The 280,472-nt window shown below is 44.6% G+C and overlaps 2 protein-coding genes across 5 annotated transcripts; one reads left to right on the top strand and one right to left on the bottom strand.

Annotated features, from left to right (window-relative positions):
• Nucleotides 1-97,393: 97,393 nt before the first annotated feature.
• NDRG1 (N-myc downstream regulated 1) lies at nt 97,394-162,576 on the top strand. 3 transcript variants are annotated; one of them, XM_073330065.1, is made up of 16 exons: nt 97,394-97,421; nt 117,157-117,235; nt 120,179-120,214; nt 133,686-133,791; nt 139,403-139,523; nt 143,247-143,309; nt 144,699-144,759; nt 145,177-145,263; nt 149,828-149,884; nt 151,198-151,301; nt 151,663-151,719; nt 153,242-153,293; nt 154,131-154,178; nt 157,756-157,791; nt 159,289-159,340; nt 160,703-162,576. In XM_073330065.1, the coding sequence occupies exons 2-16, from the start codon at nt 117,173-117,175 to the stop codon at nt 160,966-160,968; spliced, it is 1,209 nt and encodes a 402-aa protein (XP_073186166.1). In that variant the 5' UTR covers nt 97,394-97,421; nt 117,157-117,172; the 3' UTR covers nt 160,969-162,576. The 3 variants fall into 3 exon arrangements, with proteins under 3 accessions (XP_073186166.1, XP_073186168.1, XP_073186167.1); XM_073330066.1 differs by lacking the exon at nt 97,394-97,421 and adding an exon at nt 97,998-98,022; XM_073330067.1 differs by lacking the exon at nt 149,828-149,884.
• Nucleotides 162,577-176,628: 14,052 nt separating this feature from the next.
• CCN4 (cellular communication network factor 4) lies at nt 176,629-228,893 on the bottom strand. Of its 2 annotated transcripts, XM_073329337.1 has the most exons (5): nt 228,718-228,893; nt 186,060-186,339; nt 181,086-181,343; nt 178,909-179,102; nt 176,629-177,067 (listed from the first exon to the last, which is right to left on the bottom strand). In XM_073329337.1, exons 1-5 carry the CDS (start codon nt 228,763-228,765, stop codon nt 176,768-176,770), a joined length of 1,080 nt encoding a protein of 359 aa, XP_073185438.1. In that variant the 5' UTR covers nt 228,766-228,893; the 3' UTR covers nt 176,629-176,767. The 2 variants fall into 2 exon arrangements, with proteins under 2 accessions (XP_073185438.1, XP_073185439.1); XM_073329338.1 differs by lacking the exon at nt 228,718-228,893 and having other exon boundaries at nt 186,083-186,281.
• Nucleotides 228,894-280,472: the final 51,579 nt, after the last annotated feature.

Genomic DNA, 280,472 nt, shown 5'->3' on the forward strand with positions numbered 1-280,472 from the left:
CGGAGACGCGAATCGCTCAGGGAGGAGGCAGAGCGGAGATGAGGTGGAGCGGCGGGGAGGGGAGCCTGGCTGCCGGTGGCCACAGAGCACCCACTAATTTTTCCCCCTGGGTGCTCCAGCCCCGGAGCACTCATGGAGTCGGCGCCTGTGGTCTGAACCCCCCAGGGTATATACCCTACACTGCTCTCTAAGTGCCCAAGCAGTGCCTCCCCATCTACACTGATATTTTTAGCAGTCTAGCGTCCCACTGCCAGCGTTTTTGCCCGCTGCCAGAGCCTTTCCCCAAGGTGAGTAGCTACATGGGCAGTGCCTGTACGCTGCAGGCCACCCTAAGGATAGAGGTAACCTCTTATTTGATGTCTGTATAGTGCCTAGCACAGGGGCACCCTGACCTCTGAATGCTTCTGGAGCAATGTTAATAATAATACAGTAATTACAGTAAAGCCCAGCAAAAGTGTAAAAACAACAAGGTGGCCCAGAGGCAGATCTGTCAAACCATAGCACTGTCCCTGGCCTGCGCTTGGAGAGGTGTCCAGCACCCCGCTCCAGGCAGGAGGCTGACGGCACAGCCCTGTGCTCCAGCCCTAGGACAGCAGTGGTCACCAGAACATTCAGAGACGACTCAAATATATTCACTGTTACTATTTCTACGGTAGTAGCACCACAGAGCTAGTCACGGGCCACGACCCCATTGGGCTAGGTGTTGAATAAACACAGAATAGAAAGAGGGTCCCTGCTCTCAGCTTACTTTACTCAGCGGTTCGCAAACTATGGGGCGGGCCTCCCAAGGCAGGCACAGGAATGTGTCAATGGAGGCCCAAGCTGTACACTTTTTAAGAGCTCCGACTGTCGGCCCCTGGCAGCTGGGGCTTGTGCAGAAGGGCTGTGCGCACCCGAGAGGTGTGTGCGGGGGGGGAGGGGAAGGGGTAAAGGGGACAGCCAGAACCCCCACCCCCTTCCCGTCACCTGCAGCTGGCTGCCAGATCCCACCCCCCAGCCACTGGGGGCTGACTGCCGGATCCGGCCCCTTCCCCACCACCCAGGGCTGACAATCCAAGCTCAGGACCTTTTCCCCTCCCCCAATCCCTCCAGAGGGCAGCTCGGGATCTTCTCACCCCATCCCCCACCCCAATCCTTCACTGGGAGGCAGCCTGGCTCAGGTTCCCCTCCCCACCCCCAATCCCTCCAGGAGGTAGCTTGGGTTCTTCTCCCCTCATCTCAATACCTCATCAGGAGGTGGCAGCAGGGATCCAGCTGTCAGGCCTGGGGTTGCAGCACAGACATACGGGTGGCAATGGGGCACTAAATCTGCTGTGAAAAGTGATATTGACTAATATCATCACTTTTCACATTGCCACCCCGACCTCTGCGCTGCTGCTGGAATGGCACTGCCCACAGAGCTGGGCACCTCGCCAGCAGCCACTGCTCGCCGCTTTGCCCTCGGAGCTGGGCAGCAGTATATGTACTTGCAGGGGGCACAAAGGAGTACAGACACAAAGAAGGGAGGTGCAATGAAATGAGTTTGAGGATCAACCTTGTACCCTTAGCTGTGTTACTAATAGGACGGGTTGGAAGAGGTAAAAAATGTTATGGAAAATTTTTTAAAAAACTGTAAATTTCCCACTAAAAAAAATTAGGTTTCTCATTTTTCCCTTGTTCTTTCCTTTTATTCCTCTCAAAAATTTGCCACTGGGTAAAAAAAAAAAAAAGAGGGGGGATTTCAGAAACCAACTTTTGGGGGGGATTTTTTTTCTTGCAAAAATCATTGTTTAAAACAGGGGTGGGCAAACTTTTTGGCCCGAGGGCTACATCGGGGTGTAAAACTGTATGGAGGGCCGGGTAGGGAAGGCTATTCCCTCCAAACAGCCTGGCCCCTGCCCCCCTTTCTGACCCCTCCCACCTCCTGCACCCTGACTGCCCCCCTCAGAACCTGCCACCCATCCAACCCCCCTCCCCGCTCCTTGTCCCCTGACTGCTCTCTCCTGGGACCCCCACCACTAACCGCCCCCCGGGACCCCACCTGCTATCTAACACCTCCTGATCCCCATCCCCTGCCCCCCCCGAACCTCTGCCCTATCCAACCAACCCCTGTTCCCTGTCCCCTGACTGTCCACCCCCCCAGAATCTCCGCCCCATCCAAGCTCCCCCTGCTCCCTATCCCCGACAGGCCCCCGGGATCCCCTGCCCCTTATCCAACCCCCCGGCACCGTGGCTGCAGGGGAGGAGGAAAAGTGTGGGAGGGGCCCGGGGCTAGTCTCCCAGGCCGGGAGCTCAGGGGCCGGGCAGGAACATCCCTCGAGCCGGACGTGGCTCGCGAGCCATAGTTTGCCCACCTCTGGTTTAAAACAAAGCTGGTTTCTATTGGAAAAGCTATACAAGTGAAGCGTTTGCATTAGCAGAACAGGTTTTAAGCATGACTTAAACAGGATCCAGGCAGACATAACTTGTCAGGCCTATTTAGATCATTTCATAACCACATCTGCAAAATGTATTCCAGACCAGACTGTCCTACAACCATGGTTATAGACTCTTAGGCCTGGTCTACCCTGATGAGGCAAGAGGGCTTTCAATAAGACCCTGATCCAGCAAACAGTTGCCCACTTGAGTAATTGTATTCGTATTCGTATGAGTAGTTTGGCTGAATTCAAACTAAAGTTGTTCACAGGATCAGGCCCAAAGCCCGCTGAATTCAATGGAAGTCTATTCATTCACTGGCTTTGGATCAGGTCCCTATGAGCCTGAGTCCAAATGTCTACACTGCAATAAAAGACACCTGGCTGTCCTGGGTCAGCTGAGTCCGCTTGGGCTGCAGTACTGTAAGATTGCACTGTAGACATTCGGGCTTGTGCCGCAGTCCAGGCTCTGAGACCCCACAATGGGGGAAGGGTCTCCGAGTCCGGGTTCCAGCCTGATCCGGAATGTCTAACACTGCAATTTTTAGCCCTACAGCCCGAGCCAGCTAACCTAGGCTCTGAGGCTCGGTGCCGCGGGTTTTTGTTGCAGTGTAGATGTACCCTCGAGGCCTCAGACCAGATCTGTACTCCTGAAATGCAGGAAAGTTCAGATGTGAATGTTTGGTGTTCATGTTTAAGATTATTTGCTTACTACAGTTTCCTCTCTGGAATACATCAGGCCTTGGCCAACTATTGACAGACTTGGCTTGGCAGACATGTTTTGCATTCTCCTCTTGCACTTTAACAGGAAAAATATGAAAGCAAAGGCCTTGTGTGTCTGCTTCACGGCTGGAGAACAGAAGTCTGGCAGAACTAATGAATATGAAAAATAATTCAGAAAAAGAAGAAGCTACAGTGACCACAGCGACCATCAAAAACAAATCAGAGTCCACAGCCACAGGCTAATAAGGCAGCTGATAAAGTTTAGTTTAAACGATTAGTTAAGGATAAGAGTTTGGATACAAATTATCAAAGAAATTAAATATCATCACAGGGATCTTACTTTTTCTCTTCCACAGAAGTGATTATTTCCTTCAAACAGGCTTCTGTTCTTTTAGAAACACATCTGTAACAACAGGACAGATCTCATGATAAGTATATACTGCTCCCACTTTCCACTTCTCCTCCCTGTTTTTCTCCCTAACGCCATCAACAAAAGTATCCGTATTAGTCACATGAAGATTTGAAGATACTCTAATGCAGGAATCAGCAACCTTTGGCACATGGCCCGTCAGGGAAATCCTCTGTCAAGCCGGGCTGCTTTGTTTACCTGCAGTGTCCGCAGGTTCAGCCAATCGCAGCTCTCACTGGCCACTGTCCGCCGTTTCAGGCCATTGGGGGCTGTGGGAAGCAGCGTGGGCCATGGGAGCTGCAATCGGCTGAACCTGCGGACGTTGCAGGTAAACAAACTGTCCCAGCCCACCAGCGGATTTCCCTGACGGGCCGCGTTCCAAAGGTTGCCGATCCCTGGGCTAATGTAAGACTGAGCATAATGCAGGCAGAGAGAAATTCTTGATTCTTCATCTGGTCAACCACTCAGTATGACTTTCAAACACGACTGATCTTGGCTAGATTGAGCCAGTGAACTGAAAGCTAAAATGCCCCATCCTCCATTCCCAGTCCCTTGAACCATCCTGTTGCCTCCAGGAGGGCTTTCAGTCATCACTTTGTTATTGATTTATGTCATCTACGGTACTTGTTGTTCCAGAGAATACAGCTGCAATTAGAGCAGTGTTAACAATATGACCTGAAACCTCTTGAGCAGGTACTTGTTAGAGGATGCAAAGCTGCCACATGGGAAGAGGCACTGAATAGTCAGAGGACCAAAATGGCAGTTCCCAGCTTCTTGTTGTTGCACCTGTAACCCTTCTGCCCGTCAGAGTTGGCAGCAACAAGGGCCGGGTTCAGTATCTAGGGGTTCCATTCCAATAACACAATGCAAACCGGCTCGAGCCCCCACCCAGTGACCTGGGACAAATATATACCACCCCCGCTGGGCGCCTCCAAGAGGCAATACTTCCCCTCTCGCAAGCACAGAGTCAGAGTGTAGCAAAAGCCTTTTAATAACAGAGAGAAACAATGTGGCATTATGTTGGGGGAACACCACCAACAGGATTCATAGCACAACCCATGAGCAAAAACCCATCCCATCCCAAGCAAATTGGGCCATGTCCTTTCCCTTTGGTTCTTGAGTCCAGCAACCCAAAATTCACCTAAAGTCCCAAAAGTCCAACAACCCCAAAGTCTCTCTGTCCTTGGTCAGTGCAGCCCCAGAGTTCAAAAATTTATCTGCAGAGTTTTACCTCCCAACCTGGGTGGAGGTAGGAGGGTTAAGGGGCACCTTACGTGGTTTGAAGCTGATTGCCCCAACTCTCCATGGGGCTCTGCTCCGCTCTACCAGCCATCCCACAAATCACTCTGCTATGCCAGCCCTCCCCGATGAGCCACTCCAGCCATCCCGCAAACTGCTCTACTCCACCAGCTGTCCCATGCTTTTCCCCACTACTTAACACAACACTCAGTAATTTCAGCTCTTTTGTGATTTCACCTTGTAATAGGGGAGCCTCAGTGCTGGTACACCATTAGCCCCAAGTGAATTCAGCTCAGCAGCCTGTAACTAGACTCTCAATAGAATCAAAATTAGCTCTGATGTTCCACAGTGGAGACAAAGATGCAACTGGCATGTAGCACCCTCATCAGGGGCTCATTACCCCCAGGTATTAATACCTGTCCACAACCTCTCTCAATTAACTGAGATTTTGGAACCCATGTCCCTTGCCTAGCGAGTGTTACTTAATTGATGGCGAGTCCCTCCATCATAACAAAAGGCCAAGTACAGTTCCACTGTCCTTGATTCACATAATCAGGATACTAACAATTTATTCTTCCTGCCCCAATAACAGAGAAACTGGGGATCCCACAGCAGCCAAAGTGACCATTTGGGCAGCTATGGACTCATGCTAGGCAGGGTGGGTGTGCCTATGCAAATTAGATCAACCCCTGAAGTTCTTTTCCACAACTTGCCACAACTCACCACCAGATGTCAGGGTGGAGCTCATCCTGACTCTGCTTACGCACCTTTACCCTCCCCCTTGTGAAGGATTTGTGGACAGGCAGCCCTCCCTTTGTTCCCTCCCTCCACATGCCCCGGCACAGTTCCTGTTCTCTCCTTTTCTTCTCATCCACCCAAAATGGGGATGACTACAGGTCACATGGCATCTCTAATAAGCCCTCTATAGCAAAGCAAAAGGAGGGGAGAGTGAGAACTGTTCCTAGATGATAATTATATACCAGTGGGACAAGAGCGAGTGTAATTAGGATACAACCCGCACCAATACACAGTGGTGACACTTGTATTATAACAGTACTGATAGGCACTGATTAATTGGTGTGCACTACTGCTGTCTACGGGGTGGAATCACAAAGCTCAGCTGAGCGGCACAGACTCTACTGCTCACAGCTGAACAAGGTTTTCCTGTAGCTCAAAAGGCAGCAGAGGACCATTGGTTGAACAGGAGACTACCTGCTCTCGCCGCTGTTGCTCTGGAGGTCCAAGTGGCCACTTTGTGCAGCACAGCGACAACCACTAAGTCCCAGGAGGCTGCAGATTTGTAAGAATAATGATTAAGAATACACCATCCCTGGCTCTAGAGTAGCCTACTTCCCTCCAGTTCTCCTAGGAGGGCAACTGCACACCTAGGCAGACCTGCACGTATTAAGATTTGTAGACGCACAGTACTTATTTATGCCTGTGTGTAATTGATATTATGTTCCAATTCCCAAGCTCCGCCCTCCTATACAATTAATTAAGATACAAGTTTACTCTGATTTATTTTCCCCTGTCTGAGCTGTCCTGAGAGCAGGCAGGAAATTAAACAGGACATTACTCTTAATGGATTCCAATTGTATTTTTTCTTTCCCTGATGTCAGCCCTGCCACACAGGGGAAAAGAAAGGAACTGGTGTGCATCAGAGTCTCTTTTCTGGCATAGAGCGCACAGGCAAGCAACCGGGTACCCTGCCAAGTCTTAATTATTATTCAGGACACAAGTTGGGCTTCATTTGGGATTTTAAAAAAATATCTGCAGTGAAATCGTGGAGGATAAAATTAAAGCAGAATGTACTGCAGGCAAACCGGCTGGCAGAGCATGGGCACATCAGTGACTGAATGTTCCTCCTTCACTGTCGGCTGAGAGGAATGAATAAGGGACAAGACTGAGAGGTTTTGGGGGGGGGAGTCTTTGTTTTGGGATTGTTTTGTTTTTAATCTAGTTAAGTTTCAGTTCAGATACTGGCATAAACTGAATAAAAAGCCGTTGGATCCTTTCAAACTCTGCCACATACCAACCTCCACCCATACGCCACTCATAGTAAATTACCCAGAGGTTACACTATGACCCTGTGTGAGCTGCTGAGCTCCTCCGGCTTTGCTGTCTCTCACTGGGACTCAGGTGCCACATTTGGCAACACTTGGTTCCCACTGGCAGAGCTTGGATGCCCTGCTGGGTCCTTGGGTTTGGTTCCACCTTGGTGGGACTCAGATACTCTGCTGGGGTCTTCAGACTTAGCTCTCCCTGAGTGTGGCTTGGAGGCTCCACTGGACTCTGTGGGCTTGGTTTCTTGCTGGTGGATCCCACTCAGGTGGTACAGAACTTTATAATATGAGGGCTTTCATCCTCATTTTTATGTTTTGATCAACTATGAAATAATCATCCCTGTTGCAGCTTGCAGGGTCATCATTAGACTCCTGAGTTAACACTCCACTGCAGGGTTGGAGCCAGTTAACACTCCACGTGGGCAACCGCCCAGGGTGCCGTGGTCAGGGGGGTGCCGTGGTCAAGAGGATGCAGAAGGGCCGTGCCCACCCAGGAGGCAGGGGAGAGAATAAAGGGGGCTGCAGTGCGGGAGCCAGGCACTCAAACGTGTCCCCTCTCTGCCCTCCCAGCAGCATGACACCTGCAGCGCCACCGTCGCTCCACCTACTAAGCGGCCACCCGCTGCTCAGGAACAGTACTGAAAGAGCATCAAAGAAAGTTCACCCAAGGCGCCATTTTCCCTAAGGCCAGCCCTGCCCCACTCATACGAATAACAGGCTTCAGAGCTACTGCATTAGGGTGACTGCAGAAACAGGCAGACATTGCTGCATTCCCATTTGTAAAGGTTTTCTTCACAACCATAATAACAAGAGGCAATTTTTTTTTAAATTATAGCTGAGAAAGTGGAACATAATAGGTCATTTGTTCGGGGGGGGGAGGGAAGGACCCTTTCATGAGACAGTCCTATTTAACCTTTAATGATAGAGATTATTACAAGGGTTTTTTCATCACTTATTTCATGCAGATGGTAATCAAAAATGCTCTGAGTTAAGTCATGTTATAGATTGAAATAATGAGTACCAGCAGGAGAGAGAAATTAAGAATTATAAGGAAGGGAGTTTTGGAGGAGATTCAGAAATAGATGGTGGGGTGCAGAGAAACTTGTGGCTGTTCCAGATGGAAGGAGCTTCATAGAAGGCTTTTGTGCTAGTGATGGTGAGTTTGAGACAGAGAAGAGGCCAATATCTGGTGAGCAGATAGAGAAGTCCCGGAAGATTGGAAAAAGGCTAATGTAGTGCCCATCTTTAAAAAAGGGAAGAAGGATGATCCTGGGAACTACAGGCCGGTCAGCCTCACCTCAGTCCCCGGAAAAATCATGGAGCATGTCCTCAAGGAATCAATTCTGAAGCATTTAGACGAGAGGAAAGTGATCAGGAACAGTCAGCATGGATTCACCAAAGGAAAGTCATGCCTGACTAATCTAATTGCCTTCTATGATGAGATAACTGGTTCTGTGGATGAAGGAAAAGCAGTGGACGTGTTATTCCTCGACTTTAGCAAAGCTTTTGACACGGTCTCCCACAGTATTCTTGTCAGCAAGTTAAAGAAGTATGGGTTGGATGGATACACTACAAGGTGGGTAGAAAGTTGGCTAGATTGTCGGGCTCTAGCTGGTATCTAGCGGAGTGCCCCAAGGTTCGGTCCTGGGGCCGGTTTTGTTCAATATCTTCATTAATGATCTGGAGGATGGTGTGGATTGCACCCTCAGCAAGTTTGCGGATGACACTAAACTGGGAGGAGTGGTAGATACGCTGGAGGGTACTAATAGGATACAGAGGGACCTAGACAAATTGGAGGATTGGGCCAAAAGAAGTTCAACAAGGAAGTTCAACAAGGATGAAGTTCAACAAGGACAAGTGCAGAGGCCTGCACTTAGGACGGAAGAATCCAATGCACCGCTACAGACTAGGGACCAAATGGCTAGGCAGCAGTTCTGCAGAGAAGGACCTAGGGGTGACAGTGGACGAGAAGCTGGATATGAGTCAACAGTGTGCCGTTGTTGCCAAGAAGGCCAATGGCATTTTGGGGTGTATAAGTAGGGGCATTGCCAGCAGATCGAGGGACGTGATCGTTCCCCTCTATTCAACATTGGTGAGGCCTCATCTGGAGTACTGTGTCCAGTTTTGGGCCCCACACTACAAGAAGGATGTGGAGAAATTGGAGAGAGTCCAGCAAAGGGCAACAAAAATGATTAGGGGACTGGAACACATGACTTATGAGGAGAGGCTGAGGGAACTGGGGATGTTTAGTCTACAGAAGAGAAGAATGAGGGGGGATTTGATAGCTGCTTTTAACTACCTGAAAGGTGGATCCACAGAGGATGGATCTAGACTACTCTCAGTGATAGCAGATGACAGGACAAGGAGTAATGGTCTCAAGTTGCAGTGCGGGAGGTTTAGGTTGGATATTAGGAAAAACTTTTTCACTAGGAGGGTGGTGAAACACTGGAATGCGTTATCTAGGGAGGTGGTGGAATCCCCTTCCTTAGAAGTTTTTAAGGTCAGGCTTGACAAAGCCCTGGCTGGGATGATTTAGTTGGGCTTGGTCCTGCTTTGGGCAGGGGGTTGGACTAGATGGCCTCCAGAGGTCCCTTCCAATTCTGTTATTCTATGATTCTATGATTCTAGAAGGGGAAAGAGGCAGAAACTGAGGAGGATCCTGATTATCTGTTGCCTTGCAGCTCATGTAGTCTTTTTCTCCAGCACAAAGTGCTAGTCAATGAGAACTTCATACCTGGTGACTGCATCAGGTCCAAGCAGAGATTCAGCCCAATCGTCTGAAGTAAGGTGGAGGGTTTTAAAGGTAAAAGCAGGAACATTTGGAATTGGACCCAAGAAGAGGTGGGGAGCTAATGGAGTTTCTCCGGAGGCTTGGGGTGAGAGAGCTGTACTACTTGGTCCCCGTCAGAAAGGAGGCAGCAGCACTGGACACGCACTGGAGTCTGGGAGGGGAAGAGCATTGCAGCAGTCTAGGGTTGAGGAGGAGAAGGCACAGCTGAGGCTTTCAGCAGGGATGGTGCTGAGTCAGAGGTGTATATGGCCAGCCAGTGTTGTAGTGGTGGCTGTCTGAAGGTTTGGCATGCAGCGGCCTATGGAAGGAGAAGGACGGCCCATGATTCAGGAAGATGCAAAGGTTACAGAGTGGAGAGGAAGGGAGGAGATGGACTTGTGTTTCAGAAGGCTTCTCTGAGAAAAGCCAGAGATTGGCTCGGTCACCAGGAGCAAAGGGGCTGGATGGGGAGGAGCTATGTTAGATGTTGGAAGTGGAGGAATGTCAGCATGAAGGAGCCTGTGAGAAGACAGAGTAAGAACAGATGGAAGCGCAGAGGGCAAGACCTGCATCTTATAGGCAGAACCCTGTATATTTGACAGCAGGCTCCTGGATTCTGTGGCGTTCTCTTTGCCTTGTCTGCATCCCCTGTCTTTCTCTTTGCCCTCTCCTGATTCTTCCATCAATTTCAAATCGTATTTTTTCATGCCTCTCCCAGCCTCTCCACGGGCCTCTTCTTGTCCCCTGCTCCCCAGCACCATGCCTCTTTGAGCCTTCACCTCCTCTCTACACAGTCTGTATGCCTCTCTCTCCCTACCCTAATTCCCCACCCGTAGCCCGGTCTTCTCTGCTGGGTGGCTGCTGCTGTGCTCTATAATGAACAAGAGTCTTTCTCTTTCTCCAGGCCTTCCTTTGCACTGGCTCTTGAGCCGTCTTGCACTCCTCTGCCCTTTGGTCCCACCTGCCTTCTCGTGGCCTGCAGGACAGCTGGTAGGAGAGACTCCAAGTTCCTCTATAGGAGGGACAGGTGAAGTGAAACAGAGCAGGTACAGGTTTTGAAAAGGGCAGGTGTCCCATACTGGCCCTTCTGGAACAATTTAAGTCCTAAAACAAATATCCTGCATCAACTCATTATCTCTGCTGGCAAGAAAATAACCCTCAGCTTGACTCCTAATTCCTGGCTTCTCCTTTTCTTGCTGTCGGTCTTGGTTTCACTGTAAATCTCATTTCGCTTTTGTCTGTTAGATTTCTTCTTATTAAAGTATAAAAAGAAAGGTTTGAAATAACTCTTTTTGCCTCCTACAATCCCAATCAGGTGGCAGACTCACTGCCTGGCAACCAAGTAATTTCTGTCACCTTCAGTTACTTTTATTGGAGATGCAGTTGTTGCTGTTGTATGATGACCTTGGGAGCACAGAGCTTTGTGGCTGTCAGCAGGGGGAAAGCTTGGCACTGTCTTCTCAAAACCACAGGTCCCTCCCACTTACTCTCAAAGAGAATCCCCTGTCTCTGCAGCAGTAGTCGAGTTCATAGTGTTGTTGTGCTAGCCACTCAACTGCGACAAGATTACACACATTGAAGCAAATCGGATATTCCCATCAGCAGAGGGCAGTGTTGCTCTCAGTCTTCCCTACCTGCTCACAAGCATACGGTAAATTGTCCTGAGATGAGACATTTGTTATTCAACTTTGGGACATTTTGGCACAGATCTATGTTTTTTACTCCTGCTAAACTATGTTAAATGTTGAGCTATGTTAAGGCCTGTTATGGTTACAAAAGCTTATGGGTTAGTTAATCATTACCTCAGATGTTTATCACCTGCACCTTTAACTATTTATTCCTTCTTTGCAGTACACACTGTTTTCATTATCTTTTAATAAGTAACTAATTTGAATGAGAATAAATACACCTGTTCTCGCAATACTTCAGGCACTTGCATTTCCCTTCACTGAACATTTTGACTATAAGTTGTTTTTAAACTTGTTTTCTGAAAGATCAAACACGCAAATTCTCCTGTTCAGTGATATGTTTAAATGCAAACCTGGGTGTTTCCAGAAAATGAGATGAATCATTATTGTGGGGACAGAAAAGACCACTAGAAAAGGTCAGCCTGGCACTCCTTATTGCAATACTTTTCAACAGTACTTTAAATATAGTTCCCCCTAACATCAGAACTACTTGTCTGCTGCCATGTAGTCATTCTACACCTGTGCAAATTGGATACAACCGTCTACTAGTCTGTTTTCAGAGGTGCTGGGTATCTGTACTCCCCATGTACTTCAATAGAACTTGGAGGGAGGCGCCAAAATCTGAGTGGTAGCATCTTACATCCACTTTGAATTTGGTGCCAATGGTGACATAAGGATCCAGGTGCCCCCGTACACTCTGATTGCTTTGTGTAGCTCTGGTGATGCTGAGCAGCTGCAAACCCGGAATTATGGCAACTTTGCGTCACTGGACCAATGCACAGCAGCTGGAGCGCACCAGTTAATCTGGTCTAAAATGACAGGTAGGGAAGATTCAGGGTTTATGAGTGCTTTTAGTCCCTCCATATGCCTTTTATCCTTCTATCATTTTGGCACTCTTTCCAGCTTTTCTAGATCTTTCCACAACTTAGGTAGCAGAACTATACGTGATATTCCATGTGCAGTTGCACCAGGGCTTTATACAGCAACAGCATTACTTCCCTAGTTTTACAGCTGATCTCCCTTTATGTGAAGCATATTGGAGAAAAGCAACGGCTTTATTTATCGTGATGCTGTTCTGCAGGCTTCTCTCACCCTTTGGTCTACCTTGGTCTTATGCTTTCCAGATGTGTCCCCCTGTCTGCAGATGTACTGCTGAGTTGCTCTCCATAGATGTATGCCTATTAATTTCATCTCATTACAGTGTTTAGCTGATTAGGCACCATAGAAGAACCATAGCTAAATAAAATAATAACTTAGATGGACAGGCAGATGAAGGGCCCACTTCTACTAATCTCTGCAGGTCACCTTACCGTTTGGATTGGTCCTTTTGTACATTTTCTGCTATTCCAATGTTATCTGCAAATGTAATTGCAACTGAATTTACAAATCCCTATAGATCACTAATGAAAATATCTTTATTGTACCTAGCACAATGGGGCCCTGATCCCTGAGTGGAATCTAGATGCTACAGCAATACAAATGAATAATAATGGTAAATTATGCAGTTCCCCCACTTAATCTGCCTCCACTTGGAGATTTGACCATTAATGTTTACTCTCTATTCCTTTCTCATCAACCGACATCTAATCCCTTCTCTAGTGATTCTGTTTGGTTGGCATTTCTCCAATGTCTTTATCAGTTTATGTTGACTGCCTTCCATATGTATAGATATATCCTGGGCCAAACTGGCACCTGGTGTAAAAGACTTAATACCATGTTTGTAGTTAGTGGAACTTTGCCCTTTTCCACCAGCAGAGAATTTGGCCCACTGTAGACACTACATTTCCTTTCGTGGCTAGGGTACTGCCATGGCAGTTGTTTGCATGCAGCAGTTGCAGAATCAGGCTTAAATCAGTGGTTATGTTGAAGGAGAACTTTCATTTTGATAGGTTTCAGAGTAGCAGCTGTGTTAGTCTCTATCCGCAAAAAGAACAGGAGTACTTGTGGCACCTTAGAGTAATAAATAAATAAATTTGTTCATCTCTTAGGTGCCACAAGTACTCCTGTTCTTTTTGCATTCATTTTGATAGTGTTTAGTTATTCCTACTGACCCTGTGTGTATCTGTTCTTAGATATCTTTCTCTGAAACATCTCCATATTGACTTCCATTACTCAATGCTTGGAAATTTTGTCTGGAATAAATGCCAGACTCAAGGGCTAATAATTTCCTAATTTCTTTTTCCCAATGCTTCTTAAACATAATCACTCTAATCACATTTAAGCAGCCAGGTGCCTCTCTGATACCTGCCATTTATTTAAGACTTTTAGAGAGTTTTTTATGCCCTCCACTTCATTTAAAAGACTCAGGGGTTTCCCACCTGCACCTACATTTAATTTTGTTGGGTAATTTTTCCACTCTCTGTTTGCCCTTTGCTCTTGGTCTAACTCGTCTGTAGTACTCTCTGTATAGCTTTTCATGAGTGATGTACCCGAGTATTTGGACTCTAAATACCCAAACTGTATTGTTAAATTTATTGATTTAAATTTGGCTTATTGCTGATTATACACTATGGGAAAGTCTACACTAAGACTAAGAAATTAGGACGATTTTATAGAAGTTGATTTTTAGAATTCAATTTTATATAGTCGATTGCATCTGTCCACACTAAGCGCATTAAGTCAGCGGAGTGAGTCCTCACTACCGTGGCTAGCATCGACTTACAGAGCGGTGCATTGTGGGTAGCTATCCCACAGTTCCCGCAGTCTCCGCCGCCCATTGGAATTCTGGGTTAAACTCCCAATGCCTGATGGGGCAAAAACATTGTCACAGGTGGTTTTGGGTCCATGTCGTCAGTTGCCCCTCCCTCTGTGAAAGCAGGGGCAGACAATGGTTTTGCGCCTTTTTTCCTGAGTTACCTGTGCAGATGCCATACCTCAGCAAGCATGGAGCCCGCTCAGCTCACCGTCACCGTGGCTGTTGTGGGCAAGTCTACTGTGGGGGCTGCTGTGATCCAAGTAGCCAATGCAATCATTGACATTCTGTTAACAAGGGCAGTGACTCTGGGAAATGTGCGGGCCCTTTTAAATTTTTAGGTGCATCATATTCCTGTCCTTTGTTGCTGGTGAAGAAGTCTTGCAGCCTGTAGTGGGGTGGTCACCCGCTCCTGCCTGGAAGGGCTTAAAAGAGGGAGAGGGCTGGGGCAGGGGAAGAGCTGGGCTGATTAGGAGGCAGCCGCAGCTGTGGCCATGCCCCAAACAGACCCAACTGGCCCTATAAAAGCCAGTAAAGCCAGAAACAGAGGACTCTCTCTTTAGCCTGTGGAGAGGGAGGGACCTGGCTGCTGGGAGCAAACCAAGGTACCTGAGGTGGAGCAGGGCTGGGGGAAGGCCAGAGGAGCTGGGGAGCTCCGGCCTGGAAACCCCCCCAGGCTGCAGGCCTGGAAGGCCAAATAGGTACCGGGGTTGCAGAGGGCAGCCCAAGGGGTAGGCAGAGGCAGCAGGTCCAAACCCCCCTTGCCTATGATGAGTGGCGCTTATATTGCAGTTGGCCCCAGGGAATGGGGGCTAGATGATGACTGGCAGTGGCTATAGACTGAGGCGAGGTGGGGGTAGAGGGTTGAGGGTTCCCCAGGGAGGGGAGACCCAGATCTGTGCGGGGTACTGCAGGTGGCAGCACCCCGGTGTGAAAGGGATACACAGGGGTCCAGGAGGGAATCAGGACCCAGCGGCAGCGGGACACTGCTCTGCAGAGGGCGCTCTGGAGGCTGGAATGCTAATTCCCTGGACGACCAGCAGGAGGCGCCGCAGGGGTGAGTCACCGCCCTGCTACACAGCCGTACATTCCAGTCCAGTCAGCGCTGTAACACCCCATAGCACTTCTGTGGTTGACACATGTGACAGCTCCAGGGCTCTTGCTCTTTTGCCTTGGCCAAGTACCTTACCCTACCAGGACCTCCAAGCATTCGACACAGAAGCACCTGCAGCATCTGACATTGCTACACAGCAGCAGCTCCTGGGTGCCTTCGCAGCAGACGGTGCAGTAGGACTGCTAGCCGTCCTCGTCCATAGTGTACGGCTCCACCACTTCCGCTGGAACTCTGCTCTCCTGCAATTCTGCAGCAGACGGTGCAGTAGGACTGGTAGTCAGACTCGTCGGACATCTAGCTTGGCCAGGGGTTCTGGGAACGTCTTCCCTGCCCAGCTCCTAGCAACCTCCAGGGCATGGTGTATGGCTCCACCGCTTCCACTGCAACTTTGCTCTCCTGTGAGCTGAAGGCTTCTGCCTCAGGCTGCTCTCCCAGCACCGCGTGGTTGCACCTACCCCAGCCTCCCCCTTGCTCCCATGGCTCATGAAGCCTGGACAGTAGAAAGGAGCAGTTCAACGATAGGCTGAGCAAGTGCAGAATGGTGATAGAATGTGCCTTTGGACTTTTAAAAGCTCGCTTGCGCTGTTGGTCAGACCACAGCGCAACCAACATTCCCACTGTTATTGCTGCTTGCTGTGTGCTCCATAATATCTGTGAGAGTAAGGGGGAGACATTTATGGCGGGGTGGGAGGTTGAGGCAAATCAACTGGCGTCCGATTTTGAGCAGCCAGACGCCAGGGCGATTAGAAGAGCACAGCAAGGCACGCTGCGCATCAGAGGGGCTTTGAAAACCAGTTTCATGACTGGCCAGGCTTCGGTGTGACAGTTATGTGTGTTTCTCCTTGACGCAAACCCGCCCCCTTTGTTGATTTTAATTCTCTGTAAGCCAACCACCCTCCCCCTTCGAAATAAAGTAACTACTGTTTTGAAACCATGCATTCTTTCTTTATTAATTAAAAAAAATGAGATAACGGACAAGGTAGCCCAGGTGGGGTCGGGGAGGAGGGAAGGACAAGGCCACATTGCTTATTGTAGCCACACTAAAAATCAGACTGTTTGAATGACAGCCTTCTGTTGCTTGGGCCATCCTCTGGAGTGGAGTGGCTGGGTGCCTGGAGCCTCCCTCCACATTCTTGGGCGTCTGGGTGAGGAGGCTATGGAACATGGGGAGGAGGGTAGGCGGTTATACAGTGGATGCAGCAGGGGTCTGTGCTCTTGTTGGCTTTTCTGCAGCCCCAACAGATGCTTCATCATGTCCGTTTGCTCCCGCATTAGCCTCAGCATTGCGTCTTTTCCTGTGTACTTGGCTAGTGCATCGGAGTTCAAAGTGCTGTCCAGAGCGGTCACAATGGAGCACTCTGGGATAGCTCCCAGAGGCCAGTACCGTTGATTTGCTTCCGCACTACCCCAGATTCAACCCAGCCAGGTCGATTTTAGCGCTACTCCCCTCGTCGGGGAGGAGTACAGAAGTCGATTTTAAGAGCCCTTTTGGCCGACGGAACAGGGTTGGTTGTGTGGATGCGGTCATTTTTAAATCGACCTAACACAGCTAAATTTGACCTAACCCCGTAGTATAGACCAGGACTAAATGTATCTTATGACTTTAAAAACAAACTTTGTATTTGTGGATAATCTAAGCACTATTCCCAGATGTACAGACACTCTTTTCTCAACCTGTGTATTATATAATTTTAACATTAGCTTTAATAAAATTTTTAAATCTGTTCCCTCATTTCCTCACTAGCCTGGCCAGTGTAAATAGAGCAAAAATAGCTCTTTTGCTGTGACCCGCCCTCCATCCTTGCGATATTTCACTGTGCCTTTCTGCATCCCTTGCTTTCCTTGATGCACATCTTTTATTAGCTCTTTTCCATCCCCTCGCTTCAGTTTACTGCGGATGCAGAGTCTGATTTAGAACCCAATGTCATCAATAGAAGCATCCCTGTTGACTTCAATATCCTTTGGATCAGGGCCTTACTACACATGGTCTCCATTCCTAGCTTTGCCTGTGACTCCCATGTGATACTGCACAAGCCAGAGGCTCTATTTACATATTTATAGGATGGGATATTGTTTACTTTGAGGGGTATTTGTGAGGATTAATCAATTAATGCATGTAAAGTGCTTTGAGATCTACAGATGATTGACACTCCGGAAGTACAAAGTAATATTAGTTTCTTATGAAATTCTTTCCCGTTGTTCATTTCTTTCCATAATTCTTTGTAAAGCACATGATTGCCTTCTTTGTTTATTCTGCCGTTCCTCTCTGAACCACTGTCAAAATAACTCAGCATATAAATTCCTTGTGTGTGTTCAGAACCCAGTTTACTAATTTGTGACAATAATATGTTTTTACTACTGTTAGCCCTGCAGAAGCAATGTAGCTGCTGCACAATCAACAACAGGTAACTAAGAAAAGGAGTACTTGTGGCACCTTAGAGTCTAACCAATTTATTTGAGCATGAGCTTTCGTGAGCTACACCTCACTTCATCGGATGCATACTGTGGAAACTGCAGAAGACATTATATACACACAGAGACCATGGAACAATACCTCCTCCCACCCCACTGTCCTGCTGGTAATAGCTTATCTAAAGTGATCATCAAGCTGGGCCATTTCCAGCACAAATCCAGGTTTTCTCACCCTCCGCCCCCGCACACACACACTCACTCTCCTGCTGGTAATAGCTCATCCAAAGTGACAACTCTCTACACAATGTGCATGATAATCAAGGTGGGCCATTTCCAGCACAAATCCAGGCTTTCTCACACACACCCCGGGAAACACACACACACACACACAAACTCACTCTCCTGCTGGCAATAGCTCATCCAAACTGACCACTCTCCAAGTTTAAATCCAAGTTTAACCAGAACGTCTGGGGGGGGGGAGGAAGGAAAAAACAAGAGGAAACAGGCTACCTTGCATAATGACTTAGCCACTCCCAGGCTCTATTTAAGCCTAAATTAATAGTATCCAATTTGCAAATGAATTCCAATTCAGCAGTTTCTCGCTGGAGTCTGGATTTGAAGTTTTTTTGTTGTAAGATAGCGACCTTCATGTCTGTGATTGCGTGACCAGAGAGATTGAAGTGTTCTCCGACTGGTTTATGAATGTTATAATTCTTGTCATCTGATTTGTGTCCATTTATTCTTTTATGTAGAGACTGTCCAGTTTGACCAATGTACATGGCAGAGGGGCATTGCTGGCACATGATGGCACATATCACATTGGTGGATGTGCAGGTGAACGAGCCTCTGATAGTGTGGCTGATGTGATTAGACCCTATGATGGTGTCCCCTGAATAGATATGTGAGCACAGTTGGCAACGGGCTTTGTTGCAAGGGTAGGTTCCTGGGTTCGTGGTTCTGTTGTGTGGTATGTGGTTGCTGGTGAGTATTTGCTTCAGGTTGGGGGGCTGTCTGCAGGCAAGGACTGGCCTGTCTCCCAAGATTTGTGAGAGTGTTGGGTCATCCTTTAGGATAGGTTGTAGATCCTTAATAATGCGTTGGAGGGGTTTTAGTTGGGGGCTGAAGGTGACGGCTAGTGGCGTAACTAAATTCCATTTTCAGGACCACCTGTGCAGTGCAGTCCCACTGTCTCTGAACTACACCCTCTACCCCTGCCCAGCCCCATTAAAGACCATAAGGTGGTGCAGGTGTAGCTGAGCATCCTCTAAGTAAAAGCCAGTTGGATAAATATCCGTGAGGGCAGTAATTATTTTTCAGGACCTTTATTACAGATTATGATTTATGATCCAGAATATGCACAGCTTGACTCCCCGAGCCCAGAATGTTTTTAGAGTTCTGTTGATTACTATTGATTATTTAACTCTTGCTACCACTTTGCCTTCCTAGCTAGCACTATAGGCTATTTTACATTGTATTTAAAGCCTGGTATCATAAAACTCACCCTGTCTTCCCTGTGCTCTTTATTAAGTTTCCTGTAAATTGCCATCTGTTTTACTTGACAGAACAATATTTTTTTTAATATTATCCATTTTCTGTTAACCCTGAAGGTTAATATGCAATCAGCCCTGCAATCTGCCTGGTCTGAAAGGCAAAGGTAAAGGGTAAACAAGAGGGAAGAATCTTTAAAATGACAGCAGTAGTTTTCCATTTGTCATCTACTGGAGGTAATTTGCTTGTTGAGTACAGATAAATAAGGGATTAATGAAGCACAGTGATCAGTAGTTTAAACAGACATGAAGCTCTAAAGAACAGAGAGAGGGCTTGATCATTTTAGATCCAGTAACAACATTCATTGTACTGAGAAGCTTTATGCATCACAGCTCAGTGTCCTTTAAAATAGCTCTGGTTTGGCATCCACTGTCACTAGTCCCCTTTAGAAAGCTTTGGCCACTGAAAATATCTTCCTCCCTGAACGGAATGTTTTCTTCAGCGTATTCCATAAGGCGTCAGCAAATCTTTAACCCAGTATCCTGCAGGAACAAAGAGCTTGGCAGCCTACTGCGTTATTCTCTGCTGAGACATTGTCTCTCTCTGACAAATTTGGTACCTTGCCCTCATAAACAGCACACCCTGCAGTCTTGAAAGCAAAGTACTGTATTGTCACTCCAAAATCTTGAACATTATACAGTCTGCTGCCTCTTTCTTTAACTATTTGCCATCAGATGTGAATTTATGGTCATCAGAGAGATCAGTGGAGTGTATACTTCATTATCCAAATTCCAATATTCAGAATGCATTTAACAACACAATGAATTTCATTTTGTAGCCCACAAACATTCAGCAAACTTGCATTTTCTAATTAAATATCCAGCTGGCACTTCATCAAACTGAAGCAATCCAGCTTTGATGGGCAGGGTCCTTCTTATTCATAGATACCCAAAACGAGGCTGCAAATGAGCTCCGTTGTCTCGCCATTTTCCCATCACTTCTCTAATAATAAATGATTGCACAATGCTTTGTACCAACACAAATCTATCCCAAATGAAAGGTGGTGATCATGGGACATGATCCATGCCTTGCATGCTGAAAATGATTTAAAGAACCTGAAAGTGCTAACTGTATTCTGAAATGGGGTTGGGGGGTGGAGACTCAGAGGGCAAGTTGGCAGGAGGTTGTAGAATTTCACAAGTCTTTCATTCTTTATTTAATGGAGATTTGCGTGAACTTTGCCATAGTTCCATGACAAACAGTAGGAAAATATTGACAACCACATAAAGGTATTTGAGGAGAAAAGCCAGCCAGCACTCCTCACTGTAGAATGTGAGCTTAACACTCCGGCCATGTAATGAGGTTCCAGTCAGTTACCTCCATCATGTGATAAGGGGAAGTCAAGGCTACCGGTAAACTTCCAAGCATAATGCACTGGTGAGTCTGTGGTACTGGTCCCCTTCTGTGCTCAAACTGCAGATGCTATTACTGTCCCCCGTTACCGAGGCTTGGCTCTTTATCTCAAGCTGTATCAGCTCATGCTTTTAGTTCTGGAGGTCCCCAGTTCAGTCCTTAGTGCATCAGCCAAGATGGTGACCATCATACAAACACTGAAAAGGATTTAGGGGTCACATTAGACAAGCAACTGACCATGACCCTCTCGTGTGATGCCGTGGCAGAAAGGGCTGATGTGATCCTTGGATGATCCTCCTTCTGTTTCTGTGCAACTGCCAACCAGATCTGAAATCATTTTCAGGTAAAACACCCTGAAGTGGGTATCTAAATGTTAGCTGGGGCAGCTACTGAATGAAACAATCAGTCCCTGGACGTCTCAAGGTTGCATCTTTCTTGCTCAGACTATGTTGCAGTAGGGCTCGTGAGGGCCACTTTTGGCAAAAGGTAAGCAGATTGACCCCAGGGTTATGGGAACAGCTCAGTGGTTAGATGGTTAGAGCAGATGGCTGTGGGGTGAGAATTGCCCCATATATCTGTGAGGTGTTAACTGGCTTTGTCATTAATTTGCTGTCTGACCTTCAGCAATTTACTTAATCTCACTGTGTCTCAGTTTCCCATCTGTGAAATGGGGTTAGTGATATTTACCATCTTCTTTAAAGTGTTTTGAGATTCTTTGATGAACGCTGCTTTTGGCATGACCATGTGATATCTGCACCTGCTACATACAGCTTGGAGAAGTTAACCTCCAAAACAATGGAAAATTCTTTTGTCTCACCTAGCCTACCTGGGAACAGGCATCTTTCCATTTGTGTGACATTTTTATAAGAGGAGTGAAGGTAAACAATATACTAAAGAACTCTTCTGGAAACAATTCATGCTCATATTTAGTCAATGGAACTGGGCAAGAAAACTTTTTACCAAATTTACATCATGATTCTTGAAAACACTGTAACAAGGAAAAGAAACACGATTTATATAGAACTCAAGCAGGGGTAGCTCCTGTGATGTATTCAGAGTTACCTTGGGCTGAAACAGGAAAAACAAGAACTGTTTTGCTTTACTGTAGCATGACTCTGTTCATGGCTGTACTGAATTGGGAAATATGCACGTGACAGGTGAGTATCACAAGGAGAGGTGTCACGTACTTTGCTGAGACACGCTTCTGGAGAGATTCACTTAGTCTCTGAGAGGACAGACAGCATACAGCTGCTGAGTCAGAGCTGGGGCTTTCTAATGTGCAAGGTTTTCATCTTGTTTTTCCTAGTGTTAGGCAACTAAGCCTAGAAGCTACATGGCTACACTTTTCATAGTGATTAGTCTAGCTGTGTCTATATCCCATTGACGTTTAACTTTGTTTGTGCTTTTCTCTTTATTTCCTATCCTGTGATAATAAGCTTTGCTTTTATTTATGATAGCTGGATTTGAATATGGTAGTGGCTGTTAAATTGGAATTACCCATTGATGGGCAACTTAAAGATGTCCACAGGAGTAAGTACCCAAATCCCATTGAAATCCAGTTGGAGCTAGGTACCTAACTCTCTTATGCTGCTTTTGAAAATCAGAGGAAAAGGAGTCAGCTGGAGCGTGAGACAAAAGGCAGCAGGGAATGCAACTGTCCCTGCAAATGGTGCTGTGAGGAAGTAAACTGAGGCAGGTTGGTATCCACACACCAGTTAACAGCTAGTTAATAGCCACCTGAGCCACAGTGTTGGTTAGACAGTGTTTCAATATTTTTTGCCTCCCTTGGCTGTTGGTGAGGGATAGACAAGGGAGAAAAGATCCTTTTGTTAGTGAAACTGTGAAATGACCTGGAGAGAAATAGGATGGTTGTTCCAGATGGGTAGGAGCTGCTGAGGAGAAGGCTCTTGCACCAGCAGGGTGGAGCCTGTGTGGAGGGATGGAAAGGAAACCAGGGCAACTAAGGGAGAGTTGGGGCAGAATAGAGGGGGATCCATTCAGTAGTTTGGAGATAGTTTTCATAGAAAAAAGGGCAGTTTCAAACTAGATCTTGCGGTGCATAAGGCAGCTACTGGGGTTCTCTGAGAATGGGGTGATGCTGACTTCCCTGTGCATGTGAAAAACAAACTACTGGCTTGTCAGAACTTCCCTGCCATGCTCCATTTCCACAAGCAGCACACCTAAGGCTTTTCACACTCCAGTGCCAGGAGCAGGAGGGGCACTGACTGTTAAACTGTCAGCTGCCCCCATTTGTGTATTGAAAGAAAAACAAACTTCATTGCTGAAACTAATTTTATTACCAGTACAAGGTCCAGTGTTGTTGTTGGCACAGGCGAGCGAACCTGTGACTTGAGGTCAGGCACTTGCATTGTAAGATTCCAAGGGAAAGTGACTGAGTGTCATAGCAACTCATTAGAATTTTTACAAAATACAGAGGTGGAGAAAACTCTTCACAAGATCCCCTAGAGTCCTCCCCCTGCAGTTTCTTCTCTTTTGTGCTTCCTTATATGAGTAACTGCCCCCCACATGTGTTTTACTTCTGATCTGATTAGCACCTTTTTTCCTTTTTCCAGTCTTGGCAAATGGTAGGAGACATTCAGCAGGTTCCTAAACTCCCCAAAAGCTGAACAGCAACCAGACTTGTAAATAAAGTCTTCCACTCTGCATTCGGATTCTCTTTTCACTTAGGCCCTATCTATACTGAGGACATTTGGGGTTCACCTAGGGTTCAGATTCCAATCTGCCTTCTTGTGCTCCAGAATCTAATTACGGGTATGTCTTCACTGCACAATTAACCTGGGCTCTGACCTGGGTTTTAGCCTTAAGCTCTTTAGTGCCCATGCTGAAAAAAATCTGACCTGGGTTTGGAGGTGCTTTAAGTTTTCTGACCTGGTGGTGGTGGGGAGTTACAACCCACTTTAACTCAGGCTGAAACCTGCCCACTTTGCAGTAAGGACCCAGGCTAAATCACTTAAGTGCTGATAGTCCTCCAATGCCCTTCCCACAATTCCCCCTCACCTCCCCCCGCAAAGGACAAAGTCTCCTGCAATTGACCCAAAGAAGCGTTGCAGCACAAAAAACCCTGGGATATGCGTTCCCCCCCCACACACACACACACACATGCAGGCAAGTGCAGAAACAGTGAGGACACAGCAACACCTGGCTGTATCTACACTAGGAGTGCTTTGCCACTGTAGGAACACCAGTATACTATGCCAGCAAAGCGCGGCTAGTGTGGACATAGCTCCACCAGGCTGATATACAGCTACGTTGGTCAGGGGTTACACCTCTTCACATCCCTGCCTGACATAGTTCTGGTCTGTAGGGTAGCCCTGGCCTGCGTGTCTAGCTGTCAGAGGTGTGAAGAAGAAACATTCACTTTACCTTTTTGCGGTAAACCAGAAGCCTGAGTCCAGAACAACAGCTGAGAGGTGAGAACTGCCCCATACATCTCAGTGAGCCATTAACTCAGATATCTGGTATATGGTAATTTCCCTGCCAGCGTTGATCGTGAAAGCACATCAAATAGGAGAGGGAAATTGCAGACCTGTGCAATCTGCTATGAGTGATGCCTCATGCTGGCACCATGAGTGCGGGGCACTTGGGAGACACGGCCACTTACTTTTTTTCCCCCTCACTCAAGAAGGAGCCAACCCCAAAGAATCCAGTAGAGCCCATAGGTCTATGCAGACCCCCCCCCTGAAGATGAACCAAGCTGAGTAACCCCCAGAGAGCATACCCAGTCGTAATTCAAACAGCTGCATAATGAATGCACTGCGAGCAGCGCCTCTTGTTGTCAACAGCCGCATGAGGAATTTATTTTGTGGCTGGAGCTTGGAGTACCTTTCTTCCACCCCGCACCACTCAGCTTGACCCCGCCTATAGCCGTGCAACAAAGCCAAGGATAGATACGCTGCTGTGGTGTAAAACAGGGCTTGCAGCAGTGCAGCTTATCCCGGTTTGAAAGCTATCTTATTCCAGTGTCCTGAGTATAGACAGGGCCTAACACTTGGGGTGAGTCCACTGATCGCAGTGTGAGTGAGACACTTAGGTGCACTGTTCTGAACAAGCCTGATACTTTTTTAAATAAGCCAATAATTTCAGTTTAAATTCTCAGTCCGAAGGGGGTTGTTTACATCAGCTGCCGGGTGTAAAAGCCACTAACCTTCCAAAGAAGGCAAAACCTCTCTGCCAGCAGTCCTGGTGCTGCTTCCAGTCATTCCGGCTTTCTAGGCTTTCCGCAGATGGCTGCAGCCTGGCAGCACCTTGGGACAATGTCCAAGGCTGTTCTAGGCCTCTGACTGCATGGGCCAAGCAAAGTGGTTTTGTCCACACCTCTGTCTGTGGACACCGGTCCTCCAGAAAGTGGTTTGAATCCACCAATTTATCTGACCGAGACGACTGAACAGCATTCACAAGGCAAGATCTTTCACACACTATCAAGCTGGGCTACGTTTAACATACTCCATATTTCACTGACCGTCTTAGGAGCAATCCCATGCCAGACAAGGAGTCATTAGTATGTAATTCTATACACATGCAGGCTAGGGTAGTTTGGATATGGAGGAGCAGATGCTTTGGTGAATTACCATATGAATCCATGGCATGCACAATACCACACAAAAATGCTGCTTATGATGATTATGTCATTTTGTGGAAACAAAACCTGAAGCTAATGGGATAGAATTGCGCATATTGAAATCCCTGGATAATGCAAACTGTCACCAAGGCCTATTGGATAGCATGGGTAGAATGCTGTAAGCTGACCTCTTTGCAAATACTTGCTGGGAGAAAAAAAGATGCAAAATACAGTTCCGAGTCTCTTATTTTTCATTCAGAATCTCAGATAGTATCAAGCAGTGGAAAGGTCACAGTTAAACATTCCTCTCGAGTTCCAGTTTAAATGAATGCTAATACAAAATGTATATAAAGATGGGAGTTAAATTAGATACTATCTGGAAATGAAATTTGCCTCAGGAGAGCTTTCTCACTGGATTTGTTTGCCAGTACATTTAAATAGAAACTCTTTTCCATCCATCAAAAGAGTTTCACCAGACAAGCTAAGGCATGCAGCCAGCCTGAAAAGAAATCGCTCTCCTGACTCTGGCTTACAGGTTTGCTTTCCATTATCAGCCTTAGCAAGGCCCCAATGCTGCGCCCATGCATAGCCCTATTATCTGAGCCTAAATTTGCTCACGGCTCCAGGAGTTATAGTTACCACAATCTCCTCTATGGTTTATGGAGATGTCCTGTCTGCGGTGCAGCGTGGCAGCTGTACCGATCCAGCCTGGTGCAGGCACCGTATGCCGATGGGGAGAACTCTCCCTTCGGCATAAAAGAACCGTCTCCATGAGCAGCAGAAGCTATGTCTCCATCGCCAACGCCATTGCCAACATACTGCAATGCACACGAGCGCTTCTGTCGGTGTAACTGGTGTCACTCAGGGATAGTTTATTCCTAAGCTATGCCGACGTAGGCTGTAGTGTAGATATAGCCTTAGTCACTCTGCTCTATGGAAACTGACTAGGGCTCCGGAGGAATCACTCGGTGACCGTACCGGTTGAAATACTGGCTCTATTGCAAAGACAAAACGCCCATTGACATTAATAGGACTTCACCCATAGAAGTTAATAAAGAATGAGATTGTTACTATAGAACTTTTCTTTTAAACCAGCCAAGAGAATTGTATAGGATGGATTTACTTTCCTATTCATTTCTATAGAGTATTTTAAAAAACTATAAAGGATATCATGTTCTATTAAACCCCACAGGACTTATTCATAAAGGGCAAACCTGTGCAGCCTTCTTTATCAAATGTCTTCTTTAGGCCCCTGAGGCTCCCCACACAGGAGCCCTGTCTCGATAATTCAACTTGCCCCGTCTGATATGGGTACTAGAAGCAGGTGGTGCCTGTCCCGCTGGTTATTGTGCCAGCCAAACAGAGACCTGGATGAAATCTCAGAGCCCTAGCTGGATGGAACCAAATTACACAGAGTCACACCCTGCTTAAAAATGTAAAAGGTTCAGATTAGAGCTGATATTATAAAGAGCTACACAGTTCCTTCCCATCTCTTATCTAATACATTCTGTTCTTCCAAGGCTTTTGGAGAACACCGGATGATAAGAAGCTATAGCACAATGGTTCTCAATCAATGGTGTTAAATATCATCATACTTCAAGGGCACCTAAGGGTGGAGTGTATCATCACGAATATCTGATCCTATCTACAAACCATGGTGTGCAATAACGGCAGTCTATCTAGAGAAAGAGAGGATTGCTGTCTATCTGCCTACCTACCTAGTCATATGGCTCCTATCATCAGAGAATGTGGACTCCACCCTAGAACTAAAATCTCTCTCTCTCACTTTCTTTCCAGCTTTATAGTGTATTTTATTTGGTGGAGAGGGGAGGAGGGCTTACATTTGTGTGTACAGTTTACTATGGAAAAACTAAGGATATGACCAGTGAATGGGGTATATATTCAGTAGCACAGAAGTCAGACACAGTCTTTTCAGCAGCAGCACATACGAACATAAGGACAGCCATATTGAGTCAGCTCAATGGTCCAGCTAGCCCAACACCCTGTCTTCCAACAGAAGCCAATGCCAGGTGCTTCACAGGGAATGATCAGAACAGAGCAATTAGTGAGTGGTCCACTCCCTTTCCTCCAGTCTCAGCTTCTGTACGTCAGAGGTTCAGGGATACTCAGAGCATGGAGTTGCATCCCCGACCATCTTGGCTAATAGTCAAGATGGTCCTGTCCTCCATGAACTTATCTAGTTCTTCTTTTGAACCAGTTATATTTGTAGCTTTCACAAGGTCTCCTGGCAATGAGTTCCACACACTGACTGTATGTTGTATGAAGAAGGACATACTTTTGTTTGTTTGCCTGTTAATTGCATTGGGTGACCCAGGTTCTTGTGTTCAGTGAAGGAGTAAATAACACTTTCCTATTCATGTTCTCCACACCAGTCAGAACTTTATAGATCTCTGTCAGATCCCACCTTAGTCGTCTCTTTTCCAAGCTGAACAGTCCAAGTGTTTTAATCTCTCCTCACACAGGAGCTGTTCCATCCCCCTAATCATTTTTGTTGCTCTTTTCTGATCCTTTTCCAATTCTAATATATCTTTTTTGAGACCATTTTTTACTTAAGATTGTTAAGTCCAAAGCCGACTGCAAAGAGTTACAGAGGGATCTCATAAAACTTTGGGTGACTGGGCAACAAAGTGGCCGATGAAATTCAATGTTGATAAATGCAAAGTGATGCACACTGGAAAAAATAACCCTATCTATACATACAAAATGATGGGATGTAAGTTAGTTGTTACCAGCCAAGAAAGAGATCTTGGAGTCACTGTGGACAGTTCTCTGAAAACATCCGCTCAATGTGCAGCAGAAGTCAAAAAAGGTAACAGAATGTTAGGAACCATTAAGAAAGGGATAGATAATAAGACAGAAGCTACCAGAATGCTACTCTATAAATCCATGGTACACTCACATCTTGAATATTGCATGCAGTTCTGATTACCCCATCTCAACAGAGAGAGTTTCATGGAGACTAGGTCCATGAATGGCTATTAGCCAAGATGGTCAGGGATGCAACCCCATGCTCTGGGTGTCCCTAGTCTCTGTTTGCCAGAAGCTGGGATTGGATGACAGGGATGGATCACTCAATAATTGCCCACTTTCGTTCATTCCCTCTGAAGCATCTGGCACTGGCCGCTGTTGGAAAGCATGATGTTGGGCTGGATGGACCACTGATCTGACCCACTATGGCCATTCTTATGTTCTGATGAGATGAGGTGACCAGAACAACACGCAGTATTCAAGGTGTGGGAGTACCATGGATGGTCATCAGACTGCTGCTGAACACACCACGTCCACCCAGTTGGAACTGACTAACATGCTGTTAACTATACTCCATGAGACTCCTCCATTATGTGCAGGAGAAAAGCAGGTTCCCCTGGATGCACTGTGGATGCTGGGCAGTCCAGTAGGTGCATTCCAGGAGGGTATGTTGGCAGCTCAGCCGTCATGTTCCTCCTGTCACACCTAATGGAGTGAGCAGCTCAGCAGCTGTAGGTTAGTACATTGAGCAGTAGTGCAGAGGCATCCTGACAAGCAGCAGTAACAGGCAGGGGAAGCTGGTGTTTAGTGGGGCTAATCCCCAGCAGCAATGCCCTAGCCGTTGGCCACACCATGGATGTTGCTGAGCAGATTTTCAAATGCTTAGCACCTTCAACTGGAGCCAGATTGTCAAAGGCTCTGGCCCCAGCGGAGGGCGTTGATACCCAGCCCCCATGCTGCGGTGTGGTTGCTATACAACATGGTGCCATTGGCTGCCACTGGGAGCGCTTGGTGGGGCTGGAGCTGCTTTGTGCCGTCCATAGGCTGAAAGCAGCAGGTGTTGCTCAGGAATTCCAGGCCTCTGCACACCCTGGCGGCTTCTCCAGCCACAGCAACAGGAAAGGCAGGAGTAGGGGTGGGGTCTCAGGTTGCAGGCGAAGCTGACCAGGAGGAGGGGCTTCCTGAGCTTATGGGAAAGGGTTTTTCCAGAGGCAAATGGCTAGGGAGGGGGAGGAGGGACAGGACATTGTGCCTGGCCTTTGGGGGGTTGGGAGGGGCCTTCTGAGTAGTAAGGGTGGGCTGGAAGGGACTGAGGTGGGAGTTCTGAGCAGGGCGGGGGGGGAGCTGATATAGCATGGGGGAAATGGTGGGGGTGGGAGTATGAGCGAGGTGAATGGGTAGCAGGGGGCATAGCTGGAGGGAGAGAGGAGGAGCAGGAGGCTGGTGTGGGAGATGAGAAGAGATTGCAATGGGGAGAAAACAGCCCAGCCCTTATTCCCTCCCACCTTGTATGGTACCATATCCTGGTTTTGCATGGTGAGAGGTGATGGAAGAGGGAAGAGTCGGGCATCCTTTTCTATCCCCTTCCCCACCAACTTCCCTTATCCTCTCACTAGACCCTTCCCTGCCTCGGTTGCTCACTTGGAGCATGTAAGGTGGAGGGGAGTAGGTGGGCCAAGGAGACGGGGGAGTGGGGCTCTGATACCTGCCACCTCATCACATATTTTTCAGCACCAGCTGTTGCTCATTACGGGGCAATAAAACCAGCAGAAATAGGGCATGCCTGGGGTTTGGTTTGTTTTAATAATAAATGCAAAAAATGAACCTTGCAGCCATGTTTGCAGGATGATGGGACAGAGTGAAACTGCAGAGTGACACTGTTAACCATAAGCATTTCTAAGCAACACATCCTCCATCCCACCAAGGCACCCTCCAATCTAACATGGTTCATTTTGCTTTTTTGCAAACACTAAAATGTGCCTGAAAAATCAACAAGTTGAGGGGCAATTTTGACCCCAAAAGTGCAGAGGAACAGGGCGAATGGAAACAGTTACTCCTGCTGGTCTTTTTAGGGGTCGAAAACGCGGGATCCTTTTTCAGCTCTGTGCCTAGCCTTTCTGATAATAAAGAGCAAAACAAAACTTGAAAGGCAGCAGCTGCTGAGGCATTACCATCTTATCAACATATTTTTTTTAAGATTCAATCAAACAATCAGGCTAGCAAGTAAATCTTGTGACTTGCTTTCACCCACTCACTCATGCTTCCCAGACCCAACGGAGGATATAATAACATTCATTGTACTATGTTAAAAATACCACGGGGGAAGTAATACTTCCCTTTAGCTGAATCAGCCTGAGGCAGATTTTTCTAGAGAAAGGCGAATCCTGTAACAGGACATTTCACATTTTGAAAAATGCCACCGCAGACCTCAACAAAAGCTTGTGTGTGGCTCTGCTCATCTGCCTCAGGCTGTGAATATCCCAGTATAGGGCTTGGGCTACTATGCGGACTGCTCAAGCTTCTCCCTAGGGCTGCAAAATATTAGAGTTGCAGAATGTTCAGTAAATATTTGCTTTGGGCAGCTATTGGGGCAGTAGAATCTGGGGCAGTTTGCTTGGGGCAGTTTGCCTGGGGCAGTAGAATCTGTAGACAGCACTGCCCCCAGTACATAATGCAGTGAAGCAGTCTGGTCTAATGAGGCTGTGTTGTCTAGTGGTTACAGCATGGGATTTATTTTTGGTTTGGGTTTTGGGGTTTTTTTTTGTTTTTTTTGTTTTTTATCAAGACCTGGGTTGGGGATTGAGAGGAAACAAGTTTGAGGGTTATTGGATTTGTAGTGAGAAATTGCCTTCAACCTTAATTCTACAGAAGTTACTGCTGTTCCAGAATTAATATACATGATCTCACAACTTGTGGCCATCACAGAAGAGATTACATTTCAACGGAGAGACAGGGTGGCACTTAGGAAGCTTGGGTTCTAGTCTCAGTTCTGTTACCAACCTTGGACAAATCACTTCACCTTTCTGTACCATTCTCCCTCCCGCCTTTTGACTTTCTTGTCTATTTTGACTGTAAGCATGGGCAGCGCGGAATGCCCACTCTTTGGGGAAGCTAGGCTCCCTGCCCTGCCCTTTCTGCCCCACGTCCCCCCGCCCGCTGGAGTCCCATCTGAACTACCCTGAGCACAGGCCCGCTCATCCCAGCCACCCTGAGTCTCAGGCCAACCCCTGGGCTACTGGCCAGCCCAAGCATGAGCCCAGCCACTGACCAGTCCGAGCACTGGCCTGACCACCCCAGCTATCCCACCCTGGGTCACCAGTCAGCCCGAGCTGCCTGTTGGCCCAAACTTCCCCTGGCCACCGGCTAACCTTAGCCGCCAACCAGCCAAGCCCCAGACTCCTGGCTGCCGGCCCAACCTGAGCCTCCGCCAGCTTTGGGGGAGATGGGGAGCGAGAGCGGGGCCTCAGGGCGGAGCACGGGTGGGACCACAGCCTGGGTTTGAGGAGGCTTGGCCTCTCATGGCCTATTATACCTGCTGCCCATGACTGTAGGGTCTTTGGGGCAGAAACTGTCTGTACAGTTATCTCTGTTGGGAAATCAAGGTGCTACTGTAATATTAATGAATAATAATAATGGTTTGAATGAGCAGAGAGAGACGGCCTAGTGCACGGGGATGGGCGATTGTTCCGTGCACAAGGACAGCATGGAAAAAGGAACTAAGTTGTGAGTAGGAGACGAAAATAAACAGGGAGTGAAGCATGGCAGCAAGATTCCTTTATGTGGCGGAAGAAGTGTTGTGTCTCCGATACCTCTGTGTAGTAATGGTTGGCTAATGCTGACTGCTGTACTCATGCCTGTTTTTCACCAGCATAAATATCTATATATCCTTTCAGTGAGAAATGCAAAATCTGAAGGAGCAGCATAGCTCTATGTTGGAGAAAGGGAAGCTTTTGGTAAAACTTAAGCATCTTATTCCCCAAAGTTCTAAGATCTCAAATAATTAGTGTAAAGTCACTTCTTGTTCTTTTCCTTCTAGCGGTTCCTCATAATACCAGCATATTCGCCATCCTTCATAGGGCTTATTCTGATGAGATTGTATTGAACTCTCTGCTTTCAACTAGTCCTAATGGTGTTTGTAGACCTCTGCTTTTATCATAAATATGTTGATGGTTCAGGAGGTGGCGCGCTTCCCTTTGACTTACCCACCAGTGCCCCAGCATGGGGCGAGGGGGCTACAGATGCACTGCTAGAAATGCCATCTTTGGGAGAAGATGTCAGGCCAAAGACCGCAGGATGCAATGTTTAAACTCCCATAAATCTCTGCTGAGCAGAAGGAAAAGTGTAAAGGATGGTTGTGTAAGCTCCAGAGGATGGCATTGGTCCAGCCTTATCATTTTCCAAGGGTTTCCAATTACCAAAGGAGGTAGGGTAATGCTTACAGTGCAGAGCACCTGCAGTCCCACCCTGGGGTTAGTAATCTCTTACAAGGGATAATAAGAATTTAATCAATAACTGACATCCAGTTTGCTTTTACCAGAGGCCGTGGATCGCTATTGATCTTTGGTCAAGCACATGACCGGTGTCTGAGAAGCATACGAAGTTAAGTAAGTCAGAGTGCTGTATTTCATGAGGTCTCTTGAACAGTGGAATTGACAATATTTTGGCTCTCAGTGAAGGGCTTGTATAGCGCAATGGAGAGCGCAGCTGGGAAGATCCAAAAGGGAGATTAAACTGGATTCCCCCTCCCCCACAGATCTTTTTCTTGCTGAAAGGGAATATATAGATTTATGCTGGTGAAAAATAGGCACGAGTACAGCAGTCAGCATTTAACCCCTCCTGCAACATTGAGGAAGTTCAGCTCAAGGTCAGAAGTTGTGGTTAGCCACACGGGGCCTTGTGACACGTTTCTGGGGCACCGGCTCCTAGTTAAAAAGGAATTAATCCTGGCTCAGCTTTCTGCTCCCTTTGCATAGGGGCTCTTACCATGACTGTAAAATGGCTGCTTGGGAAAGCGAGGGAGAAGAATGCTCTTGGGAATCTCATAGGATAGTGCTGTTTCTCAGACAGAGGAGTTGTGTTCCCTTTTCTACATATATGATCTTATTCTTCTGCTGAGTTAGTGCGTTAGCTGACAGGCCCAGAACAAAACCTCAAACCCCAGCGTCCCTCAAACCTGGGTGATGTTTGCATCCACAGCTGGACATTGCAGCCTGAGCCATTTTCCCCATTTCTCCCCAGTCAAATGGACTTTCCAGGGGGATCTCTATATGGGTATTTGCAGAGGGAGCTAACGTCCCGTATGCCCTAACAGAGGGGGGACCTGGCAACATTTGTCATAAGACATCTTTTAAATTGTACTGCATTGCTACATGCCACCTACATGGGTGAGTGGCAATGGATGTGTGCAGGGTGTTCCTCCAGCATGTAATTTTATCGACATTGTCAAATAAGGTTTTGTTGTTGCTTTTCAACCGTCTCCATTAAGTTTTTATCTGGCACACTGTCTTCCATTGCGCCATCCTTTTCTCTGCTCCACAGAGGTGCTGGAGCAATGTGTATAGTGGGGGTGCTGAGAGCCATTGAACCAAACTGTAAACCCTGCATATGATGGAAGCCACCCCCCGCACCCCTAGTTCTAGCACCTATGCTACTCCAGGTAGATATTCAAACTAATCACACTTTACGTTCTTGGCAGTGTGGTCTAGTGGAGAGGGCACTGGAGTGGGGCTTGGAGACCTGGCTGTATTCTGGGTTCAGCCTCTCACCTGCTTGGTGAATTTGGCCATGCTGCTTCACCTTGTTATGCCTCTTGTTTCCCCTCCTACCGCACGTTGGTCTTGTCTTTTTAACTGTAAACTCTTGGGTGCTGTCTCTGACTCTGTGTTTGCACAGTGCCCAGCACAGTGGAGACCCAAGGTCAGTTGGGGCCTCAAGGTGCTACCTATAAGCATAATAATAACCAGAGAGGAAGGTTGACTCGATGACTTAGTAGATGCTAAGGATGCAAAAGGTGTATTGCAAAGCTGATCTTCTCCCACAACAACGAACATCATGCCCTTCCACAATACTGAAGTGTCTGCTTCTTCATCTTCCACTAAAAGGCTTGGCAAAGGACTATGTAAGGGACTTGTTGCATAAATTTCATTAATTCAACCTCTTTGTCAGTGCAGCATTCCTAAACACTAGAACCAAAACACCAGGAAGCCAATTCAAATAAATGTGGTGGCCTGTGGTGATACCTGGCTGCTAAACTTAAAACACCTCAGGGATCAGTAACTCCAGCAATGGAATCTACTGTTTTGAGAGAGGGAAAACATACAGGTTATGGCAGATACTGCAATCCCATGCAGTACCTTTGGTGATCACTGTATTAAATCTGTCACTGGCTTATGTATGGCTGTGTTCTACTCCAGGCGGGAGGGTTACTGCAGCTCCCCAGGAACTAAAAACAGATGGGGGGTGATTAAGGTAAGTCACTGAGACTAAACAACTCTAGAGAGGTACCATCCCCTGGAGAGGTTTGCTTGTACTGCTTCAGGCTGGGTTTTCCAGAGACTCAAACTAAGACAGGGCTTTTGGTATAAAAAGGCTTAGTTTAACCTGACTCTGGGCCTTCCTTCTGATTCAGCAAATGAACAGGACCTTCTATCCAAGGAGGGGCCTCAACCATTGTGGAAGGGTTGGAAAGACTTTGGCCTGCTAGGGCTCCATTAGACTGGTGGGTGACTCCTGGTGTGGGTTTAAATCTGTTTATTGTTTTTATTGTGTTTTCTCTGTAATGCTCTTACCCAAAGAATAAATGTGTTTGCTTAGAAAGAGTTGTGTGGTAACTGGCACTGTCCATAGCCCTCGGAGAGAAAGCAAAGCACTGGCTGTTGGGCAGACTGGCTTGTTGTGGATATCTCAGTGTATGGCAGGTGTCTGTGCAGCCTTAAAACCCCTGGAGAGAAGGGAATGGGGCAAGGGTCCCAACCAGGGGTGATGGAAGCTCCCTAAAAGTGGGGTGGCCACTGGCACCCAAACTGTGGCCCTGCGCCCCCATGCCACCCCTTCTCTCGTGCCACCCCTACCCCCAAAGCCTCCTGCCCTTGCGCTGCCCCTTTCCCCGAGGCCACTCCCCCATGCCACCCTTTTCCCCCAATGCCCCACCCACTTCCCTCTTAGGCCCCGCCCTCACACTGCCTCTTCCTCCTGAGCCTCACCTCTTGCTCACTCCTCTCCACCCCTCCCCCTACATCTCTCACTCTTATGGACAGTGAAAGGTGGGAGGGCATAGCCCTTCCGCCTTTAAAAGTGATGATGCCATGGTTCCCTGCCCCCCACCGTTCTGGCGTCCCTGGTCCCAGCCCAGAGACAGGTGATGGCTGGAGACTTGAGACCTGGCTGGCCACTCCTGGAGTGGACTACCTGGAGTGGACTGTGGAGGGGAGGGGGGAAGGACGGGGAGGGGAGATACAGGTGCAGTTACTGTGAAACCATGACACCAATGATGAGAAATATTGGGCCAAATCTTGCTCACGGTACTGACATACCATTAGGTCACAGCTACTCAGGTGAGTAGGTGTTTTCTCAGCAGGGGTTGAGGTCATTACCACGTGTGTTTCCAAAGGCTGACACACTTTTTCTTTTCCCCCCTGCTTCAACCCAAACAATTGCACATTCACTTGCTATATTAAGATCCTATATAGCAAATCCTGGGGATTTTGAAGCATTAGCCAAGTGCATTAACACTCCATTACTGTGTTTGTATTTCTGGCACATTTATTCCCTGTGAACACGAAGGCTCCACCTTGAACCAGCCCAAGGATGGGCTTCCCCATGGAGGATGGTAAAGGAGGACAGCATACCAGTCATGCTTTTATAGGCTGTTGGACAGCACTGACAGTCTAACCCCAGATAAGTAATGGAATGTGCTTCAGGAACGTAAACAGATCCAGAAGGTTACAGGATCCAAAGCAATTAATTTTAAGGCAGAGTCCCTCACACAGAGTATTACACACGTGTGGATGCACACACACCATTGTGTCTCCAATCAGCTAACAGACAATGCCCCTACCAAAAAACCTGCAATTTCATGCATTGTTGGGGTGGTGGAGGGTTATTCATTGGCCAGTCAGGAGGCTCCTGTTCCTGATGTTGTATTAACAGTATTGACCTGGGTTTAATTACAGTGCATGAAAACTGTACATAAAATATATTTCTTTGAGGAGGTGAATTTGATTAAATAAATCTATCAGGAAGCGAGAACAACCCGACCTCAAGTGCAAAAAACAAAAACAAAAACTATTCAGGCATTTATTGAAGCCTCCGGTCATCTTAATCTTCCAGTGCAATCCTGTTAACTCCCTTTTCTGTATTTTTATACAACTCAGCTAGAACTCTTCTCCAGGTTCTCATCCTTTCCTGTCTCAACGGCTGCCTTTACCTTCCTTCTGGCCCCCTCTCCTGCAATCTTATCCCTTTCCCCTCAAACCCATCCAGAACACATCTGCAGAAATCACTGCCTAGCACAGTGTGGCCCTGATCTTTGATTAGGGTTCTTAGGCATGACTGCAATACAGATAATAATAATCTTCCCGGCTTATTGCTTTGACCACATTGCCCCCAGGTTTGCATCCATCCATTGGCTCCCGCTTTCCCGTTGCATCAAGCACAAACTGCTGTTCTTCACTTATCAGCCCTTTAGTTCATCTTAAAAATATCAGGAGTATCAACCCTTTATGTCTTAGCCCCTGGCCGAGCCACGAATCTACTGTCAAGCCCCACCTCTGCTCTGCCAGTGATGGCAGTCTTCACTGTGCACTGAATAATGAAACTTACTGATGAAGTTATATCCATTCTTCTACCAATGTACTGTACCACAGTTTGAGTGTGTGTCTTGTGGGCCTAAAATCCAAAAGTGGCCTTCGAACCAGCCCCCACAAAACTGTACATGCACTTGGTTGCATGTGAAAAAACACGAAACTTTGCACACATCTGGACTACTGTTTTCAGTTCTCGGCAACATATTACAGAAACACATTGGAAAAACTAGAGGGAGTTGAGAGACGAGCAATAAAAATAATCAAAAGGCCAGATGCATGTGAAGCAGAAAGATTACAAAAGCTAAATATTTACCTGGCTAAGGGCCTGATTAAACATGCATTGAAATTGATGGGAGTCTTTCCATTTATTTCAGTGGGAGCTGGACTGCACTCCAAGTGACAACCAAAGTGGACTCAACAATTATTTACAAAGTTTTGCAGCAGAGATGGGTCCAAGTCTCAAAGTCCAAACTCCTTCAAATGCCAGAATGTTTGTTTGGGTCCAGGGTTTCAGCTCTGTTTGAAACCTCAGGGAGAGATTATTTAGGGTTTATGAAATGTGGATCCATGGTTTCAGTTCAGGCCCCTTTCGCATTTTAAACTGGCAGTTTTTGATTCATGTTGTCACATTTTAATCTCACTCTTTTTTCCCCCAATGCCCTAGCAAACTGACTATGTTTAATATGCTTGAAGTGAAGCACATTACATAAATAAACAAAATGTACCGAGAAATAAAAGATTAAAACTACCACATGGAAATGTCTCACTTTCGACAAGAATTGTTTGGAGACTATTCCAAAAACACTGCTAACTGCAGTTGCTTAATTACCATTGTCTTTTTGGCTACTCATCTTATTCAAGCTATTAAGTTGGGAAGCCACTGATTTGTTTACAAGCTAAGATAAACTATTGAGTTTTGTGTGCAAGGTCTTGTTCTGATTTTGTCCAGACACATGGCAAAGTCAGCAATACTGACAGACTTAAAGAATGGTTCTCCTCCTTTTTAAACTTAATTTGGTTTATTTCAACCTAATAAAAAGTAATGGGTTTATTCCTAAACCAGAATGATCTTTAACCCAAACTTCCTCTCAAGTGCATGTGAGATGATTATAGATAGAGATTACAGGTGAAATTCTGTCCTATCCCTTCCAATGTGGAGAAATTAGGCTAGAATAAAATCATTTTTATTTTAGAATAGTGTCCACACAGGGATTTATACTGATATAACTATAGTGGAATAATTATTTTGGTATAACTAGGCCAGGAAATTTCCCCATATAGACAAGCCTTAAGAGGCACAGCACAGAACTCTTATCCCAGGGGAAGAGGGAGCTAAAAGGCTTTAAGCCACCTTTGCACCCTCCCAATTCTAGCTGCTTTTGGGTCTGGAGAGGCCCCTGGCACTTATTTAAATTAAACTGAATTAAGGCCACTTTAACTCTGAATGACTGCATCTGCACTGGGAATTAATTCAGTTTTAATTAATCCACTTTAAACTTACTCCTTTGGTTAATATGGATTAATTTTCCTGAGTGTCTCAGTGTGGACAAGACCTTAGTATACAAGGAAATAGCAGAACTGAGTGTACATTAAATCCTTCCAAATGTAACCAAACTGAAAAATAGAGAAAAAAGGTGTTTTTCTCTAGTCTTTTTTCAGTTGTAGTTATCTTAAGTGATTCTTTTAACAATCACAGGTACCTAGTTTGAAAATAGAAATGTGCTTTGGCCTCTTTATGATGTATGAAGAAGACTGGAAAAGTTTGGGAGCTTTTTTCTGTTTGCTTTTACATTAGAAATGCAGGTCTGGTCTAGTCTGGAAGAGTCAATGATGACTGGAGAACTCATGGAATGATGTCACAAGAGTCCAGAAAGTAAGCATTGGGAAGTTGAGAGTGAAAGGGATTTTCAGCCAGTGTACAAAGCTCTTAGATTTTGCTTGCTTTTTTTGAGGACTATTTTTTGCGGACTAATTTACAGGTTTGAGCAGGGAAGTTCTTAGAGATTCAAAAGCTCCTCTCTTAGGTTAAGGTGTTACAGAACAGAAAATACCTCCCTTGAGACCTTCACCTTGAGAGGAAGGATGGTCCATTTGCTAGGATACTAGCTTGCATTCCCTGCTCTGCTCGAGACCTCCTGTATAACCTTGGGCAAGACACTTAGGCCCAGACTTCAATGGGAGTTAGGTGCCTAAATACTTTCGACAATCTAGGCCTTAATCTTTCTATGCCTCAGTTTCCCCATTTATAAAATGGGGATTACTACACTTCCCTGCCTCCTAGAGCTGTTGTGTCAAACACAGAGGCACTCTGATGCAATGCTAATGGGAGCCGTATAGGTACCTAAGATAGATTCAGCAGGTCCTTCAAAGAAGACATGAACTGATACTCCTGATATTTTTAAGATGAAATAAATTCACCTTTCAGGACCCCATAAAGAAGCAAAAAAAGACAAATTAATATTTTTTGTAAACTCTTTGCAGGTCCCTTTTAAGGGCTACTTTTTAAAAGTATCTTCCTTTTCGGTGTGCACCCATTTTCCAACAAAACTCTTGCATTTGCAAACAGATTGGGTGGCCACAGACAAATTCCTGCATTCACACAGATTGCGGGAGATTATATACACACATTTTGGCCATTAGAATGAATACTCTATGTTGAGTTTCACTTTGCACTGGCTTCCAGAGGGCAGACTGGGTCACATTATAAGCTTTTGTGTATCTAACTTCTGCATATCAAAGGACTGATTGCTGAAACCCCAGGAGCTTTGAAATGACATATTAATGTTATTTCCACACAACAAAAAACACAAACAAAGCAAACCAACTTTATTATGGGTTAAATTTGTTCCCCTTTATTAATATAGCCCATAACAAGAAGATACAATTAAGACACATAAAAGCTTAAAAAGTCATGGCATTGAGCCATTAAGGTTGATATATATAAATGTTCCATTACCCTTACAGCTGGTGCATTCAGTTAACAATATACATATGTAAAAAATAATATTCACTATACTTTTCAACAGCCTTCACTCTGACCCACAAATCTATTTGCAAGCGCTTTCATTAATATTTGTTTTAGCCCCTAACAAAGGGATTTAATCCCATTTTAACTGGAAAATTAATCACAGCCATAATTACAGAGCCACTAACAACACTTCCACAGCAGAGGACTGTAATTTTTCCTAGAAGTTACTTTGAATAGGGGTAGGGAGGGATCAAAGCCTCCCTGCCTAGGCAGCCAGCTGGCACTGACTGGTTTTAGCTGCCGCAAACCTCCTGGGGGAAATTCACTCCAATGTGGAGGACATTTGCAAGACCACTGACCTCTCAGCACAGGGCCTAAATGGGGCTTAGTGTTGTTCAGTGCCTTATGCAGGACCTTTGTATGGAGGTGGATTTCAACTTTGCAGGGTAAGTCTCTCCACATCCCAGCAAAACGATTCGGCAGGGCAAAGCCAAGTTGATCATCCTTGCCAACAACTGTCCTGCTTTGAGAAAATCAGAGATTGAGTACCATGCTATGTTGGCAAAGACTGGTATGCATCACTACAACGGCAACACTGCTGAATTGGGTACAGCATGTAGAAAATACTACCAAGTGTGCATGCTGGCTATCGTTGATCCTGGCGATTCTGACATCCTTAGAAGCATGCCAGAGCAGACCACTGAGAAGTAAAAGCTGGAGACCTGTCATCCTTTCTATGATAAAACTGGTTATAGACTTGTTAAAAAAAAAAAGAGAGCGTTTCTGGTTTGTGAGTGACTCTTCTCTGTAATGAAGGTATGATCTCAGGGTTACCTTTAATCCAGCTGATCCTCTTTGGTCTTTGCCAGAAATAGCACAGGCCTGATTCTATCGTCCTAACAAATGCAGAACTCCAGTTAAAAACCAATAGGAGTTACACTCTATGAGGGCGATAGGGGCAGGAAGCTTTCTGAAGCACTTTCAGGTGAAAGATGCAGAATAAATGCGAGCAGGATTTTTCATAAGCTTTCCAGTTATGCTTATCCTTGTAGTAGCTGAGCATCTGACAAACATGCAGCCTCACCATCTCCCTGGGAGCAAGGGAAGTATGATTTTTCTCAGTCTGGCTTCCTGAACTCACACAAGTAGTCAATGGCGGAGATGAGAATAAAATCGAGATCTCCTGATTCCCTTGTCTGGGCCTTAATCACAAAGCCATCACTTTGCTTTATTGATAAAACAGAGTCCTGAAAGCAATGTACTGCACAAGTCTCAACCCTCTAAAACTGAACTGACAGGTTTCAGAGTAACAACCGAGTTAGTCTGTATTCGCAAAAAGAAAAGGAGTACTTGTGGCACCTTAGAGACTAACCAATTTATTTGTGCCAGCAATGCCCCTCTGCCATGTACATTGGTCAAACTGGACAGTCTCTACGTAAAAGAATAAATGGACACAAATCAGATGTCAAGAATTATAACATTCATAAACCAGTCGGAGAACACTTCAATCTCTCTGGTCACGCGATTACAGACATGAAAGTTGTGATATTACAACAAAAAAAACTTCAAATCCAGACTCCAGCGAGAAACTGTTGAATTGGAATTCATTTGCATATTTGATACAATTAACTTAGGCTTGAATAGAGACTGGGAGTGGCTAAGTCATTATGCAAGGTAACCTATTTCCCCTTGTTTTTTCCTACCCCCCTCCCCCCAGACATTCTTGTTAAACCCTGGATTTGTGCTGGAAATGGCCCACCTTGATTATCATACACATTGTAAGGAGAGTGATCACTTTAGATAAGCTATTACCAGCAGGAGAGTGGGGTGGGAGGAGGTATTTTTTTCATGCTTTGTGTGTATATAAAAAGATCTTCTACATATTCCACAGTACGCATCCGATGAAGTGAGCTGTAGCTCACAAAAGCTTATGCTGAAATAAATTGATTAGTCTCTAAGGTGCCACAAGTACTCCTTTTCTTAAAACCAAACTGTCACACACGCCTTTTAAATGTGTGGCAAAGTCCAATAAAAGGGATACATGATGAAAATTGAAGAGTGTACCACTTGCATTCATGCACAATTCCTCTTTTTAAAAGTGAAGCTTGAAAAAAATACATGTGCAGTCATGCTTTATCCCTTAATGGGATTTACTTTAAATATTTATGCAGTTTGTTTACTTTTTGCATTTCACTCAACATGGTCATTGAAACTACACTGGTCAGTTTCACTTTCTAGTTTTAATGAACGGTCTGGGAAGTGCTGCAGGGGACTTTTTAAATCTGGCTTTTCACATGTTTAAATCTAAAACATCTTACACTGTTTCTGCTCATTTATTTTAAAATCATGAAGACATAAACCTAGATTTTGTAAAATTTCTTTATGCAAAATCTATATTTTGAACCTAAAAAATGACAGTGTCTCTTTAAGATGTATCCATCTTATTTTTTAATAACTTAATTTTCATTATTAAACATATCTGATGTTAATAATTTACAATAATAAAGAGTGAGAGATTACCAAGTATGTGAGGGACAGAGGTAAATTTAGGTCTTAAATATGCACCACAAGATATTCCATAATCGATTAGTCCTGATAGGTATGGTCCAACCATTAAAATAAACCTTGTTCAATTAAATATATATTACATACACAAAAATGCATGAAAAGAACATTATTAAGCTTACAAAAATCAAGCACTCAAAAGTTGGGAAATGCCAGAATTAAGGTTATCCATACATAGCAATGTGTGCGTAATTCCCTAGGTTTTTTTAAAAAAGCAAACAGAAAAGAACAGAAATTCCATCATGTGTCATCACACTGAAACCCACATGAGTGATCATCAGGGTTGGAACCTTTAGCCACCGGAGGGATCTCTGCCACTTGAGATAGCAGAGAAACCGACGGCAGTAATAGGTTGTCTTTCATTATGTGAAGCAGCATTACACGGGGACATGACACTTTGCCAATGAGTTCCACAGATATCTGCTGACAGCAGTAGAACGGTGAGAGTCTGGAATCTTGAGTTCCAACCCAGACTCTGCAAAGGAATGTGCTCAAGCGGGCACAGACATTTTTTCCCATCCCTTCCCTCCGAATCTTGTCCCCTTCTGCCTCGCCCCCTCCTATCTGTCCCTTCCCAGTCCTGTTTCTGTCCCACACCTGGCTCCTCATCCCAGACCCATTCTCCTCACCTAACCAGCTCATCTCCCACTCCTCAGGTTTCTCATCTCAGTCTCCTTGCCCAGCAAGTTCTAGTCTACTCCTCCATAGTCCTCCTGGTTCCAATCTACTGACTTCCCTACCCCAACCCACCCCATACTGGCTTCTTGTATGCTCTGTCTCTCTCCAGCCCCTGGTCTTCATTGCTCAAACTCCCCCTTCATTGTTCCCCATCCACTCTGGCTCTCAGTCCTTGTCTCCCTCCCTGAGCTCTTTGTTTAGCATCCGTGTCCTAGTCCCCACTCTTCTTGTCCCAGACTCTTGTCCCAGCTAGTCCCTCACCCTAGCTCAGCCAGTCCCAGTTTCCCACCACTTCCAAGTCCCAGTTCTCCTCCAGACCCAGTCCTCCTCCTGCCTCGGCCCCTTGTCCCAATCGACTTCCCCTACTCCCAGTCCTGTTCTTGTCTCCTCTGCATTCAGATCAGATATTTTTCTCCTCCATACTGCCTGGGCACTGCAGGGTGGTCACTGAAAGCACAGGAGAGACAAGCTCCCTGCTCGCAGCTCCAGTATCTGGCCCTGGCACAACACAGCCCCAGCAGCCCAGAACTGCAATTGCAGAGACAGTCCTGCTCAGCCCAGTCTGAGGCATGCTCAGTGAGGACAGAGTCTTCTGAGTTTTTAGCAGCAAAGCTCTAGAAAGTCGCTACTGAGCATGCAGAAACTAATTTTTTTTTCAAAGGCTTATGATTTGGTCAAATTTGGGAAGATTTTCACAGGGACAGCAAAAGGGACATCACTGACATGAAGGCCACTGCTCCACCAAATTTTAAGTCCCTGGTTCACTAGAGCTTCTCAAAGAAAAGGTCCTCAGAAATTTTTAACATGGGCAAAATAGCATATTTCCCCCCTAACTTCGTTCTCAGAAATGGCTGAACTGTTTTAGCTGAAATTTTCCAAGATTTTTTTTTTTTCCAGCCTGAAGCAGAAACCCAGCATGGAAAATTTCAGGCCAAACAGTTAAAGTTTGGCAAAGTCATAAGGAACTGAAAACTGGGTCATATAATGGAAAGTTTCAGGCAACCTTCATCACAGGTAGGGCTACCAGCCCCCTCTAAATGATTAGAATTCAGTGTGATTAAAATACCCCCATTCTTGGTACTGATCATATAGCACTTGCTCATTCTAATACCCTGCATGCATCTGAAACAGAAAGAACCAGTCGATTAATTTCAGCTTCTTATCATTCTTATACTTTGTCTTATCATTTGCTTAGGCAGTTGCATGGATGACAGTCTTGCCATCTGACTTTGCTGTTTGTCATGTAGATATTTATTAAACCTTCAAAGCTAATCTTCTGAACACAGGTGCCTTCATTTCTTATCCTGAATATCCATTTTGCTAGCAAAAAGAAAAGGAGTACTTGTGGCACCTTAGATACTAACAAATTTATTTGAGCATAAGCTTTCGTGAGCTACAGCTCACTTCATCGGATGCATTCAGTGGACATTTTGCTAGCATTTCACAAAAAGGGCAGACTTCTGCAAAGCTCATAGAGCAGAACAAGGATTTCTACTTATGCACAGGTTACAGAACAATGCCAGCCTGATCTTGCCGAGCTTGTTTTGCATGCTTTCAGAATTATTTACATTGGGGAAAAGAGGCTTTGGCCCATTTTGTGTTGGAAATGCAGAGAATGTACTAAGGACTGCGCTAAAAAACCTCAAGATCTTTGGCTAAGAAAGGTAGCTGGGATGAATTAGTAAATTTCTCAGCCCATATGAAATGTGCCTTATCAAAACAGAGTAATCAATATCGAGTTTCATCCGCAGATGCACTGTACTCCAAAGATGTTTGCATACAGGTGGTTGTCTATTCCCAGTGATCCCTCATGGAAAATTCTGAAAAACCTTCTCTCACCAGCTTCCCCTTATTTAGTTCCCATGTGTGTTACATCAAAGTCTTTGTCTGCCTGCATGCTAAGGGCATCACACAGGCAAATGCTGTAGGTTCCTCAGATACTAGCCAAAGCCAATTCCTACATGCAGTGGTGAGCTGGAGCCGGTTGTTAAATTTAGAAGCCCTTTTAGAACCGGTTGTTCCATGAGGGACAACCGGTTCTAAAAGGGCTTCTAAATTTAACCGGCCAAAAGTGGTGCCTTAGGCGCCGACTCCATGGGTGCTCCAGCCCTGGAGCACCCAAGGGGAAAATTTGGTGGGTGCAGAGCACCCACCGGCAGCTCCCCGCCTCACCCCCGGCCCCAGCTCACCTAACCTCTGCTCCACCTCCTCCCCTGAACGCGCCACCCCGCTCTGCTTCTCCACCCCCCCCCCCCCCAGGCTTCCCACGAATCAGCTGTTTGTGCAGGAAGCTGGGGCAGGCTGAGAAGCAGGCCGCAGCTTCCCGCTCAGGCCCAGGGAGGCGGAGGTGAGCTTGGGCGGGGAGGCGCGAGGAGGGCCGCCTGCACCGCAGCAGGTAACCCGGGGGGGGGGGGGGGCGCAGGGGAACCGCTCCCTGCCCCAGCTCACCTCCGCCACCCTCGGCCTGAGTGTGAAGCCGCGGCCTGCTTCTCAGCCAGCCCCGGCTTCCTGCTGACCAGCTGATTCGCGGGAAGCCGGGGGGCGGAGAAGCAGAGCGGGGCAGTGCGTTCAGGGGAGGAGGCGGAGGCGGAGTGGAGGTGAGGTGAGCTGGGGCCTGGCGCGGGGCGGGGAGCTGCCGGTGGGGGCTCTGCATCCACCAATTTTCCCCGTGGGTGCTCCAGCCCCGGAGCACCCAGGGAGTCGGTGCCTAAGGCGCCACTTTTGATGTGATCAGTCAGGGAGTACCCGCTCCCCCTGCTCCCCCCCAGCTACGCTCCCCCACCCCTAGGAGCCAGAGGGACCTGCCAGATGCTTCCTGGGAGCTGCCCCAGGTAAGCACCGCTGGGACTCCCCACCTCGTCCCCTGGCAGGTGCCTCTGGCTCTTAGGGGTGTGGTGGGCACCCACTACGGTGGCCCACGAGACCCTCCTGCCCAGTTCTGGGGGAAGTCAGGGGACAGGGGAGGGGAGTGGATGGGGCAGGGGTCCTGGGGGGGGTGCGTCAAGGAACACGGGGGGGTTGGATGGGACAGGAGTCCTGGGGGATGGGAGTGGGCAATGACCCCCTCGTGGGGTGAGGAGGGAACCCATTATTAAGATTTTGGCAGCTCATCACTGCCTACATGTCTGCCAAATCTGAAGCCACAAAGATACTTTCACTGACTATTCCCTTTATTGGTTTCTTCAACACAAACCAGTTCTGGACATGTTCCCATTACTTTATCCCATAGGACTGACTCCCCTTACCAGCTGGTGTGATATAGGATCTGGGGGCAAGTTAGGTTCCATGGTGAAACTTCGGGTATTAATGGTTTTGCAGGGGACCCCAGATTTGTTTCAACCAGCTCTGAAAGATGGGCCCCTTTATTCTAGCTCTCAATGGATTCCTTACAGCATAACCATTTCTAAGACGGGAGCCCATGTACATCTAATTATTATTATTAGAGCTGATTGAAAAGTTTCCACTGAAACTTTTTTGTTGATAAAAAGGCTTTTTTCTCCATATTAAAATATTAAAAATTTGCAGGATTTCAACTTTTTTTTAAAACTGAAACTTGAAAAAAATCTGATTTCAAAATCCAAATAATTTTTGGTTTTCAATTCCAGAAGCTGGAAAAAGTATTTGGATAATTTTTGGTTATTATTATCTCATGGAAAATACATATCTCCTGGCCAGCTCTTGTGATTGTAATATATTTTGTGGATCCAATTCTTAAGTGCCTATCTCTCCCTATGCATTGTATTGGGATTCTGGGCCCCTAACTCAGGGTTTGTGGATTCCACTGGATAAGCAGGCACCTAATTAGGCACTGCAATGCTCAGAATTGGAACACCTACGTTCCTTTGTAGATTTGTGCCAAGGAGATCACTGGGTTTGATGCCAACACTGTTCTGGGTAGTTAAATGTGTAACTAGGAGTCTTGGATGAGCAAATAAATCGACCTGATATCAGACTTACATGACAGATGCAACAAAGATGATTAATAGCACCTTCATAAACTATCTCCCCCCCACCCCCCACATGCACCCTATTACTATAAGATATTGCATGAAGGAAAGAGCAGAGTTGTGTTGGAAGTTTAAATCTGATCTGGGCTATTTTCCAATTGCAAAGGGAAGCCAGTAGAGGAATTCGAAGAGCGGGGTCACCAACTGAAACACATTGTCAGCAATTAATAAACAGTAATAATACCAAACCCATTTATGACAGGTTTCAGAGTAGCAGCCGTGTTAGTCTGTATTCGCAAAAAGAAAAGGAGGACGTTTGGCACCTTAGAGACTAACAAATTTACTTGAGCATTAACAAATAAATTTGTTAGTCTCTAAGGTGCCACAAGTCCTCCTTTTCTTTTTGCGAAACCCGTTTATGTTATCCTCAGGAGTCTGAGACCACGGTGAAAACCACTATTGTAAATGGGACATGCGCTGCTAGATTCTGGACATATAACTGTAAATAAAGTACAATTAGTCACCAAATAATAGCTACTTTCAAACTAAAAGCCATGTAATGTGCTGTTGCAAAAATGCTTTGTCTGCATCCTCAAGGCTATCCCTTTGAGATACTCTGTGATCCCACAAGACAAACAGCCAAAGGGGAAAGTTTATAGAGCCAGAGATTTTCCAGCACAGTCCCATTTGATCATGGCAGGAGTGCAGAAGGCAATGGGTTAGTGTTTGTAGTCCATTACACTACAAAGGAGTCTTAAAGGGAGGATTTGAATGAGAAGAGGGAGGAAGACTCATATCACTGATTTCTCCTCCAAACAGAAACAAATTCACAAGACAGGCCCCAAATCCTGGCTAACTGCTGAGGCTAAAGGAGCTACAGTATTATTATCTATTTACAGTCTAGGCTTTTGTACTGTTAAAATGCTGACCATAACTGCTTCATCAGAGCAACTCTGGTAGTTAAAAAGCTCCTATAGTCAACATGGAAGGCCAAGACAATGCCTAGCATTGACCAGTAGATCAGCTCCCTTTTCCCATTCAGCTGACTTGGAGACATATCGCCCACTTAAGACTATTCGTTATGCGAAGCAGCAAAACGTTATTTTGTTTCTTTTGGACTTTGCCTCCTTTATACTTGTTTATAATAAGGACTAAGAAAAGAGTATCATCTAGCAGGGCTGTGAAGAATGTGAGATGCTTATTTTTATTATGCTTTTTCTAGGGTTTGCAGCTATTATGGCTGGCAAATTGTGATATGAAAAAAGAAAGTTATTTCTTTTAAAAAAGCCTATTGCATTTGATATTTTCTTTGCAAAGCATCAAAGCTCCCATTATCCTGATATGCTTCTTAGTTATGAGCTGAGTACCCTTGGTGAACAAGAATCACAACATATTGGGTCTCTGGTTGAATATAAGCTCTGGGGACTTTCAATATTCATGGCCATTCCACTGTTATGGATCACCCCTAAACTTTGCACGGATGCAGCCTTCCTCATTAGAGGATCTTGTAGTATTTTAGAGACTCCAATGGGCAACATTAACTCTGATCTCATACTTTTCCATGTGCAAAAAGCTCTTTATACCAGTGCATGTGTCTAGAAGGTGAAATTCTCCCTGTGTATAGAAGGCCCATATCCCACTTGATCTAGGGTGGCCATCCATCCCATTTTTAAAGGGACAGTCCCATTTTGGGGGACTTTCTCTTATATAGGTGCCTATTACCCCCCACCCACTGTCCCATTTTTTCACAGTTGCTATCTGGTCACCCTAACTTATTCTCTATTGTGAGACTTAAGTATTGCATAGGCATTGTGCAAGCCCTTTATACAGCGGTGAATTTCACTTGGAGGGAACAGAGGCCATGTCCTCAGCTGGTATAAATATCAGCATAGCTCCATTAAAATCAGTGAAACCACTCACATTTAGACCAGCTGATCATCTGGACCTATATTCCAATTGATTGTGGCTGGAATCAAGGTTGAGTGTGATTTTTAGAGTGTGGAGGACCAAGAGGGTTTGTTGTGGGGTGGAGGAGCCTGTGAGTTTGCTTGGTTAGTGGGACAGTTGGGCATTATGCCATGTGATTGACAGTTGCCTTAACTTGTGACTTCCTTGATTTTTGGTGGAATTGCACTGAAGCAATCTTACCACTATTCTAACTGTGGTTTAGTGGGGAATATTAACTGTAATACACTGAGCCTCTACAGTACCTTTTATCTGAGGATCTCAGTAAGCTCTATCAACCATTAATTAATTAAGCTTTGCAACACACTCGGGATGTAATTATCATTAACAGATAAGTAAACTGAGGCACAGACACATTAAGTGGCTTGCCCAAGGTCACAAAAGCTATAATAGAGGTGGAAATCAAACCCAGGAGTCCTGACACTCAGTGCTGACTCTAAATGCTAGAGTATATTCTGACAATATATAGGAAATGAGGAAACTGGGGTCTCAAAGGGGAGCCTGACAAAAGTTGAACAAATCAGGATTATGGCAGCATTGCTGCAAGGAGGGAATCATAGTCTCTAAACAACAAGGACACTCAAGCAGTAATGTCACAAAACGAGCAACTTTGGCGTTAGGATTCTTGTTGTTGTTGTGTTTGTGACTGATGGATGAAAGGGACTGCTAAGCTTTTAAAAAAGTCAATAACTGCTGTAAATGACTCTTGCATGGCCATGCTGACAGGCAGACTTATTGCAGGGGGCACAGACTGCTTTATGAAATGCAGACATCTCTTTACAAAACTGTACGAAGAATGAACTCCGGGTAGTAGAACTCTGGTCAGGTGAACCTATTTAATAAGTAACAGCTATTAACATATGCTCAGCAAAATTCTATTTAAGGGTTGTTGATCCTGTTCCCAACAGAGTCAATGGAAGCGTTTTATACTGACGGGTCAGATCTTTATCCCCTTATCATTGGCACAGTGTCAGTCTTTTGCGGCAAGAAGGTGAATCAGATCCCTGAGTTACTCTTCCTTTGCATCCTGATCAATTGAAATCAATGGGAATCTATTAACTTTAATGGGAGCAGAACTGGGCCTTTATGAGACGTGCACCACAGTTAACATCCAGCAGCTAGTTTAAAATAAACCCAAGGGAAGCCTTTGTTTGTTCTGGATTACAAACCTCTTCCTTCCCACACCTGGAGCACAGCACCCATCGCATACTGTAAGTTCTGCTCTGGGGACAAACCGAGGATGGCCAAACTCTGGAAGAACAAAGGACGCATCGCAAACTCTTTGGGACAGGGCCAGTCTTTTTCTTCTGTGTCTGCTGAGCACCTAGCACAACGGGGCCCTGGCCCATGACTGGGGCTCCTAGGAATTAATACAATGCAAATAAAAAAACAAAAATAACGATCAGATCGCCCTGGGGCCGCACCTAGTTTGCATATAAATGTGCATAATTTTTTAAAGTGAAAAAATAATCAGGGTTAATAACAATACCCGTTTGCACCTGTATTGCCCCTGGCAGAAGAGTAAAAACTGCCTATCTGAGTTTGTCAGGAGTTGATCAGCTCTGTCTTTACTCTGCAGGGAGTATTATATATTGTCTCTTCCTGAAATTCTACTCACAAATGAACCCTTTTCCAGTTATGACCACGCTCCAGCTCCACCTAACTAAACAAGATCAAGTGCCCGCCTGCTTGAAAGGGAGGAGGGTGTGGAGCTCGGTCTGCATCTGCGTGGTCTGGAGCAGTACAGAGCTGGGCAGGCACAGATTGAATTCGCAGGTGCGGAGAAGCACGTCCCAAGTAATGAAAGCCCCACCCCATTATTCTGCTGCCCTCTCCTCAACACTCCTCCTGTCCCGCCCCCAATTGTTTCTTCCTCCATCTGCTCCTTAACAAGGAAATGCAAACGCTGGCTGACTCACTGCTTCTGCCTGTGGGTGTATTGCCTCTTTGGTAATGACTTTTTGCACTTGCATGTGCTTTCTGTGATCTTTAGCACGTCCCCTGGCTGGCAGACAGCAAAACTCTCTTCCAAACCAAACCTCACATGTCTAACTGCTTCCACTCTCAGCTTTTGGGATTGCATCAGAGTCGATAATAACGGGCTTCTTCCTGGCTAAGTACCCCATAAACTGGGTCATGGTCCAGCCACAAAGCACAGCAAATTTCCTCTCTTGCATCCAGTTCCTCTGAAGTGCAGGTCCACATACAAACCTGCACTGTGCCATGAGGGGTAGGATTGCACACTCAGGGGCACGGAGTAGCGCCAGGAGACTTGGCTGGGTGTAAGGAAGAGGGTTTGCCCCTTTTGTACAGTGGGGCTGAGAGGGCTATCATTTAGTTATTTAGGTTTGCAAGTCAAACTTTAATAATTGGAAAATATTCCATTTGCTGGCACCAGATCACTCTTCATATGGAGCTTACAATTCTACTGTACACTCTTCAAGGCAGGGATTGTCTCTTCCTATGTGTCTGTATGGAACCTAGGTCAACACGGCCTCAATCCTGGTTAAGGTCTTCCACTATGCAAATAGTGACCAGTGGGGTAACTGCAGCACAGACAACCCATTTTAAGAGGGAATCCAGGATACGAAAGGCAACATGAGGACAATATTTGTGGTAAATGGACATAAACCAGAATCAGTGTAGTCATCCAGTTGGAGAGTCATAGTATAGACATCCCTTGGGCCGTGCCGCTTCCCACAGCCCCCATTGGCCTGAAATGGCGAACCGCAGCCAGTGGGAGCCTTGATCGGCTGAACCTGGGGACCCGGCAGGTAAACAAACCAGCCTGGCCCCCCAGGGGCTTTCCCTGAACAAGTGGCGGACTGGCTTTGAGAACCGCTGCTGTACAGTACAGTCTGTGTTAAACTTAAACTGCGGAAAACATAAAGGGAAAGTTTAATAAAACGATTTGACAAAGTAAGGAAACTGTTTCTGTGCTTGTTTCCTTTAAATTAAGATGGTTAAAAGCAGCATTTTTCTTCTGCATAGTAAAGTTTCAAAGCTGTATTAAGTCAATGTTCAGTTGTAAACTTTTGAAAGAACAACCATAATATTTTGTTCAGAGTTGCGAACATTTCAGAGTTGCCAACAACCTTCATATCCGAGGTGTTTGTAACGCTGAGGTTCTACTGTAGTCATGTTGGTCCCAGGATAGCAGCGGGTTGAAGTATTCTTTTTTATTGGACCAACTTCTGTTGGTGAGAGGGACAAGCTTTCAAGTGATAGAGAGCTCTTCTTCAGGTCTGGGAAAGGTACTCAGAGTGTCACAGCTAAATATAAAATGGAGCAGATTGTTTTTAGCCTACGCAGTTAAGGTGAAGTGGCCTGTTAACGCCTCTGCAGTCATAGGACAAAAAATGAACTCAAACAGAAACATGATAAAGGACAAAAAGACCCTCTCACCATGGTGAACACTTTTCACAAAACGATCACTCCACATCCGATCTCTTAGTCCCAGTCCTCAAAGGAAACCTACACGCAACCTTCAAAAGACAAGCCTGGGAGCTTAAATTCATAACTTTGCTAGATACTAAAAGTCATAGTCTTAATACAGACACTGGTTTTATGGTTTATTACAACAATCTATAACCCACTGGTCCACCTTTTTTGTCCTGTGACTGCAGAGGCGGTAACCGGCCACTTCACCTTGAATGGTCTCTTATGCCAAACAATCTGTTCCACCTTGTATTTAGTTGTGTCATTCTGAGTACCTTTCCCAAACTGGAAGAAAAGCTCTGTGTAGCTGAAATGCTTGTCTCTCTCACCAACATAATTTGGTCCAAAAAAAGATATTAACTCACCCACCTTGTCTGTCTTTCTTTTTCTGTTGGTGTGTGTGTGTGTGTTTCATGAGTTCAGTGAGTGTTTTGCCTTAAGAAGGAACACATTAGGACAGCAGAATTCATCCCATGTCCTTCAGTGGGAGTTTGTCTGAGTGAGGAGCGCAGCACTGGGCCCGAACCCCCGAGGATTCTCTTCCCTACAATCACCATCCCAGTCCAAGGATGTCCCCTTTGATCTAAAATTGCATGCCTGATAGAGAAACATGCCTGAAGCAGGGAGGATGGGATCAAGTAAATAGGGTGTGCTCTGATCTGCTCTAGGCTGTTTGGAGCATTCCGATTTACAGGAGGGTGTGTCAGTTGGGAAAGATTGCCCAGGGCATATTTTGTGACTATCATCTGCAATTCATAACATAAATGTTTCCCCACAGCAGCTACCGTATTACGTGCCGCTCAGTCATGCAGTCTTCTAGCGAGCATCTTTAAACCCACCTCCACATCATGTGATGAGAATGTTGGCACTTTGAACAAAGGTTAGGAGCATCTTTCAATAAAGCTGAGCCAAGGTGTGAGGTAATAGCTTTTATTGGGCCAGCTTGTGTTGGTGAGAGAGACAAGCTTTCGAGCTTACACAGAGCTCTTCTTCAGGTCTGGAAAATTCTCAGGCTATGTCTATACTAGCACTTTTGTTGGTAAAACGTCTGTTGGTCAGGGGTGTGAAAAAACACACCCCGGACCAACAAAAGTTTCTCTGACAGAAGCACTTGTGTGCATAGCGTCTCTCGCCAACATAGCTACCGCGGCTACATAGATTCATAGAAGATTAGAGTTGGAAGAGACCTCAGGAGGTCATCTAGTCCAATCCCCTGCTCAAAGCAGGACCAACCCCAACTAAATCAACCCAGCCAGGGCTTTGTCAAGCTGGGCCTGAAAAACCTCTAAGGATGAAGTTTCTACCACCTCCCTAGGTAACCCATTCCAGTGCTTCCCCACCCTCCTAATTAAATAGTTTTTCCTTATATCCAACCTAGACCTCCCCCACTGCAACTTGAGACCATTGCTTCTTGTTCTGTCATCTGCCACCACTGAGAACAGCCTAGCTCCATCCTCTTTGGAACCCCCTCCAGGTAGTTGAAGGCTGCTATCAAATCCCCCCTCACTCTTCTCTTCTGCAGATTAAATAACCCCAGTTCCCTCAGCCTCTCCTCGTAAGTCAGGTGCCCCAGCCCCCTCATCATTTTTCGTTGCCCTCCGCTGGACTCTCTCCAATTTGTCCACCTCCCTTCTGTAGTGGGGCGACCAAAACCAATACTCCAGTGTGGCCTCACCCATGCCGAATAGAGGGGAATAATCACTTCCCTCGATCTGCTGGCGATGCTCCTAAAACATGGGAGACCTTACAGCGGCCCACCGATAGCAGTACCGCTGTGCTGCAGTAAGGTCTCTAGTATAGACATAGCCTCAAGCTATGTCGACACTACACAGCTTTTAGCGACATGGCTGTGTCATGCCGTGCCACTAAAAGTCATGCAGTGTAGCCGCTCATTGTCAGCTCTTCTGCCAACAAAAAACTTCCACCCCCAAAGAGAGTTTGCATTGTCGCACTGTTCACACTGGCACTGGTTGCGGCAAAACTTTTGTCTGGGGTGGGAGGGGTTAACACCCCTGAAAGACAAAAGTTTTGTGGTTCAATTGCCAGTGGAGACATAGCCTCAGCGTCACAGCTAATCACAACGTGGAACCGACTGGTTAGCATAAGTCATTAACACACGTTTCAAGGGACCATTCAAGGTGAAGTTAACACCCCTCAGGTCATAAGGGGGGAAAGGGGGAAAAAAAGCCCGCTGGGGTGTGTTGGTGGGGGAGGTTGGTAGTGGCTTATATATTGGTGTAATAAGCCATAAGTCCGGCATCTCCATTCAGTCCATGATTTTTAGTGTCTAGCAATTATGAAGTTAAACAACCAGGCTCATCATCTGAAGGAGTTCTGCAGGTTTCCTTTGAGGATGAGGACTAAGAGGTCAGATATAGAGTGATGGTTTTGTGTTTTTTGTCTTTTATTATTTTCCAGTGTGAGTTCATTCGAGAGCATAGTGATCGTCTGGTTTCACCAACATAGTTGTTTATTGGGGCATTTAGTACCCTGGATGAGACACACCCAGTGTTGTGATAGGCATGTGTAGGGACCATGGATCTTGAAAGATGGGTTGTGTGGGGTGTTGATCATCACAGTAGTGGAGATATGTCTACAGGTCTTGATGTGTTGTTATGGCAGGGTCTGGGGTCGTTTTGAGTTGGTGTCTCCTGGTCTGTGGGGAGTTTGCTTCTGACAAGGAGCTTGGAGAGGCTGGGGGGTTGTTTGAAGGCCAGAACTGGGTGTTCAGGATGTGGTCCCCATCAAGTATGAGGTGTCATTATTTAATGATACCCTATATGGGTTCCGGTGTGGGGTACTAAGTGACAACTAGGGGTGTGCGGTAGGAGAGGGGTTTTTATTTCCATACTGAAACGGGTTCTCTCAGGATATTTGTGTAAGCTCAAAAGCTTGTCTCTCTCACCAACAGAAGCTGGTCCAATAAAAGAGATTACCTCACCTACCTGTACCTCTAATACCTGGGACTGACATGGCTACAACATGCACATTTCAATAAAGCTGACATTTCAGCCATTTTAGAGCCTCCCTTTTCTGAAGTATTTGTTTTAAAGTGTGTGTGTGCGGGGTGGGGTGGGAGGGAGGTTGGCTTCACTTTGAGAAGATTTTTTCTCATTTGGGGCCAGGTCTTGCAGCCCTTGCTCACCTGAGTAGATTCAGTGACTTCAGGACTGGACCCTTTATGTGTGTTGGGGAGAGAGGAGTTGAATGTCTTTGTTTTGTCTGGACCCCTGTGTTACAAGGTGCTGAATGCTTTTTGAAATCAATGGGTACTAAGGACACTCAGTATCTGGCAGGATCAGGCTCTTTGCTTGCACTAGAGTGTCAGTGGGTGGTAGGATGGGAAACACCTACTGTGTGTTTTCATAGGGCTACCTTTCACCTGCTCATGACCACTTGGGAAGCAGGATTTCCTTCTCACTATCCCTCGTGCCATCGGCTTCATTGTTGAATTGGAACCCAGTGGTATCTTCCGAGCACAGAGGTAACTAGAACAGGAAGATCCTGCAAGGAAAACCCCTAGAAACAACGAAAAGTTTTACAAAGTGCAATACAAATCATCATTTGTATGAAAGTTTGCATTGGAAATGCCTCGTTTGTTATTCGTGAGTTAGTCGACCATGCAATATGAACAGCGAAAAGCCAAAGTAATCCCTATGCTGAAAGTCACTCTGTTCAACCAAAGTATCTGGGCAATGCTTCGGAATCATGAATACAAGCCAAAAAGATCAGACTGGCTCACGAATGATTCACTTACAGAACAAAGTGAAATACTCCCCTGTGCAAAGCGCTTGTCTGAGGCACTCACCCCACTCACGTCCTCAAAATAGGCCTTATGTGGGACTTCAGGGGTGCACAAGCCTTTTGCTGGCTGGCTGCACAGGGCTGAATGTCACCCTAAATGTGTAACTGAGTTTGACCCACCTTTTCTTAAGACCCTGGTAAAAGGCAAACAGCTCTTACTACAGGTGGGTGAGGCAATTCCTTCTGAAATAATTCGAAAAGGAGTTCTTGCATAGGTTACACTGGGAGCCCTGTGTTACGTGTGAATTAACTTGCTCCGGATGCTGTGAACTCCATACTTTAAAATGGAAGCAGAAATCATAGCCATTTACAGCTGGATATTTCCATTTCATAGGTCCCCATCTGCACATGTATTTAACTCCAGAGGCAGCCCCACCTACAGAAGCCCCATTCAGCTGCTCTGGCACATGTCTATTATTGAACAGATGTCATTTTTTAAGTCCCCCTAAGCAGCTCCATTTTCCAATCAGAATTGTAACCAGAATTATGTACGGCAGAAAATCACAGCATTTATAAAGGAGAAGCCTAGAAGAACTGACTTGCAGCTCAGCAAATTGAGGTCACTAGTCAGGCTGCTACAGATGACCCACTTGCTTTTTCAAAAAGCCAGATGACTTTATTACAGCCAGCTTACTGAACAGATACCATTTATATCACAAGCCAAGCAGGAAAGCTAGGATATTCTTTTGACACTAACTTATTTTTTTAACCAGACAACAGATCAATGCATGCAGTATCATCAAACAGGTAACAGTCTCGTGTGTATTATGGCGAATTATCACCTTTATAATAATTTGTATCTGTTTAGCCCTCAAGCCAACTCCCTCTTCATGTTTTCCAGTGTTTGCTGTCTACTCTGTGACTGTCTTGTTCAGACTGCAACCTCTTTGGGGCAGGGACAATCTATGTTCTGCATCTTGCATAGCACGGAGCACATTACTGGCAGTGAAATAAAGGGCCTGATTCTGCCACCTGTAATCATTTTGCATAATACCACGAAGTCAAGTACGAACATGAGAAAATGTGGCAGAATATTGCCCGATAAATAATCATTCTAAGGAATCACAGAATGTTTCTTTTCTTCTTCCCCCTCCGATGGCTGTACAAAAGGTCAAAATACATTAGGATTAAATTCTCTTTAGAGATTTCTAAAGAGATATTTTATTGGCTATTAGTTTAGGCCCCTATTTTTTAGGTAATATGGGTCAGATTCTTAGTTAGTGTAGATCAGTGTAAAACACCAGCTGAGGTTCTGACTCACGTGTTTTGCAGTGTTGTGTTTGAATCCAGAAATTAAATCTTTGGAAACAGCATTACCTAAATTAAAATGTGGATCTGGGTAAAATCCTCAGTCCACAGTGTTAATACTAACTGTAATCGCAACAAAAAGTAAATAAAGACCTTTATGACAGACAGAATGGAACTCTTTAAATAAAAACAAAAAACCCCATAAAATTATGCTTGCAGTTAATTTTCGCCAAAAGAATCATAAGATGCCTTCACACCCCCCACCTTAACTCCATGCTCCATTCATGAGAGCTAGAGGACTGATTGCAATAAGCATAACAGTATGACAACTAGTTGTGATATTAAACACTGGATATGCTGTTGATTTGGCTCAGATCTATTGTGTTTTGGAACACTGGCAGAACCTTATGTCCACATGGAGTCCATTGAAAGCAGTGGAATTCCACTGGCAGTGCAAGGGTCTGCCCATGTGGATCCTTTTACTGAAACGGGCCTTTGCATGCAACCTTGGGCAAAACAATTAGATTCTCTGCAACTCAGTTTACCCATCTGTAAAATGGGGATACGGATACTTGCCTGCCTTTCTAAAGCACTTTGAGATCTACAGATTCTGGGTGAAATCCTGGCTTTCTTGAAGTCAGTGGAAGTTTTGCCACTGATTTCAATGGCGCCAGAATTTCACCAATGTCTGCAGAATGGGGAGCGCAATCACTGTAGGCAGCAAAGGATTAAAAGGGTTGCAAAAATCTAAATTGTGGGGCAATCAAAGTTTACTAGGAAGATGAGATGATGGGTTACTTCTGTGCCATGTATATGAAATGTCATAATAAAAAAGTAACACTTTGTCCATTACGTCTGAGGATGGCTACCTGCTTTATTTACCTCAGTTTAGCCTTCGATTTAAAGCTCTGGGGGTACTGTAGACCCTGATTTCTATGTGTAACATGGCATACCTGCTCTTTAAGGAAATAAAGTTTGACATTTGAAGACTACAACTGAGCAAGAGGAAGTGGTCCCAGGATGACAGTTTGTGGTTTGTCAGAGAACTTAGGCTACAGGCTGTCCAGGACTGGAGACTTGAAATATGTCAAGGCTTCTTTTTCTCCCAGTCAAAAAGACTCCTGAGAAGTGTTGCCCCTGGACTACTGGAATTTGTAGCATGCTGGAGTATGATATGAGCAGTCTTTCCCCCACATAGCAGGGAAGACTGTTGACGTGACTGGAGGTGGTCTGTCCTACAGAGAAGGAAATTGTTACTAACTAATTTTGTGGCCTTTGACTGCCAGATCTCTAGGAAGAGTCTGGATTCCTCATAAAAATGTCTGAGGGAAAGAAACCTCCTAGAAAGGAGCTGTTTTGTTTGCTTTGAACTTTAATACAAGACTTCCAATTTGTTTGGAGACTTTCCCATTGGACTTCTGAGGAGAGCCTGGGCTCTCCAGGCAATGACCTGGGGTGGGGCTGTATTGCTTGTTTTTAAAAGAGGTCTGCAGGCATGACTTTCTGTGAATATTCTCTTCCTTCCACACCCTATTTTGCAATAGCTTAAGGATAGTTAACTCTCCCCAGTACAACTTTAACTCTTAATTCCCTGGCTCTGAGGTCTGTGCAGGCAGGTGGTGTTTTTAATTACAGTCTTCTATTAAGGTTTTCCTCTAAATAAGGTTAATTCCAGGTTAACACATGTTTTAGTCTTGGAAGTCCCTTACTTTGGGTTCTCCCATTAATTAAAGAGTAGCAATTAATGCATGTTAATTGCTTGGAAGTACCATGCCAGTTGGCCCATGAATTGTCATTTTTCAGTAAGGAAATAGTTTCCCCATTTTGCAGACAAGGGTCCAGTTGAGTGTGCTGATATTTCATTTATACCTTTAAAGTAACACTTAACTGATCTAATCTAAGTAACCCAACATGCTCCTCGCTGTCATCCTCCCTCCAATGATCCCTTATTTCTCTACTTCTTTTACCTTTTTCTTACAATGGGCTCTTTCGCGATGCATGTTTGTACAGCGTCTAGCACAATGGGCCCTAGAGGAACAAGAAGGCCTCTAGGAACTACTGTAATGCAACTAACAAACAATGACAGCAGTAATAAAGAAGACGAAACAATGGCACAGAGGTTACCCCGAATGGTTTCTAATCTTTGGCTTCTGAAACACTGGGAACCCTAATGTTCCTGGACTGGAATGCAGACCTGGGGACAATTCCCGCCTCTGCAGCTAACATGCTGTGACCTTGGGCAAGTCACTTTACCTCGCTGTGCCTTTGCGGTCCTTCCCATTCATTGTCTGTACAGACTGCAAGCTCCTCAGGGCAAGGCCTGTCTCTTAATATATTACTGTTAATTCATGTGTATTGTAGTTGTGGCTAGGCATTTTAAATGTGGATGGATGGCCCAGTGGTTAGGGCATTAGCCTGTGACTTGGGAGAACAAGGTGCAATTCTCTGTTGGGTGATCTTGAGTGAATCCCTTAGCATCTCTGTGCCTCTGTTTCCCCTTTGTAAAATGTTTCCCCTCTGCTAGCACTGCCCTACCTCATAAGAGTGTTGTGAGGATAAATACATTAAAAGATTGTGAAGTGCTCAGATGCGATGGTGATGGGGGCCATATAAATACCTAAGATAAATGGACCAGGGCACCTTGTACTCAGTGTAATACAAACACTGAACAAAAAGCTGGTAGCCCTAAAGCAGCTACCATGTAAGTGGTATGTTTATGTGTAGTGCCTGGCAGAATGAAGCTCTGGCCACTGTAGAAGTTTTTAGGAACTATTGAAATACAAATAAAGAACTGTTTTTTTCTGACTTAAGGCCATATCCTAGCATCATGGGCCATATCCTATGACTCATATCAAGTCCATACCTTACTCCAGAGTAGTCCCAGTGAAGTCAGTGGAGCTACTCATGGAGTAAGGTAATACTCGGTACAAAGAAAGGTGGCAGAAACTAGCCCGACACAACTAGCTGAATGCAGCCATCCATGCCAAGACCAGCAGCTTCAACAGAAATCTGGAGATTCTAGGCCAAGCCATTTTGGAGTTGTACTGAACCACCAAGCATTAAATCACCTCCATTTTTAACTCAGATAGCATTCTAATAACCTTTTTCGTTTTGCCTCAGGTGTTAAAGAAAACACTGCCCTGGCTTAAGATTGTGTCCATGAAAATAGATTTTTAATGGCCTAATCTTGGCAAAGGTGGAGGGGGAAGATTTAAAAATATACAGTTATAGAATCATAGAATCACAGAAGATTAGGGTCGGAAGAGACCTCAGGAGGTCATCTAGTCCAGCCCCCTGCTCAAAGCAGGACCAACCCCAACTAAATCATCCCAGCCAGTGCTTTGTGAAGCCGGGCCTTAAAAACCTCTAAGGATAGAGATTCCATCACTACCCTAGGTAACCCATTCCAGTGCTTCACCACCCTCCTAGTGAAATAGTGTTTCCTAATATCCAACCTAGACCTCCCCCACTGCACCTTGAGACCATTGCTTCTTGTTCTGGTATGTATCATTCTATAGATATAACACACACACACTCACACTACTATAATACTATCATTTGCTAAAAATGTTTTTAAAGTCAACATGTAAAATAAGAGCACTATAGCCCATTAAATAATATAGGGCAAAACCTGCCCTTCTTATCCTTAGTGACAGCAGCAGAGCAGAACTGCCTATCACTGAGCCATCCTGCTTCAGTTCAGGTTCATTGCGGTTGGGACGGATGTTCTGTCTGGTATCCCTTACAGCTCTTGGTGTGAAATACGCACCCACCTGTCTAATGCCTGGTACTGATCACAGATTATGAGTAGGGGGCTGGGGGCTTGACCTCTTGGGGCTGTGTACAAACTATGGCAATTGATATTCTGAGCACCAGATTAGCAAGTAGTTTGGGGGTGAAATGGGTCCCATTGCCCTTTCCCTCCAGCTTGACCACATAGAAAAGGGTAGGATTTTGCTCACAGTAAGGAATGTAACAACATTACTCTTCAACATCGGAGCAATGCATTTGCACTGCTCTCCGTCCAAGTCACATACTAAGTCTAGTTTTACTGAGTTTTGAATGTGCTTCTGCGTTCACAGCTTCCTTGAGGAGCTAAACTGTTCTGTTTGCAACCTCAGCTGCATTAATTGTGGAGTTTGATACCTGATACCAAGCTGTTTCCTTGCTCAGCAAAACTGGATGATCACAGATATGTTACTGGCAAATGTTGTAAATATCTTGTTGAAACCCAGCAATGAAATGACACTATGATTTTCTCTGCTAGGTGGAGCCTAATTTTAATTTTTAAAATCTGTTTAATTACTTTTTTTTCCAGTTTACTCCAGAAAGAGAGACTTTTCTGTACATCATATAATAAAGCCCTGCTACAATAGGAGCAATTGCATAGAATTGGCATAGATACGCATCACTTGCATTTTAAAAATTAACGGGGAAGCCCTTGCCTAATCAATTGATCCAGCACAATCATTTGATCAATGAGAATTGATTCTAAGAGTTATACTTAACTCAATCAGGGATTTGAAAGTACACCATGTAACCCTCTGACGGTATGTGCCCCTCAACTCTAGCCAACACAGCTCAAATTTTTGCTACCAAATACTTGTAACCAACTTCTTCCAAACAATCTGGAGACAAAGAATTACTCATAGAAACTGTTTTGTGAATAATTTCAAATAACAAATATATTGGGAAAAAATCATAGGCTGTGTGTGGACAACTTATGAACAGGGAAAGAGGCTGAATTTGTCTAATAATTTGTTCTCACTGCTCTTGTAAGTATTATCCGCATTTAACAGATAGGAAAACTAAAACACAGATACATTGAGTTACTTGCCCAAAGTCACAGAAGGCAGCAGTGGCAGATCTGGGAACAGAACCCAGATCTCTTAGTCACCTACTCTAACAACTAAAATACCTCCCTTTAACTAATTATTCATTATTAAGCATTTGGAAATAAATTGGTAGTAAGAACGTAAGAACAGCCATACGGGGTCCAACCAATGGTCCATCTAGCTCAGTATGCTGTCTTCCAACAGTGGCTAGTGCCAGGTGCTTCAGAGGGAATGAACAGAACAGGGCAACTATCAAGTGTTCCATCCCCTGTCCTCCAGTCCCAGCTTTTGACTATCAGAGGTTTAGGGACACTCAGAACATGAGCTTATGTCCCTGACCATTTTGACTAGACATTTATGGCCCTATCCTCCACAAACTTATCTAATTCTTCTTTTGAACCCAGTTATATTTTGGCCTTCAAAACATCCCCTAGCAATGAGTTCCACAGGTTTACTGTGCATTTTGAATACCGTCTGGTCCTAATGATTTATTACTGCTTAATTTATCAATTTGTTCCAAAACCTCCTCTACTGACACCTCAGTCTGGGACAGTTCCTCAGATGTGTCACCTAAAAAGAATGGCTCAGGTGTGGAAATCTTCCTCCCATCCTCTGCAGTAAGGACCAATGCAAAGAATCCATTTAGCTTCTCTGCAACAGCCTTGTCTTCCTTGAGTGCTCCTTTCGCATCTCAATCATGCACAGGCCCCACTGATTGTTTGGCTGGCTTTCTGCTTCTGTGCGTACTTAAAAACAAATTCGCTGTTCATTTTTGTGGCTTTTGCAAGTTGCTCTTCAAGTTCTTTTTTGGCCTGCCTAATTATTCTTTTACACTTGACTTACCAGAGTTTATGTTCCTTTCTATTTTTCTGCAGTAGGATCTGACTTCCAATTTTTAAAGGATGTCTTTTTGTGTCTAACCATCTCTTTTACTCTATTGTTTAGCAATGGTGGCATTATTTTGGTCCTCTTACTGTTTTTATTTTATTTTTTTTTTATTTGGGGTATACATATAGTTTGAGCCTCAATTATGGTGTTTTTGAAAGTTTCCATGCAGCTTGCAGGCATTACACTCTTGTTATTGTTCCTTTTAATTTCTGCTTAACTAGTCTCCTCATTTTTATATAGTTGCCCTTTTTGAAGTTAAATGCTACTGTGGGTTTCTTTGGTATTTTCCTCCATACAAGTACGTTAACTGAACAGTTCAGCTATACTCACCTCTTGAACCAGATCCTGGGTGCCACTTAGGACTAACCCAAGACTTGCCTCTCCCTTTGTGGGTTCCAGGACTAGCTGCTCCAAACAGAAGTCATTTAAGGTGTCAAGAAATTTTATCTCTGAATCCCATCGACAGGTGACATGTTCCCAATCAATATGGGGATAGCTGAAATCCCCCCTTTATTATTGGGCTTTCTGTTTTTGTAGCCTTTCTAATCTCCCTGAGTATTTCACACTTACTGTCACCATCCTGGTCAGGTGATCAGTAGTACATTCCTACTGCTATATTCTTATTAGCCAAGTATGGAATTTCTATCCATAGAGGTTCTGTGAGCTACTGTTTGATTCATTTAAGATTTTTACTATATTTGACTTTATGCTTTTCTTTCACATACAGTGCCACTCCCCAGCCATGCATGACCTACTGTGTCATTTCTATATATTTTGTACCCTGGTATTACCATGTCCCATTGATTAGCATTGTTCCACCCAGTTTCTATGATGCCTGTTATATCAATATCCTCATTTAATACCAGCACTCAAATTCACCCATCTGAGCATTTAGACTTCTTGCATTTGTATACAAGCACTTATAAAATGTGTCAATATTTAGTTGTCTACCTTCATGAGATGTAATGGAATAGGACTTCTTTTTGTTTGACTGTTTCTCTTCAGTTCTTATCGGAACTTTATCAGTTTGTATGCTCTCCTCTTTACTAGGATATAGAGTATCCCCTGTGATAAATCCTCCCCCACGGGAAGTGACTGTTCAAACTCTGCGCTCCTCCGCACCTGTCGGTTCACATTGAGAAGGTTAAGCTCATTACATTTAAAGACATCTCACTGGCATCTTTTCATCTGTTTGGGACTTGAGTTAATATATTTTGGTACTGACTAGTCTGCATGAAGTGAAGGACCAACTGCAGAAGGTCTCCATGAATAACTAAAGGTCAAGATTTGTTTTGGTTTTTGCAGCACGTCCCATTCGTGAACAGGCTGCAGAACATGCAATGTGTAATCCTGTTTCAGTGGATGTAGCATTTTTCAGTCAGTGAAGAAGTTACATCAGTCAGTTCTTCACTCTGTCCTTGAAGGACTTCTACTCCTACCATCCACTTCCCCTCTCCGTATCTTAAACTACTGCCCTCTCTTCAAGCTTCTCTTTCTCAGCAGAGTGTTTAAAGCTCTAGCTCTCTCTCTTCTCTCCCGTCACAGAACAATATCCTTGGCTGTTCCCCATCTGGGTGGATGTGGGCATGCCTGGAGAACATACCGCTCTGTGCCATTAGCAGCTGCCTTTCTGCTGGTGAAGGCTCTGCCTCTCACTTCATAGTGCTTGACTTCAGTGCTCTCCTCAGTACTATTGGACCCACCAAGGCCACCCTCTTGCAGCTTCCCTCCTGTCATGGCTCGTACTGCGCCTGTGTAGCTTCCGTCAGTGCTTCTGTTGCTGCTCTTCGGTGCCATGGCCCTATAAGGCTCCCAGACGCCACCTCCTTCCTGTCTTTTGGCCAGTCCTATCTTTACCCTCAAACTACCACTTTTACATTGACAAGACACTGTACGTGTCTTTTGACACTTCAGATGACACGTCTCTCTGCCTGCCTCTACCGAGCAAACTTGTGGCTTCATTTCAAATGCACAACGTTGCTGCTGCATGCCACTGCCTCAGCTCCACCTCTCCTGAAATCCTCCATCTCCCCATCGTCATTACTGGAATTCTCTCAACCCAGGAGTGTAGAAATTAGAGGTGGGGAAAAGCCGATTAGGTCATCTTGTCTACTCCACTGCATCCCTGGTGCTCTCCATTAGACTCAGGTCTCCAGCATGGGCACAATGCTTCTGGCTGCCTCACATATACACAGACAAATGACCCCCATCCTCAAGCAACTCCAATGGATGAAATTCAAACCTGTTTTGTTTTAAGCCCCCCTAGAGACGTGTTCAAGAATACTCCGTGGATCTTGTCTCTCTCTCTGTCTCTCTGCTTCCATTCCCGCTTCCTTTGCTAAGCTCATGCCTGCCTCCTTTATATCCGTTTGTAGTTTCACCACTATAAATGTAGGAGCCTCCTCTGAAGCTCCATCATCTGGGAGAGCCTTCCTGTATCTCTCCACTTCATTGAGACTCAGCCCTGGTCTACATTAGGAGTTGAGGTCGAATTTAGCAGCGTTAAATCGATTTAACCCTGCACCCGTCCACACGATGAAGCCCCCTTTTTTCAACTTAAAGGGCTCTTAAAATCTATTTCCTTACTCCACCCCCGACAAGGGGATTAGCGCTGAAATCGGTCTTGCTGGGTCGAATTTGGGGTACTGTGGACACAATTAGACGGTATTGGCCTCTGGGAGCTATGCCAGAGTGCTCCATTGTGACTGCTCTGGACAGCACTCTCAACTCAGATGCACTGGCCAGGTAGACAGGAAAAGGCCAGCAAACTTTTGAATTTCATTTCCTGTTGGCCAGCGTGGCGAGCTGCAGGTGAGTGCAGAGCTCATCAGCAGAGGTGACCATGATGGAGTCCCAGAATCGCAAAAGAGCTCCAGCATGGACTGAACAGGAGGTACGGGATCTGATTGCTGTATGGGGAGAGGAATCCGTGCTATCAGAACTCCGTTCCAGTTTTCGAAATGCCAAAACATTTGTCAAAATCTCCCAGGGCATGAAGGACAGAGGCCATAACAGAGACCCAAAGCAGTGTCGCGTGAAACTTAAGGAGCTGAGGCAAGCCTACCAGAAAACCAGAGGGGCAAACGGCCGCTCCGGGTCAGAGCCCAAAACATGTCGCTTCTATGATGAGCTGCATGCCATTCATGCCATGCCAGTGGGTTCAGCCACCACTACCCCAGTCGTGTTGTTTGACTCCTTCAATGGAGATGGAGGCAACACAGAAGCAGATTTTGGAGATGAGGAAGATGATGATTATGAGGTTGTAGATAGCTCACAGCAAGCAAGCGGAGAAACTGGTTTTCCCGACAGCCAGGAACTGTTTCTCACCCTGGACCTGGAACCAGTACCCCCCAAACCGACCCAAGGCTGCCTCCCAGACCCGACAGGCGGAGAAGGGACCTCTGGTGAGTGTACCTTTTAAAATACTATACATGGTTTAAAAGCAAACATATTTAATGATTAATTTGCCCTGGCATTCACGGCTCTCCTGGATATACTCCCAAAGCCTTTGAAAAAGGTTTCTAGGGAGGGCAGCCTTATTCCGTCCACCATGGTAGGACACTTTACCACTCCAGGTCAGTAGCACGTACTAGGGAATCATTGTAGAACAAAGCATTGCAGTGTATGTTTGCTGGCGTCGTTGGATCATATTAAAGAAGTTCTGTATTAAAATCACAAATGAGTTTGCTTCCCCATAGTTTAAATTCCAGGGTATTACTAATTAAGAGATCTCTTGGTTTTTGGTACTGTTTCTCTCCCTCTATGTGTGAAACTTGCAAGCTGCTAATTGTGTTAGTACATTCTAAGACAGAGTCTTGTTCTCAAAGCAATTCTTTGTAACAACAACCACTCATACAGAGAGAGACTCAAAGCAAGACTCAAAGAAACAGCACCCAGAGACTCCCCACCCTTTTGTTGTAGTCATCTGGCTTTGTTAACAATTGTGATTAAAATAGAGATAGAGGATGTATGTGGATGGATGCTTGGTGTGGATAATAACTGAATGATCAGGGAGGTGCCAGCCTAAGAATCCAGTGTCCATCGGCTGAAGAAGGCGTCAAGTGGAAATAACCAGAGGACCCCCGGAGGGCAGACTGGAATCCACCCAACAGCCTCAAGAATGGGAGAACCAAAGAACAAGATAACATCTAGCAGCACGGAGCCGTCAGGAATGTGCCATCTGCTGATTGATTCAGCAACAGCATGATGAAGCAATTCCCATAGACTGGCATAGGAAGAAATTCCTATAAAAATGGACTCTAGAAAGTGAGAACTTTGGGGTCTGATTCTGCAAACCAACTTCCAGGAGCATCAGATGAGTATCTGACAAGGCCCTGCTCCCTCCTCATGTCCAGTGGCTTGGCATGAGCAACTCTAAGGCTGGTAACTATGATAACAACCTTGCAGAACCTGTGTGTCTGTGTTTGTATGAATGAATGTGTGAATAAATATGAGATTGAATGGAATGTTATAGCTATAACTAACTGCTTACTATGATAACAACCTTACAGAACCTGTGTGTGTGTGTTTGTATGAATGAATGTGTGAATAAATATGAGATTGAATAGAATGTTATAGCTATAACTATAACTGCTTACTATGATTCTTTCTGCATTCACAATAAATGTGGTATTTTGCCTTTTCCTCTTTAATAAGATCCTGCTGATTTTTATTTTATTGGTATAACAGCGTTCAAACAACATCCGTTCTTTATCTCTCTGTGTTATCCTCAGGAGAGTGATATCATTCATGGTCACCTGGTTGAAATAGGGTGCTTTTCTTAAGGGGACATTCAGAGGTGCCTATTCCTGCTGGGCTGTTTGCCTGTAGCTGAACAGAAATGTTCCCCGCTGTTAGCCACGGGGAGGGGAGAGGGGGGAGAGGCTAGCCACGCGGTGGGGGGAGGCAAAATGTGACCTTGGAATGAAAGCACATGTGCTATGTATGTAATGTTAACAGCAAGGTTTACCATGAAAGAGTGTACCCATTGTTCTATAAAATGTGTCTTTTTAAATACCACTGTCCCTTTTTTCCTCTCCACCAGCTGCATGTGTTTCAAGGATCACAGGATATTCTCCTTCCCAGAGGCTAGTGAAGATTAGAAGGCGAAAAAAACGCACTCGCGATGAAATGTTCTCTGAGCTCATGAACACAGCAAATGTTCTCTGAGCTCCTCCCACACAGACAGAGCACAGACGAATGCGTGGAGGCAGACAATGTCAGAGTGCAGGAAAGCACAAAATGAGCGGGAGGAGAGGTGGCGGGCTGAAGAGAGTAAGTGGCGGGCTGAAGAGAGGGCTGAAGCTGAAAGGTGGCGGCAGCATGATGAGAGGAGGCAGGATTCAATGCTGAGGCTGCTGGAGGATCAAACTAATATGCTCCAGCGTATGGTTGAGCTGCAGGAAAGGCAGTTGGAGCACAGACTGCCACTGCAGCCCCTCTGTAACCAACCGCCCTCCTCCCCAAGTTCCATAGCCTCCTCACCCATGCCCAAGAACAGGGTGGGGGGGCCTTTGGCCACCCAGCCACTCCACCCCAGAGGATTGCCCAAGCAACAGAAGGCTGGCATTCAATATGTTTTAAAGTTTTAAACTTTTAAAGTGCTGTGTGGCCTAGTCCTTCCCTCCTCCAACACCCCTCCTGGTGCTTCTCTCCTCCACCATCCCTCCTGGGCTACCTTGGTAGTTATCCCCCTATTTGTGTGATGAATGAATAAAGAATGCATGAATGTGAAGCAACAATGACTTTATTGCCTCTGACAGCGGTGATCGAAGGGAGGAGGGGAGGGTGGTTAACTTAAAGGGAAGTAGAGTGAACCAAGGGGCGGGGGGATTTCATCAAGGAGAAACAAACAGAACTTTCACGCCATAGCCTGGCCAGTCATGAAACTGGTTTTCAAAGCTTCTCTGATGTGCACCGTACCCTCCTGTGCTCTTCTAACCGCCCTGGTGTCTGGCTGCGTGTAACCAGTGGCCAGGTGATTTGCCTCAACCTCCCACCCCGCCATAAACATTTCCCCCTTACTCTCACAGATATTGTGGAGCACACAGCAAGCAGTAATAACAGTGGGAATATTGGTTTCGCTGAGGTCTAACTGAGTCAGTAAAGTGCACCAGCGTGCTTATAAATGTCCAAATGCACATTCTACCACCATTCTGCACTTGCTCAGCCGGTAGTTGAACAGGTCCTGACTACTGTCCAGGCTGCCTGTGTACGGCTTCATGAGCCATGGCATTAAGGGGTTGGCTGGGTCCCCAAGGATAACTATAGGCATTTTAACATCCCCAATGGTTATTTTCTGGTCTGGGAATAAAGTCCCTTCCTGTACCTTTTGAAACAGACCAGAGTTCCTGAAGATGCGAGCATCATGTACCTTTCCCGGCCATCCCACATTGATGTTGGTGAAACGTCCCTTGTGGATCCACCAGTGCTTGCAGCACCATTGAAAAGTACCCCTTCCGGTTTATGTACTCGCCAGCTTGGTGCTCTGATGCAAAGATAGGGATATGGGTTCCGTCTATGGCCCCACCACAGTTAGGGAATCCCATTGCAGCAAAGCCATCCACTATGACCTGCACATTTCCCAGAATCACTACCCTTGATAGCAGCAGCTCAGTGACTGCATTGGCTACTTGGATCACAGCAGCCCCCACAGTAGATTTGCCCACTCCAAATTGATTCCCGACTGACTGGTAGCTGTCTGGAGTTGCAAGCTTCCAGAGGGCTATTGCCACTCGCTTCGCAACTATGAGGGCTGCTCTCATCTTGATATTCATGCACTTCAGGGCAGGGGAAAGCAAGTCACAAAGTTCCATGAAAGTGCCCTTACGCATGCAAAAGTTTCGCAGCCACTGGGAATCGTCTCAGACCCGCAACACTATGCAGTCCCACCAGTCTGTGCTTGTTTCCCAGGCCCAGAATCGGCGTTCCGCCGCATGAACCTGCCCCATTAGCACCATGATGCCCACATTGCCAGGGCCCATGCCTTGAGAGAAGTCTGTGTCCATGTCCTCATCACTCTCATCACCGTGCTGACATTGCCTACTTGCCCAGTTTCGCTTTGCTAGGTTCTGGTGCTGCATATACTGCTGGATAATGCGGGTGGTGTTTAATGTGCTCCTAATTGCCAAAGTGATCTGAGCAGGCTCCATGCTTGCCGTGGTATGGCGTCTGCACAGAAAAAAGGCGTGGAACAATTGTCTGCCATTGCTCTGATGAGGGAGGGGCGACTGACGACATGGCTTACAGGTTGGCTTTCAGGGAATTAAAATCAACAAAGTGGGTGGCTTTACATCAAGGAGAAACAAAAACAACTGTCACACAGAATGGCCCCCTCAGGGATTGAACTCAAAACCCTGGGTTTAGCAGGCCAATGCTCAACCCACTAAGCTATCCTTCCCTCTGGTATTTCAGGTAGGACTGAATCTCCATTAAAGTTTTCAAGGAGCCCCTGACAGACCTCACCAAAATGATTGTCGGCCGTTGATTACACAGAGGGAGAGGGGGGGAGCAAATGAATACAAAACAAATCTGGTCTATTTCTTGTTTTGATCCACTCCATCTATCTTTTTCGTCTTTGGCTGGCAGCAGACGGTACAGTATGACTGCTAGCCATCCTCATCTCCTGCCTGCCTGGCAGCAGACGGTGCAGTAGGACTGCTACCCATCCTCATCTCCTGGCTGCTCGGCAATAGAAGACGGTGCAATAGGACTGCCGGCAGGACTAAAGAGAATGACCTGGTTGAGTCACTCCTAATTTAGTCCCTGTGCCCATGTCTGCCCAGGCACTCTGACCGACCTTACCAAGGAGGCCAGGAGCACCTTGGACATGATGACGATTATTTTCAGGACTATTGCACCGTCTGCTGCCACAAGGCAATGGGTTGCTGCTGCTGTGTAGCAATGTAGTACCACGTCTGCCAGCACCCAGGAGACATATGGTGACAGTGAGCTGAGCGGGCTCCATGCTTGCCGTGGTATGGCGTCCGCACAGGTAACTCAGGAAAAAAGGCGTGAAGCGATTGTCTGCCGTTGCTTTCATAGAGGGACGGAGGGCCTGATGACATATACCCAGAACCACCTGCGACAATGTTTTTTGCCCCATCAAGCATTGGGATCTCAACCCAGAATTCCAATGGGCGGCAGAGACTGCGGGAACTGTGGGATAGCTACCCACAGTGCAACACTCCGGAAGTTGATGCTAGCCTCGGTGCTGTGAAGGCACCCTGCCGAATTAATGCACTTAATGTACTTAGAGCATTTTGTGTGGGGACACACACAATCGACTATATAAAAACGATTTCTAAAAAAACGACTTCTATAAGTTCGACCTAATTTTGTAGTGTAGACATACCCTCAGTTTTCAGATGGCCATCAACCACACCTTTCCCTCCTTGCCTAGTCCTCTTCATTTGTCCGGCCAGTAACTCTTGTTCCTGCACAGTACTGTGTAACTGCAGTATTTCATACTATCATGTGTTTTGTGAGGTTACTCCCAATTTACACTGGTGTAAGTGAGAAGAGAATTGGATGGATTCTCCTTTCACTTACACCAGTGTAAATTGGGAATAACTCCACTGAAGTCAATAGAGTTATTCCAGTCTGGTGCAAAACCAGTGTGAGAAAAGAATCAGGCCTGTAGTTTATACAGAAGATAGTATGCAAAATGAAGGTGTGCTGCATTATGTTATTGTCACAGTTATGAATTCTGACCTGTGTGTGTCATGTGATAGCCCTGTTAAATGAGCTTGAACAGTAACATTTTATTGCCAGCCTCTTAAAAGTATGCGAGGAGCAAAGTGCCGACAATAAACTGCAGTATTAACTGCAGTCACACACTAGAATTTTCATTACTGTTTATAGACTTTCCATATAAAAGGCATTGTTGTAGCTGAAACCTGGAGTCAAACTGGCTAATCATTTGTAATGCTGTTTACTTTGTCCCAGGCTTATCTTGTAAGATATGAACCAGTTTCATAACCTTGTCTTATAAACCTAGTGTAAGTGCCCATTACTCAATCTCATTGACATGATCATGGTAAATGATTTTAATAAATTTATAACTGAGCAGCAAAACAGAATGATTAAGAGACAAACTGTACACTGTATGAGATGTTTTTATTTAAGAGGCAATAGGCCATATTCTATTCTCCATTAGATTGATTTACATTTGGAGTATCTCCAAGGAATTGACCAGTTTTAGCCAAAAGATTAATTAACTTCAGTGGTATTATTCTAGCTTTACACTAAACCCATATGTCTAGTGATAAGAGCAGGGGACTGTGAGAGTCAAGACTCCTGGATCTTATTCATGGCTCTGTCACTGACTCACTAGGTGATCTTGGGTAAGCCACTTAACCTTTCTATACCTAGGTTTACCCATCTGTAAATTGGATGAATAATACCACTCCTAATTCCCAAGAGCATTGTTAGTACAGCTGTACAAGGATGGTGACATATTTTCATGACGATTTTTTTGACTGGGCATCTCTGAAAGTTTGCTGTTCAGCGAATCAGGGAAGACTGGTGGTTTTTCATATCTAAGTATTCTTGGGATTTTCCTGATCCTATTGTCTTAACCACAGGCCAGTTCTTTTTAGGCACAGAGTCACCCAGAAAAGCCCAGGATCAACTTTATAAGCTGTCTTTCCCAAGGGATGTAGTTACTTGTTACAATATGTGACTTCAACAGTATAAATGGTGTCAAATTTGGCTCTCAGTTACAAATTAATCGTGCCATACCTCACTGATGCCAACTACCGTCTGGATTTTTGTTCGGTATTTTTGTTTGTTTGTTTGTTTGTTTTTTACCATATGTGTTGGGATCCAAAGTTGGAGCTACCGAAGACCCTGCTACCAGAAGCTTTATGAAAAGAATCAGATTCTGCTCTAAATTACCCATTAACGTCAATAGGATTGCAGTGAGTGACCTCACCTAGCCAATGGCATCCATTTACACTATTGCCAGTTTGATAAATATGGGGGAAAGGCATTAAAGAAGGGAAGTTCCTTCTGTTAAATGTAACAAAACCATTGATTACTGAACTTTGGAGACGTTCTGCCTGTGGGTCAGTTCGGGAAACTAAATATCAGAACACACACACACATGGTGGAACCTTAGGTTAGCCCTAATAGTACGTCACAGCACATAGGTTTATAAGTTAAAAATATTGATGAAGAGTGGAAAGGACTTTAAATAAATGTTGGAATTTCGTATTTATTTGGGGGAATTGTCATTTGGCAGAACTTTATTAATGGATATCCTGAGAGTCTCTTTCTGGGTTCTGTCTCTACAATATATCCTTGCTGGCTGTTTTGACAATATCTACTGGCAATTATCTATCTTAAATATTGATATGGAACCATTCCCCACAGTAGCTGCAATAGTTGTCACTTAAACACTACAGAGGAACATAGAATTCAGTACCAGTGGCATGCTATAAAAAGAAGCCTAATGTGGTCAGAACTGCCGTGGAAGACTGCGGGGATGCTGTGTGTACTAGGCTTGCTGGATTGGGCTCTCATCAAAGACTGTGCCCCCCAAAATATATGGTTATAAGTCCCAGGTACCTATATGAAAGTTAGAAAAATTCAGTGCAAACAAACTGCTTAAAAAAGGGTAGCCTGTCTAAAGGTGAAAGATTATGCATTACACCTCTGCGTTGCACACACCCACATATTATTATATTATGACACACTCTGTGCTGTTGTAAGCTTTCTAATGTAGCCACTCTACGCCAACAGGAAAGAGCTCTCCCATTGGCTTATTTACTCCAGCCCCCACGAGCGGCGGTAGCTATGTCAGCAGGAGGAGCTCTCCCACCGACAGGCCACTGTCCACACTGGCGCTTATGTCAATGTAATTTATGCCGTAAATTATGCCCACATAAACTGTAGTGTAGACATAACCTTTGGCTTTCCCAGCACAGTGTGCGTCGCTGCAGGTGCTTGGCTGTGGAATGGGCAAAGCTATTTAGATCATGTGGGTCCAGTTGTTATTATTTTGGCCTACTACTGCCAGAATTTTCCTGAGGAACACAAGCAAGAGAAGGGATATGGTGATTTTTGAACAGTTTATAACTCAACTAACCCTGAATGGAATTTCATCGGACAACGAACTCTAGCCCTAGAATTTCCCCCCTGCTGAATTTCAAAGGCCTGCTGCAAACAATGGACATATGAGAGCATCTCAAAAAATAAAAAAATAAAATTCAATTAAAAAACTTGTAACAGTTTTTTATAATAGAAAGTGTTAGACAATCGAAATATAGGATTGGTTCCTGCTCCCCAGATCTGCAGAGAAACTGTCATTAAAATTCATCTTCATTAGCAAGGAGGATAGTCCCTTTTGAAACGATGCAAAAGGGCATGTTAGCTAGGACAGCAGCATAGGGCTTGGAAGTGGATTCTGGGTTGCAATGTGTTTTTACACCTTGTGGTTTCCCTTCTAGAATCATTCTTTCCATTAGGACACAAAGGCCTTTGTTTGACTTCAAAAGAAAAACACAGCTTTGCAAAGGGCAAGATCAGCCAGCATTGCTCATTTTAGTACCCAAAGCAGTGCACAATCCGGGCCTTTGTGAAGATTGCAAGAAGAACAACATATGTGAGCATTTAACTGGGAAATAAAAAGAAGTGCTGTGTCAACCACCCAGGATCTGCGATGCGTACGGATCAATTTCCTAAGCGAGTGCAGTTGCAAGTGAGTAATTAGCGAATGATTAGTAGAAGCATACACAGTGCTCACATTTAGTAGAAGCATACACAGTGCTCACAGTGCTCACATCCCGAATGAGAAGGGCATGTACAAGCAGAAGCAGTCCAAGGGACACTGTCCAGGAGATTAAGCCACATCTGTATCTCTTTTATAGCGTGGATGGGTTACAAAACCAAGTATAAACAGAAATATTGTTGTGCATTTTTAGTTCAGATTTTTTTCTTTAAACATTCCCCAGCAGACAGTGAGAGGATTGACATATGAAAGTGTGCAGGCAAATCAAACACATTAAACAGCAAAGGAGGACTATAAATTGTTTCAGTTTCCCTTGGGAATGGCTTGCTTTTAAAGCAGCCGCTCACCCCACTCTGAAAGGTGTTTTGCTGCCTTGGTTGTAACAAAGAGAATTTTGGACATTTATCGCATCCTGGAACTGTGCTTTTTGCCTGGGAAGGTACATAGTGGGGATACAAATGAAAGCTAATTTTTTTCAGTGGATAAATAGATCCAGTTGCTTTCCATATTCTTTCTGGTGTCCCCAGAAGGCTCTTTGTCCTTGTGTCTGCTGGAATTTTAAATGAGTGAACTGAGCCACTCCCTTTCTTTCCTCTCATCCAAGCACCACCACCCATATATCCTTTCTAAGCAGTTTAATTATATCATCTCAGGAGCTGGTCCTCCCTTTCAGAGAGGTTACCAAAAGGGGCGCCAATCTCTCTGTCATTCTGATCAAATTAAGGAGCTCTGTTCCTTATCTTCCTTTCAAGTAACAGGTCTGTGTGTGTACGAGTGTGTGGGGAGAGAGATTAGATATATACTTGTAGAAATTTACCATTTCACAATTGTCTTTCTTTCACAATTCTCGGCACACAGTGATTGAGTCACACAGTTAGAAGTCCTAAAGAGGTTGAATGAGAATAACCTCTCCTCTGCCCACTCAGAACTGTACTCAGTGGTGAACGGCAACTGGTATTTTGAGAGCCTCAATCAACTGCTGTTCCTTCCTAAGCTAATGGGTTGCCAATTAAAATGTACGCCAAAGCAAAACGAAGAACAATACATGCTGTGTATGTGTATCTAGCACAGCATTTCTCAAACTGGGGGTCCTGACCCAAAAGCGGGTCACAAGCCTAAGGTAGGGGGGTCGCGGTATTGTTACCCTTACTTCTGAGCTGCCTTCAGAGCTGTGCAGCCAGAGAGTGGTGACTGCTGGCCAGGAGCCCAGCTCTGAAGAAGTAAAGGTGGCATGGTATGTGGGGGGGGAGGTTGGTCACTTTGGGGAGGGGGGCATCACAGCCTGAAATATTTTCCCAGCAAAAAAAGTTTGTGAACTCCTGCACATAAGCAGAAGAAACCCCATCAGCTCTGTTTGTCCCTCGGAAGCAGTGTTTCTTGATAATTCCTTTAGGGTAGGAAGTGCAGGGGGAAGGGGCAGAGGAGTCATTTAGGTAGCTGGCAGAAAACCAAAATCTCTCATCAGATGATTGGTTGGCTTGTCTGTTTGTTGGGCTGGACAAGCTTTATGATATGGGATTTAATCTAGACATTTTAAAATTAAATACATGGGGCCATATTGCATTCTGGGATCCTGTGGATTTCTGTCGATCCCAGCCGAGAGGCTGTGAAACAGGAGCATGGTAATGAGGGAGATATAAAAACCCCCTTCCCTACCTATCTCACAGCAGCCCATCTGTGGGTGCACGGCACAGTTTGTTGTCTGCTATATGGGCAAATCTAGGTAGGCAAAGAGACCACGGGGATGGCTGCTCTCTGTGGCATCAACCATCTACCACCTGTGCAGGGTATTCGCAGGGGCACTACAGACTGAATGGACATATCTGGCTCTAGATAGTAGAGAATCTTAGAGAATTCATGGGTTTAGGGGACTCGCTGAACCGTCAAATCTAGGAAGCTGCATAGAAGGGACTGACCTAGTGGAAGATCTGGGACTAAAAATCACACAGACTTTCCAGTCTCCTGTGCCAAAATTACTAGTGTAGGGGACAATATGGCCCCTGTTTTTGATGCATAGCTCAGATCTGGGACACTGACAAAACTGTATTGAACAATGTTGCCTGAATGATACTGATACATTTGAGGTGTTTGTACTGGGCCCAGTCATCTGCTCCCCTCTCCCCAGTCTGTGTGGGGAAGATACCGTCCACGTGTGGTTCTCCCCCTTCCACAAGGAAGAAGGGAGGTCAGGGGGAATGTCCACTCTTTTCCAGGGCTGGCTGAAGGACTGTGCATCATCCTCCTTCCAACCCTGCAGGAAATCCACTGAAAAGTCTTCCCCAGGAACCCTACTTCATGCCGTGTGGTGAGGTCTCAGGGGCAGCAGCAGGAAGCTAAGCCTTGGTGGGACAGCTCCATTGGAAGAGTGCTATCGGGCAGCCAGTTTTACCTGATCCAGTGTAGAGACACAGACCCTCCAAGCAGATAGGTAGCCTTTGGTTGTGCCCCTGGCTGATCCACTGACATCTGAGTTTCTGAGGGCAGGATCTTTGGCTAGTTCCAAGGGGTCAAACCTCAACCTTACCCCACTCCAAGAACATAAGTATCTGGGGACAACTCACTAGCTCTTCTTTCCTACCTCTCCCACACATTCTGCCATGGAATGGTGGTGGAGGGGGGCAATCTGGTCCAATTTATCTAGGCTTCTTCACAATTCATTGCCTGAAACATGAACAAGAGCATTTTAACTCAACCAAACCCAGATGTGCAAGGAAAGAGGGTAGGGTAGGGCAGGAGCAGGGAGTGGAGGCATGTGGGTTACATGTCAAGAGACAAATTCTTCCCTCTGTTACACCCATGCAACCCCATGGATTTCAGGGAGTGGGAGGGGTAACAGAATTTGACCCGAGTTATTTTTACTAAGACAAAATGTATTTTGGTTGTACCTCTTCCAATGACACAGCACAAACACTGCACCCTTCTACGACAGAGATGCCCTAAAAAGATCACACCACCATCTTGTCTGCTGCGGCAAGAGAATTGCTACAAATCAGGTGTGTTTGCTGAAATAAAATACTATATCGGGGTAAGGTATTTTTCTTGCACTGAGGAAGGTGGTGCTAGCTGCTAAAATAGGCAATTTTTCTTTCCGTTATTTTGCAACTCACCAGCTTCTAGCTTCTCTATTTGTATATTATGGATGTTATTTATTGTTGCTGATTCTTCTTAATTGAGAGATAATAGTTAGTATCTCCCCACTTCATTGACTCCTCATCTCTTATAAAGTCTAATCAGAAAACTTCTCTCTTCACCCTTGCATATGTGGTGTCTCTTATTTTCTCTCTCTCTCTCTCTTTTGCTATTATATATTATCAGTATAGACTTTATTAGCCAATACCCAGTCTTAAAGGTCCTCACAGTAACACCAAATGCCCAGAGCATGTTCCCCCCCCCCACCTTTATGAAAGCACACCTTTTCTTGAGGAACTGATATTTATCAGACCCTCATATTGCCTATTTAGATGCACAGATTCTGTGATGAAGAATACTATAGAAATAGAAATGCCTATAACTAGGGAATTTTAAATATATGTATCCCTGAGCAATATTTCTGGGGTACAGCATGCACAAATGGCTAGAGAAAATAAAGGTGTATTGTAGCGAAGTGTCATTCTCCTCTACAAAGCTACAATGAACAATGGGGTCTTTTAACTCAGTAGCTCTTCAGTCGGTATATGTAGCGACATGTCTGTTGAATTTAGTGATCAAAATAATTTTTTGCTACTTTTTACTCCTATTAATCCGGCAGAGTCAATTAAAAAAGAGACAGACACCATTTCTGGCTTGTGCATCATCAACCAAACTGCTAACTAATTCTAACTGCAAGGCAAATTCTGCCCAGAGTTACATTATTGCATCTCCATTGAGCCCAACTAGCTGAAGCCTTGAAACTTCTTTTTTTTAGTTGCTACTCAGTCAGGAAGTCCCCATCCCCATGCCAGGATGTTTGATGACTCACCATTCCCAGGAGCATGGCTGCTGTCTGTAGGGACAGGGTCGAAGGTGTGGCTGTGGAATGTCCAACTTCCTGTAGCTGCTGGAGGGGGCCACTTCCCCTTTGAACAGGAAGTAGCTTCTGCAGTTCTTCAGCTGTGTGTGTGGAGGTGTGTGGAGCCGACAGTCACTAAAGCTTATTTTTCTTGGCTTGGGCTCTTCGAACCCAGCTGGAAGTTTAATTGTTTATGCATGAGACAGTGGAATACAGCTCACTCTGCAGCAGTGACATTGAGTGTGTTGTACTGACAAGACATTGCCTCCAGGGGCAGTATGCACACCAGGGAAAGGCAGGTCCTGCTCCCACTGCTACTTTCCCTTGGGGGCTATGCCAAGCACTAGTTCCTGCTGGGAGCTCCCTAGAGCTGCTGATAGGCTGGTTCTATATAAAGAAGAGTTCAAGTCACACCCTGGATCCTCCCACCTGTGAGATGGGCTGGGTAAGGACCTACAGAGGCTACTTTCACCACTGGGAAGAGACAGCCTTGTGGAGCAGCTCCATGGCTGCTCTGTGGCCAAGGGAGGGTTTGTCCCCACTGGGACCCCCATGTGTCTGCACAGCACCCAGTCTGGCTACTCAGACTTGGCGAGGGTTTAGGATGTGCCGCTAAATGCAGTTCTCCACCATGCTTTCATATCTTGAAACGGAGAGGAAGCTGTAGCAAAGTGTGAAGGGTTTGACACCCTAGTCCTTTCCCAGGCTAAGACCCCCCCTGAGGGCTCTTGGATGAGGTAAATACATTGTGTTTTAAAACATGTTACCTAGCACATTCTTAAACAGTAGTGTAGATAGAGTTTCACACCTTTAGAAATGTGTTAGCTGGGTGTGGCCCATCACAGGCTTCCCCATCACATGTGCTCGTGTTTAAAAATGTATTAACTCACACATTTTTAACCAACCTCAATTTGCTTGTCTAGACATGACTTTGGAGTTTTGCCCGACTATGGTTCAGAAGCTCTGGCTTGAAATTTGAGCTCAAAACCTACAACATCTTTTGTCATGCTTTTAAAGAGCTTCTTGTGAAAAGAAAGTCGCCAATTATTTGCAGAACAAACCAAGCAGTGAATGCATTCCATCAGGGAATACATGCTAAAGAGGAGAAGTTTCATTTAGTAACAAATGGAAAAGGAGTACTTGTGGCACCTTAGAGACTAACCAATTTATTTGAGCATAAGCTTTCGTGAGCTACAGCTCACTTCATCGGATGCAACAAATGTTCTTCATTTAATTTCTAATAAATTTGCCTCAGGGTCTTTTTTTGAACTAACGGGTCATAAATAAAACAGTCTACATGTAATTTTCCAATCCATGTGGCCTCCTAAAAGCTCAAAATGTTTTGTTTCAGTACCGTTACATGATGCTGTCAGCCTGAATGAAATTATCATTATTCATCATACTCGTAATTCTTACTTTGTGGTTGAAATGTACACTTCGTAAAAGATGAGACAATGTGGTGAAAGTCTTATAAATACTGCATGCTTTTGTTGTCTTTAAAGATCCCATGGTATTTTTTGCAAGAATAGAGGTATAAGGCCAATGACTAGTTTTGGTAACTGCATTCTGTCTGCCTCAATCTGTCTCATAGTTTTGAGAATAAAGATGGTCTTATGGTTATGCTAAAGGGCTGAGACTTCTTAACTTCTGACAGCCTTTTCGAGTGACCTTTGGCAAATCACTAAAGTCCACATTTTCAAAAGTGACTAGTGATTTTTGGTGCTGCTATTTTTGGGTGCATCGATACAGTGCATGGGTAGGCATCCCACTGTGCAACTTGCCACTGTCCAGCGCATTGTCTTTTTGGAAGCTTTGACAACGCATGATGGGGCTGAAACAAGTCTCGCAGGGGTGACTGGGAGCATGGTCAATCAACTTTCCAGTTTGCTATGGTCTCCATCCTATAGTGGTATCTGTATCCCATAATTTTTGTGCATTTTTTCAAAATCTCTCAAATCTGCATGGCCCTCCTCTCTGTTCACCATCTCTGACAGAAGCATGGAGCCTGCACAGCTCTGCATTATTGTCATGAACGCTGCAAGCACAGGGCGCACGATCCTGCAGTATTGGCAGAGCTGCAAAGAACAACTGAATCAGTGGGGAGCATGATAATTCCTTCGAGGATAAATTGCTGTGGGACATAGCAAGAACCAATTCAAGGTTGTTGGTGGTGCTCATGGAGCAGCTGCGGATTGTGGACCACGGCTTCTGGGCCTGAGACACAAGTACTGACTGGTGCGGGTTTGGGATGCTGAGCAGTGGCTGCAGAACTTTTGGATATGCAAGGCCACAGTCCTGGATCTCAAGAGTAGCAGCCGTGTTAGTCTGTATCCGCAAAAAGAAAAGGAGGACGTGTGGTTAGTCCCTAAGGTGCCACAAGTCCTCCTTTTCTTATTCCTGGATCTGTGTGCCGAGCAAGCTCCAGTGCAGGGAAACCAAAATGAGAGCTGTACTGACAGTGCAAAAGTGAGTGACGATTGCATTGTGGAAACTTGCAACGCCAGATTGCTGCCAGATGGGAATCAGTTTAGAGTCAGGAAATCCACGGACGGGGCTGTGTGCAGGGTCATTAATCGCCTGCTGCTACGCAGGACTCTGACTCTCAGCAATGTGCAGGACACAGTAGATGGCTTTGCAGCTATGGGATTCCTGAACTGCAGTGGGGTGATAGCTGGCACACATAGCCCTATTGAGGCACCAGACTACCTTGCCACAGAGTACAACAGAAAGGTTATGCAAGCAGTGGGGAATCACCGGGGATGTTTCGTCAACATCAATGTTAGCTGGCAGGGAAGGTGCATGACACATGTACATCTTTAAAAATACAGGACTGTTCAGAAAGCTACAAGCAGGGACTTTCTTTCCTGACTGGCAGATTACCTGTGGGAATGCTGAAATGCCGATAGTGATCCTGAGGGACCCAGTCTGCCCCTAGTTCCCCTGGCTCATGAAGCCGGCCACCAGCCACCTCGACAGCACCAAGGAACGCTTCAGCTACAGGCCCAGCAGGTACAGAATGACAGTTGAATGTGCTTTTGGTCATTTGAAGGGTCGCTGGCATTGTCTACTCACAAGATTGGACCTCGGTGACAAAAATATCCCACTGGTTATAGCTGCCTGCTGTGTCCTGCAGAATATCTGTGAAGCAAAGGGGGCAAAGTTTCTGCTGGGGTGGAGCGCAGAGGTGGAGCGCTGTCTGCTGAATTTGAATAGCCAGACACAAGGGCTATTAGAAGAACTCGGGGAGGCTTTAAAAGAGCACTTTAACAGTGAGTAATGTGTGTTGTTGTAGTGTGCTCTACCTGCCCTAGTTCTTTTGTGGCCTGGTAGGAATTGTTTGATGCTTGCTGTACATGTAGGAAATAACATTATCAATGCACCTATTAATTTTGTTTGTGATGGATCATATGACTTGTGGGACACTGTGCAGTAACAAGTAATTGGTTGCTTTCAGAACTGCTGAGCACTTGGAAGCATATGTTTTAATAAAGATGAATTATGTTCCAAATAATAAAATTTTATTCTGTGACATCTGTGCAAAAAAACCTGTGCCATCTTAAAAATAAAACTTCATAAATTAATAGAACAGAACTTATCAATGGGAAAGAACAGGCACGTCCATTTCAGCTACACATTCACCAACCATGGCTTTCACTGATCAGTGTATGTAAAGCTGTGATTGTCTTTAATGTCCCCCAGGGTGGAGTGATGGGGTAGTGCAGAGACCACTGATGCCACGTGGAATGTTGATGGGGGTTGTAGGGAGGTCCCAATATTGACTTCCCAATGAACAGCAGTGGGAGGTGAGCCGGAATTGTTGAACTTTCAGGTCCACCAGAGTCTGCATCATCTGTGTTTACCACCTGAGAAGCCCCATTATGTCCTGGTGCATCTTCCTCTCCTTTTCCAGTTGGGACTCCTGGGCCTTTCTCCTCTCCACTCTCTTATTCTCCAGGTTGTCTACAGTGTTCATCCTCCAGGCTCTGTGCTCAGGGTCCAATAAAGCACTCTTCTTTCTCCTCCTTATCTGGCTCAGGTGTCCTGTGGATGTGGATGGGGAGACCATAAAGGCTGCAATGAGTAAGATGGCTGCAGATAAAACACACAGAGGTACCTCTGTCAGTCTATTCACTATGGAAAGCAAATCTTAAGACACCAAACTCATTCCCATTGCTCCTCTAAAGTTTTAGGCACTACATTCTCACTTTTGCTTGGGATTGCTCATGCACAGTGAAACTCACAGCACCAGCTATGGTGAATATGGCCCGCCAGGGGTTGGGGAAATGAGGAGGGAATTGCTTGGTTGAATGCATCTAGTGGTTTAGGGTAATGACACTGAATACTGGCACCAATTTCCAAAGGCAGTGGTGATTTTAGCTGATATCTCACTCCTGAGGGTCACAAAGGCAGAGAGAGGTCAGCTGCCGCTGGCATCCCGAAGCCCCCTGGGCCCATATGCTGCTAGCCTGGGTACTGCAATGGCACCTGCTGAAGTTATCACTGAGTGGTATGGGAAAGTATCCTACCGCAGAGGTAGAAATAAGGCAGCCCTCCCCAGAAATCCCCTTGGCAGAGGATTGCAGAGTATCTCCAGGAAAGTTTCATTGAAATCTCTCAGGAGCATTCAAGGGACATCACTGTGGACATAAACTGCTCCGCATGGCCACCCCTGCCTAACTCTAGAGGAGAATGAAAAGCAGATAGCAACTCTACCTCTCTTGGTTGTACCACACTCAGTACCTATTCTAGCACAAGTAAATTAATGAAAAGTCAAGAGATTGTGACCTGCTACTCTGGGGGAGCATCTCTATAACTGAAAATTTATCTACACTCTTACCCAAGGTTCCTTCCCCTGCATTGGGCTCCCCTGTGCTTGACTGGCTGGATTGCAGTGGAGTCAAAAACAGGTCCTGGCTCACTGCACAGCTGGACTCCCCAATCGCCTGTCTCCCATACTCCTCCTCCTCTTCCTCATCCACCACTTCCTCCTCCTCCTCATCATCATTCATGGTAGGGGCCTGTGGCTCAGGCTCCTTGGAAGTATCCCAGATGCTGTGGCGGTGGTGATAGTTTGCAGCTCTTTGTAAAAGTGGCAGGTCTGCGGCTTGTCAACAGATAGCTTGTTGGCCTTCTTGGCCTTCTGGTATGCACGCCGCAGCTCCTCGGCTTTCATGTGGCACTGCTGCTGGTCCCTGGTGTACTCCTTCTTGTCCACCCCCTGCGCAATTTGCTCGTAGATGTTGACATTTCTACAGCTGGTTCGAAGCGGTGCCTGCACAACCTTTTCTCCCCAAAAAGCCCAGGAGATCCAGTATCTCCTGTCTTCTCCAGGCAGGAGCACACCTGGAGTGTGTATCTGGCGTCGTCAGCTAGGCAGTTGCACTCAACGATGGAGAACTGCTAGGTGTGCTCACCAAGCCGGGCAGTCAGGAAAAGGCATTTCAGAAATCTGCAGGGCTCTAAAGGGCGGGAGGGCTTCCAGTTTCCATGACACCTGGGCACTGGAGTTCACAATGGCAACCAGAGTGGTCAGTGTGAGGGGCCAGTTAGGGTCAACGTAAGTAAGCATCTGTGTCAACCTAAGTACATCGACCGTGGGTCTATGCCGCTCAGAGAGGTGGTGTTACTGTGTCAATGTAAACAGAGTGCTTACAGAGATGGAAGATCAATTTTAGTGTAGACACATAGAAAACCAGGTTGACGTAAACTGCCTTGCGTTGATCTAACTTTTTAGTGTAGACCAGGCAAGAGCCTTTTAAGTTTACACTTGTGTACATTGGGATTTGATCGTAGCTGAGTTACTGAGCTGGTAATGGAAATGGTGGAATTTTTTATTTCGATTTGCTAACCTTGGACAGACTCATGATGTCCGATTTAATAGGGAGTCATCTTTAAAGCTACTGGGTCAAAATCAGTGTTGATTTAGGGCCAATTTTGGTTATTATCTCCATTGTCTACAACAGGAGTAAGGAGAACTCAGATGAGTAGGAGCTGCTGCAGTATTTGACCCTTACATTTTGTGTAGTCAGTCAGATGGCGTGTCATTCCCGGTAACAACTAATCATCATCTCTCCCTTGTGTTGAAACAAGTAAATGCAAACAAACCCCCAAACCCTATTTCTGAATATAAAACAAGGAATAAACCAAAACAAGGTATTTGTATTTGTTTACTGGGTGTTTATATTTTGAATCCAGAATCACAAGACCATGTGCTTAATTAAGGGCACGTGGTTGCAGTCCTTGTTCATACAGTCAGTTCTAGTACGCTGTGGAAACAAGTTAATTGCTTTGAGCTTGCATGAAAGTGGGTACAAAGCGGTGAGCTCAGCATTCACAACATATGACTTTAAAAACATTCCAGGGTCATCCCACAGTTTGAAAGTGTTACACGTGATTCAGGACAGAGCTGCCTGATCCAGACTTTTTCTTTCCTTTTGATATTCATTCCACTCGCTGTTGCTATGTGAATGTGCACTCAGCCTTAGAGCCCAGAAGGATATATACCTTCAAATGCAATCAGCGGCTATACATTATCTGTCTTCTTACTGACGTTAGACAGCAACTGTGCCATTTTGCTGGCCTTCCTTATAAGATCTAAGTAAAGACTGAATTCTACTTGTTTCTGAATTGTAGTCAGATGTTCTCTATAACTGATAGGCACCTGCAAGCTTGTTTCACCTGATTTCAAACCCACTCAAACTTTATGGGTTCAAAAGTTCAATTTAAAGGCTACTAGGATTCTGATAAGGAGAGACCATGCAGGGGGAGGAAGAGGGAGACATTCTGATATGGGTCATACATGTGCCAGCCCAGTTTTTGAGGAGCGTTCTTCAGTTCCTAATTTACAGCACTGGCTTCCATCTAGCTAGAGAAACATATTTTAAAACAGAATTGGAGCAGGAGAGCGAATGGTTTTGCAAAGTCAAATAACAGACTAAGTTAATCACAAAATGTCAAACTCCGCTCAGTCTGTTCATCCCTTATGCATGGAATGATTCAGGGGTGGCAAAATGTTAGCCAGAAACCAGCACTGCAGCCAACTATTTAGCCTTTGGCAACCACAGTTCCCAATACGAATTGCTCAGAGTAGCCTGATGTATCAGATCAAGAGGGAGCATTGCATGCTGGGCCATGTAGTCTCCATGGATCATACAAGTGTGTTGAACAAGGTGGTTGCAAACTGCTACATTTTACACAAATCAAGAAAAGCCCTCGGGCTTGTGGCAAGTTGCCTGTACAGCCCTCAGCTGAGTAAAGCACGAATGCCCCTCAGACATGTCTGCTGTGGCAAATGCTGCTCAGTAAATTCATCTCATCACCAATGATTAATGAGAATCTCAGCTTTCATTTTTAATAAAAGAAATGTATAGCCTTGATGGTTGCAGAGTAAAGCTTGGAAATGTAAAGCCCTATTGCCCGGAAGCCAAATAAAGTCCTCAACATTTATTATTGTTTTAAAATCTTATGATTTTTAAGTCAATCTAAAAAAGAAAAGGAGTACTTGTGGCACCTTAGAGACTAACCAATTTATTTGAGCATGAGCTTTCGTGAGCTAGCTGTAGCTCACGAAAGCTCATGCTCAAATAAATTGGTTAGTCTCTAAGGTGCCACAAGTACTCCTTTTCTTTTTGCGAATACAGACTAACACGGCTGTTCCTCTGAAACCTGAAATAAGTCAATCTAATGACTTTTGGGGGCTTGCCTCATGAATTTTGAACATTTGCCATTGACAATACTGCATCTGGTTCCATAGGTTTGAATTTAGATGAGAGGGTGAATTTAAACAACTTTTAATATATTTAAGAAGTAGCAAAATAATTGGGTTTTGTATCTTTTATAGAACCAGCTTTGAGGGATTTTAAGCTCTGTGATGGAGGGCACACTAATGCAGGATAGGCTAGGCGGGGGGAAGTAAACATGAGCTCAAGTTGCAAAGTCTGGATCATATTCAAGCATGCCCAAAGTTTGGGAGACTTTAGATCCAGGGTTTCTGCCCATTACAGCACTAGAGGTTGTAAGGATACACATACTGTTTCTTTAAAAGTTTACCAGGCAGCCTGGCAGAACAGGCTGGGGAAGCTTCTACAATGAAGTGGAAAGAGAAATGGGGTAGCTTTGGGAATAATACCCCTTTCCTCTGTCTAATAAAGTTCAGTGTTAGATGAAAAGTAACTTTCTGTTATTCTTAAGTATTATCACATCACAGATACCAAGATGATGTTCAGATCTGGATCCAAAGTTTCTCAAAGTGTGCTCAGGACATGAAGCATTTGCTTCAGGCTCAATCTTAGAAGTTTAATCACATAGATTCTATTCCCTACATAGCAAAACTGGCTGTGAGGCAGTTGTCTTGGTAAAATGCTCAAAGACTTCCTTATTAAACTGCATCTGCCACTTCAGCAAAAGAGCATATTGAAGGAGAGTGACCTTAAAGACAAATATATAAAAATCATCAGCACAGGATCTCTTCCTCTACAAATGTTTCAGATTTGACCAAGACTCATGCTCCCAGACAGAAAATGACTTCATCCCACTTATAAATTCTGCTGAATTAGTCAGATAAACAGGCCAAAAGCAGTTTACAAACTGGAAATGAGTACTTTTGTCCGGATATGAGTAATGAATTAATTTCAGGCAAGCTTCAGGCAAATCTGTGACAGCAGCAAAGCAGCAGGGGAAAAGGAGGGCGGAGCTGATACAGCAGGAGGCAATCTGTAGTGTTATTTATTTATATTTTTAAATTGAGGTCAGCTTCCTCGATCCAAAGCTGCAATGGATGATTTCTAGAAGGACAATTGATCTGTGTGGGTGCATGTCAACATCACCGAGGGATCCATAGACAGCAAGGGAAGGTTCTATTACACCATAATTCCCAGTTGATAGGGTGTCTCTCGAGAGTGGAATTTCACTTCAACATATATCAGCAAAGCTCTAATATACTGTACATAATGTATAGGTTAGCTGTTCAAAATTACAACTGTAGCACTATTAATAAGCACATGGAAACACCCAGAGTTACTCATGCAGTGACTAATCATTTTTCTGGTTTCAGAATAGCAGCCATGTTAGTCTGTACCTGCAAAAAGAACAGGAGTACTTGTGGCACCTTAGAGACTAACAAATTTATTAGAGCATAAGCTTTCGTGGGCTACAGCCCACTTCATCAGATGCATAGAATGGAACATATAGTAAGATATATATATATACATACAGATAAGTTGGAAGTTACCATACAATCATTTTACTGCTGCATGAATGTAAAGAGTGTGTAGGGTTTGTTTGTTTTTAATTAAATGCACAATGGTCTAACTGGAAAAAATGATACTAAACTTTAACTTTTACTCAGCCTTGTTTACAGCTGGCACCAGTAACACGTCCACTCCCACTTTTAACACTAGAATTGCACTGATTTATAAGTCAAAAAAAAAAAAGGAAGGATGGTCTTGTGGTTAAAGTCCAGGAGACCTGGGAGCAATTTTGGGCATTGCCACAGATTTCCTGGATGAGCTTGTGCTTCAGTTCCCATCTGTAACATGGAAATAATAAGTCTACCCTTTGCTGGTCTGTCTGTATTTAGATTGCAAGTTCTCTGGGGCAAGGACCGTCTAGTTTAATGTGTTTGTTCAGTGCTTATGGCAATGAAGCCCCAGTCCAGGTTGGGGCCTCTAGGCCAGGGGTTCCGAAACTTGTTCCGCCGCTTGTGCAGAGAAAGCCCCTGGTGGCCCAGGCCGGTTTGTTTACCTGCCGCATCCGCATGTTCGGCCGATCGTGGCTCCCAGTGGCAGTGGTTTGCTGCTCCAGGCCAATGGGAGCTGCTGGAAGCGGTGTGGGCCGAGGGATGTACTGGCTGCCACTTCCAGCAGCTCCCATTGGCTTGGAACGGTGAACCGCGGCCACTGGGAGCCACGATCGGCCAAACCTGCGAACGCAGCAGGTAAACAAACCGGCCCGGCCCGCCAGGGGCTTTCCCTGCACAGGTGGCGGAACAAGTTTGGGAACCACTGCTTTAGGCAATACTTAATACAAGTAATAATCATGTCCTACATTTCCGGAATTCCTGAGTCCACCTTTAGCGCTAAGCATTATTGTTAACCTGCCTATATTTTTACGTTCCTTGCCTCAAACAGCAGCATTCTATGGAAGGCACTTAGTGCAGTTTGTTAGGTGGTATTTAGACATATTTCAAGTCCGCAAGGCACTACTGACACAAGAGACAGAGTGGGTTAGTGGATTAAATAAAAATGTGGACAGTAGGAACATCTGTGTTCTAATCGTAGCGCTGACACTGATTTGGAGCCTGATACAAGTCCAAGCCCATTGAACTCAATGGGAGTTTTACCATTGACTTCAGTGAATTTTAGATCAGGCCCTTAACCTATTAGTGCTTCATTTCCCCCCTCCTCCATTCCCTGAGCCATTTAGAGGATTCATTAGTTAATGTCTGTAAAGGCAGGTTTCAGAGTAGCAGCCCTGTTAGTCTGTATCCGCAAAAAGAAAAGGAGGACTTGTGGCACCTTAGAGACTAACAAATTTATTTGAGCATAGGCTCACGAAAGCTTATGCTCAAATAAATTTGTTAGTCTCTAAGGTGCCACAAGTCCTCCTTTTCTGTTTGTAAAGGGCGATCTAAATACCTGCTCCAGGTCTACACTCAAAAATTAAGTCGACCCAGTTATGTCACTAAGGGGTGAGAAAAATTCACCCCCCTGAACGAGGTACCTAAGCCGACCGTACCCCCAGTGTAGACAGCAGTAGATTGATGAAGAATTCTAGCCACCACCTCTCAGGGAGATGGAATAACTACTCGATGGAAGAATCTTCAGCTGCTGTGTCGCTGCTTTGCTGCTGTAGTGTTTCAAGCGTAGATAAGGCAAGCTCTAAGCATTATGACTTCTCGCAATCAGAACACAATAGGTAGGCGAGAGAACCTGGTCAGTCCTTTGCTCAGGAAGGAATTGTGTACAATTTCTCTTGGGATTTAAAGTCTTTCTGTATAGCTATATAGATATAGATACATAGAATCAGAGAAGTGTAGCATTGGAAGGGATCTCAATAGGACATCAAGTCCAGTCCCCTCCACTCAAGGCAGGACTACGTAATAACTAGACCACTCCTGACAACTGTTTGTCTAACCTGTTTTTAAAAACCTCCATAACTGTTAGCAATTCATCTTAATAAAACAAAGTTTATGACATCTCTAACTTACTTTAAACAACTAATGATAGGATTGCCTGTTAGGCCTCCAGCTACTTGGGCAATGAAACAGACAATAACATCTGTTATATTGCAGGTTAAAAGTCTTTGTGATAAATACTGCCACTGCAAGTGAGAGCCACCCACACATAGAAGTGGGGGAAGGATGGTATTGCATGCACATTAGTTATAAGAGACAGACTGATGGTGGGGGCTGGACGGATCTTGCTGTGCAGGTGCTGAGAGTGCCCCTGGCTAGGACGTGTAGCACACTGCAGTATAAATACTAATTAGCTCCATAGGGATTGTGGTACACTAGTTTGTATGGCAACTTGCGTAAGTCTCTAGCACTCTTCTGAGCCCTAGGTAGGCCTCTTGCTGTGAACTGGGGCAGCGGCAGAAAGAGACTCCTCAAAGCCTTGTCAGTGCTCCTCTGTAGCATAGGGCAGGATTTGGCCTTTTGCATAGGTTAGATATTGCATCTTCACATAGTAAATACTTCCTAATTTGGACTTCTGAAATTACTGTTTTCTCTTGCAATCCATCTTCCTGCCCAGAAAAACATCATAAACCACTATGATATTCTCAGCCTTACGATGAGTAATAAATCCCATCCTTACAATGGACAATATACCTTGGAATGTTGGCCCATTGTGGGTTTTGATTCCCAGGGTTTCAGTTCACATGGGTTTGCACCCCTTACATTGTGGATGCATCTTTCCATCTATTTTCTGTCTGTCTCAAGTATTTCTGAAGTGCTTCTAACCATGTGTAACCTAAATTTCAAATAAACTGCAAAGCTCAAAGTGAAACTCAAATGAAATGACCAACTTTTGCCTTGTTTTCATCCCAAACTCAGCAAAACTTTCAATGAGCCTGGTTAGTAATAAAACCTGAAACCAAGAGACGTTCTCTTGGTTTCATTGCAAATGTTGCCAAAGCTTTGCCCAGTTCTAGTCTGACCTCCGGTTTGTTCCACTGAATCTCTTCAATCTGCAGGACCCTTCCCCAGGAAGCACAGAAGCAGAGCAGACTGAAGAACTCTTAAGCTCTGCATGAAGATGGACTGAGCCACAAAGTCCAGATCCTGACCCAGACTGGAATTTTCCCAAAATTTGGGTGTTTATGAGCTGGGGGTTTATTTCAGGCTCATCTCTATGAAGGATTAATCCCTTGGGAAAATAGTCCTGTCTACCTTTTCCTTCCAGTGTTCTCGTTCTTATTGCATAGTTTTAAAAACTGATGAGCTATATAGATGTTCTGGCATGATCATAACAAATGCAGTGAGATTCAGTGGGGCAGTGCATTGTGCTCACCTCTTATTTTTGAAGGTTTGGATTCAAAATAGGCTCAAGTTCCAAGTGAACGGATTTGGATGGCTTCATTAGCTTCCAGGTCTCAAACTATAAAATGAGTACAAAGACGGTAGAACTACTATGTCCAATGTAAAAGACCATGGAAATGCACTAAGCAAACATGTCCATATTTTAAAGTTGTTACCTTTGCTGGTTTTGGCCAGTGCGGGGGAAATGATGTGATGAGGATATGACCTTTGCATCAAATAATATTATTGTTAGGAGTACTTTTTACAAACATTAACTAATTAATATTCACAACAACGTTTTGTTGGTAAGTATTGTAATAAACCTGCATCAACCTAGCCTTAATAGTTGTCTTTATGCTGCACAACATAGTTACCTGGAACTGTTCAGTGGAAGTGGGGATAGAATTCGAGTGTTCTTGTTCCAGAAGCAAAACCCCCTTCCATTTGAGGCACCGGTGTGCTGGTAGCAGCATAAAGACTATGGCCTTGTCTACATTTGTGGTGGCATGTACTATGTAGCATATGTGTAGCTACACCACAGTGAAAGGCTCTGGCATGGGGGAAGCAGAGAGGAAAAGCTTCCGCAGAGGGGCCCTACACTGGAGCCTTTCCCTGCTCCCTTCCCCCACCTCTCACGCTGGAGCCTTCCTCTGCAGTGGGGCTCCAGAAGCATGACACTACTAAATGTAGATGTGTAGATGTGGGAGGCACTACTAGGGCGTATAGAGACCCATACAGGAAATACATCCTAAGGTTCTGGCATGGCTTTCCTGTACTTGCCTAAGCAGTTCCTCACTGTCTACACATTTATTTATACCTATGGTAGCAGGGCATGCAGTGTCCGTATTCTACACGCCGCTGCAAGTTTAGATCTACCCCATGGCATGCAACTGAGCAGTTCCGAATTGTACACACACACACACACCACACACCATAGCTTGCATTATTAGGCTTATTTTACAGATCTGAAAACCGATGCAGAGAATTTAAGGGAGCCAGTTTTAAAGCTCAGTTTAGAACTCAGGAGTTCCTGGCTTTTGTTCTGCTGTTCAGACAACTACGCACCATGAGGACACTTTATTATTATGTTAGTATTTCATAGTATTGGCTAGTGCAGGATGCAGAACAGATACATTAAAATCAGGACTCCTCTTTGAAATAGTAAACAGCATGTCTCACAGCAAACCAGAGAAACCAAAGTAGCTCAAGCCTGTAACAATTTAAACCTACTCCATTGTGGACTTGTGGACATCATAAATCTAATACCCACAAATATGGTATTTATTGGCAATCTTTACTCAACAGAGCCCAGGCTGTTACTTGCAGAAACAGCTCCCTGAGGGGGTGCTGGCAGATGTTTCTGTGGCATGGAGCATTTGTAACCCCCACTACTCTGCCTGGACCTAGCTACAAAGGTGTTATAGCCAGTGGTGAGCTGGAGCCAGTTCGCACTGGTTCACTCGAACCGGTTGTTAAATTTTGAAGCAGTTTTAGAACCGGTTGTTAACCTGCTTCTGTGCAAGGGGTGCTGAGGCTTTGATGGGCTCCAGCCAGGAAGTGACGTAATTCCTCCTCTGGCCACCGGGGGCACGGTGCTGGGGGGTGGGGGCATGTGAGCGGGGGGCATGTGAGCTGCTGCCTGGCCCTGGGCACAAGCCCTGTTGCTGCTGCTGCTCCCCGGACCACTGGCCCTGGGGATCCCGCTGCTGCCTGGCGGGTCCCCAGCTGCTCTGCTGGGCCTGGGCTGCGTCCTGCTGGTCGGACTGCTCGGAGCCGCTCTCCCCGTGAGCACCCACCACCCTGCCCGCAGCCAGCCCCTGTCTCCAGCCACCCTCTGCACCCCCTGCCCGCAGCCAGCCCATCTCCAGCCACCCTCTGCACCCCCTGCCTGCATCCAGCCCCTGCTGCACCCCCTGCCCTGCCCGCAGCCAGCCCCTGTCTCCAGCCACCCCCACACCCCCACACCCCCAGCCCGCAGCAGCCCGTCTCCAGCCACCCCTGCACCCCCTGCCCGCAGCCAGACCATCTACAGCCACCCCCGCACCCCCTGCCCGCAGCCAGCCCCTGCTGCACCCCCCTGCCCTGCCCACAGCCAGCCCCTGCTGTACGCACCCCCTGCCCTGTCTCCAGCCACCCCCGCGCTCCCTGCCCACTGCCAGCCCCTGCCGCACCCCCTGCCTTGCCCGCAGCCAGCCCCTGCCGCACGCACCCCCTGCCCTGCCCACAGCCAGCCCCTGCCATACCCCCTGCCCTGCCCGCACCCCCTGCCTGCAGCCAGCCCTTGTCTCCAGCCACCCCCGCATCCCCTGCCTGCAGCCAGCCCTTGCCACACCCCCTGCCCTGCTCGCAGCCAGCCCCTGTCTCCAGCCACCCCTGCACCCCCTGCCTGCACCAGCCCCTGCCGCACCCTCTGCCCTGCCTGCACCAGCTCCTGCCGTACCCCCTGCCCTGCCTGCAGCCAGCCCCTGTCTCCAGCCACCCCCGTACCTCCTGCCCTGCCTGCAGCCAGCACTGCACCCCCTGCCTCCAGCTAGCCATGCCCCACACCCCTGTCTGCAGCTGGCCCTACGTCCACTGTTGCCTTGCAGTTCCCAGGGCAGTAACCCTGCACACCTGCTTCAATGAGGGGGGCATGGAGCAGCTGGGACCCACACATGTGCACACCCTAGGGTGACCAGACAGCAAGTGTGAAAAATCAGGACAGGGGGTGGAGGGTAATAGGAGCCTATACAAGAAAAAGACCCCAAAATCGGGACTGTCCCTATAAAATCGGGACATCTGGTCACCCTAGCACACCCCCAGGGTGTGGCGGGGACCCACACATGTGAAACGGAGCTCATTTCTGGTTGAGGCCCATCTTTTTAAAAAAGAACTTTAGGCAGGGTTAACATACATCTGTATTTTCCCAGACAGGTCAGGCTTTTTGGTTCTTAAATCGCCTGAAAATACGGACGTATGAACCCTGTTGGTACAAAAAATACATACTGGGGCACATCCCTTAAATAAGAACTTTTTATAGGGAACAGGTTGTTAAGATTTTGGCAGCTCTTCACTGGTTATAGCCCAGTCTTGTTCCCATTGAAATAAATTGGAGTTTTGCCATTGACTTCAATGGGAGCACAAGCAGACCATGTTTTAGAGTACAGATGTGATATTTTGAAATTCATAGTCTTTCTGTCATACTGGTTTTGCTTTATTTTAAACTGATACTTGTACATGATACTCTTTCTACTTTCTACAACAAGATTTCACTATTATACACATTAATTTTTCAACATTTCCTACAACTACTGAGCTTTGGACCCTTTTATAAATTGCCACTGTACCCCACCTGTATCCAGTAGGTGAACTGTGAGAAAAAGGTTCTTGTGCGGGGAAGAAAAGTGTGGGGTCTGAGAACCCTGAAGCTGGGTTTCTATTTTCAACTATTCCACTAGTTCACTATATTTTGGTCATTTCTTGGGACTTGATGCTAAAGTCCTTGCTCATGCTAGTAGCCCCACTGACTTTGTTGCCAGTTTAGACCCTTGATTGGCATTGCATCACACCTATCTACAATTGGAAGGAAAGATGGTCCTGTGGCTAGAGCACTAACCTAGGATTTAGGAGATTAGAATTAAATCTCTGCTCTGCTACAGACTTCCTCTATGGCCTTGGGCCTGGGCAGGTCAGTTAGGGCTGGTCTACCCTGAAAATTCATAGCAGCATAGCTGCGTCTCTCAGGGGTGTGAAAAATCCACATCCTCAAGAGACCTAGCTATGCTGACCTAAACCCTGGTGTAGAAAGTGCTATGTTGACATAAGAATTCCTTTGTCAACCTAGCTACTGCCTTTCAGGGAGGAGGATTAACTACAGCAATGGGGGAACCCCTCTCGTCCTTGTAGTGAGTGTCTGCACTGAAGCGCTACAACAGCACAGCTGCAGCTGAGCTGCATAGCAGTTTAAGTGTAGACATAGCCTTACTCTCTGTACCTCAGTTACTCCATCCATAAAATGGGGATAATAGTACTCCTCTACTTCACAGGGATGTTGTGAAGATCAATACATTAAAGATTGTGAAATGCTCCAATATAAGTAAATATATAAAGTGATTTGTAAGAGTTTAAATATAATCAGCTAAATTCACATAAAATATGATTGTTAATCTGTGTCATGAGCAAATTCCATCACACTGTTCTGTCTGCCAGAATGCTTCACTTCCTGTCCTAATCTGATTATGATATCACCATGCACTGTTAAACGACTAGTGGCCTGCTGGGTGACCTTGGGCAAGTCACGTCACTTCTGTCCCTCAGTTTCCACATCTGTAAAATAGGAAAAATGATACTGACCTCCTTTGTAAAATACTTTGAGACCCACTGATGAAAAGTGCTGTATAAGAGCTAGATATTTATTTTTATTATTATTGCATTTCACACCCAAATTGCTGCATTTCAGAGATGGGCAAAATGATCCCTGTTTATAGCTTTTATTTATTTATGTGGAACAGCATTTCCAAATGCTTTAGGATTATTATGTATAGGGCAGCTTCAGTGTGGGTTCATTGGTTCAGTTGCACCCACAGAAACTGCACACATGCCTCTGCAGGCATTGCGAGCTGGCTTATGGGGTCACAGGACCACTCAGGTTTGGCCTGGTTTCCCCTCCACCCTGTGGAACAGAAGCTACTGCTGTGGGGTGAATGTGGGGTCAGTTTGCTCTCCAGCCTTCCCCCTCCTTCTGGGTCCTCCCCTTCTCACAGGCCAGGATTAGTGCCTGGGTGAAGAGAGTTACAGCAAGGGTCAGTGTCCCATGGCAGTGTAGTATAGTGCATATATTGAATCAGGATGCTACATTCACCACTGAATAAGGATTCAAACAAGAGCTGGGCAATCTAAAGCCAGGGTCCCTGCCTGAGGAAATGTATGGTTTAAGGAAACTTTTGAATGAAGGGTCCTCTAGAAATTAAACCTATTTTATTCCCACTTGACATTTTGATTTTCCCTTTGAAATGGGGGAAAAGAAGGATTTAAAAAATAAAGCTTAAAAAAACATTTTAAACATCAAGGAATACATTAGAGAACCAGAGCACTGGATCTGACACTGAGGACATTTGCACCCTGGGCCCAAACCAGAACACTGAATCTGAACACCACTGAACATGGGGGAAGTCAGGATCCAAACTGTGCGGGCTGGGCCTATGAGGAGCAGGGACTAGAGATTCACGAAGAGGACCGAGGCTTGTCTACATTTACAGCGCCGCAGTGGTACGGCTCCACCACTCTAGCGCTCACCCTGATCTACACTACACACTTACGTCGATTTAATGACGTCACTCAGGGGTGTGGAAAATCCACCGACCTAACCCCCCGCTGTAGGCAGCGCTCTGTCGACTTATCCCATCCCATCGACACGGCTACCACCCTCTCGGGGAGGTGGATTAGCTACCCTGACAGAAGCTCTCCCCTAGGTGTAGTTCGTGTCTTCACTAAGTGCTACAGCGGCACAGTCACGTGTAGACAAGCCCTCAGCGAGGATGCCACCTATGCCGATGAGGAGCTTCTCCTGTCCGGGCCGGTACTCCACCCCACGGGGAGGTGGTAGCTACGTAGGCGAGAGAAGCCCCCCCAGTCGACATAGCACTGTCTGCACCGGGGTCTAGGTCAGTCAACTGTGTCACTCGGGGGGTGAGTTTTGCCACCTCTGGTGAGGGCCAGGCGTGCCCTGCAAGCAAGCCAGGCGACGAACGCCCCCTGCGCCCATCTCGCTGGTGGGGCGCTGGCAAAGGCACCCCCCGCTCGCGGGCTGCCGATGGTGTCGGGCCAGGGGGCAGAAACATCGGGGCCTGCGGGGTTGGCTGGCTGGCAGCCGAAGGGTGGTTTTGTGGCTGTCCCTGGCCTGGCCTGAGGGGCCCAAAGCGGCAGGCGGGGCCCAGCTCCCCGCAGCCTCAGCTCCAGCCGGGCGGGCCTGTGACGGGCCTGGGGCCGTGGGGCGGAGGCTGCTAGCCCGGGCCTGTCACGAGCCAGGGCAGCGTCCCTCAGCTTCCGCCTGGCAGCGCGGGCCCGGGGGGGGGGGCCGGGGCGGGCGGGGTCTGCGCCAGCCCCGCCGCGCTCCTCGCCCCGCCCGCGGACAGGCGGGGCCCCGCGCAAGAGGCGGGCGCAGGTAGCGCTGGAGCGGGGCGGGCGGGGGGCGGGGCCGGAGCGGGATAAATAGCTCGCGAGCCGGGGCTCGGACCCAGACGCGGTCGCGGCGCTGGGCGACGGGGAGCGGAGCCCTGCTACCGAGACGGACGGCGGCGGCGGCGGCTGTGAGGGTGAGCGGCGCTAGCCCGGCTCCTGCCTTGCTCGTCCGCGGGCTGCCCGGGAAACCTCGTGAACAAGGGGCCGACCATGCCCGACCCCCACTTCTCCCCCCGGGGGACGGGGGTCCTTCTTCGGCCCTTGCCGGCCCCCGTATTTCTCCCCCCATACCCGGGGGGGGGGGTGCTTCGGCCGTTGCCGGCCCCTTCCATATTGCCCCCCAGACCCTCCTGAGGGTAGAGGAAAGGGGGTTCCTTTGGCCGTGCCCCTCCTTCTCCATGTTTCTCCCCCCCCAGGGCAGGGGAGGGGGGCCCTTGGGCGCGCTTGGCTCTCCATTGCGTGCAGGGAAGAGGGGGCCCGGTGGGCTTAATTTGGTGCTGCTGTCCGGGGTGCAAGTGCCCTGCCCTTCTGGGTGGGTGTGGGCGGAGAGTGTTAGCCCCCCCCCTGGGTGTGGGGATCCAGTCTTCACTCCCTCCCTCCCACAGGACCTAGTGGTCAGAGCCGCTCTGCTGTGGCGAGCTGCAAGAGGCTGGAAGGAGGACTACTTAACTTCCCAAAATGTGACTCTTCTGAGGGCTGAGCATCCCAGCCACTCTGGCTCTGCTGCCCTAGAAGGTCTGTGCACTGAGCTCCTCTATCTTTCCTCGCCCTGCTTCCCAGAGCCCTGCCTGGAAAGGGACGCACCTGCCCCTCTCTCTGCGCAGCGGTTCCCGCTTGGCAGGGTGCGTGCTGGCTCTGGGTGGGCCCGAGGGACAGGGAGGGTCTGGAATCTGAGGCTGCACCCTGGGGTGGAAGGTAGTCCCTTGTGTTCTTTCCTTGGAATGGGTGGGAGGGGAAGGAATGGAATAGGCAGGATCAGCAGCGTGTTGACAGAAGTCAAGATGGGTGAAATCTTTGGTGTCTACCAGCTGGACCCAGAAGAACTGGGGGAAATCCTGGTACCTATGGACTTCAGTTTGACCAGTTACTACTGTATTATCTTGAACAAATTTACTAGCTGGGCTCTATATTAAATCTGCTAGAATCTTAGGGCTTGGAAATGTCACTGGAGACTTGTGGCTAATGGGAGAGAGACACCGACTGGCAGTTCAGGTTTCCATAGCAGATGTCCCAGATCTCCTCCCTGCCCCTCTCTGAAAGCGGTGAAAACAGCTGGAATCTTGTTAGATGCTGATGTTATGATTCAGCCTCTTTGCACTTACAGAATTGGGAAGGGTTTGGAACGGAAAAACTATTTCTCTGTGTGAAAGGCGTTACATAAGTTAGTTATTAGTGTAATTCAGCCATATCTACCAAATTTTCTAGCTTAACTGTAGCCTTGATTGCAACAGATCAGTTTTCATTGTTTACTCTTGTGTCTCATTATGTGTTTATAGCTGTAGTTTAAGTACTGTATATTGAATACTTCTGGGGCACTGTTCATGTTCAAAGCATCTTGCTTTGAAGATGGAACTGGGTGAAAGTGTGTGGCTAAGGATATTTCTTTTTTTTTCCAGTGTTGCTGCCTTCCTTTGAAATGCTTGCAAGTTGAGGGCCCCCTCTGTATCTTACCCATTGTTTTAGACAGCCCACAAGAAATGTTCCTTATGTTCCCTTTTTAAGGATTGCAGAGGTTAATGAGTAAGATGGCAGTAAACATTTGTTAATTTCTCTTGCAGTCTGAGGGCATCTATCTAAAAATAAATCTCTGAGGACCAAAAGAAGTAATTTAAAGGGAAATGGTTGGTTTGGAAATGGTCAGCTTGAAATCTAGAAAATCGTAAAAAATAAAAGGTGGTTTCAGGCCCTATAGCTGTTGAGTGTCCCTGCCAAATGTGGTTATAGGGTCATGATTTCCTATATTTGACACATTTTTTTTTTCTGTCTCCTTGTGTGAAAGACATGCAAAGAGAAACTGACCGCACTGGGAAAAAAACCATGAAACTGACTTGTCAGACACTCAAAATAAATGCTAAAAATAGGGAGAAACATTCTTTGTCTAATTTGCAGTTCCAACAATCGGATGTAACTTGTAACAATGACAACAAAAACTGAAGCAAAAATTTAGACAAATTCATTAGAAATGATGTCACTTTAAATTTAGTGCTGGAAATGGATACTTGTATTAATCTAAAATCCTTGTTCTAGTATAGTTTGACTCATAATGCCTCTACTATGCATGTGATTAAAAACACATACTGCTGTTTGTGGTGTGTTTATGCTCCAGATACTTCTGTGGACTGCAAGAATCATACGATTTTACAGATCAAATAGTAAAACTGGGAAGCAAGAGAATAAGACTACCCAGAATACAAGTAAATTTCTTCCATGCAAGTTTGTGCATTAGTCTGCTTGGAAAGCAAGAGTTTTCAGAAACCGTATAGTGCACTTTTGTGTGTGAGTATTCTCCTTTATGAAATACTAGTATGAGCTAGTCATTTGTAAAGGGCTCAATACAGTGAAAACAGTTAATTCAGTGAGGATGGAATGTTTTGATGAATGTAAATAGGAATATTACAGAAATTTGTTTACTTAGTACTTTGCAATACAACCTGCCCAGATACCATGACATAGGGTTTATAGTATGGAGTATTTTCAAACTGGGGTAAAAACTAAAGCTAGGTAGTCACTTGAGACTTAAGAGTGTTGACATTTAACTTAGAAACTCCGGCCCAAATTCTTAAAAATAAGGTGAGCAGAGACATGAAAACTGTCACATGGTAGGGAAATGAACACATAGGGTAGTGGTTAGACTCAGCCAAACTTGTGGTGAGCACAGCCTAGAAGTTTTTAAAGAGCTGAATATTCTGAATTGGACAGTTTGTTTTTCAATAAAATGCAAGATGGGTGTCAGAACTATGGCAGAAAGATTCTTTGGACAGCTAAATCTATTTGAAATTGCAGTACAAAGCAGAACTCTTGTGCTACAGGATAAAAAGAATACTTTGGCCCAAATGAAGTATTGGTGATAGCTCACTAAGTGAGGTTGTATTTCTTGAAAATTTATTAATCTGGATGAAAATCAGAATTTCCATTTCAACATTTGTTTTCATCAGATTGGAACAAAACATCTTTTTTTCTCTGAGCAGCAAGTTCTGTTCAATCAGTTTGGAAACATCTGATTTGAAATGTTACAATAGTCCTAAACTAAAACGTTTTGTTTCTTTGAAGAAAATCAAAACACTTTGGGTCAGTGATGTTAATCTGCATCCACCTGAGCTGCCATGGTATCTCGTGCCCCCTCTTCCTTTCATAGGCCGGGCTCCCCAGCTGGACTACATCTCCCATGATGAACAGTGGTTGTCCAACCAGATATGGAACCACAGTGCGTCATGGGAGATGTAGTCCAGTTGGGAACCAGGCCTATTAAAAAGAATGAGTTCACAAGGCACTCAAACTAAAACTTCCATGAGACACTGCAGCAGCTGACAGATCAAGGTCAACGTTGCTTTGACAAAAATAAGTGTTTTGGTTTGGGTCAGCTCCAAAACAATGTTTTGATTTCCCTGACTCATGCAAAAAACTTACCTATGCTCACACACAGTTGGGAACAGAATCCAAGTGGTTTGATAGCCAATGCCTTATCCAGTAGACTCTATTGTCCCCCAAAACTAATAAAAACTGCACTTAAGATTTACCAACCATATACTTATGCATCATGGGTGGGGAGGCCTTTCTGGAAAGTTAGCTGTTTACTCTCTTTAGCTCAACATATGTCCTCTCCAGAGTCTAGAAGTGTTTTAGTTCTATGAAACAAATAGAAGAACCTGGGAAAGTGACTAGATGGAATTAGTTCAGACCTTGCCAGCATACAGGACCAATGAGCAAATCTGTGGTTTTCCCTAATTTAACAACAAAATAGGAATTGCAGCATGCTTGAAGGAATATTGTGGTAGCAATGAGAACATCAAGCAGTAATTGCATGCATCGGTCATTGAAATAATGAATGACTAAATGCTGATTGATTTTAGAAAAAACACCCCTGGAATCGTGGTCATTTTCAAACTTGCTTTATTATTTAAGGGACAAGAATGTGAAACTTAGACCTGAACTATAGAAAACTGAACAGAATACTAAAAACAAAATGCATGCAATTATCAATAACCACATTACTTATCACTTACTTACTGAAACAAAATGAAATGTTAGAAAATTTGTGTACCATTAATCAAAATTGCATGTACCATATTAATCTTCCTCCCATCACTGCCTTATAACTGTAATCATATTTGGAAGTTGATTGGTGTTTGGCAAATTTGTACCATCATGCAATATGCAGTTTACTCTATAGCAAAAGGAGGAAGAAATAGTAAACTCCATTCTCTTAAAAGCTGTACTTGGGTCACAATGTACTTCAAAGAGATGCATGTTCTTTAAAAAAAAAAAGTTTCCTTGGCATTGGAAACTAGTGCAGTAGCCTTAAACCTTCTATATAAGGCAGTGGACAGCAACTCCCTTTTCAAATACTGATTTGGATGCCAGTGAAGACCACTTGAAAATCAAACTATCAGTACCACTGATTACTGAACTGTTCAGTAATGCTCTCCAGTCATGCTCTCCTCTCTACCCTTCTCCCTTCTGTAATTTTTCTTCAAGATGAAGTGAACAATTGGCTGGATGTAATCCCATTGCCAGTTCTGCTTGGCAGAATTAGATTTTTATAATTTTTGTTGGATAATATCAATTACCTTTAGGCAATTTAAAATAAATGCTTATCTGTGAACTTTGATTCTCAATGGAAATTTTTTTCGTGTGTGCATGGTGAAACAACCCTTCCTGACACAATAAAACTCTAATCTTTCCATCTGGTCAATGATGTGGACAGGACTGAAAGGGACCTCCTTTGTTATGAGTCCAGTTCCTTGCATCACAAGCAACCCAACAAATGATTCCATTCATAAATGTATCCATCTTTATTTTAAGCTATGCTAAGGAATAGCAGCAGTAAGAAGCAATTCAGAACTGTTCCTGAATATGCATCACTTCAGATAGTTATATCTGAATAGAACACAATATAAACAGTGCTTGATTTTTTGGTGGGTTCTCTGCATCGACTTAAGAGTAGTAGGTGCTGCTTACACAGGAGAACATGAGTCACTTACATGCAGGCATCATATTTATCAGTCTTGGGTCCTGAAGCCCCAAGAGTAGAAAAAAAACCCTACACCTTGAACTAAAGTCAGTTTCCAGTTAAACTTACATCAAATGGATGGCACAGGATCAGGCCTGTTTTCTTCATACATTGCATAACAGAATGTTACTGTCTCTGGACTATCCCCAGTTCCATAGGCCAAATTTGACTTTGTACAGCATAGGTATACAGTGTGTTTGCTGATGTAAGACTGAGTAGTCTAGTGTTTTTTTTTCCCCACAGACATGTGTTTGCACAAAGCAGGATGCATGTGACTATTACAGTTCTGATTTTAATGTGTGGCAGACACACTTCCTGTGTTCCTTTTGTTTTGAGTTACTTCCCTTTCAGTTGTTACCATTCTATTAAATCTTTTTCAGCTGTCAATAGTATTTCTCTGCACAGCTGGAGACTGACCACACAGTTCCTTTCAAATCTGACTTATAACCGCTGATCTGTTTTGAACACTCCATTTCCACTGTTGCATTCACTATGTAAACATTATGTTGAGGGCCCTAGAAATCACAATACCAAGAAAGCTCATACCCAAGCTGTACTGCTCTAACACACCTCTCCCTAGTGATCTAATCCTTACCCTTCTCCCTGTTTCCACCACTTCCCCACCCTTAACAGTTATTTTTTTCTTACTTTTTTTAATCTGTATTTGCAGGGAAAGTGACTGGACATTATGATTGGTCCCTAATGCCTATGAAATCTTTATAGCAAGATACCAGGAATGTTACTCTGAAGCCTATGTCATGTCTGTAGAATCATTGTGAAGTGAGGGAAACAGCTATAAACATGGCTGAGAGTTCATTTTGTTCAGAATATCACCAGGTTGAATGACTAGGTTTTGCAGTCTGTTGCAGTCCAATTTAAGTTTTCAGCCATGTTCACTTTATTAATTACATCCATGCAGTCTATAGCTACTGGAAGGCATGGGTCTAGGTTATCCCAGGCCAAGAGTCTGATGTCAGAGCTAACTCAACCAATCCCCACCATTACTCTAAGCTAACTTATGTGCAGTGATTTTCATTGGTTGTGTGAGGAAGAGATGGACAGATTGCCTGGCTCAGCTGCTATTCTCAAAGCATCCCCACCCCCCCAACACAAACAGCGCATGCTGTAACCTCAAATATACATAGGTTCTCACCTCAGCACATGCCCATGATTTGCCATCTTCACAAATAAATACAGATCTTCCAGGATTGTCACTGTCATGCTGAAGCCTAAACATCTGAGGACAGGTGTACCCTGGGACTTACATCAGTATAGCTAGGTCTTTTGGGTATGAAAAATCTGTCCCTGAGGGACATAGCTAAACTAACCTAATCCCTGGGGTAGATAGAGCTAGGTCAGCAGAAGAATTCTTCCATTGGAGTCCAAGGTTCTGTGCTGGTTGGAATGTGACTGCTGTTAAGAGAAGGTGGGAGTAATAGCTATGTGGAGTAACACAGCTGATGGTGCCTCTAGCCCAAAGCAGCTCTGTGCACAAATTATAGGGAACGTGAACAAACTGCTACATTGCTTATTACAGCACAGTGTAGGCAAATGAGCCATTTTTGGCTGTTTTTCACAATGACTCTACACATGTGACAGTCTGGGCTTTTAGCTACTAGTTGATAGTAAGATCCTCAGGGCGGAGGCTTTACTCAGAAAAGTGTGCAATACCTAGACTACAGACACAGAAGAATCATGGAATATCAGGGTTGGAAGGGACCTCAGGAGGTCCTCTAGTCCAACCCCCTGCTCAAAAGTAGGACCCATCCCCAATTAAATCATCCCAGCCAGGGCTTTGTCAAGCCTGACCTTAAACCTCTAAGGAAGGAGATTCTACCACCTCCCTAGGTAACGCATTCCAGTGTTTCACCACCCTCCTAGTGAAAATTTTTCCTAATATCCAACCTAAACCTCCCCCACTGCAACTTGAGACCATTACTCCTTGTCCTGTCCTCTTCTACCACTGAGAATAGTCTGGAACCACCTCTCAGGTAATTGAAAGCAGCTATCAAATCCCCCCTCATTCTTCTCTTCCGCAGACCAAACAATCCCAGTTCCCTCAGCCTCTCCTCAAGTCTTGTGTTCCAGACCCCTAATCATTTTTGTTGCCCTTTGCTGGACTCTTTCCAATTTATCCACATCCTTCTTGTAGTGTGGGGCCCAAACCTGGACACAGTACTCCAGATGAGGCCTCACCAATGTCGAATAGAGGGGGACGATCATGTCCCTCGATCTGCTCGCTATGCCCCTACTTATACATCCCAAAATGCCATTGGCCTTCTTGGCAACAAGGGCACACTGCTGACTCATATCCAGCTTCTCGTCCACTGTCACCCCTAGGTCCTTTTCCGCAGAACTGCTGCCTAGCCATTCGGTCCCTAGTCTGTGCATTGGGTTCTTCCGTCCTAAGTGCAGGACCCTGCACTTGTCCTTGTTGAACCTCATCAGATTTCTTTTGGCCCAATCCTCCAATTTGTCTAGGTCCCTCTGTATCCTATCCCTGCCCTCCAGCATATCTACCACTCCTCTTAGTTTAGTATCATCCGGAAATTTGCTGAGAGTGCAATCCACACCATCCTCCAGATCATTTATGAAGATATTGAACAAAACCGGCCCCAGGACCTACCCCTGGGGCACTCCACTTGACACCAGCTGCCAACTAGACATGGAGCCATTGATCACTACCCATTGAGCCCGACAATCTAGCCAACTTTCTACCCACCTTATAGTGCATTCATCCAGCCCATACTACTTTAACTTGCTGACAAGAATACTGTGGGAGACCGTATCAAAAGCTTTGCTAAAGTCAAGAAACAATACATCCACTGCTTTCCCTTCATCCACAGAACCAGTAATCTCATCATAGAAGGCGATTAGATTAGTCAGGCATGACCTTCCCTTGGTTAATCCATGCTGACTGTTCCTGATCACTTTCCTCTCATGTAAGAAATTAAGTACCAGGGATACTTATGGTGCTAGACAAATGTAAGTCTCATGTTTGAACAATACAGGTTTTTAATAGGCATTCTTTGTTACTAAACTAGTTATACAATGGAATAGACAGCCTGGTGGCAAGAGTACATGATTCGTAGGAAGGAGTGTGGTTGATCTTTTTGCAGATCTTCATTACTTTTCCTTTTTAAAGAATCTAGGATGTTATTATGCTCCAATGAAGTTGTTTATGTACAGTTAAATTCTTTTCATGTTGTGATAATTTTTAGGTTATTACAAACTTGGTTTTGCTTCTTATAAATACTTAAGAGTCATGTTTGTGGATACGCTTATACCATGTTAACTTATACTTAGTCTTTGACATCAGGTTTAAACTACTTCTGCAATGACGCAACACTTGTTACATTAGCAAGCACAGAAGTCATATCACCATTTGCTTTCACATAAAATAACAAACTTTACACATTTTATTCTATTTTACAAGAATTTATAAAGAGAACCTGTTACAAATATTACATATAAAATGTTAAAGTCTTTAATTACAACTAAAGATTTGTCATTCTTATCTGCTAAATGAAGTCTAGAAGGGGGAGATTGAAGGGCCTCCCTCCTGGTCAATACATGCTGTCCTGGAACACAGGCAGAGATTTTTCAAAAGTATGTAGTAATTTTGGGCATTTCAATTTTTTGACCACCTACAGTGAGGCAACTTAAAGTTTCCCTTCTCTCAGAGAATGCTTGGTACTTGCTGAAAATCAGGCCTTCTTTAAGTGTAAAGTTGGGGATTCAAAATCATCAATCACTTCTGAAGATTTGTCATATATGAAAAGATCTATTTTTCTTAGAAATTTGGAGGCTTGAAAGAGATGCTTTATTAAAAGCCAAACAGGATTCACCTACTCTTAAAACATAAGTGGCAAAAGGAATTTTGTTTATGCTAAAATGAATTGGACTCTGTGACTGGATTCCTAAGGGGGAGCCAGCTGAGCTCCCTCAATGAGGGTGAACTGCAAATAATGGGACAGGCATTCACCAAAGTTGGTGGATATTCCAATACTTAAATTTACCAAGCCAGCATAAAACAGCTTTTATTATAGCTCACTGGTTACTCAGAAGTTACCAAGTTTCCTTAAAGTAACTCTGCCTCAGGCCTCAGTAACTCTGCCTCAGGGACACATTAACAGATATTCTAGATCTTGCCCAAATACACACTTATAGCCAATTCTTATTAACTAAACAAATTCTTTAAAGAAAAGAGTTGGTTAAACTATCAGTATGCATACAAACATGAGTACAATCTTGAAATTCAGATTCATAACAGAGATGATGAACTTTGTTGTTGCAAAGAGTTATTCTAGAATAAATCTATTGGTTATAGTCCAGGGATTGGCAACCTTTGGCACGCAGCCCATCAGGGAAATCAGCTGGAAGGCTGGGATGGTTTGTTTACCTACAGAGTCCACAGGTTCAGCTGACCACAGCTCCCACTGCCCATGGTTTGTTGTTCCAGGCCAATGGGGGCTGCAGGAAGCAGCGCAGGCTGAATGATGTGATGGCTGCCGTCCCACCAGCAGATTTCCCTGATGGGCCATGTGCTGAACGTTGCCGATCCTTGTTATAGTCCAGTGTCCAATATCCTATTCAGGGTGTACCAGCTTAGGACTGGGATCTCAGTCTTGCATCTCAAACTTCCTGTCATCGCAGATCTGCTTAAGCTTCATCAGAGGATCAGGACCCAAGCCATGTTTTTAATACAGTTTCAGGCCTTCTTTGACAGTTCGGAGCCTTTAGTCAAACAATAGGCACTCATGGGGACTTTGAAGTGGGCCCATTTCCTAAGCATCACTGGTAATTATCCATCATTAACAGATTTGCTATATATTTCAAAGAGATGAATATAGCAATATCCATGTTTACAGTTCATTTAAATGCTAAGATGTCCTTTTGATCTCTGAATTATCAGAATACAGCATAGACAGGGACAGTTTGATTACATTTTGTGCATTACATATATATGTAGTGGTAAATAAACATGAACATTCTATCCCCATATGTCTTTAAGGATTGAATTGGAGTCATACATCCTCCTGCAGGATGCTTAACCCTTTCTGGTCGTGCCTCAGACTCTCTTAAAGGCTTCTGTTGTGGGTAGCTTCCAAAAGTGATTCAAACAGAAAAGATTGATTGAACTGACCTTTTTTCTTAATTCTTATTAGTGTAATTTACTTAGTATTTTGTTTTACTCTGATACCTTATCCACATATGATTCTTACCCTGCATTAAGTAGTGGGGGTCATGTTCCTGATTGGTATTGGGTTAAATGTTCTTAAACTTCCTCTTAATTCCTGTTTCTCTAGATGGTACATTTTAGTAATTTTGTGGATAAACACTACTTATTACAAACTGAGCAGACTTCTCATATGTGAGCTAAAAAAGTAATAACTGATTCTCTGTGGAGTAGCCACTAGAGAGGGATGTGTTACTTTGCCAGTGGATTGCACAACTGCCAGACAGCAATGAAATGCTTTAGAATTATGATTCCTGAGTTTTCACCCTGGCTCTAAGTGTGCTCTATTGGCAGAACAGGTGGACAGAAGTAGGAGTCTGGGGTACTGTTTGTTGTTAATAATGCTCCCAACTCTTTGGTTGGATAGTCAAATTTCACTGAAAGCAAAGTCAAGTGTGGTGACTTGGCACATGGCAAGGTGTGTGAATCTGCTTATTGATTCCAATTTTGCCAGTAGCGTCCATGTGCAACTTCAGATTGATATTTGGCTGCTTGCTAGGGTAAATGGGGGGGGGGGGGTCTGCTTTATAATAAATGGTTATACCCAAAATTAACACCATCTGTGGAAAAGGCAAGTTGCCACTTCCACATCAATGCACCTTCCCTTAGCCCAGGGGTTCTCAAACTGGGGTTGGGACCACTCGGGGTCATGAGTTGTCAACCTCCATCCCAAACCCCACTCTGCCTCCAGCATTTATAATGGTGTTTTTTAATCTCTAAGGGGGGGTCGCACTCAGACTTCCTATGTGAGTCACCAGTAAAAGTTTGAGAGCCACTGCCTCAGGGTAATTTGAAGTGGAGGGTAGACAGGAAAGCAAGCAGTAGGAAGGTTCAGAAAGTTAAGGAGCAAATGTAGAACAACTTCTATTGAATATGTGCAAATGGAAATTTTCAGGAACTAACTATGCTGAGTTTAGGGTAGAGTTATCATGGGTGGGAGAGAGAGAACAAGTTCTCCCATGCTGAATTCCAGGGTCCTACCTGGAACTCCTGATATGCTTAGCTAGTCAAAGCATGTTTAAAAAAATTAATATGGGTAAAACTCAGTATTTCCCCTCCACCCATTTTCTTGTCCAGTCTGTGATTTCCCAGATTATACCAGTTTCTCTTCTCCCTATCAGGTCCCAGTTTTACCAGACTCCTTGTCCCAATCTATTCCTTTTCCCTCCTGCAGTCTGGCTCTCTTCCCCGTTGCATTTGGACCACATGGCTTTCTCCTTCACACTGCTTGGCTGCTACTGAAATGGCTGAAAGAACAGGAGTAGGGCTCTGTGCTCCTTTTGTGTCTCTATCTTGGGCTGGGATCATAGATCACAGGGAAAATCCAGCTCACCTCTATAGTCCTGGGCTGAAGCATCCTCAGTTGTTTTGTGGAGCACATATGCAGTTCATTTGGTACTAAGAGCTGAGAGCAGCTTGAGCATGCTCAGTGAGGACTGAATTTTCAGTGATTTTTAGCAAGTAAAATCTAAGTTTCTACTGAGCATGTGCAAACAACAATTCTTCAAAGATTTATAACTTGGCCAAATTTGTGTCCTCCCACCTTTCCCCCTCTTCTCTTCTTCCCCTCCCCCCCCCCCCATGGGCAACAGAAGGCACATCCCTGACATGTAAGCACCATCTGCCAAATTTAAAGTTTCTAGTCCAGAACACCAGGGTGCTAGAGCTCTCTAAAGGAAAGATCATCAGAATTTAATGTGGGCAAAATACGTTTTAACATGTTTTCCCCAAAAAAATCTGCCTGAGGGAGATATCCAGCATGGGAACTTCAATCCAAATGGTTAACTTGGCAAAGTTATAAGCAACTAAAATCAGTCTTGTAACAGGAAGTGTCAGGCAACCTTAATATGTGGCACTACCAATGTACCCTCTAATTTTTTTTACCTCCATGTGCAGAACAAATTTTGTTGTGACCCAATATGGAGGAGATGTGTGGTGGGGGTGAGGCAGAGGGGTGGGAGGGGACATAGGGCTGGGGCAGAGTGTTGAGGTGTGGGCTCTGGCTGGGGGTGCAGGCTCCAGGATGGGACCAGGGTTGAGGGGTTCAGGGTACAGGCTGCCCTGGGGCTGTGGCAGGGAGAGGGAACTCCTCCCAGCCCTCTCCCCTGGCTGCAGCAGCCCTTGATAGCCTGCTGTATGGCCACACAGCTTAGAGGGAACTTGAGGCACTACCCTCTGTGCCTATAAGAAGGTGGGGGGACAAACTAAGGGTGCAGAGCCAACCTTAATTCTGGCATTTTGTAACTTGAGTGCTTTACTTTGCAATGTTAATGTTCCTTCAGTGTAGACTTTGGTATGGCATCTATGGAGCAATTCTGTACTGGCAGGGGCATGAACTAGATAACCAAATAGGTCTCTTCCCCCTCTAGCTCCTGTGATTCTATGTATTTGGATTTGGCATACTGTCTCATGAGGGTTGTTCCTTGATAGATTATCTGTCCCGTCCCTGTCCCCCCCCAAGTAGATATAGCTTGGAAATATCAGCCACAGTCAGATCCAAAAAATGAATGGGGAGAGGAACATGCTATGGCACTAATGAGCTGCAGGGACAATAGCTTGCTTCTGCTGCTTGTCTGTTTGCATTCTATTTGGACAGAGGCTGGCTTTTCTATGCTGTGAGATGCCTAGCACATCTGTAGGTACACAATAAAGAATATTGGGAAGCCCACTTAATGATATTTTGTGTGTAATGAATGAAGTTGCAATCTTTAAATGGGGAGGGACCAATACTTTAGAGGAATATCTTTAGTTCTCACTTAGCAGAGGGTTTATGTAATTTAAATTTATAAATAGAGTTTGAGACCCCTTAATGTTTATGTAGTAGAAGTAGGGTGTTTCTCCTGTAATGAAGTCTGTAGTGGTTTACTGCCAGCTTTACAGGTTTTAACCATATATTCTATGTACTGCTGTCAAAATATAGGGCATGGGGCTAAAAGTGAATCCTGTTCTAGAGGAGCTTCCAGTTTAAAGGCATAGCATCTAGTCTCTGCCCTGAAGTGGTTACAGTGGAACAGTACCATGGATAACAGATTCTAGTGAAAATCATACAGTTCAGAGGTTAAATCAGGGGTGGGCAAACTACAGCCCGCAGGGGCACATCCAACTCTTCAGATGTTTTTAATCCGGCCCTTGAGCTCCAGCCAGAGAACAGGGTTGGGGTTTTCTGTGCTCTGCATGGCTCCCAGAAGCAGTGGCATGTCCTCCCTCTGGCTCCTAGATGTAGGGGCAACCAGGGGGCTCAGCATGCTGCCCCTGCCCCAGGCACAACCCCCACAATTCCCATTGGCTGGGAGCTGCAGGGGGCAGCGCTTGCAGATGGGGCAGCACCCAGAGCTGCCTGGCTATGCCTCCACATAGGAGCTGGGAGGGAGGACATGCTGCTACTTCCAGGAGCCACTTGAGGTAAGCACTGCCTGGAGCCTGTATTCCTGACCCCTTCCTGCCCCACAATCTCCTGCTTCAGCCCAGATCCCCCTCCTGCCCTGCAGTCCCAGCCCAGATCCCCCTCCTCCACCCTCATCCCCAGAGCCCTCACCCTCTCCCACACCCTAACCCCCAATTTCATGAGCATTCGTGGCCCCCCCATACAATTTCCATACCCAGATGTGGCCCTTGGACCAAAACATTTGCCCACCCCTGGATTAAACAATACTGGACTGGCGAAGAGTCTAGGCAGATTAGCCTCCTACGTGCAAAGATATGATATTTCTGGAAGGCATGATTTCATAGAAGTATACTGTGGCTTAGTATCCTTGCAGAGTTGAATTGGTTTGCAGAAACCCAGTTAAAGATCAGCTTCTGGCTCAATTACAAACAGTAGTCTCATTGTGGCAGCTTATGCTGTATACATGTTATTTGGCACAGGACTTGCAGATTGTCAGCTAAGATGTTGGTTTTCCAAATTGACTACCACATTGTATAAATCTACATTAAAATATTTTGGCTTTGAAAACAAGATTTTGCTACCATTTATATCTTATTTAAAGGACCCATTGAATACTTGAACTGGTCTTATTTTTTTAAATGAAAACCCTTGCACTATTGCATAGGATTATCAAACTTAATTGTACCACAACCCTCTTCTGACAACAAAATTACTATCTCTCCATGCGGAGGAGAAGGGCCCAACTTCAGCATCAATTCCAGGTCCCAGCAAGTCTAATGCTGGTCCTGGCAACCCCATTAAAGCAGGGTCATGACCCACTTTGCGGTCCCAACCTACAGTTTGAAAATCACTGGAATAGTGCATGAAATGCTTCTGGAGTAGTTGCCAAAGGGTGACTTCCATTTAGTTATCAAATTTGCAATAAATGAAAATATACTGAAAGGTTTCTCCAATAATGTTGGCAGAATAACAGTGGTTCACAATTTTTTGTGAATAAATGAGTTTACTCTTATGGAATCATAGTACAGTAGAACCTCCATTACAAACATCCTGGGAATGGAGGTTGTTTGTAACTCTGAACAAAATGTTGGTGGTTCAAAAGTTTTTACAATGAGACATTGACTTAATACAGCTTTGAAACTTTACTCTGCAGAAGAAAAATGCTGCTTTCCCTTTATTTTTTTGGTAGTTTGGTAGAAAACAGTATTTGGTTTTTTCTCTCTGCTGCTGCCAGCTCCAAATGAGGGGTGTGGCTGATTGGTCAGTTTGTAACTCTGAGGTTCTACTGTATTGCCAACCCCAAATGTTCAGTAACCATTAGGCAGGCCCCAGAAAATCCTGATTGACTTAAGTAGTGATTTTTAAAGATAATATGTAGTTCTTGTTTCTTTGGTTTTAGCTTTTTAAGGTACATTTGGGCCACACTTTGAGTTAAAACTTGAATCTCAAGACTAGTAACTCTTTACTTGAGAATCCTTTTTCAATTATCACTTGACTCTGAGGCTCTAACGCTAAATCACAAGAGTTAACACTGGCTGTTTGTTCTCAAGTATTTATTCAGATACCAGTGTAATTGAAAGTAGTCATGAATGGTTTTGCCCCAGAAAACCTAGTGAAAGTGTCATTTTTTCCTGTTAAACTTCTGCTTGGTTTGGATTTTTTTTATGACATTGAAGCAATGATCCTCATGCATCAACTCTGCTGGGCTGGATATTGTATGCCAATGCCAGACTCTCACCTCCCATACCAAACCTACTCTCAGATCACCTATGGTCAGGGATCCCATGGTGGCCAGAGGAAATGCTACAAAGGCAAACGAAGCATATCTCAAGAAAACTGATGTGGACATCACAAGCTGGGAGAAGTAAACTACCAGCTGACTTCAGTGATGCCACATCCTCCATCAGGCAGTGGCCTGCTTTGAGCAGAAGTATCTTGTCCTTGAAGCTGAAAAGAGAAGGAAGGAACAAGGATTTCTCCCAGCAGGCAGCTGACATGCCAGGAAATGTCTGCACTTGTTGTGGGTGGATCTGATATTCCAGGATGTGACTCCTGAGTCCTCTCAGGACCCATATGTAAATCTGTGGTAGAGAGCATCCTCGAATCTAGGGATTGCTGCTGATGACCTCATGATGGGGCCTAAAAACATGAGATTCCCCACCTTTTCTGTTGGAACCCCCATTGTAATGGATGAACAGGTTTCCTTTCCTGTTCCCCTTGTCTTGCCATAAACTAATCTGATTCTGCTCCTGCAGGTTGGCAATCACTGATGTATGATCAGTTTTGAGAAGATTCTGTTCCAATAATTAAGGTGCATGAAGCCTTTAATTCTCCTCGTAATAATGTGTGAGCCTTTTGAAATTTTTAATCCTTTAACTTGGCTGGAATTGCATCTAATAACCAGGTTCAAGTTTGTGGGAGCCTATTGCTGAATGTTGCAAGGATGTTCAATTAATATAGACCCAAAAGCTGAACTAGTGAAGTGAAATGAGAACCTTGGTTTTGTTTTTTTCCCCCCCAGTGCTGGCAACTTTACACAAATGCTTGCAAATATAGATGAACTTTGTGTATTGAGCACTTGTGCAAGAGCAAACTATTTTGATCCAGGAAAACTATTTTGTTAAATCAGCTACAAGCTACAGTGTAGTATTAGAAGGCAACACAAAGCACCTATTTAAACATAATGAAACTTGCAGTGAACATGTGCAAAACCACTTCACCCAAGCCACTTCCTCTTCAGACAATAAATTGGCTCAGTGAAGTCAGATACTGTTTGTGCTTCAGTCTTTAAACCAGTGGAACAATATTATGCCAATTATATTAGGAATATTAGCTTTTGTTGAGAATCTTTCAAGTGCTCTTAATTGATAAAAGGAAAACCTACTAAATCAGAAATACCTGATCTGATGCAAAGTATGATTTGAAGATCCAGTAGATTTCCAGAGATCAAATACATCTGGTTACACGCACACAGCTTTTTCTTTTCAGATCTTCACAGAAGTAGCGGAGAAGCATGTTGGTCAGCACTTCCTAGCTTTAGTTTTTTACAAAAATAATGTAACAACTTTGAACTATTGCAAAAACAATTTTGATGCCATAAGATACCTAAGATATTCTTTCTGGCATGGCTTTTTAAATCCTTTTTTGTGGTCTAACCTCCTGGAGACCTAAACCATTCCATGCAAAAAAACTTATGAGTATTTCCACCACAAATAAAAGTTGTGGTGTGGTTCCCACCTAATAATGCTGGGGAAAAATGTAGTCTGACCTTTCACAATCCCTCATGAAGACATGCTTGCATTACTTTTATGAACATGAATTGAAACTAATGGATTAGTAGCAAAGCGTGACACTTTTGTTTTTTACATTCTTCAGTCCCATATTGTAGAATTCAGTGAAAGGGATACTGTGAAATAAGTTTTTTAGCAAGGTGTGGTTTTCTTTGGGGCTATTAGACCATTGAGAAATATCTTAATGAAAAAGCTGCAGCTTTTTCATCTCTAGCTTTTAATAGTGCATTTAGTGTGAACAGTAGCTTACTATGTATTGATTGTATAGATTTCTATTCTCACAGTTGCCTAATATTTTTCCCTTACAAGCAACTGCAAATGAAGGCAGCTGACACTTCTGACTTTTTTTAGATGAATTTTTTTATTCCTAGTCTCTACCTCTGAAACTTTTCTGGAAACATTAAGCAAAAATGGTAAATCCATTTCAGAGAACAAGATTGGATGGAAATTAGTCATGCTAGTAATTTTTTTGGTCTCCTGACCACTTTGAATAGCTTTAGTACTTGGTTTCAACTCACTGTCATAAACATGCCCAGGCTGTTTCACTTTCATCATGTGTATCTTTTATTCCTCTGCACTTTTACATCCAGAACATAACACACTTTGTCGCAGGAGCTTTCCATGCAGCCTTCCTCCTTAGTGCAATTGCACTTTTGCTTTCTGTTTCTTCTAATTATATCCTCCCAATTATATCCTTAACCCCAGTAATTACCACCCAGGTGCTCATAATTAAGGCTACATTTTAGTCACGGGTATTTTTAGTATAAGTCATGGGCAGTGAACAAAAATTGATGGCCCATGACTTATACTATATACCCATGACTAAAACATGTGGTTGGGGGGAGGTGCAGCAGGCTCCCTACCTGGTTCCCCCCCCCACACCCCCTTGCAGCAGTTTGGGTGTGGGGAGGGACAGGGGGTTGGGGTATAGGACAAGGTGAGGTGGGCTCTGGTAGCATTTACCTGGGGGGCTCCCCAGAAGCAGCAACATCCCCCTTGCTGAGCTCCTAGGCAGAGATGTGGCCCCCACAGCTCCCATTGGCCATGGTTCCTGGCCAATGGGAGCTGCAAAGCCATTGCTGTGGCAGAGGCAGTGCATAGAGCTGCTTGGTCACACCTCCACCTAGGAGCTGAGCAAGGGGGATGCCCACTTCCAGGGAGCCCCCAGGTAAGCACCCCCCTCACAACCAAACTCTGCTCCTGCTGGGCAGGTGGGGGTGCAGTGATCCAGTGCAACTGGCTCAGGGGTTGCCTGAGCTGCCCCTGATCCAGGCACCCCAACTGCTGTAGAAGTCAGAGGTCATAAAGCACAGAATCTGACTTCAGTGACCTCCATGACAAACCCACAGCCTTAACCATAATCCCTGAATAGAAAATGGTTAACTGCCTCCAGCTGGGCCTGCGGTCGTCATGCTGCAAAAATGTCTGATCAGGGTGCCTCTGCTGGCACTTGATCATACTTGGATTGAAAACCCCTTAGTGGGATGCTACTTAGTCTGCCCCTACCCTGTCTCCTGGTGCTACTACAATACAAATGATCATTGATTGGGAATTTGGAGCAGTGAATTTGGAGCAGTAAATTTGGAACTGAAATTTGACAGAGGGATGGTTTTGGGAATATTACTGACCCCTATGAAAAGTCATCCAATTTGGATGAATTATAATCCAGATTCCTAAATCCTGGAAATTGACTGTGCCTTTGCACAGCCAAACTTGTTCAACACTTGTTTCTTAGTTTTCTGGAAACCCTGTCACCACTGTTTAGGCTCAAGCTTTAAACTGCCTGCACCAGCCTATTTTCCAATGTCAAAAAACATACCATCTTAGATGTACTAGTCTGGGAACCAGATGACTTGAGTTCAGACTGCACCTCTACCACTGTCATGTTAATATTGCTGTGCACTTCTCTGTCCATGTTATTGAGCACAAGATCATCTCTGGCAGAGCCAAGGTATCCAATAGAATAAATCCAGAATCCTATCCACTGAGCCACACTAACTTTCAGACTGAATGTGCCAAATGTATATCCTTCGCTATGAGGTCTCCTACTTCTGCACTTAGATTACATTCCCTTCCCAGAACCAGGAACAGAATGCAAGTATCTGGATTTCCACCTTTCTTCTACTGTCTGTCAAGCAAAGAACAGTGTGTTACATCCCTCTTGTGGCTGTCCACATGGAGGAAATCAGTTTACATTTGCTACTGGTTATTCTGTTAGCTGAAGTGGTAGAGGTCTGTGCTGTGAATCTGTCCAAGATTCAAACTGATGAGCAGGATGGCTTATACATGTACTTGAATTTGTTCCCCCCACTTCCATAAATATAGAAAACTACATGGGGAAAGCCTGCTTTGAAAAAATAGTAGGGTTACAAAAATCAAATATTCCAATTAGGACATATCTGAAGTAAGTACCCCTACAACCTTGATTATGTAACCTTTATTCTGACTCCTTGTGCATACACTTTGATACACCCTTGAGTGACATGAACGCATATCTTTTGCTATAGAATCCCTGCCTCACTTCTGTGCAGTGTTAATTGATTTTGTAACCTTCATATTCTAACTGGGATGGACAGGGGAGAAGGTGTGTGTATGTATACTTCCCAGCAGATTCAGTCTTCAACCTGAAACTCTGGGAAGTGGTCTCTATTTTTTCCTTCGCGTTTAAAATGCTTTGGTGTAAAATAAAAACATAAATATGCTGAAGCTTTCTTGATCTTTGCAGATATCCGCTACTAACCATGTCGACGGAGCTCCAGGATGCTCACCTCGCAGAGGTGAAACCTCTGGTAGAGAAAGATGAGGTAATTTTAACTAAATAGTTACATTTTGTAATCTGGAATTAGCTTGAACTGCATATTTTTTTCTTATGAAAAATTGTAAAATTCTTACTCTGGTCATAAAGACAAATGCTAGGTATGTGGAAACACTGGGGGCTAATCTTGCTGTGTCTGAAAATCCAAGTAGGACTGGGCCTTGTTATCTAGTCCTCTAATTAAAAAACAAACTTGTACACAAATCCTTTTTTCTCACCCCTGCCTCCTTCATCTGTGTAAATAAAACTTAATACAGGTCATAATATGACACAGCACAAGGAAAGTTGTCCTGTTTTGGTCCCCTTTCAACCATTCCTCCTGCTTAGGGCTGGTCTGCATCATTTTTATGCCACTTATCAGTTTAGAAACTGATAATTACACTGGTGTAATCATCTAATTTGGATGCAGTTTTATATATTTTTTTTTTACTGAAACTTACAGAAAAGCTGTACTGATAGAAGCACTTTAAAACAGCACAGAAACTTTGTAAACACACCCTTACTTAACTCTTTATACCACTGTTTCTACTTTAATGTTAGTCGTCTTCCCCCATGTACTGGAGTGTTTGGTTTTTTTTAAACTTTTTTTTGTCCACAGCATTCACGTTCATTGGCTATCCTAATCATGAATAGCACTAACGGTCTGTGTGCTTCTGTGGATCTGGTTCCACATTCTAATAAATAGTCTAGACCACCTGTACACTTGGATGGAAAGCACCACTATCCCTAGAACATCTCATCCCAATGATTCATAAAGTAGCACCAATGTCTCAATATGTAGGCCAGATTGTTCTGTTAATCTGCAATTCTAGGCAAATTTTGCCTTCACTTTTTCTGAGTGGAAAGTTGCTGTAATGGGAATACATTCTTAGCAAATAGTTCGCTATTGCCTAGTTTTGTTAACATGTGGCTGTAATTCCTGGCAACAGTAAATCTTAGACATCTTTCTGCACTGTTTCCCATGCTAAACTCTTAATTCCTAGATTTGTAACTTTCATCCACCCACCTTCATTAAGATTACACACTCCAAAACTTTGGAAATCCACTAACAAACCATTTTGTTTCAGTTGTGTTAAAATAGTTCTCTGTTCCTCTTACCCAGATTCCAAATTGTTTTCATGCAAACATTCTTGGCAATAAAAACAGGAAATCTCTTCAGAAACAAAGATCCTCTTTTCATGTGAATATCACCTGGAATTTAAAGTAAGAGGAGAAGCACTGATCTTAAGCGTGTCATCACTGAAGACTCCTCTTAAACATGTTTTATTTCTAAAAGATGTCAACATCTCTAACAGTACACTGGAGAACTCTCTGGATCTCTGTCATGGGCAGATGGAAAATTGGTCTTTTTGAGTAAAAGAGGAATATATACATGTTCTGACCAAGATGCTACCTTAGTTCTAAACACACAAGCAGTCTAAGTAGCACACAATCTCTCTGGATGCATATTATTTATCTGCTTTCCAGTTCTAGAGTACCACAACCCTGTGGTGAATAAGCAAAATAGCTATGCTTTCTACCCTTACCGTTTCCAGAGCTGTCTATGACCTGTTCCTATGTATAACATTGTTCCTGGTTATAACCTAACCAAACCCATTCCTACAAGATAGGATTTTTATTTATTTTTAACAGGACCAGCTCTCGGAGGTTCCAGAAACGTCTCATCCTGAAACACTAATGCTTTTTGGAGTTACAAACTTTACATTATATGATATCTTACTGCACAATGAGAGAGTGCCTAGCTACCAATATAAATAGCTTGGTTCTGTAGCCCTCTTGTAATCCAGACTCAGACTTCTGATAAAGCAATCATTCCATTGAGGCCTTGCTTGTGTTTCTAATTGATAGTTTTTTATCATGATGCCATTGGTCAAGACCAAAATGTTAGTCACTAAAGTATCCTGGTTTAGTCGTCTAGGGCCTCATTGCCTCGGGGGGAGGGGTCTGTTTTTTTGCATGTATATTTCTCCTTTCACTAGCGTAGCTTGATGAATATGGAGTTCTAGGGTCCTGCTGCTCTTATCCATATTGTCCTCAGCCACCATATCAAAACTTTTTCCTTCCTAGTTAAGTTCTGTTCTTAAAATATATGCAGCTAATATATCTACATTCTTTATTGCACATAGAAATATTTAAGGTGGCATACATTTAGCTCTTTATTGTCTTGAGGAGGTTATAAAGTCTCTTGGCTTGCAGGTAGAGGAGTGGTACCGTATGCCTACTTCGTGTTGGGCAGCCTTTAATGGCTTGTTTAGTGTTGATGGCTAACCATAAGGTAAATACCAGGGTTAAGCATCACAATCCTTGCCTATGTAAGGCAGGAGAGATTTAACCCTCAGAACAAACAAGTAGTCTCATTGACTTAAGTGGAAATTCACATAAATGAGTAACAGCTGCATGAATGAACTGAAACATTAGCGCATGTTCAAACAGGCTCTCAACCTTTCTGAGGCCTCCCTGCTTGATGACCCCACAAAAACCTGCGTGCAGTCCCAAGGGGTCTCGGATTCTAATATAATGTAACTTTCCAGTGTAGGGGAGCCCTAAAAGAGTGCTGTCTAGCTGCTAGAACAAGGAATGGGAGTTAAAATTCTTGGATTCTATTCAGTTCTGACTTGTTCATTGATTTAATTCATTACTTTAGGTTAATCATTAGCTTCTCTGTACTTCACTATACATGCTATAAATTAAGCAAGTATATCTGTCAAAGCATAACTAGTGTCTGTAAAATACTTGGGGCTAAGTTGCTCACTTGCTGAGTAAAACTCCCATTGAAGGTAATGGAAGTCTTACTGTATTTTGGTGGGGGAGGGAGTGGCTATAGAATTTGGTCTCTTGTAAATTTGGGAGCTTCACTAAGTGTATATACTTGGACTAATTTTGCAGCTGCAATGCATATCTGCATTAATATGTTACAAATCTCTCTTCACAGGGAATCACTCGCCTTCTTCAAGATTTTGATGTTCAGGCAAGTAAACACTTTTTTCCACTCTTCCATTTGGTAAACCAATTTATGCAAAATCTGATCAAAAGTGTGACTTATTTAAAAACAATGTAATTGCAAAGCATGAAGCTGAATAGTATCAATTATTTCATAACATTGTGAAGAGGTCTTCAGAAACTGGTTCTGAGGAAGTATCCACTTAAAGAGGGGAAAAAGCATTGCAAGTAGTTTTATTTTGCTAATGAGGATGTGACTAGCTGATTGGATGAAGGTGAAATCAATTGTTCTAAATATTTTCTTATTGGCAGGTAGGTCTTGTGTGCCTTGTATAGTGTCTAGTTTCCAAGAGATTCTTGGAGCATGTTGAGCAGTGGAAAGCAGTTAATGTCTGCACTTGTAGGTTTTTTCCAGAAAAGTCCATTGTCTGCAGTTTTAAACTTGTGAATTGTCCACGTCCAGTTCAAAGAGTGATGTCTTCACCATTAGCCACACTTGTCTTTGAAGGCCTGGTAGACTTCCCAAATTTTTCAGTCTCTCTTTACTTGAAGTTGTGGTGGCTCTTGTTTTTAGTAGTACCCTCTTTAGTCAAAGATGGTTGATCAGGTTAATCTAAACAAATGTCCAGAAACACTGTTGCTTATTCTTTCCATGTTGCCTGTGTTTACATCTTTGCCAGTTCATGTAACTTTGAAACAATATTTTAATGTTCACATTTTCCATTTATCTCTTACTTGACTCAAATGGATGTTTTGCCTGAGTAAGGACTGTAAGACTGTTCCTCTGTTCATACATCAGAATTTGCCAGAGCCCATAGACAATGTAAAAACCCCACCCTTTTGGTGTGGGACCTTAACTTATCATTCTTGTCCAAAGGATGCAGGGAGGCAGTTTCTCCATGAAATGAGTGGCATTAAATACAGTATCAGACTTCTGCTGATACTGGAAAGATGTACTGGATTTTGCAAGTTTGTACTGTATCTGCTGTGCAATTTTGCTATGAAAATACAGCACTTAAACACAGGAACAAGCCTTAGTTTATTATTTACAGTAAATATCTGTTTTATAGCATCTATTCAAGTAAATCCTTTTTCTATCTTTGTGAATTTTGGCACTCTACTCTAAATCTAGTTAACTATATATATCAAAGAATTGTTGCAAACGCAGGCTTTTTTTAAGCAGCACATGGAAGATAAGATTTCAGTTTGGGTCCAGATTGATCAATTGTTCCAAATTAATCTGAATCCCAGATTAAGTTTGCTAACTGGAGTATTGCAATATTTTGGTTAAATATGACTAGAAATGACCTTTTGTGTCCTGTCTCTATTCTGACTACTTTAATTTCAAATTTGCATGATTTATAAATCAGTCTTAACTGCAAGAATGAAACCAAAAATAAAAATTCAGATATTTAACAGCCACTAATCCAGACCAACAGGTTTTTTGTCCTGAATGTTTAGCCAACAATAACTTTGTGTAAACTCCTGCTCTATGATCTTTCTCTTAGCTTACAAGACAGCTGCCATCTTTAGTAGCAGTTATATATTTTTCTTGAAACACAATAGTCCAGTATATTGAATTGCTACTGGTGATAAGGAAGAGCACTAGAGGTGAAAATGAACCAGTACAGGCTGGTACAGTGTACCAGTACCAGCCTGTACGCAGCCCACACTTTAACATCGCTTCCCCCCCCTCCCCACTGACCAGGGAGGCAAAAGGGCAGCTGCCCTGGGGCCAGTGATTTAAAAGGGCCTGGGGCTTTCGGCCACTGTCACTGCTACCACAGCAGCAACCAGAGCCCTGGGTCCTTTAAAAGCGCCTCTGGAGCCGCAGGCAGCAGGGGCCAGACAGCATAGATGGGCTGGCTGGGGACACTGACCCCAATCCCACACTACTAAGAATTTATTACTTTCACCCCTGAAGAGCATACATGTGCTGCTAATTAAGGTACCTAAAACTATGCATTTAAATAGGTGGCTTGATTTTTTTTTTTTTTCCAGAGGTGCTGAGCACCCACAAGTCAAATGTTACTGGGAGCTAAGATCACCGGGGGGGGGAGGGGGGGCAATCAGCTTATTTCATGCCTAAATATGGATTTGGATGCCTACCTTTAGATTCAGAAAAGTTGTTCAAAATCTTATGGGGCTATCTAAAACATTTGTAAATTAGTTACTTTATTTCTTCCAGTTAATGAAAACTTCAACCTTTTTTTTCTGAAACCCCCCGACATGCTGTAAAAACACCATGGCCCACCTGTGCCACAACTGTTTTCTGCATATAAAAGCCAGAGCCAGTGTTAAGGGGTAGCAAGCAGGGCAATTGCCTGGGGCCCTGTGCCTCAGGGAACCCTGTAGAGCCAAGTTGCTCAGGCTTCTGCTTCAGCCCTGGGTGGCAGGGCTCAGGGCCCCAGGCTTCAGTCCTGCACAGTAGGGCTTAGGCTTTCTGCCCTGGGCCCCAGCAGGTCTAACACTGGTTCTGTTTGGTGGACCCCCCTGAAACCTGCTTGTGGTCCTCCAGGGGTTCCCCAACCCCGGTTGCAGTCTATAGCAGTGGTTCTCCTCTACAATGACATTTGAATTTCAGGAGACATTTTTAAGCTGGTAATGCAATTTTGAGATTAGGAAGTAGTCAGTCTGTTTTTATATACCCACCTGAACTGTAAGATTTGGGAGAGAAATAGACAGATTATGATAGTGGGAAATTGACTGTCAAACCTATAGCAAAACAGTCCCTGTCCTGAAGAGATTATAATATAATACAAATATATATATATGGCTGATACCTCCACTCTGTGGAAGCTCTCTACTAAAGAGTATAATAAAAACAAGGGAAAGTTGGTGACACAATTAACTCCTAAATTTTCTCCTGTGTGGCTCAGACATGCCAAACCCATGGGAGGGGGGAATGCAGAAATTGGGCTTGTTTTTGGCTTAGTTAGCTTGTGAGTTGCTTATTGCCTAGTTCTTGGCTTGTAGCTTGTTGCTTTCTACACTCTTCTCCCCTCCCCACACCCCCCAATCAGCCACAGGCAAGCAGGGGGAGGGAGAGAGTTGGGGTGCACAGTGGGCCCAACACAACAGTCCCAGGCTGCACACCAGAAGGATCTAATCACATAGTGTTGGGGTTCTTAGGGAGTGGCTTGTTTTGGTCTTGTTTTGAAATGGGATAGCTTGATTTTTTTTTTGGCTTATTGTGAAAGTTGAGGTGTGTATTTACCACGTGAAAGTTGGCAACTGTGGTCTGGATATGTTGGCCAGTATTAGTGGGTACTTTACTTAGGTTTTGGAGTTATCCCTTGGAATTGTTAAACATCATAATTCATGAGCACTAGAAATTCTAGAGGTGAGCTGTTTTAACACCAATTTATGCTAAACTGATGCAGAATAGAGCATAAATTTTTTGGTTTTGCATCATAAATATAAGGCCTGGCCTAAACTACAGGGTTAGGTCAAATTTAGCTGCATTAGGTTGATTTTAAAAATGACTGCGTCCACACAACCAACCCCGTTGCGTCAACCTAAAGGGCTCTTAAAATCAATATCTGTACTCCTCCGCAATGAGGGGAGTAGTGCTAAAATCAACCTTGCTGGGTTGAATTTGGGGTAGTGTGTGTACATATTGATTGGCTTCCAGGAGCTATCCCAGAGTGCTCCATTGTGAGTGCTCTGGATAGCACTTTCAACTCCGATGCACTAGCCAGGTACACAAGAAAAGCCCCGGGAATTTTTGAATTTCATTTCCTGTTTGGTCAGCGTGGCGAACTCAGCAGCACAAGTAACCATGCAGTCCCAGAATCACAAACTAGATCCAGCGTCTCCCTTTCGGTCCACGCTGGAGCTAGATTGCTGTATGGGGAGAAGAATCTCTGCAGGCAGAACTCCAATTTGGGTTATTGCTGATTTATTTTATAGAAGTCAATTCTTAAAATTCAGTTTTAGACAGTCGATTGCATATGTCCACACTAAGTGCATTAAGTCAGTGGAGTGCATCCTCACGACCGTGGCTAGCACTGACTAATGGAGCAGTGCACTGTGGGTAGCTCCATGCTTACCATGGTATGGCATCTGCACAGAGAAAAGGCACAACGATTGTCTGACATTCCTTTCATGGAGGGAGGGGCAACTGATGACATGGACCAAAAACCACCTGCGACAATATTTTTGCCCCATTGGGAGCTTAACCCAGAATTCCAATGGGTGGTGGAGACTGGGATAGCTACCCACAGTGCACCGTTCTGTAAATCAATGCTAGCCACAGTAGTGAGGACACACTCCACCAACTTAATGCGCTTAGTGTGGATATATGCAACCAACTGTAAAATCATTTTCTAAAAATCAACTTCTAGAAGATCAACCTAATTTCATAGTGTAGACATAACCCTAAGCAGGTAAGGGTTGGTAGACATTATTGGTCATAATTTTCCTAATTATGATCACACTTCAAAAGTGGGTTGTCAGCCATAAAACTTTTTATTTACCAAATAACTGAAGGCAACTGTTTCTGCTGCACTATAGTTGTAGGTGGCAGAGATGAGTTTCAATCATTTTTTAAAAATCCATGGCTATTGGCCATTGTTCACTGGTAAAGTGACCATCGGTTCATCTCCCCCTACTGCTTTGTCTTTCTTACAAAAAGAACCATGTCATAAAATGGACAAGAAGAGCTTCTTTTTTTCCAATACTATAGGGGCACATTCCCAGCTGGTGCAAATAGTCATAGCTGCAGTGATCAGCCCCATTGCTGTGCTCTCCCAAATGGATGATTGAGGGGAGATAGTGTTTCAACATAACCCATTTGCTAATTACGGTGTGAACAATCACTGGCCAGAACTAAACTAGAGTTCCTGCAATAAGGTACCAAAATCTCATCTAGAGACATTGGTAATACGGAGTGTTATAAATGGCCTGACACTGAGTAACTACAATTGCTATGGAAGACAGTGGTGCTGAGCGCCACTGAAATCGCTGTTTAAGGTGCCCAACTCTCCATCCTCCTGGAGCAGGGAGATTTTTGACCACTAAACTGAAAATTAAACATGGGGCCTAAATTTAAATGGATAAACTGACCAAGCTTTTACACAGAACTAAACATAGGTAAAATGTGGTGACTGTCTGTTTAAAAAAATAAAAATCCGTGAACCGTTTTAGACCAACATTACCCTGCAATTAGAGAACCAGACACTGCATGCTAAATTAGAAGTAAAAATGCTTTGTACATCTAAAAATCAATAGAGGAATAGAATGAAATTAAATAGAACATAAACAGTAGTTAGTAACTGGGATTTTAAATTTTCACTTTGTCATCCAAGAAGTTATAAGTAATGTGGATTTAAAACAAGCCTAAAGGGGAATACTGTTTGCACAAGTTTAGGTTAATATATTTAAAAAAAAAGCTGCTTCCCTAGAATTTCTTGAAGGAGGGAGACTGTGTGTGTGGAATGAAGTAGTGGTACACTTTAAATAAAAGCACTTGAAGAGACTATGGGATTAAGGATAAGCTTTTAGCTTTCAAATCGTGTTGATGTAGCACTAGTTTGAGTTGAAACACAATATTTGGCTTCAAGCAAGATGCCTACTTAACTTTTTTTTATTTAGTGTCCACAATGCTATGAGCATATATCCCATAACTTAAAAACTGTAAACACATCCAACTTAACCCCCTTCCTCAACAGTCTAAGGCTATGGCTACACTACAAGGCTTTTAGTGGCACAGCTGTGCCCCTACAGCCATACCACTAAAAGGCACGTGGTGTGGCTACTGCTTGTCAGCAGGAGAGAGCTCTCTCCTGCTGACAAAGAGCTGTTCACACTCGAGCCTTTCTTTGGTAAAAACTTTTTGTTCAGGGGTGGTGAGTTTTTTGTTTAACACCCCAAATGACACAATTTTGCCAATGAAGTGCCAGTGTAGACAAAGCCTTAGAGGAAATAAATGGGCTTCTTTGCATGCTAGCAGTGTACAAATTGCTTCACTCCTCTAACCTTATGACTACACAACAGTGTCATTTGATGACCAAAAAGTCTATTTTAAAATGGATAAACTCTTTTCAGACTAAGATGTCTTCTCTCAAATTGCATTATATAGAACATTACCATAACTGGTGTTTTTTTTGTTTATAGGACACTCGGTAGGGATGTGCCTCTTTTTAAAAGCTAGAGATATAAGACCAGATGGCACATTTGTCTTTATCCTTCTATCGGATTAGTGTACCTTGGATTTTTTTCCAAGACTGTTTTTAATACAAACTGGTCAGTGAAGAGCCTCTTAATATAACATTGACATTGATTGGGATGTGCTGCCATCTGTTTTTGGTGCTTTACATTTTAAAACACTCATCCCACACATCGCATGGACAGATCTCTGGATCGCTAAGGATCAGTGGAGATGTGAAGTAGTTAGCGTTATATAAAGGAAACTGATTTGATTTGGCCAGGTATAAGAATTTCTGGAATTCTTAATTAAACTCTTGTGGGGAAAATAGCTTAAGTCAGTTACAAATCTATACCATGGTCTCCTAATAAAGACTGAAGAATTACACCTCCTCTTTAAAAGAGCAGTCTTATTCACATCAACCATTTGAATTTTGTCTCCCTGTCCTACATGTGATTCAACCAAAAATAGTTTGATGCTGGGGGTTGAAATTGAGACAAACTTTAGATTGGGTAAATTGGAATAGTGAAGGGTCAGTGGGTTGCATAGGTTAAATGTTAATACCTTTGTCTAGCTGAAGTCTAAAGATCTTTCTGTCAAATGGATGAAATGGAAAAAAGTATTTAAAGTCTAATGTAGACTCTTCTATAAAAGAGGGGAGTTTTGTTCTTTCCAGTGGCAACCACTAAACTGGAGAGAGTTTACAGCAGCTACCATGCAGTCGTATCCCATACCAGTTACCTCTCTAGGTAGAATAAAAAATAATTGTATGATATGTGAGCTTGTACTAAATCCATAAATGCTGTAGTTCATGCCTTTAGAAAATAAGGCATGTAAGTGCAAAATAAGTGTCTGCATGTGTCTGATCATTCCTGTTGGAAGAAAGTGCTATTTTAAAGTCATTGTCTTGAAATTCTTACTAGAAGCTTCTTCAAAGACACATTTTTCTGAAAAGTTCTGAATCTACTTTTACCTTGGGGCAGGGGTAGACTTTGAGATTAAAAGCTTTGAATTTTCTTGTATCTGAAATAGTTTAGTTTGGAATTTTGCTTCTGCCAGTGTGTATGAAGATAACAAGAGTTGCATCCAGAATTAATTATTTGACTTGTGTGTATTAAGTGTGTGGAGGGTTCCCCCCTCAGAATAGGTAGGGTGTGTGTGTATGTGTTGCATTATGTACAGTGGAGAGTTACATTTTCACCTTTTTGGTAGTTGTCTGAACTGTATTGAATAGGCATTTCTTCTGGTCAAACCTGACTCAAACTCTATTTAAGAATGACGTCCTCCTAAATTAATTTGTTTTGGTTTTCTGTATGGAGCTTCACAGGAGCTGTGAGCTTATGCAGAATAGCAGCTTGTTTATATAACCTGGTTTTCTACAGAGTCAAACTAAAACCTGCTGCTTGTTTCTGCCTAGTGACTTGTTGAATTTATATTATACTGCTGTGTCTAAAAATGGTGCTGGATGTGGAAGATACTGCTTATCTAATAAATAATGCAGTAAGTATTGATCTGGGGTGTGTAAAAAGACTTTTGAGACTGAACATTAGTGACATTGAACATAGGTGAGATAAAGTGTTATCTAAACTCACTTGGTGTTTGTGCGTCTTGCATTTTTGGTGCATAAACCAAAAATGTGAATAAATGACTAAAGAAACTTGAGTAGAATTTACAAATTCTAGCATTTACTTTCAGCATTAGATGTTGAAGGTGTACTGTGTATTTAATATTACTGAGTTGTGAATTGGATTAAAGGTGAAAGTTTTTGTTTGTGTGTTTGACCCTATTTACAAGTATTAGGTATTCTGGCTTTGTACTGTAAAGGTGTTTGTTTGGATGTAGATGTATATTCATTCCTCTGTGCAGTCCTTTAATTTTGAGAAACAAAGCTACCCTGAAAGTATGCCTTAAGGCAAAACTCTTTTCTTTTTTTTTTTAAAAAGGAGGGGGGGGGGTGTCAAAGCATGCCTGGAGGTGGCTAGGACTAAGGTTCTACTAAGCACTATTGCTCTTACCTGAATTTCATTGCTTGGCTAGTCACTCATTACAAAAGATTATGTTCAAGTGTAGTTTAGCTTTCTTTGTTTTTATTTCAACTATCTTTTAGTACTGATTTTCACAGAAGCATAGAAATGTAGGGCTGGCCAGGACACTGAAGTAATCAAATCCAGCCTCCTGTGCTGAGGCAGGACCAAGTAAACCTAGACCATCCTTGCAGGTGTTTGTCTAACCTGGTCTTAAACCTCCCATGATGGGGATTCCACAAATTCCCTTGAAAGTCTATTCCAGAATTTAACTACCCTTACTGCAGATTAAGCTCCTTACTTCTGGTTTTAACTCAGTAGAGATGGAGAACCTTCAATCATAGTCCTCTTGATAACAGCCCTTAACATATTTGAAGACTATCAGGTCCCCTTACAGCTGCTTTTTCCCCCCCAAGACTAAACATGAGTTTTTTAACCTTTCCTCATAGATCAGGCTTTCTAAACCTTTCATCATTTTTGTTGCTCTTCTCTGGATTCTCTTCAGTTTGCCCACATCTTAAAGGGTGGCACCCAGAATTGGGCTCACCAGTGCTAAGCAGAGTGGGACAATTACCACCTGTCTTACACCACGCTTCTGTTAGTAGATCTCAGAATACTAGCCCTTTTCCACAACTGCATCACATTGCTGACTCATAATCAATTTGTGATCCATTATAGCCCCAGATCCTTTAACAGTACTGCCGCTTAGCCAGTTATCCCCATTTTGTAGTTGTACATTTGATTTCCCCCCTTTCCTAAGTGAAGCACTTGTCTTTAATAAATTGTATCCTGTTGACTTCAGACCAATTTGTCAAGATAATTTTGAATTCTAATCCATCTGCAAATGCTTGCACAAACCCTTCTAGTGGTGTCATTTGCAAATTTTATAATCATACTTTCCATTCCATTATTCAAGTCATTAATGAAAATATTGAATAGTACCAGACCAGGAGTGACCCCTGTGGAACTCCAGTAGATATGTCCTCTGACACTGAGCCACTGATAGCTGCTATTTGAGTAGTCGTACAACTGGTTGTACACCTACCTCATAACTTCATCTAGACCCCACTTCCCTACTTCACATATGGGAATGTTATGTGGGACTGTCAAGCCTTACTAAAATCAAAATATATGTCTGCTGCTTTGCCCCATCCCCTAAGCCAGGAACACTGTCAAAGAAGCAAATTAGGCTGGTTTGGCATGCTTAGTTGTCTGTTCCTTAACTCTAATATCCTTCTAGCTGCTTACAAATGGCTTGCTTAATAAGTTGTTCCAGCATCTTTGAGTATCAAAGCTAGGCTGACTGGTCTTTAATTTCCCAGGTCGTCTTTGTTCCCTTTTTTAAAAGGTAGTCCTATGTTTGCTCTTCTCCATCTTTGTGAGAACCTCACTTATCCTCATAAAGAAAAAAGGAGGACTTGTGGCACCTTAGAGACTAGCAAATTTATTTGAGCATAAGATTTTGTGAGCTACATCTGATGAAGTGAGCTGTAGCTCACAAAAGCTTATGCTCAAATAAATTTGCTAGTCTCTAAGGTGCCACAAGTCCTCCTTTTTTCTTTGAGGATAAGTGAGGTTCTCACAAAGATGGAGAAGAGCAAACATAGGACTAACAGCTGCTACTCTGAAACTTATCCTCATGTGTTCTTGAAGATTGCTTCAGCTGGTTCCTTAAAATTTATCCTAAGGTACTTATCAGGCCCTGCTAACTTGAATGTATTTAACTTATCTAAATATTGTGATGTTCCCCTGACATTATCTGGACCAGTAATCTGCTAGGTCACTCCAATCCTTGATTCTGGGAGCCAGCCTTACCCTGCTCTGCTGTGAGAACCCTCACTCCTGGGCTGTTCACACACAGCCTCTAGCATGTAAGCTGCTCCCAGCTACATGAGTGAGCACTTTTGGCCAGACGCTGCTTGATTGTGCAACCAAATGACACTAGCCAATACCCCTGGTCCCAGCCACAATCCTAGGAGCCTCTCTTTTTTGCAGTGTCCAGTTATGACCCCTGGATGTTGCAAGCTTATGTGAGTTCATCAATTTAACAAAGAAATTGATCTGCATTAGGCGTCTTATCCCAAGAAGAGTCTGACACTTCCAACCAAATTCACTGCTTCAGGTAGAATAAACACTGTTTTATTAACTAAAGATAGATTTTAAGTGATTATAAGTCCAAGTATAACAAGTCAGATTTGGTCAAATGAAATAAAAGCAAAACGCATTTTAATCTGATCTTAGCACTTCCAGTGCTCTTACAAACTTAGATGCTTCTCACCGCTGACTGGCTGCCTTTCAGCCAGGCTCTCCCCTTTTGATTAGGACTTCAGTCAGTTGGTGGTATCTGTAGATGGAGGTGAGAGAGAGAGCATGGCAAATATGTATGTCTTTCTCTCCCTTCCCTTTTATCATGTCCTTTCTTCCCTCTTGGCTTTGCTCCCCCCTTCAGAGTCAGGTGAGCATTACCTCATTGTAGTCCCAAACTGACCAAGGAATGCGGGGGGCAACTCAAGAATCCTTTGTTGCTGCTTAGGTTAGTGTCCTTTGTTCCTGTGTGGCTGGGCTGGGTATGTCCCATACATGCCCTGATGTGTGAACTGCCCCTCTGCTCTTGGAGTTTTTGTCTGGGCTTATTTTAAACCATGAGGACACATTTTCAGCTTCATAACTATATACATGAAATTGCAACCTATAACATTACTAGAACAACAATGCTCAGTGCATTATAAGCCTTCCGAAGACACTGGACATGACAAACTTTGCATTGGATACCACACAATCATTTTATAAGGATGCAGGGTGTTCCCCTGAGGTATAGTGTCACAATTGTTCTTTTCCTATTTTGGCTTGCATTCCTTCACCCTTGTAGTTATTAACTGGTGGGTAGGGTGGAGTATGCTATGGGACTGAAAACATTTGACACATCTCATGAATAAGTATTGTAGGTACATATCACTAGATAAGCATTGTCAATCATAATGTAGACCACAAACGTGAATAAAATATTTCACAAACTCCTATATTCACCACCACCACCTCTTTTGGCATTTAAAACCTAAGGAGACTTAAGTCGAGAATTTTGTACTAATGGTCACATGTATGTATGATCAGCTGAAAACTTCAAACTGATTTTTTTTTAAAAAAATCATGTAGATGTTAGACTTCTTAGTACAAGATTGAACCACAACTCCTATAGCTACTGCTCCCAGGGGGCATTCTGCACCCAAAAATTAATTCTGTGCAAAAAATCTGCAACAAAATTCTGCACACTATTTTTAAAATTCTGCCAATTTTATTTGTCAAAATAACATTACATAATCACATCAGTTTCAAATATTTTGGTAATAAGTTTCAAAATACCAGTAAGTATGTCTGTAACAATACAAATACACAATTCCCCCAGGAATAGTGAGTTAAAGAAACCCCTATGAAAACCCAGTTCCAGTTTGTCTCCTCCCTCCCCCAGAGCCCAGCTAGGGGTCCAAACACCCACAACTCTTCTCCCCCCCACCCCCCCAGCCATGGTGCCCTCCCAGCCAGTGCACTCAAGCCCAGTTGCAGGGTCCCCCAGCCCAGGTACAAGCGTTCCCTTCCCCCTGACACCTGCTCCCTCCCCCCACCAGAGCCCAGGGATCCAGAGGGAGAAACAGCCAGATACTTGGTCCCAGGCTTGCATGGAGTTGCCTGTGCATTGCCATCTCCTTCCCTCAGGGTGTGCTGGGAACTGCAGCTGCCAGGAGCCCTCTAGCTCCCTCCACCAGCAGTGTCTTCTATGTGTGAGCTGGATCTAGTGGCAGCCAGCAGCACTGCAGCCCATTTCTGGGGGGAAGGGGGGAGAAATTATGCACACACAACATTTCACAGTGGTGCAGAATTTCCCCAGGAGCAAGCTACTGATAACTGCTTAATGAGAAATGTAGCCCCCTAACAATGGCCTCCCTCAGAGTGCTGTCAGTCTAAACTTCAGACTAGTACAGTATAAGTGTTTGTCATTTAACACTTGTAGGCATAGTGAGAGATGTCTGGTTTTTTATTTGTACTAATTTGTATTTTAGTGTCTTCCTCTAATGGAGTTAAGATTTGGGCTACCACTAGTTGTTATAACACTCATGGAGTGGTTTTATCTAGTACTGACCACAGACATATTAGGATGACTGCATCATCTCTATATCTGAGTGACACTTTTTTGTGTGGATGCTTACAGTAAAAATCAGTAAAGTTCACTGGGCACTTTGCCATAGTGAAACTTACTCTTTAAAGTAGAGGGCTATGTTTGTAGTCATGACAAGCACCACAGTGTAGCATGGCTACAACAGCACTGCATGTGTCTATTTAACTGACTTCTGTACAGGCTGTTAATGGTGGTTATTTATTGGCAAAGTTTGCAAGGCCTTATAGTCACTTCATAGCCTTTATCTCTTTGGATAATGTAACACTAACTTTTGAACACCATATCCAGTCAATCCCAGAACTTCAGGGAGTGTTCAAGGCATTAGAGGACAGAATGTTGGGTTTTTTGGTGATGATTGGAAAACTGAAAGGAAGAAATGGGGGAGGGCAACAACACATTAGACCCTAGCATCTTGTTAGCTGAGCTAGTCGCTTCAGTTGCCCATTTAATTGTTTGTAGATCAAATAACCAGTTGATGGTGTCCATTAATGCATTCCAGCATTAACAGTGTTCACTTTAGGTCTGCCCATTTTCTCAGTACATTTTGAGAAATCTTTTCTTCCTGAAAGACCAAAGAAAGGAGAGAAAATGACTGGGATGGGAAGGGTGGCAGGCATGTGGGATTGGAGAAGCATGTAAAACACCTGGTGGGGGTAGAATGGGGGACTCTGGTGGGAGACGGATCCTCTGGCATGGAGGGGGACTGAGGGGCACAACCCCTAGAATGTGGGGAATGATCAATTCTGGTATGGGGGGACATCCTGGCCTTGGCATGGAGGAGGGTTGCATTGAGTCTCTAAAATAGAGGGGAATGGGAGGGTGGAGAATGGAGGGATACAATGGGCCCTTTGCATGTGCAATAAGCTTGGCCTACAGAAGCAGCAAAATGTATGGCACCCCCCCAGTCTGTCTTAGTCCAATTTTAAAACTTCTATCAACACCATCCAGTGCTCTTGCCATCTATCCCATAAGATAAAAATGACCATGAACTTGGTGTCTGTATCAAGAGTCTGAATATTGCTGTGATGAGTTCCTTATTGTTTTTCCTTTCACTTTGAATGATGTCCAAATTATGCTGGATGTGCATGATGCAAAAGATCAAGTTAGTGTCTGAGTGAAGCATTTAAATAAGTAATCACTTGTTTCTTATTTGCAGGAGCAAGATGTTGAGACCCTTCATGGCTCTGTCCATGTTACTATGTATGGGACTCCCAAAGGAAACAGGCCTGCCATCCTAACATACCATGATATTGGATTGAATCGTAAGTGTGATCTTTCATACAGCTGGCCATCACTGTGCTGTTGTAACAGCTGATCACTTTGTGGTTCTTTAACTTACATCCTGCCATGATCCTTGCAGCACATTTGTTTTCAGGGGTAAAATTAGGATCTTGGTGTGTCAGCTTGCCAATAAATTGTTGATCAGTGCAGGTTGATCCAGACTGGCCTTTGCTGCATCCCAGTCTTAACTATGAGCCATTCCATAAAACCAATATGGAGGTACAGAGGAACAAGGGGCCCAGATTTTGTTCATGGTAGACTTTGGGCTAGCTGGCAGTCAGGAGGAAGGAAATGAGCCTGAATGCAGGCAAATAGGAGCAGAAAGTGGTGCCCTTTGACAGCTTTCCACTAAGATAAATGGCATCAAAAGACTAATTGTTGGCATGTGTGGAGCCACTCTTACCTCTCAGACATGATTTCCTTAATACCCTGTTTTTAAGGGAGAAAGTGGCTTGAATTCTGAGTATCCTAGAATATCAGGGTTGGAAGGGACCTCAGGAGGTCATCTAGTCCAACCCCCTGCTCAAAGCAGGACCAATCCCCAACTAAATCATCCCAGCCAGGGCTTTGTCAAGCCTGACCGTAAAAACTTCTAGGGAAGGAGATTCCACCACCTGCCTAGGTAACGCATTCCAGTGTTTCACCACCCTCCTAGTGAAAAAGTTTTCCTAGTATCTAATCTAAACCTACCCCACTGCAACTTGAGACCATTACTCCTTGTTCTGTCATCAGCTATCACTGAGAACAGTCTAGATTCATCCTCTTTGGAACCCCCTTTCAGGTAGTTGAAAGCAGCTATCAAATCCCCCCTCATTCTTCTCTTCCACAGACAAAACAATCCCAGTTCCCTCAGCCTCTCCTCAAGTCTTGTGTTCCAGTCCCCTAATCATTTTTGTTGCCCTCTGCTGGACGCTTTCCAATTTTTCCACATCCTTGTAATGTGGGGCCCAAAACTGGACACAGTACTCCAGATGAGGCCTCACCGATCTCAAATAGAGAGGAACAATCACATCCCTCTATCTGCTGGCAGTGCCCCTACTTATACAGCCCAAAATGCCATTGGCCTTCTTGGCAACAAGGGCACACGGACTCATATCCAGCTTCTCATCCACTGTAACCCCCTAGGTCCTTTTCTGCAGAACTGCTGCCGAGCCATTCGGTCCCTAGTCTGTAGCAGTGCATGGGATTCTTCCATCCTAAGTGCAGGACTCTGCACTTGTCCTTGTTGAACCTCATCAGATTTCTTTTGGCCCAATCCTCTAATTTGTCTAGGGCCCTCTGTATCGTATCCCTACCCTCCAGCGTATCTACCTCTCCTCCCCGTTTAGTGTCCTCTGCAAACTTGCTGAGGGTGCAATCCACACCATCCTTCAGATTATTCGTGAAGAAAACCAGCCTGAGGACCGACCCTTGGGGCACTCCACTTGATACCGGCTGCCAACTAGACATGGAGCCATTTATCGCTACACGTTGAGCCTGACAATCTAGCCAACTTTCTATCCACCTTTAACTTGCTGGCAAGAATACTGTTGGAGACCCTGTCAAAAGCTTTGCTAAAATCAAGGAACCCATCCACTGCTTTCCCCTCATCCACAGAGCCAGTTATCTTGTCATAGAAGGCAATTAGATGAGTCAAGCATGACTTGCCCTTGGTGAATCCATGCTGACTGTTCCTGATCACTTTCCTCTCCTCTAAGTGCTTCAGAAGTGATTCCTTGAGGACCTGCTCCATGATTTTTGCAGGGACTTAGGTGAGGCTGACTGGCCTGTAGTTCCCAGAATCCTCCTCCTTCTCTTTTTTAAAGATGGACACTACATTAGCTTTTTTTCCAGTCATCCAGGACCTCTCCCAGTCACCATGAGTTTTCAAAGGTAATGGAGGATGTGATTGCAGAGCCATTGGCCAACTCCTTTAGCACTCTCGGATGCAGCTCATCCGGCCACATAGACTTGTGCTCGTCCAGCTTTTCTAAATAGTACCGAACCACTTCTTTCTCCATAGAGGGCTGGTCACCTCCTCCCCATGGTGTGCTGCCCAGTGCAGTAGTCTAGGAGCTGACCTTGTTCATGAAGACAGAGGCAAAAAAAGCATTGAGTATGTTAGCTTTTTCCACATCCTGTCACTAGGTTGCCTCCCTCATTCAGTAAGGGGCCCATACTTTCCTTGACTTTCTTCTTGTGGCTAACATACCTGAAGAAACCCTTCTTGTTCCTCTTAACATCTCTTGCTAGCTGCAACTCCAGGTGTGATTTGGTCGTCTTGATTTCACTCCTGCATGCCCAAGCAATATTTATACTCTTCCCTGGTCATTTGTCCAATTTTCCACTTCTTGTAAGCTTCTTTTTTGTGTTTAAGATCAGCAAGGATTTCACAGTTAAGCCAAGCTGGCCGCCTGCCATATTTACTATTCTTTCTACACATCAGGATGGTTTGTCCCTGTAACCTCAGTAAGGATTCTTTAAAATACAGCCAGCTCTCCTGGACTCATTTCCTCCTCATGTTGTTCTCCCAAGGGATCCTGCCCATCAGTTCCCTGAGGGAGTCAGTCTGCTTTTCTGAAGTCTAGGGTCCATATTCTGCTGTTCTCCTTTCTTCCCTGTGTCAGGATCCTAAACTCTACCATCTTATGGTCACTGCCTCCCAGGTACCTATCCACTTTAGCTTCGCCTATTAATTCTTCCTGGTTTGTGAGTAGCAGGTCAAGAGCTCTGCCCCTAGTTGGTTCCTCCAGCACTTGCATCAGGAAATTGTCCCCTACACTTTCCAAAAACTTCCTGGATTGTCTGTGCACCACTGTATTGCTCTCCCAGCAGATATCAGGGTGATTGAAGTCTCCCATGAGAACCAGGGCCTGCGATCTAGTAACTTCTGTGAGTTGCCGGAAGAAAGCCTCATCCCCCTGGTCCGGTGGTCTCCCACCACGACATCACCCTTGTTGCTCACACTTCTAAACTTAATCCAGAGACTCAGGTTTTTCTGCAGTTTCATACTTGAGCTCTGAGCAGTCATACTATTCCCTTACATACAATGCAACTCCCCCACCTTTTCTGCCCTGCCTGTCCTTCCTGAACAGTTGATATCCATCCATGACAGTACTCCAGTCATGTGAGTTATCCCACCAAGTCTGTTGTTCCAATCACATCATTCCTTGACTGCCAGGACTTCCAGTTCTCCCTGCTTCTTTCCCAGGCTTCTTCCATTTGTATATAGGCACCTGAAGTCACTGATCATCCCTTTCTCAGTATGAGGCAGGAGCCCTGCCCTCTCGCATGCTCCTGCTCGTGCTTCCTCCCGGTATCCCATGTCCCCACTTACCTCAGGGTTTTGGTCTCCTTCCCCCAGTGAACCTAGTTTAAAGCCCTCCTCACTAGGTTAGCCAGCCTGCTAGCGAAGATGCTCTTCCCTCTCCATTAGTTGGCACCTGTCTCTGCCTAGCACTCCTCCTTCTTGGAACACCATCCCATGGTCAAAGAATCCAAAGCCTTCTCTCTGACACCACCTGTGTAGCCATTCATTGACTTCCATGATTCAACAGTCTCTACCCAGGCCTTTTCCTTCCATGGGGAGGATGGACAAGAAGACTACTTGCTCTGGGAAGAAGGATAAAGGAGTTGGAGGTGCCACGTAGTCTGCAGTGATCCGCTCAAGGTCATTCTTGGCAGTATCATTGGTGCCCATGTGGAGAAGCAGGAAGGGGTAGCGATCCAAGGGCTTGATGAGTCTTGGCAGTCTCTCCGTCACATCGTGAATCCTAGTTCCTGGCAAGCAGCAGACTTCTCAGTTTTCCTGGTCAGGGTGGCAGATGACTCAGTCCCCCTGAGGAGAGAGTCCCCGACCACCACCACCACCTGCCTCCTTCTCTTGGGAGTGGCGGTTGTGGAACTGCCAAGCCTAGGACAGGGCATCTCATGCCTTCCCATCGGCAGAGATTTTCCCCTCCTGTATAATCCTTGTACCTATAAACAAAATTTTTCTAGATAAAAGGTGAAGGACCTCTGGGTCAAAAATAGCCTATATTTGGGAATCTTCCAAGGACCATGCACCAACATGTGCTTGATAGGGATTTTGGAGCAGGAAAAGGGTATACATCACAAAATGACAAAAGGATGAAAAGAAGCTTGTGGAAGACTCCTTTTTTGAATTTTGTCCTAATGCTGCTGAGGGTTTAAGTATTTATTTAGCTATGTATGTGTCAGGATATCTAGAACTTTGTATAGATTCAAACCAGAATAAATCAATGGATGATGAAATGGTGTCAGCACAAAATGTGACGTTTCTTCTCAGTGCTGCATGATTTAATCTTGTATAGATGCAATCTAATAACGCCAGTTAGACCAAAAAATCAGATCTAATACCAAATACGTTTTTGCCACTTTCACTCCACGAGACTTGGCATTTCTTTACTCAGTTATTAATGTTTACTATTAGACCCATAGGCACTACCACAAGTAGAATTAGGGATTCATTGAACTGTGTAAACACACAGTCATGGTCCCTGCTCCAAAGAGTTTACTTTCCATCAGTAAGCCCATTGTAACTTATTTCTTCATGGTAGTTTGATAGAAGTATCCCTATACTTCATTTTGTATTTTCCATGGATTAGGGAGGGACAGGTGGCCTCTTGGCCTTAACAATAGTTGAGATTTCTATCTAGGAAGGAAGAAAAACCTGTCTTTATGCTATAAAGTTTTATTGTTCATCACATTTTATACTAAAACTACTCAGTTCAGTTACATGTGATGTTAGAGGTTGATAGCAGAAAAAAGATTAAGTAACTTTGCTGTTCCTTACCTTGCATTTTAACAAGGGAAGGATTAAAAAACTTATCCATTTGTGGTGCATTTCCTAACTTCTGAATTTCTTTTCATGTTTAACAGTGTAAATAGGTTATTTCTTGCTGGGTCTCACCCTAGTGCAATACAGCTGGCATTGGGTTTTAAGTTCAGGAGGAAATGAATAAACCTTAAACAGGCTTCTGCTGAAATCTTAAAGTGAGAAGTTCATATTTCTAAAGAACCCTAAATGTTGAGGCCTAATCTGCTTCATAGTATTTCTGTAAAACATTTTCATTTTAATGTATTCTGCTTGTAGCTAGCATAGGAAACCTCAGACTAGCATGGTGTAACTTGCAGTCCTTGGAGATAAGGACAAGAGAACTCTGCAAAAAGATAATTGACTGTCAGCTCTACTTTGGATTTGCTTTCTTTCACTTTTATTATAACTCTAAGATGACTGAAGTAAAATGGAAATTTTTTGTTTTTAAACAAATCCTGGGATAAATGCTTCTGCCCCACCTGACTTCTAGTTTAACTTTCATGTCAGGAATTTCCTTGAGACTTTGGTCTGCCACAAATTTTGACCGAGTGCCAGAATTTAACTACTTACATGAGAATTTCTTGGGAACTGTTCAGCTTTCTGCCTCAAGGTGTTAAAGTAGTAAAGTAACACCATTTATCTCAAACTTAAAGAAACGCAGACTAAAATACTTGTACAAACTCTCAAATTGCGGTTTCTTGTGGTGTCTGCATTACAACTGTGTAAGCCATTCAGTCTTTCATCTTAATGACTGTTACATTCTTTTTCCCTCTAAGACAAAACTTGCTTCAACCCCCTCTTCAACTTTGAAGATATGCAAGAAATAACACAACATTTCGCAGTCTGTCATGTGGATGCACCAGGGCAACAAGATGGAGCAGCATCTTTCCCAGCTGGGTGAGTTGGAGCTGGGGAAAGATCTTGGTGCTTGCATGGATTATCTTGGCCAAAGTGTGTGTCTCAAGACTGGATTGCCTTAAATTAAGATGTATTTTGGATAATCAACATGATATAGGAGGAGTTGCCAACAGGCAAAGGGAAATGGGCAAATGAAGTAAGAGTTGTACTGTGTAAGAGCTAGGTATAATAGTACTAATTAATGAGCTTTTACCCATGTTATGGAAGTTGGGCTAGATCCCTTACTTTTAAGCTGTGTGAAGTCTTGTTGGAAAAGCTTGTGGGCCAGATTCTCAGCTGGCATAAACTGACATAGCTCCACTGATGTAACTGAAGCAACACAGATTTTTTTTAGAGCATCTGATAATCTGGCCTTGTGTGAATTCAGTGTACTTCTTGGTGCAATAGCTGTCTCATCTACTCAGTCTTGTGGATTTTGTGCTTCAAAGCAACCTAACCACTAACATTGCCCATTTCCTATAACAGACTTAATAATAATAATAAAAAAAAACACCTTGGAGTTTGTGGCTTCATAGACAAAGGCCTAGTCTAAGCTTGCTAGTTCACGCCTGTTTGAGTGAAATCCAGTATATTAACAAAGCAAGGGTACCTGGCAGGACAACTTTATCTACACTAGGGCTTTTGCCAGTATAGAAATGGTGGTTCTCTTCTCCCTCCTCCCCCATCACACCCCTCGCTGACATTACTGAAAAGACTACATGTACCACAGCCAACAGTGTTCTTGCTTTCACTAGTTAGGAAACAAATGCAATTAGGAAACAAATGCAATTTGTACATGTTGTAGAGTATCTTCTCTCTTTGGTGCTTGCTGTCATTTTGAGTGGCCTGTCAGGAATGTCCCTTCAGTCTCTGGCAGGACCACTGGATTAGATTCTTCACCTGTGCCAGTTTGTCTTCTGTACATATGTTCTTAAACCATGTTGGCAGAAATAGTTGAAAACACTTTTTTTACAAATGCACATTTTTTTTCTTGTTTTCTAGTCCAAAGTGGGTAGAGATAGCAGTGTGGTGTCAATTCATACATTTCTCACTGTTGGAGTGGGGTGGCAAATTCTAGCCAGTCTCCCTGTCCGGGACCCCATTCTGGTCCCTGCTCATCCCTCCTTCCAATCTCCCTGCAGAGACCCTTGTCTCTCTCAACCAGGAAGTCTCCTCTTTTACTCTGTGTGAGCCAGTGCCACCAGGAGTTGAGTTCTCTGGACTCCCCTGCATGCTGCTGTACTGGAACACTTTGTATGCTAGGTTGCAACAAACTTTGGCTCAGCTGCCACTTTATCTGGGGCAGCTTGGCCAACTTTGAGTGGCATTGCAACCCCATTAGCCAGTTTGCAATGCCACCTACTAAAATTTGGCCTGGCTGCCCCTCCTGTCAGTACAGAGGAATGGCAGGTCAAATTTCAGTGACATTACAACCATGTGGCCAGAGTAATGCTCCAGCAGCAATTGTATTAAGCATGGTTCTTAAAAGTGGTCAGGTCATGGCCTATAGAACTTTGAGCAAGTGCAAAAACCAGGTGGGTAGGAGGGCAGGGATGGTGGCATTCCTCCTTTTCCCCCAGTTGGCATCACTGAGACAGCCTCCTTTGTTCAAAACTTTTAAATGTAGTTCTAACCTACAGTTAAGTGCCAGTGGGGGCTTGTGGCTAAAGGGGAAGTAGGAAGCCAAATACCGTTCCTCTCTTGCCCAATATACAAAACCTCTTTCATGACCCAACATAGCTTCACCTCAAGGAAATTGATAATGGATGAAAGTAGACACTTCACAGGAGAACTGGTTTTTCTGCCTAGTGTTTTTGAGAGGCTCATCAGTTATTGAACACTAGCCAGCAAGGGCTTTATTTGCTTACCCCAGTAACATCTACTCTGGTGGGATATTTCTTGGATTCCAAAACAAAATCCACTTGGACACATTCTATAAAAGTCCTGTAGTATTGCCCTTGTAGGGAACAGTACTTCAAGGTATTAAAATTCTGGCCAGTTAGTAATGAGTTAGTTCCCAAAGTATTGCCCAGCTAGTCATTTAGCTGATTCTCTTCGACACTCAATAGACAAGCTGACTGTTAGCATTGCCATAGGTTAATGCTAATAATGAAGCACAGTTAAGGCAAAAGGGCTTATTTAAAACCCTTGGGGACAAGCTGGCATAGTTCTACTGACTTTTAATAGAGCACCAATTTCTATCCACAGTGAATTTGACCCTTAAACTTCTCCAGCCTATTCACTGCATGGTGGGATTTCAGGGTACATTTTTGTTTATTTCCTACTGTTTTTTTTCTGATGCTTTAGGCTTGTTAAACAATGTGGAAAAATTTACATAAATAAATTTTTTTCTGAAATATACTCTGTAAGCTGAACCAGTAGCAGTAGTTCATCTTGCACCACTTTTTCTCCCAGCACATAGACAGCAGTTTTGCTTCAAACTCCAGGTGAACAATTATACTTTTTGGTTTTAGGCATATTCCTTTGTGGGTGACTTCTTGAACAGAGTTATTAGTTTCCCCAATATGAATTACTTGTAAACCACTTCTAGTTCGGGGTGGGGGGGTTGGTGCCCTCCCTGCAAGTGTTTAGAAGTAATTTTTTTCTGAAACAGATGTTAACACTTGCAGCACTTCTACAAGATAGGAAAGTACTGAAGTATTGGCAGATCTGGAAGCTGAGCCCAGTGAATCCTGAGATCACTAAACTCAGCTGTGTGTGTGCGTGCATTTTTGGAGGTGTCACAACAGTTCCATAGTTAAGATTGCATGTGATGAATGACTGACTGGTACAAAATTTGTATTTCAGATCTAAAGGGGGAGTGAGTTTGGTTTGTTTTTTTACTGCCTAAAGTCAATGACCAGCCTCCTTTCTGAAGAAGCATCTAATGACCAACAAGACTGAGTCAAGAGTTCTGAATTTAATTGCTCCTGCCACAAAACTAGTGGCATTAGGCAAGTCACTTACCTTGAGAGTTGGTCAGATTTTTTTACTAAACTTTTTTCTATCAAAATGCAGTTTTGTTGAAACTGAAATGTTTTGTGAATACAGATCAGCCAGGATCTGGGTAGGGGGGCGGAGTACAATAGCCAGTAGTCTGGTGGTTAAGGCACTTACCTGGGATGTGGGGGATCCAAGTTTAAATCCTGGCTCTACTTAATTCCTGCAACCCAGGTGAAGTGCCCTAGCCCCTGGGCTATACAGTCAGTTTCTCTGGGCCAGTGAGTATTTTATTTCCACAGAGGGGAATGGCTGCAACTGCAGAGATGGAGAAACTGCTGCTATAGCCTGATGGTTAAGGTACTTGTCTGAGCTGTGTCTCTCTGCTCCAAATCAGGCAGAGCAGGGATGTGAACCTGGGTCTCCCATGTCCTGAGTGAGTGCCCCAACCACCAGGTTGTGTTTTACAAAAACTCATGATGGCTTTGGTTCCATATATGAACAAAAACAAATAAAACTTAATTTTTTAATGAAATGTAACTTTCCTGCCAGCCCTACTTACCCCATTTGCAAAATGACTTCTCCATTGTACCAGTGCCAAGGCTTAATTATTTTTTGTAAAATCACTTTCAGATCTTTGCCTGAATTGAGCCAGAAGTGCAAAGTATTACATCTATAACACCTACATCTTTTTACTTTAGTCTTAAATGTCCATCTGATCCAGTGGATGAAACCCTACTGGTGGGTAATTACAAATTTTACCAATACCCTTTTTCCCTGTAGATACATGTATCCCTCCATGGATCAGCTGGCAGAAATGCTCCCTGGGATCCTAAAACAGTTTGGGTAAGTAGAGTTGTATACTTGTCATTCAGCCTCCATTTTGGTCTCTGGTGTTCTGACAGTTTCTTCAGCATGTGGTGTACTGAATGGATAAGCAAGTTCACCTAACTTTTGGGAGAATGTGTCCAGCTTCTAAACTCAAATTTTCATGTGCTGCTTCTCAATTTTTGTCCCAACTCTTCATAAGTCCTTTTTAGAAAGATTGATTCACTGTCATTCTTTTTAATTTCCACCTTATTCCCTATATTGCACTTGTCCTTTTTTTCTAAAAGTAGTAAGTTTTACTGGCACTTTTCCTTGTTTTGAGAAGTCTTGTTCAGTTATTGCTTGTTCAAAAAATTTGCAAACTATTTCAAATTTTTCTCTGGGTAGACTTCTCATTTAGTTTAATTTTAAATTGTTCATGGTGCAGACTACTTATTGCAGAAACTTGGACAGTACTCCTTTTGTCTTACTCTTTCCCTGCTCCAACAGTGATAAAGTTGTCATCTTGAAAATTTAATGTCCTCAAATGTGTCAATAGTTCAGTGTAAGACTCTGAATCACTAAATTTCTAGCATCTAGCCTCTCAGAGCAAGACATTCTAATTTGAATTCAGATAAATGTTAAACAAGCCTGTTTGGTATATATATATTTTTTCCCACTTCTTAATGTCACTGATTTAGAGTACACCAGTCTCTTGTCATGTTTTTATTAAAATATTGTATGACTTGTTTTGTACTGATTTTTCTCCCCTTCTACTGTAGTAAAATGCTTTAATTTGCACTGTACTGAAATTGGTACTATTCGTACCTTATTGGTATATGCTGTTCAAGTTATTCATAAGACTAGTTTCAGTTCAGTGTATTCTGGTAACTTATGTATTGCCTGATAACTGGCATAACAGCCTTTCACTTTCACTGCTGAAGAAAGAAAAGATTGGGGTGACATTGTCCCATAGTCATGATAGGAGGCTGTTAAAATAAGCCGTACCTATTTCAGCACTTGGTATTTGCCAGGGAAATCTTGCAAATCAGGGCAGCTGATTTCCCTTCCAGAATCAGAATACTATAGCTCACCCAGTATATTTCTGTAAAGAAATACTGTAACTGTCACTATTACTAGAATGCAGATGGACAGATGTCCCATGAATATAACTATTTAGCTGAAACCAAGAGCACTAAGTTACTTTGCTAACTGCTAGGAGCAGATCTGTTGTACATTTTCAAAGCCCCACTGAAGTCAATGCAGTTGTGACCATTTACGCCAGCTGCTGACCAGCTATATAATCATGAACTGGCATGTAGGAGGTCTTACCTAAAAGGGAGAAATTGGTTGGATGGAACTTGTTTGTTTCAGTGCACTTTTACTGACACACTTTTTTGTTTTGTTGCACATAACTGCTCTGTATAGGCTGAAAAGTGTTATTGGAATGGGAACTGGAGCTGGTGCCTACATCTTAACTAGGTTTGCTGTAAGTTTCATGGAGCTGCCTTGAAGCTAACCTACATGACACCTGTAGCCTATGTAAATACTTCCTACCCTGCCATACCCACTTATTTAAGCAGTCAAGTTTTTAAAGTGAAATAACATTATCTGCAGGATGGCTAATTCAAAAGATTAGATCTGTTAAACCCAGGGCTCTACCCAGTTAACTTGTGGATGGTGGTTTCTTACATTTAAGGTAGAGAATTCCCATTAAAGTGAAGAAGTTAAATACTCAAAGTAATTTGGCTGGACAACTTTGATAATAAAGACAAAGCTTCTCTCTTTCACATGATAAAATTATACTTCCCAATGCCCTGCCCCAAAATGATTATCCCTCTAATTTAAACTCTGTACTGTTATATATCTGGCGACTTGCATGTTCACATGATTTCCTAAATTGCAGCTGAACAATCCAGAAATGGTGGAAGGACTAGTTCTCATCAATGTAAACCCTTGTGCTGAAGGATGGATGGACTGGGCAGCAACTAAGGTAAACTTTTTTTTTTAAATCACATGCAATCTGGCTGGTTGGTTTTTTTTTAAAAAGGTTTGCACTTGAACAATGGGCTCTTAAAATGTCACATCAGATTTTAGCTAAGCTTTTTTCAGTTTGTATTCCCTTATTAAAATTGTGGCTGCAATATTAAAGGATAATTGCTTTTGGTTCCATTCCTCAGTTTTAACTGGAGTACTTCCTGTAGGGTTGATAAAGTATAGCTCAGTGGTCTCCAACCCTTTTATGACCAAGATCCCTTTTGGAATTTAAGGGCAACCCAGGATCTACCCTGCCCCACTCACTCCATTTTCCCCCTCACTTTCGCTGGGGTAGGGGTTTGGGAGGGAGTGCAGGCTCTGGGCTGGGGCTAAGGGGTTCACAGTGTGGGAGGGGGCTCTGGGCTGAGCCTGGGGGTTGGGGTGCAGAAGGGAGCTCCAGGCTGGGGCAGGGGGTTGCAGGGCCACACTGGCCACTTCCAGGAGCGGCATGGGGCTGGGAACAGGCAGGGAGCCTGCCTTAGCAGCAGCCACACTGCACTACCAGAGATTGCAATCAACTGGGAGTTCCTCTAGGATTGACCAATTGAGTGCAATAGACCAGTTGGTGACCACTGCTGTAGCTGTACCCAGCAGTGCCATTGTACTGTAGCTGTCAATTTATTGTAAATGCTTTTGTTGAGGTCTAGATCTGGAAACAATTTCATTGTACAAGCTAGTGCAGTACATAGTTTTCCATCTTTCAAGTGATGGTCCCTATCTATATTCCACTAGCAGGTTTATGCATTGTTACAAAGCTTTGTCCTTGCCTCCATGGGTCCTGTGTTTCCTGGCAGATTTCACTAGCCTCAGAGGCTCACTGTGACCCTCCACATAACCCTTCTCTCTAGAGACAAGGGTCAGTCTACCGAGCCATTTTCATCATAACCAAGCGAGGGAGGTGAGAAGTTATCCTTCCTTGCAGTCTCTCTCTCCTAGTCTCAGTGATTAATCAGGGGGCAAAGTCGGGGGAGCCCAGGCCCACCCTCTACTCTGGGCTCCAGCCCAGAGACCCTAATAGTATCAGCTATGGTAGCTGACCCTTTTAGAAACATGACATGTACAATTCCCTGGGCTACTTCCCACCACAGCAGCCCTCACTTCCTCAAGCTCCACTTCACCCTTACCTCAGGGCCTCCTTCCTTGTGCCTGATATGGTGTGTACTACTCAGCCTCTCCACCAACACAACTTCCTCCCACAGCTCCTAATGTGCACACCCACCTGACTAACTAGGAGGCTTTTAACTAGTTTCAGCCAGCTCCTGATTGGCTTCAGGTGTCCCAATCAACCTAGCATTCTCCCTGCCTTCTGGAAAGTTCTCAATTGGCCCCAGGTGTCTTAATTGACCTGGAGCAGCTGCCATTTCGCTTATCCTGGTACCAGGGATTTGTTTAGCCTGGAGCTAATATATTTCTCCCACTACTTTACTTTTCTATAGCCATCTGGCCTTGCCCCATCACAGAATGCATGCCATGTGTCCGGAGCCAGAGAATTTGAAAGTAGTAGTGTCCATTGGTATGCACCCTGTCTTCACCTCATGGTTTTGACCAAGGTGATAAACTGGGGTGGATTGACCATGCCTCCAGTTCCTTCTCACTGCCTTGTTGTCTGAGTAGGAGCTGTTAGTGTCCTCTTGTCTGACACACTTTAAAAAAAAAAACACCCCAACCCGTTTTAAAATTGCATGTAGTTTTTCTTGGTTTTGCTGTTTTTAGTGTATAGTAGTAGTTTTTAGGAGAGAGACTTTGGGGAATCCATTTACCAGTCCCTATGCCTGGAAACTGGATTATGCCTGGGTTCAAGATCTGCGTCTCCTGCCTACATTCTTCTCTGTACATGAACAAACATCAGTGCTGCCTGTGGTACATGAAGATAGGCTGGGGACAACAGGATCTTGTGGGCAATGCATTAGTCCCACGGATGAACTGCTTCTACACTGAGTACGGTTGATCTTGTGCTTTCTTGTCTGTTTGTAATAAACGGTGTCAGACACGATGAGAACATGATGGGAAAGAATGGATGAGAGACATGCTGTCCATAGTGCCCAGCGCTCCAGAATGTTGATGTGCCTTCTGGATTCCTGAGAGATCCAAGTCCCTTGCGTCATGTGCTCACCCCATCTAGCAAATGATGCATCTGTGAAGTGTTGGAAGAATGGAATTCTGGCGCAAATCTGCCCCAGGTCTATCCACCACTGGAGGGTGGAGAGTACTTTGGGGGGAGGGGAGACGCATGTGTGGATAGACTCTGGAGCCACAGCTGAAGACTGCAAAGGCAGAAGCAAGAAAGGCTGTGATGTACATGCCGTGTGGCCAATGAGGGATAGGCAAGTATTGACCAGAACAGAAGGACCGTGGACCATTCTGGTAGAAACCTGGGTTGCAGGTTCAGGGCCAAGGTTGTTTCCTGGTTTTATCTCAACCAACCCATACACTTACCTACTTCCTTCACACCTCATCAGAGGAGCAGCACCTTCACTCCCTTGATGTTGCAGGACCTTGGCCTTTTACATGCAGAGGAAGAGACTAATCAGGAAACCTCCTAGACTGTTGCTATAGCTGGAATAATTAAGGGGCAGGCAATCTCCACACAGGATTTCTAAATTGATTTTGGGATGCATTCTGCTTTGCTATTGGGATTGCCTCCACCTGTTGGGGTGAGAGCCCATTCCACAAGAGTGCAAGCATCAACTACAGCCGCCCTGCACAATGTGTTGCTTCCAGTTATGTAGGGTAGTACATTCCTTAGCTACGCATTACTCCTTGGCACAAGACTGTCACAGATGCCTCATTTGGCGTGACTGTCTTCCCATCCACTGTTCCATCCTCTTCCTCGCACCCTCCTCTGAATTAGGTACTGCTTGTTAATCACCCTCTGTGGAATACAATGGGGACCCTCAATCAAAGAAGATGCAGTTACTTACCTGTAACCGGAGGTTCTTTGAGATGTGCAGTTCCACTTCCCACCCTTCTTCCCCTCTGCTGCGGATCTGTTCAGTTTGCTGTGGAGAAGGAACAGGAGGTCCAGTCAGTCTGCTTTGCTCTTTATTACCTCAGTTGAAACCAGGAGGTAAAGCAAGGGTGCATGCACAGACCAACAGACTACTACTTTCAAATTCTCCAGCTCAAGATGTGTGTTCATGTGTAAACCCTCAATGGAATACAGATAGGGATCACACATCTCAAAGAACCTTCAGCTACAGGTAAGTAACCACTTCTTTGCCCATAGCTTTGCCTGCCAACCAGAAATCCATAATGTGAGCTAGGGCATTGAAAATTAGGAAAAGTACATGTTTCAAAAATGTTAAGGGCATCAGGGAAAAATGCATTAATTAACTGCAATAGCCAGGAGGGTTATGACACAGGATCATCAAGAATGTGTCACTGTCTTAGAAGTGACACCTCTGTGCAGTAAAATGCATAATAATCTTCATGCATCTTCTGACCACATTTTAATCTAAAGACTAAGGGATACTAAGGACCTTAAGCTTCAAGGTCTAACGTTTAAATGAGTGAACAATGCAAGCCTAAAAATGGTATGTACAAGCTAATACTGGACAAGACGCATGGTTTTTGGACATGTTTGTAACATGTTCATATTAAGTGTTTGGGCATACTTGCACCCCAGAAAAGAGGTGGGTGGCTCTAAGTCTCTGCATATAGAACTTCCAATGGATAAATGGAGGAAGTTACAAAAACTCTGGTATTTCTAGGCTAAACAACTTGTCTGCCAAGTCCTGAATTGAGCAAATCAAGGCACATCTTGTAATGCCATGACAAAATGTGCTCTGGTTCCAGAGATGGGGGGGCGGGGTGTAGGATAGTCTCTCATAAGATTGAGATATTTACCTCCTTGGTTTAACAACAGAAGAGGGGCTTTACTGGATTAACAAACGTTACTTGACCTGGGAGGGACTGAAAAGCTACTTATAAAGATGGGCTAACTGGCCTGCAAAATAGGTGATCACCTCACCCAATAGCCTTGGCTCACTTAAATTCTTGTGTCCCATTCCCCGTGCTTCTCTCAACACTCATTCAGAATCACTGAGCCTCATGGTGGTATCATTGGATTTTGCTCCTTTCAAAACTTATTTGCATTTGTTCTGGGAACTACTACTGCACATGTGTTGGGTACCAATGTAGGAACGCTATCCAGATGCAGGTGGTTTGTCCTAAAGGTAGAATTTTTGGCCTAGCTGTTTGTGGGCTGTTCGTAAACAAAGTTCTAAGAAGGAATGATTACATGAGTATGGGGCATTCTTTCCTCCATCTACTGTGCATTCACTATGATGCTTATATGCTCACACTAAGTAAACTGCAAGGATATTCCAAGAGTTCTATCCTGTGGGCACTTTTCCAGTGTGGTTTGTGCTACTTGCACTTGTAGTGCCCTCTGACATGATTACTAGTAACTAGTGTAAATATCTGACCTAATCCTGGGAGAGCTAGCACTTCTAGCTGAAAAATCTTCCTTTGGATTATGCTGGTCAATGACTCTTGTTTAACTGTTTCTCACTGTTTAGATTTCAGGATGGGCTCATGCCCTTCCAGATATGGTCATTTCACATCTTTTTGGGAAGGTAAGCTACTTTGAGGCTCCACTTATTTAGCTCTCGTATTGTGGGGAAAGCTAATGTCACCTTGATCGATTGGTCCAGCACTGATCATAACACATCATTCATGTTTTAGCCATTCCTTCAGCTGCCTGCTGGCCAGGCTGTCAGTGGCAACGGACACCTGATTGGCATAGCACACTGCAGCCCAGAACTACTGAGCTCAAGCAATCTGCCAGCCTCAGCCTCCCAGGTAGCTGGGAATACAGGTGCGCGCCACTGTGCCCAGTGATGCTAATGTATCATCCTTCAAACATTTGAAAACTTGTACTTTGTACAATTTTAAAATACCCCAAACTGAAACCCAAGCTATAACTTGTGAATAGTTTGTGGTTGAAACGCAACATTTTAAATTCAAATGTTTCCAGGTGCAACTTCCCCTATCACTGAAGTTTGATATGCAGTGTATGAAAGGCTGCATATAGCCATAGTGGAGAGATTTAATTGTTTGTTAAATTGGTGAACTAAATATCATTGTCAAGTTCTAAGCACAACTCACTGATTTCAGTGGCAATTTCTACTCTAAACATTGATAGTACAATACAGCTTATTGTTTTGGCTCCTGATAAGAGCGCTCCTGCTGTATTTTGGCACCACAATTCCTAAATCCAGAAAACAAGTTACTGGTATAAACTAAGCTTTTTTTTGTGCCTACCTTAATGTCAGATGCTCTATTTTCTAAGGCTTGTGTAGAGTGAGACTCTTAAAGTACTAACTTTCAAAGACTGCAGTTTTTAAAGACCTTGAAGCTTTGCTCCTTGCTCTTGTCTTGCAGAATTGAGCTTAGTTTTGTAGATGTTCAAAGCTGACAAATTAGTGAACGTCTGTTTTGGTCTGAACATAATTACTAAATGTTTTTAAAAGTCTGGCTCTTAATCCTGAAGTGTTAGCAGTTTTAACTGTATTTCCTTGATACTATATATCTCTCCAGTGACTTTTCTTTGCATCCTTTTGGTTTGTTAGAAAGGATGTGTATTTCAGGTTGATCATCAACATTGCACAAGCAAATTGCAAACCATGCACTGTTATGAGATTAAGTGCCTTGAATTAATAAAACTATACATCAACATATTTAAGTCTGGAACTGACTTTCAGACAATTCGCAGAACTTCAACCCTTAAAAAAAAATACTGGTACCAATGGTTTGAGAACACCAATAAGTAACAAGCTTCTTAAAGGGTCTTGCTTGTTTTATTAAGTCTTAATTGTAATTAACCAATGCTACAATGCCACTTATCATAGTAGTATTTTAATATTAAATTATCCTATTTTTAATCTAGGAAGAGATTCATAACAGCCATGATCTGATCCAGACTTATCGCCAACATATTGTCCATGATATGAATCAAACTAATCTTCATCTCTTTGTCAACTCATACAACAGGTAATATACTTTGTTCTCCAATTAGTCTTTACAGTGAAATCTGTTAAGCAATTAGTCAAGGGACAAGCAAATATAATTTATGCAGCAGATACAATTCTGCTTGATCTTTTGTTAGAGTGTATTGGAAACCATAACTCTATCAAAGGGTCATCTTAACACTACCGCGTGTATTGTTTTTGTTTTTTAAACTTCAGGGGCTGACTAAACTAAAACTACAAATCTAAAGAAAGCTCAGCTGTATCTCTGTTGATATATACTTTTCTTTAAGTAACTTATGTTTTCGTGTTTGGAAAAGTGTAGAGATTCACGTGAATACCTGAATCCCAATGTATCAATAAGCTTTTTCTCTCTCAATCTTCAGTCGAAGAGATCTTGAGATTGAGCGTCCTGTTCCTGGAACAAATGTTGTTACTCTACAGTAAGTATATTACTGGTTTGTATGAATTGGAAAAACGTTAAATCTGTGCTAGATTTGAGTAACTATCGGTGGCATGGATACTGTCACGGGGACAGTCATTAGAGCAGTGATACTCAGTCTCAGTTCAGGAGCCAAATTAGCAATCAGCATTACCCAAAAGAACCACAGGAATGTGAACTCCTTGTTTTATTTACAATATATTCATATTTAAACAGTATATTTAAATAAAAATGGTTGACCAAATATTTTACCAGTTACAATTGGTGAACATAATAAAAGCATCCTGATTGGTTAATAAGTGTTTTAATATCGTGTGCCACAAGGAGACGCTCTCAAGTTGCTCTTTAATATATCAGTGTGTTAAAGGCCTTAAAGCAATGGTATGATTGGTGGGTGTTTTTGCGTATACATTCCAGGTTTTTAATTGAAATAAGCTTCAGTACACTTCAGTAATTAATAATAATAATAAAAAGGCAGCTCAGTATTGCAGATGCATGCTGCTGCTTATGGATACAAAGGGGTCTCAAAATTTGGATTTCGGGTTTAAAAACTTGCTGCACATCATGACTTCCTTCATGAAGAGTTTGTTGTGCCTCCTAAAGTTGCAGTCTCAGCAAGTTGGATGTAAAGTGATCCTCAAACTTGAATCAGTGAAGAGGTCAGACTATAGCATTCTGTTTAAAAACTTTAATTAGCCGTAAGGGAGGAGCAATTGCAAGCATTTAAATCTTTGCATGTGTTGTCACTCATCTCTCCCCCTCCCCAGCCTGTTCAGTTAATTTGTCACAGGGGAAGCATGTCCATGATGGGTAGTACTTCAAGTGGGGATTAAATAGTGGAGAAGATGGTGATGCCTGGTGGTGCTTTTACTCTTAAGTATGATGGATTTGCAAACCTGAGTTTAAGGGGTTTAAACTGCTTTGCTTAGAAAGTGGATGTAATTGGCTTAATTTGAAGCCTTACCCCACTTAAGAAAACAATCACCTTGCAATTTGAACATAAGTATGTATAATATATAACCACTAGAAGCATGAGTGCTTTTACAAAACTTTTGTTTACTGGGGTGGGGAGGGAATAAAAAGACAAACTTGCTCATTAGCTAGTAGAAAAAATAAGGTTAATGAAAGATAACATATAAACTTTAAATTTAACATTAAACTTCTGTAATCAAACTCATTCCACTTTTTAAAAAATATAACCATTTCCCTGATAAATGCTTAAGAAAAAAGTGGTAGGAAAAAGGGGAAGATGTACAAGAATTCAGGAGAAAAGTAGAAGAAAATACATGGCTGTTCACTAATATAGAGGATTCCAGGAATAGTAATAAAACTAGTCAGGTACATCTTTAGGACATTAGATGCAAGAACTTGCTTCTACTCACTTAACCAGGTCAGGATCCTTCCAATCATACTAAAGGAGAATTTTGGGAAAAGCAGGGTGGAGGCAGAGAAAGTTGAAATGAGCATAGAAATAACCATGGCCTTGTATCTCTTCCCTCCACCCCCCCCCTCGCCCCCACCAGATGCCCTTCACTGTTGGTGGTTGGTGACAGTTCTCCTGCTGTTGATGCTGTGGTATGTATAGTCAGACTTTCATAATAAAGAGACTTCTTTTCCTTTGTATTAATCGGTATGCAAACTGGGAAGTTATAGCAGCATTGCAGAAATCACACCCATATAGGAAAGTCTCCTGCTATTGACCCAGCACAGTTAGCTCTTCCCTGTCAGACCTTTCAAGACAGAGCAGTCACTGTTCTTAGATGTCTAAGCCTCTGTCTGGATACCATTATGTAATGGCTACTGTTCTAGGGACAGTTGCCATAGCAGTACTTTAGGCATAGAAGGAGCTGGTTGAGAAAAATGGTCTAAAAATGTGTTTCCTTTAGAGGAGAATCTGAATCCAGTATTGTAGCATGTTCTCTGCTGTTAAATGGAGTCTTGCAGTTGGTGACTCTGGAAGCAGTGTGTTGCTTTGGCCAATATAGCTAGCCTCAGATGGCTGCTTGACTTAAAATATTGTGCCTTAATGGGTATGTCTATTCTTTGGCCATATGGCTGCTTACCATTTGGGATTCTACCACATGATCCCCAGTCACATGACCCAGTTTGTTGCCACTACAGTGTTTGAAGCACAAAACTCTCCTAATTCCTTGCTAATGGACTTGCTTGTACATGTGGGAATAGACTATTAGAACAAAATTTGAATAATATTTTAGAAAAGCTATAGGGGGTAAAATCTAAGATGTATAATATTTAGGGTATGCCAAACCCTTTTGGAGAACAAGGTATTAATGCAATTAACTTAAGGAAAAAGTAGTTGGATGAGAGAACCACAAAGAACTAATAAGTTCAGACTAATGGTCTTGAAGATGAGAATAAATAAGATGCTAACACGGCTATTTTTCCATATAGGTAGAGTGCAACTCTAAGCTGGACCCAACAAAGACCACACTCCTAAAGGTAATAGGAATAAGAACCGTAAATTACATATTTGCTTTACGATGATGCAACCACATTGGTCTTAAGTGAGACCACAAGTTAGAGCACAAATGAGCTCAGTGTGGTACATGCCAGTACATACTAAATTTGTGTAAGATTAGTTTTAACTGGGGAAAGTGTGTTTTTTGTTCTTGAGCACAGAGCAGTCAGCACTAGTGAATGAAATCATTACTGGAGTGGAGGATAGAAAACAGATCAGTTGCAGAAACAATATTTGGAGAGAATTTGTTTGCATGCTTCAGACTTAGGAGGGAGGGGAAATAGCTGTGGGCTCACACACTTTTTCACCTTTGGGGGGGGGAAGGGGTTGGTCTTTTTTTGTTTTAAATTTAAAGACCATTTTAGTTATACAACATATGTATACAGTAATTTAAACTTGCGGACAAAAGTGTCTTTAAACGGTGGACTCAGACAATATACAGAACCTCGGGGTTGAAACCCTGAGCTAACCATTAAGAAGAGGATGATACTGGCTATATAGTTAGAAACTTATCCTATAACAGATTTTAAAAACTGGTACTTGACAGGATTAGGAGGGGGTCATTTAATGAAGTAAAACTGTATTGTCAGTGCAAAATGCTGCTGCAGAGTGAACTAGTCAGGCTTCTGCTAATAGGATATTTTTGCCTCAAAGGAGTAGTCACAAATAACGTTCTGGATTTCAGTAGCCAGACACTTTGTAGAATTTATTTGATCACAAGTGATCAACAACTTTCTCTTAATTGCCTTATGTCAGGCCCAGGCTAGACCAGAAGTAGAATGAAAACCATTTAAATCTTTTACATATGTAAAGAAACAGACTTAAATCAATTTTACTAAGTTTGAGACCCTGACTTTGACCTGTTGAATGGTCATTTTGGAGTGGCATAATCATACCCTTTTTAAGGTCAGAAGAGACCATTATGATCATCTAGTCTGACCTCCTGCACAACGCATGCCACAGAATCTCACCCACCCACTCCTGTAACAAACCCCTAACCCATGTCTGAGCTATTGAAGGCCTCAAATCGTGGTTTAAAGACTTCTGGTTCATACAAACCTCCTGAAACCTCAAAAGAGGGTTTGAGGGAAGAGAATGGGGACAGATGAGCTAAACCTTAGTTAAATAATATTAACTTTGACTGAGGGAATGACATGCCTGATTAAATGTATTTGATGCTCATAAACCTAAAATTGGATTTAGTTTTGTTCTGGTCCATAGTTGCACCTATGTACATTGTGCAGTTGCTCTGTTCTCTTGTCTACACGCTTTCTGTGAGCAGACTCATCCACAAACATTCTGGGCTCAAGAATACTGCAAGTAGCATAGTGACTGACTGCATAATATGTTCATCATGATCATATCACAGGCCATTGCCCAGGGTGGCTGGGTTGCCCCACCTAAAGAGTTGTTTTCTGCTTTGTTTTCTGCACAAGTTTCAGACTGTCTGCCCTGCCCCACATTTGCATTACATGGTTGTGAATTACTGCACTCAAAGTGCTGCATTGTAATTGCTCTATGTGGACACTGCACATGCAAACTGAAAGGTACCTCGTTTGCATTAACATTACAGCACAGCAATCTATTGCATGCTGTAACTCTTCCCCCTAAAGTCCAAACTGCAGATTAGCATAGACAAGCCCTCAGTCGTCCTAGACTGTTAACACTGCGAGTTAGGGTTGGGATTCCCCTGTTTGTGTACAAGTACTCTCTCTACCTCTCATCAAGCTAGCAAGTATAAATGCTGGTTGCAGCAGAGTTTGTACTTGGTATAGCTCAGTAATGCCTCCACTGCCATTTCCAGAGCTGCCATGATTATGCTGCTATTTATACTTCTACTAGCTTGAAGAGAGGTAGCTAGCAGAAGTATGTGTAACCGAGCTGAGGAAGCCCTCCCCTAACATGCAGTATAGACATTGTCTCCAATTCAGTTATCTCCTTTAAGACTTTCTAATTGCTTTTTCTGACTGGCAGATGGACAGACTTGTTAGCTAGATAGTGCCCCTCTCTAGGAAACATTCAACTTTCCCATTCAACTGTGATTTGATAGAATGTCCTTATCCTAAAGGAATTGGTCTAAATAATTAAACAGTGCACCTGTTCATCTGGAGTCACCCTTTAATTCAGCAAAACTTATTTGGGAGATTTCAAATAGTTCAGTTAACCTCAGGGTTCTGACTCCTGCGAAGTGCAGCGCATTCTCTGCTCCTATAGAACTTGATTAGAGCTGAAGGCTCCTTCTAAAAGATGAATATGCAGGCCCAAATACCCCCTGGACCTTGTCTGAAACCTTTTGCAACTGACATAGTGTGTGTTGAATCCATCTTTACAAAAAAAACTTCAATAAAGATTTCAAAAGTAAACTCATTTTTATTTAGATTCTTCTCTTCCTGCAACAACAAAACAAGCTGTAATCACTCTGTAGAATAAATATGTAATGTTCTGATTTTCATTCACTGTCCTACCTGGCTGCCTTTTCTGTTACTCTGGGCTACTTTCCAGCATAGCTCAGAATCAGAAGTGGCTTTTAATGTTTCCCTTTATTTGACACAGTGGATTTCCAAATCAAGAGTTTTGGGAGAAGAGAGCTTGTTTCTAGTATTTGCTCTTCAGTCATGGAGTGGGTGCATCTGTAGTTTGCAGTACTGAACTTTTTTATTTAATCTCTTATAGAAAGTGTCTAGTCAAGACTTGGTGTTCATGCCATATTCCATACTAGGATATAATTAAGAAGGCAGTCAGTACTATTGTCAAAGCAATAGATTCTCAATGTTTTGTTGCATTGGTCTAACATTAATAGAGAATTTTAGCTGTCTAAATCCTCTCCTGCCCCCCTCACCCTGCAATCATAAATTCTCATCTGTCATTGTTCAGCTGGAGACCTCTGTACATGACCACTCTTTCTGAGATTGAGGTTATGAATTACGTTCCTATAACTAGACCATTAGCAAGATTTGTTTTACTGCTAGCTAATCCCCGATAGGACTGCAGGCTTCCTGTAATTCACAATTTGACTTTCTGTTCATAGCATTCACTGAAATGTTCCTGTTCCTGTGTTTTTTGGTGTGTGGTTGTTTTTTTGTTTTGTTTTGTTTTTTTTTTTGAAGGGGTGGACAAGCAAGAAAACTTAAGTGCTACAAAAAAATGTGTAGACAGTCTGACTGCTTTCACAGATCTTGCTTCCCTTAACAAATCTACCTCCTGTTGGAGTCCTCCAACATCTCAGCCATTGCTGCTGACTTTAATACCCTCACCTGTAAGGGTATTTCCTCCTTCACCTGTGTGCCATCTTCCTGTTCATAGCCAAGGCATACCATTGAAATCCAGTAAGCGCTGGCCATCTGGATTTCTAATGCATTAAGAAACTGGTGTTCACCTTATAAAAAGCCTTACCTGTTGCCTTCTACTCAAGCTTTCCTATCTGTGTGATGAGAATAAATGTCTGTCTCCAAAGTGCCAGATACACAAACCTTGAATATATTTCTTTGGTACAATCTCTGAACTCAAAGGAACTCCTGTTCTGGTACTGTGCTGACCTACCTTTTTACTTTCTTATAGATGGCAGACTGTGGTGGTCTCCCTCAAGTTTCCCAGGTATGATTTGACTGACTGAACTTGCTAATGCTTCTTACAGTAAAAAGAAAAGGAGTACTTGTGGCACCTTATGCTCTAATAAATTTGTTAGTCTCTAAGCTTTCGTGAGCTACAGCTCACTTCATCTGATGCATCCAATGAAGTGAGCTGTAGCTCACGAAAGCTTATGCTCTAATAAATTTGTTAGCCTCTAAGATGTCACAAGTACTCCTTTTCTTTTTACGGATACAGACTAACACGGCTGCTACTCTGAAACTCATTACACTAGTCTGTTTTGCAGAATGTGACAAATGGGGCCCCATTCTGAAGGGTATTCATTGTTCCCAAGTGTTAAGTGACCATCATTCATGAGTAGTAATGTCATTGTCACCTGATCTCTCTTCTTTAAAGATCAACCAAGCACAAAATTAAGGTTAGGATGGGATATTTCCACTAATTAAGCCTTAACTGTGTAAGGGTTTGTATTTGGAATATAGACATTACCTTTTGCTTACTGACTAAACTAACATGGATTACTGCTTCTGAACGATCATTAAGTCAAACATTTAGTTATTTGTGCTATTTATAGTTTGGTTCAGGATGGGAGGCAGGAAATAACTAGTCTGTTCTTATGTGCACTAATCTGGTCTAGTAGAATGCACAAGTGTTTTTGAAATCTGTTTAGACATAAATTCCAAGGCTCCTCATACAACAGACTTTGTACACTACTATTTTAACTATTGTTTAGGGCGATTCACTAAAGAAGCTGACCCTATACACTAACTTGCAGGGTATACGTTTTGTTCTAGTTTGAGCCAAATGGAGGCATTCTGAAATGTAGGTATGAAATTACTCTGAAGAAACTGGAATTTGTAAACAGCTACAATTGAAAAGAGATCAAGATTGCGCTAGCGGTGTATAATGTGATTAGTGACAGGGAGGGGTGCAAGAAAGACACTCCATCCTTGTTTTGTTTTTTTAAAAGTTGTTTAGAATGGCAAAACCTTAAGAAGCTTGAATACCAATGTAGAGCTTATTCTGCTCCTCCTGTTGATTTTATGTAAAGTTAAACCGAAGAGCCATTATTCTCTAGATTTGGGGTGCAAAAGAATATTGCATAAGTTCAATTAAAAATATTGTCACCCCAGTTTGTTGAGTCACTGCTTTGCCCAGTAGCAGAGGAAAACATTTGTGTGTATACACACAGCAGTTCAAGAGTAGTAGCAGTCTATTAAACTATGCAAATCAGCAAAACTTGGGCCTGTTGGAGGTCAGTTGGAGAATTGACTGAACTAACATGCTGTACAGTAATGTTCATGTACAATAGGTATATAACAGGGGTGGCAGGGCAGAGGAGGAGAGAACAAAATCTGACCTAGGGAATTTTCTCAGTTGTGTACTCATTCTTTATATGTGTAACACTATTGAGTAGAGCCCAGGGGGAGAATAAGACTACTTATACTAGTGTTTCTCATTTGACAATTACTGTACTCAATGTGTTTCCATTTCCTTTTACAGCCTGCAAAGCTTGCAGAAGCTTTCAAATATTTTGTTCAGGGAATGGGATACAGTAAGTATGTATTTATTAAAAGAATGCCTAGCTATAATTAAGTTCTACAGTGGGGTAATAGAGTAACCTGTTTGTGAAAACCTAGATTACACCACAAAATATCTGCTGTCTGAGGGAAAGGGCATGTGGACCACAGCAGAGTAGCATGAGGACTTAGTCCAATCAGTAATATTGGTGCCCACAGGTGATATATGCAGTGATACCTGAGATACTGTAGTTCTCCTATCTTGTCCCTGCTATCTCAGTGTGACTTGACTGTGACCATTGTATGTACTTCGCTGGTAATAACTTGCCATGGTGCCACCTGAGGTGGTTTGGCTGCATAGCTTGTAAAGATGCCCTTAAATAAAGTGCTCCATTCCAACTAGAAGACAGAGAATGAAATATTCTCATGCTACTATATTAAATCTGCAGAGATGAATTGAACTAAGTTGACTCCTGAACGGTGTGAGCTGTTGCATAGCATTCCTGGGAGAGTTGCAGCATGAGCTATTGAGAATCTCTTTACTGCCTTTTATTCCCCTTTCTCCATTTTTGCTTCATGTATTGGAGAAATGAATCTCTTGCATAATTTGAACCATAATTTCAGAGCCTGATTCAAACGCCACATGCAACTGTGGGTCATCGCTGCACATTTAGCAGGAGTGCACAAACTTGCAAACATCTGACCTGGCTGTGTAAAGACCAGGTAGATATGACCCTGGCGGTCGGTCTGCCCAATTAGAAATGCATGCACAATTTGGTTGCAAAGCTGACATTTGGTATTTGGTTTCTGTGCATCTCCCCTGTGTGCACATAATGCATGGATATTTAAACTGAATTTTAATAATAAGGGGAAACTCAACCCCTCCTTGTGAATGTTTGAGTTAGCATCTTTTGTATACAACATTAGCTCTGCTGTGACATGCATAATACGTGTAGTATGAGTCTAAAATGACTTCGCTTTAGAAATTACACATTCCCTTCCATTGTAATAACCATCAGACACAGGTGACTTGAAGTGTGTATATTAGAATTGAAGAATAAAGGTCCGTTGTTGGCATAAAATTACTAGTCTGCTTTAAACACTTGTGCGTGAATTGAAGGGCAGTCTTTTTCTTAATGCCTATCTAAAGTTAATTAGTCCCTGTTTTTGTTCAGTTTTGTACCTGATTTCCCACATGTACTGTTCTACTGAAGCCCTGTTTAACTTCATGCATTATGAACAGCGGGACTACTTAAATGTGTACAATTAAGCATGTGCACAAGTGTGTTCGGGATCAGGGCCTTAGTCTGTCAGCTTGGGAATTCAAGACAAGGGCGTGCTTTCAAACGCACTGAATTATTCTAAACAAATCCACTAATACAAGACTCTTCTTTCAGTGCCTTCAGCTAGTATGACCAGGCTTATGAGGTCCCGTACAGCATCTGGTTCCAGCGTCACATCTTTGGAGGGACAGAGGAGCAGATCCCACACTGGGGAAGGAACAAGAAGCAGGTCCCATACCGGTGAGGGTACCAGGAGCAGATCCCATACTGGTGATGGGTCCAGAAACCGCACCCACCCAGACGCACGCATTGAGCTCACTCCTAACTCTGCAGGCAATACTGAACAACCTAGTCCCAAATCCATGGAAGTTTCTTGTTAAATACCTAAAAAAAAAAAAAAAAAAAAAAAAGAAAACACACAAACCTGGATGTAGTTTGAAACTGTAAAAGTTTTAATGACTGCCCACTGTGTATCGCAACACATAGCTGGTATTAATATCAAGCTTTCCTGTAAGATGAACTCTGTTTACCAGTTTGAAAGAGACCAAAGAAAGCAAACATCTCAATTGCTCTATTTTTATTACTTAATACAGATGGTTGCTGCTATTGTGCCCTCCTCCAACTGATGCCAAAATTTAAGGGCTGCGTGCCAAAAGTTACATGGTTGTGAAAATTTCAAAATCAAACCAGACTTACCCAACATCCTGTTCAAACAAAGTTTTGAAGCTACGATATGCCCACTTATCTCGTTTTCTTTGGCTAAATAAAGTGACCCAGTTTCTGGCATGTTTAAAAAAACAAAACAAAAAAAACAAACCTAAGGCTTTGTTGGTGGAGGGGAAGCAGTGCTTTATGGTTGACTTAAAAAAATGGTACAGCCTCATGTTGAAGCTGGAGCTAAACTCAAATTGTATATAGTTTAATTTCAAAGAGTAGGAAAAAATTAAACTTGTGCATTTATAGGCCTCCTAATTAGTATTTGAACCTGTTTTTTCCTAAGTACAATAATATGCTACTAAAATAGGCAAGGTTTTTTGTATTTGGGGTTTTTTGAGATTTAGTTCCTATTGCCCCCACCCTCCTGGATCCTAAAACCTGCTTAACAAGACCCAGTTTAACTTTTAAAAGCAGGTTAATATTTTCTCTTTGGCGGGACCTTGAACCAAAGAGCTCACAACTTGGTGGCAAAGCTTGGTGGCAAAGTTGACACTTACAGCAGCTGTACTTGACCATGATGACTGCTCAGTGGAAGCAGTTTTTACTTTCACATTGTATGGCTTTTAATTGTTGGGGTTTGAGGTTTTTTGTGTATTCAGCACAATTGTAAAACTCAGAATTCTGTAAACCAAGCCAGATACAGCTGTTAATTGTTGAGGAAAGATGAAAAACTGAGATGGTTTGTAATTACTGTGCACTCAACTGTCACTAATTACTAGCTCCTAAAACCTCTGACTTTGAATTTGCTGGTGCTGAGAAATGTATTCCACAGCAGTGGGAGGGGCAACTTTGTAATTGATAAACATAATATTTAGTGACTGTAAACTTAGCAATGCATGATTCTGCATCTTGGTGTAACCTACTGATATCTCCAGGTTATCTTCTTTTGGAAGTAAGTGGGTATGGCACCTTTCTACTACCCACAGGTTTTCATAGTGTTCAGTTTTTCTTCTATACATACTGGGACAGTCTTTCATTTGCTTTGATACATATTTGCTACATCACAATTCTTATGTAGCTATGAAAAGTTTAACTGAGTAGTTAAATAGCAAGTGGTAAAACTTAAATATTTTGGGTAGTTCTTGTTCAGAAGAACACAATTTAGGTTACTCCACATTGACTTAACTTACACTCTTGTGCAGAGTTTCCATGGTGGTTGGTAGAAAGAACAAACATTAAAGAGAATAAAGCTATTGTGTAAAGTCTATCAAAAGTTTTTCTTAATGAACTATTTGTATTTATTTCAAAACAAATAAATTTGTAACTTTGCAGTGTCTTGTCTTAATCCTGTATCCTGAGCACAGATCTTTTGAGATGATTGCACTTTATCCTTTCCACATGCCTTAACTCTCAGGCTTAGCTTACCCTGCCTGCTGTCTAGCCCCTCATAGCTGACATACTGCTTCACATTTTCATGAGCATAGTATCTACTTTCTAAAGCCATCCAGTAAGTGTTTTTAGTATCCCTGCACAGTAGGGTGACTATACATCCTGTTTCAGCTGGGACAGTCACTTTTTGGCAAAATGGGGGATGCAACCACTAGTAGGGTGTGGAGGAACATTCAGGGGGAGGAGCAACAACCCCAGGTCTACATGGGATGGCTGGCTTAGCCTAGGTCAACCCTAGGTGGGTGGCTGGTAGGGGGGCTTGGGCTGGCTCCACACACTAGAGGGGTGGCCTCAGGTCAGCCCACGGTGGTGTCCATTTTGAAAAATATAGTCCCCTTACTGTGGTATGCTACTTTATACTGGGGTGGGAGGGTTAAGGCATCCTACCCTCTTCTGAACCATCCTGGAGGAAGAACAGATGAAAGTCCTAGAGGTAGAGTGAGCAGCAAAGTTCTTACCAGCTATTCTGACAGGATCTGGAAAAGTGATAACATGAAGTGCAGGGATGCAGCATCAGAGATCACTCTCTTCTTGGATTCTGTTCCTTCCCTTTCATTTTTCTAATGTTCCTAGAATTCATTCTGGCTCTCCTTCAGGCTGCCCAGCCCTATTATACATTAGTGAACTAGCAGGCCTGATTCTGGCTATAGTACAAGAGCAACAGACTAGTTATCAGTGGTTCAGTAATGCTTAAAGCGTATAACAAGTTGGGTCCTGCAGGGATTGGTTCTGGGTCCGCTTCTGTTCGATATCTTCATGATTTAGATAATGGCACAGAATACACTAGCTGGGAGAGATTGTAAATCCTTTGGAGGATAGGATTAAAATTCAAAATGATCTGGAGAAATTGTCTGAAGTAAATAGGATGAAATTCAATAAGAAAAAATCCAATCAGTTCCATATGTACAAAATGGGAAATGACTGCCTAGGAAGCAGTACTGCAGAAAGGGATCTGGAGGTCATAGTGGATCACAAGCTAGATATGAGTCAACAGTGTAATGCTGTTGCCAAAAAAAAAAAAAAAGCAAACATCATTCTGGGATGTATTAGGAGTATTGTAAGCAAGATTCTTTTGCTCTACTCTGGTTCCCAGCCAATGGGATCTGTGGGGGTGGCACTTGGGGCAGGCACAGCATATGGAGCCCCTTAGCTGCCCCTATATGTAGGAGCCTGAGTGGGGACATGCTGCTGCTGCTTCCAGGAGCTGTGTGGAGCCACAGTACATGTGGAGCAGGGTGAGCCCGCAAGCCTGCTCCCCAACTGGAGTGCCAGAGTGGGGCAAGCCTGAGACTGTTCCCCAGCTTGTGTTTGAGGGCTGGATGTGGCCCCTGAGCTGTAGTTTGCCCACCCCTTGTCTAGATAATACTTAGTCCTGCCTTGAGTGCAGGAGACTGGACTAGATGACCTCTGGAGGTCCCTTCCCGTTCTATGATCCTCTTTGCCCTTGCCCATTGTTGCTGTAAGCTGTTCAGTGCAAGGATTGTTTTCCCATGTGTAGGCATAATGGGGACTTTACATAGGATGTGGGATCATTTAATACTTTGGATTTCAGGTCCTGTGACCAAGTGCTCCACAGAAGTTGAATTTCACAACCTCCCTGGGGGAGGGAGATGTTATTGCCACTTTATTATAAATAGAGAAAATACTTGGCCAAGGTCACATGGGAGTAAAGCTGGGAGTGGAATACAGGAGCCTAGACTTGCATTCCCTTGGTGGAGATCTGGAGAAGATCCCTTAGTCTCTCTTCCCCCCACCCCCCTTTGCAGGAATAGGACAATGGTCTTGAGTGCTGAACTATACTTTCCTCAGTCCCATTAATAGACCTGTCCAGAACATATCTCAAATACAGCTTCCTGTTAACTAAAACCTAGGTCTGTTCTTAAGCTAATCTACACCTACACCTAATTCCATTTTAAAACTAATCAGAATTGTGTATTTTTCTAGGCCACAGGATGTTAGACATTGAGTGTCTACTGCAGAACTCTCATTTTGTTCTGCAGTGTAGTGGCATAAAAGTCACATGAAGCCTGAATTGGAGTCGTTCTCCCTGGGACAGCCATGACCTTCACACTCCACTGAGAAGCAGCCCCTGCAAGCTCTAGTTAGCAGTGGAGTTCAAAAAAGATACGTAGAGCGAGTGTTTGACAGAGGAGAGCTGAGGAAATATTGATCAAGTTCAATGTGTGCAGGTTCTGTAGAGAGGACTGAAGCAGGTTAACAAAGGGCACAGGTGTGTGTTGGATAAAGAGAGCTTAGTCAATACATGTTGGATAAATCAACTGTCCTTACATGGGGAGCGATTTAAGGATCAGGATTTTCAACAGATGGATTTTCAGCTTTGCTCGGACTTTATTTTGGTCCCATTTTTTTCTCCCTCTGGTCTAAGTATAAACGATTTAAAAATCATTAATGTACCTGAGCCCGGTAACAGCATTTCAGGCAGCAGTGATTAGACAGTATGGACCCTAAGAGCTGGACTTGTTTTTTAATAACCAGTCTATAAAACCTAAGTATGAATGTGTGCCCAACCATCCTATGAAACAAGGGTACAACTGTGCCCTTCTCTCATCTCTTCCAGGAATGGGTAAACACTCCTACCAGGGAGTGTAGTCTGCCTGTTAAATAAAAATTAACTGCTTGGCTTTAAGACGAGCAGGAAGCTATCCAATCCCTCTTGCAATAAAGAGACCTGCTGCTCAGGGCCTCTATGATGAATGGCAACTTTGCAACAAAAGCACTCATTTGGTAAGGAACAATGCTGAACTATATAAAGAGCTAGGCTTGATGCTGCTGAAGAACTGTAGCTTTTAGGGTGAGTTAGCACTTGGATCTCATAGTAGGGTAACTTACAGATATTTAATCACAACCTGAATCAACATGTGCTTTTTCTTCCCACAGTTCTTAAGTAATTCCTCATGATCCTCCTCCCAAGTCTCTGCTGCTGTACTTGGAATCCTTCTTTCACATCCCTACTTTACAAATTGTGTTGCTCGGGTGAATTTTTGTTCAATATGTACAGAACTAAAGAATCATCCAGATTCAAGATTTTTGAAAATATTGATTTTGGGTGCCCAAATAAACATGCCTTAAAGAGGCCCGCCTGAAGCATCCAAAATTCCCAATCATTTTTCCAAATTTTGGCCAGCAGACTTTTCCTGTTGAGCTACAGCAGAATTTACCTAGCTAGCATCTTGTAGTGATATCAGTCCTACTACATTACTAAGGCTTTTAGTATGTGCCTCAGGCATTAATGCCAGGGTTGGTAGATGTCAGTTTTCAATAGATACATTAGCCAATACTATATATTTAAATAGATTTTCTTCTAATAACTTCATGGCAGGATGCAACTACATGTATACAAAAATTATAGGTGTTCCCCAGTGCTTCAGAAAAGCTTAAGTTACTATGAGTATGCACCTTTCATTTGATTAACAAACTGTGGGACTGGCCTGTCAAAGTTTACTTGTGTTTTCAGATGTTTAGTAGAGCTGGTTTAAGAAGTAACTGTCTCCTGTTCAAAGAGGACAAACTAGTCCTTACGTGACTTATTCTGTGAACTTTCCTTCAAGTCTCTTGTGGTGTAAATCAGTGTGCTGGGGTGAGATGGATCTGACTTTCTGTTTGAAAAATGACCAATTTCCTCTGTGATCAACTGCAAAAGGTTTCAGGGCCCTAAGAGTGAAGATGTGTGGTGGCTCTGTGAAAGGGTGGGTATGTAGTCAGCTAAGACTAAAGTGATGCAAAGGGTAGGATATAACAATTTCCCAGTGCTGGTCTTCAAATGACTTGTCTTTACTCCACTGAAGGTCATGGCGTGGCTTTTGAATGCATTTTTAAATCTGCTTTAGGGCCCCTACCTGGAGCTCAGAAGATGTGTGCTCTGTGTTGCTTGCCTCATGGGAGGCAGAGGTTAGACTGGCTACTCCAGTACAGGAGTATTAATTCACTTAGTGCTCCACTCTTCCTAGCCAGTCACCAACAGCCCATTCTGAAATAGAAGCAGTTGTAAGGAAGGAATAAACTGGGCTGTGTATCGCGAACCACAGGGGAGGATCTTACCTGAAGAGAAGCAGTAAAAACTTTGACACAAAATCCCCCCCACCCCTGTCCCAGCAATCCTTCCATGCCTGCTACCTGACAGCACCAAAGGCCAAAGTGGCCCTGCAGGCTCACTGACAGCGCTGTCATTATGCTGGTTCCCAGATACTATACTGAGGGGGCCCATGAGAGATATCACTGGTTGCCAACTGGGGTAGCTGAGACATCACACTTTCTCTCTCCACACTCAGGAAAGGAGAGATATTATCTCTGAAATCTGGGGGTGAATGTTGCTCCCCCCCTCCCCCCCAGGGCCACCCCTCTGGAGAGTTCTGAATAGATTTTTGGCCCAGATTTCCCCCTCTGTCCTTTTAAATGCAGAACAGTAACAGCAGGGCATGAGTTGCTACCTGGCTCCTGTTGACACAGCAGAGTGTGTGTGCTGAAGGGAGCTCGTGTACATGTTGCTGCAGGCCAAATAGCTGGAGAGCTCCAGTTCCAGATAAATAACCTAGATGTGATTTTTATTAGTGTCACGTGTTGCTGTGAGTGATGGGCCAGGCGGGAGAAGCAGTTTTCAGTAAAGCTGCTTATTTTTCTCCCTGCTGTTTGGAATCCTCTTCGTGTCTGTCCGGTACTTCTCGGGCAACAAGCAGCTGCTGCAGCATTTGACATGGTTTTAGTATGTTCTGCTTTCAGCTGTGCTGTCCCGTAAAGCTGTGACTCCAGCATGTATGGGTTATAAGTGGCCACTGCGCTGCTACGTCTCGTGTGCATTCTGCCTTCCTGGCATCATGGGCTAGTACGGGTTACTGACAGTCTCTCTGCAGTTCGGGCCCCTGCATATGTGAGCAGTTGTTGCTGCCACAGTAGGCAAGGTTTTAACGTGTGGATATGGTATTTCCACTCAGCCACATGCAGGTTTTATGTTTGGTAACTAGTGACCCCTATGTCTGATATTTAAACAACTCAGAGCGTGTGCAACCCCCCCACAGCCCCCCCCACACCTGCTGACTAGTAATAGCCCCAAAGGGCTTGTGCTTGCCTAATCTGCTGAACACCCTACGTCCGTTTTCTGCAAGTGGGCACAGGGGCTGTCTGACCTGCCCAGAGCCAATTGGACTAAAGAGGAGACTTGCTGAGTCTTTTGGAGTACGGTCAAGGAAGCTTCCCTCCCTGCTGCAGCTTTCCAGAGTTAGGCATGTCTCGTGATGGAGCTCTTATCTCAGATTAAACCCAGCCCAGCCAGGGCCTAAGGTGTGGGGGCTGTTGCGAGCTGGGAAGCTGAGATGCCAGCGGGGCAGGGCAATCCCGGGCCTCAGCCCAGTGCTGCCAACCTCTGTGATTTTTTGCTGACTGGGCTACTTTTACAACGCCTTAGCCAGTTAATCTTGAAGTGGCGACGGGTAATTTTTTGGCTACCGCTTTCTTGTGGTGAAATTTGGGCCATTTTACCGAGCACCCTGCTGCTCCCCGGTTCCTGACTCTGTGCTACCACCTGGTGGCCCTATAAATGAGCAGCCATGAAGGTTCTTACACAGATGGACCATAGCCACCTTCCTTGCCGAGCAGAAGCCATGTGGCGCATACACTGTTGACAACAGAGTCCCTTTGGCCGTGGCAAAGTGAAGAAGATGAAGAGCACAGTGTCCTTTCCATGTAGCCGGAGCTGGTGGCTACAACTCCCCTGTCATTTCACAGTGTGGGAGCCAGTGGGGAGAGCAAGACGCCTAAGGGGATGGAGGGTGGTGGTGGGGTCAAAGGAATGTGTGGGGCAAGAGGAAGCCAGAGGGAAGTGGCTGGGACAGGTTGGGGAGTTGAGGGATAATATGAGGATAGGGATCTGTGGGGACAAGGGAAAGGTGCACCAGAGAGGGAGACTATGAGAGGCACCTGACTGATGGAGGAAGAGAGGGAGGGAAAATCTGGAGGCGATCAGTATACGGGAGCAGCTGTGGGACAGGAGATTGTGGAGCAACATAAGGGGAAATGGGACTGGGCAAGAGACAGGGAGGGAGGAAGTGACTGGAAGATTAGGGAAGGAGGCTACAGAGTGATAAGGAAGGCACCAGCTCCCCTCCTCTCAGAGATTAGAAGCAGGGGAAATTCCTCTGAATACGTAGATGGGCAGCCTGCAATTTTGGGCCCGCATTTCAGGTTGACTCTTGAATCAGAAAGGATCAGCTACAAACGGGAGGTGGGCTGCTCCGCACCGAAGGCTCAAAGGGCAGAAGGCAGGCATTATACAGACTGCTTTAACAGCCACAAGGTTCTGTGTCTATCTCGGCACTTTGGGTGGGAATCTGACTGGTAAAATTTGAATGCTTGGTCCTGACAATACTGGCCCGTACGAAAGCTCATCTTGCTCATCCAAAGAGCCCCTCCCGAGGCTGTTCCTCATCTGCACTAATTATACTATCGATGTGGCTGTGCTCCTCTTTTGTTTTAACTAGTTGTGGGCTCTGCAAATAGAGAGTTTTACCAGGCCATGTTGTTTTAGGTAGTATTTTTGTGTTTTGTTGTGGTTGTGTTCATTGAATTTGCTCATTCTGAGGCTGGTGAGTGATACGGATTGTGAGCTTTTCTGGTAAATGCTTGTCTCCTGTGCAGGGCTTAAATTCTGGTAATTTCCTGGAGCGCCTTCCCCCCCCCCCACATGCTATTAAAAACTCCTGGGGGGTTGAAAATATTTACTGGAGCTCCACTCGGGTCAGCTCCTGCTCTGTCAGTGGGCCCTGCCCTAATAAAAACAATTCATTGTGATATCACTGGAAGCATGAGGATAGGGATCCCACGGTGCTAGACACATGGGGTTTTTAGCACATTTGTGTTAGGCATAGTTTGGGGAAACAAAATCTAAACGAAATTCTTTTTTTGCAAGGCAAGCTGAAGAAATGAGACAGCTCAGTTCTGTGACTTTGAGAGACAAGAATAAAGCCTTGATCCTGAAAAGTTATCGGCTTGTGGGACTTGATTCCCAATAGGGTGACCAGATGTCCCGATTTTATAGGGACAGTCCCAATTTTGGGGTCTTTTTCTTATATAGGCTCCTATTACTCCCCACCCCTTGTCCCGATTTTTCACATTTGCTGTCTGGTCACCCTGATTCCCAAAGACACTTAGGCTTGGTGATGCTGAGCTTTCCCACGCCTAACTTCTAGGTGCTTAGAAAAATCCCTGGGATTCACAAAGCCTGAGTTCAGCACCTCTGCTCCCTGTACAACAAACGGGGAGAGACAGGCACCTCAGAAGGGGAGTCACAAAAGCCAGCACCCTTGGAGGCTCCCCACCTAAGGTAGCTGCCAAGCCAAGGGGTGTACGCCAAGCTCTGCCCCTTTCTTAGATAGGCTCCCAAGTCTGGGCTGGAGGGAGGCACCTCCCGCTGCTTGGGATTCTCAGCTGCAAGCCCTCTCGGGTGAGGGGCCTATTCCATTTTAGCAAGGGTGGGGGAACAGGAGGCAGCAGTGGCAGCCCTCCCCCTCCCTCTTAACTTTAGCCCAGTGGTTAGGGTACTCACCTGGGAGATAGGAGGTCCCTGGTTCAAGTCCCATCCCCACCTGGGGGGGAGAAGGGATTTCAGCTGGGATATGCTACTTCTCAGGCAGGAGCTCAAAGCACTGGGCTATGGGCCAGTCTACTGTAGTGGTCTCAGTCTCTCCTGTTGAAGCAGTTCCACTGGATAAGCAATGAAAGAATCGCTGTCATAGAGAGAGAGGCCCCTGTGCCAATGAGTTTTTGCACTGCACATGCTCTGAGGCAGAAATACAGGCACCCAGAGAGATTTTACTGCAAAAAAAAAAATGTTGAGGGTGCTCAGTGACTTTAGGCACTTGTGGGCTGGGGGGTGGGGGTTGTGAATCCCGGTGGGTCTGACTCTGGGATTTAGGCACCTAAAGGGGCAGTGAGGCACGCAAGTCCTTTTGCGAATCTTCACTTGAGCAGACTCATTTGGTTCAGTGGAACCTTATCACATGCATAAAATGTGACAAGTGTGTCCCTCTTCCCAGAGACGGGGTCTCAGCATGCAAAGTATAGATGACCCAGACGCAGGTGGCTTCCGTAATCTGGTTCAGATGTGGCCAGTGGGGGAAAAAAAAGGCCGGTGGCTGTCAAACGGAGACCACATGCTTTGGGGGATGCCACGTGTCTGGGAGGAAGAAGCAGCGGACAGCTGTTTCTCATCTTGTCTGAGGAGCTGACAGACAAATTTGCTGAGAACCTAGTAGCGACAGGAACAGTAGTGAAAGTAGCTGAGAAACAGCCAGGGCTATGCATTCACTGTCTGGGGAATCAATTTGCTGGAGCAAGCTCCAGGATCGGTTGTTGCAAGGCAGTTCTGCCCACCCCAAATGTGAAAAAAAAACATGGGATATTTAATACATTTAGGTCTCTTATTTGTATTGTCTTATTTGCAATGCCACCTAGGAGGCCCAGGCATCGAGCAGGTGCCCATTGTGTTGGGAACAGTAGCACAGTGCTGCTTGGTTGCTTTCTGGAGCCGAGCCCTCAGGGCGTGTTTTCATGCTTTTCCTTGCAACTACCAGATGTTTGGGCTTTGACTATGACAACGATCCACTGAAGCCAAAGCTGCCTTGGTTGAACGAATGAATTAACAGAGTCTGCAAACAAAACCTGGGGGGAGAAACTGAGGCTGCTTCTTCGCGTGAACATCCAGATGTTTTCCACCGTTGGGATGCCTGCACCTCCACCCCCATGTATTCGAGATCAGACTCTCTTGATCAGTAAAGCTGGGTGGAAGTTTTCCAGATGAATAATTTATTTGAGGGGAAAACACAGCTTTGGTCAACCTGAAACTATTTGCAAATTTGACATGAGTAGTTTTGGCTGTTCACAAACTGGGCAGAGAGGGAACTGAGGAGTGATCGGGCAGTGCAGGGCCAACCACCCCTCAGGTCCCTCTCAATGGCTGTGATTCAGAATGCCCCAGCATGCACCTCTCAAGGCCCTTTCTTTTGAACGTTAGTGTAAATACTTGGGTCCCATCAGTGAGCACTAATGTGTTAGTGCAGCTTGTCCACTGGCAATTCTTTCATCGTGGAGTGATTTTGTCTGATTATTGGCCAGAAGATTTTCCCTGGTACCATGGTCAAGCCTCAGGCCTCAGCCTTTCCTTCTGATGGCGACCACACTAGTTCCTGTTTCTGCCTTGGGGAAGGTTATATCCCTGAAAAGCTCTGTTTGTAAGTTTTTTTATTAAAAGTGCCCCAAGGGCAAGAGAGGTGGGCTGTAAACTATCCCAGTTAGCTCACTCTGTGCGGCCTTCCTCTCATCCAAGCATGATGCACCCCTCCCCCCGCTCCCTCCAGACCATCTCAGTCTACGTCCATAATTGCATCAGTGAGCTCCAGATCAGCATTGAGTCCCATCTTCTAAGCCGGCCATGATGGGGACTCAGGTAGGCACATCACTCCTCTGGGGAGAGTGGGAGAAAGATCCATTGGAAATTCCCCAGCAAAAAGAGATTCAAAGTCACTTCCCACTCCAAGGGGACTTCATGGAGTGGGATGAGTACTGCTGGAGCCCCAAGGGTGCACAGTACATCCTTGGCACCATCTCTGGCACCATGACTTGCTGCCTTGGATACCAAGCCCATAGTGCCATTCTCTGCCCTGGTACAACTCACTTCAGTGCCAGTCCCTTCACACCAAATCCCCAGGCTCCCTTGCACCTTGACAGGGTTTGTTTCAGCATTGTTTACTTCCGCACCACCCATCCTGGTGCAGTCTATTCCTGCATGGAGATTTGTGGCACCATCGGTGAACTGAGGACCTTCGTGGTACCAGGAGATCTACATGTGATGGCGGAGCTGGCATTTCTATTAATCTCCATGGTGAGGAATACTCCACCCACGGTGGTGACTGACACTGCAACTGGGGTACGTACCACCATGCGGTACCATTGGTACCAGCTAGGACTCATGCTGTGGTGCAATCAAGGCCCTGAATTAGGGCAGCCCCTACTTTCGAGAAGGTGCATTCCTCCTGTGTGTCTGATACCCAACAGCATGATATATTCTGCAAGGCCCCGTCCCTCTTGAGTCTTATGGCTTGGAAAGTGGGGTGAGCGTGTCTATGCCTTAAGGAATATTAATAAAAAATATTGCCTCACACATCACGTCTGTCTGATATCCTGGGACCGACACAGCTACAACATGCCTCAGTCATAGAAGTTACAGATAGAGGCATCTGTCCTCATACTGTCCTCCTTGGCCTCCAAGCGCTTTTCCATAGAACAGTTGCTCCCCTACAGTTCCGCTTGGTTTGGGTAACCTAGCTCGCGGTGGGGTGGGGTTGGTTAGTAAAAGCTGGTTTAGGAAAAAGGTGACCAAACTTCGCACAATAATGAGCTTTGTCTGTAGTTAAGCATCTTCTCTAGCGTAGGAGAAGTGTAAATCTAAATATACTAATAGCTTCTTTTAATTCTTTTTTCTGTCTGTTGTGAATAAATCTTGTGTGGGGATTGCAAGTCGTTCCTCCCTAGCAAGGAAAAACCCTGCACCCTCCAAGGGGAGGCGTCAAAAGGCATTATGGAGTCCAAACTACCCACTCAGGCTTGGGCAAACGGTAGGGACTGGGTTGTCCTGGTCCAGTGACATGTATTGTACAAGGAAGGAGACCTGTAGATACAAATCAAAGGGTAGTTGGGGCATGAGGGGCCTTTTGCTAGAGGAAAGGATCCCATCACGTTTTAAGTTTCCTGAATGATTAATTTTTTTGTGTGTCTTTCATTTTGGGTCTTTGACACACATGACACCTCATATTTGGGCCCTGCAGGTTGAGGGGTACAGAAGAGAAGGAAGGAACAGGACAGATGTATATGTTTGTGCGTACGCGCACACACACACTTTCTAAATGTTTCTAAATAAGGAGGCAGTTGTGTATTAATTCACTGTTTTTGCAGTTATTTATTCCCTTTAAAGTGTAGCTGTAGCATTTCAGCTGGGAAAACACACACCGTGTTGTACAGCCAAGTCCTACGTTTACATTTGTTATGAAGCTAACATAACTCAAAGGCTTCTTGACCACAACCAATTGCACCTTCCCAACAAATTTCTAAATACCTCAGAACAATGATACGTACAAATACAGCTCTGGCAGTTCTATACATAATGAAATCACAGTCTGAAATGATATATGTGTATGGACAAGGCTGTGCTTGGATTTAATTTGTAACACTGAGCATTTTAGTCCCATCATTTTAATACGCTGCTCTTCTTAAAGTACCTTGCACATTTTGGTCTTCCTAAACAAAACAAAAAGCGGGGGGTGAGTAATCAGTGGCTTAATTTAAAATATCGCTTAGTATTTATGAGCTCTGTAACTTCCGACATTACCTATATACAATACAATGCTAGTGATCATATTACCGACAGAATGCAACGTGCTTGCATTTTAATTATGTAACGCTGAAGACCCATAAAGTAGGCAGCAAAGATCAAACCTGGGACCTCTGGAGCTGACTGGCACGTGTCTGTTCTCCAAAGCTGTAGCAGGCTTATGGATCTCTAGGTGGCCTAGCCACCACTGGAGGGGGACAGAGTGCCACTTCTAGCAAGCAGGGGCTACAATCCCATATACGTTTCTCAGTGTTTTTAAGTTCTAATTGACTCAGTGCAAAGACACCTTGTTTAAGTTATATATTTGGTACTTTTATTTTTGCATCAGATGTACTTATTGCTTTAAATGGTTCCAAACCACTGAGGCTTGTGCCTTCAGTCCTTACAGAGGTAAAGCACCCACAGAGGGTGAGACATCACAAATTTACCGACCTCAAACCCAACTGGAGGTTCGCTGCTGATGGCAGCGGGAACAGACCCTCAAATTCCACACACACCCCTCCTCATACAAGTACATGAATGTCCATGGGATTCTGTGCCTGGAGTGAACAGGGTTTGGGCCAAAGGGCCTTGTCTGTGGCCTCCCCCCAGCACAGAGTATTTTAGCTTTATCTTTGCTGTAGAACGTAGCACCAAAAGAATTCTAGCACCAGCTCAGAGATTGGCATTTCCTCCCTAGCATTATTATTGTGTTATTTCTATGACTGTAACACCGCGAGGTCCCAACGGAGATCAGCATCCCATTGTGCTAGGGCACTGTATAAACATACAGCAAGAGTCAGTCCTGCCTTGAAGAGCTTACAGTCTAAATTAACTAGACAGACAAAGCCTAGAGAATAAGATTCTTGTTGTTCCTATTTCACAGATAGGGGAACTAAGGCACAGAGAGATTAAGTGACTTGTCAAAGGAAGTTTGTGGCAGAGGCAGGACGTGAACCCAGATGTCCTCAGTCTCTGCACCACAAGGTTCATATTTCTCTTGAAAGTATAGGAGAAGGTCTCCATCTCAAACCACAAATGGAGTTTACCTCCTTCCGCTATTATTCTCTCAATTGGTACAAATAAAACACAGAATTCTCTTGATAAAAGCTCTGTGGCTGATAGGCATTCACTTCACTTGAAAATGGCCGTATCCTGGAGATGATGGTCGTGTATCAGTTCACAAGAGCGTCTTTCAGCCATTGATGTAAACAATGCGTCACGTCCACTGCCAACAGTTCATTCTGGCATCGCTAATGTTTAGCTAATCACACTATGAAAAAAAGTTAAACAAATGCACCCTAGAGCATGATTCTGGTTGTTTTATATCCTTTGATCATTTTGCCTGGTCCCTCTCTTTGCCACTGAAAGTGTCTAGGAGAATATGTTATGGTGCACTATATGTAAGTGTGTGTATATATATCCACAAACAAGGGCCCGGGGTTATGTACATGGTTTTACAGATTGGCCTGAATCAGAACACTGGATTCAAACTCTCTCAGACTTGGAAAAGTTTAGCTCCTGATCTTCACTTCACAGCTCAGGTACATCTAGCGTGAGGGATGACCTGGAAGCCCAGCCACAAACCTCTTCATCCCTTGGAGCCCTTTGGATCAGGGTTCAATTTCTTGGCCACGCTGCATTATAGCACCATAAATCTTTTATGGTGCATTATGGAGTTTTAAGTGGAAAAAAGCATGATCATGTGGGTCTGGTACGAAGGTTCATGAGCACTGATTTGGAATGATTGGCACAACTCACACCTGCCCCCCCGTCTCCCCCAGACAGCAGCCCTTGCAGTCACTGAGTTCTAGGACTTCGACATTCCTTGGTTCCTGGACGTTTCATGAGGTGGGGGTGGGGATGGAGGGGTAGAGTGGCTCTTTGCATCTGCTCCCCAGCTAGTGCACCCATGCAGGAGTCAGGTGCTCCTGGGGCTGGAGACTCAGAGCTAGAAATGCCACAGCTGCACCACTACAAACACTGCCTATGCTGCCGGGAGGGGTTGTCCCATCGGCACAGCGAATCCAACTCCCCGACAGGTGAAGTCTGGAGGAATGGACAAATTCTACACTGGGGGGTTAGGTCAGCATAACGCCGCTCGGGGGGGTGGATTTTTCACACCCCTGAGCAACACAGTTAAGCCAACAATTTTCTAGTGTAGACCAGGCCTCAGTGAAACCTCAGAAAGAACTAATAGAGGGGTCTATAAATTAAAGAATGATTGACTGCTAAGGAAAACAGAGATTGGGGCTAATCCTCACCTCCTGATACAAATGTATGGACCAAATCCTTAACTCTTTACCCTGGCAGAATGCCTATTGCAGGCCAATGAGAGTTTTCCAGAATATTGGTTAAGTAAAAGGAAGTGCATCAGGATTTAGCCCAGTGGTAAGTGAAAAGCCAGCAGCAGCAAGTCAGCTGGTGTAGCTTGTTATAGCTCCATCCATCGAGCTGCAGGATCTGCCCCAACAGCTCTGGTTGGGATTTGCAGTGGGTTGGGGGCCAGATTTTGTTTAAAGGTATTTTGCTGCCTAGCTCCCATTATTTAAAAGCCTCTCAATATAGTGGGATAAACAAAGGAGACTTAACTCTGACTTTGAGAAACAAATGTTACATTGGCACTGGATGGAAGATTCTCCTTTATTTTAAAACCTCTGTAAAATCAGAGCAGTGGTTCATTCCAGCATTCGGCCAATTTAATTCGCTATTTCAGAGTAATCGTGGTAATGTGCCAAGTCAGCAAAGATGTCATTGGGGTTCTTGCAACTCAGGTTGCAAAAGCAGGCGTTGATCCACAAGATTTTCCGGAAAAATCCAGTTCCATCCGGGCACTCAAACCTCACTTCAATAGTCTTCGACTTGTACGGAGAGCAGCACCTGTTGTCTGTGCAGACGCCACAGTATTTTGGCCGGTATGTACTTTTGCTCACACAGCCCGATATGGTGTAGTTCATTGGTTCATCTGCCCTATACACGGCCAAGCATTTCTTCCCAGGCTAGATTGAGAGAGAGGACAGAAAGAGAGGCAAAGGTTAATTTTCATTGCTGGGTGCTCCCAGATGCTACTTTGTCCCACGTACGCAGCACTTCCCTGAGGGTGGCAGTAAAGATGGTCAAAAACGGAAAACAATTAGTGAAAAATGTTGATATTTCCAAATGGTTTCAAATTCACAGGATTGAAAACAAGTTTGCATTTCAAATATGTTTTTAAAAAAATTCCATTTTTTAAAATGTATTTTTCTCACCCATTCCCCCAGAGAGTGATTAAAATGAATAATGCCTATGGTCCATTTCTTTTAGTTTTTTCATTTTTCCCCCTTCCTTTTTCCACTCTAATTTTTCCAAACTTCTCCTACTTTGGAAAAGTGACCATTTTTTGTTTTTGTTGTTTTTGTTTCTCAGACACTTTTCCAAAGTTGGAGACATTTTGAGAAGGAAAAGGAAAACACGAAGAGACAAAAAACACCTCAATGCTCCTCATTTTGAAAATTTTTCTGCTTTTGAAAAAGCAAATTTTGAGTCAAAGCTAAACAAGCATTTGTTTCATTTCAGATTTTCCCACAGAAAACAATTGAAAAATTTAGTCAAATGATCTTTTCTCATGAAAAAACTAGCTTTTGATAAAAAGCAATGGGAAAATTTCTTGTACTGATAAATTTCTACAAACTCTAATTAGAAGTCCTTGCCTGCCATGTGAGGTTAGCATTACCACACCAAATACCACCCTATGCAGAGAGCCAACAGCCTTTAAGTGCTGCATAAACCCTTATTTCAGCATATGACATAGGTACTTGCCGATGGTTACATGTTTTTTGCAACATTTCTCAAGGAAAAAAAAATACATATTTTGTTTCAAGCCGTTTTAAGGCCCCAAAATCTAGCTGCTCAAAAGTTGTTCACAAAATGGCAATTTTTGCCTTGGAGCATAAAAATCTTTTCATGTGTTATTGCAAAGACAAATCTTCAATGATGAAATGCTGACCTTTTCTGCTGAAAACTAGGGCCATACCTCTCGTGTGTGGAAAAAAATATTCACTGCTCGTTTTGATTTTCACAACACAGAAAAATCAAAGTAAAATGTAAAATCCCCTCTAATTTCAAGGATTTTTAACTCCATCGCCACCCCCCCACACACACACACACTTTCTCACAGAATATTCCACACACCTGTCTCCTGTAGGTGCTGCAGATTTACATGCATGGACTTGCAAACTCACTCGTGGCAGGCTGGTTGCTTCCAAACAGCAGAGTTTACACCAGTGGTTCTCAACCTATTTACTATTGTGGGCCACACGTGTAGATGTCTTTGTTCTTTGTGGGCTGCACCCACACAATATATATACTACTTGTATGGCCCCGAGGATGTCACATGGGCCTCAGCTGGGTGCTGATTGGGCCGCAAGTCGCCCATGGGCTGTGGGTTGAGAACCACTGTTTTACACCTACAGAGAGCACTGCTTCATCACTTTCCGGCTAGCCCAGTCATGGGCACATCTGAACGAGTGGCTGGTATGCTGCTGTCATCTGTAGGGAGCTCCTGGCGGGAAGTAAAGCAATCTTCCCACAGTGGGAGTTATTTCCATCCTGCAATGGAAGAATAGGGTCCCTACTGGTCCAGGGAGGAGAAATTACACCTATCTGCACTGGCCAGACTTTATTTAGGCCACAGGCTGCAATTGCTAATCAGCAGGTCAGTGTTTTCTTATTTCCCATCCCATTCATTGTCAGAAGATCCACCTTATTACACTCTCCAACACGTAGCTCTCAGTGCCCTGCACCTGGGCAGAGAGGGGCAACCAATCAGCAAACTAAAAGGCGAGCTGTGAAATGGGCCCACCTTAATGTGTTTGTTTATATCCACCTCACAGGGCCGCATGTTGCAGAGGCGACTCTCTTTCATGAGCTGGCACTGGTCGTTGTCATTGGAAATTCTCATTGATATCCCCAGCCCGCAGGTTTTCGAGCAGGGGCTCCAGGATGAGGTGTGAATAATGCAGTTCTTCTGCCAGGATTCATTCTCTCCTTCGTAAGCTATAGACCAAAGTCATATGACATCATTTTACCCCACAAACATAATTTCTAAGGCTCATTCTAACTGCCAGGCCAATACACTGAATGACAATTAAATCAAATGGAAAGGGCTCCATTTTCCTGCTTAGCTCTGTTCGTTCATCCCATGCGACCTCCTAGATTGTGACCTCTTTGGGACAGGGGTTGCCTCCTTTATTTGTCTGTATAGTACCTAGCACAATGGGGCCCTGGTCTTAGACTGGGGCTCCCATATTCTACCACAATATGAACAATTAACAATGGAAACATGTACCAGTCACTGTAGGAGTGAGATGAAATTTGAGTTTATTGTGAAAGTTTATTTCTGTACTGATTCAGCTGACTCAGGGAATGGTCCACAGTCCTTGTGGAGGGCTGGAGTAGCCCAGAGCCTTTCATTTGTAGATAGGGATGAGGGAATAGTCCACAGAGAACTCAGAAGGCACTCAGATTGACGGTGGGGTCAGGGTTTAATGTATTCACAACCCTTAGCTCAGGTTTCCACGCAGTTTGCAGAACTTGGGCTGGTCTTACCTGTAATTCAGTACAGCCTCCAGGTCCCAACAGAGAGAGAAGCCCCATTGTGCTAGGTGTTATACAAACATAAAGTAAGAGACAGTCCCTGCCCTGATGAATGTATATTCTAGATAGACAAGACAGACAAAGGCTGTATTAGGAGAACTAAGTGACTTGCCCAAGGCCACACAATGAGTCGGACAGAGGCAGGATTTGAACCCAGATCTGGAGACCCATCCAGAACCTAAGTTACACTTTTTTGGGGTTCAAGGTTGTTTGATGAAGAGGAAAGATTTCCCAGTGTTTAGGACACTAGTCTAATCCATAGGAAACCTGGACTCAAGTCCTTGCTGCACCACAGACTTCCTGTGTGACCTTCAGCAAGTCCCTTAGCTTCTCTGTGCCTCAGTTCTCCATCCGTACAATGGGGATAATAGCACTATGCTACCTCACCAGGTGTTATAAGGATAAATACACTACTAAAGACTGTGAAGCATCCAGCTGCCATGGTAACAGGGATTATCAGTACCTAAAGTAGCTTTGGGCAGTCACCTCTCTGCCTGTTTTCTCAGCTACCATGCTTTAGCTAGGGCTCATACAATCCAACCTTTTATGGCAGGATGTTCCATACACTCCAGAGAGGAGGTTAGTCAGACATGTTGATGTTGCAGTGCAGTGGGATTGCGTCACAGCTACCCTGCTGCATGCGTCAGGGTCAATCGGAGGGGGGAGCCCCGTGTTGTAGTTTAGACCCACGCTGTCCCGAAGTCTGGGGGAGGAGTTCAGATTATGGGGGGTAGGCCACTATAGTGATAGGCACCAATCCCCACCCAGACTGTCTCAAAATTCAGGGCTGCATGGCTGCGGAATGGGCCTGTTTCTGGGTATGTCTACACTGGCGTGGGAGGCGTAATTTCTGATCCAGCTAGTGTGCTAAGAATCAGCGTGCAGCCATGGCAGCGCGAGCGGCAGGAGGGGCTAGTCGCATATGTACGATTCTGTCTGAGACCCGACGCCCCTGTGTTGATAAACTCTTGCATGCTAACTCTAAGCCTGAATGTGACATGGGCAGAGCTAAATGAGGAAGCAGCCCATGGCACTTTCCCAGTGCTAGAAGTCTTAGCTTCAGTGACAGCTCCCCCCTTCTCCTCCCTCCTCTTTTGCTGTGGTTAATGCAATTGTCAGGAGCACTTGGGCATTTTGCAGAAACCTGTCCAGCAGCTGTGCTACACAGCAGTGGCCTGCATGTAACCCACTCTGCAGGGTGAGTTACACAGCGCTCTCTCTGCTGCCTGATTCACAGGGGATTGGAGTCTGCTGCAGCTGCCAGCTAGGGGGACTTAATTTTTTAGCTCAAGCTGCAGAGGCTGACACTTTAGCTCTGGCAGTCCCGGGTTCAATTCCCCGTGACGATCAAGGCGATGCCCATTACCCACACACACACTCTACCTGCAGAGGAGATATGTCGTGGAGATGTCTTCCTGATCTTCTTTGAGTCATCACAGATCCACTGCTCGCAGCACTTGCCTGCTATCTTAACTTGCTTTGGGTTCGGGCACCAGACGAGTGGGGGGCGTGAGTTGGTGCACAATGGCAGACAGCCCACAGCCCCATTAATGCATGTGCAATTGTACTTGCAATTGGGCTGGAAGGTCTCTCCGTTCTTATACCGGATTCCGTTAAGGACACAGCCCACGCCCATAATTTCTAAAACGGGAAGAGCAAGAGAGAGATCGAGAGAGAGACAACACCACAAAAATCATGAACGGTATTCAGAATAGCTAGTTTCTTTAATGGGGAACTCCCCAGACTGACAGGGCCAAAATTTAAGTGCCAGCACCATTCTGCTGCAGAACAAAGCAGGTCCATATAATTTTAGGCCTTATCATCACTAATAGGGTAGCTCCCCCTTATGAAGCACAGCTGTGGCAGTTTCCTTCTTAGAGGTCTGAAGAATATATTTTATTCCTTGTTGGATCTGCCAGGAGTCACACATGCATCCACGGAGCTTTTCATTGAGTTTCAAGTTCCCCTTACAAACAAGCAAACAGACACAAAAGGACTGTAATAATGATCCAGGGAATTGCAGCTTATGACTGCAAAGCTTATGACTGTTGATTGCTCGATTATTTTATACGACTTGAAGGAATTCCCAGCCTGAGAGCCAGGAACAATAGAACTACTGAGTTTTACCTGGCCTCATGAATGCTCCACGCAACTCTTACACAAACAAATCAACACGGGTGCTCTTGGAAACAGGGCTTGTGAGCCTTTGGGGCAAAGTTCTGAGTTCGCAATGAAAAGCAGACTTAGGCACGTTATGGGAGCTCTCATTCTGTAATGAAGGCTAGCTCTACAAGGCTCTGATTGGAATCAATTGGCAGTCAGGGGCTTGTAATATAGTAGCAAGTTAAAGCTGCAATTTCATAATTAGTCACAGGGAAGCAGTGTGCTACATAAAGCATTGCCATCCCCCTTCTATTCTCTTCATTAATGAAGATGTTCTTGCACTGGAACGATCACAAAGTTTTAAGGTTGGTTAAAGAGGGGCCTGAACCAAACCTCACTTCAACTGCCAGGTGATTTGAAACTTTAGATTCACATTTTGCAAAAGCCTCTTATTTTTAGAATGGATTGAACAAAATCCCTGAATCCAACTCCCGCCCCAATTTGAGTTGTTTGAAATCCAAATGCAGATTCAAGATGCTGGGTCCTGTGCCCACCTGCAGTTGTGAAGAGGGTGTTTCTGAGTGAGGGCACAGAGGCAAAACTCAGCCAGAGAATTCCAGTGATACGCTGCAATCCTTGCATACACACTATCGGGAAGCAAGTCCGTGGTTTCAATTTGCTGGGGGGATTTGTTGCAAACATTTCCCCCGCATGATTTATGCAGGCTCACACTGCCTTGTACCCCTCACACGGAGAGTTTCATTTGGAGTTATCCCAAAGCTCAAACAGAAAAACCCATCCAAACCCTCAGAAGCTTGAAGGTTTTGACTTGAAACCACATGCAGTCACTGCGTTTTCCATAGGTTTCACCCCAAACCTCAAACTCATCCCAACACCTGTATATCTCCTTCAGGTGTTATATTATTAGAAGATTATACTATATACATTGGATGGACAGGACCAGATGCATAATACTCTCAATGAGCAGGGACAGATGCTGCTGCTGAATAAGGAGCTCTGCATGACCTTTACATATAAGGGCCAGTTCCTGGAACGTGCTGAGTGCGTTCAGTCCCCGAGGCCCCAAGTCCTCTGCAGGATCGGTCCCGAAGTGTATTCGCTGAAATGCATGGAGAATGGGTAGACAATCCCAAATAAGGAAGCAAGTGCCTTGAGAGCAGGGAAGGAGCCTGAAAGGAGTGTGAAGGTGAAAGGGGTGTGAAGTGTCACATGAGAAACTGCTGTGTCCTAATTGACTTGGTCAGCAGGACACCCCTAACCTCCCTCTACCTGGCCAGCCTCAGGGTTTTCAGGGTCCCTTGCGAGACTTGAGCTGGGACCTCAAGCTGCTGAGGGTGAGGAATCAGGCCAAGAGATGACTGCCTCTCTGATCCTCTTGGCAGGGCAGCAGGCTGCATTCTCCTTTGGGCCCCCGTGGCAGGGATGAGTGGTGGGTCTCCCTATGGCCCACCGTCCCAAGCATGCGCCTGTATTGCTTTGGTCTGAAGCCAGCCATGTGTATCTGCCAGCCAGTCAAGACATCTTCCCTGCCTACTCAACACACTGAGCGTCACCTACTGTTCCAGGGAATGGAGGAGCATACAGCTGTAAATCGGAGGGTAGGACTGGGCCTCCAACTGCGGTGTCCTTCTTACTCCTGGCCACAGCCAACTCAAAGAGCAAGACCCCTACAGTCACCTCTCAACTGACTAACAGGCTGGAGAACCAGCAGATCTTTTTCAGGGGCAGGGGGAATGGAAGGTTTACAGTCAAGTATATCTTGACTTTAGTAAGTCTTTTGATACTGTCTCGCGTGACCTGCTCATAACAAACTAGGCAGCATTGATGGAGCTACTATAAGGTGGGTGCATAACTGGTTGGAAAACCATTCCCAGAGAGTAGTTATCAAGCTGGAAGGCCATATCGAGTGGGGTCCTGCAGGGGTTGGTCCTGAGTCTGGTTCTGTTCATAGAATCATAGAATATCAGGGTTGGTACCTCAGGAGGTCATCTAGTCCAACCCCCTGCTCAAAGCAGGACCGATCCCCAATTAAATCATCCCAGCCAGGGCTTTGTCAAGCCTGACCTTAAAAACTTCTAGGGAAGGAGATTCCACACCTCCCTAGGTAACGCATTCCAGTGTTTCATCACCCTCCTAGTGAAAAAGTTTTTCCTAATATCCAACCTAAATCTCCCCCACTGCAACTTGAGATCATTACTCCTTGTTCTGTCATCTGCTACCACTGAGAACAGTCTAGAGCCATCCTCTTTGGAACCCCCCTTTCAGGTAGTTGAAAGCAGCTATCAAATCCCCCCTCATTCTTCTCTTCGGAGACTAAACATCCCCAGTTCCCTCAGCCTCTCCTCATAACTCATGTGTTCCAGTCCCCTACTCATTTTTGTTGCCCTCTGCTGGACTCTTTCCAATTTTTCCACATCCTTCTTGTAGCGTGGGGCCCAAAACCGGACACAGTACTCCACGTGAGGCCTCACCAGTGTCGAATAGAGGGGAACGATCACGTCCCTTGATCTGCTGGCAATGCCCCTACTTATACATCCCAAAATGCCATTGGCCTTCTTGGCAACAAGGGCACACTGTTGACTCATATCCAGCTTCTTGTCCACTGTAACCCCTAGGTCCTTTTCTGCAGAACTGCTGCCGAGCCATTCGGTCCGTAGTCTGTAGCGGTGCATGGGATTCTTCCATCCTAAGTGCAGGACTCTGCACTCGTCCTTTTTGAATCTCATAAGATTGCTTTTGGCCCAATCCTCCAATTTGTCTAGGTCCCTCTGTATCCTATCCCTACCCTCCAGTGTATCTACCTCTCCTCCCAGTTTAGTGTCATTTGCAAACTTGATGAGGGTGCAATCCACACCATCCTCCAGATCAGATCATTTATGAAGATATTGAACAAAACCGGCCCCAGGACCAACCCTTGGGGCACTCCACTTGATACCGGCTGTCAACTAGACATGGAGCCATTGATCACTACCCGTTGAGCCCAACAATCTAGCCAGCTTTCTATCCACCTTATAGTCCATTCATCCAACCCATACTTCTTTAACTTGCTGGCAAGAATACTGTGGGAGACCGTGTCAAAAGCTTTGCTAAAGTCAGGGAACAACACGTCCGCTGCTTTCCCTTCATCCACAGAGCCAGTTGTCTCGTCATAGAAGGCAATTAGAGTAGTCAAGCATGACTTGCCCTTGGTGAATCCATGCTGACAGTTCCTGATCACTTTCCTCTCCTCTAAGTGCTTCAGCATTGATTCCTTGAGGACCTACTCCATGATTTTTCCAGGGACTGAGGTGAGGCTGACTGGTCTGTAGTTCCCAGGATCCTCCTTCTTCCCTTTTTTAAAGATGGGCACTACATTAGCCTTTTTCCAGTCATCCGGGACCTCCCCCGATCGCATGAGTTTTCAAAGATAATGGCCAATGGCTCTGCAATCACATCCGCCAACTCCTTTAGCACTCTCAGATGCAACGCATCCGGCCCCATGGACTTGTGCACGTCCAGCTTTTCTAAATAGTCCCGAACCACTTCTTTCTCCACAGAGGACTGGTCACCTCCTCCCCATGCTGTGCTGCCCAGTGCAATAGTCTGGGAGATGACCTTTTTCGTGAAGACAGAGGCAAAAAAAGCATTGAGTACATTAGCTTTGTTCAATATCTTCATCAATAATTTAGAGAATGGCATAGAGAGTACACCTATAAAGTTTGTGGACAATACCAAGGTGGGAGGGGTTGCAAGTGCTTTAGAGGATAGGATTAAAATTCAAAATGATCTGGACAAACTGGAGAAATGGTCTCTTGGGGGAAGGAGGGATGCAGACAAAGGCAAGGGTGGAGGGAGGGCGCAAGGTAAAAAGTCTGGGGACCACTGTGTTAACCTCTGAGGATAGGACAAGAAGCAATGGGCTTAACTTACAGCAAGTGAAGTTTAGGTTGGACATTAGGAAAAACTTCCGAACTGTCAGGGTTGTTGAGCACCTGGACAAATTGCCTAGGGAGGTTGTGGAATCTCTGTCATTGGAGGGTTTTAAGAACAGGTTAGATAAACACCTGTCAGGAATGGTCTAGTTATTATGTAGTCCTGCCTTGAGTGCAGGGGACTGGACTAAATGAACTAAGGAGGCACCTTCCAGTCCTACAAGTCTATGATTCTGTTAATAGACAAGTCTTGGGTACATTCAGAGCAATAGGAGGTGTCAGAGCTGTGTATCTAAGCCAAAAATATACATACATCACTTACGTGCACATACTCCTATTTCGTACCTAGGTCTGTCTCCACTGTAGTCACAGTACAAGCCCCTATGGAAGTCACAGGTATCAGCCTCCGTGCAATTCTCTCCAATCTGTTTGGCACACGTCTTGCAGCACTCGCAGCCATCGGTGATCAGGCTGACCCCTGCCGGGCACCGAGGGGGCCACTTGGGACACTCGCATGGCCACTTACAGTACTGAGCCCGTGTGTAGCCCTCAGTCACGACGGTGACGGTAGGGGGCATGGTCGTGGAGTCCTGGGACACGGCCTACAAATGAACAAACAAGGCTCACAGTCCTTTCGGGAAGGGCTTTGAAAGGTTTATCCACTAATTAACCCATGTCAAGTTCAAAGGGACCGAGAAGGAATGAAGGGGTCACAGCAAAGAGCTATGGAGGTGGACCTCATTTGGAGAGCAGCCACCTCCCTCTTGTTGTGTAATCTCCATTACCAGCCTTTGGTAGAGGGTCAGGAGTTTGGAGAAGCACCCAGCTTGGATGGTCTTATCTGAGTGATACTCAGCCTTTTTCACATGGAGACCCATCTCCTACCCAGCTGGGATGTCTCTCCATTTAGCAATTGGGCGAGGGCAAAGAGGTTGTGACTCCCTGACACCTCTTCATGATCTGAAGGCCCAAGAGCCCTAGCTTATCTGAAACTCCTGGGCCTGCTCCTGAGCTGGGGCTCCTGTGAGGACAGGCTGGTCTCCTGAGATCCCTGCCACTTCTCATTTACAGTCAGGCTACAAATTGCCTCTTGTACAGTATTTCAAGACTTCAGCCTCAAATACGGACCCGCCATAGGAAGTGCATTAGCTAGCGAGGGGGAAAGATATGTTCATTCCTTCTCTGTTACCCAAACATTTGGTTCTTGTTTTACCAAGCTGGTTCACCCATGCCAGTCCATGAATTCTTAGCTCCCCCGCATGTCCCAGTTGTAGAACAAGTCACAGACAATCAAATTCCTTGGCAGCGTCCCACATCTATGTGGCTTTGATTTACGCTAGCTCTAACATTTACTTTAAGTCCTATGGGTGGGGTCCATGAAGGTACTTAGGCACGTAAGTCCCATTGATAGATACCACTGTGATTCACAAAACTCTGCTTCTGCTTCTACTTGGCACCCACGTTTTTCCTCTGGGCATGCCTGGGTGCCTATCTCCTGCCTGAGCATGTGCACTGCTTCCTCTCTCCAGGCATCCAGACCTATCTCCCACCTGGAAAAATGGGTGTTTGGCCAGTGCAGTAACATGCAGAGGCCCAGCCTGGCAGGCAGCCAGCCCCCATTAGAGCCGTTAGCCCAGTGGGTAGGGTATTCAGCCAGGATGTAGGAGATCCCCCCTCCTACTCCAGTTCAAGTCTCCTCTCTTCCAGAGGGGGAGAACTGGGCTCTGCCACACCTCAGGTGAGTGTCCTAGCCATGGGGACTATAGGATATTATGGTGTAGGGCTCCCTCAGTCTTTCCTATTGAAGCTGTTCCACTTTAGCTAAACAAGTCAACAATTACATATTATTTGGGCTAGTGAAAATGACTATGTAGGCCAGTGGTTAGAGCACTAACCCGAGAGGTGGTAGATCCTTGTTCAACTCCCTTTGTCCCCAGAGAAAGAAGGACTAGAACTGGGAGACTCCCGAATCCTAGGTGAGCACCTTACCACTGGGCTAACAGCTATACAGAATGCTGTTCACCACCCCCACTGTTTTGTTTTGGGTCCCTCACACAACTTGGGTGGCCAAGAGCCTGTCTTCCCCTGGTTCAGGGGAGGCACCTCCCTGCAGCCTGGGCTTAGGCGCCTATCTGCATGAGAGGGGTGGGGCTTAGTACACGTAATGGCTTTGTGGAGCGCAGGCTGAGATGCCTGTCTCTCCCCATTCCTTGCATTGGGAGCCTACCTGCCTAACTCAGGCTTTGTGGATTACACGGGTTTCCTGTGATTTTCTAGACACCTAAAAATTAGGCGCTGTGATGCCTGATTCCTTTTGTGGAGCTGGGCCTGTGTGACTTAAACCCTTATTCATCCATGTCAATGTCAAAAATACCATAGGTGTATTGCAGCCATCTCTGCCTAATTGTGATTCATACTGGCATCAGGTTGCTGTCACAATTGCATATTCCTCTTTGATGGGCTCTTGAGGCACTCACACTGATGGTGCCTTGTTTTCTCTTTTTCTTTTTTCCCTAAGGCTCCACAAACAGCCGTTGGGACATTAAAGCGACAAGCTTCAGCCCTTGCCACTCGGCACATGGCTGAAATGCCCTGCACATCGAAAGAGACAAGGATCATTGTTTGCAGAGCTCCCCAAGTTACTGGCATACACAGACCTCCCAGAATGGGGCATGCTGAGGCAACAGATCGTGCAGTGAAAGTGCTGCCAGGGTCCCATTTCCCAACCCCGCCTGTCTTACAGGTAAGAGTTGAACCAATATCCTGTAAGTGTGTAAAACTGAGAGACCGTAAGCCTCCCCACAGCCAAGAAGAGGAGGGTGACATCACTGTCCTCAAGCAGGAGAGAGGATGGGGTATGGAAAAGACGGGTGTAAATCTTGACACTGCCCTATTATATATTGATAATATATAATATATCACTGCAGTCATGTAACATCACATTGCAATGCGACATCTGGTTGTCCTGAGAGTATGGAGGGGCCCTCTGCTACTACAGTAGTTGAATGTTTCCTCAGCTGGTACAAGGTGGGAGATCACTGTACTGAGGTACTCGAGACAGAATCAGAACAGGAGACAGTCAATGTAGAGATTATGAAAAAGTGTTTGTGCTGCAAAGTTAAGCCATGAGAGACGGCCGCAGGGTGCATTAAGGGCCGCTATCCCATAGAACTTTAGTGACAAGTATCTAATATATCCCAGCCAGCTGTACTTTCCATTTGAAAAGACATATTAATTACCACTATTGCCAACACTGGCAACTACAGGAGTTCCAAATCCCAGTCAACCCTTTGGGAAGGAAATTCTGCACGGCTGTCTGTGGGCTACAGATTGCTCCCTTCCGTGCTCTGCACATGGTGGCTTTGTAAAAACATCTCCCATCAATCAGAAATGGACAACCTCCACTGGGCCTGGCTGTCAATGGCCTCTAAACCCAGCCTCCGTTTGTGCACATATCAATTTGCAAATGCTTTCCGAGTAGCTCGACACACAAATGTGCTGGTGGAAAAGTGCATGCCTGGGCACAGAACGTCACTGGCCCAAGGGAAGGGCAGGGTAAGGAAACCAGGCCCTTGTGCTCACCTAGCCTAAGGAGAGAAAATACTTTCAAACGAGTTGCATTGTGGTTAATCATTAGAACAGTTAATGATCAAATCCAGATATAAAAAGAAACTCTACAGCAATGTAATGAGCGCATAATCACAGCACAACCCTATAAGTAAATGCATTTGCAGTGACCGCTGCCAAGCTATTGCTGGTTTAGACAAGAGTGAGCCAGTAGATTGGCTGGCAAAGGTTGCATCCTTTACAGCTATGAAACTACGGCTCAATCAACATAGATAGCAAAGGCGAAAACAAACGAAAACCCTCAAACCATAGTTCTTCTGGTTTTAGTTCAGAGAAGATCATGTTTATGTTATAATTTGTGCATGCCCCCCGCCCCTCTGTCCCAAACAGTGAGCTATTAAAAATGTCCACCTCTGACAATACATATCACACTGGGGCATCATAGTTTCTGGCCATCCTTTGGATAAGAAATAACTGGGGTGGCTCCTGGCATCAGGTGTGAAGCTGAAGCATATGTAATTGTTTGCTCAGATGTCATCAGTAAAATACAGATTATGCTGGAATTCCTTCAGAGCTCTAAGAACTCCTTGTTGCATTAGTGTGCTGGAAGATATGCATTAGTGGTGGGTCTGAGCACAGGCTCCAGTTCCTGGGATCTGGAGAGGCTATGCCAGATTCAGGAGAATTTATCCACAAGGTACGTAGATACAGTAGAACCTCAGAGTTATGAACACCTCGGGAATGGAGATCGTTTGTCACTCAGAAATGTTTGGTTTCAGAGTAGCAGCCGTGTCAGTCTGTATTCGCAAAAAGAAAAGGAGGACTTGTGGCACCTTAGAGACTAACAAATTTATCTGAGCATGAGTTTTCGTGAGCTACAGCTCACTTCATCAGATGCATTCAGTGGAAAATACAGTGTGGAGATTTATATACATAAAGAACATGAAACAATGGATGTTACCATACACACTGTAACCAGAGTGATCACTTAAGGTGAGCCATTACCAGCAGGAGAGTGCGGGGGGGGAGCCTTTTGTAGTGATAATCAAGGTGGGCTATTTCCAGCATTTGACAAGAACGTCTGAGGAACAGTGGGAGGTGGGGGTGGGGATAAACATGGCGAAATACTTTTACTTTGTGTAATGACCCATCCACTCTCAGTCTCTATTCAAGCCTAAGTTAATTGTATCCAGTTTGCAAAATAATTCCAATTCTGCAGTCTCTCATTGGAGTCTGTTTCTGAAGTTTTTTTGTTGAAGTATTACGACTTTTAGGTCTGTAATTGAGTGACCAGAGAGATTGAAGTGTTCTCCGACTGGTTTTTGAATGTTATAATTCTTGACGTCTGATTTGTGTCCATTTATTCTTTTACGTAGAGACTGTCCAGTTTGACCAATGTACATGGCAGAAGGGCATTACTGGCACATGATGACATATATCACATTGGTAGATATGAAAGTAGAATGAATTATATTGAAATTATAATTCATTAAAGAAATGCTACTTGAAGGGTTTGTTGAAATATAGTTGTCAGGAAGAGAAACATTAAGGAGTGTGAGACAATGGGTCCCCAAACTAATTAACTTAGAGCTTCTACTGAGCTAGGAGATTGGTAAACGTTAGTATGCAAATAAGATATGTATGTATATTTGTCAGTTTCTGCTTCCTTTTGTTATGTTATGTTAAATTGGCTTTGGCTTGTCTGTATAAATAAATTAGCTTGAGCTCTTGCAGGGACTCACAGATCTGGGTGCATTGGCAAAGCACTTTGCTAATAAACAGAGTGGTCTAACAGATTATGTGAGTCCTGAATCTGACTTTGACAATGTGCAGGTGAACGAGCCTCTGATAGTGTGGCTGATGTGATTAGGCCCTGTGATGGTGTCCCCTGAATAGATATGTGGACACAGTTGGCAACGGGCTTTGTTGCAAGGATAGGTTCCTGGGTTAGTGGTTCTGTTGTGTGGTGTGTTGTTGCTGGTGAGTATTTGCTTCAGGTTGGGGGGCTGGATGTAAGCAAGGACTGGCCAGGTTCCCCTCTCCCCCCCTACGCCTGCTCTCCTGCTGGTAATAGCTCACCTTAAGTGATCACTCTGGTTACAGTGTGTATGGTAACACCCATTGTTTCATGTTTTCTATGTATATAAATCTCCCCACTGTATTTTCCACTGAATGCATCCGATGAAGTGATCTGTAGCTCACGAAAGCTTATGCTCAAATAAATTGGTTAGTCTCTAAGGCGCCACAAGTACTCCTTTTCTTTTTGCGGATACAGACTAACATGGCTACTACTCTGAAACCTGATGGTTGTTCTTGTAAAAGTTTACAACTGAACACTGACTTAATACAGCTTTGAAACTTTACTGCGCAGATGGAAAATGCTGCTTGTAAACACCTTAATTTAAATGAAAGAAGCACAGAAACAATTTCTTTACCTTGTCCAATTTTTTTTTAAACTTTCCCTTAATTTTTTAATAGTTTGCATTTAACACTGTACTGTATTGGCTTTTTCCCCCTCCTGCTGCTGTTGCCTGACTGCATACTTCCAATTCCAAATGCTGTGTGTGGTTGACTGGTCAGTTCGTAACTCTGAGGTTCTATTGTAATTCCTCACAGGAAGTATAACTGTAGTCCCAGAGCAGTGCTCCAGTCCTAAAAAACAGAAGCGTCAGAACACACTTTCAGGAAGTGAAAGTACCGGACATACTGGAAGGCCATTATGGCTCCCCCGAAAAGTGTCAGAACGGTGTTCTGGAGTGTTCCATCACTGCTTGAGCCCTGAATCAGAGCGTAGCCCACACTAACACAACGTAGTTCTGTCCCCTATAATGGCTAGCCTGCCAAGTGAAGTTTAAAAGTCTGCTACTGGCTTTAAGTTAATGGCTCTAGTCATGCTTTCACATTCACAGGTCCCAGGTTTGAGTCCTGTAAACAACCTGGTGACTGGGTGAAATTCTGTGGCCAGTCTTACACAGCTGGTCAGATTAGATAACCTAATAGTTCCCTCTGGCCTAAAATGCTAGGAATCTACGACCTGACCAGGGGAGTTGTGTCTTATATGGAGAATTGAACTGCTGTGAATCTCTGTCACTCGGGACAACACTTCAGAGACATTAGCAGACTCAAAACTTTATCTGTGGTCTAGCCAGAGCCACCTTGCGTTAGCATGGGTTGCATCACCACCCCACATACATTAGTGGATTTATCTTCACAACATCTTTGAAAGGTACTGGAGCATTATTAACACCCCCATTTTACAGAGAGGGAGCCGAGGCAGAGAGATTGAAGTGATTGCTCAAGATCAGGCAGAAAGCTGGCAGCCTCTCTTTTGTCAGCACCTTCACCACATGATTGTCTTTGGAGTCTGATTTACTGAACACAACCTTGTATTTACAGTAGAACATCAGAGTTATGGATAACAGAGTTACAAACTGACCAGTCAACTGCACACCTCATTTGGAACTGGAAGTACACAATCAGGCAACAGCAGAGACCAAAAAAAAAAAAAAAAAAAAACCCAAAAAACCCAAACCCACAAATACAGTACAGTACGGTGTTAAATGTAAACAACTAAAGGAAAGCAGCATTTTTCTTCTGCATAGTAAAGTTTCAAAGCTGTATTAAGTCAATGTTCAGTTGTAAACTTTTGAAAGAACCACCATAACATTTTGTTCAGCGTTAACGGACATTTCAGAGTTATGGACAACCTCCATTCCTGAGGTGTTCGTAACGCTGAGGTTCTACTGTCGCTGTGATTACCTGATTACCTGATTACACGGATTACCTTTCCCAACCTCAAGAAGAGCTCTGTGTAGAAGAGCTCTGTGTTCTCACCAGCAGAAGTTGGTCTAATAAAAGATATTCTCTCACCCACTTTGTCTCTCTGGAGACTGATGTTAAACAACAGAACAGGTATCTTCCTCCTATTGCCCCAAAACACACCTCAACCTTTACCATGGAAGAACCAGCTCTGGGGATCAGAGAGGAACTCAGCCTCCAGCTCGTTCAGTCAGCTGCTGCAGCAAATTATCTATAATGCATTTAAGCATCTATTCAAATACACATCCCTGTAGCAGTTGAGAAATCTAAAGGATGCCATTCAATCCTCACAGTGATTGTGATGCAGACAGTGACCCACTAATAATGGCTGTGGCTAAATACTGTGGGTAGTGACACTTTATGAACACCTCGACAGACAGAACTTCTTTCACATACGCCACCCAACAGGCATCATGATGGTTCTGACTTTCATTCTTTGCCATCTTTTGATTTAAAAAAAACAAAACACAATTTCAGATGCCAGTTGAGCTTTTAGAAATCCCTTCATGAGAACATCAGTACATACGGAGTCCACAAGATTGGGTTACAGAGCGATTCAAAAAGGCAGGCTAGGGGATGATGTTGACTCCAAAGTCCCAAAGGGCTGAGTTCTTTGTCATCTATACTCTGGAACCCCCAGAATGCCAAAATCAATTTCTCTTTTCAGCTTTCAGTAATTAATTTTGCATGATTACACTCCAATCCTGTAGTCTGGGAATACGCCATCTTCGATGTACAGGAGAAAATATTTCAACACGAGTTATTTATGATGACTTCTGATTTTATTTCTTCCAAGTTACCAGCCTGTGCTCATGTAAGGAAAACACAGGGCGCCTCACACTCTGTTATGGCTGATAGGTCTCTGTTAAGGTCACTTGTTACTTCTATTTGGCAGGCTCCAATCTGAACTGCCTTTTGCACCTGCATAGAATAACACATCTCCAGCCAACGGCAGCTAGCTATTTAATATGTACCCATTCCGGGAGGGAAGAAAGAGAAGATGATAAGTGATAGCATAATGTGGCCACAATCTCAGTGTTTATAATGGCCAAGCATTTTTTGTACAAATCTTATTTAAAGGAATCAAGTAGATGGCAACCATTCAGTGGTATGTCTTACATGATGGCATTGCTTTTTACCAGTTCTCTAGGAAGCACGGTTATTGAAAGTTAGTTTTGTTTTTGAAACCTTGATGGTCTGGGTTATTGTGCTGAAACTGCTGTTTAGCTTGGCTTTCAAGCCAGTCACAGCAATAACAGATGGCTTTTACACCAAGCGTAAGGGAATCTCCAGCCTTCTTTCTTCAGTAGCCAAGTCCCAGGTTTACTGCTGTGTCATCATTTTGCTTTCAGTTGTTATGGCCTTTCATAGAATCATAGAATCATAGAATATCAGGGTTGGAAGGGACCCCAGAAGGTCATCTAGTCCAACCCCCTGCTCAAAGCAGGACCAATTCCCAGTTAAATCATCCCAGCCAGGGCTTTTCAAACAAGAAAAGGAGTACTTGTGGCACCTTAGAAACTAACCAATTTATTTAGTCTCTAAGGTGCCACAAGTACTCCTTTTCTTTTTGCGAATACAGACTAACATGGCTGCTACTCTGAAACTTTTCAAACAAGTTTATTCACTCAATTGCCTCCGTGTCGCTTGAGGTGTTCTTCTTTTATGTTGTTTTTTCTAAAGATAAGCCTAGACCAAACCCTGAGTCACATGGGAGACCAATGAGATATAACAATCTGCAGTGCCTCTCGATCACGTTAACAAGGGAAGGCTGTTTACCTAAAGAACATTAATATGTGGCACTTACTGGGCAAAATCCTCAGCTAGTGTAAAGTGGGGGAACTCCAAAGTTTTCTCCCTGTATATGTAGCCCCTTTCATGGGAAGATCTCTAAACACTTTAACTACATTAATTCAGCCTTGTAATATCACTGTGCGGAAAGCAAGTCTTTTTATCTCCATTTTACAGATGGGGAAATGGAGGCATAGAAAGGTTAGCATGCCTTGCCCTATATTATATTCACCATATCATTGACAGAGCTGAGACTAGGATCCAGGAGTCTGGATAGAGCTTGCCAGTGCCCTGCTCAAATCATGTCCTCATACCCCACTCCTGTTTCGGTCCTTGGGATGTAAATATTAATAACCATTCAGAAGTTACTGACACTCCCTTCAAGGTGCAGTTTGTTGCTCTAACAGGAGTATGTTGCCAGAGCTACCTGTGAATTTTGTAAAGACTAGTTAGAGGTTCCCAAACTGGTCTGTGGAGAGCTGGCTATGCATGCATTTCCTGCTGCAGCCAGGTAATATTTATAGTAGGAATTAGTAGATAAAGGGTAAGGAACCAATAGCAGGAACTCAAGAGACCTGCAGACCTAGACCTATAAGAATAGTTTACACAGTTAGCATAAGGCCTTATAGCCTGAGTAGCAATAAATTAGCATGAGTAAGTAAACCAACGATGACCTTAAGTCACAAGATGGCACAAGAGTTTGTTTATTGTATTGTAATAATCACAAATGCTGCAAACTGCTGGTAGGTACCCGCAAGAAGGCAGTTTCAACCAGTTTAGAGTATTTTTGGAGAGAAATATAAGCAGATGATGCTCAGCTGTAGGTAACCACAGTCATCCAATTGACATCTATGTTAATAAGCATAAGCTAATTAATATACTAACCTATAGATTAAGGATTCCCCAACACTATAAGGGTGAGGAAGGTCAGGGATATGGTAAAGGATGGAACAGCTGTACATACATATGTATGGGGGACAACAAGGCCTATAGAACATCTGGTCTCCAATGCAGCCATTGGAGTTCCTCACAGACATGCCAGAGTCGGACTAGGATCTGTCTCAACCTTTAGCACTCTCCCAAAGGATAGAGTAGGCATATACATGTAATGGTGCCGGTCACTCTTACAGTGTTATATTATCTCACTTTACGTGTTTGGATTGTTTAACTTATTGGACTAATCATTGTCATAATAAAACTTTGACAGATACAAAAGGTCTGCTGCGAGTGTTGTTGTCATTGCTGTGCCAATGGGACTGCCAAAGCAATAACTCTGATAATACTGGGCCTGATCTTGGGACAAGACCTACCAAATTTACAGTGTGCTACTTGGGCAAACTAAATCAATAACCTAATCAATAAATAACCAATAGATCAGGCAACTGAGCTCATAAAACACGGTTGCTACTCTGAAACATTTCTACTATTCATTTTCTATGTAAACACTTGCTATAGTTGATAGAGGGCTGCTAGGGGATCAGAGAGGAGGTGGTCCAGACAATCACAAGTTGAAGTGGTAAACAGTGGGGTCTCTAATAAAACTGTGGTCCCCACTATAAAGGAGTTTGAGACCCCCAACAGAGACTATTCCTTTAATTGGACTGATTTGGGGTTGGATCCTACAAGTCCTTTGACCTACAGAACTCCTAATGGGAGGAGCATTTGTCAAGGGCTTGCAGAATCAGGCCTGTTATTAGTTAAGACATTATTCTGTATTCTTCCAAATTTGCTGTCCTTAGTAATTACGAAGCAAATAAGCCTGGGATTTCAAACCATTCAAGACAGCAAGGCAAGTGAAACCTCAAAAAAGGTCCATGTTTTTATGCTCTATATCCACTAGTCACCACATACAGTAGAACCGCAGAGTTACAAACACCTCAGGAATGGAGGCTGTTTGTAACTCTGAACAAAACATTATGGCTGTTTTTTCAAAAGAGTGCAGCCAAATGTTGATTGAATACAGCTTTGAAACTTTACTATGAAGAAGAAAAATGCTGCTTTCCCTTTATTTTTTTAGTAGTTTACATTTAAACACAGTACTGTACTGTATTTGGCTTTTTGGGGGGCAGGGGTTGTCTCTGCTGCTGCCTGACTGTGTATTTCCAGTTCCAAATGCTGTGTGTGGTTGACTGGTCAGTTCGTAACTCTGGTGTTTGTAACTACAAGCTACTATTGTATCCCTTTTCTATTGGTTCCACCTAGTGGAATGAAATATCCTAAAATATATGTGCAGAAAGTTTAGTTGAACCAGCTGTAACGTGATGCAGCAGCTGCAAGCCAGGTCTTCAGTGATTTAGAATTGTTGAAAAAGCACCACGTCCCTTCTGTACTCATGACATTGCATGTTTCCTAAAGCTGCCCTGACTTGGCCCCTCTGGAACAGGGTTGGTCCTTGGAGTATTAAAATAGACAGACTGGTCAAGCTACTTGATGACATAATACGTCTGCAATTCACCAAGCTATTACCGTGACTAGAGTCTCAACCTCTCTGCTCAGGCAACAAGGTGGCCACAAGAGAGCTAATTTTGGTGGTGGCTTGGTGATGTGAAGGCTTATCTCTTCAATCCATCTGCTCCAAAGCAAGTACAATCGTTTAAACCCTGCTAGGAAAGGAGTAACTGCCCAAACACAGTCCTAACGTACACTGCTGTGATTCAAAACTTCTGTCTCTACCAACCGCCTTGTGGCTGTCTGACAGCATCAGGAGGCAGCTGTCCCAGATTCCCCAGTAACGCTTGGTGGATCTCAGGAACATTGCATCTATACATATACACCCAACTACCAAAAGTATGTTGGAGTTTGCACTGAGTATGAGGAGGGCTTTGATCATGACACACCACACCTGTTACACAGTTAGGAACTTAACAGAAAAGCAATACAAATAATAAAATAAATACTAAGAAACTTGTAAAAGCTAATGAATGAAGGATGTTTCAGTAGGACTATACAGCTTACAGAATGTCTGAGCACCCTACTGTCCCAGAATCAGTGGCAATCTGGCTTGATCTAAACCAAGAACTGAAACTGCACACAGACAAAAAGAAAAAGAAACAAAGCAACTGGAGCTCTCCATTACTTAGCCAGCATGACTGGTCTCAATATACGAAGGTTGCAGGTTCAGCCCAGAACAGGAGGAAAAGCCTGGCAGCACATAACACTGAGTCCCTTCCTTCCCTACTAACATTTAAAATTAAAGATCTAGATTTCCACTTCCAGTCTATATTTGCAAAGGAGTTTGTGTCATTATTCAAAACAGGGAAAGTGACAGATGTCATAGAAAACAAGACAGCAAAGTCACAACTTAATCACTTTCTAAAATATGTACACTTGTATCTGGCACTGATCGATGCTATTTTTTGCACATTTGTATTGATTTGGGTGAAACTTCAGGAAAGTCTGTGCTAGGTAGGGAAAAATAATTTAGTATAAGTGTATTGCTATCTAAGGGCCTCTCTAGTTGATATAGCGAGGACTCAATCATTGTTATCATGTTTTACTCATAGACTAGTAATATTTGCATTCACTCCTACAGTCAAGGAGCAGAAGAAATAACATGTGACTTAGCTGATCAATAACACAGCATGAATAGTGAATTAAAAATAGTGACCACTCTAATCAATAATCATAGCAAATTGGCTGCAAACCACTAGAACCTGAAATATGTTTGTATAAACCTAATCATGTAAAATAATAAATATGTTTGGAGCAGTTAAAATCTGACCAAGGATGATTTGAAAACAGAAAATGGGGTTGAATGTGTCAAAAACAAAACAAAAATAACCCCATCAGTCCCCCACCCCAACCCAAGTTGTTAACTAGGAAGAACTCATCAGCTTCACCCGTGATTAAGGGTGAGACTGAAGGCACGAATATAACATACCCACAGATGACCCGCTGCATCAGTATTTACAGCAAACTTAAACAGACCTTTTCCACACTTGGTGCCAAAGACACTGAGTAGTGTTCCATGAATCAAGTATCCCGTGGCCAGCTTACATCAACTGTGCATAAACGTAAGAGCTCACTTCACATTCACATCTGAATGGCTCAGGGCAGCTTGGTGGTTCAAAAGAGTGAAAGATAAAACAGAGAACACATCATCGAGGATACTCCTACTTGAAGAGGTGGCAAAGAGTCCTGTGGCACCTTATAGACTAACAGACTTATTGGCGCATAAGCTTTCGTGGGTGAATACCCACTTTGTCGGATGCATGTAGTGGAAATTTCCAGAGGCAGGTATAAACATGCAAGCAAGAATCAGGCTAGGGATAACGAGGTTAGTTCAATCAAGGAGTATGAGGCCCTCTTCTAGCAGTTGAGGTGTGAACACCAAGGGAAGAGAAACTGCTTTTGTAGTTGGCCAGCCATTCAGTCTTTATTTAATCCTGAGCTGATGGTGTCAAATTTGCAAATGAATTGAAGCTCAGCAGTTTCTCTTTGAAGTCTGGTCCTGACGTTTTTTTGCTGCAGGATGGCTACCTTTAAATCTGCTATTGTGTGTCCAGGGAGGTTGAGGTGTTCTCCTACAGGTTTTTGAATATTGCCATTCCAAATATCTGATTTGTGTCCATTTATCCTTTTACGTAGGGACTGTCCAGTTTGGCCGATGTACATAGCAGAGGGGCATTGCTGGCACATGATGGCATATATTGCATTGGTGGACGTGCAGGCGAATGAACCGGTGATGGTGTGGCTGAACTGGTTAGGTCCTGTGATGGTGTTGCTGATGTAGATATGTGGCAGAGTTGGCATCGAGGTTTGTTGCATGGATTGGTTCCTGAGTTAGAGTTACTATGGTGCGGTGTGTAGTTGCTGATGAGAATATGCTTCAGGTTGGCGGGTTGTCTGTGAGCAAGGACTGGCCTGCCTCCCAAGGCCTGTGAAAGTGAGGGATCATTGTCCAGGATGGGTTGTAGATCACCAATGATGCGTTGGAGAGGTTTTAGCTTAGGACTATGTGATGGCCAGTGGAGTTCTGTTGGTTTCTTTCTTGGGCTTGTCTTGCAGCAGGAGGCTTCTGGGTACACGTCTGGCTCTGTTGATCTGTTTCCAGAGCCAGATGTGTACCCAGAAGCCTCCTCAATGAGTGAAGGGCTCCCAGGGCACCATGTAGGGTGACCAGATGTCCCGATTTTATAGGGACAGTCCTGATATTCAGGGCTTTTTCTTATATAGGCACCTATTACCCCCTCCCCCGTCCCAATTTTTCACAGTTGCTATTTGGTCACCCTAGCAAGGTCTGAGTGAGGGAGTCTCTCTACTGTGGTGGTAGGGGGAAATGGGGTAGGGTCTGTGGGGGAGAGGGGTAGGCAGGAGCCATGTGAGGGAGTCTCCCCCACAGCAAGGGGGGAGGGGCAGAGTCTCAGGGATTATCCCCAGGAAGGAGTGGGAGACCGCACTCATTGAAAGACCGCGGTGCCCGTGAGGTGCTGGTTCCCGCAGGGCTTGGGAGGAGGTGGCTGAGATGCCATCTCCTCTGCTCCGGCTCCGCTGTGTGCGCCCAGCCAAGCCACCCCAACCCAGCCCAGCCTTCTCCTTCCCCACCTGACTCTGGGCCAGGCTGTGCCTGCAGATTGACATCACTGGCTGCCGCTGCTCAGGCCTCCCTCAGCTAGGTGGGTTTGCCGTCTTCTGTCTGGACACTGTGCCCCCATCTTAGGGCTGAGGGCCGCCGGCAGGATCATGTAGTATGAAGAGCGTGGAATGGATTTTATTATGATTTTGTGACTATACACATTGGTGACTTCATTCTCTGAATATCACTAATCAGCAGTGGAAGTCGCTAGATTTGTCGCAGGTCATTTTGGCATTATTTCCTTGCTAGGGAAACCAAAAAGTCTCTAAGTCTAGCAAGAAAATCATTAAGTTAGCAACATCGTTTACTGCATCTGGTACACAAGGCTGGTTACTTTTTGTTACGCCGTTGAAGAACAGACTGTCAGGTCTCGGTGTGTCCTAACCCTGCAGCCTTTTCATGGCAAGTGTGGTTCTGTTACTCTGACAGCAACACAAGGCCAAAACCACTCAGGCCTAGAGCCTCCAAAGGAATTTAGGAACCTAATTCCTAGTGATTTCAATGGCAGTTAAGCACCAAACTAAATACTGTGCAGGATCTGGGCCTCATCGGCTATGTGGAAGTCCATGGTGATCTTATAATGGAAAATTAACCCTTAGCGTCCCCCAGTTTCCAGGCAAATGACTCTGGGTGCTTTCAGAGGGCTGGGAATATGTACAGAAGGGTGGGGACATGTCTGTATTCTGTGATTATATACAGGAAACTGGGTGCCAGGTAGGACAGGAAAAGGAACATTTCTGTGGTTAGCAAGGTTTTTTGGGAGGGTTGGGGGGGGCGGGGTAGACCCTGAGAGCTAAGCAGTGAGGTGGGTTGACCTGTATTTCAGAGGGGAAGCGGATGGATGCTGCAGCTAGGAGAAAAGGCATGTCAGTGTGTTTCTGTGGGTGTAGTGGAAGAGGTTCTAGCACTGGGTAGTCCAGGTGAGCTGCAGTGCATTTCTAGGTTTGTATTGGGAGCTTTGCTATTGACCTCAAAGGAAGTAGGACCTGGCCCATTTCAGTGGGCGTTGGAGCTGGCTCTTAATGCACAATGTTGCCTGCTGACCTGGCTCCAATTTGGACCCAGGACCTAGAGCTGAATGTCATTTATTATTTGTATCACCAAGGAGCCCCCGTCGTGGACAAGGACTCCACTGTGGTAGCTGCTGCTTTAACACAGAACAAAAGAATGGTCCCTGCCCCACAGAGCTTACAGTCTAAGTAAAAAAGACATTGGGTGGTTATAGACAGACGGATGGGGAGCATAAGGCAACAATGAGGCAATATTTGTCAATATGACAGGCAGTGGCATCAGCACAACTGCTGCCAAGCTGTCGTTAACCACAGGAATAACGCTAATTACTAACCTGCTGAGCTATTTGACACTCTTAAACTGTAGGCAATGCTGAATGCAGGACAGCTTGCTTGCTGCACATGTATGAGCATCAGAAACAACAAACTATCAAGAGATCTGGATGAAATACAAAGATACGGAACTGTAAAAGGCCAATATCGCTATAGGGATTTCATTCTCCTCAAGACACATGTTCCACCAGTCTGAGATGCTGAGGACCTTATAGAAAGGGATCCAGACATGAAACTCCAGAACCCTCAACAGTGTGTAAATTGGCAGATTCCAAAGCCAGTCACCCAGTAGGTTAAGGGGCAGTCGTATAGAGTCATCTGACTTCAGATGGCAACGGGATTCATCCTAGCTCTGCACTGTACACTGTGCTAAGTAGAAGGGATGGGGAGGGGAGAGAAGAAACAGGGTCTGTCTTTACTGAAATGAAATGCTCACTAGGCTGAGAAAATAAAATCACTTATCAACCCAGTCATTAATATTTCCATGGATTTGATAGCAATGCGCAATTGATTTCCAGTAGCATGAGCTGGGAAAGATATCTGTGTGAAAAACGCAAGCAAATGCTGGAAAGTATTCATCCCTACTGGAACTCATCTATTTAAAATGTAAGGATTACAAATGTTCAGCTGTTTGCCAAAAATATTGCTTATGCTGCCACAAGCACTGGGGCCTCAGAATTCTTTCACATTTCCCCAGAAAAGCATCCTTGCGTATTTTTCTAATTGTTTAGACAGAAAGAACTTGGCCATTAAAAAGGAGACTAGATGCCTCCTGCAGGTTTTCCTAATAAAGACCAGCATTTTATTAGACCAGGGTCACCTAAAATTCTGCGGTGTCACTGGTGAATTGACAGCCACACAAAGGTCACACCCAGTGTGCATATGAGATGGAATATTTTATGTGCTATAAGAACATGTACGTTTCTATCTCTGGATTTGTTTGCTTTATGAGCTCATCTGGCAAAATCAACAGAGATTATAAGATATGTGCTTTGCACAGTTTATTTATTCAGTAACAGGATGACTTTGACAGATACAAGTCAATTGGGAAAGTCTGAGAAGCTGCAAAGAAAAGTCTCCAGTAGGGATGGGTGAATCACACACTAAATGTGGAGAGCAGCACAAACTTTGGTGCTATTTGGCAATTCAAGTATTATGAATAGGTTACAAATGCCCACCTTAAAGCTGCCAAGAACAAGAGGTTGATGAATGAGTCAGTGGCAGATGTTGGGTTTCCCTCCCAATTCCAGCTCCAGAACGAGGCCACACGGCTAGTTTATTGGTGCCTGGGGATCCTTTGCACAGTATCTATGTGCTGCATTTACTTCTCCCTTTGTATTGCAATCATTGCCCCTCTCCAGTTTCAACAAGCCAGAAGAATTATTCCTCCAGATTACCCCGCCAGGTAGTAAATCATCAAGGCACCATCTAGTAGGACTTTTAATCTCTCTCCATGTTCCCACCACTGTTCAGTTTATTTCAACTTTGGTTTCCTGATTTTCCCCCATGTTGCTTTTCTTTGTCTATATATCTTCCTTGCAGATGGCTATTCACAAAGCAGGGAACTTGCTCTCAGTTTGCAAGTGGCTTAATAATCCAGGCACTGATGGGCACAGCCTCAGAGTCTTTCCATCCCCAGTCTTTGAATAGACTGTCAAGTTACAGACGGCAAAAACACACCCATGAGGAGACTGGTTAAAGAGGCCTATGGAGTGCATCCGTTGCTGTGATGTGTAGCCCAAAGCAACCGACAAAATATCATCAGCCATTTAGCCTTGAATGACATCATCTGCAAGGTGGGTCTTGCAGAGAACAGTAAAACAATCCTTTCTGTTAAATTGCACAATAGACTTAATTCAAAAGATAAGACAAAGTGCAGCCTCTGCATTAGGTCTTTCTTGAGCGAACTGATGTTCCAAGAAAAAAAAAAACTATTGTAAAAGCAAAGGATTTTTAAAAGTACATTCTTTAATGCGGACAGAGAAACACATCTCTGACCTCCCCATCTCTCCCCTCATGCAAATCACCCTATAAAGTTGTCTAGTATCTACCTATTATCTTATTCAACAGCAGAAAAACTACTGGAAGGATGCTCTTATAGCTAAAACACGTGACAGGGAGTCACGAGATCGAGTTTTCATTTGAATCTTTGCCGCTGATTGGCTATGTGACCTCAGACAAGTCACTTAAACTTCTTGTGCCTTTGTTTTTCCATCTGTAAAATGAAATAATACATGTCTACCTCCCAGGACTAGGGCTTATTTTGGTTACATCTTCCATTTGCTTTGAGATCATTAATGGAAGTGCTATACTAAACTAGTGCAAAAGTTATTATTGTTCAGCTACTCAGGCACTGCACTAAGAGCAGAGGGGGGAAAGGATGATCCTGTGGTTAAGACACTGGACTGGGACTCAGGAGATCTGGGTTGACCTCCATCATAGTCTTCTTGTGAGACCTTGGACAAGTCAATCTCTCTGTGTGCTTCAGTTTCCCAGCTGTAAAATGGAGATAATACTTCCCTATTTCATAGCGGTGCAGGATAAATCAATGTAAGTTTGTGAGATATTAGATATTACAATGACAGGTGCCATCTAAGCACCTATCTAGACAGATATTTCTGGGGGACTGACTGACTGAGGATATTACACATTATCCTGGCAAGAATCTGGCATAACCACAGCTGCAGTTCCTGGTTTTATAGACAGCATACAGTACGTCTACACTGCGTTTCAAAACCCGCAGCAATGAGTCTCAGAGCCTGGGTTTACAGATTCAGGCTTGCACTCTGGTGCTAAAAACAGCTGTGTAGCCAGTTGGACTTGGCCTGGAGCCCTCCCCAGGCTTCAGAGCCCAAACTCCAGGCTGAGCCGCAATGGCTATGCAGCAGTTTTTAGCGCCGTAGTCAGAGCCCTGCATGCTCAAGTCTGTAGACCCCGGCTCTGAGACTCGCTGCTTCAGGTTTTAAAGCCATACAGAACCAGGCTCATGCTTGAATATTATGCCAGTGCATGCATGCACCAATGCTCCACAGCTGGACTGTAAGCTGCGTGGGGCCGGGATAGTCTTTGTTTTCTAGGTGTGTAGTACAATGGGGTCGTGGTCCATGACTGGGGCTCTCAGGCACTCTGATAATACAAATAATAAATAGCTTGCCATTTAAGAGAGCTACACAAAGAGGAATGTCTGCCTGGCACAGGCTGTGCACAGATTCTGCCTGGCTCCCTGAGAATAGCTGCTGTCTTTGGGTCACCGACAGTCTCGCTCGAATCCCGGCTGAGGCAGTACTCAGAACACAGAGAGTTCTGCCACCAGCAGATGGAAACCTGCCGCCTGGTTAAATCTGCTCCAGTGGGTGTGGTCAAATACACAAAATTGTAAAGGTCTGGCCTCAGATTTTTTTTAAAAAGCTTGAAAATACAGACTGAGCTGGCCCCTACTAGGAGTTGAATTTGTATTTTTTAGGGACTGGAGAGATGCTTAAACCCCTTTACTATCCTCAACAGCTTACGCACAGATACATTCAGTCTCTCTCCCCAGGGCACTCATTGCTAGTTGCAAACATGTGGAATGCCTGATTCAGGGTATCATTTCTATGCAGAATGGGAGATACAGCAACTGGCCAAACGTATACTTACCACAAAGGCCCTGAAATTCTCTGCTTTAAGCAAACAGCAGAAAGGCAGAAGGTGGAAAACATGCCTTAAAAACCAGCAGTGGCAACTTTTGTAAGTCAGACGGTAATGGGAAAGAACACAAGAAGCCCGCTGGGCTAATAAAGAGAAACAAAACTATTTCAGTGTTAAGCTATTACTAATTGTAGATCCCCTTTGGAATGGGGGGGGGCATGTGTGTGTTCTTCCATAAAGCACAATTGCAATTCAATAGACTGCCCGCCTTATCCCCATGACATCTCAAGGTCCTTTGGCAAAAGATACACAGGGAGTAGAAACCAAAAGGAGTCTGCAACTCCTAACTCAAAAGCAGCAGCAACTTTGGGATGGGAGCTCCAGAGGGAGACCTGCTCTGTGGGACAGATATGACAATATTCTGGACAAACCTTATGGGATTACATTAAGTCTTTGTGGATTAAGTATTTTAGGAGTCCATTGTATTGTTTGTGTGCTATTGTGGAGTTTGTCAAGCTGTCTGGAGTAGCTCATGACCGTGAGTGCCAACCTCAGGGCAGACTGTTAAGAAGCAGGGCAGAAACCCCAAACTGATTGTGTGTACTATAATTAGATTTCACCTACCAAGTATCACGTGTGAACTCCTCAAGCACCATAACAGCCTTATCATGGAGTCACAGACAGCCCCCTGGGGTACTCTGGTCTACCTTGCGACCTAGGCAAGCCTGCTTTTGTGATAGATGGTCTCTTACCCCAAAAATCATGTCAATATTCAGGTTACTCCCAATCTCTAAGGGCCAGTCACTTATCCCAGGTCAAGTGCAGCCCAGATCTCTCACCAAAGACAATGCTTGTAGCCAATCCAATAATAAACTAACTAAAGATTTATTAACTAGGAAAAAGAAATAAGACTTACAAGCTTAAAGCAGAGAAACACACACACACAAATGAGTTACACTGTTAGGTTTCAAAAAGTAACAGACGCTGCTATAACGTGCCAGCTCAGCATGTCCTTTAGGGTTAATCCAAACTAAACAGCTAAGGGTCCCTAGCTTATGCTTAGAAGTCTTGTCCTCTCCCTGACATCCATGCAGCATAAGGATAACAATTTCTTCTTTACAGGGATTTTTATTCCCTTCCCCCAGCCTTCAAGCTGTGATGAAACAAGTGTTTCTGCATGTCACCCCTTTGTGGGTATGGGGGTAGCAATCAACAACAGATTTTCTTCATTGATGTTCCACATGGGTTTGTCTGGCCTCTATAGGCCTTCTTTTGTTGGGCTTGAGATGACACCTCCTGTGGTAATCTAGTATTTCATACTTGGTAATGCTTCTCTCCTGAGTGTGGGGGATGCATTTTTAGAGCAAACACTTTATAGTTACAGAGCAAACTCTTAAATATTACCTTATAACATGGGGTACACATGTTATTATAAGAAAGATTTAATACATTGGGCATCTTACAAGCATTTCATAAAATCTATGAAAATCTGAACACATTCTTATAACTCTAATATCTATGTTGACAATACCGATACACATAAGGGAGACCGGTTTTCAGTTGTGCATTTGTCAGTGTTCAGTGAGGTCTGGGGGACTTGGCATGATCTGACACCTGGTCTGCCAGCATCACATGTTGCTTCTCTAGGAGATGCAATTAATGAAATCTCTGGGAAGTGTTAGGAAGTTCAAAGGTCTTTTGGGGACAATACATGTGAAGTGGATTTCCTACCCAGGCAATACTTGGAGTGAAGGGAATGCAAGTGAATGAAATCTCTTTGAAGCTTCACCTTCAAACCATCGTCTGGCTGCTTACCCATTCATGGCGTCTTCAAAGGCCCAAACTGGATAAATGAGTGACTCAGAGTCATGAGTGTGCTCGTTCTGAGCTGAAGCTGTGGTGAACTTGTGAGCACAGGAAAAACCCCTGTGTGGGGTTTGAAAGATTCACCACCACCCAGAGCCCATGCTGGGGTTGAGATGATTTCTGCTAAGTTTATTAGCATGCATGTAGATTCTTGTATTGTTTTAATATTATTTTTCTGTATTGCCGTTACCGTCAGAATAAAATGTGCTTGCTTAGAAATAACTGGGTTGCTTAACTATGGCGATTACACTGTGTACCATCTCTGAAGAGAAGGCAAAACAGACAGTCTTTTGCTGGGATATCACAGTTCAGTCTCGGGGCTACGCAGCCTGGAAATATGTTGGTCAGAAGGGAGAGAGATGTGTGACTGCACCCAAGAGAAGCTACAGCTGGGGAGCCAGGAGCCTAGAGTGGGAGCCTTTGGTGGACCACAGAGGAAGAACATAGGTGTAAGTGCCCTGAACTGTGATATTCAGTTGCATTAAATGTGGCATTTTTTGTACCTGTAACTCAAGCATCAGTCAAGCTCAGGTACTATTTTATAGCTGGAGGAAGTGAGGAGGAGGATGAAAGGGACGTGCAGGTCAGCAAAATATCTGGAACCAAGATAAGATTGGTTTCAGAGTAGCAGCCGTGTTAGTCTGTATTTGCAGAAAGAACAGGAGGACTTGTGGCACCTTAGAGACTAACCAATGTATTTGAGCATAAGCTTTCGTGAGCTATAGCTCACTTCATTGGTTAGTCTCTAAGGTGCCACAAGTACTCCTTTTCTTTTTGCAAGATAAGATTGTACATCAAGAGGCCCTGAAACTAACCCAGAATCTGAGCCTGCAAGACCCAACTTGAAATTCCATGGCTCATTCCATCCTTCACCACGCAGAGCTGTGGCAGCAGTCTCTCAAAGCAGCTGACTTCTATTAACTATGAGTGCAGAGAGATCTGTAAAACAGCATTAACATGTCTGAAACAAGACAAACCACAGGCATCCACAGGGACTGCTACACCAACTCGAACATCTGACCTTGGTGTAGTCTGGCCATATTCCTGAGATGAAAGCAGTTTTCATCAAAGAAACATGGAAGCCAAATGTTAAACCAGCATCCAACTGACACCTTAGGCTACTAGCTAGAAAGCAGCATAAGCGATCCAATGAAACAGAGGAGGAGATGAGTGATTTCAGATTGTGTCTAGAGCCCATAAAAGGGTTAGCCAGGCAAATGTCCAGAGACTATGGGCTCAATTCTCCATTGCCTTGCACTTTCTGTAGCCATATACACCAGTGCAAAGACACTGTAACATGCTACCAAATCCAAAATTGTTCACCACTCCCAGGTAGAAGTGACAATACAAGGTGGAGGACAGTGGAGAAGCAAGCCTGTATTGCTGCAGCCAGTATTGATAATGCATTACATGTGGTCAGCCTGCATGCTTTTGCAAAGAGATACGGTCTGATTCTCATTTACACTGCTCTGGCAATGTAAAGTGCTCTCAAATTGCATGTCAATAGGGTATAGGGGCCTTACTGTGAAATCAGGTCCGCTGACAAACGGGAAGGAGTTCAGTGAAAACCAGTTCAAGCAATTGATTGGCTGGAGGGATAAATTGATGAGGAAGATTAAAAGTTATGTATACATCCCTTGGCTCAGCAATGACCATGCAGTCCCATCTACCGAAACATGGAAGGAGAAAGCTTAAGGAGGGAGAGGAAGTATGTAGGGTGTTAAAAGGCTGTATTACGAGGAGTGATGGGATTACATTAAGCAAAGGAAGAATGTAATCTGAAAAGCATGAAATACTTCCAGGCATTGAGAATATTAGGCTGTGGAATAGTCTCCCAAGGGAAGCAATAGAAGCTGCAATGCCTGGAAACACTTAGAACTAGACTAGTCTAAGATACTAAAATATGTGGTTAGGGGATGGATGAGATGACCAAATTAGATGTTTCAAGAAGGAAAAAGATGCATATAATTCTATGTCATTAAAAATCCCTTCACAGATACAGATGCCTGGTAACAGGAGAGAAAAAAGATCCTTCCAAAGGACTTTTAGGGTTTGCATCAAGTCCCAAGAGAACAAAATGACTGTGTTGCTACGGGCAGAATGATCATTCTGGACGAACAAGGAGGTTCATTTATATGTTGGGGCAGAAAGGGTGCAGTCTACATCTACTGTACTTTCTGCTCAGGTTCCATAAGGCTCCATGTCCTAAATTCCTTCTGACTGCACGTTTCTAACTCAGCTCCACAGGTAACTTTTCCCTACAGCTTTCAGAGCCTTGCTGAGTATTTCTAGCCCATTTCCCAATTTCTGTAAATCCCTGTGCATCTGCTACATTAGAAGAAACCCGCTGAAGATTCAGTGATCTGTAAGACAGAATAGAGAAGGTATGGCATGAAGTGGATGCTGCTTTTACCACTTCCTTGAAAACATGTGTTGTTTGATTTCCTAGAGATGTATCTTCCCAATCTGCTGTGTTGCTAGATCGCATAACAAGCTTTCTGTTGTCCTACAAGGATACTGATGTCGAACCCCTGCCTCTTAAAGCCTCTGCTGCTGGATTTAATTAATTTTTTTGTCACTGTGTTTTAGCACAGGCCAAAATAAAGAGTTAAAAAGGAAATATGAAACCTCACGTGACACCGCTCTTTGATATTACAGGGGAGCAGCAAGCTGCAGAATGTGAAGCATACAATCTGCTGAGTTCTTTGCCTTTTGACTCATGACAACATAAAAGAGGACAAGTCAGTGGAATCTGGGAGAGATTTTTTGATTTGAGATTCCACTGAAAATGTTGGTGCAAGCACTGGGTGACGTAAGACGTCCTCTGCCCCTATCTTTTTGCAACTGCTTATTCCTTCCACAGTGCAGTTGTGGAATTAATTAACTTTGACATCTGGTGTCCCAGTTATTACTCAAAACCAGATTGTACCAGATTCTGCTCTCACTTTCACCAGGTACATCGGAAATCAAATCAACCTAAATATTCCTCCGACCCACACTGGCAAGACAACTATGGAAACACTGAATCGTTGCTGGAACAAGTTAGAAATTAAAATGAGATCCAAACATAGTTGATTGTGAAACTAACCCACTAACTTTAATGTGGTTGTCATGACTAACTGAAAACCACCTCCCTCGTGATTCTACTTCCCTCCACAGAGCTTATCTGGTCCTAGTTTTTTAAACTAAAATGGCCTAAGAGAGGCTGTTATCTAACAGTGTTGAGATTTATGCATCTCCTGCTGTGAAGTCTGCATGAGGCATGTCCATACATATTATGGTGGAAGTCACGTGGGTTAAAGCCATATGGACAGTGATTTTTTTTCCTGAGAACTGTGCTATCTAAAGTCTACTCTGTAGCATGCAGAAAGCTGTTTACAGAACAGTTTTGTAACCACAAGGGGGTAATTGTGAGGGATGCTTGGAGGCCAACCAAACTCAGCATCCCATTGTGCTAGGCATTGTGCTAGGCATGCACAGGTAGTAAGAGACAGGCCCTGGCCCAAAGAGTTACAGTCTAATAGGCAAGACAGACAAAGGGAGGTAGAGGGAAGTGTTATCCCTGTTGTACAGGTGGGGAACTAAGGCACAGACACACTAAATGACTTGCCCACAGTGACAGGAAGTCCATGGTAGACCCAGGCCTCTTTATCCAGACCTCTCAAATACCAATCCAATGTCTTAACCATAGGAGCCTCCTGATGTAATGTAGGACTGGAAGGGATCTTGTGGGCCAGTAAGTCTAGCCTCCTGCTAATACAGGCAGCCAAGCTGTATAATCCTGTCCTTAAACTGATCAGACTCCATTTTAAAACTAGCTAGCTTTTTTTGCCCCCACTACTCCTTTTGGAAGGCTGCTCCATGACTGATCCCTCATTAAAGCCTCTGACTTATCTGGATAGTTAGAGCATGAAGAAAAATACTCCTGCTCCTTTTCCTAGGCCTTGTGGGGACATCATTTTGCAAAAAGGAAACATGGAGAGAACAACTGTCAAGACACAGCTCTGACAGCAGGGAAAGAACATTGAGCTCCATTTTCTCTATGAAACTTCTGAATGTCATTATTAGCAGTCTCTCAGTTAAAGAAGAAACTCCACCAAATCTCAGCTGGGAAAGGGCACTTGGTTACAAGGGGAGCATTTGGAAGGGCAAAGCCTTTGGGTCACAAAACATTCTGCAGTGCAATTTGTTTCATCATTCAAAGTGACATTTGTCTTGAATGACATTTTTTTGGTTTTTCATTTTGGCGAGAAAGCCTAAAAAAAAAACCCAGTTCACTTTTGGTTAAAATCTAACTGATATTTTGGGGCTGAGGTGGAGGGGTCAGGCACTGAACTGAAAAAAGCCAGTTATTCCCTCAGCTTTACTAACTAAAGTTGTATACAGAGGAAATGCCACCTCTCTGCTCCTACTTGATAATACAAGTCCCCCCTTGATAATACATCCTAGGGTCACATTTGCTCTCTTAGCTGAGCATCGCACTAGACGAGCATGTTCAGATGTTAGCTACCATTCCACTCAAAGGAGGGAGCGGAACAGAGGTTCCGGCAGCCTGGTGCTGTTGATGAAGAGCCATGCTGGGGAAGAGCCTTCTCATGTGTGGGTCTAGTCCCACCATCCTCAACTGTCTCCCTTTCCCTACCAGTGCAGTTCTTGGCAGGTTCACCTTCATTTAGCCCTTCACATAGGCGAGCCAATGGGAGCCTCTGCTTCCCCTTAGCAGAAAGAGTGAGGAAGAGATTTCTCTTCCAGTCTGCTCTGAGCATCATGCCCATGACTTTACCAGAGCAACAGCCCCCACTCCTGTCTTTGCAGAGGCTGGAAAAGGGAATACACAGTCTCACATGGAAGAGTGTTAAAGAGCCACCCATACAACTGGGGCTCAGTACACAGCTTCTAATCTGTACAGTTGTGAGGGGTGAACCCTCTCCTACTGTGTGCTATTAGTGACAGAGGCACAGGATTTTGGGTCATCTTAAATATTATTTATGGCAGAAGTGACCCTCTAATTTGAAAGAAAGCACCACAATAATCCACAAGAATAAAGACCCAACTGGGGAGCAGAAGCAAAAAAAGTCATTCATGTATTCGAAGAAAAAGGACACCAACACTTTCACCAGTGGCCGTAAAGAGGCTAAGCATTCATCACATAAATACTATTTTAATTGTTCCTTTGCTGTCTCAGGCAGAGAGGAAGGATGGGAGCTAGCTGGGGATTCAGGAAACCCAGGTTCGTGTCCTGGCCTCACCACAGACTTCCTGTGTGACCTTGAGCAGGTCAGTCTCTCTTAGCCTCAGTGCCCCGTCTGTACAATGGGGATAATAGCACTGCCCTACTCACAAAGGAGTTGGGAGGACAAATTCTTTGAAGACTGTGAGGTGCTTAGATATTATGGTGATGGGGGTCATTAATGTTGCCGAATAGACGGATCGGCACAGGAACACTATGCAACAACCCATGTGAGAGGAGGCGACTCCTGCTACCGTGACTAGGAAGGGAGGTGCCTACAGCACCTCTATTAATACCGGTAATATCTAGCTATTATACGGTACCTTTCATGAGCAGATCTGAAGCTCAGATTATAAAAAAAGTCAGAATCCCTGAGCTATTTAAAAAGAAATAAAAAGAAAAAAAAGCTTTGTATCTGTAGCTACGTTGGCCACATGCCGAACAAGTAAACCCCTCTGTCTCAGTTTATACACGGACACCACTATTACACCCAGCATTCAGTTTTCTGCAAGCTAACCTGTGCAGGGTGTGATTTGCAGGGTGCTCAGTTGACTTGAACTGAAGCAGACAGACCCAGGGTAAACACTTTGGAACCTTTCAGCTCTAGGTAAGAAGACAGGTCTCCCATCTCCTATCCAGAATTCCAACATTTCGTGTAGTAGCAACGCGTGTCCAGGGTAGGAAACATGATGTTCCCGCCTGGCCACCGCAGCCACTCACAGCTCCACAGAAATAGCAGAGTGCGACTGGTAGGTTCTAGTAAGATGCTCAGGCTGACCATGGCGGGTCTGCTCACAAAACGTGTGTGGATACCGCAATGGCAGCAGGATCATCCATGGAACCAGGCTCAGCCATCCACAGGTCTAATTTTTTAGGCTGGAACCAGACCCAAGTCCACCAAACCTGACCCAACCCCAGCCCTTTCCTCCCTGAACGAAAGCCAGGGCTGGCACCACTTCCTGCCCACGGGGCTGGCATGGCAGTGGGCGCATGCCCTGCTTCTAGCAGCCGCTGCCCCCTGCTGAGCTGCGTGTGGTGCTGAGCGAGAGGCTTCTTGGAACACTCATTCCACAACGCAGCAAGATGGCGGTGGTGGCCGACAGTAGTAGGACATGCAGACACTGCTCTACTGAACCCACAGGCAGGAGGAGGAGAACCGACCCCACCTGAACCCAAGAGGGTCCAATTTTCTTCCCACACGACTCATACCCAACAGCTGTAGTCAGATCCCAGGGCTCTCCAGCCATAATTATGTTCATTTTGGTATGACGAAGGTCTATGAAGTACCTAGCCCCCCCCTAGAGACTCAAGTCCTCAAAATATGGCCTAAACCCTCACATGGCTTCAGATCAACTTTAATAGCTCATAGGCCTCTTGCTGCCCCCGTCATATGACTGAATTGTTTAAAGAACAAATGTGAAGTGATTTAATTTAATTACATTTTTCCTCCAGGAACAGGACACCAAAGAACAAGAGTTGCAGCTATTTTCATCAAAGGACTGAAGCATTTTCATCGACTGCAAGAGAAAATCCTGTAAATTTTGATCAGGCTTTACTCAAACTGAGCTGCAGCATGATGTAACAGGTGTGGGGATGTGCAAGAAGGGAAAGAGGGATGGGGGCGGGGAAGGGGAGAGGAGGGACAGAGAAAGAAGAAATCATTATAATGAGAGAGTCCCAGAATAGTGAAGTAGCAAAAAAAAAAAAAAAAAAAAGAGGAATTAAGAGCTAAACTCCCTTTCTCCGATCTGTTGTATGTTTGCTAAGACATTAAGTGGCACTCATACAGCTGTATCAACAGGAAGATGGATTCTGGAGTCAAAACCACATTTTTAAAATTGCCCTTTTCTTTCCCCCCTTAAAAAAATTAACAATGGAAATTTAAAACACAGATATTCAACAGGAAACGCAACAGCAATACTGCTGTGCCGGAGCTGCCCTGAGGGGGTGGAGGCCAAGGTTGAGCGTTGTGGCTTTTGGACCGTACTCGCCAGCACTGGATTCTGTTTTCTAGATTTTAACTCAGAAAGAAATCTTTGTAACAGTCAGGCAATCCCACTATGGGCATTTACTGGCCTGGCGACTGGCTCAGAACTAGGAGAGGCAGGAGACCAGTACTTCTCCGTTGGCTCCCCATCAAATTGTGCGGGGAGCCATTTGAACATTTCCCATTTGCCAGGAAGGAGAAGGGAAAAGTTCTCTCGGATCCTTACAGAATGAATGCTGGTTTGGTGCCATATGGAAGATTTGGATTAGTATCAGACATGCCAATTCGATGCCAGTAGTAGTGTTTGCAAGGCTCAGCATCATTGCCCAGAACAGACACATAATGAACAAGTAGGTTAAAACCAAGTGAGATGATATTTTGTCCTGTCCATACCAAAGAATAAACCTTCCATGATCCACTATGCTAGGCCTCTTAGAGTACATCTACACAACAGCTGATAGTGAGGCTCCCAGCACGGGTAGACAGATTCATGGGGCTTGAGTTAGTGCCCTAAAAATAGAAGTGTAGATGTTGTGGGTCTGGCAGCAGCTCAGGCTCTCAAGCCCACCCAACTCCCTGAGTCTCTGCCCAAGCCACAACATCCACACTGCTATTTTTAGCACACCAGCTCAAGCCCCACTAGCGAGAGCCTGTCTGCCCAGACTCAGAGATTGGATCCCAGCTGCAGTGCAGACATACCCTTAGTGCATCACTGCTCCCCAGTTCTACTAATGATGACAGCTTCAATGGCCCATTTGTCCATTTCTTCCATAGCCACCTCTGGACCTTTCCCCCAAAGCGTGGCATGCCATTATTGAAGGGACCTGCCAAGACACGACCTTTCACTCATTAAGATCCACTTCCCCCCATAACTCCTGCAATACGCAAGTCAAACAAGAATTTTATTCAGAATAAAAATGACCTACCTACCCACCCACCCACCTACACCCTTTGCCGAGTCCCCTTATAATCTCAGGACTGAGATTTCTGTTCCTCCCTGCCCACCTCCATCCAACGTTTTGTTATGATAGTTACTCCTTGCACTAAGCTTCCATTAACTACCCAAAAAGATGGTCTAAATTCAGTTTATCCTTATTAGTAATTAACCAGCTTCTAGGGTACAAAAGTCTTTTTCTGCTTTTCTACTGGAAATTACTTGTTGGTCCAATAATAGGCAATGTTCTTTGTATACTTGTAAGGAGGGTAATTATTCACTGTTCCTTTAAAACCTATACATCTGTGGAAAATTTTAGTGAAAGGCAAGAGATGCACTTGGCTGTTGTTGGATTTATCATGAAGGCAGTATCGAATATGCATTCGCTCACTCAATTGCATGGCACTTTGAATCTATTTCCCACCTAGCCTCTCCAGGAGAAGAAATGTTTTTACAATGGGATCAATATTACAGTGAGATGAATCTTAACACGTTAAAATATATTACTGTGCCTCTCTCTCTTTTGTTCACGGTTCATGATTTCAAAGCAGTTACAAATCAAGGGGAGTTCTGAGCTTGACTTCAAGGGGAGCAGGATCACACCCCACATTAGCAAAGTGCACAGCCACTGTGCATAAGAACAGAAAACAACAGCTCTTGGTATCTGAATGAGGAGAGACAGGGAGTCAGCTCTCCTGGACCCTATTCCCACTCTGTAGTGTGTCCTTGGACAAAGCAAGCTCTCCTTGCCTCAGTTTATGCATCTTTAAGAGAGATTTCGGGCCATACCCGGTGTGCCTTACACAGGCAAGTAGTAGTGTTGCCAATTTTGGTTGGACGTATTCCTGGAGGTTTCATCCCATGACAATCTTTAATTCCTGGAGATGCCAGGACAATCCTGGAGGCTTGGCAACCCTGGCAGGTAACCTCACTGAATCTAATTCCCTGAGTAAAACAAGCAGGATTTGGCCCCTAATAAAACCTAATGCTACGTTTGCCATGAAGCTTAAGCAATGTTTGTTAAGCTCCTGTGTAAGTACAGATTATTACCCTGCTAGCAAAGAGCAGACACGCTCTCCCAGGAAGCACTTGTGGCATTTAAAGGTCTGGGCTCCCCTATCACTTCTGGGACAGAAGCGTCATCTCCAAGTCTAGGCCATTCATACAGCTCTCGCAAAACGCCCAGTGGAAGTGTTAAAACGATACTGTTCCCCCTGCATCTTAGAACTGGAGAGACAAGGCTTTAGAGTAAGCACCATTGTGGGGCAACAATCATCAGTCTGGTGGTTGCAGACAGCATGGATTTGTGTAATAAATTTTAAAAAAAAAGGTAGGTGAAGAATCAATGGGGGAGACAGAACAGACTGTTCCTGAATAGCTGGCCCAGAAACAGCAAAGGAACAAACTCAGACACTGGGAAGGAGGGGACTAAGAAGAGGCCACGTTAGGCTGTCAAACCATCCTTCACTTTCAAATCCAAAGGCTCAGGACAAATGCTATTCCAGAGCTGTTTTGAACTTGGATCTTATTTCTGTGTGCAACAGAGAAACCAAATATTTATTTTATATATATATATAAAAACCATCCAAACAAATGAAAGTTGACACACTGGGAAAAATATAACTGTAGATTCGCCTTTGGCTTGTATGTGGCTTTTGGGACAAAACAGTTGCTTTTTGATGAAATAAAATGGAAACTAGAATACCACCTGGAATAAATTCACAAAAAAGGAGCAAAGTTGGAAAGTTACAAACAGCACTGGAGACCCCCTCCCACTTCCAGTGAAGTCAGTGGAAACAGAACTGAAATGTGGCATTTAACTAAAATACTGCCTGAAATAAAAGGTGATAACACCAAAATGAAGTTCAAGCTAGACAAAGAGGATATCTGCCTTTCAGAGAGGCCTGTGCATGGATTATCTGAAAGGGTGACTAACGTACATCAAAATGCTTCACATTTTATTAGTGCCTTGTCACTGGAGGAATTCAAATCAGTTCATAAACATTTTCCAGGCATGTCACTCTTAACTTTGAGGGAAGAAGTATTAAATACCCCTATTTTATCGGGGGGAAACTGAGGCACGGAGCGGTGAAATCAGACAAGATGTCTGTGGCAGAACCTAGATTTCTCACTCTCATGCCTTACCCACAATACCAGCCTTCCTCCCACACATATTTAACAAACTAAGTTGTTGAGTTCTACAAGTTGCAGAAAATAGATTCACTCAGTTGAGCCTCACAAATTTTGTGTAGAACAATGAGGAAATTGCTTTATTTTTGCATCTTGTAAACAAATGGCATAGGAGGGTCTGAATGATGAAGGGATTAGAGCCATTCAGCACCACAACACTGGTTCAAATCCAACACAAACTGGCAACAACAAAAAAGTTTACACACTGATGGCTGTGCGAAATGGGAGGAGAGGGGGGTGCTTAGTCCATTGCCTGTTAGACATGCATCCACCACAATCTGCACAGGTCAGTAATGTCAGAAGGGGCCCTGGGTTAAATGGACCTGGAGATTAATTCCCCTCCCAGCACAAGAGATACTCTGATGCCATGGTGACAAGCATGGCATAAAAACCAAGGGCCAGGTCCTCAGGGGAGTTCCAACAAGTTGTGCCAATTTATAGCAGCTGAGGACCTGGCCTCCAGAGTAAGTGGTCCCTCCAGGTCAGAACTGAAGCACACTGGTGGATCACATGGATCAGTTGTGCTATGAACAGAGGTCTTCAGACTGTTAAACTGGGACATCTAAAAAGCACTACATTCACAATTGCTATCATTTCTCACTGCCCTATATAGCCACGTTCCAAGTGAATGGAAGTATCTCAGTATTTAAATGGTTAATGTACTCACAAACTTTCCCAAGGGACAGACAAGCACAGCTGGCCACTTGTGTTTTTGTCCTAGCCTCGTAAAGAAAACTTCAATCACACGAGCACTGAGACTTTTCTTTTTTAACATAGAATTTTATTGTAAAATTGGCTATTGCTGGCTGCCAGTAGCTCACAGCATTTCATGTTGCAGTCACAATTATAAACAGAGAGCCTATGCATCGACACCTTTGGTTGTACCAGTAAGTCTGTTTCTTAATTGCACAACACCTAAACACAAGGGGGCAGTATTGAGGTAGGAATGACAGAATGCTGAATGCCGTGTTAGTCTGTATCAGCATAAACAAGGAGCAGTGCTTGTGGCACCTGAGAGACTAACATGTTTCTTCCCAGCTAATAGTTTACAGCCTAAGGTGGGAGTAGTCAATTATTTTTTTGTCAAAGTCCAAATTTCTTGGTCAAGGTATAAGCAAGATCCAGATTTCAGATTAAAATATTTAAAAAAGAATAACAATAAAGATAATGACAGGTTTCAGAGTAACAGCCGTGTTAGTCTGTATTCGCAAAAAGAAAAGGAGTACTTGTGGCACCTTAGAGACTAACCAATTTATTAGAGCATGAGCTTTCGTGAGCTACAGCTCACTTCATCGGATGCATACCGTGGAAACTGCAGCAGACTTTATATATACACAGAGAATATGAAACAATACCTCCTCCCACCCCACTGTCCTGCTGGTAATAGCTTATCTAAAGTGATCATCAGGTTGGGCCATCTCCAGCACAAATCCAGGTTTTCTCACCCTCCACCCCCCCACACAAATTCATAGATAGATAGATAGGTGATAGATAGGATAGATCACCAGCAGGAGAGTGAATTTGTGTGGGGGGGTGGAGGGTGAGAAAACCTGGATTTGTGCTGGAAATGGCCCAACCTGATGATCACTTTAGATAAGCTATTACCAGCAGGACAGTGGGGTGGGAGGAGGTATTGTTTCATATTCTCTGTGTATATATAAAGTCTGCTGCAGTTTCCACGGTATGCATCCGATGAAGTGAGCTGTAGCTCACGAAAGCTTATGCTCAGATAAATTGGTTAGTCTCTAAGGTGCCACAAGTACTCCTTTTCTTTTTGCGAATAAAGATAATAATAAGTAAATAAAAAGATTCTGGGGTCCGTTCAAAAGTGTCTGGTGGTCCAGATTTGGCCTGTGGTCCACCTATTTACTACCCCTAGACTAAGGCCTGGGCTACACTTAAAAATTGTACAAGTATAACCATGTTGGTTAGGAGTGTGATCAGCTATTGCAGTATTTATACCAACAACCCCTAATGAGGATGTGGTTATGCCTGTATATCTTATTGCTCTTTCCATATGGGAATAAGATACACCAACATAAACACCTTTCAACTGGTATAACTGAGTCCATGGTGTAGGTGAGGGATTGTATTGCTTTAACTATACCTGGAGAGATAAAGTGGTACAACTTTCTAGCACAGACAAGGTTCTAGATTAAAAACAAGAGAGGTTTTGGCTGTGCAGCCTGCATGTTCCTTTCATTCATCTAATTAGCTGCTGCAGCTTCACTCCCTTAATCAAGAACACAGAGCGTTGCATGTCAGGATGGCATCACTGAAAGGATTTTGATCTACCTCAACACACACACAACCAAAAATAAGTCATGAATAGTGACATTGTTGAAAAGCTATTGGCTCTATTTTAGGTTTACATAAGCGGCCTTTTAAATATATATCTGCTCATTAAGCATCTCATCTGTGAGAAGCAGAAGATTTCATAGCTGAATCTGAAAGCAGATGTGTATCACATACACATTACAAACTCGGACGTCAGCCTAAGTTCAGTGAAGTCCTCGAACTTAGAGATGGCCAAGAATTCAACAGCCTGATGGTGCACCTTGGAACTTCCCTTCTCAGGGAATCCCCAGGGTAGAAGGGGCACTGCTGAAAGAATTAACTACAGACTCTGGGTTATGTTTCAGTTGGGTGAGGCACGGAGAGACATGCACCCCTTCATCTCCTGCACACCAGTTTCTCATGCCCCCAGATCCACAGAGAGGCTTCCCTTATAGAAAAGCCCTGTAGAATTTAATAGGGATTAAACATACCGGGTATTACTCTAAAAGCCAATGACAGGGGTGCTGGAACAATTTGTGTAGTGGGGCTGCTGAGAGCCACTGAACCAAACTGTAAACCCTATGATGGAAACCACTTCAAGGCAGGGGGTGCTGCCACACCCCCAGCATCCCTAGTTCCAGAACCTCTGGTATGATCTGGCCTTGGGTGACTATCCAAATCCTCAGTAACAAGCTAGTCAATTTCCAGGAGGTTTGCTGGCGAAGCCTATATCTCATTTGTTAATGGCCAGCTCTGATTAATGGAATAGGGATATTCTCCAAGCTGATTTTCCACCACTTAACTCATCATAGTGGAACCCAAAAGGTTTATAGTGTAATACATTTGAGGACTCTAGGCATTGTAGCACTGGATACAAGTTTTGTGCTATACTCCTTCCTTGCAGCCGCTAAAATTCCACAGCTGTTACTCTGTCAAACCTGGACCTCTTTTTCCCCCCACAGCCAGCCAAGCACATGTACCTGCTTTCTTGAACAGCATTTATTTTTTCCCATATGAATTTGGATTTCTCTGCCTGCTCATCAAACCGGAAATTCAGCCTAGCACGTGCAGAAAACGCCTTAGTGTGGTAGCAGAATCTGCTTTTGCCAATTACAATACAAACTCAAGATAACAATTAATTAGTTCTGATTTACAGCCAGCAGGATCTTGGAAGATTTAAAAACCCTCTGGCAGTACAGACAGGCATTTGCCATCTCACTTAAAATAACCAGCTAATATTCTAATATATTTGTGGCAACCTAGTATATCATGGTTGTCAAGATGCTGAATACAAAGACCTCTTGGAACATTACAGTGACATTGATATTAGAATTCTGATTCTCCTGCTATAACTGTAGACTCCTCTTCCATTTAAAGTGAAGGAAACTCTCTCCCCGCAGTTAGCTGTATAAGGCCATGGCATACAGTTCTGATTTGAGACAGTGGTACACAACACTAGCCAGCTGGCTACAACATAATTTTCGTGTAAAGCAAATAGGAATTTTGTTCTATTAGTTCCATGTGAAAGGTATCGTATTTTCCCTGGAATCATCTAGGCCTAGAGCTGGGCAAATGTTTTCAGATTTTGAAGAAATGTTCATCAGTCCCCTCCCCCTAGCCCAACCTAGGCTTTTACTCAAAAAGAAGTTTCAGTGTGGAAACATGAAATAAACAGGAGCATTTGTAATCTAAGAAAGTGTACAGTACATAAAGGAATCAAGACTTTAAGCAAAGCAGAAAATAGCGTTGGATTTGGTGGTGCAATTCCTAGAGAGGGGGAAAAGGGCTGTCTCTCACACACAGCTCATTTAAAAGTTGCTTTCTTTTAGTCTAGCTCATCCCTCTCTGAGTTATTCAGCGCAGTTTGTGTCAAAATTGTTTAGTCTACTTAGATTGTAACAGTCCTGGTAGCAAGGAACATATTTTCTGAGGGGTTTTCTACAGATCTAAGCACAATGTTGCTCAACTAAGTAATGTATTAAATTCAGTAACTACTGTAGGCAGTAGTCTTGTACATCTAACTCTAACTGAATACCTGGGTAAATTTGGTTAGATCATTATATATTTGGGTGTGTGGGGAATAAAGTCAATACTTCATGTCCAGTCTGGTTTCTTAGTCTGGGATGAATGGCTCATAAACCGAGAAAATAAAGACACACCCCACCTAAAATATTTGTGATCATTCAGTGACCAGCAGGAGCAGACCTTTGCCATGCATATGAGCCATTCACAGCATTCCAAGTGCTGTAAACTTTGTCCACTTGAATATAAATGGCGCTGGATTACTCTGCCATACATCCCCATCACTGAATATGTGTAAGTCATTTTCTCTTATGACTTTTCCAAAACAATAAGCTCTTAGATTCCAAACCAGGCGGACGGACCCCTGTGCCTGCACAGAGCTTGGTGCAGAAGGCGAGACTTCCTGTGCTGAGCTGACTCAGTCCCTGATGCGCTCAAGATCTTTCAGAGTTTCTTTGCACAAACCCCTAAAGTCTTTCTTTGGCCTTGCCACAAGACATCCCACAGGACATGAACCATAGGATTCCTTGCCCACTCGTCTCCCATCTTCATTCTCCTTCTAGGCTAAGTATAATGACAGACCCAGACTAATAGAAGAGACGCTGTCTTGTAGACTAACCCGGGGAGCTATTGAGAGAGGGCAAACCGATGTATAGATGACCGCACAGGGCTGGAATGTGCTCGCAACCTGAGTATTAGAAATTCGTTATTCGGGTTTTGTTGCAAAACATATCCTTAATGTCACTTTTCTCCTGCAGCTGTTTCAGCCTGAGCACTCCCCTCCCCTTTCTACTCATACGGACAGTTAACGCACACAAGCCTTCTCTCCCTCCCCCACATCTGGGACAGAAGTGAGGCTCAGAACTAGTAACAGGCCAATATAGGTCTATTAAAAATAATACAGGGCACAAGAGGTTCAGAGATCCCTGGAAACACTGCCCTCACATCAGGAATAAGCAGCACCTCACACATCTAAGAAGGAGACCCCTAGGGCTTCTGGATAGAAGCAGTAGAAGGAGAAGGCAGCAATGGGGAGAAGGCTTTTCAACAGCTTTGGGGCAAGGAGGGTAGGTAAGAATCAGGACTTCCAACCCAGAACTAGCAAGGAGATCAATTACCTTTGGGTATTGCAACATAAATCCCACCCTAGAAGGGTATCCTTATCAATCAACCCATGTTGGGCTACTCCTGATTCGGAACCTCCGTTTTTGCTTTTAAATTAAACACCCAGAAAGTGGGGATCAGGGAGCCAGCCATACCCTAAGGAAGCAGGGAGTGTGTCTCAGGAGACTTGCATTCTATTCCAAGCCCCATCACTGCCTCATTGTGTGATCTGGGGCAAGTCACTTACAGACACCTTTTTTTTAAGAGCCCTGATTTTGAGCGTCCAGCACGAGTTACCCGATTCTCAGAAGGGCTGAACATCCCTTGTCTTTAACTGAAGTTGTGACTGCTCAGTTTTACTGGAAAAAAAATTCAGATACAGGGGACAGATTTTCAAGTGCTCAATACCAATTTTTGCAAAGAAGTGCAGCTCCCCTTCAGGTGTCTAAAGCTACGTCTACACTACAGACCGTACAGCAGCACAGCTGCGCCGCTGTAAGGTCTCCCGTGTAGCTGCTCTACACCTGCCGGCATAATTAAACCACCCTCAATGAGCGGGGATAGCTATGTGGACGGGAGAACGTCTCCCGCTGACGTAGCACTTTTGTCATGAAACTTATGTCAGTCGCGGGAGGGGGAGATGCGTGTTTTTCATACCCCGACTGACAAAAGCGTTACCAACAAAAGTGCTAGGGTAGACAAAGCCTAAGCAAGAGACGGGCAGACAAGTGGGCTCAGGACCCAGCAGTTCCCATTGTGATACATAGAGCCAGATTCTTCAATAAGGTCAGCACTCAAAATGCTGAGGGGTGTTTTTGTTTTTTGCTATTTTTTTTTTTAAATCTGAGCCAGTGTTTATTAAAAAAAAAAAAAATCAGACCCCAGCTGTGTGGTCCGGACCCTTTTGAAAACTCTGTCCCAGGTTGCCCACTTCGGGTTCCCAAAAATGGAGACTCCCAAAACCACGATGTCATTGAGATCTTTCCATGAACATGCTATGTAAGTGAAAGCAGGCTTATTAAAACCAATCACTCTTAGCACGTTTCCTCAGAGAATCTCAAGACCCCTGGAAGGAGTTCCCCAAAGAGGCACAGGTAGTCAGAGGCAAAGCTGGAAAGAGAACCCAGGAGTCCTGGCTCCCAGGCCTACCCTGCACTCTTTGCAGAAATCCAGCTGCTACAGAATGAAGCTGAAGGCAATCGGCACAATCCCTAGTTTAGGGATGGAAGACAGACGTTATGAAAAGTACAAAGAAGCCCTACTACTTCTGAAGTCAATGAGGGTTTTGTGAATGGTTTCAGTAGGAACAGGACTGAGTCCTAAATGAACTTCAAGGAACCATCTTAACCTTCAGGCAGTGACATGTCCCGGACTTTGCATTTGAAAGGGCAATTATTTGCTTGTGCATGCGTGTGGGCAAAAGGGGAGTTTCTAAGGCTATGACTACGCTCGAGAGCTTACAGTGGTGCGGCTACTCTAAATGTAGCTGCTCTAAGCTGACGGCTCCCATTGGCCTAACTTCTGCAGCCCCTGAGAATGTCAGTAGCTATGTCGGCGGGAGAAGTTCTCTCACTGACATAGCGCTGTCCACACTGGCTCTTATGTCGATGTAACTTCCATCGCTCATTGGGGTGGGATTTATTCACCCCCTGAGTGACAAATTATGCTAACATAGGCTGTAGTGTAGACACAGCCTAAATCAAAAGCTTTTTAATCCAAAGCAATAAACACGGTGCATTTAGCAGGTGCACTTTAGCGGAGCCATTTACCAGGTTTCCACTACAGCATATACATTTTCAAGGTAGCCGAATAAATTAAACCTGATTCTCGGCTGGTGTGACTCAGTGTAGCTCCCAATGGCACTTTGTCAATTCATAGAATCATAGAATATCAGGGTTGGAAGGGACCTCAGGAGGTCGTCTAGTCCAACCCCCTGCTCAAAGCAGGACCAATCCCCAACTAAATCATCCCAGCCAGGGCTCTGTCAAGCCTGACCTTAAAAACCTCTAAGGAAGGAGATTCCACCACCTCCCTAGGTAACGCATTCCAGTGTTTCACCACCCTCCTAGTGAAAAAGTTTTTCCTAATATCCAACCTAAACCTCCCCCACTGCAACTTGAGACCGTTACTCCTTGTCCTGTCCTCTTCTACCACTGAGAATAGTCTAGAACCATCCTCTTTGGAACTACCTCTCAGGTAGTTGAAAGCAGCTATCAAATCCCCCCTCATTCTTCTCTTCGGCAGACTAAACAATCCCAGTTCCCTCAGCCTCTCCTCATAAGTCATGTGTTCAGGACCCCTAATCATTTTTGTTGCCCTTCGCTGGACTCTCTCCAATTTATCCACATCCTTCTTGTAGTAACTGATACCAGCTGAGGATAAGACCCGTTGTCAAGAATGGAAGCATGACTGCTGTATGTACGGGGGGAGCAAGTCACTACTGAAGTATTATTATTTGCATTGCAGCGATGCCTAGCAGACCATTGTGCTAGGTGCTGTACAAACACAGAACAAAAGGATGGCCCCCGACAGAATAGCAGTGGCAGTGGAGATGCTCTGGGGTGAACGTGACAAGTCAAGCTCTTCTCACTTTGAACACACACTGCACGAAATTATCCATGTCCCAGGCTGTAAGCTCCAAATACAAAATTGATGACCAAACCTGAGTTTACCTCCTTCTAACATCTATGTATTGCCAGGTCCCTGGAACTCATGAAATGATTAAACACCAGACAAGCTGCCAGTGAAAAAAATAAAATCAAATCCAGGCTGTTTTTTTGGTTCAAGATTGATCAAAATGTGGGGTTTTTTTGGAGAAGGAGTCCAAGAAATCACAATCAGTTTTTCCTGCCATCAGTTCCAAATATTTTACAAATGAAAACTTCTTGGACCCAAACCCATGGCGGTAAATCCGAAAAAAAGGAGAAGGCAAAGCTACACATTACTATTCTCAAAGCATCCTACCCATAGGTCTAGGGCAGCCCATAGCTCAGATCAGTGGCAATGATTATGAAGATCTAGGGATGTAAAGGGAGGTTGGCACATACACCCCTGCTCCCCACAAACAAAAACCACAAAGTTAGTGTTTGGTTGGTGCTCTTTCTGCTGTTCACACCAGATATAAGTGATGATGTCCCCAAATAAACTATTATCTTTCCTGCTGCTTGCATAAGTGCCTGCTTATTTAGGGGGGCAATAGCACCATTTACTCTTTGCCCTTGGGACCTGTTTACCAATGTGATTTGAGGAAAAAAAATCTCAAGCACACCCCCTCCCTCCTTACATGGTGGTGATATCCACACAACCAACTGCATGGATCACACACCATTGCACTCCGACTGCTAACCGTCTCCAACAAGACCACTTCTAACATTCCAAACCTCTGAGCAACCTCAAAGAGTTTCCTATCCCCCCCTCCCCTTAAATTTTGATTGCTTTATTTCTCCTTATGAGTGGAATTTCCCCCTCCACAAAATCATCCTGCTCTGAGGCCCAAGACAGGAAATATTCAGTCCTGTGGAAATGACAAGATTCAAATCTCATGACCCATCAGGGCTAGAATCAGAAGAAAGGGAAGATTCTTGGTCTCCCAGTAAGAAGCACAGCACTTGCGGGTCATGTTATCAAACTCCCAAGTCCTGCCATTATAAGTCCCACTTTCAAAAGTGACAGACACTTTGAAGAATCAGTTTTGTTGCAAGTCAATGGGAGTTGGGAGGCTAAGTAGCTAAGGTGCTTTTAAAAGTTTTACCCTATGTCTAGAACAATCTATTTTAGGAAATATTTAGAAGTTTTATAGGCAGTAGAGTGTTGTAGTTTTTTTCTCTCTCTCCCTGTACAATTGCACTCCTAGTACTAGGAGAGGTTGGTCTTAGAAGTGGAAGGGGAAAAGATAATCCCAATAAAATGTGTAAGAACTCACTAAAACGTTAATAAGATGGAGCAGAATGTGACACATTTACAGAATACATCCACTGTGCTTTACTGCAACCCCACATCCTCATGTGCTCTCTCATATGCTGACATACCAGCCTTGGTGTCCCACTATGCTCCCGGCATTTTACCACGCTACTCCCTACCCAGGGAATATCTTCCCTGCCACAGTCTGCCAAACCCCCTTCCTTTTTCATTCAAGACGCCCTCTGTAGAGGAGGCCCACGAGAAGCAAATTCATTATGAAAGAAGTAGTTATTAAAAGGAAGTCTTCCCCACCTCTGGATTTCCACATACAGCCTGTCTTTGATGGGTCTGCCTTTTAGGGCCTGATCCTGCAATCTGATCCACACAATCAGACCCACCTAGAGCCCCAAAGATTTCAGTGGGACTCCCCACAGGCACAGGGGTCCAGCTGCCTGGATCTGATTGAAGGATCAGGACCTTGAACTGGAAGGTCTCCTGGCCAGGGACTGGCTTTACTTTTGTGGGCTAATCAAACGCAAACACATTGCCAGAAGTAAACAAATAACATTCACACATTCACCACCAGCCTGCCCCCCAGACTCATGTTGTGTCTGGTTTTTAAATACAGAGCCTTTCAACATCAAGAAAGTGGATTACAACAGGTATAAAACCTATAGTCTTCACCCACACCTACCATGAGAACGGAGAGGGGAAATATGCACTCATGCTATGTTACTTGCTCATCAAAACAAGTTACTTGCCTTAGATGAACAGGCAAGCAGAATTTTTTTCCTAGGGTGGACCTTATATCTGTCTATCTATTGATTTATATCATGCTTATCACCTTGGTATCTGGTCTCACACAGGCACATTAGATACACTAGATGAGTGATACTCAGACCTCAGTGGTTCAGGAGCCAAATTAGCAATCAATATTACCCCAAAGAGCCAGATCTGGAGAGATCAGAGCCAGAAATACACAGAGAGTTTGATCGAGGCCAACTCCCTGCACAGCTGTCCCGCTCCCTCAATCATTGGCCATCTCTCTCGTTGCCAGCCAGGTGGCTTCTGCATGATGCACAGGCCAGACCCTGTGCCTTTAACCATTTTACACTGCTCTGCAAACTCGTTTGATCTCAGCTAGCTGCTTTCCTCTCCTCCCCACACCCCTCCAGCAGGGCTTGCAGTCTGGGCCTGCCCCCCCTTGATCAGTATCTCTTCTGCTCTCTTGTGTACTGGGAGCTGCTGCCACGTGTGGTGTGTTCTGACCTGTTGATTCACTCAGCAGGCTGTTCCTCCCCACCCCCTTAAACGTTGCTGCTGGACCTTTCCTAAGATACACATCGTTTGTTCTTGATTCCCTCAGACTCTTTCTTAGTTCCCAAGTGGCTTCTAATCCAATTCCCACAATGATGTTCCACTGACACATTTAAGCTGTCAAACAGGAATTTATTCACTCTGTGCAAAAGGATTGAACAACTTGCAATTGTTGCTGCTTTTCTGTCCTCAAAAACTGGTCCCAATTTTGAGGTGGTGAAAGATTAGGGTCAGAGGGGCAGCTCTGTTCTTCTCTAGATATGTCCCCTCCTGCCTCATCTCATCTTTACCCTTGACACTCTCAGATCTGATCTACCCAATCCTTATCAGGCAGCTCTTGCATTTTCCGGCATGCACCAATTTATGAACACTAAAATCCTACCAATAATAGTTTGCAGAAAACATTTCTCTCCTCCACTTTGCCAACTCACCTGCAAAATGCTGCTTGTTGCTAGAAGCCAGGGCAGAAGCCACCTCATCACTGGAAGCCAGGATTAAATACATTGATTGAACCCAGATTTAGAGCCGTTTTGTACAAAAACACCACGTTGGAAATGCAGAGCAATCCTCAACTGGCAGCCTAGCGAGTCAGGCAGATCTGCATTTTTCTCCTGGCTCTTCGGGGATTTTATTAAAGACAGATCTGACGTCAGGGCAAAGGACAAACCCTGCATTTTTCCTCTGAAGAAACTTTCCCTGCCTTCACGTCTTCTTCTTCTTTTTTTTTTTTTTTTTTTTTTGTCCCCACCTCCTGCATTTCACTATATTGCCTTTAGCCAGAGGAGTCTTAAAGGGAAAGTTACAATGCAGTGGTGCATCAACCTATAATTTTAACAGGGGGTTTAAATACTCAGAGTTTACCCATCATTATGTTTATGGCTGTCCCAGGCTTGCAGACTAGGTGGCATGGACATAAGCATCTGCAATAGTCTCACTGTTTGCCGTAAATTACCCCCCACCCCCAACTGAAAATGGTCTTTTAAAAATTCTGGTAATTTTTTTATTTGCGAGACAGGGAGAAGGTCTGGTCTTCCATCCTGCAGACACACATGGGAGGAGACCTGCCAAGTCCAATGGAACTATTGGCTGCATAGTTACCCACATGTGAATACACAGGGAGGGTCAAAGTCTGATCCTCCACATGGCTATATGCTGGTGTCACTTCATTGATTTCAAGTAGAGATCTGGGCCCTGTTTTATACCTGTCATTTCATTGCTCTGCTGTTTCAGTTCAGTGAGATTTTTATCAGCATGACGAGCTGTACTAGGGGTTGCCAAAGTATCCATGAGACAGGCAGGCCTTTGGGATCTCTGTTAGGTACAAACCTCCCCAGGTAGGACTGACCACCCTGCCTGGGATTCGGTCCCCTGGGTCCATTTGTTGTTACTGTCTGCTCCTTGTCTGGTGGCTCCCTAGTGTGATGCCATCCCTGTCGTCTTGCTCTTTTCCTCCGGGCAGAAGTGTCATTTCAGAAAAGTTCAGGGGTGGGGAGGCAAAGTTGTGTCAGCATCCCTAGTTCCCTCTCCCCACAATGGCCATTACTGCTCAGGAGATGAGCAGGCTGGTCCCATCCCAGAGAGGGGCAGGGAGGTGGTGGGCAAGACCAGAGGAAGGATAGCTTAGTGGGTTGAGCATTGGTCTGCTAAACCCAGGGTTTTGAGTTCAATCCTTGAGGGGGCCATTCTGTGTGACAGTTGTTTTTGGGGGAGGGATAGCTCAGTGGTTTGAGCATTGGCCTGCTAAACCGAGGGTTGTGAGTTCAATCCTTGAGGGGGCCATTTAGGGAGCTGGGGCAAAAATTGGGGACTGGCCCTGCTTTGAGCAGGGGGTTGGACTAGATGATCTCCTGAGGTCCCTTCCAACCCTGATATTCTATGATTATTTCTAAGTCCTGTCATGAGGAGTAGGGGGCATGGTGGGCCAGGGTGGTTGTCCCAACAATGGCAGGCCATGGCTGCTTCCTGCCAGGTTGGTGGGAGTTGAAGGTGGGGCTGACAATGCAATGATTAGGAGGCATGGCCCACCCCACAGCAGCCTCGGCAGGACCAGAAAAGACACTACAGCACCAGCTGGTGAGGAGCCAGGAAAAGCCTTGGCAGGGGGTTGGGGGGGGGGCAATGATGCCCCTGCACCAAGGTCAGGCACAATATTCCCTCACGCCTCTAAATTTGTGCCTGTGTGAATTCAGACTCTGTCTCTTCCTTAAAGTGAGGAAGAACAGAACGTGGTCAATTCATTCCCCCAAAGATGAATCAGGTTAAAATAGCTTTTACTGATCCAGCTTAAACTGACTAAAGTCAGGGGAGTTACAATCCAGATAGCAACTCTGAGCCAGATCCTGCAGTCTTACAATTAGCACCTTCCTCCACAGGCCGTGCCATTCTTTTCAATGCAGCTGCAAAAGATCCGGCTTTAATGCGAGTATTGGTGCAGCGTTTGGCCCCCTGGCGGGGGAGGACAGGTGTGTGTCTCAGAACATGGGGCCTAACGCCACTCATCTGCACCAGTGTAAGGCCATGGACTTCAAAGGTTTGCACCAGCGTATGTGAGAAGAGAACGAGGCCCAGCATCTCCATTGCTGCAGGAGTGGCCTAATCTGGGCACTGCAGGAAGAGATGGAATCCTCGGTGCACTTAAGTGTGTTGTAAAAGGTGTTTTGTGCTCATGAAAGGTGCAGGATGGCCAACATGGGGCCAGGACAGGTAGAGCATGGGGACCAGGAACAGTTGTTAGCTTCCCTCCATATGGGGAACAGATTTTCCTTGTGAAATACTAGGACACCTTGATACGCTGGGGGAGAGCTCAGCCGTCTATGGGTTTGCAGCTGGCCTGGGGGAAATAGCTGTCCTCTTCACTCTCCCTTTCCTCAGCCAACTACACTCCTTCCCCCTTCCACAATGAGAGTCAGGCACACCATAGTGAAGAGTGGGGTGGGAGAAGCGGCTCGTTGTGACTGTATTAGCTACCTCCTTTGAAATGGCTATTTGTCTCCTCTGCTACCAGTTTCTAGATACAGAGTCTTATCCACCTGCGTTTTTTTCCTGTTCTCCATTTTCTATATTCTTCTCCTCCCGTTCCTCATTTCAACTTCTTCTCATCTGTCTTCTCTCCCCCTCTCAGTATTTACTTGTCTCTGCTGCCAGCCCCACTCTCTCACCTACCCACATTCCCTCTCATCCACCAGCAACACTCCCTCTTTTCTTCTCAGCCACCCCCATTCCCTTCATTTGTCTTGCTGCATTTTCACTTCCACCTGCCTACCTGACCCAAGCCCTTGTCATCATAGAATCATAAGAATCTCAGGGTTGGAAGGGACCTCGGGAGGTCATCTAGTCCAACCCCCTGCTCAAAGCAGGGCCAATCCTCAACTGAATCAAGAGATAAGATCTGGAGAGGAGTCCAGAATGTCACATCTCAGAAGGAGCCCACATTCTTTGCACCTCCTCATACCTCTGAACCCTCAGCAGCAGTGCCTCTCTTCTGCTCCCAGATATGGAGGCCAAGCAATGCCAACAGCATTCAGCAGGAATGTCCTGAGTAGATGCAGGAAACGCAGCAACACTGAGCCCCCGACCCCATCCTGCATTACAAAATCAGGATGAAGAACCATTTTTGTGAATGTAACCAGTTGGTTAGGACAGGCCCCAGACATTGGGCCCATGGGTTTTCCAGGGCATTTGGTCATTCTATTAACCTCTGACCATTCATCCTGAGTGTTTCATTCTCCAGGTTCCTTCATTAATTTGCATCTCTCCTGAGGCTGCCAGTGGTAATGGCAGCTTTTGGGATGTGGACACCTGTCCACTGGGAACTCAACAGCTCAGCACACACAGACCAGTTGATGGTCATCACATGGTAACCATACTTCAGTCAGAGCTTTCAGACGCTATTGATTTGGCTAGGATTAGGGCCAGTGTAACCCCATTACAAATCCCCTGGGGCATCCAGCCCCCTTACCAATATATTCAGTGTGTGTGTGTGTGAATGCTTTAGTCAGCATAAGCACTAACCGGTTATGTTTATCCATTAAAACAGACACTGACTAGGAAATTCAGGTTCTCATTTAACACAGACTGCAGCAGTTCATAGTTTGCCAAACTGCTGCCAAGAGCCATTAAGAGTTTTCATAGCTCTTCAGGCCAGTAGGGACCATTATGAGCAACTCATCTGACCTCAAATAGGCCATAGCATTTCACCCAGTGAATCCTGCCTTGAGCTGAAAAACTGGTGGTCAAACTAGAGCTATGGTTTGTAGAAAAACATTTAATCTTGATTTAAAGTCCTCAAATCATGGAGAATTCACCACATGCCTATCTAAGGTTATTTCCCGCCCTCCTCCTCTGAAGCTTCAAAGATTGGCCACAGTTAGAGACAGGACACTGTTTGGGGGTGGACCAGTGCTCTGAGCTGGTCCAGAAAATCCTATTTTTAAGTGCTTGGCTGGTGTGTTTTGTTAAAATGCTCAGGGTCATACTGATCACCAGATTTGGGGTCAGGAAGGAATTTTCCTCCATGGCAGATTAGCAAGAGCCCTGGGGCAGGGGGCTTTGCCTTCCTCCGCAGCATGGAGCACGGATCACCTGATGGGATTTTCTGGGCATATCCCACCTAATCAATTTCCTGCCATTGAAGGGGCCTTGGGCACTTGTGGCACCTTGATATTAATTGTTCTGTGCCTGTGGCACACGCCCCTTTAGTGTCCTGAAAACTAAAATGCTTTAGTCTAACCCACATTAGCGGGCGTTAACCCAGTGTGTAATGGGCTGAAATTGAATGGCCTGTGAAATGCAGGAGATCAGACTAGAACAGTGTTTCTCAGACTTTTGTACTGGTGACCCCTTTCGCATAGCAAGCTTCTGAGTGCGACTCCGCCACCCCCTATAAATTAAAAACATTTTTTAATATTTAACACCATTATAAATGCTGGATGCAAAGCAGGGTTTGGGGTGGAGGCTGACAGCTCACGATCCCCCGTGTAATAAACTCGCATCCCCCTGAGGGGTCCCAACCCCCAGTCTGAGAACCCCTGACTAGAAGACCTAATGGTCCCATCTGGCCTTAAATGCTATGAAATCAAAGTTGTTCCAATTGTTAATTATCTTCACTGTAAAAAAGGTGCACTTCACTTCCAGTCTGAGTCTATCTAGCTTCAACTTCCAGCGACTGGGTCTCGTGATGTCCATATCTGCTAGCTGAGAGAGCATCAAATACCTTCATCCTGTGTATGTACTTGCAAAGCTTGATCAAGTTACCTGTTAACCTTTTTTTAAATAAAATGAGTGCACTGAGCTCCTTAACTCTCACTGTTACGTCCTGTAGTTTAAAGACTTCCACTCCTCACTTCTCTCCCTGCATGAGCCGTACAACTTTGAACTCAGTTATCCATTATTCTAGATGTGTCTCACAATGAAATGGAACAAAGTGGTTAGCAAGCGGTAAATCACAATGTACCTCAGATTCTATCTAGGCTCCAAGGCAGGGGTGGGCAAACTACGGCCCGGGGGCCACACCTGGCCTTTCAGACATGTTAATCTGTCCCTCGAGCTCCTGTCGAGGACCGGCGTCTGGGGCTTGCCCAACTCCATGTGTGCCATGGCTCCGCGTGGCTCCCGGAAGCAGCAGCATGTCCTCCCTCCAGCTCCTATGTAGGGGCAGCCAGGGGGCTCTGCACACTGCCCCCGCCCCAAGCGCCGCCCCACGCAGCATGTAGAGCCACCTGGCTGCGCCTCCGCATAGGAGCCAGAGGGCGGACATGCTGCTGCTTCCGGGGGCTGCTTGAGGTAAGCACCACCCTGATCCTGCACCTCTGACCCGTTCCAGTGACCCAATCCCCTGCCCCAGCCCTCACCCCCTCCGAACCCGTTGGTCCCACTCTCCTTCATCTCAGAGCCTGCACCCCCAGCGGGAGCCCTCACCCCCCCATCCACACCCCAATCCCCAGTTTCGTGAGCATTCATGGCCCACCATACAATTTCCATACTCAGATGTGGCCCTTGGCCAAAAAGTTTGCCTACCCCTGCTCCAAAGCAATGATATTAACATCCGGCTCCTCCTTAAATAAGGTTTCAAATTCTGCTGGACACATAACAGGTAAGTATTTTCTTGATTTTTAATCCATTTTACAAGGTTGTCTTATTTTCCTAACAAGGTAGAAAAGTAGATGATGTTCTACTGATAGTCAAATGCAAGTTGATCAGTGCTCCACAGCTGGTAAAAGAAAGATAGGATCCATTAAGAACAGAGATGGAGCTCATGGAAGCCAGATTCTGATTTCAGTAATTTTTGAATTGTAGAAGGGTAGGTCTGGAAGGTACCTCGTTAGTTCATTTAGTCCATGGCTCATGGCAGGACTAGGTATTATCTAGACCATTCCTGGCAGTTGTTTGTCTAACCTGCTCTTAAAAATCTCTGATGATGGAGATTCCACAACCTCCGTAGGCAATTTATTCCAGTGCTTAACCACCCTGACAGTTTGGAAGTTTTTCCTAATGTCCAACCTAAACCTCCCTTGCTGCAATTTAAGCCCATTGCTTCTTGGTCCTATCCTCAGAGCTTAACAAGACAAATTTTTCTCCTTCCTCCTTCTAACATTTTATGTACTTGAAAACTGTTATCATGTCCTCTCTCAGTCTTCTCTTTTCCAGACTAAACAAACCCAATTTTTTCAATCTTCCCTCATAGGTCATGTTTTCTAGACCTTTAATCATTTTTGTTGCTCTTCTCTAGACTTTCTCCAATTTGTCCACATCTTTCCTGAACTATGACACCCAGAACTAGACACAGTACTCCAGTTGAGACCTAATCAGCATGGAGTAGAGTGGAAGAATTACTTCTTGTGTCTTGCTTACAACACTCCTGCTAATACATCCCAGCATGATGTTTGTTTTTTTTGCAACTGTTAACTCATATTTAGCTTGTGGTCCACTATGACCCCCAGATCCCTTTCCGCAGTGCTCCTTCCTAGGCTGTCATTTCCCATTTTGCATGTGTGCGACTGATTGTTCCTTCCTAAGTGGAGTACTTTGCATTTGTCCTTATTGAATTTCATCCAATTTACTTCAGACCATTTCTCCAGTTTATCCAGATCATTTTGAATTTTAATCCTATCCTCCAAAGCACTTGCAATCTCTCCCAGCTTTGTATCATTCGCAGTCTTTATAAGTGTACTCTCTATGCCATTATCTAAATCATTGAAGAAGATATTGAACAAATCCAGACCCAGGACCGACCCCTGCAGGACCCCCACTTGATATGGCTTTCCAGCTTGACTGTGAACCACTGATAACTACTCTCTGGAACGGTTTTCCAACCAGTTATGCACCCGTCATATAGTAGCTCCATCTAGGCTGTGTTTCGCTAGTTTATTTATGAGAAGGTCATGTGAGACAGTATCAAAAGCCTTATTTTCAAGATATACCATATCTACTGCTTTTCCCCATCCACAAGGCTTGTTGCCCTTTCAAAGAAAGCTATTAGGTTGGTTTGACATGATTTGTACTTGAGAAATCCATGTTGACTGTTACTTATCACCCTCTTATATTCTAGGTGTTTGATTGATTGTATGATTATTTGCTCCATTATCTTTCTGGGTACTGAAGTTAAGGTGACTGGTCTGTAATTCCTTGAGTTTTTCTTATTCCCCTTTTTATAGCTGGGCACTATATTTGCCCTCTTCCAGTCCTCTGGAATCTTTCTTGTCTTCCATGAGTTTTCAAAGAGAATCTCTAATTGCTCAGATATCACCTCAGTCAGCTCCTTGAGTATTCTAGGATGTATTTCATCAGGCCCTGGCAATTTGAAGCCAACTAACTTGTCTAAACAACGAGAAGTCCTTGTGGCACCTTTGAGACTAACAAATGTATTTATTTAGTCTCTAAGGTGCCACAAGGATGGCCTTGTTGTTTTTGCTGATACAGACTAACACGGCTGCTACTCTGAAACCTGTCACTTGTCCAAGTAATTTTTAACTTGTTCTTCCCCTATTTTAGCCTCAGATCCTACCACGTTTTCACTGGCGTTTGCTATGTTACATGTTCAATAGCTATTAACCTTTTTGGTGAAAACTGAAACATAATTATTCAGCACTTCTGCCATTTCCTGTCATTGTCTTTCCCCCCTCATTGAGTAATGGGCCTACCCTGTCCTTGGACCCTCTTTCTTCTCATTGCCTTTAGTGGAGTTACTCTGCTCTTACAGATCAGAATGAGATCAGAACGTGGTTCTGTATATCTGGGGGAAAGAGGCCGTCTCTGAGTTTATTGTCTCATAGAAGGTAAAAGCTGAGAGCCATTCTCTGGCTTTAAAAGAAGCCAGACAGGTAGCAGAGCTGCTCTTGCAACTGGGTTCCTCCAGCTGTCGTTGCCTTTTTGCTGCAGCCAGTCTGAGGGAGGAGGCTTCCTTCTTATTTAGCGTTTGGCTGCTTAATAGAGGGAACAGTGTAGTGCTTGCAACTGGCACTCAGTGCTGGGGCCCCTCCTCCTGCACCAGTTCCAATGAGCACAGAACTGAATGGAAAGGGGGAAATTAAACCATTAATAAAAACATCAGGTAATGGCAAACAGGGGAACATGAGTCCTCGCCCTTAGAGATACCAAAAGGGCCTCACAGACAAGAAAATATCACCCCCACCCCAATATTGTCAAGCCTGTGAGCATTCGGACAGCACCGCTCCAGCACATGCCAACATTGCATTTCAGCTTCTCAGGGATAGTAGTTATCTCTGCCGATAAGAATGTGTCCCACCGAAGGCAAGGAGATAAAATATAGCAGGAGGGTTCTCTCAGTTGCCTGTTAAGCAGCTATTTCTCAAGGAAAAAGTGGTGCCAAGATGGCTATATGGGCTGGTAGCCATGAACTCCTGCATTCCTGGCTACCACATGAGTTCTCTCAATGGCCTGGGCCAACTTACTTAAAAGCTGAACTTTAAAGCAATATAGATGTTGAAATCCTGACCCTATTGAAGTCAGTGGGAGTTTTGCCAAGGGCTCCAAGGGGGGACTGGATGTCAACCATTGCCCTTTACTACTTTGTTATGTCTAACGATGGCCTCAAAGCTCATTTTTGTTTATAAAATGCTCCACTTGTTTTTTCCACATCGAATTCTCGCTTCCCTCCCTTTTCTGGAAGGCCACCATTGGTCCTGTGGGAGACTTGAGCAGTGCCACCACTCGACGGTCAACTGAGCTGCCGCCTGCCCTCCCCACAACTGGGGGCTGAAAGGATGCAGAGCCTTAAAGTCAGTGATCCTACTCACTCAGGACCTGATTCTCTTCTCACAGATGCTGGTGAGAATCAGGAGTGACTCCAGTGACATTAGGAGAGTTGCACATGTATGAATCCAGAACATTGGGCCCTCACTACTTAATTAGTTCATGCAGGCAAAAACTGACATATTCCAATTAAATTGCCAAATATTTACTAACCAAAAACAGAGACTAGACAGTGGTTAGACTACATGACCCTTGCATGGTCCCTTCATGGTCCCTTCTCATTCTATGGTTTTCACCCTATATTGATTCAGATCCCCAGCTGGTATACAGGGGCATAACCCAACCGAAGTCAATGGAGTGTCACTGATTTACACCACCTAAAGATCGGGCCCACTATTAATCACAAATAATTCAACTCCCAAGACAGACATGTGGGATGTGGGGGGAAGGGAATTTAACTTTGTGTTTGTCTCCTGTGAAACTGTTTCTCTTTTCAGATGAAAGGGTAGGAGAAAAATGTTGACTAATCCAATGTGTTCAGCTGGAAGCCTGAAGAATGAGTGCACACACGGACACATATTCCCAAAGCTGGGCCTGTGCACTCCTCAGTGATGCTATCCCACTGCAGAATCCTACTGTCCTTGAGAAAGAAATTCTAAGATGCCCAGTGTGGGTGAGGTCATCTTTTGGAATGTATAACACACATCTCTGGTATTAGCCATTTTGTAGAGCGGCGACCACAGAATCTGTTAGTTCATCTGGTACTTTTCCCAGCCTCTAACGCAGGAATGTTCTTTAGGCTGGATTCTGATCCCACACTATGGCGATCTCGTCCATGCTGGCAGAACTCTATAGGCTTCAGCGCAGTTGCTCCTGGCTTACCTCAGATGCGATCAGCCTCAGGCACTGGTTTCAAGTGCCTCACAGTATTACATGCGGGGTTTGTCACGGATGCATATTTGACCAAATGAGAGTTGCCAGCATTGTAGGTATGTCAGTGTAGCTACAAGGGTAATTTTATATCCCACATAGTTTTATTGAAAAATGCCTTCAAAATAGCATAAAGAATATGTGAAGGGGTCCCCTCACTACAGGTGGACTTTCTTGAGGCTAGGTCTGGGCATTAGCTCTCACCCCATCTGGTGCCACCTTCTGTCAGTTGCTCATGCTGTAGTCCCTCTCTTTCTGTGAATCAGGGTTCTGCCTCATCATGACTCAGCCCTCTGGCCAGGTCACTATGCAGTGCCCTCCCCCGGCTTCTGGGGTAAAAAGGTCCACCAGAGAACCTGTCCAGATGCTACCTCAGATGGCCTTCCATTCCACATCTCCAGGTCCTATGCCACTTCCCAGTGGCTGGTAGGGGACCTGGGCCCACCTGCTACGTTAGATTTTAACCTGTGACTAGCAAGCCAGCTTTGCTCAGTCTCAGACCCTGTTGCTGCTTCTCTGAGCTCCTTCATACCCCACCTCTCTATCTCCGCTGCTCTCTGTGGCTACTTCACCCCTCAAGGCCTTTTCTAAGACTCCCCAGACCAATCCAGTCCAGGACAGGGCAGGGCAGGGCAGGGCAGGGCCAGGCTGGGCTGGGCCCCAGGGCTCACTCTCCTCCCTGGATCTCCTCCTTGTCTCTGGCCAACTCCCTTTCCCTCCAGGGAGTGACTACAGACCTCTCTGCAGTCCCTTCCTGCTCTCATTTCCTGTCTTATATGCCTATCCCAGCTCCTCCCCAGCTGAGTTTCAGCAGCCATTAGGCCCTGTCAGTCCCTGGTTCCCCTCCTGATGCAGCATATAAGGTTAATTGGCCCCTCCTAGCCCACATTATCCCACTCAGGGCTTGTGTGGGGTGGACACCCCATTACAGACTAGAAGAACTGGGGTTGGAAGAAATAGCAAAAGCCATCTCTGATCTCACTGAGCTTCCTGGGAGGCAACGTGACCTAGTGGATTAAGCCCTGGACTGGGACTCTATTTCTGTCAGTGACCTTGGGCAAATCACTTTGCCTCTTTGTGCCTCAGTTTCCCTATATGGAAAATGAGGATAATGATATTTTGTAAAGCGCTTGGAGGTCTACTGGGGAAAAGCACTATGTAAGAGCTGGGTATTATTATTACTAGTGTTATGATTTTCCATTCAAAGAGCATTCACATCCTTTAATCTAAAATGACTTGTTTTATTATGTATATTATTTATATTAAGGAAGATAAGTAAGGACATGATGGGGCAGAAATAGACTAACTGGAATTGTGCCATGAGCAGAGTCACTCAGGAGGAAGGTCAGCTAATGGTCACAAGCAGATTTCTACTTGTATGCAAGAGCTGGCTACGGTCAGCTACACAGAGGCTGGAAGGGACTTCTCCAACCCCAGCTGGTCAAACATATAAATGCTTTTACTCTTAAGGGAAGAAAAAACACTGGGTCTCTGGGTCTGACAGCAATTCTCCTGTTTGACTGAAGGAAACATGGCCTCAATCCACCTCCCTTTAATCATTTCTAAAGTCATGAGTATCCCCTGGCAGCTGGTAATCAACATCCGTAACCCAGCACAAGATTCAGCACAACTGGAATTGTGATCGAGGAGACGGAATTCCGAGGGCATCGCAGGTGGGACTCAGGTACAACACATGCACAGAGGACGGCTGTGAAAGGCACCTGCTCACACTATGTTTGCCTCTTGCCAATGTTTTCACTATCTCCTGTTCTCAAGCACCAAACTCACGGGGAAGGGAAATTCCTGCATCACTCACAACCTTCAAAAATTGCAGACCCAGAGGTCCATTTCCCCATTTCTGAGAAAACAGCCTTCTATTGCTACTGTACGGGGAGACTTTGGCAAACCAGTAAAGTGCCTGAAACCACTATGACTTATTACTAAAAGCAGCCAAGTCAGCAGGCTGTAAATTAGCCAAGTCAGCAGGCTTAGCTTAATCAAGGCAGGAGGGGAAGGGTGTTTTTGGGTGCCACAGAGAGGGCAGCTTGACCCCCACATCCTTCCTGATAAGAATTGCGTTGAAGTTGCTGATACATGCATCTTAGAAGAGCAGGATGTGCCCCAGAAATGTCTATTGGGGCCTCAAGACTGCAAACTCTTCAAAAACTCACACCTGGTTAATCGATAATCAGGAGCCTCTTGCTTGCCCATTGGAACCGCTTGCTTAACAAGTTTTCTTTAAGAGATATGTCATTCTATTACTCATGTATAAATAAGGGGGAAAAGTTTGAGGTATGGGGACTCTTCAGGACCGGACTCTCTCTCTCTGGATGCATCTTGTGTTTCCCAGTGACTGCCGCTGTGCCACTCAAAAGCCACGCTCAGCTTTGGTAATTATCAAGGAGTGGGGGTGTTTTACTAACCTCTTGCGGATGTGTGTATAAGTGCTTGAGACTAAGTAAAGTTTAGCTTAAAGTGAAAGCACTCTTGTGTTGTCCTGTTTCTGCCAGCCATCTATCAGTAGGACGGCCGTGTCTCCCCTGATTTATTTCCTGACACCACCTCGCACTGAGTAAAAGTTACCAAGAGCTTTGGGTTGAAAGAAGCCCGGGTAACACCACTATCTAATCTTCTTCTTCTTCGGCTATCCCTCAGTGAGAGGATGATGTCTGCCAATGGGGTTCATTGGCGAGTTTTTAAGTGGCTGAGGAACCCAATTTATGCCCTGCAGATTTTCCCACAGAAGTGACAGGTGTAATCTTGGAGGAGACATAGTTGTTGGCTGGACTGTTGTGCCCTTTCTTTCCTCCTTTGTCGCTTCTCTGTCTCATGAGCACCCTGTAGCTCAAGTGTTACAAAACTGAAAATTCAGGGTTCAAGCTCTGAAAATGATGCATGATGGTGGGAGCATTACAGTTGCAATTTGTCCTTATCTTTTTTCCTTTAAAAGTTAATAAAAAGGGGATAAAAAGTAAATCAGTTTATGTAGGTGCTCAATGTTCTGAATTTAGAAACCCCTTTTGTGTTAATAAAATAGCTGCAAAGAAGCCAGAAGTGACTCCTTTACTATAATACCCAGGGAGGAAGGAATCAAACACTGCTCTCTAAAAAATCTGCAAAGCCGTTACCTCACCCCCTGTCAAATCTCTGCTTAAAACGCACCTTTGCCATGACACCCACCATTCACCCCACAATGGCTAGGCAGTGCGTGCTGACACCAACTTCTTATTCCGTTAATTTGGATTGTGTCCCCATTTACCGGGTCCTCCCCACCTTTGTTTTCTCCACCTCCCAGCTTTTTGTGCCAGGAACTGGTATTTGTTTGTATAGGACGTAGCACACAGGGACCCCAATTCTTTATCAGGGCCTTTAGCCACTTCTGCAATAGAAATAACAGCTGTACTGAAACAGGCCCCTCTGTTGACTTAGATTCCGGGAGGCTTTTTTTCTTTTTCTTTTTTACTCCCACGCATTCTCATTCACGGTATTCCATTCAGTCCGTTACAATGTGTTGCTTGTATATCCAGCTGCCAGTCAGGAGCTCCATGAGCATACCTGTCAGATCCAACTGCACACACTCCAAATTTAAAGGAGGAAATTGGAATGGCTAATTCAGTTTAGTGCATGTGAAAGCTGCCGCATTTCGTCCCTGAGGAATCTCAGCCTTCTATTCACGCAGTGCTACCATTCCCACACTGCGCTGCCAATGGGCCTTAGTCCTGCTCTGAAGCACCTCTATGACTACAGCTACACTGCAGCGGGAGGTACAATTTCCAGCTCGGGCAGACATACTTGCACTAGCTTTGATCTAGCCAGTGTGCTAAAAATAGCAGTGTAGCCGTAGCTGCATGGGCCCCCCACCTGTGTACCCAGCCTCACAGATGGGATTGTCCTTGGAGCAGCTAGCCTATGCTGCTGCCTGCACGTCTCAGCTACGCTGCCATTTGTATCATGTTAGTTTGGTCAAAGTTGGCGCATGCATATCTCCACAAGCTGCAAATTACAGCTCCAGCTGTCATGTGGCCATACCCTAAGAGAACAGAACAGTCTCCAAGCCTTGCAGCTGAGACTACCAACAAGGTGGCCAGTTCTGATGGTGGCTTTCACATACTGGATCCTTGTCCATCAGCAACTGAATAGAATCCGCTTGCTCATTTCTCGTGGACCAACAAAGAGCTGTCAGACAGGAACAACTTCCAGCCGTGACCAGCCCACGCTGGATTTTCACCTCTAGCTTGCAGGTTCAAGGATCTCTGACCCATTATCAATTCCTCTTCTCCATAACGAGGTTTCTGAGAAGAAAATATTGCAAGGCCCCTGCTTCTCCAGATAAGTCAAAGGGCAAAATTATGCCTCGAGCATCACACAGTGGTCTGCTGGGGTGGTGAAGGCGTGTTACTCCTACTGTATATCGTGCCAGGGTCAATCCTGGTGCATACCTCTTCTGTTGCATATTTTCTAGGCTAGGGGTTCTCAGACTTCATTGTACCATGACCCCCTTCTGAAAACAAAAATTAGTGACTCCAAGAGGCAGGACCGAAACCTGAGCCCACCCAAGCCCTACCACCCTGGGCAGGGGAGGGAGGGGCAAAGCCTGAAGCCCGAGCCCCACCACCCAAGGCTGAAGATCTTGGCTTTGGCCCTTTGGAGTCATGACCCACAGTTTGAGAACCACTGTTCTAGCCCACTGAAGAGGAAACAGGACACTCTCCTCAATGGACACCAGGAGGATGAGGCTTGGGGAATAATCTTCTCTAGCAGTGCAGTTGAAGGAAGGATTTAGCCCTAACTAATTACTGTTGCAAGGAATTTTTTTCACCCATTTTAAATGATGCTGCCAGTCGAGCTCTAGTTTGTACATATAATTACACGCTCCAATTCTGCTATACACATTTTCCAAGAACCTCAGCTCAGGGGCCATGTGTGCCCAAACAAGGCTGCAGGTGCAAATCATTTGCATACTTTATTTTTATGCAGTTTATGCCAAAAATAGTATTTACTGGCCAGATTCATCAGGGTATTCTAGTCTAGCTACTTTGTGCTGCCCTGATGATACAAAGCAATTGCAAGTCCAGCTTAACGGGCCACTTGAATGAGGGCTACAACTTCTCTGTGTCACCAGAGCAGTGCGGTGTAGCTGGTACATAGAGCTGATCATTGGCTTGCATGCCTCAAACTCTCACAAATGGATTTTGTGAGTGTAAATACTACCAACAGTGCACACAGATGATTGAAAACACAAAGCTACCAATACTCCAGTCCTGCGTGTTTTAAAAATGTGGCCCTTGATAGCCATGAAATGACTCAACTGTGCAGGAATTTATTTTGACTTGTAAATTTTCCAAATAATTTGCCAAATGTCTCACTTTTGACTAAAGATGGGTAAATAAATGCTGTGGGACATGCAGAGATTAATATATGTGCAGTTTAAGGGATAAGCCCTGGAACAAATTATGTCATCAGGGCTAGCTTTTGGGCCTATATGACCATTACAACTTCTTGTTCCATCTGGTATTTGGATCTTACATTTCGTAGCCAGACCAAAGCTCAGGATCATGAAAAATTCATGCAAGCAAAACATCTATTACATCCTTCATTGTAATAGCTCACAATAGGTAATATACTCAGGCTCAACCCTTGCTGCTCTTAGGAGCAGGAAAATATACTGGAATAGACTTTCCCTGTAATATGCCGTAATATCACATGAGCACTGATGGGAATTATGGATGTACAGCAGAAGTGCAGACTTTTGAACACATTCACAGTGTGCTCCCCATTTCGATTTGTCACTTGTAGTGCCCGTCAGGGCAGGATTTGGCCAATAGGGTTTTAAAGCCATTGACATGTCTCTTTAAGTTTTGGCAACTGCAGTTGTCTGTGCAAGTCTTATTTCTAAAATTCTTGGGCTTTGTCCTAATCCTGTGTCAGGCCTTGTCCTATCAGCAAGTCACACTGGACCATGTGGGAGAAAGGCTGTGGATTGGAAAGAATGTTCACTGGGGTTTCGCTACACCCCAGAACAGGGAAAAGCTAAAGTTGTATAAGCTATAAAGCTGAAATACATCATAATTCCTAGATCTTGTAAAGTGTTTTACACTCATAGATCTCAAAACCCTTTGCAAAGGAGGGGAAGTATCATTATTTCAATTTTACAGATTGGGACATTGAGGCACAGAGCAGTGAAGTAACTTGCCCAAGGCCACCCCACAGATCAGTGGCAGAACCTGGGAATAGAACCATGAAAGGTTAGAAGGGGTGAACATTCTCCTGTGTAGGGCCTCAATTCTGTTCTAAATTACACCAATGTAAATCCAGGGTAATTCCATTAATTTGCAACAGTAAATGCGAGCTGAATTCCAGTGTAGGATTGGGATTTAAGTCTCAATTGGCATTACACAACAAGATATGTACATATCACAGATGTAATTGTGACTAAAGATGCGCACACTATTTCACAGAATAAGTCCATGCTTTGATCTGTTTATCTCTACCAGTACATTTTCACTCAGTATGGATTTTGCAGTTTTGCAAGTTAAGTTAATGAAGGTAATAAAATCATCCATTTCAGGACCCTTGCTGATTGGCTGCAAAAGGCTAAAGAAGGAATTTTCCTTCATTAACACTCATTTCCTTCATTGCCCAATGGAGCTGATCTTCTTTGGGGAAGATTGATCTTCTGCTGGAGTATAATATATTAGCCACAGTCAGAGGTAAGAAACCACACTAGACAAACTAATGATCTGATCTAGTGAAGCAAATCCTGTATTTGAGTGGCAATTCAAATTTCACTTCTAGATCTACTTTACATTCAGTTTGGTTGCCACATTTCCTCACTTGAACAGGGTATGTTTTGTTATTAGTGACTATAAACCCTAATCATTCTTTGCAGCAGTTCCTCTAGAATAGCCTAGTAATCATGAGGTTAGAGAAACACTGTTTTAAAGATGTAGTAAGAACTTGGACGTCAGCACAAGCAGTAAAACACTTCTAGCATCGGAAGGATTAATGTATAGTCATTCTCCCACAAAAATGGCATGACTGCATAGCATACGCATTAGCACATTAAAACCACAGAATAGAAATTGTAATACATCATCACATTGCCATGTTACTAGCATGAACTTTGGGCGTCATTCCCTATGCTAAGTAGTCATCCAGATTAAAAGAGGAGTGGGGAAGAAATAGCTGGCATGCAGAAATCTACTTCGCTAAAAGTTTCTTTTTTAACTTTTCTTCTGAAAACAAAGGCAACATTGTGGAAACTTTGTAAAATGTATGGCCCCATCCAGCAAGGTGCTCCAGCACGAGTTTGTGTCTTCAGTGGGAATTATGCATGTGCACAAGTGATTTGCTGAACTGCAACCTAAATGAGCATGGGCTTTTTGTGTTGCTTATGCAAGCATACGAAATAATGGCAAGTGAAACATTCTTTATGGCAATGTTCTCTCAAAGGCCTTTCCTACTCTGAGGAGTGTTCTCACTAAGGCCCTGACCAGCAGCTTGAGGGAGGAGCCCTTTGACCGACAGAATCTTATCATTTTCCATGGGTTACACATGGGTGCAGGCATCTGTCCACAGGACTCACTGTAGAATCTGACCGTATGGCCACATGTAACTTGGATTTTTTCTGATAACAAAAGTGGGAAATTTTATCACTGGATGAACTTCGGCCATGGTAGCAATGGTGGGAGCGCTAGTGTAGGCAGGGATCAAGGTGGCTGTTGCCATTTTCTGTGCATGGCTGCCAGGGTCAAAGTAAGGGAGAGTGGGAAGGGAGAATGGGTAGGGAGAGCAGAGAGACAGCTCCCCTTCTTCTTTGGCTGGTGTGTTGAGAACTCTCCCTTCCTGTCTCAAACTTTGTTATTAACCAATGTGTGTCATCTAATTGCTCAGAGCACAACTACATTCATAGATTTTAAGGTCACAAGGAACCATTAGATCATCTAGTCTGACCTCCTATATAACTTGTGGTTGGCTAAAGAAGATCTTGCAGACAGTCATCCAAGTGATGGAGAAGCCACCCCTTCCCTTGGGTTGTTTGTTCCAATGGTTAAGTACCCTCACTGTTAAAAATGTGTGCCTTATTTCTAATTTGAATTTGTCTGGTTTTAACTTCCAGCCATTGTTTTTTGTTATACCTTTCCTCACTAGGGTAAGGAGCCCTTTAGAACATGGTATTTTCTTCCAAAAAGATATTTTTACACTGTAATCAAGCCACCTTTCTGCTAAGGTAAACAGATTTTGCTCCTTACATCTCTCACTATAAGGCATTTTTTCCAGTCTATGAATCATATTTATGGCTCTTCTCTGCACCCTCTCAAGTTTTTCAGAAGCCTTTTTAAAATGTGGTCACCAGATCTGGACACAGTATTCTACTGTCCAGCTTTCCAATGCATTATATAGAGTTTAAAAATTCACAGCCCTATTTCTACTTACTACTCCCTTCTTTATACATTTAAGTATCACATTAGCCCATTTTGCCACCACATTATACTGGGCGCTCATGTTCAGTTGTTTGGCCATAATGACCCCTAAATCCTTTTCAGAGTTAGCGCTTTCCAGGATACAGTCCCACATTCTGTAGGTATGGCCTGATATTCTTTGAACCTAGATGTATGACCATGCATCTGACTGTATTAAAATGCATGTTATTTGAGTGGGTCCAGTTTAGCAAGTGACCTGCCCTCACCATTTTTTAACTCTGCCAATTTTGATGTCATCCTCAAATTTTGATAAGCAGTGATTGTATATTTACTTCCAGGTCATGGATGAAAATATTGAACAGAATGGGCCTACTTTCCATCTCTAGAACTCCGCTGGAAACACCCCCATTAGACAACTGCTTTCTGACTTCTGTCATGTAGCCAGTTTTTAATCCATTTAATGTGTGCATCGTTAATAGTATACAGTGCCAAATTTTTAATCAGAGTGTCGGAGGTACTAAGTCAAACACCGTACAAAAGTCTAAGTATATCTATGACGTTATCTTTATCAACCGAACCTTTTATCACAGCAAAACAAAACAAAAACAAAAAAACCTCAGGCTTCTTTGACAAGATCTATTTTCCACATAATGATGCTGGCTGGCAATTATATTCCCGTTCTTTAGTGATTGAATCCCAAATCAGCTTTTCCATTATTTTACCCAGGATTGATATTAAACTAACTGGCTTATAGTTACCTGGGTCATTTTGCATGCCTGTTTGATTACTGGCATAATATTAGCATTCTTTCAGTCCCCTGAAATTTCCTCGGTATTCCAAGATTTAATAAAAAATAACATCAGCTGGACAGAGAACTCCTCAGCCAGATCTTTTTGGACTCTGGGTTCAAGTTATCCAGGTCCACTGATTTAAATATGGTATTTAACATCCTCCTTAGTTACAAACAGACTGGAAAGTAGTTCATCATCCTCGTGAATGTCCCACGATACCCATATATCATCCTACTTCTTTCCAAATATGGAAAAGAAATAGTCTTTTAACATTTCTGCCTTTTCTGTATCATTAATCATGTTACCATCTTTTCTGCAACATTATTAATAATGTTACATCTCCATCTAGTAGTGGGCCTACAAAATCTTTGGAATAAAAGAAATCCTAAAAATATGTAAAAAAAACTCCTTATTGATCCTCCAACCCAGGGTCTTCCCTGATGTCTAGCTTCTCTTATCAATTTTCTACTCCTCATAACTTCTAATTTATATTGATTGCTACCTACTTTCCCTTTTGTGCCATTTGTTTATATATATAATTTCTAATTGTTGCTTTCACTTTCCTACTTAATTAGCATGGGCTTTTAACCAAAGAGGTCTTGTTTCAGAATTGTGAAATCATGGCTTTTTGGCCACCTAATAAACTCTTCTTAAACAACTCCCCATTTTCATTCACATTTTTTTGTCTTAATTTTTATGGGACACAGTATTTCCCAGGCACGTGGTTGCCAGCAGCCAGTATGCATTTACACTATCACCATTACTACTACTGAGAGAGCTAAGCTGGTGGCAGCAACAGTGAGAAACATAAGCAAGAGTTTCTTAATGTAGAGAAGACCTATCACAGTAGGAGCCAATGTCATTTCCATTAATTTATCTGTGCAATTTCCAAAGGAGACAGAGAGGGAAAAAGCAGCCACCTAAAGGTCTCAGGATTACACTGGCCAGTGCATAGGGCACTATACTGGTTGTCAGGAGACCTGAGTTCTGTTCACACTGACTTGCTGTGTAACCTTCAGCAAGTCATTTCACTTCTGTTTCCCCACCCACCTTTACCTGTTTCTGTTGACAGCTTTGTGGGCCAGGGGCTGCCTCTCACCGTGTGTCTATGCAGTGCCTAGTATTATGGGGCCTCAAGGTGCTACTGTTGTACAAATAATACTTATATGCAAATAACAATGCTAAAAGAAATCTAGGAATGTCAGTTTTGCCCTTGCCCATTCAAGTTTAATTCTGCCTCCTTGTGCATCCATCCTTGGCACTGAATGAAGCAGGAATCCAGAGGGAAAAAACTATGTAATCATGTGTAATTGAAAAAAAATGGTATCATAATGCATATGCACAAGGGCCAAACTCAGAGACAACCATAAATCTAGCATTTTCACCTATCTCATGCTTCATTTGCAACCTAAATAACCCTCTTTTAATATAGGCTTTTTATATGCAATTTCCTTGGGTTATTTTCAAGGGGAAAAAAATCTGATATGTACAACAATCCTCTGCCCCCCACCATGCATCAGCATGGTCTGAAGCCTGAAGCTCCCCTGCCACAGGACAGACTGGGGGGAGGGATAGCTCAGTGGTTTGAGCATTGGCCTGCTAAACCCAGGGTTGTGAGTTCAATCCTTGAAGGGGCCATTTAGGGATCTGAGGCAAAAATTGGGGATTGGCCCTGCTTTGAACAGGGGGTTGGACTAGATGACCTCCTGAGGTCCCTTCCAACCCTGATATTCTATGATTCTATGACTGCTACCACTTGAGCTATAGGACTAAGGTTAGCTGACTGCAGGAAATGGCTGTTATCCAGGTGGAAAATGAACCATCAGGTGCATAGGAATTTACTGGGAGAGCCAGCCTGGCCTAGCTCTTCCACCCCCCCTCTACAACTTCAACTGCTTCTGTGGCTCCCAATCATTTCCAGTGTGCTGCTGCTCCTGAGGCAGTAGGGTGGGCCCAGTTTGTTAGAACATTCATGTTCAGATTGCCAGCATTTCTCTGAGGAACACAAATGAGAAAAGGGAAATGGTGATTTTCAACAGCTTATGACTCAGCTAAACTTGAATGGAATTTCAAGCATAAAGAAAAGGTACTTCTCTGGCCCCAGGGCTTTCTCCATATTTCAAAGTCCTGCAGCAAACAATAGATGTGTTAGAGCTTCTAAATACAGGAGACGCTACAATTCCCCTAAAATAATAATAGCTGCCGGTCCAGGTAAATATCTCTATTTACTTACTTTCTTATGTTGAACGCCCATCACCATAGTATCTGAGCACACTGTATTTAGCAGGTGTAAATGCAATGTAGATAGCTTCGGAGAAGAGAAGAGAAGAGGGAAAATGTAATTCCCTGGCTGAGAGGTTGTTGAACATTGAGGCCCAGGAACAGCAAGTTTAGAGACGAGAGGATTATTTCTTGGCTACTCACCCACCTCTTCCATAAATCAATCACTAGTTGATTCTTTGAAAGCCAAGTGTCCCCAGAAGCCCTGTGATGTGTTGGAGCGCTCTTTAGGAAACTATTAGACACTCTGGTTCCACAGTCATTCAAAGGAATTATAGATAGAGCTTTTGTATAGGAAATCTAAACTCATGGATACATTTTGACCACACTCAGTGTTTCTGTAAACAGGACTTGGCCTGAAGTCATTGGAACAAACTATCTCTTGGAAGTTCTGTCCAGCAACTGTAAACAGCATATCATCTCCTGAGGATATCTTGATCCTGTTTAAGCTTTGCTCACAGGCCACTTCATATGTTATACATTACTCCTGGGAATCTCCCACTATTACTTTGATGAGGTGATATTGTTGCATGTGGCTGGATGGATGGAACACATCTTTGTTAACTGCCCCATTTAGCAGGGGTAGTCCCTATTTGAGTATTATACTTGCCCTCTCCACCCTCCTCATTACAGAATCACACCATGACTGAACTGGCATCTAGGGTCACGGTGATCCCAACAGTGATGAGTGTAGTAAAGTCTTCCCATAAGATCTACTGCCTTGTTGGTGTCCAGGGCTATGGCCTTGAGAGGAGGATTTTGTCTTTATTCTCTGCTTCTCTCAAAGCATTCAGGGCCAATATTTTCAGGTTTGGGTGCTGCAAATGAGACAACTAAATCCATGTTTAACATATCTAAATAACTTGGTTGGTTTTGCACTGAGCAGTCACATCTTGCATCAAGAATATACGTCCATAAAAGGTAATAGTACCTTAGAAATCCCTGAAAACCTCCAAGGGTAAAAAAATCCAAATGTTATTATCACTAAACACAATGTGAATATTATCTGAGATACATTTCTTCCCTCTTATGGTCTGCAAGAAGCATCCAGTGCTGTTTGAGTACTACCACTTCTCTTGGAACAAGATCATGGGATGAAACCACAAATCCTATGTTCAAATAATATTGAGAGACTGGCTGTAACCAGTGACACTAAGGAAAAAATCAGAACTAAGGCTTCCAATTCACTCTACATTGCTTAGGTATTGCAGCATATGGTATGTACCACATTTACAATGTAATCCCACTAGGTTTGCAGAGCCCCTCGATACACAGGCATTCTAGGCAAGTTAAAAACAGATTTAATCTTAACTCTTGAGTTTTATTATTCCTGTGGGTTTAAACCAAATCCTTCATGCTATTTGAATACTGCATTTTATGTGGTTTAAGCTGGGTTTCTTTTTATAGCAATGTTAAAAAGATCAAAGGAGAAGGGATAAAGAGGGGAAGTTATTGAGCAAATTTATTTGGACCCTTTTTGGTTTTTTGTCTCAGATAATCTGAGGAAAGATGATGGTCTTTTGATTAAGGCATTGGATGGGGACTCAGATTCCATGGATTCACTATGCAGTTCTGCCACGTGCCCTCAGGCTAGTTGCCCAAGTACATACCCAGGAGGTCTGGGCAGGTTGTACCTCAAGTGGCTAGCCCGAGATGCTGCCCATATTATCCCAGCTACCCTGCTGTTTTGGGGGAGCTAGTGCTTCTGTCTGCCCAACCTGGGAAGTCTTCTCCCAGCTTCTGTGTAGATGTACCCACAGTCTCCCTGAGTTCCCAAAAACGGGAGTGGTGATGCTTCTCTGCCTATAGGGGTGTTGTGAGCATAAACTCAATAGTGATCATGAGATGGTGATAGTAGGAACAGTATAAGTACCTAGATAGTGGTTTCCTCAATATGATATTCATATGGTCCCTGACCCAGCAGCAATGGGAATCTTTTCATTTCCTCCAGTGGGTATCAGATCATGCTGATAAAAGAATGACACATCTTACCTTTGTTTGCAAGCTCTTTGGCACAGGGATCATCGTTTTGTTCTGTGTTTGTACAGCCCCTAGTGCAACGGGGTCCTCACCCATAACTCGGGTTGTAGACATTACCACAATGCAAATAATAACAACAACAGGAGCACGCTCTCTCCGTTATCCCAAGTGGAGTGTTCAAAAGGTAGTGTTATATTTTGAAGTCATGTTGCTGAAGGAGAACACCTTAGTTTGGCAGCCTGCTTCTGGCAGGAGTACGGATTTTCTATTATTTCCAATGTACTTTTGGGTGAGGCAGGTTCTTCTCGGCTAACAGCCCTATCTTTGTATGGGAGTTTCTAGGACATCACTCACTACACAGAGAGTGAAGAGAGAAGCTTGAATGGTTAACTGGACAAACTGCCTTGCTTTAGTAAACGCACTGGAGAAGATACTGTAGGGACCATCCAACACTAGCCCCAGGAAATGAGGTCTATGACTTTCTAAGAAGTCCCTGCCATGTCTAAGTTTTGTTCGTCTCTAATTTCTTATTCAAGATCCATATAGTATCCTACTAATAAAGTGATGAGTATACAACAAAGGTTGGCCCATGCCTCTGTGGTCTCCCGACAGAGGTCTTCTGACAAATGGGGGCCGTATCTCCTTAGTAGCCAAAACCAACAAATTGCCCCAAGAAGCACTGCTCCCAGACCCCGCTCCCAAGCAGAATTTTAAGCATCCCTGTTATGTCTAAGGTCTATCTACTCTCTCTGTGGGTGGCTTTGCCTTGCATATTTTCCTCCGAGCCTTGACTCAAAAGGGTCAAGTTCAGAGGGAGCTTTAGACTCACAGGAATCCAGGAAGCTCAGAGTTTGTCAGAAACCAAATGTCATTCCATAGTAATCTGAGGGTTTACAAGATGTACAGTAAAGTGAAGGCAGTGGCCAACAGCAGATGCATTCATTTAACCCAGCATTTTGTCACTCAGGAAATCCCACTGAGGAGACGACGTTGCAGCTCAGCAGCAGAATGGGTAATTCAGGTTTTTCCTCCACAGCTACCAACCCTGGCATAATTGCAAAGCATTTTCTTCTCTTTCCTCCTTCATCCTTCAGAAAAGGGTATTGGATACTATTCTCGGAGGGAGGATGGAATATCTGTTGTGTCAAAAGAGGGGCCTGTGCATTGACTCAGAGTTGGTCTTTGGAGTGTAACTTTATGTAACTGTCATCTTGAAACATTTTACAGCCATTCCTCAAACAGGACAGTCTCGGTTTATACAATGAAGCTTGTGGTGCTGAAATATTTTGCATTGTGGGATTTACAACCTCTCTTCTTTCAGGGAAAGATTTAATAAAAGTCCTTGGCTCATAAGGGCCCACACAACCTTGGGGGGGAGCCATGCAGAGTTTTGTACTGAATGAGGCCTTTACTATATAATGTTGACTGAGATTTCTGAAGGTCTTCCCAGTGAACTGGGTTTAGGTGACTGAATAGGGGCTTCAGCTTCAAACCTAGGATCTGGAGGTGGGGTCCATTTTAAAGATTAGGGCTATTTGCAAGATTCAAATCTGGACCTGGGTTTTTGAACACCTCTAATGTACTGTCATGTCTCTAGCTTTAGGATCATATTTCTGTTCTCCTGTAGCTAACGGGCAGAGTTATCAGAAAACCTGCCTCTGCAGGCAGGGATCTCAACGTATGTATTATGAACAAAAGATACATTGGTGTTTGTAATGGAGCTCTTAGCTCTCTGGTGTTGTTTCCTCAGTTTCCTCACTGGCCCTCCGTTTCTCTTCCAGGTCCTACTCTCCCCATGTGGTCACTTGGCTCTCCAGCCATTGCAAAAGGCCACCCCTTCTGGGGTACAACCAACCTCCTAACACAAACAATGTCCTTAATCATTCCCAGCCTTAATAGCCCTCCCCAGTCTCAACAGCCCTTCCTTGGTCTACCCCAAGCTACAGTCTTCACCCCGTTGAGTCCGGGCTGCCGCAGGACTCATTTTATCTCCCCAGGCTAAGCAGTCCTGCAATCCTTCCCTCTGCCCATAGGGTTTTTCATCACAACCACTTAGTGACATAATAGGGGAACCTAGCTCCTGCCCTAAATGCAAGGCTTCCCTGCTTGACAATTGCTAGGGCCACTTCCCGCTACTGCATATCAAAATCCTCCCTCTTCTCCAGGGCTCACCAAAGAGGCCTCTCTCTATAGCCACTCTCACCCATCCATAGGGTTCCCTCTTCTCACCCTGACCTCCTCACAGACCCTTTTCAGCCTTTTTCTGACCTCCCTCCCCTACCCCACTAAGCCAGGTCTTGCTTTTTCCATGGTCTTTGTCAACATGAGCGTTATATCGTCCTGAACTCAGTCATGTGTTCCCTATGCCTTACAAATAATCAAGATATTTAATCTTACTCTACTGACATTTTATGGTGAGGTTTCATTCCCCTTTCTGGACTAAAAGAAGTCAAACTGAATCATACTTGTGAAACCAACAACCTCACAGCAGCTGGAGGAGCCCTGGCCGAACCGCCCCAAGCACTGGCCTGCCCACCCCAGCCACCCCCAGCTGCCAGCCAGCTGTGTGGGCTGGCCTGAGCCACCCCAAGCCACCCGTTGCCCCGGGCTACTATCTGACCACTGGCCGGCCCGAGCCACCAGCTGGCTGAGCTCCAAGCTTCAGGCCACCAGCCCGAGCTGAGCCCCCGCCAGCTTCTGGGGAGCAGGGAGCAAGGGTGGGACCTCAGGGCAGAGCATGGGCAGGGCCACGGCCTGAGTTAGGGGAGATTTAGCCTCTCCTGGACTATCATACCTGCCGCCCACAGGGATTGTGTTAGTTCCTCTTAGTCGCCTATGCCCAACAGTGGGCTGGAATGTGTCACAACCAACCAAAAGGAAGAAGAAAAACATTATATTAATGCAGAAAATGTAAATTTCAGTGAGATTCTTTCCATTAGTGTAAATAACTCTTCTGATAACCTCAGCCTCTGGAATCGACATTTCTGACATTTACACTAAAAGTGAGGGGACATAGTAACTTTGGGACTAAACTGAGCAATGCCCTTCAAAATAAGTAACATTTGAGAGGCATAACTGCATGTGGATTTATACCCAAAGTGCACAAGTGGCACCTCTAAGAGTAGCCGCCAGGAACAATGGATACTAACTCCTGCCAGGTGGGAGGAGCCAAGGAAGTATCATGCCAGCGCTCCTTCACATTGCAGCTTTAGCACAATGTTCAGACAAACTAAGGATCAGCTCTGTTTTCTTTATTTTTTTACATTGTGAAGTTATTGTTTGGTGGGAGTGGGATGCAGACCATTTTATTGCTCCCATTCTTGGATTTTTTTGGGCAAGGTACTGATCTTGTTGTTTGGTATTGGCATCCTTTCAGGGAACAGCTTTTTCAGACCAAAGCAGGACTCTGTTTTCTTTCTGGTCTTCAGATTATAAATTCCTCCTTCCAGTCCCCACTGAGAATTCCTTTTGCTCAGTTATTATTATTAATTATTATTTGTGTTGTGCTAGCATGCCTAGAAGCTTCAGTCACGGACCAGGACCCGATTATGCTAGGCACTGTACAGACACAGATCAAAAAGATGGCCACCTTTGCAAAGAGCTAAACAAGTAATCATTCCATCATTGCTCTGCACCACAGGCCTCATTCACATTTTAATATTCCATTATTTGTTTCAAAAATCCCCTGAGGAGCTATCAATATGTATACTTCACAATAAGCACACCTCGGGACCTTTCACTGATGGTCCTCTTGTTCCCCTGTGACATCCTCAGAATTGCCAGTCCTACATACTCAAAATCATGAGTCAGGCCCAAACACATCATGAGATTGGTTTAAAATTTATGAGATTTAAAAAAAATAAACAAGCCCTCTCCTCATCCCCAGCATTTCAAGTTTTTTTCATTTGCCTTCTGGTTTGGGGGGGTCTAAGGTTCATGTTTTGAAGTTTCTCTTCACAGACATGAGGGCTAGAAATGTATGTTTATTTTCAAAGAAAGCACAGAACCTCACAGTTACCTGACTCCAGGAGCTGGGGTTTTTAAGAAAAACTCCAAATATCAAGATGTTTGCAATGACATGGTGGGAGCTAAAAATACTTCACCCTTTCCCCTAACATTTGTAGAGTCATCCATTGCAATATTAAGTCTAACAGATGATCCATCCTGTCCAGGTGCTAAGCCCTTTTTGTGAACTGCGAAGTGCCCTCAACCAGCATCACATGGAAGTCACTGAGCTCCTTGCAGTATAGAGTCCTCAGGGTGAAATTCACCTATGTGCAAAGTGTCAGCACTAGGAAAGGTCTCAAAATAGGGCCACATTGAGATGTAAACAATGCATAGATTTAGGACTGGCCCTCCATCACAGGGCTGAATTTCACTCTTGTATAGCAGTCTGTATGGGCCTATAAAAATTGTGAGTGGGACTGTATAATGGGGTTGCTTGTGATGGTGGGGGGCAGGGATTGGCAGCCCAGGTGCGGGGGTCCTTTCTGGTTTATGTCTTATGTTCCTAAAATCTCATGCTTCAGGGCTCCAGCCAGTCACCTGCAGGGGTCAGGAATTTAGATGGGATTGGTCCTGCTCTGGGCAGGGGTTTGGACTAGATGGCCTCCAGCGGTCCCTTCCAACTCTGTTATTCTATGATTCTTTTTTTTGTTTCGTTCCTCTGAAGCACCAGAGATGGCCACAGCTGGAGATGGGATACTGGTCAGGGTGGGCCAGTGCACTGAGGTGGCACCAAACAGTCTTTTAGGTGTTTGGATGGCTAGTTCTTGCTCACATGCTCAGGCTCTAACTGATGTGGGGTAGGGAAGAAACTTCCCCTCAGGTCAGATTTGGCAGTGATTTTTGGGTGCTTTTCACCTTCCTCTGCAGCATGGGGTACAGGTCACATGTTGCGATCTTCTGAGGATTTGTCTCATAGTTATTTCCCTACGATTGTAGGGGCCTCGGGTATCGGTGCACCTCAGTCTCTCCTATTCTCTGTGTAACCACGACTCTCACCTCCAGAGTGCCTCCTAGTGTCTGAGTGCAATGTTGCAGGGGTTCTCACTTTAGAGACCCCTTTAGTTGTTCTGGTGCCACAACAATCTGTCATTGTATATGGCCTAGCCCTCCAGCCAGATAACAGCTAAGTCCCTTCCCCTTCCAAGGATCAAAAGAAAAGTCCCCACTAGGAAACTTCAAAGTCTAATGGCTTTTGAGCCCAGTCCTCAACCTCCATCAGGGGCCCTGTGATATTTGGCCTTTTCTCCTTCTGAGGCCCGTACCTTCCCTCTTGGTCTTTTTTTTTTTTTTTTTTTTTTTGTGTTGGTGAGTATCTGAGTGTCTGTTGTGGGGACAGTTTGACCATGGGCTTGATTGGTTGTTTGTTTGAAAAGTGTGAATTAGGAGTGCTTTGTTCCAGGTGAGCCTTGAGTGGGCCTGACTGTTATAAAAAGCCAGTCAGCTGTGAACCAGCTGAGCGGTGAACAGCAGAGAGGCTAACAGAGGGAGTTTGCCTGGGGAGAGCCTACTGAGGCTTACATCTTGCCGGCTTCTCTGAGTAGTTACTACAACTCCTGAGGAAGCTCGTAGAAGGAAGGTAATATGGATGGGGAGCGTTCAGCTGTTGTGACCTGCACTGGATGTGCCATGTTTGTCTTTCTTCCACAGGACAGAAGTGACTTTGTCTGTACAAAGTGCAAGCTGGTCTCCATATTGGAAGAGAAGGTTCAAGGTCTGGAGAAACAAGTATCGACCCTGTGTTGCATAAGAGAAACTGACAATTTCCTGGACAGACATCAGGATATGCTTCTACAGGCACAATGTTCTGAAGATTCAGAGCAGGCTGCACTGTGGGGACAGGAGGACGGTGAAGAAATTTGGCAGCATGTGACCTCCAGAAGAAGAAAGGGGAGTGTCCATGTACCAGCAGCGCAGATACAGGTAAGCAACCGTTTTCATGTTCTCTCCACAGGTACTAATGCAGAGAGTGGACTAGATGATACATCTGAGGGAAGGGAACAGAAGGAGACTCCGCCGTTGGGAAGGCATGAGATGCACTGTCCTAGGGATGGGGGTTCCACGACCACCGCTCCCAAGAGAAGGAGGTGGGTGGTGGTGGTCGGGGACTATCTCCTCAGGGGGACTCAGTCATCTATCTGCCGCCCCAACTGAGAAAACAGAGAAGTCTGCTGCTTGCCAGGAGCTAGGATTCACGATGTGATGGAGAGACTGCCGAGACTCATCAAGCCCTTGGATCGCTACCCCTTCCTGCTTCTCCACGTGGGCACCAATGATACTGCCAAGACTGACCTTGAGCAGATCACTGCGGACTACGTGGCTCTGAGAAGAAGGATAAAGGAGTTTGAGGCGCAAGTGGTGTTCTTGTCCATCCTCCCTGTGGAAGGAAAAGGCCCGGCTAGAGACCATCAAATCGTGGAAGTCAACAAATGGCTACGTAGGTGATGTCGGAGAGAAGGCTTTGGATTCTTTGACCATGGGATGGTGTTCCAAGAAGGAGGAGTGCTAGGCAGAGACAGGCTCCACCTAACGAAGAGAGGTAAGAGCATCTTCGCAAGCAGGCTGGCTAATCTAGTGAGGAGGGCTTTAAACTAGGTTCACTGGGGGAAGGAGACCAAAGCCCTGAGGTAAGTGGGAACATGGGATACCGGGAGGAAGTACGAGCAGGAGAACGCGAAAGGGGAGGGCTCCTGCCTCATACTAAGAAAGCAGGACAAACAGCAAGTTATCTCAAGTGCCTATACACAAATGGAAGAAGCCTGGGAAACAAGCAGGGAGAACTGGAAGTCCTGGCACAGTCAAGGAATTATGATGTGATTGGAATAACAGAGACTTGGTGGGAAAACTCACATGACTGGAGTACTGTCATGGATGGATATAAACTGTTCAGGAAGGACAGGCGGGGCAGAAAAGGTGGGGGAGTTGCATTGTACGTAAGGGAGCAGTATGACTGCTCAGAGCTCAAAGTATGAAACTGCAGAAAAACCTGAGTGTCTCTGGATTAAGTTTAGAAGTGTGAGCAACAAGGATGATGTCGTGGTGGGAGTCTGCTATAGACCACCAGATCAGGGGGATGAGGCTTTCTTCCGGTAACTCACGGAAGTTACTAGATCGCAGACCCTGGTTCTCCTGGGAGACCTCAATCACCCTGATATCTGCTGGGAAAGCAATACGGCGGTGCACAGAAAATCCAGGAAGTTTTTGGAAAGGGTAGGGGACAATTTCCTGATGCAAGTGCTGGAGGAACCAACTAGGGGCAGAGCTCTTCTTGACCTGCTACTCACAGCCCAGGAAGAATTAGTAGGGGAAGCAAAAGTGGATAGGAACCTGGGAGGCAGTGACCATGAGATGGTAGAGTTCAGGATCCTGACACAAGAAGAAAGGAGAGCAGCAGAATACGGACACTGGACTTCAGAAGAGCAGACTTTGACAACCTCAGGGAACTGATGGGCAGGATCCCCTGGGAGAATAACATGAGGGGGAAAGGAGTCCAGGAGAGCTGGCTGCATTTTAAAGAATCCTTATTGAGGTTACAGGGAAAAAACATCCCAATGTGTAGAAAGAATAGTAAATATGGCAGGCGACCAACTTGGCTTAACATTGAAATCCTTGCTGATCTTCAACACAAAAAAGAAGCTTACAAGAAGTGGAAGATTGGACAAATGACCAGGGATGAATATAAAAATATTGCTCGGGCATGCGGGAGTGAAATCAGAAAGGCCAAATCACACCTGAATGTGCAGCGAGCAAGAGATGTTAAGAGTAACAAGAAGGGTTTCTTCAGGCATGTTAGCAACAAGAAGAAAGTCAAGGAAAGTGTGGGCCCCTCACTGAATGAGGGAGGCAACCTAGTGACAGAGGATGTGGAAAAAGCTAATGTACTCAATGCTTCTTTTGCCTCTGTCTTCACGAACAAGGTCAGCTCCCAGACTGCTGCACTGGGCAGCACAGCATGGGGAGGAGGTGACCAGCCCTCTGTGGAGATAGAAGTGGTTCGGGACTATTTAGAAAAGCTGGAAGAGCACAAGTCCATGGGGCCGGATGCATTGCATCCGAGAGTGCTAAAGGAGTTGGCGGATGTGATTGCAGAGCCATTGGCCATTATCTTTGAAAACTCATGGCGATCGGGGGAGGTCCAGGATGACTGGAAAAAGGCTAATGTAGTGCCCATCTTTAAAAAAGGGAAGGAGGAGGATTCTGGAAACTACAGGACAGTCAGCCTCACCTCAGTCCCTGGAAAAATCATGGAGCAGGTCCTCAAGGAATCAATTCTGAAGCACTTACAGGAGAGGAAAGTGATCAGGAACAGTCAGCATGGATTCACCAAGGACAAGTCATGTCTGACTAATCTAATTGCCTTCTGTGACGAGATAACTGGCTCTGTGGATGAGGGGAAAGCGGTGGACGTGTTGTTCCTTGACTTTAGCAAAGCTTTTGACACGATCTCCCACAGTATTCTTGCCAGTAAGTTAAAGAAGTATGGGCTGGATGAATGGACGATAAGGTGGATAGAAAGCTGGCTAGATTGTCGGGCTCAATGGATAGTGATCAGTGGCTCCACGTCTAGTTGGCAGTCGGTATCAAGTGGAGTACCCCAAGGGTCGGTCCTTGGGCCTGTTTGGTTCAATATCTTCATTAATGATCTGGAGGATGGTGTGGATTACACCCTCAGCAAGTTTGCAGATGACTCTAAACTGGGAGGAGAGGTAGATACGGTGGAGGGTAGGGATAGGATACTGAGGGCCCTAGACAAATTAGAGGATTGGGCCAAAAGAAATCTGATGAGGTTCAACAAGGACAAGTGCAGAGTCCTGCACTTAGGACAGAAGAATCCCATGCACCGCTACAGACTAGGGACCGAATGGCTCAGCAGCAGTTCTGCAGAAAAGGACCTAGGGGCTACAGTGGATGAGAAGCTGGATATGAGTCAGTGTGCCCTTGTTGCCAAGAAGGCCAATGGCATTTTGGGCTGTATAAGTAGGGGCATTGCCAGCAGATCGAGGGATGTGATCATTCCCCTCTATTCGACATTGGTGAGGCCTCATCTGGAGTACTGTGTCCAGTTTTGGGCGCTACACTACAAGAAGGATGTGGAAAAATTGGAAAACGTCCAGCGGAGGGCAACAAAAGTGATTAGGGGACTGGAATGCATGACTTATGAGGAGAGGCTGAGGGAACTGGGATTGTTTAGTCTGCGGAAGAGAAGAATGAGGGGGGATTTGATAGCAACTTTCAACTACCTGAAAGGGGGTTCCAAAGAGGATGGCTCTAGACTGTTCTCAGTGGTAGCGGATGACAGAACGAGGAGTAATGGTCTCAAGTTGCAGTGGAGGAGGTTTAGGTTGAATATTAGGAAACACTTTTTCACTAGGAGGGTGGTGAAACACTGGAATGCGTTACCTAGGGAGGTGGTGGAATCTCCTTCCTTAGAAGTTTTTAAGGTCAGGCTTGACAAAGCCCTGGCTGGGATGATTTAGTTGGGGATTGGTCCTGCTTTGAGCAGAGGGTTGGACTAGATGACCTCTTGAGGTCCCTTCCAACCCTGATATTCTATCATTCTATGATTCTAAGGGGAGGGGAACTCAGGCCCACCCTCTTCACTGGGTTCCAGCTCAGGGCCCTGTTAGCAAATTAGGACTATTCCTTCAATCCCTCTGCCATTTTCCCTGAACTGCTCCTACCTGTGCCCTGCTTGTTGAGGTTTTTCCCCCAGGTCCCTGGATTCTATTATTCCTGCCTGACGTTACTGTGACCCCTGGAGTCCCTCAGTGACAAGTGGCAAAAGGCACCATGTAACATAACTCACATCAGGCCTGACACCCTCACTGTTGTCACAATCTGTATAGAAAGGGTGTCCTTGAGGTATCATATGCAAACTGGTAACATGCTGGTCATTAATATTATTGCCTGAGGTATATATGGGCAGTGTATAAAGCATGATAGATGTGTGATGGAAATTGTACTTAAAAGATGTTTTGCAAGCAGTGCGTAAGTCCAGACTACCGGAGAGAAAGGAATGATGTTTTACCTGTTTTCTCTGTCTCCCTGTAAACAGAAAGCCAGATAACTCCTCAGAGGATAATGATAAATACATCCATGTAGATGGTAAACAAAGCCATCAAGCTTAACAAGTGCGGGGGCGGAGGGTTGGGGAGCATGAGGGAGGCTGCTTAATGATCACAGTGGGGGATGGAGGCTACAATCCCAGGTAGCCTTTCTGGCCCTTGAAACAGAGACAACAGATTTTGGAAAATACAAGCTGAAGGGGAAAGCCATTTTGGCACCCATCACTAGGAGGACCAAAGAGACCAAAGCTCTTGTAATCCTTCAAAGTTAGATCTTTCTGCAAAGCGGGTGAAGTCTCTGAGAACTAACTATAGGTGAAAATCCTGCTTAGGCAAAGATTGTAACTTGCTGAAGTTACTTTTTAGTCACTAGGAAGCGTGTTTTGTGTTGTTTTACTTGTAACCACATTTGTGTCTTCTGTTCTTACTTGTAATCACATAAGCCTGTTCTTTGGGAATACATTTATTCCTGTTTTATTGCAAAACCCCCATCTCCGTGCTGCACATTAAACAGAACTGCAGGTCTTCAGCTAAACAACCAGGCTGGTGGATGCTCTCTCTCTTTGGAGGCAGTGAATTTAATAACTTCTGTGCGTATCCAGTGAGAGGGACTGGACGCTTCAGGGGAGAGGGTTTTGGGGAGACTTAGGACAGGAAGGGCTGTTGGTGTCACCCTGCAAGGAGTAACCAGGCTGGGGAACCCAGGGTGAGGCCACTGTGCTGTGAACAGGCTGCTGGTGTCAGGGCTCTGAGCCAAAGCTGCACAGCACAGAAGCACCCAGGGTTACAGGGCAGGCAGTGACAGACCCCCTTACCAGTCGGGGTAAACCCCCAAGCATCGCAGTTATGACTAACTGTACTTTATTTGTCTCTAAAGCAGCATGCCTGTCACCAGGCTGTGCTTCACCCTAGCTCCAAAACATGCACTGCCATGCCCAGTCTCAGTCAAGGAGGTTTATTTCTTGAACAAAGGTTATCAAATACACAGATAACAGTCTTAACTCAGTCCTTGGCCCCAGGCTTCAGTGCCACCCCTCACAGGGCTTTCTGGCTCTCCAGCTTCCGGCAACTTCCGAGCCTCTATTGGCTCTGCTCCCTTACTGGAGCAACAGCCGCAGGGCTGCTTCTCTGAGCCACAGGGACCCACCACAGGAACTAGCTCCTTCCCAGAGTGGCTGTCTCTCCGCAGAGCTCCTCCTACCTCAGTCCTTCCTCCACCAACTGCCTTCTAGCCGCCTTTTATAAGCCCAGCTGTAGCCCAGCCCTCTTTAATTGGCTGGATTGGGCTCACCTGCTCCAGTCCAGCGGTGCTGGGTGCAGTCTAGCCACAGGGACCAGCTGACAATGATAGCCTAAGTGCTGTACACTTTCATTAACACACAATAATAGTTCTCAGAGTCCTCTGGTTTATATATATATACACACACACACACACACACACACACACACACACACACACACAATAGTTCTATGTTCTGAAACTCAGCAGAGAAAAAAAAAAAATCTCGGCTGGGATTCCCCACCCAGTTCATCATGGAGTTTGACTATTTCTCTTGTGTATTTCTGAGGTCATCCATCAAATGGGAATGTCTCGCTTAGGGACCAGCTTGAGACCTCTCCTAGGTAACTTCAAGAGAGTAAGACGCCCCTCGCTCCCCTGTGCTGGTTCCGGCATTGCCAGTAGCCACGCAGAGAGAGGACCAGCCCCTGTTTCTCCCACACTCATAATGGTAGGGAGTGGGCAGAGTCTTAGCTCCTTCCCCCCTCCCAAGTCAGTGCTGCTGGCACAGGGTGTGGTCGCTATTGGGACTCAGGGAAACCAGGAGATAAACTGTGCTCCCTACACCATAGCCTGCTGCCTGGTGTGTTTCTGGGGCACTGCAGCTAAGCACTGCTCCACACACAACTACAGCTGACCCCTAATGCACGATGCGTGGTCTTAGTAATGTCTCAGGTCCATTCCTGATGTACTCTGGGTCAGTCAGGTAACCAGTTGTCAAATAGTCATCATGAATGAATGTCTCCTGGCAAAAGACCTCTTTTATATCTACTCTCTCTAATGCAGTTGTTCTAGAAAATCATTATTGGACGCTGAAATGGTACCAGGGCCTTTTATTAGTGGATAACTTGGACTCTTGTAACCTTCCAGTCGACCTAGTGGAGGCTAAACATGGGCTATACAAAAACCCACCTCATCTGTGAGGGTTTCAGGCTACAGTGCCCTTATATTCAATCCCAGGCTCTGACACAGACTTCCTGTATGATCACGGGCAAGTCACTTAGTCTCTCTGTGCCTCAGCTCCTCCTTTGTAAAATGGAGAGAATAATACTTCCTTTGTTTGTTTTAGCTGTTAAGACTGTGAGCTCTTCCAGGGAGAGGTTGTCTCTTACTCTGTATTTGCACAGTTCCTGACAAAATGGGGCTCTGATTTCAATGGGGGCCACTAAGCACTACTGCAGCTAAAATAATCCTCTACTCCAGCTTCCTCCTTACAGAGCAGGGGACAGGTGGGTATTTATGTTCCTCAGATTATGCTTTTAAACGGCAGGTGACGTCAGCACCCCCTGAGAAAGGAGCAAGGAGAATTCCCTCTCTTGACAATGGTCTGGGGAAGTCTCCTTGCTCCTTTCTCCTGAGTCTGCTTCCCAGACTGAGTTCCCTGTTCTGTTTAAGCAGTCCCCTCTGCAGCTAGGATCAGTCATTATAACCGTCTCCCTCACGCTCAGCTGGGGGCTTGCAGTCTGGTCACAGGCAAGGCTGAGCCCAGCTTTCCTTAAAGGACCAGCCAACCTGTGACACCACCTATCAGCCTAGATGTAAAAGACAAACCAAAACTACTCAAACAAGGGCACACGTGAGTCTGCCCTTGGGTGACCAGACAGCAAATGTGAAAAATTGGGATGGAGAGTGGGGGGGGGTAATAGGAGCCTATATAAGAAAAAGACCCAATAATAGGGACTGTCCCTAGAAAATCGGGACATCTGGTCACCTAGTCTGCCCAGGAATTAGAACTATGCGGGCAGAGGGTTTTGTTCAGTGGACATGTATGGGGGCCTGGGAAGAGAGAAACAAAAGAGAGGCAGGGAAGGATCAGAAAGAAGGCTGAGGGGAGATATGATTGCTCTCTCTAAATATATCAGAGGGATACATACCAGAGAGGGAGAGGAATTATTTAAGCTCAGTACCAATGTGGACACAAGAACAAATAGATATAAACTGGCCACCAAGAAGTTTAGACTTGAAATTAGATGAAGGTTTCTAACCATCAGAGGAGTGAAGTTCTGGTACAGCCTTCCAAGGGAAGCAGTGGGGGCAAAAGACCTATCTGGCTTCAAGATTAAACTCGATAAGTTTATGGAGGAGATGGTATGATGGGATAACATGATTTTGGCAGTTAATTGATCTTTAACTATTCATGGTAAATAGGCCCAATGGCCTGTGATAGAATGTTAGATGGGGTGGGATATGAGTTACTACAGAGAATTCCTTCCTAGGTATCTGGCTGGTGAATTTGCCCACATGCTCAGGGTTCAGCTGATTGCCATATTGGGGTCAGGAAGGAATTTTCCTCCAGGGCAGATTGGAAGAGGCCCTAGGGGTTTTTTCGCCTTCCTCTGCAGCATGGGGCACAGGTCACTTGCTGGAGGATTCTCTGCACCTTGAAGTCTTTAAATCATGATTTGAGGACTTCAATAGCTCAGACATAGGTGAGAGGTTTATTGCAGGAGTGGGTGGGTGAGATTCAGTGGCCTGCATTGTGCAGGAGGTCAGACTACATTATCATAATGGTCCCTTCTGACCTTAGTATCTATGAGAAAGCCAGACACAACTTAATAACCAGCAAGAGCATCTCACCCCCTCCCACCCCAAGCACTCCCTAAAAAAGATGAGAAAGAGCACTTGAGCTGAGTGCCAGCTGAAAGGGGCTTTGAGCTGTGAGCAAAGAAACTGTCCTTTGTTGTGTGATTCCTCCTATGTTCAGGGAAATCGGAGACTGTACATTGTAAACAAACAGGGATTGCACAAAGGTACCTGACTCCATTGTCAATTTCTCCTCCTAATGGAAACAACCTGTAGTATCCCGAACTTCGGCTACCTGCTTGGGTCAAGAGGTAATTTACATTATTTTGTATTTTTCATCCTGCAAATCCAGGCTGCCTCAGCACCAAGGGTCCTATTCGATAGGGCTCAAAAGTAAAGAGAAAATGAAATTAATGCTTTTTAGAACATATTACATTGCTGTCTTATGCACAGAAATGTGGCAGTTTTGAAAGGCCAATTTCTTGGGACTTTCCAGGGCTGACAATATGAACTGAGTCCTGTTAGGATATCCCATTTAAAGTAATAAAAACGCTCGCATTTCTAACCCCAAAGGGTCATAAGATACCAGACCTCAAATGTATGAATATTGTCCATTCCTAAGCCCCTTTGTTTTCAGTTTAAACTGATTTTTACAAAAAAAAAAATCCTGAGTTTTACAAAAAGTATTATTCAGTTTTTTCTGATTTTCACTCTATCTTTGTATTATTCAAATATATAAAAAAAACTTGTTTTATTAGGAAAATACAGTACATTGCATGAGCTATGTGTATTATGATAATACATTAGTCTGGGCGGATATGCAAAGCTGCCTGTTGAAATAAGGCTGTGTATTAGTCTAGATTAAGATACACACACTAAACAAACAGGCATGCACACAAGCTCTGAAGTGCGTGCACATCTGAACGTACTGATGAAACTCACGCCCACCACATACACATTTCAAGCTGTTAGCAGATAACAGCTTAAAGATCTGACATGCTCAAATGGGAAGAAAACGAAAATCTGTCTCAAAATACATTTCAGAACACAATGAAGTGAGCTGTAGCTCACGAAAGCTCATGCTCAAATAAATTGGTTAGTCTCTAAGGTGCCACAAGTACTCCTTTTCTTTAAGGAAGTATTCGAAAGTTTTAAAAAAACAAAAACAGGAGAAAAGGATAAAGTTGAATGTATCCGCTGCAAATGGTGTGGCCCGATTATTAAATGTAAATATTTATAGGCTAATAGTTCTAAGTCCACAGCAGTGAACTGTTTATTCAAATGAAAAGTTTTATTCGGGGATTAGAGCTTGTCAAGGTTCCTTCCCCACTCTGAACTCTAGGGTACACATGTGGGGACCTGCATGAAAACCTCCTAAGCTTACTTTTACCAGCTTAGGTTAAAACTTCCCCAAGGTACAAATTAATTTTACCCTTTGCCCTTGGAATTTCCACTGCCACCACCAAACTTTAACTGGGTTTACTGGGAAACGTAGTTTGGACACATTGCACCCCACTTCCTGGGGAAGGTTTGGTAAAAATCCTCACCAATTTGCAGAGGTGACCACAGACCCAAACCCTTGGATCTGAGAACAATGAAAAAGCATTCAGTTTTCTTACAAGAAGACTTTTAATAGAAGTAAAGGAATCACCTCTGCAAAATCAGGATGGTAGATACCAAAACATAGAGAATCCCTCAAGGCAAAACCTTAAGTTACAAAAAAGACACACAGACTGGAATAGTCATTCTATTCAGCACAGTTCTTTTCTCAGCCATTTAAAGAAATCATAATCTAACACATACCTAGCTAGATTACTTACTAAAAGTTCTAAGACTCCATTCCTGTTCTGTCCCTGGCAAAAACAGCATACAGAGAGCCACAGACCCTTTGTTTCTCTCCCTCCTCCCAGCTTTTGAAAGTATCTTGTCTCCTCATTGGTCATTTTGGTCAGGTGCCAGCGAGGTTACCTTTAGCTTCTTAACCCTTTACAGGTGAAAGGATTTTTCCCCTGGCCAGGAGAGATTTTAAAGGGGTTTACCCTTCCCTTTATATTTATGACAGAGCTGTATTGTTTTCTTAAACTCAGAGGTGGCATTGTGTTTTCAGTTCTGTTTTAGTTCTGCAGCAAACCACATTGATGAACAGAATTCAAAGCATTAATCTACTGAATACTTCCCCCCCATCTTTCCATCCACCAAAATAAACCCCGATATTAACCCAGAAAAATTAATAGTTTTTGCACTGATGTTCACCTGTTTTTGTTGTTGTGGTAAACACTGACAAATTCCCAGGAAAAAATTAAAGAAATAAAACCTGAAAATGAAGGGCCCTATCCATCCCACACCCAGACCTGTGTATTTTTATGTTGGATTCCGTATTTGGAGGGTGATGTGATGAGGATAACTTTTCTATGATTTTTGGCATCTGTTTGAAGCCACATCTGGAATATGAGAACAATATTCTAGTGGAGATGGGAAAATGGGCATCATGCAGGTTAGATGCTCCAAAGTTCATGAGAAGTGCGATTTATCACTTAGATCTCCAGTGATGCTCAAAGACTTCATAGTACCATACAAATAAAATTAACTATATATAATATATATGTAGGAAACAGCTGTTTAATTAGTCTTCTGATCTTTACTGGAATTTGCTCATAATTTAAATCCACTCATGTCAAATAAGCCCTCAGTGGCAATGTGTTGGTGTGATTTATGATAATGCTGAATTGTCTGTAGTAGTAAACAGTTCACAGCTAATCCACAAAAATAATCCTATGTTTAACTAAGAATTTGGAACAAAACCTGATCCAGCAGTGAGAGGCTGCTGTCGGCATTCTGAAATGAGCAGACAGACAGACCTGTCCACCTTGACCAAAATAATTTTTTAAAAGTATTTCTCACTTTGGCCTGCAAAGTTGTTCACAGGTTTCTAAGCTTCAGCCTTTAAACTAGTATAGTCAAACAGCCCATGCCAACAGTTTCTTCCATGCTAAAGAGTGTGTGTATTAGGATTGCGAGGCATCCGGTTTTCGACTGGAAAGCCCGGTTGAAAAGGGACCTTGGTGGCTCTGGCTGTTAAAAGTCCGTTCAGTGGCACAGTGGGGTAAGGCAGGCTCCCTGCCTGCCCTGGCTCTGCACAGCTCCCAGAAGTGGCCAGCATCTTTCTGCGGCCCCTAGGCTCAGGTGCAATCAGGGAAGCTCCTCACACTGCCCCTGCCCTGAGCACCGGCTCCACAGCTCATATTGGTTGGGACCCACGGCCAATAAGAGCTGCAGGGGCAGCACCTGCAGGCATAGGAAGCGCGCATCAGGCAGAGCTGCCTGGCCACGCCAAGGAGCTGGACATGCCGGCTGCTTCTGGGAGCAGAATGGAGCCAAGGCAGGCAGGGAGCCTGCCTTAGCCCCACTGCACCGCCGCCTGGGAGCCGCCTGAGATAAGTGCCGTCCAGCTGGAGCCCACACCCCCACCCACACCCCAACCCTCTGCCCCAGACCAGAACCCCCTCCTGTAGCCTGCACACCCTACCATTCCCCAACCCCCTACCCCAGTCCTGCTGCCCACCCCATACCCAAATCCCCTCCAGGATCCTGCACCCCCTTCTGCACCCCAACCCCCTGCCCCAGCCCTGAGCCCTCTCCCGCACCAAAAATCCCTCCCAGAGTCTGCACCCCAAGCCCCTCCCGCACCCCAATCCTCTGTCCCAGCTCTGAGCCCCCTCCTCCACCCCAAACTCTTCATCCCTAGCCCCACCCCAGAGCCCACACTCCCAGCTGGAGCCCGCACCCCTTTCTGCACCCTAACTCCCTGCCCCAGCCCGGAACCCCCTCCCACACCCTAAACCCCTCATTTCTGGCCCCACCCTGGAGCCCACACCCCCAGATGGAGCCCACAGTCCCTCCCACACCCCAACCCCCTGCCCCAGCCCAGTGAAAGTGAGTGAGAGTGGGAGAGAGCAAGCAATGGAGGGAAGGGGGCTGGAGTGAGTAGGAAGCAGGGAGGGGGGTCCTCAGGGAAGGGTCAGAACAGGGGTTGGGGCACGGATGTTTTATTTTGTGCAGTTAGAATGTTGGCAACCCTAGCATGTATGTGTGTTGTGGATATACTCTGTGCTGTTCCAGCTGGTACTTTTATTGATATTAATCCATTGACAGCTAAATCCTATTCCTCACTGAAGTCAATTTGCCTGGTAACTGCAATTATTTAAGGAAGTGGGTGTGATTGCAGAGATCAAAGGTTATCTTCCATTTTGGAGGGCAGGGATCTGCCCTTCAGGAAGCTATAGGCTGAAGTCAACCCTGGGTTCTGGCTGCTACTGTGTTTAAATACAAATACCAAAGTATTAAATACAGGTTCTCCATGGACATCATAGTCTATGGGAGTTCTTTCCATTAACTTCGATAAGAGAAGGACTTGCATTTGATCTATAACTAGAGCCCCACTGTGACATTATCTGATTAAGGTATGACCATGCAAACCATTGTTGCTACCACAGCTATATAATTGCAGAGAATCTTATACAAAGTATGACACATGGCCAGAAAGAGTTAAGCAGCATGCAGGCTAAATAACCCAAAGCCAACCTCTAGAGACATGTTAGAAGAGTATGTGAATGGTAATTAGGGCCATTCCATGGTAGATAGGCTAGAACTTTGAAATGCAAACCTATATTATTAGAAATTAGGGTTGATAATAATTGTATGTGTGTACTCATATCTTGTTAAGATGTTAGCCATGTAAACAGACAGTTTCTGTCTGTCACTATAGCTATTGATTCAGAGATCAAAAGGAAATATTAACATTTAGATTAATCTTGGGTGCAATAATGTCATTGTCTATATGTCTCTTTGACATTTGTGATAGACTGCCTAATGGATAAATTGCCTTGTGTTAATTTGGACAATTAATTACAGGCAATGGTTAGGAAATAAGTCTCCATTATTGTCTATTGGTCACCGAAGGACTCCAACCTGACAAAGAAGGCCTGAAACGATATAAAAAAGGGCTTGATCCTTTTTATCTCAGATCTGCTTAATGCTTCATGCAGGGGAAGCTTAAACCCAAGATTGAGATCTCCAGTCCTAACCAGGAATCATCCTGAATATACACATTGGATTATAACCTATGAACTAATTCTGAAAGAACTCTTTGCAACTACAAAGCTCATCATCTCTGCTATGAATCTGAATGTCAAGAATTGTACTTATGACTGTATGTATACTTATCTTTTAACCACTGCTCTCTCTCTTTTCTTTTTAAATAAATTTTAGTTTAGTTAATCAGAATTGACTGTAAGCATTTATTTGGGTAAGATCTGGAATATGCATTAATGTGTCCGGTCCTTTGGCATTGGTAGAACTTTTTTATATGATGAATAAGATTTTCAGTAATCCTCCTCATATTTGACTTGGGTGTCTGGGTGGAGGCCTGAGGCTGGGTTACTTCAAGGGAACTGTGTTGTTGGCTTCTGGGTAACCAGTAAGCTATTGTAGAAGCTGTTTTATGCTGGCTTGGGAAATCTAAGTGTTGGAATATCCACCAGCTTCGGGGATTGTCCGCCCCATTCTTTGCAGTTCACCCAGGATACACAACTCAGTGGGCCAATGGACTGATCTAGTGTGGCATTCATATGCTTCTCTTCATGGGCACCTGTGTCTGATGGTTATGTTCATTGCATACACACAGAGGAGTTTGATAAAACATAGATCCTCTTGCCGGAAGTCTGCAGCATAACACAACTTTATTTCTTAGAATTTAGAACGATAACACACAAGAACCCCAAAACAGAAGGTAAATGCGGCTGCCTCAGGTAGTGAGGCACAACCCACCACACCTTGCTGTAAGCTGGCTCATTCCATACTGGCTCTGATCACATGCTTTCCTACAGCGCTCCCTAGGCTGCAAGCAGGACCAGGAAAAACTTCAGTGCTCTTAAAGTTGTAGCTTGTAATTCAAACACAGTCCTCAATATACCACACTGGTTTGGATCCAACTCTGTTGGCTTACTGGTTTGGCCACCCTGTCGGTTACTATTTAGCTAACAGAAAGATGGAGTCAAAGAATGGCTCCAGCAATCCAGACTCTTGTTTGTCTCACACTGTACTGAAAGCCCCTTGATTTCTTTAAATGCACTGTTAATGACTGGACATTTTGGTCCTTCCCCTCCCTCCACAAGTTGTTGTAATTTCCATTTTGATCAGCCTTTGTCCTGTCTACTTTGAAACTAGAGGTTGAGATGACCCTGCTGTGACATTGGCAGGCCAGATGCCAGCTCCTGCCCAGGCTGCAGGCATTCGCTAAGAACTGACAAACTCATAACTGGAGACGAGACCAGTTCACCTGTACATTAGTTTTGCTCAAAATAGCTATTAGTCTTATAAGAATGCATTTAGAGCTTAGACTCTATGAAATGCTTATAAATTGCAGCAAGCACTAATCTCACTTGCAATCTCTGTATTCTGTGCTATAAGAAAATATGTCAGTTTTGCCTTACAACTTTGAAAATGTTTGCTCTGAACTTGTGAACCCAGGCATGGGAATCACCCTCCCCCACCCCCACCATCCAGATGGACTATCAGAATCAGGTTTCAGAGGAACAGCCGTGTTAGTCTGTATTCGCAAAAAGAAAAGGAGTATTGGTTAGTCTCTAAGGTGCCACAAGTACTCCTTTTCTTTTATCAGAATCAGATGAGCCATCAAGGAACACCGCAATACAAAGGACTCGTTAATGGCCCTATCACACCTTGGCAATGCTACGTGCAAGAAAGCTTGTCCTGGGGACTTGGAAGCTGAATGAAGAAAATAAAACAAAGTCATAGGAAAATTTTCCATTTCTTTACTGTTTGAACTCTGATGGGGCTACAGACACCAAACCAAAGTCAAAATAACAGGAGGACTTGTGGCACCTTAGAGACTAACAAATTTATTTGAGCATAAGCTTTCGTGAGCTACAGCTCACTTCACTGGATGCATTCAGTGGAAAATACAGTGGGGAGATTTATATACACAGAGAACATGAAACAATGGGTGTTACCATACACACTGTAACCAGAGTGATCAGGTAAGGTGAGCTATTACCAGGAGGAGACGGGGGGGGGGCACCTTTTGTAGTGATAATCAAGGTGGGCCATTTCCAACAGTGGACAAGAACGGGTGAGGAACAGTGGGGGGGGGGGGGGAAATAAACATGGGAAAATAGTTTTACTTTGTGTAATGACCCATCCGCTCCCAGTCTTTATTCAAGCCTAAGTTAATTGTATCCAGTTTGCAAATTAATTCCAATTCAGCAGTCTCTCGCTAGAGTCTGTTTTTGAAGTTTTTTTTGTTGAAGAATTGCCACTTTTAGGTCTGTAATTGACCAAAGAGATTGAAGTGTTCTCCGACTGGTTTTTGAATGTTATAATTCTTGACATCTGATTTGGGTCCATTTATTCTTTTATATAGAGACTGTCCAGTCTGACCAATGTACATGGCAGAGGGGCATTGCTGGCACATGATGGCATATATCACATTGGTGGATGTGCAGGTGAACGAGTCTCTGATAGTGTGGCTGTTGTGATTAGTCCCTATGATGGTATCCCCTGAATAGATATGTGGACACAGTTGGCAATGGGCTTTGTTGCAAGGATAGGTTCTTGGGTTAGTGTTTTTGTTGTGTGGTGTATGGTTGCTGGTGAGTATTTGCTTCAGGTTGGGGGACTGTCTGTAAGCAAGGACCAGCCTGTCTCCCAAGATCTGTGAGAGTGATGGGTCATCCTTCAGGATAGGTTGTAGATCCTTGATGATGCATTGGAGAGGTTTTAGTTGGGAGCTGAAGGTGATGGCTAGTGGTGTTCTATTATTTTCTTTGTTAGGCCTGTCCTGTGGTAGGTGACTTCTGGGTACTCTTCTGGCTCTGTCAATCTGTTTCTTCACTTCAGGAGGTGGGTATTGTAGTTGTAAGAATGCTTGATAGAGATCTTGTAAGTGTTTGTCTCTGTCTGAGGGGTTGGAGCAAATGCGGTTGTATCGTAGAGCTTGGCTGTAGACAATGGATCTTGTGGTGTGGTCTGGATGAAAGCTGGAGGCATGTAGGTAGGAATAGCGGTCAGTAGGTTTCCAGTATAGGATGGTGTTTATGTGACCATCGCTTATTAGCATCGTAGTGTCCAGGAAGTGGATCTCTTGTGTGGACTGGTCCAGGCTGAGGTTGATGGTGGGATGGAAACTATTGAAATCATGGTGGAATTCCTCAAGGGCTTCTTTTCCATAGGTCCAGATGATGAAGATGTCATCAGTGTAGCTCAAGTAGAGTAGGGGCATTAGGGGACGAGAGCTGAGGAAGCGTTGTTCTAAGTCAGCCATAAAAATGTTGGCATACTGTGGGGCGATGCGGGTACCCATAGCAGTGCCGCTGATTTGAAGGTATACATTGTCCCCAAATATGAAATAGTTATGGGTGAGGACAAAGTCACAGAGGCTGTCTCCAGGGGCTGCCCTGAAAGACACTTTGAATTGACAGATCACTTCAACTCTGTCACGCTTAAGATTTAGATGGTAACTCATTTGAGTGTATGTGTTTGCTTGCTTTAACCTGTAGATAACTCTCTTCTATTTCTTTTTTCCTAGTTAATAAGCCTTTGGATAGTTTATTATAAGACTGGCTACAGGTGTTATCTTTGGCGTAAGATCGAGGGTACCAATTGATCTGGGGTAAGTGACTGGTCTCTTGGGACTGGAAGCAACCTGGATTTGGTGTGATTGTTGGTGTAAGGGATGATTTTTTACTCAGTCCAGTTTGTCTGGGTGGCAAGATAGAGTGGAGAGTCTATGAGGGATTTTCAGTAACTTCATTGTAAGGCTGTTATAGTGATCCACAAGTTCACATTTGTTACTGGCATGGTGACATTTAATTATAGAACACACCACCCGTTTGGGGGGGTCTGCCCCTAGTTTTGACCGTCTGCCCTGAGGCAGGCACTCTCCATCGTGAGCCACTTCAAACAGCCCATCACCTGCATGAGCTCAGATTCTGGTGCGGTGGTCGAACACGACTCCCTTCATCGGCATATTCAGACAAAACGCCTGATCATTTCCTTAGTCACTTAGCTCCAGTTGAGTAACAGTGTCAGAAATTTGCACTTTTGAATGGTTCTCCCTCCCCTGGACACGTCTGCCCAGTGAAACTTCCTGCCCAATCCTGCTGCCACTCAAGCCACCGGCCAAACTCCCTCGCTGTTCCGTGGCAGCAGGATGGGGCTGTTTGTGGGTCTATAAACATAGCGGACCCTTTCAGAGGCTTTTCTTGACAGTACAGGGGAAGCCTGGCTGGTTAAACCAGGCACTTCCAGATGTATCTGTCCCAGCCAATGATGAGCTGAGTATTTTCTTTGTTCGGGTTGGATCTTTTGTAGGACAGGGTGGGCATACTCCCACAGTATGGGAGTCTAGCGAGTTAGGAAGGAGAGAAGGATGCTGCAGGGGAAAGGGGGGGGATGAGTAGATATTTTCTGCTACTTTCCATGTGTAAAAAATGCATCAAATACGTAGCACCCATATAAGACCAATGGAAGGTTTGGGTGGGTTTTTCAAAAGTATCCACTTCCTGGAGTTGGGTGTCTAACCCCCTTACTCACATCTCAAAATCCCACCTGTGACAGGGCAGGCTCCTCTCTTTGCCCTGGGGTCCTTCACAAACAGTCTTGGATGCCTCTTGCTTGTCCATCCCTTCTGCCTCCCCTCCCCACACCCCAAAATCACACCTTGAAGGTGGGGTCACCCACACAATTCGATCTCAGCCCACAGGTCTTCACAGCAAGGGCAACTCTCACTCTGGGGTTCCTCCCAGTCTTGGACCCCACTTACTTATCAACACCTCAGAGTTTTCTGAATGTTACCACCACCAAGTCCCTGTCCCATTCCCTATGCAGCACGTCTAATTGCAGTGTCCTTCAACACTTTCTTCAGGGAGAGGGAGCAATCTCACCAGCCAGAAACCTGCCTTCCCATGGTCTCTGCTAGCCCCTTTTTCTTTGCACTGCCTTCCTGTCCTTTTAATGAGCCTTCCCAGCTGGTGGGATAATTAGCTCATCAACCACCAGTCTGCTTAGGCAATTAACTCCTCCACCATCAGGCCTTTCCTGGTGGAGCTAATTAATCCTTAATTGATGAGAATGCTGGGTCAGCAACTGTCTCTCTGCACTCTGTCACACCACTTTATGTGGAATTATACATTGCTGATTAGTGAGATTCTAACTACTTAAGAGTTCCCTGGAGTTTTCAAAGGTACTAATTTAACTTGAAGTCCTTGCAGCCTTCAAAATTCACCCAAGACATTTTGCCAGCGAATCCATTGGGGTGTCTGTGATTTGATAGGCCCTACAGGACCTTAAGGACTCCAGCATTGTAGGTGACCGATCTGTGCCTGAAGACAAAACACTGATAGTATGGGAAAATGGGGCATTTGCTAGCTCAGCACGTTTATTTGTTTCTTTACATTAAATGTATTTAACAGTGGCACAGAATGAAGACCATGTCCTATTACTTGTGTCACATAGTGAAGCCCTGTAACTGACGTAGGGAAGGTGTGAAGAACGGGAGGGGTAGTGTCTATGAGAAGATCACTGTCCTAAGATGTGGTCCACTGAACTTGGCAGTGTAACATTTGGAGGAAAGAGAAGGCGCGGCTCCCAGATTCCAGGTTATGCTAGTCACATTGAAACGAACAACATTCAAAAACAAAACACCTTTGTGCAAAAATATGAATTTATCCTAGGTCAAGGTCTAAACATTTGTATCCAGGCGGGTGCCAGCTATAGCCACAATAAATCTGCTCCATCCGGTGTGTGCCACACGCGAAGCAGTCAAGGTGCACATAGTCTCTAGTATCTGTACTTGCTGTATCCAAGAATGAAAGGACCATATTGCCATGAGTTCAGCGGAATTTCCAGTGTCGCAGACCAGCAGCTCATGTTTTCTCATCGTAAAGAGAAAAAGCGATCATATGGCTTGGAGTTGTGAAATTCTGTGTTTCCAAGAAGGCTTAACGGCTGCAGCTGCAGCTCAGCCAAATGCCTCAAGCCAGGAATCCTGGTGTGTGCAGATTAGAACAGAGGGCGTCTGGCATGTTCGTGGCAAAGTGCATCTCCAGGTGGACGGAGAGGACAGAGGAGCTACTCAAACAGCTGGAAACACTGCGTCATGTCATCTCTGTGAAACAGTATGCCGATGAATGCCCTGCACAAGGAACTCCTGGCAAGGCCACGTTGAGTGAGCCCCTTACACTTTTTATTTTTTATTTTACCTCCATTAACTACTTGCTTAAGTCACACATTCAGGACTGATTGATACGAATTAAGCTGTCCCTACTACAGGATAGTCAAGCAGACCCTTGGTCTTGAAAGGTGGATAAAGCTTGAGTCCTAAGGAAAAAGCCCCTAAGGGAGGAGTGATCTCTGTGGAATGAAAATTGCCCTGTGAGAGAGACTGGGACCTTATATTCTGTTCCCTAGATTGATCTCTCTCTCTCTTTCTCTCATATATGTGTCAATTTACTTTTCACCATGAAAAATTCAAAGAGTGCTCAGAGTTTGAAGTCTGTGTTTTGCCATTACAATGAGATTTTTACAAAATAAAAGCTTAAAGGTTATGTTAAACAGAAATCTTCTGATTCAACCAGTTGCAACTAGCACCTCCATCATAAAAATTCTGCACGCTGCCAAGAGACTATCTCTGCCTCTCCTTCTTCCTCTTATTTCTCTGTCTTTCATGAACCATTCATTTAAACCAACACTTCATTTTTCTTCACTGATAGACATAGCATTAATCTTCAAGGACTAGAGTGCTGCGGCTTGAGAGTTTGCAGATATTTGAACGTCTGGATTCCGTATGCAAAGAAACAACAAAAAGAAAACTTTATTCCCAGCTCTTCCTTTAAGGATCTGATTCACCAGCTACTGGTGAATAGTGCAAACTATTCGCAGCGGGGCCCTGAGAATCACGGCCTTTTGGAGGAGTCAGTCAGAGACATGAAATCAACGGGTAGGAGTAAAAATGGTGGTGGGGGGGGCATAGTCATGGTCTGTTCTTCACACTGGTCACCAAGACCTCCATATCCTCTGTGGTGACAGTATTCAGGAAAGTTCTGCCCTCAAACTATAGATTCCTGCTGTAACATGCAGGCTTTGCATACCTGAGAAAGTGGAATGTTGGTCTCTAGTGGAATGGATAAGAGACCTAATACTACTGGTAACAACTACAGGAGCGCTCCATTAGCTAGCACAGTGGAAACCTGTGGTTTTGGGATCCAAAAGGTAAAAGTTTTAGCCCTAGCTTTTGTGGTTACAAGTGATTTACACAGTAATTGGGTTTGCCGTCTGCAGGCATGAATTTCTCGCATAGCTGCCGTAGAAATCATGGTTCCTACCTACTACTAAACCACTACTGTTTAAATCATATCTAAAGAAATACTAGCCACTATAGGGTGACATGCTGTCATATTCTTGAACAGTTCTGATTCCCTCCAATAGAGGGCAGTGGGGCACATCTAGATGAAGCTGCGTGTTACACTGTGTAAAGGCTACAAAATGTTATTTGAAAAAAGCATGCCACACTTCCAAAAGCAATGCAAAAAAGGGCACAGTGTCCCATTAGTCACTCCCCTATAAAGAAAAGGGTAAAAAAATTTAAAATAACGTTTTACAGTATCACAGCTCTTCCCAGGATAAGAATAAGGGGGTGGTGGGGGAGGGGGTTGGTGTCTCTGGGCGTGTAAGGATATAAAGATAATTAAGCACTGGAATAGGCTTCCAATGGAAGTTGTGGCATCTCCATCATCGGAGGTTTTTAAGAACAGGATACACACACACCTGTCAAGGATGGTCTAGGTATGCTTGGTCCTTTCTCAGCACAGGGGGCTGGACTAGACGACCCCTCACAGTCCTTTCCAGCCCTATGTTTCTATGGTTTGAGATAGCTATAAATATATGTTTAAAATTGCTTTCTTATTACAAAGAATAACGACTTTATTCCTGGCTATGATTTTCCAGAAGTGCTGTGTCTTGGACTCTGGGTTAAATTATCCTAGCAAATGGCAGGAAACAGCCATTCAAGCCAAGTGTAGCATTTGAAGAGACACTGCAAATAGCAGCTAATCATTTATATCTCCCCCCGCGATCGTAACAGCTTCGGTTCAAAACCATCATTCAATTCCATCACGTCATAGGGCTTGACTGCATGACATGCAGTTTTGGAGGCTGCTCTAGGGGATTTCTCACTGCCAGGGGCATAATCAGTCTGGATTGATGGCTCAGGTTAACTACTGGAAGGCTGGGGCGGGGGGGGGGGTGTTCAGTATACTCCCAATTATCCGAATAGCAGGGGGACACCAATTTTATTCAGATAATCAGGAGTTCAGATAATTGAGAGGGCAGGAGCCATTCAGCAGCAAGTGGTCTCTCCCGCAGCCATGGGCTTGTCCTCCTCCTCCTCCTCACAGTCCTGGGTGGGGGGATCTCTTCTCTGTGCCACTAGGACCGCAGCCTCCCTGCCCCCTGCCCCCCCATACCCTGCGCTGCAGTGACTGGACGTCACCGGCCCTACAGCAGTGCAGGGAGCCTTCGGCAGCCCGCTGTCCTGGCCCTGCTCACACAGTCCCATGACAAGGGGCTGCAGAGGGTTCCCTGCACTGCCGCAGGTGCCATTCAGCAGCGGGCTCGTCCTTCTCCTCCCAGTCCTGGCCAGGTGTCTCCACTCTATTATCCGAAACGCCATATTATCCGAAGCCCTTCCTCGTCTCCCTCCATGCCGCAGCGCCTCACGTGGTTCCTGCACGGGGACAAAGAAGGGATTCGGATAATATGGCGTTTCGGCTAATAGAGCAGACACGCCCGGCCAGGACTGGGAGGAGAAGGATGAAGGTGCAGCTAAAAGGGTTTTCTTTAAAGGGGAGTATACTGTACAGATACATACACCTCGCACAACTCTTTGTCACCACTCATTTGGCAGGCAATCCGGAAAAAGCCGGGTTAATAATGCTGCTGGTTTCAAGAAGCGATGACACATGTCCCTCTCTCTTCTGCAAGCTAGGGTCTGTGCCTGACTCGCTGCTGCTACCGATCTCAGCGCCCTCCTCTCTGCCGCTTGGCTCACTCGCTCCCCTGAGAGCCCTCAGACCTGCACACACAACCCTCCCCAGATTCAGTGAGTGCAGGAGGTACGTAAGCCAAAGCAGGGCTTTGCCGAGATGCCCTCTCGCATTGACTTTTATGCTCTTTCTCGGTAGCCCACCGTGTCTCTCTCTTAGCTCCTTTTGCTTCTCCCTCCCTCCCGGTCCCACACTTATTCTCCGCCTTCCTGCTCAAGGACCCAATCTTGCTCCCAGCTGATATCAAAGGGAGAATCGCCATTGATTGTGATGGGAGCAGGCCCAAGTTCCTTCAGACTAGCTATTTACTTTGACATCTTGCAAAAAATAATAAGCTGCATGAATTCAAGCTGATCCCAGCATAAGACACTCGCTTGGCCAATTACAAGAAGCTTTCCTGAGCTGGCTGGATTACAGTAGTCATAATTTCACTGGGATGAACTATTCACAAACAGGTTTCAGAGTAACAGCCGTGTTAGTCTGTATTCACAAAAAGAAAAGGAGGACTTGTGGCACCTTAGAGACTAACCAATTTATTTGAGCATGAGCTTTCCTGAGCAAGTGAGCTGTAGCTTACGAA

This window comes from Lepidochelys kempii, chromosome 2 (genome assembly GCF_965140265.1).
Source record: "Lepidochelys kempii isolate rLepKem1 chromosome 2, rLepKem1.hap2, whole genome shotgun sequence".
NCBI classification, from domain to species: Eukaryota; Metazoa; Chordata; order Testudines; family Cheloniidae; genus Lepidochelys; species Lepidochelys kempii.

Excerpts from the sequence above, each read along its gene's own strand:
- NDRG1 (XM_073330065.1), top strand. The coding sequence starts at position 117,173 with ATGTCGACGGAGCTCCAGGATGCTCACCTCGCAGAGGTGAAACCTCTG. Across the intron at positions 133,792-139,402 it reads CCATGATATTGGATTGAATC|ACAAAACTTGCTTCAACCCC; the intron begins GTAAGTGTGATC and ends TTTCCCTCTAAG. Across the intron at positions 144,760-145,176 it reads ACATCTTAACTAGGTTTGCT|CTGAACAATCCAGAAATGGT; the intron begins GTAAGTTTCATG and ends CCTAAATTGCAG.
- CCN4 (XM_073329337.1), bottom strand. The coding sequence starts at position 228,765 with ATGAGGTGGCTTCTGCCCTGGCTTCTAGCAACAAGCAGCATTTTGCAG. Across the intron at positions 179,103-181,085 it reads ACGACATATCTCCTCTGCAG|CTTACGAAGGAGAGAATGAA; the intron begins GTAGAGTGTGTG and ends TTTGGTCTATAG. Across the intron at positions 177,068-178,908 it reads ATATAAACAAACACATTAAG|CCTGGGAAGAAATGCTTGGC; the intron begins GTGGGCCCATTT and ends CTCTCAATCTAG.